The sequence below is a fragment of the Aquila chrysaetos genome, chromosome 6 (assembly GCF_900496995.4).
Source record: "Aquila chrysaetos chrysaetos chromosome 6, bAquChr1.4, whole genome shotgun sequence".
Taxonomy (NCBI): Eukaryota; Metazoa; Chordata; class Aves; order Accipitriformes; family Accipitridae; genus Aquila; species Aquila chrysaetos.
The window spans coordinates 27,085,750-27,357,300 of record NC_044009.1 but is presented as its reverse complement, the minus strand read 5'-3'; the positions used below and the strand labels follow the sequence as shown (position 1 = coordinate 27,357,300).

General features: G+C 38.5%; 2 protein-coding genes across 12 annotated transcripts; both read right to left on the bottom strand.

Moving 5' to 3' along the window:
* Nucleotides 1-38,115: 38,115 nt before the first annotated feature.
* Nucleotides 38,116-214,093, bottom strand: ZNF385B (zinc finger protein 385B). Of its 8 annotated transcripts, XM_030017510.1 has the most exons (10): nt 213,945-214,093; nt 190,202-190,282; nt 181,564-181,866; nt 98,020-98,150; nt 77,801-77,911; nt 63,945-64,107; nt 43,659-43,904; nt 42,430-42,608; nt 41,220-41,321; nt 38,116-39,593 (listed from the first exon to the last, which is right to left on the bottom strand). In XM_030017510.1, exons 3-10 carry the CDS (start codon nt 181,862-181,864, stop codon nt 39,375-39,377), a joined length of 1,452 nt encoding a protein of 483 aa, XP_029873370.1. In that variant the 5' UTR covers nt 181,865-181,866; nt 190,202-190,282; nt 213,945-214,093; the 3' UTR covers nt 38,116-39,374. The 8 variants fall into 8 exon arrangements, with proteins under 8 accessions (XP_029873370.1, XP_029873369.1, XP_029873372.1 ...); XM_030017509.1 differs by lacking the exon at nt 190,202-190,282; XM_030017512.1 differs by lacking the exons at nt 190,202-190,282; nt 213,945-214,093 and adding an exon at nt 213,207-213,316.
* Nucleotides 214,094-236,455: 22,362 nt separating this feature from the next.
* On the bottom strand, nt 236,456-268,897 carry CWC22 (CWC22 spliceosome associated protein homolog). 4 transcript variants are annotated; one of them, XM_030018120.2, is made up of 20 exons: nt 268,771-268,897; nt 268,050-268,161; nt 265,010-265,077; nt 264,023-264,139; nt 263,658-263,912; nt 263,054-263,182; nt 260,573-260,741; nt 260,171-260,224; nt 259,102-259,237; nt 258,808-259,014; nt 258,625-258,687; nt 258,172-258,267; nt 256,846-256,927; nt 255,529-255,589; nt 244,411-244,488; nt 243,132-243,284; nt 242,077-242,204; nt 241,010-241,111; nt 240,708-240,904; nt 236,456-237,293 (listed from the first exon to the last, which is right to left on the bottom strand). In XM_030018120.2, exons 2-20 carry the CDS (start codon nt 268,074-268,076, stop codon nt 236,707-236,709), a joined length of 2,709 nt encoding a protein of 902 aa, XP_029873980.1. In that variant the 5' UTR covers nt 268,077-268,161; nt 268,771-268,897; the 3' UTR covers nt 236,456-236,706. The 4 variants fall into 4 exon arrangements, with proteins under 4 accessions (XP_029873980.1, XP_029873977.1, XP_029873978.1 ...); XM_030018117.2 differs by having other exon boundaries at nt 263,658-263,915; nt 268,771-268,896; XM_030018118.2 differs by having other exon boundaries at nt 263,658-263,915; nt 268,767-268,868.
* Between the last annotated feature and the right edge of the window lie 2,654 nt (nt 268,898-271,551).

The following is a 271,551-nucleotide window of genomic DNA, read 5'->3' as shown; positions in this document are numbered from 1 at the left end:
AACCCGATGTAAGAAATTAAACAATTTTTGATAGAATGGGAAGAAAAGCCTTTCCAGGTGACTGCTCAGGTATATGAAGTTGCTTGTTTCCGTAAATTATCTGCAGAATTAGATATATTTTTTGCACTGGAGTGCAAATCTGTTTGGATCTGTATAGGTAGCCACTACCGACAAGAAGCCCTGTTCATGTCAAACATTCCTGTAGCTCCACTGGCAGGCCTGTGGTCTGGACTTTAGATCACCTATAAACCATATAAGCACATGAGCAATACAAAAGATTTAAAACCAGATTTCTAATTACCAGACGTCTTTTGGAACAGCACAATGAGCTTTCAGCTGCATGAAAGATGGGTCAAACTGACAAACCTGTCTTTGGCTATCTGCGCTCTGTAAAGCAGACGTTAGAGGCAAGACCCAAGTTGCTCTTAACAAAGGCAGTTTATGTCCCAGACCCAGAGTGTACGAGATACATCCCAGATCATAACTGAAAATGCACAGCATTTCTTCTCTTCTCACAGGGAGCGGGACACAGATATGCAGTTTTAAACGTTTGCAGCAGCTAATCAGCAGCAAAGCAAAACAGAAAGCAAACAAAACCCTAAAGTCTTTCTGTTATTGTAGTTAGTAAACAAAACATTGTATTTGGGTTTAACCTAGATTATACCTCAAAATTTTCACCCTTGAATAGATTTCAAGTTTTCTATTCTGCATATTCATTAATATCCTTATTTTTATCAGTGGCCGCCATGCATTTTGTTCAATTACATTTTTAGGCTTCCCTGGCAGAGCATGCCTTCAAAAGTCATTAATAAACTACAGTATCCTGAGTGCTGAGCCACTATACAATCTTTTAAAAATATAATCTGCGTTTCTAATTTCAGGTTTAAATGCAAAAGGAAAGATTTTTGTCTTTGTTCAGCAAAAAACTCTTTAAGACTCTCTCTCAAAAAGAATAAAAAATAAATTTTCTAAAAATGTGCAAAATGTTTACTGTTTGTTGCAGTAAAAGGATATTAGCAATAAACACCAGCAATAATAAATTTTACATATATAGTAGTTAGGTGTAACAAGGTTACATCCAATCATAAGGAAACTAAATAACCTAATAAAAGCATGATTATTTTTACATTGTTAAATCAATAAATAAGCTCTGCTTATTGGTAATGGAAACAGGTTGCATGCAATTATTTTCCAAACAATTATAATATAGGAATCATACTTCCTTTTTTTATTCTATTTATGCATAACAAAACAGAACATGCACTTGCTTGCCAACAAATTTCACATCTATTTTACTAGGGAGGGAAATTATTTTACAGTGGTTTTGAAAGCTTAGATGTCTGTAAGCCATTCCAGTGAAAATTTACTTTTGCTTTATTGATCTAGAGGTTTTCAGTTGTTCAGAAAAAGCAGGAGGCTGCAAAAATGTTAGCACAAGAGGAAAGGGAAATAGCAGTTATGGTCACATTATTTGTGAACTGCATAATAAATTAAGCCTGATGTTGGCTCAACTTTCATTTTGGCACTTCTTAAAAGTAGCTATAAATGACAGTACTGCAGAAGCATCATGTAGGGTTTGGTTGGTTGGTTTGGGGTTTTTTTTTAAGAAGAATAAAAAATAAGTAGCATTACAGTAGGAGAGCTGCAGTGGTGGAGGAGAGAGGAAGACGTGCTAATCAGCTTCATGTTGTATGCTCGGATCCCTGATAGAGCAGCAAAGTGATAATCCTTTCCTGTGCAGCACAGGAAGATATCACTTTCAATCTGGACCTCAATATGAGAAGTATAATGACAATCCAGAGCCTGGCGCTGATAATTAGGAAGCTAGAGGGACTGATTTATGAGGAAATGGCATTGATTAAAATTTGCATTTAGAGCACTTTCTCACAGAGGATCATGACTGCTGTATTAGTGTTAGACCAGCATTTTCAAAAGCAAGCATTAATGGGCTGCTGTACTCCCATGGCCTCCAGTAGTCAGCAGATTTTCTGAGCAGGTGTTTAACAAAGCCAAAGCCTGCTGAACACCCTTGTGCTAAATACTCCACGAGGAAGTGGTGGGGATATAGCTGAAGCAATAGACACATTACATTTATTTGTGAAAACACTCAGACAGCCACTTCCCTTTGTTTCCAGCCAGGTGCCCCTGATTTAAACAGCTCAAAGGCATAAATAAAGTGACAGGAGTGAAGGGTCATTAGGATTGTATAGACACTACTGGTAATTCAGCACATTACGTACCTTGGAACCTCTAACAGAAAACCAGAACAAAACAAGCTCTCTACCACTACTTTCCCCAAAACCTCAGCCAAAAAAAAATGAAATAAACTTTGACTGAATATGAATGGCACAGCAATAGATAAAAGCATGCAGAAAGAAAGAGGTGGCTATTGAGAGGCTTGAGTGCAACGGAAGGGAATTGCAATTCAAAGGGTAGTTGCATCAGCCACTGGCTGCAGATTCACATCCACCACTAAAGGTACATGATGCAACGGAACAGAAGAATATTGTGGAAAGGGGAGATGTAGGTATGTGATTAGATATATCGACACCCTCAAAATGGGGAGTGAAAGCCACAGGGAACTTTCCATGATTTTACCAAAAACTATTGGGAAGACAAATTTATCTACAAAAAGAATGAACTTGAGAAGGACCTGAAGAGAGACCTGATTTGGGAGTCCTAACAGTGTCACCATTAACACTGTGTACACTAATTAACCACCAGAACTTAATTAAAAAAAAAAAAAAAAAAGAAAAAGGGAAGAATAATTCATTTAGGGAGCAGCCAGGCTTCTGACAGATTTATGCTGTACATTTCATGCTCCCATGGTTTCTCCTACCCTTGCTCTCCTTCCCTCACCAATAAATACCTCCAGTTCCTCCCGGTGTTCCTACCCTTGTTATGCAGAGTTGTAGTAGAAATGTTAAGATTGGGGTGAGTGGAGAATGACTGGGAGTGCCTGGAACAAAGGGCAGGAGAGGACAGAAGGGCCCACGTGTTGATGGCACCTAGATTAGCGGGTCGTCAGGATCCCAGCGGATCTGTGTGCAGCTTCTAAGCATACCCAAGTTAGGAGACAGAGGAGAGTGAGTAAATCCCCATGACTCATAGAGATGGGACTGGATGGAGACGCTGAGGACTGTCAGCTCCTAAAGGGTATGGGACTCATTGAGAAGAGTGGAGAAACTGCAGAAAAATGCAGCATGCTGATCTGCTCAGCTAACAGAAGCAAGGAAATACTCACTATCTGCTACAAAAATAGAAAGGGATTATAGAACCTTTACATTGTTTTCCATGGCTTATTCTGTAGAATAAGTAATTTGTATTAGTGGAACTGAAGATATTGCAAAGCATTATGAAGTAACCTTGGAGAAGTAGAGCTCAGCCGCAGCACACAAGTAGTTCCTTGCAGTGAGGTGGGTCTTTATGCCTTGAGGTAGGACCAGGGGCAGCTGTAAGTGACTAAGGCATAAGCACATATATCAGATCTAGCACATATAAAGAATTTGTGCTGCTACTCCTGGTGAATATACCTTGCTTTTATTTTGAAACAGATTCATATAGGCCATTGCTCTGGTGAAATACATACTTCAGTAATAATTTTCAAATCTCTCAGGTTCTCATCATTTAACTATTGTTAATTATTTAGCAATTATGCTGATGAAAGGTTAAAAATGATCACAGAGGCATTTCTTCAGTCAGGGGAAGGAGAATTGATTTAAAATTAAATCCTTGCAGTTGATGCTTAATGGTAATGACATGCTATTTTTATATTATTTGAAGTAACAGATGATTACTTAGAAACTTCAACACTGGAAAATGGGCTAGAAAAGTATGGTGATCTAAATAACAGACATGCATTCTCTTCTGTGAGATTAGTACATGGTAGAGGTCTTCACAGAAATACAGGTTTAAAAATTAGTATCTTGATGACCACTGAAAACCATGTGAGGTTTATATGTCAGGGTCCAAAAGTAAAGTAAGCAGAGATTACAGATAGGAGTGTTAAGAGAAACGTTGCCTTTCTAAGAAAGAACAAGGTATATTTTCACATATTACTAATACAGTAAGTCATGCATATTTAAATGAAAAATAAAAGTAAGTTAAGCCAATAGTGGGTGCAGTATCTTTTTAAAATCATACCTGAACTACCAGTAACTTCTGTTAAGTTGCAAATTTTTTTCTCCTATTTTTTGAAATTTAGCATAGTTTAAAGAACTTAACTACCACATCTGAATGTCCCATCAGCCATTTCAGACTGTAAAAATGAAAATACAATCTATTTAATTTCTCCCACAAGCAATAGCTGGTATCCAGGGTAGACACAGGAGCCTATATTTCATGCTTTCTTCCCCTCTTTAAAGGAAAGTTGGAACAAATGAGCCAAGTCTTATGCCTCAAAATGAGTAACTCCAGAACATTTCAGAGCAAGAGCAAGAAAGCATCTCAAAGCCATCAGAGGTCCCTGTGAAGAATATCCTGCCAAGCACCCACACTTAGATTGAGGAAGGCATATTATAAACACCTTTACCAATTGCATCCCTGACCCCACAGGGAGGGAGGGAGGGAGGGAGGAGGAATGCAGCTTGCTCACACAAATTGATCTCAGGTTGCCAATCACTTGGTGTCTTTCTTGTGCCTCATTCTAGATGGTGTAAAGTCTTCACTGAAAGACAAGCCACTCTTTTGAGTATGGCAGAAGCATTTAACATAACGCTGGGTGCTGTAAAAAACTGCAAGGCAGTTGATGACCTTATATTTGTTAGAAATAGCTAGAGCATACATTCAAGCTGTAATAAGAAGAGAGGTATTGGCACATATAACTTAAATAAGAACAAATTTGAAGATTCAACGATGCCGTGCAGTATATGGAAGTACATGGCAGCATATGGAACTTCTCACACTTTTCTGAATATTTTTTTAGGGCTAAATGTTCAAATGTTAAATGCAAAATATTTTAGGAAATACCGTATTTATGAAGATGGGGGAATACAACTCTTTTGTCAGGCTTTTACTGACAGCAAAAAGGGCTGGGTTCAAACTTCAGGAGTTTCTAATAAACACCAGCTTAAATATATACCCTGAAACTTGGAAATATAAAACTGAGCTAATTATTCCCACTTGTAAATGACAGATGAACTCAAATATTAGAACAGTATTGCACTGAAGGGGAGAGGAGGAGGAAGAGCTAACAGGGAGATAGTGTAGTATTTAATACATAACCACTCCTTTCCAGAAGTGCAAGTATATAACATATAGTCCTTCTCTTTCATCTCTTGTGCTGGGTCCTGTGGCTGTTTTTCTCATCCTATAGTACCACCTCAGTCTTGCAGGTTATGGCTGTCAGCCTGGGGGGATGAGTTGCCTATGCTGCTGAGGAGCAAGGCCTCCCACTCCTGAAGCTCCACGGTTCCAAAGCTGATCATTTGCTGTCTCTGCTGGTGCCTCCAGCCATTTGCCTCAGCTGCCCTGTTGCTCCAAAGGGCCTTTGCAACTCCAAGCTCATTTGAGCAATCACTGCAGCTCTGCTAACGGTGCCTGCTCCTCAGATCCCTCTGCTCTCCAGCAAGAGTGCCTGTAACACACATGATTGCACAGGGGTCTTTGCTATTCAAAGGAGACTTATTAAATAGTCTTCCTACCCTACCTTTTCAGTCTACAACTTTTGCATCCCAAATCACATTTATGTGAGCCCATTTGGCCAGACGTATGCTCAGTATTGCAACTACACAATTTAAGTCACATTACGATATGTCTGCTTATTACAAAAAGAAATATCTCACCTATGACACTGGCAGGAAACTGTGTCTCAGAGCCGACCCTTTGTTCCTCTCCTGCCACCAGATGTCAACAGATCCTCCTCCTCTTCTGGTGGGAGGGCAGCTCTTTCCTTCAGGCCACAACCATCAAGACTGCATTTGTCTAAAATGAGAGAAAATTGTAGCCTATCTTCCTGGTTCTTTCTTGAAACAGCAACAGAGGAGATAAAATAAATGGCTTGACTGAAATCTTATGTGAACATAAATTGTGGTGTAGATTAAGAAGTCAGTTTGGTCTTAACAGTAGGCAGAGCTTATCATTACATTTCATTTCTTTTAATGGACACTTTCTGCTGCATTTATATGAACAAGGCCATTCCTTTTAAGCTGAATTGTGTGTGTGTATTCCTCTGTCATTTAGAACATCCAGGGCTTCGGGGCATATATATCTGAACTGCACCATACCCTTCCTTTTCTGTTTTGTTTTTTGTTACTGCTACACTGACCAAACTGTGCTTTGTCACTGGTTCCAAGGCGATTATACCATGTCTTCTCATTTCAAGAGGACAAGTATTTTAGACACCCCAAAGTTCCTCAAAGCTCTGATAGATATTTTTTAAGTTCTTCTCTGCTTCTTCTCACAGTGTTCATCAACTGTGAACACATCCCTCATTCTTACTGACACTCAGAAAACTGCTGTCCATTTTCACTTTAGAAACCATTCCCACTTGTGGGTTTTTTTTACTTTTTGTGGCATGGTTTGTTTGGGTTTACTGAGATATGACATCTCGAGAATGGGAGCAATTACCCATTATCTGGGAGATGTTATACATTCATAATAGCACTCTTCTGGGATCATCTAAAGCACATACATGTGCATGCAGCAGTTTCTAGTGAGGTTTTTACATTATTGAATTTATCTGTGTAAACCTGTGGTAGAAGTCATCTTCCAAACAACAAACCAGCAGTACCTGCTGAGAGGCTTCAAGGGTGAGATAACATACCTAAAATGAACCCCATTTATAAGAGCATAGAAATGAATGAGCCTATAATTCAGGGAAAATTAACCCTGTTGAGTCAAGTCACCCCCTTTTTGGAGCTCTGTTATCTTAAACTTGGTATCTATGTGTCTCCAAAGGTCCCCAAGCCTCCCAGATTAGCACTGCTGGAAAGCAGGAGAGCCATCAAGGCAGTCAATATCAAAGTCCTCTTCCCCACACCCTCACACTCCTCACAGCTAGGTCGGAGCAGATCTGAAAATGTCCTTTCAGCCCCAAATTACTGTCTAAATACAAACTGCTAGTCAGCACTTTGCAAAAGGTGCTATGTGCTGAGAGCGGCTTTTAATCTGTTTCTCTCTCCCTGCACACTATATTCAAACATTTTCTACTTGTCTCATAACACATAAAGCTTGGCAGTCTTCACGGTATAGAGTGGGGCTGAACTATTTCAAATGCCCACAGGACTTCAATTATTCTCCTTGTGCTTCTGCAATGATTAATGCTTTTGAAAACAGAGTCGCACTGGTACGGCTGGAGCAGGCATGCACATACCTGTATATCTGTAGACAGGTATAACTGAAGGCAGGAGCAGAATCACCAAAGTTCTGCTGACCACAGTGCCCAATGAATAATCCATGGTGAAAGCATCACAAGCTTCCATGGCAAAAGCATCACAAGCTATACAATATATCATGGGGTTTGACAGCTGGCAAGTGGTATTGCTAGCAGTGGGATGCCTCAACACAAATCCAATTTTGCAGAATTTGGAATATTTGGAGTTTTGTTATTCGAAGCACCTATTCGGTATCCACACAATAGAAATTTGAAAGAGAATTTGTTGGATGCAGTCATTTGTATTGCTTCATCTCCATAAAACTGTGTTTTTCCCAAAAGGAGAAACTGTGGAAATTAAATGATCTCTAGTTGAAAATAAACATTGACATATCTTTCAACGTCATTAAAAGGATTAAAAATATATGTAAGATTTTCCTACAACCTACAAGGAGTAAAATCATACATGCCAGAAGACTTGTTAAACTGTACCTGCTAAATAAAAGCATGAATTAACAGAGATATAGTAATTCTGTAAGGGTCCTTCAGACTCATACATTTGTCACAAATCTGCCAAAGACAGATGGAAGAGAGAAAGAAATGCTTTTGGGGGCATCTAAAAAGTAGCTTTGCACCCTCAAGCTGCATTTGGGGATCACAACATGGCAACACACCTGCTTGTAGGCAAAGCACCTGCTTGTAGGCAAAGCGTTTTGCAGTTTGGTTGCATGCAGCCTCATCTTACAAAGATCCACATCCCTCTGCATCAATGGCCCATCAAGGCTTCATGGCTTCTGATAACATAGTTTCATCAGAAAGCCTAAGACAAATAGTATGAAACATTCACTGAACACAGTGTTAGGTATGGCTTTTATTCATTCCACAATTCTAGTTGTTAATTTGTTCTTACTTTCTCATTTTCAAATTTTTCTTTTATTTTAGTCTCTTTCCTCATACCATACTCTATTTGTCCTCTGCGTAACTATTTCTGTCCCTCTATGAACCAAACTTTTCCTATGTTCCACAATCCTTCTTTCCTTCTCTCCTATTCCTCTTTATTTCTACATCTTTTCTCAAATTTCTTCCTTTATTGTTTCCACATCTCTTCTTCCCTCACCCTATGTTTTTTATCCTTTGTTTGGTTTTTTTCCTGCTTACTAAGTCTCATAGAGTTGTACACCTACTTCTTGAGTCCCTTTAAAAATAATTCCTTCTTTGCCAGCTACCTTTCTGCATTGGCCTCACCTACATCTCATTGCTTAGATGGTAATTCATTCTTAGGTTGTAGAGAGGCCAAGCACACTGGTAAGTTGAGCTCACATAAACAAAGAAAACTCCAATTAGATTCTTTAGCTGTAACCGATAAATTAACATCACACTGATTAGGTTTTAAGGACAGACTCTTGATAAGCACAAGGAGTCCACCTGGACATCTCTTCTATCAGTTACCATTTGCTTGTAGTCTCCCTATAGTGCTCACGATTTTTTCTGGTAAGTGCATCATCTCTCTGAAACTACTGGCATTTCTACAAATACATTTGCTTACGGAATGACAGCCGCAAGCAATTCAGATAACACTCAATTAGCAGGAGACTGCAAATAATGTGCTTGTCAGATACCTCCCAGTCCCACTCCCTTTCTCTGTATGTTCAGGCCAGGGAATATATTTTTTCCTCCTCTACTTTTCTGTGATTTGCATTTTCATTTGCTAAGTGTATTACAATGTCCTATTTATCTTGGACTGCAGCATCAAGATCTTTGTGCATCTTATTCCCTCCAGGGATTTCCCAGGCAAGTATTTCCCTGCTACACCTATTTGTTAAACAAAGACAAAAGATTTGTCTAATGCAAAAAAGTAGAGACTGTCCTTAGAGAAAGCCAAAATCCTTCCGAAGAATAATTAATTTTCTGGATACAATTCAACAGAATGCCGTTGTGTGTGTGAACATGTGTTAGCAAGAAATAAAAGCTTCAAATTGTATAAGCTTTCTCCTAGCTGATTGGAATAATCAGAAAACAAACAGTTCAATGTATTTTGGGGTTCTCATATACCTTTAGTTCAAGCCCTCACCCAGAATTTCTGGAACCACTAAATATATTCCCTGAGAGCCCTTAAAAATTGTTTTGCACTTCCAAGCACTGGATTCTTGGGGGTGGGAAGAGAGACATTACCATTATTAGAGAAACACAGCTTCTATGCGAACACTGCCCCCAGCAATGTGTTTATGATGATACATAACATATTCCCTTAAGCTAGCGTTAGAAATAGTTCATTATTTTGATTCCTCACTCACTGGAAAGAACATGCAGCAGCATATATGCTTTTAGCCACCACTTCTCTGGCTGGTGTGTGGTCTTCATTATGTAGTACCATCCAAGAGGGCTTTCAGAGAGGCTTCAGCCCCTTGGGAACACTGCCTGACCCTGTCCTTCCATTCAGCCAATGGTGGCTGTTTCAGCTCTGTTTAGCTCTGTGAAAAAGGAGGCCATCATGGAGCTAATCCAAAATTGCTAACACTCTCTTCAGCTTCTGGAAGAAGCTTCATTTTGTTTTGAGAGTCCTTCTGGAGAAGGACTCCAAACTGAACTCTACCTTAAGTTCAGCTTTGCTATCCAAACCAGTTTTTAATTTGCTTCCTGTTTTGATGGCTCAAAAGCATCAGTCGGGAAGTGCCGAGTTGAAAGTTGATGCAAATGAAGCTTTCTGAGGGCTGACTTTTCCCTGTGTGCCAATAACTAAGAGCAGAGAGCACTTTATTCTCTGTGGTTTTACCCCATCAGGAGTTCTGGGTAAATAGTTTATGCAGATGGGTTAGCTCTCTGCCCATTATTCTCCCTTTCACCAAGAGATGAGAGTCCTGAAGATTTGGGGCATAGGGCTTAAATGAGGTTTTATGAAATAATATTTTTCTATTTTAGAATACTACCCGTCAGAAGGAAAAACAAACAAAAAATATTACAGGAGTTAAGATTCCCACAGCTGCATCCAAGCATTTTCTAAAATCTCATTTTCTCTCCAGACTTACCACAATGTTGACGATACTGTGCAGAGGTGCAAAGTTCTTCAGCTGAATCACTCTGTTATCAGATGCTATGTGCTCTTTGAAAACAAAGAAGTTTCTGTTGATTCAAGGTCAGGCAAGTCCCATCAATACTTATCTCTTACTGACTAGTCCAGAAAGTGCCTCCAAGATTTAAGCTGGTCTACTACAGTTAAAATTGAGTGCATTCTCTCCAATTTCCTCAAACATATGTATGTTCTTACTTTCCTTCCTTCACTTCAGCGTCCCCATGAGACACGAACCTGCATCCTCGGCATCCTCCCTACCTTGGTCTGTATCACCACCTACAATGTCAAGAAGCAGGATCAGCTGGGGCGTCGTGGGCTGACAAAACATACTCTCATTCCCACATTGCTTTGCACCTTTTAGTGGCATGCCTGTGAATAGTAGTCTCCACATTTCTTTGGGGAAAAAAATATGGTGATTCTGATTATTATCCTTCTGCGCCATATGATTCTTTTTAGGTCCTTTCCACCCGTATTTTTTTTCAATCCAGTTTTGACTCTGTGGCTTCTTCCTTCAACGTAAGGCATGAATGAGCATTTAGTTGCATGTGTTTCTTAAGCCCACTCATTCTAGGAATTTTCTACCAGGGCACCAAGTCTTTTTTTCAGCTGTTACACTGCATACATTCTCTTTCCCACTTTACAAAAATACTGAGATTACTACCTGCTTTGTCTAATCTTATCTTTTCCAATGCACTAACTCTGTAATCAAATGTATTTGAGAAACAACTGAATGGAGTCCAGAAGCAGGGTGTATTTGATTAGGGCCGGCACTATGCAAATATAGCTGTACTCATTCTGGACCAGATTCAGACTGAGTCTTGTGGATTTACAGGCTCAGTTCAGCCTGGTGATGTTTGTACAATATTGTCATGCACAATATATGGACATATCCTCCTTCAACTAGACAGTACTGCAGCTATAGCTGTGCATAGGAGCCCTTTACTTGGACAATACCTGCTTCTCCCTGCTCCACTTTCAGAGTTGCTTTTCTATTGTTGTCTCAATACGGTAGCCATCTTCATTTTTCTGTACTTTTAAAATTTGGACTGACTGCTAGCTGTATATCTGGGAGCACTTCCTTCAGGCAACTCCTAGCCCAGGTTTCTGGTCTTTGCTCCCTTCCTGCACAGGACAAGTGTTGCACAGCGTGGGACAGTTCGTGCCTTTTCCAAATGCAGCTGCGTAGCTCCTGCTGGGCTCCCTGACTGCTGCCTGGTTCTTACTCTACTGTCAGTAATAGGGGATGATTTTTCTTAGAAATATTCTTTGCTGAATTTATTAAAAATGTCGACTACCACTAGCTATTAGTCATGGCAGAAAGATGTACCTACACAGTAATCTGAGCCATAGGAATTAATGGGAATATGAGTCCCCTGCTTAGCAGATTTATCATAATGGGAGCACTTTTAATCCCTCTTGAGCAAAACTGGATTTAAGCCAGTTTAACCAATACACAAAAGACTCTGTAGCTAATTAGCAGGTCTTTGTAGTATCCAGACCCCAATAAATATTAATGTGATGTCCTAAAGAATGAGCTTTATGTTCCTGAATCATACATTTATTAAGTCAAGATTTGACCTTTTTGGAGATTACACGGGCAAACTCCTTCACTCTCTGCAAATACAGGCAAAAATCAATCTCCTGGAAGCATACCCTAAAAGAATTCAAATGCCACATCCTACACTTAATGGACACACTTGATTAAACTGAATACAAAACCCCAAAATAAATGGAACCCTCCTAACATAGCTACAACAAATTAAATATTAACACAATATCCACATCTTTAAAATGCCATGTATTAGTTTTGAATAATGTCAACAATTACAACTCTTCTGTTCTTCCCACACTAAGAGGAGAGTCTATCTATACTTAGTTACTGCTAAAAATACGCATTCAAATCCTGCTGCGGGTACAAAGTCAAACACACCCAAATTAGTAAATGCTAAAATGAAATCTATCAGTAGAGCAATCATTCACTGTCACATATGCATTCTGCTATTTTCCTCCCAAATTAATGATCGATAGGATTTTAACTGTTATACTTCATGCCCAACAGCACAGTTCTCTTACACAGAGGAATGACTGATAACAGAGATAACTGTTAGCCCTCACATGGACGAGTCAGTAAACAACTGCATGCCACCCTGTCTGCCAAGGGGTGGTACGAAACGGGTGAGATCTTGCTTGGTGTGGGGATTCCTGACTTCCAAGAGACCAAGGGGGTCTGCAGTGCTCAGGGAAATGGATTCAGAAAGGACAACGGCAACACTTGAATAACATACACACTACCTGCAAGGAGCCGTGCAAATGAGTCAAGAGATTTCATTTTGCCATGATAGCCACCCACATTACGTTCCCATAAAACTTTGGCTAAAGCTCTGAAGTAGTGTACTGACAAAAGCAAAGGGGGACTTGCCAGCCTCCACAGGCAGAAATATTAGCTCTTGGCCACTGATAAGACTCATGACCTACTTAGAAATGTCTACAGAAACTGATAAAAATCAGAGTCCATGATCTTGCAACTTCTGGCCTACCCTGTTTTGGCATGAGTATGCTGTGAAGAAAGTCTCTCCCTCCTCAGCTGCAGCCAGGTGTGACAAAACTGCCTGTATATCTGATGTGTGTATAAATCTGTGTGGAGAGGTGGTCCTATGGTGGTTGGTGCTACTAAAATAACCCATTCAAGGATAATCCACTACTCCCAAAAACTTTCTACTATCAGCTGATGTAATGTATACATGGCTGCAAACACTTGGGATAATAAAAAGCACCTTTTATCAGGCCATCATTACTTTCAATATCATGTTTATTTTACTTAAAGACACTTTTTTATTTAAAAAATAAAGACCACCATAGTAATCAGATATGCCTATTGCACATCTGCAGCAATACTTCTACAGTTACTTAGCAACCAGTAAGATTTTCCTTTCCTGACAATTAAAAAAAAAAAAAATCATGTAAAGGAATAGAAAAATTGGAAGCAATTGAGTTGAATAAAAAAAAGCAAATACCATATTAATATTCAACATGCATAATAACATGGGGATGTCTTTGCTGTATGCACCAGCAACCATTGCACAACATTAAGTCAGCTTCTGCTATTAAAATCAAAGGTCAATCTAACTTAAATTTTCCTACCATTAAGATGTGTTACATACCATCTTATGACTATATCCTCTTCTCTATTTCATATTACAGGCAGAAAGAGGCAACAAAAGGAAAAAATGTTATGTTGACTTAAAGTTTCTATAGGTGAGTACCATCCCTTGCACTGAGAAGGGAAAGCAACCTCAGCTGGAAGGATTTACAGGGAGCAAAATTCTGCTTCTTGTATTCAGTAAGAATAACCACAAATGTTCATGGGCCTTCTGCAGAACCAGAAACTTGGCTGCTGCAGGAGAAAGCAGGGAGACACATACATCTGTGCTCCCTGCCTTAGCTGGCCAGTGGGTTTCATGCACACTGCTAAAATCTGCTCAGACGGATGGATGGACGCATCCCCCTCTTCTCCCTTGACTGGATCACTCTCCTTCCTCACTGCTGCCTACCAGGTCAGGCAGGATATAGAAGTTTCTTTTATTCACTTTGAAAGGTGAAGATTTAATGTACATGCTGGCATGGAGCAAACATAATGAAATTTCTATATGTTGACCAATCAAATATAACTTTTTGGCCTGACTTTTATGATTTAGGAAGGAATGAATCATATTCTGAAGGAAATTACAGACTTAATTACTAAAAGTAATGATGCTATGAATAAGCACTTAGATTCTCAGCGGGAGGTAATTACGTTTATGGTAGTTTGGAAAATTTAGCACTGTGGTTTTCTGTATAAAACAGCAGTGTTTCACCAGGATGTCATAATATATATTATCTTCCAAGGCAGTAAGAAACGTAAGTATAAAATACCAGAGACCAACATTCACTTCTGTACTTAATTATTACATTATTTTTTATGTTACATTTCAGCAAAGGTACTGGCAGTTACAATTTATTGAGCATTTTCTGTGGAATCAAGTGAATCAAAATGAAAAAAAGTAGTATTTTATTTCATGTTTTCCACTGAAATACTCTTTTGCCAATGAAACCTGCAAATTTAGTGGGCTTTGTTTTCATATTTGTTTGCAGGTAAAAACATTTCAGGACAAAACATCCCTCAAAAACTTTCTATTAATATAAAATTTTTTTCAAAACCTTGCAACAAAAATCCAAAGGGCTCTCCCACAGTGTTTGATGTGATGCAGGTCTGCCACCATCGTATTCTGCATTTCTATAAACCAAGTTCTTCTCATCAAATGCAAGAGAGAAATAAAAGGGTCTTTCTCATGTATCAAAGAGATAGAAAGGTAAAGTAAAAAAGTGGTTGTGAGCTGGAGTTCTGTTGATCTGAAACTTCAGTTAAGCATCAGCCATTTTAAAGGGAAGCATGTCCCCACAGAAAAGCCACAGTGGCTGGTGGCATCAGGAACATGATTGCTCTGCCTTGTTACTGAAGCCTGTTTTCCCCTAATTTCTTGTATGTGATATCCCGTTGCTTGTACAGCAAATGTTTCATCGTACATTTTTTTTGTGTGTGTGCGTGTGTGTGGTGTTTGAAGTTTCTCAAGGGGACGAATTCCCTTTAAAACAGTTAGACGCAGTTATTGTTAGTGTGAGTAATGCTGGTTTTAGGAGACCCATAAACACTGTAGGCTTTGTGAAGGCCATGGGGGCATCATTAGGAGAGGATGAAGTACTGGGACCGTGTCTTTGCCCCAACTGCTAAATGAGGCAACTGATCTGAAGGGCACTTATTCTACAGGGTATGATTTCTCTTTCTCTTGTTTCCAAGTGTTCCAAAGTAAGGAAATATTTTATTTTGGCTGATGCTGAATGGTGTAAGAGCTGGCTTCATCTCAGCTCTGTGTGACCAGTCTGATCTGCATGTTCGTTTGCACTTGGCAGAAGGAACTCTCTCCACTAAGCGTACCCAGCATCAATGTCTGCTTGCTGCTCTTATTCCAGTGTGTCACTGCCAAAAGAGGCGCTCATTGCCTTTGGACTTTAAAAATGACAGATTCCTCCACAGTTTGCTCTGGAGAGCAGGGAATGCCATACAAAGTTTCAGTGAGGTGGAAAGTTCTGATTTACAGTAAGCAGAGGAGTGGAACAGGACTGCAAAAGCTTAGATGAAGATATGAGCATTTTCAGAGGCTCAAATGAGGAGTATCAATGCATAACCATCTCTTTATTCAGTCTTTTGAACACTGCAAGAATTGTCACTGTGGCAGCGTAGGTCTGAAAGGCTGCCTGCATGTTCTCTATAGCAATGGCAAACATGAAAGTATTACCGTCAGACTGAACAGGGCAGGTCAAGTCCTTCACAATAGGCACAGCAGCTGACAGATTGACTTTCAGCGATGATCTTAGTCCCATAAACCTCTAGCCACTTGAGAGACAGATATTGCTTAGTACTGCATCTTTATTCATATCACACATTTGCTATCCTTCCTACATAATCATATGAAAATTTTTTACAGAATTTCTATTTTCCCTTTTTTTCTTGCAGGTGGATTAATGTTTTATATGAATCCTGGAAGGCCTGAAATTCAATTGTATGTAATTCCAAGAAAATAGAAATAGGGCTCCATATAAACAGGTGAATAAAGTACCAGCATCCTAGTGGGAACCAGGTGCTCTCCCTGGACTATTGAAGCACAGAGGATGGTTTGAGTTCCAGGCTGGTACCCTGCCAGTCACGTTTAAAGCCAAGACTACCCACAGCTGGTTTTCCTCCATGCCTTTAAAGAGAGAAGTTCATTACCTCTTGTTCGCATCTACACACCTCACTGCAAACCTTTAATTAAGGGAAGGATACAATAGATTGTTAAACTTCCCTGCTTTAGACTTGCATCTTCCCCTTCAGTGATTCACCACGGTAGTGAGACTTGCTTATAGAGCACATAACTCAGTGAGCAGCTTTTCTGTGCAATTAGCTAAGGAGACTGCCCTCTTTCATCAGGAAGGGATGAAAAAGACCTTTAAAATAGCAGGCCAGATTCATAGTTTACTTATGGCTGTGCTGAGGTGGCTACGCCACACAGCAGGGAATATGGGACAAAGTGTGGGTCCTCCTTTGCTGAACAGGGCAGGTGGAGGGACCATCTGTACTAACTCCTGCTTGGTAGGAAACTTGTTGCCTGTGAACCTGGCAACCTCTGATGGTGCTCAGAATTGCAGGATGGCAAGAAAGCAGACTGAACAGTGAAACCTCTACTGACTTATTTGGGGCCCTCTGCAAAAAAGTCCCTATGGTGCCCTCAGGAGGAAGACAACCCTTCAAGCCTATTATCTAGACAAACATCTGTAGGCAAGTAGCAGCCAAAGCTAATTTCCAGACTGGCACCAAAACAGTCTCCCTCAGTCAAGCCAATCTATTTTTGTGCTATTTGCTTCTGAAGCCAAAAAAGGCAAGATAAGCAAATATTACAGCCTGGTAAGTAAGTGTTAGTTACCAACTAAACATATAAAAATTCAGTAGAGCTTTGCTACCCAGGAAGCATATACATTCAACAACAATTATGTGATTTCAGCTTCATTAAATCAAGAAGAGAGAAATTGCATGTGAATTATCACAGTGAGAGATGTGTCCAAACAGCTTGACTTGCACCAAAATCTGGACAATAACTGAAGTGAGACTACTTCCCAAAGAACCAGTGTAAGGACACGTAAGCAGTATTATCAGATGGCTTGTTTTATTTCTAACCAGCCCTGACTACACTTCAAGCCAGAAGAGTCTACAGGAATGGACTTTTCCTATGGCATAGAGGCTCAGGCAGGGGTCCATCCACAGAAATGCCCATTTTAAGTTTTAGTTAGCAAAAATTCTTTAGGACAAGAATCACTTCTTCCACTTTATATTGAGCTGACACCAAACCAGACAAGGCAATACTGATAAAGAAATAACAAGTCAATAAAGTCCTGCTTTTTAACCCTCTGTTCAAATGATTGTAGTAAATATTGTTGCTACTTCTGTGCATTTTCAGTCTGATCATGGTCAGAGTGAATAATACTCTCAAAGATGAAATGAAAGCACCAGGGTTATTTTCTTCTCCTCAGGCCTGAGTGATTACTGCTTTCCTACAGCAATGCCACAAGATAAAAAACACAAAAAGCAAACTGACAACATACCACTACTGTCTATGAAAGACACTACACTGATCAAACCATTATTCTGCCAGAGGCAATGTGCCTGGGTGAAATGTTAAGAGTTCTCATGTCGGTTTAATGCAAAGAAGCACAACTCATTCAACTACTCATTAAATATGCATTACACAAATGGGGATGCTCTACCTTACTTAGTAAAGATCCAACTTTAGAGGTAATAATGTTCTTGACGGAAAACTATTCCACTCTGGTACCTGTAAATGAAGTCTCCTACCTGTAAGTGAAGGGTCATTTGAAGAGGTGGCAAGGGAACAGCAGAGGATCTGGTCTTCATAAAATCAATTATTGAGATCAATCTGATTTTGAAGCCTACTTCTAGTCTTGAAAGGTGAAAGAGCCCCTTCAGAACTGAAAAATAAAGAAAATGGTAAATGCTAAAAATGGTTCACAGGTTCACAGCGAGGAAAGCGCATCTTGGCACAAGTGAGTGAGGATTCAGAAGAGGGTCATGACGTTGGAGGTATAATTCTTTATTATTTTGTATCTTACAAAGCACAATGCTAGAAAGCCTGATGATCAGGTTTTGTAAGCAAGTGAGTGTAAGGTGCTAGGTCAGACAAAAAATCTACCCAGGCTGAGGACCAGCAGGAGTGGTGTGTGTTAAAGTAACCTGAACAATTATGAAAAAAGACCAAGAATGAATGACAACTAAGAGCAAGAGGCACCAATTTCAACTAAGGGAAAACGGTGATAAGATTTGATTACTTCAGAAGCCATGGGAAGGACACTTATCCCCAAAAGCTGGATGGGCAAAAGCAGGCAGGTCTTTCTGTGGAAGAAAGATACAGTCATGGTACAGTAATTACATGGAGTGCCATTTCTATTATTATTTATTATCCTCTATTCTTTTGTCCAATTTCTTTCCCTCCAGAGGCCCAAAAGTAGTTTCTTACATCAGTTTATTTGTCATATGCCTAAGCTGTAGACTTTCTGAGGCAAGATCATCTTTTTTGCATGCAAGCAGTAACGAGCACAGTGGAAGCCTGATTGCGGACTAAGACCACTTGAACTACAAAGACTAGTAAGAAATACTGGAGGGGGAGATTGAGGAGTGATATAGCCTAGCGTATAAAAGCTGATAATGGATGCTTGAGCCTCACACAGAAGTTTTGCTTTCTCAACACTGTACATTAAAAGCAAGAAAGCTTGCTAGGTTGGCATCTAAACTATTTTCAACCATTTTCTTATGTTGTTTGTGTTTAACTTAAGACACTACATTTCTTGTCTGCTTAAGACTGGTTCATGTCAGTAGATCCAAAGTAGCAGTCTTTTGACCTTGCAGGAGAGGCTGAAATGCCTCTACATTACATTACAGGCAGAGAGAGCCATCTTCTTACCTGAAGGTATTTTACCTGCAATCATTGCTCATGAAGAGGAGAGCTGCAGAGCTGGAGACTCATAAGGTTAGGTTCTGATGACCAGATAGGAATATTTCTCTTCAAAGTTAAATTGCATGAAAAATACACACCTGGGGTTTGAAAAAAGTGGTCAGGCAGACGATGTTTTTCATTGACTGTCAACTCCTCTTGCCTAGTGCAACAACTTTAACTGTATCTGTGACAGACACCGCGTTTTGCAGAGTGCTAGTGACTTTTGGAAACCCTTTGGTATACAGCTAGGCGGGGATTGCTGCTGAACCCCATAGTCTTCTTAGAAATATGTCAACTCCAGTAGCTACTCTTCTAGTGTCAGTCATTCTAAGCTTTGCTGTTGGTGTTCAAGGGATGGTTTGTAAGTCCCCTGTGTTCAAGATAGCCCTTTTTGGTCAATGCAAAAACTGTAACATAAATTTCTTTTCTTTGCAAGACTGACACTTATAAGAACTTCACGATTTAGTTCAGAACCATTCTATTTAGTGGACTGGTGATTTAAGCCTTCCATAGCAGATGAATCATAAATGCTGAAACCTAGCTCAGTTTTAGTTTTACTGTTGTGATAGACACCTGCACTGAACAATCTACAAATAAAAGAATCAGAGTGACTATACATCATAAATATTTATTTCCCAATTTATGTTTCCCTATCCATCAGACAGACCTGGGACTGAGGCTGAAAAATGTATTTGTGACAAACCCTTCTAGCAGCTGCAAAATGAGCAATGGGGACATCTTGGGGTCTTTATTAATTTAGAGGTAGTGGGAAAGTGGGACTGAATTTCTTAAAACTGTGCCCCAGTGGCTTTCCTGACACATTTCACAACATGAGCTAGACAGCTGTTCTCATCTTTTCTGGAGACAAAATAAAGATGACTTTTGATATTACTGTAACTTCTTTTTCAGTTAACAAGCTGTCCGTCTAAGTCAAGAGCTGCCCTCAGTGGTCACTGTAACCCCACATCAATTCTGCGCTACCAGGTATGCAGCAGGAAAAGGAACAGAAAGGCTGCAAGGGTTTGGTGGCCCTGCCAGACTGCTAGTCTGGGGAAAGCACTTCACAGCTTTTAGTATTGACTCTGGTACTCTGAAGTCTTAAATTACTAGGATTTTCCAGGAAAAAGTGAATCCTTGATGGAAATGCCTCGATCTAACAGGAAGGCCACAAGCCCCTGTTGTTATGTGAGCAGTTGATACAGTATAATCTTTCAGCTGGAGCATTCTGGGGAAAAAGCAGCAAATATTTCACTCATCGCTCTCACTTTCTACTTTTTGCTGCAGTGTACTTTTAACAGCATTAATTACTGTTTGGCACTTGTACTTGAAGTGTTCTCTATGAGTCAGGCTAAAAGTTAGCGCACACTAAATAATAATACAGAAGCCGTCAATTAGTAAAAATGCATCAAAGCACTGTGTAATGCAACCATACTAGCAGCTGATATAGGACTTTTGATGTAATTACTGGGGCTAAGATGTCAAATGATTGAACAAACCAGCAAATCAATGAACTGTGCATACACAGACTATTAAAATCTACAGTGGCAAGGGATCTTAAGGCATCAGTCAACACATTACTCTGCAGTGAGTCATTTTTGGCAAAAGTTTGCTGAGAGGTTGTGAAATCTCCTCTGTTGTAGGTTTTAAGAACAAAGCCTAGGCAAACTATGCCAATGCTTACTCACCCAAACCATGAGAATTTTTTCCTAACATCTAATTTAAATCTTCCTTCCTCAAATTTAAGCTCATTGCCTCTTCTGCTAGCCTCAGTCAACATGAAGAACAGGTTGTTTCATTCTTTTCTGCAGCAGCCTTTCACAGGCTTGACATACAAGCAGATGTTGCATAGGGTTTGGTGAGGGCTGCACCCTTCCCTTATGCCATACTGTGCAAACCACCGGTCTTACAGCTACTCTAGTGAGGGGCAGCAGGTCTGAATGGGGGAGGCTGCACCACTTCCAGGGGTGTCAATAGCTAGTTCAACCCTGAGGGCCAACGTATTTTTGCATATCCTACCTCTGCTATTTAAGCAAAGACAGGGGCTCTCATTTTTCTCACAGAAGAGGACACTAAAGTCCAGGATTGCTGTCACTGAGTCTTGATAAGGTATTGGCCTTATATATAACTTCTTTAAGTTGGAAATACATACTTAATTCTCTCCTTAGTTGTAAGCGCAAATAACTAACCCTTGCTTTAGCTAGAGCTTGGACACAGACTTCACTTGCATATTGTGAGAATATTGATATTTTATTTCTTCTTCTCCATTTTTTTTTTGTTTGACCTATTTAAATCATATAATTAGAAAAAAAACACATAAGCAAGACCAATATGTTATTCAACCTTGGGAAAAAATTTAAATGAGGCAAAAAAGCCCATAACTGGGCTTTTAAAGTTTGGGGTATAGTCTCAACAGTAGAAAAATCACTGAGAGGTTGTTGGAGGAGGGAAGTTTTTGGCAGTTTCCTGCCTGCTTTCTTTTCTAGCTTGGAGTCCTGAAACTGAAGTACTTGCTGACCTCTAACTGTGATATTACAAAGTGAAAATGAGGACATTCCGATAGGAAAATGGAGCTGTGTGTGTCATTGTGTGCAAATCATTAATACTGATGCCCTCAGATAATTGGCTAGTCATGAAATTTTCAGAGATTTAAAACAAAGAGAAAACCAACTATTTAATTTCTCTGCTTCTCTGCGAAGTATAAGTTATTACATTTTTAAAATGAATGTTCAATTGACTGAGGAATCTCAAACTGGTAATTCAGTTGTGCCCTCGGCAATAACTGTAGCAGGCTGAATGCAGCCCCAGAGCGTCCATTACATGGCACACAGCAGGAGACGAGGAGGATAATATGAACGGCAGGATTACAACAGCCTCCTTTTCTGTGTACACATCTCCCTATCTATACCATCTATTAGCAGACATCACATGGGAACTAGAAGCTAAACTGAAGCTCCTTAGGTGATTTCAGGGCTGTTTCCATAAAGCAAACAGAAGATATCACACAAACGTGCGACACAGAACAGCTAAAAAGCAAGGTGCCGAAAACCTCCAGAGTGAAAGAAATTGTTGTGTCAGGGAGGGTAGAGACCTGGAGTACTTTGCAGATCTGTAACAGTGGTGGCAGAGTACTCTCAGGAACTCATCTCCAAGGTACAGGAGGAGTATGTCTGAAGAATGAAACCAAATAAAAAGCATTAAACCCTTTCTTCAGTGAAAGGGCTTTCCCAGGGCTCATAACTGAGAACAGAGATGCTGGCATTTCACTTTAATAGCCTCACAGATCCAGCTTGGCAATAAAATAAATAAATGGGTAACAGCCTCAAACAGCCTACCCGCAGCTGACCGAAGCTACCTGCAGAGGCTTGTGGCTTCTTCCCCTGCTGCTGTGGCAGGTCCCAGACACTGCTGGGCTGGAGAGTGCTGCCCTGGGCAGGCTCCCTCCTTTACCCCCTTCCCCTCGCCCAGTGCAAGGTGTTTAAAGGCAAACCTCAAAGCTTCTGCTCTGAAAAGAGGTTTTTCCACGTCAAATTCACTTGACGAATGTTCGTCTGGAACATTACGTTTATTATGCCAAAGCTCATATTCCCAGTTATTTCACATGAACAATGGTGGAAGTCACTTGAATGGTATCCAAGGAGACAACTTTACTGAACTAAACTAATTAATCTTATCTTATTGCTGTTTACAGTTGTTTTTAAATAGACAGTAACTGATCCCGTAGAGCCCATTATAGCTCCTCTGTATGGAACACTTTATAAAGATATGCAATACATTTATCAGAGCTGGTTTTGCTTCTTAAAATAATGCTGTTAAGCTTCTTCATTTCATTCATAACATATTATTTTCCACTTCTTGCTCTCAGCCTCTAGTTCACATCATGCTCCCCTTGGATCTTTTTTTCCTTTAGTTTCAGTAACTGATTTCACCCATATGTGCCTTCTATTTGTGGCGCATTATTCCAAATTTGCCACTAGGTGTCATCAGAAGGCACCCCAGCACCCCCGCTCTCCCTGAAAGATTTGGGAATTTCGTGGGGGAGAAGATAAATTCTCATTAGCTGCCAATAAATCCACATAGTAGTAGGAGGCCACACTTCTGACTTCCCTGTGCCTTTCTGTGTTTAGCTAGACTTTTGCATTACAGCAACAAGATGCAAAGGGCACGCTCCAAACCTTTGCACTGTGCGTGGTTGACATCAGCTTACCTTTGGTTTTGTTACGAGTTATTCTAAAGTCTGCCCGGATTTACAGTGCTCATCAGCACGCCTGGAAAAAGTATTTCTCCTTGAGACAGGCCTTCCTGGCTTTTCATCCATCGGAGCTCCCAATTACACAACATCTAGAAGATGAAAAAAAAGCATGAATTGATGCGGCATCAGAGAGGACATACATACACATTTATTCCCAGGTTTCATTTAAAAAGCATGTAATGTTCCCCCCCACCCCGTTCTGGTAGATTGTGAAGCAGTTTCTTTTTCAAAGCAAATGTAACTCTTTGTCTTTGCCCTCCATCTCTCCCTCCCCCAATTTTTACTTTTTAAACAAAAACATTAAATGCTGTTTCTACCTATCACAGTCTAACCGCTCATTTCTGTATGCTGTCACTTGTCCAGCTCTCCATTTCTACATTCATTTACTGCATAGGGGATTTATTTTTTTTTAAATCATCTGGGTCAGAAGCTTGAATAAATTACAGGCATTCACCAGGGCTGTTAATCAGATCCCTGATACAAAAACCATTATCTGTCAAGTGCAGAAATAAACCTGCCCTGAAATCGCACAGAGGGCCAGGCACTGTAGGATTTGCAGCGTGCATGGGGGCAAAGTCAACCCAGCCAAAGGTGTGCCAAGGCGGTACAACGAGCGGCCGCCGGACACGGCCGGGCAGAGCCTGCGGGTCGGCCGCCGTGGCAGCCCCATGGTGGCAGAGCCCTGCAGCTGATCGCTGCCGGCTCTGCCCAGCTGGTTTCAGTTTGTCTGGCACCAGCCAGGTGACTCACAAGAGCCAAACACAGGGAGAGCTTCACCCCTTCATTTTCTTAAATATCATCTATTAGCAAACTACAGAGAGCACGTTGCAGTGAAAAAGACCAGTGTCACCAGAGCTTCCAGTATCTTTCAGAAAAGCAAATCAGCTCCAATACACAAATAAATTACATATTTTCAAGTTTGTTATTTTGTTTCAGCTCACACAAGCCAAAACATTTGCACTGATCTATCATTCCTGCAAGGCCTAGTTTTTGGATTTTTACCTTTTGAGGTGGTTTACCTGGACTGGATGCTACCCAACGGCCTTTTAGCTCAGCCAGCTTCTGACTGGGCCAGCGCAGGATCCTGCTTCCTTCTGGGATCTGAGGGAAACAACCCTATGTCTTCACTTCAGTTATTCTTATGTGAGGCAGAGACCAAAGCCGCCTCCACTCCATTTCTTTGGGGGTAGAAAGAAAACTGATTAAACAATGATAAGGAGAATCTCAGTCTAGAAACCCTCTACTGCTTTCTGCCCCCGTGATGCCCAGAATTGGTACGGATGAGGGAAGCATGCCAGGGAGGAAGAGTCCTGGGTCAGTTTCGAGTATGTATAGAAGTCTGGGAAACTCTGGCCTATGCCTTTGTCTTGTGTGAGACGGCTACTTAAATGAAACTCAGGCTTCACAGAATTCCACAAAATGAATTTACTGTTAAATATAACCCCACACAGGATGGGTTATTATTAATATCCCATCTATTTGACCTAGATTCGGTAGACTGCAAAGTGCCACGTTTAAATTTAACTTCTAAAGAAAAAATAATTAAATTGAAAAATCAATCACTGGGCAATTTCACATTCAGTTCATTTAAGGTCAGATTGTTGCTGACTCAGAGAACACAAGTTATACTAGTTTAAGTTTTCTTAATGGACCAAGTTCAGAAGTGATGCAAAATTAGGTGTAATTACATGCTGGCTAATGAGTCTAAATTGGCATATAGCATATGTACTGAGAGGTATGTACCCATTTACATCCTCTTTGACTCACTTATTAGTTGGGCCCAAGAAGACAAGGGGCAGGAATTGCCCAGGGGTAACCCCAGGGGTTCTGGATCGTTCAAAAGGTTGTAGCTGAAATGGACAAGTACCTGCTTCCTTCCTGCACAGGCAGGCACTCAAGGCCAGGACTTGACAGAGGGATCATAGGTTGCTTCCCAAGGGTACTTCTGCTGCCACACAGCAGTTGCTGTGTTAGATGTGATCTGCTGTGGGTGACTGACCTTTGCAATCCATGTGGTACCATTTCAACCGGTCTGCACCTTTCTAGTACGCTGGCTCTAGGGAAAACTCCAATCCAGGGTGAAACCCAAAATGTTCAACTTGCTTCAAATTTTAGTCCTCTTCAATCATCAACTCTGAGTTATGTTTTGAATTTCTGTAGAAAATCTATAATAATCCAGTTAGAGAGGTTCTTCGGTCTTACATCTAATTGGTTCTCCAGCTGGAGGTGCTTTGGGCTTCCATCTATTTTTTCAAACTGCAATAATTTCATTCAGCAGAACATTTTCAACAGAATTTCGTAGTACTATGAAGTATAAAGATTTTCTAACTGCATCATGGTATATGCATCTCTGTTGTTCAGGGATCTTAGCCCAGTGTAGTTTGGTTCTAGATTAAGAACTATAATTCCAGATTTAAGGATTTGCATCTTTGGCTTTGGGCTTTTTTTTTTCTTTTTAGTTTATGGGTTCTGACTAATTAAGTATAAAAGTATTTGCCTGTAAAAAAGGATCACTAGTATTTTTATTATAGCATGATAAATGTCAGCTAATATTAAGTTTTTAATGTTGCTCTACAAGACGTAAAATTTTATTGTATACTGTATTTTTAAAATGTCTTGTTAGGTTCTGTGGTGAACAATTTTATTGACTTGTAACAGTAAACTCTGAAGTAATCTAATTACTTTAGGAAAGTAATTTGGAAAGTACTTTAGAAAAGTATCTTTTTTCTTTTAATGGTATATTTCTGATTAATCTGTGGTTTTAGGGAAGCAATGTTGGTACAGCTGGTTCTCCTAAGAAAACCATTCTTTGAGGGTGAAGCATATGTGACATACTTTAAACAGGGCCTGGGTAGACTCAGTTTTACAGACATGCAGAACTTCTGCAACTTAAAGCTGTAGTTCTTAAAAGAAAAAAGAAAGCTATTTGCAAGTTCAACTGCACTCATCTTAGAATAACAGCAGCTGGCCATAAGAAAATCCATCTATCTGCATTACTTCCTTTACTCTGAGATGCAGCATAAATCAAATATCCCTAGTGCCAACTCAACTGATAGCCAAGAGAGTTACACTTTTCTTCCTAAAGTTTTGCATTTCAAGGTAGCATGAAGCATCAGAAAGAATCACAGACTGTTAGTCTTCATCTGCATATCAAGTCAGAATTTCTAATGTAAAGATCCTTGTTTTTCTTTCCAACAGGCATGCCTATGGGAGGAGCACAGCTGGTGAGACAGCTGCAGTGGGGTTGACTTCATGGAAGTTCCTGCAAGGATTCTGCTCAACAGAGACTTACAGATTTTAGGGGTGCAGTTCTTTCCTGTTTCCTTTGTTCCTGGGTTAGTGAAGGAAAGAAAGGAAATTCCTTAGATGAAACTCCTTTATGCAGAAATTCTGTGACACTTTTGTCCACTCTATTTTTCCTTGAACAGGAGACCAAGCAAAGGAGGACAGAGGCCACGTCAGAGCATGGAACTGAGCTGTGTACCTCAGTCACTAGGCTTCTTGTCGCAGCCAAGGCTGTGTCTCCAAGAGCAGGCATTGTGCAGATCAACAAACATATGGGAGGAATCTTTGAAAATACAATTAATTACAAATTCAAGTTCTAGCTAATTAAAAATCTTGAAGAGTTCTTCTAATTTAGCTGCATCTTGAGAATATTAAAGATTATTTTCAGTACATTAAAATACATCTAAAAAAAAAGGAAAACCAACAAGCGTATGATCAATGTGAAGTTCTCAGGCAACAGTAAATCATCTCTTTTTTTCCTTTTCTTTCTTCTTTTTTAAAAAATCAGCCTGAAAGCTTCTTAGCAGACTGAACTATTCCTATTATAAACCTATATTCAGCTGTTCCAGGTGTGACAAGCTCTACTGAGCTTTTCTTGGGGTCTGTTGTTGTCCTCCTGCCATGAAGACTCTGTGGGAACTTCAGATATGCTTGGCATCAGCTCTCAATTCCTTTACAATGCCTACAAAGAGATTTCATTGGAGGTATATATTTAACCTCTCTACTTTTGGTCGGTGCCAAGAAGAAATGCATTTCTGCTAGGGAGTGGTGGTGGTAATTTTTTGGCTTCTTTATCCTCTAAAGACACTCTGGTCAGAGTCTGCTTATTCCAAGATTTAACTCTGAAAATACAGAGTTCTGATACAGTAGAAGCATTTTGTTTGTTTATTTGTTTTAATGCTGCTAGAAATAAGAAGATCCTTCCCAGCAAATAGGGGGAAAAAAAAAATCCCTCCACCAGTAGTATATGCAGACCAAATATCATGCCTTCTTAACTGTACACATGAATAAGAAAATGAGTCAGACTGGTCTACTGTTACGAGATATGTCTACAAATAACTTTGAAAACTTGAGTTTTCTCTTTACAATACCTGTACATACTTCCTAGAGATCAGCTTATACATGGCTCCAGGTCCCCTACAATGACAAGGCAGCCCTATCCATGGGCTGGCTGCAGAGTCACAAGCTGCAGGAGAAGTGCCAGAGATCAGAGAAGCCAAGCATTCAAGATTTTCAAAAATTATGGCCAGGGCACTCGGCTGGTTGAAATGGTGTCACCCCTTCCTCCTTGCCGTTATAAGGCAAAGAAAAGAACTGCAGTGTGATCTCCACTTTTCTTTCTTAGTTCTTCCTTTTAATAATAGATAATGGGCGAGAGGCTAATTTCCCATCAACACAGGGGCCTGGCAGCCTGTTTCACAGGCTGCTTTGATTCAGTCCTGGTAGAACTGCCCGTGTTTTCCCCTTTTCAAAGAATCACTAGCTGTTTTAAAGGTCCTGGTGTTTCTTTTCATCAGCAGGCAATATAAAAAACTTTCTTTGTCTCAACTGTGTGTGAAAGAGACACTCACAGAACTGAAAATTTTCTTATTTTAAATGAAACTAGAAAGCAAGTGGGTGATCTGTTGAAATGCATCGTTGTGTGAACTGCTTGTTGAAAGCATGCAGCCAAGCTTTGAGAAAAGGTGGGAACAGTCACTGCTATCAGTCTTCCAAATACCAAGCAAAAAAAATTTGATGATTTTCATCTTCTCTATCTGTCATGATGAGAAAAGACAATTCTTTTGACAATGTAGTAAAATATATTTCTAAAATGAAAGAGGATGATTGTAAATTTCTGATTCATATCTTCTTAAAAGAAACCCTATTTGCTATGGGGAGTCCATTTCTATTGACCTTATTCTCTGAAAACCTCTACATGTATTTTGGAAGAATCAGATACTTCAAGACGTGATCAAGGCAGGAATAAATTTTCCACATGGGATGTTTTAAAGGATGTCTGGTCATGCCGATACAGTCTTGGGAGCATTACTGTTTGTAAAGCAGATATACTGTATTTAAATTCTGTATTGTAACCACTTAAATGTTATTCCTATTTGATATGTTGAAGAATATGACCAGTCACCCCATTCAAACATTGTAATCAGTGCTCTTGGTATTTGCATTAGCAGTGGAAGACAGCATCCAAACAACATCATGTAATTTAAGCTGCATGAACAGGTTTCAAATCAGACTAAGAATGTGAGGCAAAAAAGCAAAGGTATTTCTTCTTTATACCCATACTAATATGTTGAGAAGGCAACATTTTGCCAGTGATCTCAAGTTCTCTATCACTGCCTCCTGAGGAACAGCATGCAATAGCATTTTGTGTTTCTTCCTTATGCCAAGGCCAAACAATGCCAATGAATCAGGATGAGAGACTTCCTTTCTCTCTCATGCCAAGAAAATTTCTTTTGGTGTTCAACAGCATTTTTACTGAAATATTGGAAATATCTGAGAAGTTCTACTAAAGTTCTACCTTAATTATCAATGTTCTACATCATTACAGGAGTATGGAGTTGAATGTCTACTTTAGTGTAAACACATGCAATGAGCATATGAGTAGAAAGAAATAACCATCACCATCCAAGTTTCTTCATTGTTTTCTGGTAACTCCTTGACTTGGAACATTTGCCAACACTGGAGACATTGACAGTAAATGTAAATGTACCTTGTGGAAAATGAATAGAACTTCTGAACTTATTGCACAACGGAGCTTTTTCAAATCACAGAATAAAATTTGGCAGTTAAAATTGTAGCCCTAGGAAAAAAAAACAAAAAAAGTTTTAAGGCTTTTACTGTGCAAATATATTTTGTAGGTGGTCAAGCCATGGTGCACAGAAAGAGAGATACCAGTAGAACGGGTTAGAGTGGCCAGGTGAAGTTCCTGGCACTGAGTAGAATCCTCTCCTTAATGGCCCACTTAATAAGATCTATCAAGCATCTATCAAACAGCTTTTTAGTTTAAGTCTTTAGTTATATATTCTTTAAGTGACAACACAGAAGTGCACTTCAAACCACAACTGAATTCTTGCTCACTCACAATGTAAAATGAAAACTGATAGTCTGAAAACATGACCTCCATAAACATGTTTTCCTCCTTAAATGCCTCTGAGTGCATTGTACCTCTTAGTAGCTCACACACCATCCTGGTGCAGTGAGAGCTCCCTTTCCTCTTGCAGCCCATCTTGCCCACTCTCATCTTGCTGCCTCCTCTCTGTATCAGTGGCGCATCATCCTGGCACACAGCAAGCAGTCACTACAGGATGCAAATTTAAATATAAAATTTCTCATGTTTCCATTAATTCCCTTTAAAAATAGATGTAAATAATGGCAGGCAACATATGTAAGGAGTTAAGTATTTTCAGGAAGAGGCTAAAACTGTTTAATGCTTTTTTTCCCATGGCAGGGGACTGCAGAGCAGGCCAGCTCTGATGATTTAGAAGGCACCAGCGCATTCCCAGCATTCAGTCCCAGAGAGGGAAAAGCAAGTCATAACTTTTAAAATTAACCTTTGCATTTGAAAATGTGGATGTAATTCATATCACCCTCCACATTTGAACAGTTCTGGTGCCTTTGCCACCACTAATCAGTATCTCCTGCACTAAATCATTTACAGAGAGAAACCACTGAAGCTGATTTACGAGCCTGGTGCCAGGTCTGGCACCACAAAGGGCTCAGGTGGTAGAAAGTATCTGTGCTTGCATGGTCCCCCCACTCCTTATGTATTCCAAAGATGGGTAGAAGAGATGGGGGAGACTGTAACTGGAGTCTGTTTAGCATCAGCAATGGCACTGGCACCTGGGATTTATGGTTTGGTAGCTGTCACAGGTGAAAAGCATTCACTAATGAAGTCCAAACTGGTGTCAGATAGACATTCTGTTCCTGTTCCCGTCTCCCTTTTCTTGGGGGCTGAATAATTCACCAGCAAACACCTGTGGAAGTCACAGGTAAATCTCATACTGGAGGGTTTTTCTCCATGAAGTCTGATTGCCTCTCCAGTGGGGGAGGGAGACAGGAAGCTGAGATGCAGGAAACGCATCTCTGTCCCAGGGAAGGAGCGAGCCACTTCAGAGGATTCATGTTTCAAGATATGGAAGGGTATTACTGTAGCCCTGGACTCAGGGGCAGATAGACAACAGGAGACAGATCTCTTGTCCCTCTGATGCATGTCAGATATTCAGCAGGAAAGGAAATTAAAATCCAGCACGCATTATAAGCATACTGAGGCTATGCTGCAAACAGCGCTGTTTTGTGGGGTGAGTGGACTGTGTTCAGAACAGGAGCACACCTCTATCTGGTCCCATCAGGAGTTACACAGACAAGAAAAAGCAAGGATGGAGCCAGTGTATTTGCTCTTATACAAACCAAACCCCCACTATGTCCTTTGCCCTGTTTGGCGATGGGTAGACTCAAGCTATTCAACCATGAGAGCCTCAGAGCACCTCTGGTGAAGTCAGGCAGTGAAGATCCATTTTTCATTGCAGAAAATGTTAGAGAACATTTTAAAATTCAAATTGCATGTGAAAACCTGATTTGGCACAGTTGAACATGAAAATTAGTTTTGAATGAAGCTACCACCTGCCTTCCTGAGGAGATAATATATCCCGAGAAGGAAGGGTTTGCAGGCATCACTGACCCTCTAAGGCAAGCATCAGATCTGCCAGAAAATGTGCTTAGCACAGTCAAGGCTGACAGAGCTTAGACAGATAAAATGAGCAGGGTCATGGTTACGTTGTCCCCTATTCTTAGGTTTTCTTATGCGCTAAAATCTGACATCACAAAATCTCCTGCCAGTTTTACTCTCCCTGCAGGTGTTGTGGTGGTGGTTCTTTTTTGGGGGAGAGTTGGGAGGTGGGTTTTTGTTGCTGTAAGTGAGCTTTAGGGAAGATATTGAAGGTGGACTGTTAGGTGACTTTATAATTTAGGGAGCTGCTTTCAAGTTCAAGGGCAGAATAGATAAATCTCACTGGCACTTGCTGGAAAATGAAGACAGACCACTCAGGAGATGGAGGAGGGAGGTGACATCTTGACAGGCTATGAGAACTGATACTTAAGAGGCTGATAGAGGGCTGGAGAAACAAGTGGCATGGCCTGATGTGACCAAGAAAGGAGCTAGAGAGAGGATCAAACAGTCAGCTGATATAACCAGAGGGCAAGGCAGGATGATGCTGCAATAGGTTCAGACATGGGATGGCAAGAGCTCGGCTGGCAGAAATCGATCCTTGAGCAGTGGGAAAAACCTCCCTCTTACAGCTGGAGGAGAGGAAGTGTCTAAATGGAAAAGTAACTTGGGTGGATGGCTCTGGGGAGAAGGCTTAACCAAAAATGACATCTTTTTATGACCGAGAGGCCTCCTGAAGGAAACACAAAATCCTGGGGAAACAAAATGGAAATTTCCCTTGCTGGGCAAGAGCCGTGTTTGGGTCTGGAGCACCAGAGAGGATGCTCATTGCCTGAAGTATCTTGAAAGCTGTGGCTGAGATTTAGTACTCTGGCAGTACCAACTGGCTGCTGCGCATGTTGGGCATTTAAATCTGCTGAAATTACATCATATATCTAAAGTGTAAACTGCAGTCTTTGAAAAAGATGCCTGTGTGCTGTGGCTGCTCCTAGCCTTGGAAAATAGCTCACAGTTGCTAACACCTCCCATGTTTTTCAGCATGACTACAATCAAATGCTTTCATGTAAGACTGACCTAAACATGTCAGTCCCTTTCCTGATGCAACCTGCTTCACGGGGCTAGACATGGCCATCCTGGCACTTGTGCTGCCTGCATTTCGTGGTTGCGAGTCTGGCTATGTCTGTTCCTCTCCGCAGTCCATCTGATGGGGAAGGCACCCCTTTCCTCCAAGGCGCCTTAGGTCTTCCATGCAAGAGAAAGCCGCCTCCTCTTTCTAAGTGGTTCCTGAACTAACAAAACCACTGCAGACACCTACACCTACACCTACCCAGTCTCCTGGAAAGGGACTGACCTGATTCTGTCCCTTCACACAACACATTCAAATGATGCTGATGGAACATGTTTTACTACTGTTTTCTTCAGTTCCACCTAAGTCCTCAACATCCCTTTCTCTTTATGTCTCATGGAATTGAGAAAAATAGTAGAGGCACTCAAATACTTTTTAACAGTCAGTGAAAAATTGTTGCCATGGTGCGAACGCCACCTTTCAGTTTTGTTCCATTTTCATTTGGCTTGTACAATAAAATCACAATACTTTGCCTACCTTTATTTTGGGGGGGAGGAAGGAGTAATTATTGTTTCTACGGTTGTATAGATCTGAATTTGTTTTCAGAGTGAAAAATTTTGTGTAGTGGATTTATGTCTGATAGCACATCTATGTTCTGTGGATTTTACTGGCCAGTTCTCTAGACACAGAAATCTGTCTCCACCTTACCTAATCCTGCTTCTGAGATAGCAGGTGCCCTTTTTTCAGTCAGCATCTTACCTGCATAAACCAGTGGATGTTCATCAGAATCAGGTAGCAGTAGCCTTACTGTCTGTTGCACAGAATATTTTTTTCCTGTTACAATCCACCCTCTTGCTGCTGCTTTACTATATCGCCAACATTTCCCTTAAACAGTCCATGCTACTTGTCTAAAAAATATCACCAATTGTTGTATTGATTTTTCCTTTTTAAGTCTGATAGGGTGCAGAAAAAATATGCAATTCAAACCCCAAACAGTCCATTGCTCCAAAACACATGTACCCAGAGACCAATGCAGAACAGGTATCAGCTGTGGTCCTTGATGCACTAATAGAAGTTGCTTGGCTGTGAACACAGGATGTGAGCAAGATTGGCAAGAAGTTTTTCAGCCATTGAACTGGTCAAAAGGTTTCAGATAATCTAAACAAATAAATTTGTGAGAACTTGCTTGTTTTCGCAAAACTCACCAAGGCCTGAAACACATCACATTCCAATTACTGCAAAGTCCTTTTTTTGGCCTGAAAAATACAACCTCAGCCCCTCCAAAATCCAGTCCCAATACTGCAGTACAAATAATTTCTCCTTCCCGTCACTTTGACTCTCTCACCTTTCCAGGTACATCCTCCTTTTGGTTCCCCTTCTTCAGCCTATTACAGGTAAGATGCTTGTCTTCATTTTTTCAGGCTTTCATAGCAGGTGCCCACCATGTTGTGAATGATCAGTCAGTATTTAGTGCTGCAAAGTTTCCTTCAGCTTCTAACTGCCCTGTAACACAATGGTTACTTTTGATTTTTCAGCAGAAAACCTTTTTATCTTTTAGAATTATTGACTCATTTAAGATGGCAGGTCTTCTGGAGGTCACCTAGTCCAGCCTCCTGCCCACAGCATTCGGAGTTGGATCAGGTTGCTCATCTGGTGGCATACAAGAGTTTTTCCCAAGGGTGCATATTGCAATAACAGCTCTGGGGCTCACCCACTTTTACTGTGAAACCTTTCTTACGTGTAGTCAGAATGTTCTTTCCTGCAGCTTCCTGCTGTCTCCTCTCATCCTCTCCTGGGGCTTCTCTGAGGAACGTCCACCGCTGTTGCCTGTGACCACACGTCAGACACTTGAAGTCAGTGGCCAGAACTGCCACAGCCTTCTCCAGGGTCAACAAACCCATCGCGTTTTCCTGAACACAATGTGCTCGTTTCCCAACCACCTTTGGGGCCTTCTCCCCGGCTAGCTCCAATTTGTCAAAATCTCCCCCTGGTACCGGAGGCCCCAGGCTGGACACTTTTACTCCAGGTGCAGCTTCAAAAGCGCCGAAGAGAGGGCTTTCACCCCGTCCCTTAACCTGCCGGCCATGGTTCGGCTCTCAGCACAGTATTCAGTTAGGTCCAGCTGCCACAAGGGCGCACTGCAGACTTGTGTTCAACTTGTCCTCCGCAAACTGTGGGTGTCCCCCGGCCCCCCGGGCCCCTTCCTGCAAAGCTGCTTTCTGGTGAGCGGGCCCGGGCCGCAGCTGCTTTCTGGTGAGGGGGCCCGGGCCGCAGTACCTCAGGGGGCGGCTCCTTCCCCCACGCAGGGCCTGGCCTTCGGCTGAACCCCGCGAGGTTCCTGTCGAGCCACGTCTCAGCCTTCCCCCCGGCATACCGCCTGGAAAAGCAGGCCCCCCTACTCGGTGTTAAAACCCGCACGCTTGCCAAGTGCTCCCCATCCCACGGCACGGGCCACCGGCAAGTACGTGACCCGTCCCCGACCCGAGGAACAGCCCGCAACCGACTGCCGCAGGCTGCGAACGGCCGCCCGAGGCTTGGAGCTTGGTGGCCCAGCCACTCCCACAGCCACCCACCCTGTCCACGCCACCCCCCGTTTGCCTGCCGGGGCCCTACGAGAGAGACGGCGTCGAAAGCCCTCCTGAAGCCAACGTAAGGGCACCCACTGCTCCCCCTTGTCTGCACCGGCAGGCATCTCATCACAGGCACCACTCGGGCTGCTTGGGCACGATTTCGCCATTTGTAAACCCGTCCTGGCCAATCCCAATCTCCTACTCGTTTTCATGTGCCTGGACCCTCTTTCTTGCCATTTTTGAAGACAGGCATAAAATCGTCCTTTTTCCAGTCGCTGGAGACCTCCCTCAACTGCAGCCTTTCAAAGGCAACAGGCTTGATTTGGCCTCCTCCACTTCTGGTGCTTGGCAGGAGTTGGCTCTTGGCATTCAGCATCTAGCACAGTACTCTATCAATACAAATAAATACGAATAGGAAGCTAAACCAAATAGAAACATTTCTAAATCATTGTTACTTTAATCCAAAACCGTCATCATATCTAAGAATTCTAGATACTCAAATATATATATATATATATGGTTTTACCTGAAATGCTGGTCATTCCAATAAATACTTGAGGATGCTTAGGTTGTCGCTTGAAACAAGAATGTTAAGAAGAAAATGGTTAAAAAAATATACTAGCCATAGTAAGAAAATCATCATGACCACTGTGATCAGAAGGTGACAGCTGTGGAGACTTACTGTCCAACCAAGCATGAATAAATGGTACAGTACCTCACTTATTCAAGGTGACATGTTCAAAAGATATACAGTGAGGCTCACTGGATTATTGCCAGATGCATGAAGGTAGTGAAATACTTCCTGCAGAGCTTAAGACAACCATGTTCTCTTTTTTTCAGACAAATGTGACAAATTCTTTCACAAAACTTTTCTGAGCATAAAATTCATAGTCCAAGATCACAGAGTAAGGGAGTAAAATAAGGTAACTTATTCTTTAATGAAATCATCTTTCTTACAGGAAACATTTATTAGTTTATAGTAGATGGACTCTAATTCCCAGTGTAACATTATTGTAAGAGTTCAAGTGGTGATATGGACAGGGCAATGCGTGTGCCAGCTTGTCTTCTTCCTTCTCCTATCTTACCAAAATCAGAGGGAAAGCTTTTATCATTTTGACCTGCAGAAATTCCAAGAGGCACACATACTCGTATCCTGCAGCGGTCATAGAAGATCCTATTTCTATCATTTTTCTTAAAAGTATGTATCTGTATAGACTACTGGACCATGTCCTCTGTTTGATACCCTTTGTGGAAATCTTTTGCAGTACAGGGACCATGATCCAGGCACACGTGCCAGCAGAAAGTTCCTGCTGATGTGTCTGTGTCCAGTCTCTGGATCCTTTTTCTTCTGCTACAGAAAGATGGCAGTCCACGTGACAATCCCTGACCCATGCAGTGCCCCTTATGACTTCTGACTTCTTGTACAGGAACAACTTGCAGCTCAGTGCAGTGAACAGACCTAGAATAATAGATATTTGAGAGGATGTGATCCTATTACTTTAACCTTGTTACCTTAATGGCTTGCACATTCAATATATTCAAAATGGTAACTGCATTGCAAATATTATATTTCGGTAGTAGTTCTTTGTTATAAAAAATCCATTAATTTCATAGCCAGCTGTCTGTAATGCTATTACACCTCAGGAGAAAACATCCTAATATATCAAAAAAGCAGCTGATAGCCTTTGTGCAAGTATGATACAAATTTTCCTTCTCATGTAGATCTTGTTTCTAAAATGCGAGATCCCAGCAGGCATAATGAGGTTTACCATTTATCAAGTAATTATCATCTCAAATGCTCAGTCCTGCATGTCATGGACAAAACTTTGGTGGCAAGCTGAGTTACAGTACATAAAATATAAGTCAAGACAGCAAAGAGTACAAAGGGTGTTGAATATGAATCTGAACATGAGTGTTCCTTGGTTTACAATCATAGTGTTTTAGCTCCTTGTGTTTCACAGCTTAAGTAATTCTTCTCATTGCTGAAGAATTGTGAATGACATGATACATTCTTTCACTCTTAGAGACCTAAATATTTCTCCAGTGTAAGATGCTCTTTGAAATAATCAGCTGTCCAATAAATCTACACACCCCTGGCTAGTCCTCTCCTTAGTACAGGTTTTCTGTATTTTATATGGGAACATTTTCAATTGCAGAAACTTGCAATTGCTTTAAATTTCTCATCACCAACAGTAGGTTACGAGAACAGGTAAACCAGTGTTTTAATACATAGACAACTCCTGTTTCCTGAAGAACCAATTAAAATACACAGTTCTGTAAACCTATCTCATGTTGGACAGAAACAGGCTCCTCACGCAAGTAACTCCTCTGAAAGTATCTGAGCAGTTAAACCTGACTCCCTACAAGCATGAATTACAAAATCAGACATGAACAGATGCACATGGAAGAGTGCCTACCCGTACTACCTTGTAATTCTTACAGCCCATAGGATTAATACAACTGTACCTGCTTCCCCAGAGGATGCTAAAAGCCTGGACTCCCTTACCCACCCCTTTACAGGTGATTCTCCAGCGAATTATCCTCTCACAACAGAGTTGACTGCTCCACTGAATAATGGAAATTGGGCACAATTACACTTGCAGAAAATGGTCTCTCATATGTTGCAATTATGAGGTATATGTTGGTCTGCAAATTCTCTATTATAAAGTTCCTGAAATTTTTTTCCTCGGCCTTTGTGGATTTGTAATGGCCCTGATGGCTTTGTATTAACCTTAACAGCCTTACAGTTCAGAGTGTTTTTACTGTTGTACTCTTTACTTTTCACTTTGTATTAACAAAGAAAAGATTTTTACAGAACAGATCAAGCTTTGCAGCAGGGAAAAAGATCATTTCAAAGCTTCCCCAAACACCTGCCTCCAAAAGCCTGCTGTGTCAAGCAGCTGCCTACTTTGCCCATGCTTCAGAGCAAGTCCTGGCTCCAAAGTGACCTGCTTCCAGTCTCTGGTATGGCTGGTTTTAAAGTTAATCCTTAATCTCCACCAGAGATGGCATAACCATGCTGCAGCATTTTGGTGGTGCAATAATAAAACCATAATCACCCACCTGGCTCTACTGCTTCTTCCTCTGAATCTCCAATGTAGTGACTGTTTACAGTCTTACTGCAAAAAAAGCCCTAGTAAAGGCTGTAACAGGATGTAGTGAGGAAAAGACGTTAAAACACAAGGGAAGTAAACACAGGTTCTGTAATTATACTTTATTGCACCTCTAATGCTTTGTCTGTTCCTAAAGACTCCTCTAGCTAAATTTGTTTGTTCCACGCTTTTTTTTTCTGTACCAATTAATGAACAGAAGAAGCATGTATATTTTTCTTATTATTTTATTGAAAAGGTACATTTAAAAAAATACACAGACATTTTACTATTATGGATTGCAGATAAAGATGCTCTAAAAGTTAATTCCATTTTTTTTTCCTTTCTTCCACCTGTTGTCCCCATTATCACATAATGACTTCAGTCTGAGTACTGCATATTGATATCACCTTTATAAAAGGGTTGGGGAGGTAATAAGATAGGTGGGGCATTACTGCAATATATTCAGTAAACAGAGAATACGGTCAATTATAAATATTTTATGTTCTGTACATTATTGCATTAGGGAGCCACAATGTTATGCAGCATCGTTACAAACAAAACTAGTTAGAAATGAAGAAAAAAGGATATTTATGTACAATACATGGATCCATTGTCTTCTTGAACAATGCATGTGAGCTGTGGTAATGTGCAATTGAAAAGCTTTTTTTTCTCTTTAAACATTGCTTAGCAACACCAGTGAGGAAACAACAAAAATAAGTTAAATGAAAGTAGCAAACAAGTAGTAATCTTAACTATATGTTATATGGCTTTCTATTTTTAATTTCTCTAAATAAAGTGTGACACAAAATAAGTAATTAAAAGCTTCAGCGCTGCATTGTTTTCAAACATTTGCACAGAAAATAAAAATATTAAAATCAGACATGTGATACATCTTTAGTACTACACAAGATACACCAGTACTGGGGCCTAGGACAGTACACAATCCCTGTCAACAAGAGCACACTGAAAAAAAAAAAAAAGGACGCAATTGATTTTGGAGATGTTATCCACAATCAAGCATTTGGTTCATCTACCTTTTTTTCCACATTAGATTATACCCCATTGGTTTTCAGCAAAGTATTTACAGAAATGTGAGCGAGGAAGACCCTAGTTTTCAAGTCTGTCAGGAAAATATTTTATGTTCCTTGATTCCAAGGTGCATCATACACATTGAAAAAAAACCAAAACCCCAAAAAAACCCTAACAGATGCATGACTCTTTAATGGTATAAATTTTATGAGGAATTAAGTTTTTAGTAAATCACTCTATTTGGATTAAAAAAAGAAAGACAGAGAGAGACTGAGAAAGAGAGTTGTCTAGACTCCAAAATGCAGTACTGTCAACGACGAATTTTATGGTGTGGTTGGTTGAGGTGTCACGCTGGATGGCATTTCAGAAGAGAAAGACATTTTAAAATGTTGACCCCTTTCCTGCTTTTCTTTTACCCTTTCTACTGGCCATAGTTATATCTTTTTTTACATCAATAAATTAGTATGGTGCAAAAAGTATGGAGGCAGGTGTTGCCCGGATGGGACCATGGCCTGGCCTGAGGAGAGCGGGTGGTATTGCAGGCGCCTGGAACAAGGAGGCAGAGGGACGGGGAGGAAGGGACAGAGCTGACGATACAGCCGCAGCCGCAGCAAGAGGAGATGAAAGGAAAGCAGGTGCCAGCGGCTTAATCATGTCCTTCTGGAATGCGAGTTTTGCCTGGAATAAAACACACAAAAAAGCAATGTAGATACAGTTCTCCCCACGCCCACTTTTACATGAGGGAAAAAATAAACCCTGACCAAGGGCACACCATGGTTTCTCACAGAAGCTTCATGTCAGCTGCTGAGAAATTTTACCCACACTGTCTTCTTACTCCCAGGGCAATTAAAGCAACCAAATTTTATATGTAAAGATACATAAATGTCTTGAGTGTAGGGGCAGTCACAGTGACGTTTAGGAGGAGGCGTAATTGCAAGTGAACAACATTAAATCATGTAAATCATAACTGCAAGAAATATTAAAAAAACATGATTAAGACTTCACTGTCAAAAATCAAATTTTCCACTTGCAAAAATGAATTGTAGAAAAGTAGAGTGGTCAAGATGGGAAACTAGTATTAGTCTAGTCAGCTTTTCACCTGCCAATGCAGAGTTGCTCTTTTCAAAATATAAATATTTTTTTAAGATCAATACCATAAAGAATTCTTTCTGAAAGAATTATTACTCAGTTTACGATCTAAAATTGTTGCTGGTGCTTGTGGTGAAAAAGCTAACCAGAAATACGTACACTACAGTCTCACTGAAAATGGTTTGCACCATAATCACAGATTTGTGGGGGCAAAGATACTCGCATCCTTCCTTTATTAGTGGAGGTCACTCCTTATGCAATAGATTATAAAATGATGTATTACACAAGTGAAGATTAGTGTGTGCAGAACCTATCGAATGGGGAGACTCAGAGAAAGCCTGCAGCATTTTGATTTGCCTCTATACAATTACAAAGACATATTAATATTTCAGCTTTTAAAGGCTTTTCACACGCTTACTCTTGCACACAGACATTTGCATCTCTCTCTTTCCAACCTATAAATTGGTTTTGTGCCATAGGTGGCATGCACTTTTCCCTAATGAATAAAATACAGGCTGAGTCATGAGCAAATAAACATACAATCTGTGCTGTGCTAGAGCCAGCCTGAACTCCAGCTGCAGCTGACTGGAAGAACCAGCTTGGGGAATTCCTGGAAGTGCAGGTGGGTGTGAAAGGGGAACCCTGGGGGCACAAAGGCAGAAGAGGTGTTATGATAGCCAGTGACAAGCAGAGCCCAAGCATGCAGATAGGCAATCAATTCTCCTAAACCCCTGATAACTCTTTTGCACCAACATAACACATCCACACAGCACTCTGTTTTGCTGTATGCAGAGAATGAGCATTAGTATTTTTATATCTTAACATCTTGTGTCCTTTTCCCTGACTGCATCCGTCATAACTGAAAGTTATCTCAGGTGCCCAGACAGACAGAGTATATACATTGCAGCCTTCAAGGAGAAGTGCACTAGCCCAGCAGAGCCAATACCTTTCCACAGGGCACATGGTTCATTTCCCATTCCGTGGATTATTCCCTTCTTCCTAGCAGTAAATAACACTCACAGCGCTGTCTGCGTGCCTTTGACTGGGCAGATGGAATACATAACTATCTTCAAATCTGATCCCCGTGCAGACTCAGCCTTCAGGGAGGAGAAACGCTGTGGAAGCGTCAGGTCTGTCATGTTCCTGTCTCTGTGCGGTGGGAGTCCCCAAGGCCACAAATTCACATAGACAGTGATAAGAAATAAAAATACTTACTGCTAAAATACTTGGGCTGCGCTGCAGTTTGTTGTAAGGACTATATTTAGGTTTCATAGGCTTTCCTGCAACTCTGTCCTTATGCCTTCGGCTGGAAATGTGCTGAAATAAATATACTCACATTTAATTAGCTGTTTAAACATTTCTCAGTTTTGAGTTTGAAATTGATTTATCAGCAGGATATGCCTAAGCCCCTGTTTGTAAGATAAAGTAGGTTCTTTAGAGAGAGCAAAGATGAGTTTTGCTAAATTAAACATAACAATTTGGAGCACATCAAATAGAGAATCAGAAACTAATCAAATACAGCAAATTCTGTGATCCGAGACAGGCTCCTCAAATTATGGATATTTTGGTTAGTATTTCCTTTTTCCACCTGAGGAGCTTTGAACCAGGCAGAGCTGTAATCACTAGGTCATAGGGATATTCAGAAGTAGGAGGTAAATTTCAGTCTTGCTGATGCTGTTCAGTTGTATAAATAATTCAATATTAGCTGAAGGAAGAACCAGTACCCAGGGATATGTCAACACCATGCAATTTAATACTATCTTACAGATAACTGAAATAACAGGGAATAAGAGGACACATCCACACAGCACAGCACCATCCAGTTAGAGATGCCCGTTTGGGTATCAGAAACAACGTGTTTGTATTGGCACAGCTCTGAACCCAGGGCTAATTGGCTCGGACAGAGCAGAGCTGCAAGTTCATACAGCTACGCTGTTAATGGTAACGTTGCTCTACACAATTAAGACATATCTACAGTATTACCCTCCTGCTGATTGTCCTAAACCAATAGATTCAAGTCAAATTCTCCTTCTCACATAGTATTAAAAAGCATCCCAGCAGATTAAAACAGCACCAAAAGAGGAATACAGGGAACCTCAACCCAGAATTTCTTCCATTTGGGAGACCAAAGTTCAAATCCCTTTCTTGAGCCACAGCAAACTTTTAAACTAGATCTGCTATGTTATTCATTGATACTGACAGCTTGTCCACCTCTGCTTTACAACTCTCAAGCCCATTTTTTCCCAGCTGAAACAATTAGGTGAACTTGACCTATGGTGAACTATTTAGAAATAGTTGTGGGATGACAGAAGAGAAATACTAAGTTTGCTTTTTGCTAAAACATATTCACACAGACCTATATCCCACCTACAATACTGCAAAGCAACTAAAACCAACAAAGGACCCCCAGATATATGCAAGCTACCTGTTTAAGTTGAATTTCTGAATTAACATGGACATCACAGATTTCACAATGAAACGTCTTGTTCTGCAGTCCTGAGCCTTTACTGCCGTTCTGCACCTTCAGCCGGGATCCAGGTCTAGGATAAGACTTGATGGGACCAGCACCGTTCCGAGCTTCGACCATGGTCTTGTGCTTGGAGCCTGATGGGCAAGGAGGCAGAGGTGAGTTAATGATCAGCAACATACAATCACGTCCATTAGCCTTGGGACTTTTTGTAACAAATTTATCTTCAAGACACAATGGTTGAAGTTGCCACAGACCGGGATTTCATTAATCTGTTTTTGGTCAGTGTAGTTCCCACTTCCTCGGTCTAAAGGGAAGCCAGACAATGGAAGAAGGGTTTGGACAAAAAGGGAACAGGCATGCTGAACCTCTGCCTCTCTGTTTGGGGGCAGCATGTGGCTGTATGGGCAAGGTGTTTGTTGCTTATTCTTCTGCCAAAACCCATATAGCTGGTGAATGATGAAAAAGGGCATTAGCCAGGAGTGGGAGAGGAACCACAGCAATCACTCAAAATCTGCCTAGGAACAGTAATACTTTAGTAAGTATCCTCTGATTTGGAAGAAATGCCTGCTGTGGCTGTTTCAAGAATGGATTACAGCTGTAAAACCAGCTTCAGTGGTTTGTTAACAACCTTTACCTCACCAGCGCATCACAGAGCAGCCAGAGCACATTAGGGATTGCTGCTTGTGGCCTTTTATAGAGAGCATATCTAATCTGCAAAAATCAAAAGATTCTAGGACATCTAGGAATTCTACTGAGCCCACCCTAAAATTATCAAAAACATAAAATAACAAAAATTACTGTAAGTTGTACCAGCAAAAAAACAGACACCAGAGATAGCAAGATGAAATATGAAAGAGAGAGAGAACTGACATTTTAGAAACCTTAAGTGTTACAGAAACCACTATGATCATACCATGATCCTCACTATGGAGGTATGTGGAGGAATCTGATTAGGTAACATGAACTGTAGGGATTTTATCAACTAAAAGCTTATACAGCACATGAAGGACAGTTCCAAAAAATTTAGAGAGCGCTTTAATAAAATATCAAACACCACGCATGAAATTGTCATTAACAGAAATGTTTTTGTAATTTGCCATTGTAAGTTTTAACTAAAAGACTCTTGTTACACTGAATTTTAAAAATAATAACACACAACTGACTTGCACTGTATGCATACTCACCTGTATTGTGGGCTTCTAGTTGTGACAGGGAATTCACAGCCACTTTGCATAATGAACAATAAAGTAGTTTTTTGGCTTTTTCCTCTTCTGACTCAGAAACTGTGTTAGGAGCTCCATTTGTGCTCTTGGAGGACGAGGCAGGTGTTACAGGTGCCACTGGTGCCACTTCAGGTTTGGGAAGAAAAGGACCCACTTCTGTACTGGACTGCTGACTTGCACTATTGGTCTTTGCTTTCCCTTTATCTTCTAAAAGAAGCAAAATACATATGTTGTCATTTGCTGCACACACACAAAAAAACATACAGTAATAGTCCTGTGGTTTTAGTGAACCTAACACAACAGGGGCCTAATTCATCTCATTTTATACAGGACAGCAGCATCCTTGAAATCTTGTTAAAATCCTACCATGAAATGTGTGTAATTTGACAAAAGGCGTGATTTTCCTGGTTTTTAGGTTACCAGTGAATACCAATGACTTCAACAAATTCATGCCAGCTGTTGTTGCTGTATGCTGCAGGTTTGGCCAGTTGAAAGGAGCCCAAGAAAGCCCAAAGGCACCCAGGGTAAAGGACTGGAGAGCACTCAGAAACATGCAAGCCTTTGCACTGGGGATTACAAAAATATTTCTGAAAAGCAGTATGTTTGCCTTTGGAAGTGCTCAAGTTTCTCAAAGTCACTGGGAGGACACTGAAAGGCCCCAGCACCATCTTGACATACGATATCCCTCATCTCAGTTACAGGAGTTGATTATGGTACTACACTACACACATGAACACAGCTGGTAATATTTTTAGTTTTTTCCAAGAATAATTCCCCCTGTATCTGGAGATCAGATGGCTCCGAAGTGCATTCAGTGCATTCCCATATCACTTCACAAGCACGACTCAATCATCTGTGCTCCTAGGAGACAGGTAGGCAGGTATTACTTCATTTTACAGATGGCGATCGCAAGGCGAGAGATTAAATGTCCCAACTGCGCCTAAAGAGGAATTTTGTGCCAGAGCCAGTATTCAAATGTTCCTTGCCTGCATGTTGTCTACAAGAGCTCATTGCATTTTAAGCTATTCAACTGCAGTCCTTGTGACCACAAGCCATACTGGTTGCCAGCAGTAAAACAAGCTCACCTATAAAGAACATGGGATGGGAGGGGGACAGTACAGTGGTGCTGGTATGAGAAACCCTGACAAAATGGATGTAAGAAATGATTGTGTAAGTGACCTGTTGTCACTCTGAACAACAGGAATCAAATTTTATCATCTAAGCAAGTACATCATCTACATAACAGCAACCTCTCAGAAACTACTTATAACCCACTTGAAACCTATGGCACAGTTTTAAATAGTGTTGAACCGATTTGAAAAACTAGGTTCTGTTTTGAGCACGTGGTTATTTTTAAATATGGGCCCTTGCACTTTATGTTTACAGCTACCAGACTCTGTCTTAACATCACTCTGTGTATCAGGCCAATGCTGTGCTACCAAGAATTCTGAAAACGGAATCGTACCCCCTACAACAATCACTTCAGAGTGCGTATGAACTATGAACAGGCATCCTGAAAGTAAAACCCACAGCTCCTTGGCATATTTCCCAGAAGTGCATTGCAGTACATCAGTTTTAGATTGTTAAAAACCAGGAGAAGGAAAATTCTAATAAAAGAATTATTGTTTTTTAAAATAGCAATAAAAATACTTTGAAATTACGCTATATGAACTGTATTAAACATTGAAAATCATCAAGTACAATGACTACTATTCGGACCAAATGAATGATAAAACCAGATTCTGAAGGTATTTTGATTGATGAAGTATGACAAAAGAAAGTGATGTTAAATCATAGACTATTCAATTTTAATGTCTCTATAGTAGTAAGTCACATCTGCAAAAATCTAGAACACATTATATTACTTGTAAGTCTTCATAAAATACACGGTTTTAATAAATAGCATTTGCTAACATTCTAAATTAAAGAGTTTTCAATATGGAAAGTACTCAGAGGTGCCAATATCTACAAAGGAAACACGCTGAACCGCTGCCATTTGTGAAGTCAAACTACAGGAAAATAGACTTGTTGTTGCTGTTGTTGTTCTAGGCAATATTTTGCCAGACTGCAACAGGCATAACACCAGGATACATGGGAACCTGAGCGCAATAAGGGAAGGTTCCTCAATATTTTGCATTTCAGGCCTTAGAAGAATAATACACCTGCAGAACTGCAAGCTCTATGTTAATACATAGAGAGTACACTTGTGGCTTGGCTTTTTTTATGTTGTTTCCCAGGTATTTTTGTAATGTAAGCATGAAGATTTGGTGCTTTTGAAACACTCTGTGGAGACAGGAACCACCTCCTCCTGTGCGTGGAGTGAGGGGGGGGGGGGCAGCAGGAAGGCCGGCTGATGGGCGCTGGGGTGGACCCCTGGCCCCAGCGGCTGCCTCGGGCGGCACCTGCACCGCTCGCACTCCAGCCCGCAGCCCCTGACCTCCCTCATCAAACCACCTGCGACAAGAGGGAGCAGATTTTTACGTCTTCGCTTTGCCATCAAGCGTCTGTGGAGTGAGATCCTGAGCAACGGAGTAAGATCCATTTTACACAGGCCACCAATTACCATCACAGAGTCATGGCTTTGCATCGTCGAATTTAACAGCTGATTGAAAAATGACAGATTTCATTTCCCACTTCTCCTCACTCAGCCGGGCACCAGCTGATGTAGTACGTCAATTTTTAAAATATTCCCTAGATTTACGGTGTTTTCACTATTCATAATACAAAGCAATTCTAGAGTATATAATGCGCAACAAGCTAACAAGAAAACTTCTAGAAAACTAGAGAGAAGTTACCAGCATCCAGCTGGGCTCAATTCTGCCAGTATCGCAGCTTTTGGGAAGAACTGCAGTTCACATAATAATTCCATCATTTGGAAAGCTTCCTGACACAAATAAGCTCTTCATCCATGGGGATGTATAAGGAGAGACATACGCCCCTCTATGAATTAATGTTTCCTTCCACCATTCTAAATGCTTAATGCAGAACATCTTCAAAGATCATAATTGTAAGGCTATTATGCAGTTTAACTCCCACAGAAAGTACACGGAGCTAAGTGCATATTTGTCACTGCAGAGGGGCCAGAATTGGGTTTTCCTGGCTTCTAAAATCAGAAAATTGCACTTCTCCAAATGGGCTTTTGATAACAGCTTATTGTTTTCAATCCACAGAATTCAAAACACCGTTACTTACAGTTTTATGTTTCAGACAGTAATGCCAAGTACTCAACTGTGCAAAGCACAGGAAATGCAAATCGCATGTATATACAAAGCACAAAGAAGACAACTCTTTTATTTGTACTTATAGCACGGAGCTAACAAATAATATCTCCATGCAGAAATCAGAAATATAACTGTTAATGCCTGCATGCATATACTTACTTCCAAACTGTAATCACTGTATAAAATACATGTGGACCGTTAGATGCAGCTGTAGGATTATAGTCCTCTCGCTACTTCTGAAGGAAGTATTATTGAGAATTGGCTCAAATTTGCTCTGATTTCCACCTGGGCCAAGCCCACGGAGCCTAACAGAGCCAGCCAGAGGCCGAACAAGTGCATGAGTGAGTCCATCCTGCCCAGGACCAGGGACGCGACGGCTTCTGCTGCACAGCTCAGCAGAGCGCGGCTGGAAGCAGGAGACCATGGCGGTACCAACCTCCTCCCAGAAAACTGTAGCTGTGGTTCAAGCTAAGTCAGGGTGTATTGGCTTTGTGTGGCAAGGTTTTGGTAGGGGGGGTTACAGGGGTGGCTTCTGTAAGAAGGCTGAAATGCTCAAATCGTAACTCACATGCAAGAGGTTCATTTAAAATCTAACCTGTACCATTGCACTGTATCTATGTTCTTTTTCTACATAGAAAGGCCATATTTCATCTGTGTTAAATTCCTGTCTTTAAATTAAGTCTCCCTTTTCCTCAAGACTCCAGAGAAGTAAATCAATGGTTGATTTCATGTTCTTACTGAAGCCTGAATTTATTTTGAAATAGAGCCCAAGGAAAAAATAAAGCAAGCTAATTAAGTATTGCTTTGGGCTCAGTAATATCAATGCTCTTGTTGCCTACTTACATTGTTTCAATTCTGCTTTGAAGTTGTTTTCACATATTTCTGGTTGTTTGCCTTATGTTTGTGTCAGCACCATGTTAAAATTCAAGACTTATTTGTCTAATTAGCACTGCCTCATTTCAGCTGTATGTACCAAAGTCAGGACACAATGCAGGATAACATCTGACAGGTTCAAATCTAACAGGTTCTAGCTTCCAGTGCAAGACCAGCTGAAGTGATTTACCGACCTTTGCAGGTCAGCTGCAACGGCATAATCTATAGGACCTACCCATTAATGCTGAAATCCTAGTCCAGCTAAGCGAATGGGTTTTGCCGTAGCTCAAAAAGGGGAAAAAATGTTACCATAAAACTTCTTCCCTCTGACTCTCAACCTGCGTCTCTTCAGTCGTTTTCTTTCCCGGTAAACAACTGAATGTGAACACTCTGTCCCAGCTCATAGTTCAGTGATAATACAGTCCATGCAGAAAGCAAAAAGAATATTTTTTTTTTTATCCCCCTAACCATGCCATTACACAGTTTGGTTTATAAGGCACCTTTAGGAGACTTCACTTGGCTTACTTTGTGATTTGTGTGAGGTGTTTACAATTTTATAACATACATATATTTGCACATTATAAATTTGTATTTTAAAATGATCTCTTACCACACTAAAATGTGCCTATAGGTATTGCTTTCTACAGCTAAGAAATAACTTTTTACTTTCTCAGAGAGAGTGATGATTTTGGTGCATGTTAGGCAAAGTTCTAATTTGGACTTCGTGATGAAAATATACATGCTATTTTCAATAGAAAAGTAAATTAAAATTCAGATCCTTAATTCAGAATTGAGATTCTTAATAAAAATAAAACCAAGGAGAATTCTAAAACTCATTGTCGTGGTTCAACCCCAGCCGGCAACTAAGCACCACAGGGCTGCTCGCTCACTCCCCCCAGCCAGTGGGATGGGGGAGAGAATAAAAAAAAAAAAGTAAAACTTGTGGGTTGAGATAAAGACAGCTTAATAGGATGGAAAATGAAGAAGAAAATAATAACGATGACAATAATAATAATTTTTAAATGACAATAATAATAATAATAATAAAAGAATTAGAATATACAAAAGAAGCAAGGCACAATGCAATTGCTCACCACGTGCCAAACAATGCCCAGTCAGTCCCCGAGCAGCGATCCACCCTCCCCCAGCCAACTCCACCCAGTTTATATACTGGACATGACATCACATGGTATGGAATACCCCTTTGGCCAATTTGGCTCAGCTGTCCTGGCTGTGTCCCCTCCCAACTTCTTGTGCCCCTCCAGCCTTCTCGCTGGCTGGGCATGAGAAGCTGAAAAATCCTTGACTTTAGTCTAAACACTACTTAGCAACAACTGAAAACATCAGTGTGTTATCAACATTCTTCTCATACTGAATCCAAGACATAACACTATACCAGCTACTAGGAAGAAAATTAACTCTATCCCAGCCAAAATCAGGACACTCATGTATAAATCTAGAAATTCAAATAATAAAGGTTTTCTGTATTGATAATACTCATTGCTACTTGCATCCCACAACATGCCTATCCGCCCAGTTTTTATCACTGAAGACACACGAAACATAACCTTGCAATAAAATTCTGTTTCGCAACAGCTTGTTCAAATAGCAAATAAAATTGAAAGATTATCCAAGGTAAAGATGATACATGTGATACACTTGCAGGAGCGCTTTCCAACACGTATGCTAAAAGCTTTTAGATACGGAGTTCTGCTACGATCCTAATGACCCTTGCAAAACTGTCACATTCTTTTTCTGCCTGTTTGTAATAAATAAATAAACCTGCTCTTACTGAGACAGTAACAGAAGAAATAATATTTCGATTACTGCAAATATGTATTTTCTCTCTGTGTGCGTGTGATAAAAAGTATAGCTTTACACCTGCCTGCCTCTCCGCCAGAAGCTGGGACCGTTACCCACGACTTGTGCCGAAGGCTGAGCACACGGACAGACAAGGCCCCCGGGACAGAGGACAGCCTCCCAGGGCGGCGCTGGCTGCCATGGAGGCAGCTCCCCCCTGGGAAGAGACCACACCATGTTTATAACCACGCACTGCCAGGCTTCAGCTTCGCACCTTTCCTTGTGCCAGGTCCTTCACTGCATCCCCCAGCTGCAGGCAGCTATACACAAAGTACTTACAACAGAAGGGCAGCACAGACATTGCAAAGTGGCCACCGCTGCTCTACACAACCCTACACCGAAGCTCTTTTGAGAGATTTGCTCATTTCCTGTCCTAGAAATAGAGATTAGTTTTTATAATTCTTCCACCTGCCTGCACAACCGAACTTATTGCCAGCTTAGAAAAGAGCATAATGGAAAAACTATTTTCAGCAGTCTAGGTATGTATTATTCTCCTTCGTAAAGGTAAGAAAATTGTAAATACTTGTGCTCCTTTTCCTCTTGAAAAACCTGAAGGAAAGAGCCATGCCATTTCCAATGCCATTTCCAGCCTAAAGCAGCTACGTTAGGAGAAACACAGCAACAAAATAATTTACTGTATAACTCGATTACTGCATGGTTATCAAGGCTATGCAGCTGGCGAGCAGAATTGATGCATGGTTAGGTGCAAATCCTTTGTGGTGGTATGTTACAATACCACATCACTACTGAAAGAACGACTTTTTAAAACATGGACAGCTTGATGACCCTGAACACCTTCAATTAATTTCTGACTATGCCACTTCCTATGGTAACTAAAACCAAAAGTGATTTCTGAAAGGAAGGGTTTATGGGTTTTTTATGGGTTACTAGAAATGTGCTGGATTGTCTTATGATAGCCTTGAATTCACATAAGTTGTGTTACAGGGAACTGGTATTAAAGTGTTGATTTTGGAGAGTAATTGAGACTTTGAGGTAAAGTGAGCATATCTCCCAAACCAGCAGAGCTCTACTGAGGGAAACAGATTTTCCGGTTCTCCCTATAATTTCAACAGCTCCAAATACGCCTATGAATATTGGGCTGCATTAACCAATCTTTGAAGCATACAGTGATTACAGAATGAGAAGAGGAAATCAATCAGATTGTCAGACTATTGTATAAATGCTCTTTCCCTCATCAAAGGTAAAATCAGTTGCATTAATTACAGCTGTATATAATCCAAGAAGTTTCGCTGAAAAGCTTATCACTGTAACTAAATTGGCATCAATAAACACAAAGTAAAAATGTGTTTATTGAAAAATAAAATTCTCAGTTAAAATCTGACATGTTAGATGCTTGGCACATCTGACATAAAACTAAAAAGTGAGACTTATTTCCCACTACATTTTTTCTTCCGACACTTCTTTATAAAATATGCCCATTGACAATGCTGAAGAGAGGCAGGTTACTTGATATTACTAAAATCTATAATTTGACCTTGCTGTTCTAAGCTTTCTTGCACACAGAACAATAAGGTGGTCCCCAGATGAAGCGATTTTCAGTGTAAGAGCAGAGATCACAGCTGCAGACAGACAGGTATGAAGTCACAAAAGAGACAGAACAACCGGTCACCAGCACAGGCACCAGTGTGGCAGCCAAACTTCTCACAAGCTTTTTTCTGTTTTTCAATCCATCACAGAGAAAGAGAAATTTTCTGAGGTGAGAGCAACAGAAGTTAAGTTTGGCAGCTGTTTGCAGGGAGCATTTTACAAATCGGACCAGGAAAAGCGGCAAGCTGGTTTCAACAGCTGATAGGTGGTAGGTGCAGGTCAGCATCTTGAAAGTACATTACAAAAGACATACAAAGGTATGGAGAGCTTTGAAAGTGAAGGACATGAAGAATCTGGAGAGAGAAAAATCAGTAGCTTTAGCTGTACCACAGAAATATTGTAACAAAATTTGCAGCATTTAAAACAAAAATGTGAAAGTAGAGAGATCACAGTCGAAGAGGTTACAAGCCTGGCTGTAAGTAATTAATAGAGATGTTAAGAAACCATGACGAAATAAAATCAAGGTGAGGAAAACTTATTTAGCCACACTGTACTTGAAGGACTGCCTAAACAAACCTTAGGATCTACCCTGGGACACATGTCTGGGGCAGAGAGAGAGGACCCACAAGTCATCATATTGGAAAAAATAGTTGCTGTACATCTCTTTGCCCTGATATAAGATATGGAGGGAGAAGATGATCAGTGACTGAGTTAATAGAAGGACAAGAAGGGCCTCCTTCAATATATTAGCAGAAAAGCTACTAAATAAAAGGCAGACAGCTCCAGCAAGAAAAGCAGGTTTCAAAACATTGTTCTTCACAGAAAGTCTTATCTTCTGCTGGCTCACACTGCTATAAAGGAATAAAGCATGCACTTACACAATTAATTATCTTTTTTTATGAAGAAAAAGATGAACACTATGAGTAATATATGCCATAAAGGCAATAGCAGGAAAGCAATTAAGTCACTAGTGGTCACAACCTTTACAGCATTTGTAAGCACTCTGTTCTGCATCTCAGCATCATTCAAAAAAACCAATAAAGAGCCTTAGATTATTTTTTGACACTCATTAAGACAGAGTTAGCTAACTTTGATAAGGGATTTCAAAATCTTTTTTGTTTTATCTCCACATTTGCTGAATAATGAGACTCTAATGGCTGTCAGACAAAATACCTACTTTCTCACCAGTTGTGCAGTCTACTGAGAAATGAGGCTGAAAAACCCGTAGGGCTCTGTTCTAGAAAAATTCCACTGCAAACCTACATGCAAATCAGACAGCACAGTGTATCTATTAACCCTTTGATTACCTTTAGTTTTTGTAAAATGCTTTTTTCTTGTACTTCATGCCTGTCTGAAAAACGGCTATGTTTATTACAATGAAAGGTTGTTACATGAAATAAATCTGTTTGACACATTCTAAAGAAAACCAATTTTGCTTCCATACAAAGATGAGAAACAAATGGAAGCTATAAATATAAAGCTTTTCATCTCAAACACAAATGTGTGCTGAAATAAGCTACAGCATATTTTCTCAAGATACTGAAGCTACATTAGGAAACGTCTGCATGGCTCTGCAATATTGAGTGAACTCTGTAGCTAGAATGATTATTTGATTAACTGCATCACTACTCTCCAATGGGCTGAGCCGAAGTATCTTTTTCATTTCAGAAATATTGCTTGTTTGGCTATGGTACAACAGTGTTGTTGATACTTAATTTCTTAGATATTTTATTTCTGATTTGGCATACCAAAGACTCCAGGGAATTTTCTTACAAAGGAACCTGTCGTTTTTTCAGAGTACAAAACTATTTGCAACTGATCAGATTAAAGATGTAATGTTACAAAGGTTTGGTTTTGAAATTTTGGATGGGTTTAATTTTTATGAAAGCAGACTGATGAGAATTAGAAAATATTCAGAAGTACACACAGCTCTGCAATGGTAAATTCTTGCCCTGCAAAATCTATTTCTGTACCTATTTGTACACCTTCGTGACCAGAGAGCGCCTGCTGCTCTGACTACTGGGGTGTCTGAGATGATCCCACTGTATCACCAACAATTTTTAGTCAATCCCTTGCATAGTTGGGGATTCTTGAGGAATTGTTTTTGGTTGGTTGGCTGGTGTTTTAGATCTGTTTTACTGACCAAGATCAAGAAAAATCTGGGTGGACTCACCAAGCGGAAAAGATAAAAGAAAAAAGGCACTCACATTTCAAAAGTCTCTTACTTAATGTTTCAACACAATGCAATTTCTCTGTGCAAAAGCAAGAGGAACAAGAAGAAGGGTTGATTCTGCCCTGTTAACCAAAATGCAGAAGTGTACGTACTAGGTCTGGAGCAAACAAACTAACTTCTAACGCTTACTTGAAGCACCTTGCGCTGTGTAACCATTTCACCTGCTCATCTTCAATTCTGCTTTTTTACAGAATGCAGGTTATCTCAGACTTTTCTTTTCCTCATTTGGAAAGAGACTAATACAATTCCCCCCCTTTTACAATATTTAGACTGAATAGGGTGAACAGCTAACTATGGTAAATGCAGTGTGTTAGTTCTGGAGAAACCAGCTTGTCTACAAACAAACACAGAGCAATTTCCTAGTGTACACTGCCAATATCTAATTTCTCAGTGACACATCACACCCCTGGTATAGTAGGTTGGTAAAACTGTCTCTGGAAGTTTGTTCATAAAACTCAGCAAGATCAGTAGCACTATGCTGCCAGAAGTTGAAAACAAGGTGGTTCTAAGCAAGGGACACATAACAACACACAGCTAGCAAGGGTGAATGTTAATTTAACACGTATTCATAAAGTGAGACTATCCAACAGCTTAGTCTTCCTGGGTCCTGTTGCTGTATGTCTACGCAAATTTACTTTAAACCTACCTTAACCTTTCATCTTTTCTAAGCTATGCCAGTCTGTATTGGCTGGAGTGGAAAAATGCAAGAGTTGGAAAATTATCATACAGTTTGGGCGAAGTTTGAAATACAGTATAAATTCTATTATTACAAAATGTGACTCATCTGGGTGAAAGTAAATGTTTTTGCTCATTAAATTTATTTTTTCCTGACACCAGAGATCTATTATTTTGTAAAAATCTTATACTCCCATTACAGACTCTGCCACATTTATTTTAGAGGTCCTGGAATGCAAACTTTCTATAGTACTGCATTGCCTTTTTAACATTTAATAATGTAGGAATGCTTAGAAAAATAACATTCAAAGATTACAATAAACATACTGTATTCTGCCCAGACATCCTTCACTTCTGCTTAAAAATTACTTGGTTCATCTTCTCAACTATAAAAATAACATTGCCTCCTCCATCTATGAATCTGAAATGTATTACTAGAAACACATTTCACTTGTCATTTGTGAAAAAAAATCTTAAAATTCTACCCACAGCTGCTAAAATGCTTTGGAACTCAATACAAAATTTATGGGTGTCTAAATAAATGAATCAAGAAGAACTGACAATCTGCAGGCAAGTACACTCTCGCGAGCCTGTGTCTGAACTACTTACTCGGTACTTGCCCAGGCAGAACTGCCATTGAAGTCAACTATGAAACACTCATCTTCATTTCAATTAAATTACATCTGTAATTGTGCTTTCTCCCTGACTTCTGTGGCAGGTTTTCCTGAGGACTGTGAGTATTTAGTCATGCCCTCAAGATTTGACAAATAAATTGAATTTCAAATATAACTTGTCTAACAGACACCAAAATGTTTTCACTCTCCTTGAAAACAAGTAATAAGGAAATAATATGGAACCTATTGTTTGTACATATATATTTTATGTTATAGGAAATGTAGCATATTTCTCATACCAAGTCAATAACACAGCAGCTGTAGAATTAAGGTGGGAAGGATGATAAAGAAAGATTTTTCAAAAGACCTATTTAAATGCCTGATGTGCCAGCCATGGATATTTTTGCTTTTGTTTTTGATTCAGGATCTCTGAACAATTCTGTATCAAAACCAACTCATCAACTTCTTGGTCTCAGAATTGCCTGCCATCCCCTAGCAACATGCATTTCTTCTTGTTTTCTAAATGCTGCTTGGATTTATGTTACAAAAGCAAAGATAAGTACGAGTAAAAATAACATTTACCAAAAAATCCCAAATCAAGCCACACTACTGATTGTGCGGAAGTTGCCGATAGACCAGCTTGTACTCACAGAGGTCTTTTCCTTTACTTAAATAGTTGCTGAGAAATACAGAAAAAAGCCACCAGCAAGACTGTTTTTCCCAACCATAAGTACATGTTTTCCAGAAAAAAGGTTAAAAAATAGAACATTTATCTCATTTAGGGGCAAAACCAAAGCATCCTGGAGCAACAGCATTGGGCCTGACCCATTCTTTTACATTTGGAGACTAAATTCACTCACCGGCTGAGAGAAAAGGAGGAAATTTAACTGAAATTTTACAGATTTGACACAGCCTTTAACTTTGGCACAACTGGAGAGACAGAACTCCATTCAACTACCAATTGTATGAGTAACTGCCAGCATTCTGTTGTTTATTCTCTGATTATGTGATAAAACTAGATGTCTTGACATCAAAAGAATGCCCTTAATTCTTTAGCAATATATTTCTTTAATATGCTTCGTGAAAGTATTAGGTGCAGACAAACCTATTCCTCCTAGGCTTGTTTAAAAAACTACAAAACCAGCAGCTGTCTTTTTTGGGAGTTTTCCATTCTTATGGATTTAAAGGGCTAATTTCAGTCCTATGTAAATAAAGAACTTCCACTGATTTGAATTTCTTAGTCATCTAAAAACAAACCTAGGGCTTGGTTCACAAATTAATTTTTTCTTAGGCAAGTAATACTGTCATCCATCATCAAAATAATAACCGTCTTAAGGTGATAGAGGGGGATAGTTTATTTCTCTCATTTGCAATTTTTATAAAATCTCATTACATAACCCTCACTTTTTAGGGTACTTCTGGATCACCTTTCTTCCTAATAGAAAACTGCAAAGCAGATGAGTGACATTGGTATCTCAGTCTCAACTCTCTTTTTGCCAGCTGCTTCTTTTTTGTCCCACTTTCTCCTCTTCTCCATTTCCTTACCTGAAGACTCAAGAACTATTGTAATAGTGTGTTGTAAAGACAATGATGAGTAAAGAATGATGTGATACGTAATAGTTCTGGTAGTGCCACCTCTCTGGTATTATGTCCTCTATGGAAATACACATACATACATTTGCTAGTAATTTTTGCTATTTCATATTCATCTTATTATCATTCCATTATCTTATCATCCTATCAAAAAAATAAATCTTTGGATATTCAATAGGCACATCATTAGCAGAACAAACAAGAAAAATAGATGCCTGATTTCATAATATAAAAGGTGCTGAAAGATTCAATGTATATAAATGGATTCGTTAAATGACCTCATACACCTAGCTAAAAAAAACATTAGCTGAGAGCATCCCTGGCTCTGCTCCCACTGTCCAGCAACATTAGTAGAGTCAATCTTGCTTGGTCCAATGCCTAGCTCTACCTCTCCCCAAAGTAAGAAAAACTTTGCATAATTTTAAGGATGCTAATGAAAAAATATGCAATGAAATTCCAGTTTTTAGAACTGGAATAAGTAAAAGTAATAGTGGTATACGGTTTTAATGACACAGGACACAAGAATGCTTAGGCACAGAGCACAGCACCCAAAAAGAGTTATTTCGTCTCACAATAAACTTTTGATGCAGAGCTTTTGCTTAAAATTACTGCAGGAGAAAAAGCTTACCATCTCTTCAAAACAAAATCCTGCTTGCATGTATTTCTGATTGATATAATAACTGGAGAAAGAAAAGACTGCCCTTTTTCAATTTGAAGAGGAATTGCAACAGCTCATCAATGTAATTGTGTCAGCCGCAGGGCTTATTTTTCAGTTAATGGCACCTATGATCAGTTTTCAGTAGAGGTGCAGAATTTGATATGTGCTAGTTAGCATTATTATAGACAGACTGAAGAAACACCTGGAGCTCCCAGGAGTTTATCAACACCAAAATGTGCAGAACGACTGCTCTTCCATTCAGGTTGTAAGACACACATGGAAAGCTGAGGCTTGAATGCCCACTTTTGAAAAGTATGAACAGTAAGAGTGACAGGGAAGAAGGTGTTTAAAGATCCAACCTATTATAACGATTTCCTGTTAATAGACTTTGATCTGCTAATCATCCTTTTAGCTAACCTTTCATCCTGAGAGCATAAACCAAACAGCAACTTCCTGAAACAGCTACTGAAATAACCCACCAGAAAATGCCCAGAAGCTATTTACTACTAAATCCAGTACAGGCATTATGTGTGCCGCTGACAGTATATTTTACATATCAATACTGATAATATAATGTTCATGTAAATACACACATGCTAATTGCAATAGTGTATCTGTGATGAATTTATGAGCATTTATTAATTCTATTTTATATTATCAACTATAAGTGCACTGCGGTCAAGCAGCAAATTCTATACTGTGCCTTTACCTCTGTTTTGGGGACAGTTTTAATGGGCGGCAATATAGGCTGATCTTCAGATGGCTGTGAAACACTGAATAAAAAGAGAACAAAACTTACCATCTTCAGAGGGTTTAATGAAAAAAAGCCCTTGAAATGACTCTCATTGGTGGCTGAATTTGATTGAATTTACTACTTAGTTGACCATAAACTAATGCCTTTATGTAACAGAAATATGCCAGTGCTTAGCAGGCACTATCTGAATACACATAGACACAGATGCATTATTATTTTACAGAGTATAACTTCAGCATAATTCTTTATGTAGGCATAAATGTGAAGAACTGATGAGGCTCAACAGTAGCTTTTGATGGAGGCTAGACATAACAACAAGCATCTTTGAGGGGCACAAGACAGAACCTCTAAATATGGCTCATTGACACCGGGGGACAGCAAGCCAAACACATCGTTGTCGTGTTCCTCTCTTAGAGCCTCTCTCTTTCCCTGCCCCACCCTCAAAATTCAACTTTGTCACAACACATTTTGAGGTCTAGAGGACTTGGGTACATTACAAAGAATCACAAGATTGAAGAATAAATGCCCTAGAAACACCCTAAACTTTGAGGTTCTTATAACGATATCTGTATGACAAATAACCTAGAATTCCCCAGAACAGATATACCACAGCTCAGCTGTGGAGGCTCCGTGACTCTACCTCCTAGCTATTTCTGAAGGATTATCTAAAAAAAAAAGTTCATTGGAGCTACGTAAACAAGTCATTCCTTTAAAATGAGTGGAAAACAAGGTGATAAATGGAAATAAATGCTAAGGCGAAAAGGGATTTTGTTAAGAGAACTGGTATCATTTTTAGGATTACTCAAAGTACGGAGATGCATATGGAAAAGTTTAGAATTTAAGCATCGGCAGAAAGATTTTTAAAATAAGCAATCAAAGCAACATGACTAAGGGAGCATTCTGATGGTGGACTTGCAAAATACGAACAGAGCCCTCCCTTGGGACATTACACCTCATTGGTAGTTGATGAATAAACAGCATTCATAATTGGGACACTGGAGGAATCCAACCCATTGTAATCTTCCTGAGTAAATGTGATTCAACATGTTGCACTCTACGAATAAAAAGAAAAAACACTCAGTTTTGTTGTCAAAGCACCTACAGAAAGCCCTTAAAGAACTAAAACCCACAGATGAGACCTCAAGGTCAACTTTTCTAAGTCTGATAAAGCTTGGAGTTGCCAGTGCTGTCTAATTGGCCAACTAATTGCCATATGTCTACACGACATCAAGTGGCATTTATTAGGTCCATCAACATGTCTAGGCTGTTTTCAAAATGTGAGCTAGCCCATTTGGTGTCAGACACTGTACCACACTCTAGTATGACAATGTTCCCAGAACAGCCTCCAGCTGGTTTTAGTTATACAGCTGTAACGGCTGGAATAACTCTTACAGGGCCCACTTAGGATTGAGAAGCTGGCAAATAACTTTCCAGTTGCATTCCTTTCCTGCCGTCCTTGCCATACATAGCTGATCAGCATAAGACTACTCATATGCTGGAATATCATCACCACGACCCTTTGAACTGCTTGTTGAGCTGCCCTGAGACGTGGCTACAGAACAAAGCAGTAGTAAGCACGGTCAGGATTTGAAACAGGGTCTACTATTTGGCCTAGTTAGGTGTGTAATGTTGCCTATTCCTGTACCAGCTTAACAAAAAGGAGTTTTCACAGAGAATCCAAAGGGTTTATCTGTCCCTACTAAGTCCCAAGTAGCAGAGCCTTTTGCTCTTATTTGAACGAGGACTGAACTTGAAATGCCCATACCTATCATTTCACAAACAGCTCTCACTGGCACAAAGGAAATAGAGCATATACTGAATGGATCAAAGACAGCAAAAAAATGACCTTACTTTTATAATCTGAAACCTGGTTTTGACTCTTTTGCGTAGTTTAATAAAACAGTTGCATTTACTTCCTGATTTTTATATCAAAGCAAAATGCAAAGAAGGTGATACCACATAATCTGTCTGCTTCATTCTGAACTATTTATTTTGATTTGGAAGTATGATCAAAGAATCCCTCTTTGCTTGATAAGTAAACAGTGACATTTGAATCCAGTTATTATCATATGTATTCCTAAAAGACTCATCACTGTAAGCATCTAGACTATGCTAACCTGGGATCACAGACACCGTCTTCTATTGCATTCTCAGAGCTATATTTAAAACACACTCTAAATATTGTAAGCTGTGTTATGTACTGGTTGCTACCTCTGCCCTTTTCTAAAGCAATGCCATACATATATGCCATACATACACGTATACTTCTGTGTGAAGCCATCCTGAAAATATTGGGCTTCCACAGGGACGGAAGGGAATCTTTTCCCCACACAAAAGAGCAGCTCTCAGTGCTGTTAACGCTCCTGTTCTGTGACCACATCTCAAAGTAGCTACAAAAAAGCTTGCAGTGTCACAGTAGAGATTTTCTAGCATATGAAACTATTCTATAGCCATTACTAGACTTTTCCTGAGTGGTTAGAGAAACCGTGTGGGAGACAGGTTATGAAAGGGTTCCCTGTGAACGCCTCCAGTCTGCAAATACCCACTGGGACAAGCAGACATGACCCAACAAGAGGTAAGGGAACAACAACCTTGTCACATATCATCTGTGGCATTTTCTTTCCTGTCTGCAGAAACAGGGAACAGGATAGGATGGTGGTACTTACAAGTACCAATAAACAAGTATTTTCAAAATGGTGAAGAGTTGTCCACTTAGAAAATAAGATCGCATAGTAGTCTAATCATGTTAGGATGTAAAACTTGTGCAATCCAACCCATCAATATCCACTTACCCGAGGTTGCAGCCAACTCAGCATTACGGTACTGTGGCTTTATCGTTACATGTTTGCTGATGATCAATTTACAAAAATAATTTCTGAGTCGTGATGTATTATTAACATCGGCGGGGAAGACCACTTTCTCACAACTTGGGCATCATCATGCTCAGACCGAGTTCCAGTCACCCCTTTCCATTCTGCTGAGACCACTCTTGTTGTCTGCAGGAGACCACATTATTCTGGAAACTTCCCCAAAGACCTTAAAGATTAATTTAGCTTTTGTAGCTCTACCAGCAGCCACACTTGTCAAGTTGAAAGGAACAGCTGTAGAGAGACCACTGCATCATAAGTTTTGAAAAATAAGGACTGGATGAATTTGGGTTTTGCCTTTGATCGAGTCATCACACAAGCTAAGCTAACAGTGAAATTATTTTTCCTGTTACTAATACAATAGTGACTTGTGACAAATAAGGGTTTTTGATCTCATGCTTTGTCTGACCCACAGAAGACACGGCTCTGTAGCAAACTTGACATTTTAGTTCAATATTTAGCAACTGTTCAGTCTGGAGAGCTCCAGATCATTCATCATTATGTCACTCAAAATGACAGCACATCAAAAAGGCTGCTAGTTGTGCCGATTGTGTCCTTTTATTAGCAGACCTATATAAGAGCACAGTAAATTCAGTTTATCAGTTTACTATAATACTCCCTACCCATTCTGCACTAATACCAGTGGAAGTACAGCAGATAACAAAGGAACACAAGAACTTAAAACTGCCTTCTCTGTTCAGCTGCTCACTCTCCTCTTCCATACTCAAGAAAAGGACACCAGGAATGACTTAATTCTTGATGAACATTTCTCAGGAACTTAGCAATTCTCCAAAGTACAATGGTTAAACAACAGCTCCACAGGTGGTGGAATTTAATTCCCTTCCTTGATTCCATTTAGCCCCTACCTTATGTCCTTCTAATGCAAGTTTTTCAGGCCTACACCACACGTACACACTCTGAAATCCCCGGTCCTGAAGACAAACATAGTGCCTGGCCAGTCAGGAGGACAAGGAAAAGAGAGCTCACACAGCAGCATCTCTCAGCATGAACCATGGCTTCTCTTCCACCTAGGTGCAAATTCTCATCAAAAGATTTGATTTGGTTTCATTAAAACCTCTTCATCTCATGAATTTTTTTGACACTAGGCAATATAGTCAAAGTTTTGAAGGGGTCAGAGAATAACAGGGATAAGGATAGGTGATGTGACTGTAAGTCTCATTTCCCCTGGAAATCAGGATAAAAAAAACAAGACCACAAATACACACACGAACTGAAACTCTTAGTATCAGAAATCTTTTAAGGAAAACTAAAATATACCTGTAGATTTAATATATAGTAATAAACCATTTCTCAGAGAACAAAACCTGTGTTAAAATACTCAGAAAAAATGGTATCAGTTCATTTGCTCCAAGGCAAAAAAGCCCCTGCCACTGATTCCCAGAAGCAACATAGTGATTGCTGTAGCCGCAATAAGCATTATGTTAAAGAGCTAAACATATGTTAAAGAACAGATGAACAATAGCCTCTGTAAGGGAAAGTGTAGCTGAACAAAATTATGGTTTGGTTTCAAGCCCATAGCCTGGTAAAAAACCCAATCTCCAAGCCGTTCCCCACATCTGCGACCAGCATTCCCTGTGTGTATGGAGAATTTGCCACTCCAGGTTCAGGTTTTTGTCCTCCCAAACATCCCATCCGCAATCTCCTGTAAAGCAGCAACAGGCTCTGAGGAGCCTCCCCTCCACAGAGAATCCCACTGTTCTCCTAACGGGAAGAAAGCGTTTAACTAAATCGCCACTGTGATTTATTTTTAATGTAGAAACGCTTGCAGTGGTATAATCCAACAGACATAGATGGTAACCTGTCTAATTTGTGCAGAGTAATTAATAGCATAAACAACACACTTCAAAACAGGGCAATATAAAAATATCAAGAGCAGGTTTCCCTTGTCATTGATTAGATTATTTTATCAAAAACTGAACGTAGACGTGTGAATTATTTTAGGTATATTGCACAGAGAAGAAGAAAACTGAGTCACAGACAGATCTCATGGTCTGGCAAAGGAAACACGAGACAGATCCAGACTTATGGAAGAGATGATAGACTTTGTACTAGATGCTGAAACTTTTGTTATCCAAATAACAAAAAGCCTTTGGCACAGGCAGGGGAGTGCATGATACAAATACATTATCACAGAATGCATTCTTAACATGTTAAATCCTCTAAAGTTTGAACTGATATCTTACTTAAGCATTTGTCTGAGTTCTTACAGTGTATACCTGGAGCAGCAAGCTATTTTAACCAAAGCTTTTTCATATTTCAGAGAGTAAAATATTTATCAAGTATTTTAAATCTCTTTCCATTCAATAGTCCACATTTTATTTAGATAAATGGTAGTTTGCTACTGTTTTATAGTAACATGGCTTGTTTACCTGAAGATGCTACTTGGATTCATGTTATCTCTCTCAAACCTAAAATGTGATTTGCTAGGTGAATCAACACAAAATTTGGGGCCCATTGTCATTGCTAAGGACCCAGACAAAGACAGTTTTGGAACTGCTGTGAAGAGAGCAGAATGACAAGTAGCCAGTGATATGGAATTTTTTTTTTCTTTTTGTCCGTGTGTCAGAAAACTGTGTTGTTCACCTTATGGCATCTGAGTCAAGCTCAGCTCCAGTGAAGAGGATAATAAATGGCTACCAAGGCAGAAGCAAATTTATCAGAAGCAGTCTGTTAGACCAACAGTTGGGTAACCCACAGTAGTGCTTTCTCCTGGATAACAAGTACAGTATTTCAGACTGTCATTTCAGGAAATTCTCCTGTTTCATTCAGTAACACAACACTGACAGAGCAGAAAGAGACTCAAGCAACTCCACTGCAATTAGTGTTACTGATCTTCCTCAGATTACTAATGGGGCAGGGTGGGGGAAGAAGTGATGTTGAAGCACTAATGAGCTGTGGAAGTCAAGAAATATCCATGACATGAGGCTTCACTACATTTCTGTAGGTGTGTTTTCCTGTTTGAGTAATATCACCCTGTTCAGAAAGGAAAAATTTCTTACAAAGGTTTCCTGGGCTTCAGCTAAATACATACATGTCAGACTTGCCCCTCCACCCACATCCATCCATTATTATTGTTGTAGGAACAACATCCACACTTTATAAGAGCAAATTTCACAAGTTTAAAAAAAAAAAAAAGGCTTTAGCATTCAGGGACACCAGGTGTTTCACAGATGTGAAAAAGCACTTTGATAATATCAAACCAATCAATTCTGTACAAGAAAGTATAGTAAATAGTTTAGAAAACATCACTGTCATGCAATCAGATTCTTTCGTACAAACACCAAAAAAGGAGAAAATAAAGAATGTATAGAACAAAAAGTTTTCATTGACCTGATTTGTCAGAGATGTTGGCTGTGACTGGCGTGGTGGAGCAGCTTGTGTTAGCCTTTGCGCTGTCCTTGGAAGAACCAACTTTGGGTTTATTTTTCGTTGCCTCTAGTGCTTTGACCTTCTTGGCATGTTTACTTCCTTTGTAGTGGGCCTCGGCCTGGCTCTACAAAGGAGAACAAATCAGGCTCACTTTTTTCTGTATTTCTATATAACACAATGGATGACAAGGCAGAAAAGTGACACTTTCAATAGTAGGCACCATATTATTCCACCTAGAAAATTTTAGTAGCTTTACGCTAAGAGTTTTCCTAGATGTAAGTTCTTCTATATTCAAACGACAGGATTTTAATGAATGGCACATGTTTTCAGTAACTTGGAAAAAGAGGCTTTGAGATTACATAAAGCTCTTTCACTCCTAATGTAATTCTTTGCTTCTATGGTGTTTAAAGATTTAAAGCACTATACAAATGTAAACACATCCAACTGAGAAAGATGCTACTCAATTTTCATGTACTGTTCCCTAGTCTTTATTGCTTGTAGTTAGAAAGATGTACCATGCTGTAACATGATTAAATAATCCATTTTTCCTTCTGTTTGATCCAGTACAGAAGTCATAAAGTATTTTCATCATTACACTAACAGCAATTGAAACAGGCATTAGTGACATTATGACTTCACTATCAGATCAAGCAGGAAGGGTTAAAATGAAGAAACACCATACCTATAAACTTCAATAGACCAAAGTAAAACACAGAAAACTAAATGCTTATCAGTCTTGACTGTTTTATAAATTGCCTTGAATAATTTTTTCCAAAGACTAAGAAAATTGGAACCTGAACAACAGGAAGGAGAGGGACTTATATTTATTACCTTTTCTTTTCCTTTTTTTTTTTTTTTTTTTTTTTTTGGCTAAAGTGCTTTATATATAATGTACTCTTCTTGGTCTGCCCAAACAGAACAGTAGAAATGTACTGAGAGGTAACGTTTAGTTCACCTTTGTCTTAAAACTATCTTCAGAAACTAGGTCAATGTTTCTGATGTTGCACAGCTAAAGCTAGACACATAAATAAATGCCTGTTTTTTCACTGATTTTGAGTCCCCATTATTGTTCCTGACTCTACATAACCAGCTGCCTTGACAAATCAGGCCACTTTGTTAGGTGCAAAACTAAGGAACTACATGCTTAATACAAACTCCAAAGCTTGGAAATTTCAGCTAATGAATTTAAATGTTTTTCTTGACTTCTTAAGAAATTAACTTACCAAAAATGGGTAAGAAACGTAATTTTATACAAAACAGTCTATTTTCATAACATTATACTATTCAGCAATAGCTTTGCATTATTAGGATTTCCAAACATCATTCTTAAAAATTATTTCAGACATACTATTAGGCACCTCTATTGAAGGTTACATATTAACTGAAAAAGTTAATATTGTAGTTTATATCAAAGTAAAACACTCAGAGAAAGCATGCTTCATGACCACACCTTGGCACCTGGCATATAAAAACATTAGTGCAAGTAAACTTTTACTATGTTCATGCAAAAACACATTCTCTCTCTTTAGTTGATCAGGACTATTTTATTTAGTTCACTGTGTTAAATGAAGCGAGCCATGAAACAAGACACATGCTTTTTATAAAAAGCAACTATAACATCTAAGATGTTTGAATTCCATAAAGAATACTGCCATAATGAGGAAAATAGTTTTAAGATCAGCAGAAATAGGCACTACAATAGAGTCACCTTGGGACAGCATGTAATAACAGTTTTATCATATGGTAGAGTGTAAAAAAAAAAATTATGTGCACTGTTAAAACTGATGGGAGAACTGCCTTTAAAATAGAGGAGTGAAGTTCGTATACACTGAAGCTTCTTAAGTGATTATACACCCTGTGAAACACAGTGCTTTCCACCTTGAAAGGGTAGTGCATGTGATGTGTTGTGGCTGAATCTTTTCTTTTATGGATTTCAGTAAGCAAGCATTCAGTAAGAAAGGCTGCTAGATAAGTTTTACTTTGAATACCTTTGAAATTGAGATTTTTTTAAAAAAACTTTATTATAAAACCAGTAAAGAGTCTCCTCATCAATTGCTATTAGACTATTTCCTGATTTTAAAACATCTGAAATAGTAACACGTCTACAAACACAATTTAAGGATTATAAAGAAACAACTAAACAGCTATACCACTACTACTATGTGCACTACTTAAAGGGACACTTGTCAACTTCTGGGTTGGACTTCTTCAGTTCCGAATGTGGGTCTCTACCCACAGAGCACAGATCTGTTTGCACCCTGTTATGTCGATGGGCCTTACACAGGCACAGGAGTCTCACCCTGTCTCTCTCCGCCTTTGCTGGATTTTGTCCATTTCTCTTAAGCTTTGCTGTTGCTGCCTGATGCACTAGAAGGAGTGTTTGCCATCAACAAAATTAAATGAACTGTTCACATGTCACAGTGTACAAAAAGTGTAGCTAAAAATTGAGGTGTATATATATACCCTTTCCATTCCAATAGTTCTAACTTTAAATAATAGCAAGTGCAGGATTTTCCACTCAAGCATTCTCAAGTTGATGATGTCCCTTTAAATATTTGAACTCTATGCTCTGCGCATATGTGTGCTGTTGATAGGATCATATGCTGCCTGAGGCCAAAGCTATAACATAAGAGACATAAGTGCACTCAAGAGAAAGACTTAGTAAGTCAATTCCTTGATAATAAGCCTTTCTGCTGATATTTGCAATAAAAATGCCTGCAATATCAGTAATAACCTACTACAGTCTTTGATTCCCTTCATTCAATCCTCATATAGAGTACATGAGACCTGTTGAGAACAAACAAGCCCAGGCAGAATTAAAATTAAGATTTTCATAAACACAAGCAAAGCCTCATGGAAATGTGGTCAAGGGACTCACTTTTGATTTAAGTTTTGTAATTATTATAATCTTTTTATTATCAAATTCATAGTTGTACACTGTAAGACCAAAAGGCATTGTTATGACCATCTAAGTAGGGCTTCTGAAAACACCACCCTTTTCCAAAACTGTTTGAACTAGTCCATATTCCTTTGGGGAAAAAAATTGTCTAGCTTTAGCTTTAAAGTAGCTAGGGATGGAAAATCTACCTTTGGTAAATTGTTTCAGTGCTTCACTTTGTCAGTTAAGTACATACCATTTATTTCTACACCAAATGTGTCTAGTTTCAACTTCCAGTGGCTGGATTTTGTTAAACCTTTATTTTTTAGGCTCTTTCAACTCATCTCTGTTCTGTGAGTAGAAACACAGATAGTTCTTTTCAAATATGAAGTTAAAGGAGCATTCCTTGAGATACTGAAGCACTGTTTCCTAGCCACATAAGCACTATTTTCTAACCCTTTCAAGATACACCTGAAGTTCAGAGTTTGCTTATTATCCACTGTAGGATAAATCATTTGATTCAGTTGCCTTTTGGTAACTGAAATGCAATATCAACATGGAACTGTGTTCTCTGTAACTCTGTTAGAAAAACCATTGGAGTTTTCTGGAGTTCTAGTAAGCAAAAGAAAAAAGGATGCTGTGGGAATCTCAAATTAGAATGCAAGTTCTGATTATTACTGGTACCAGTTATTCTGATTATTAATGTCCTGATCATTACTAACCCCAGTTTTATAAAATATTTGCACAAGTACCACATTAAAGGCAAACGTATTTGCTCCAAGTCCCATTTAAAACATTTCTGACACAAATACAGCAATACAGTATAGGTTACGAGCTTTGTAACACACATCATTGAAATACTAAACATATCTTTGAAATAAACCATGACATAAAAAAATTTAATTTTTGGTTAAGACAAGAAGCTGAACATTTATTTTCATTTGCTCTGATAATCCAAAGAAAGTTCTGTACACACAAGGTTTAAAAGTCACATGTATAAAAGAAACATAATTTACTAGTTTTAATACAAAACCCCAATAAAATACAAAATGAAATTAACAGTAATTATTTTAGGGATGCAATATTTTAAATGGATACTGAATGTACTTTTTGATCATCATTAACATTAACTAAACTAAGTACAACTAATTCATGCAAATTCCATATCATCAAAACAATATTTGAGAAAACACAAAAGTTAGGAAAAGCCAAAATAAAAATATGTAACCTTAATGAAACTCTCTGTACTCATGTACTGTGATGGTTTTTAATTGCATAATACTTTATTCCAGTGTATAGGGCTGCATTTACTGTAGGGCTGAATCAATTCTACAGTAAAATAATTTATCTGTGCCACAATTCAATATTATTGGAATATTTAATTTTTTTAAATAAACAGATTAAGTTAAATTTATTGCTTACATAATAAAAATTAAATGTCACCATTGAACTTCTATTATTATTATAGTTTTTAAATTAAATGTTTACTAGGTTAAGGAGAACACTTTTTGAAAAAGTGGAGTAAGAAAATATTTCATATGAAAGAACTCCCTACCTAAAAGGAAAATCTAATTCCCACTTGGTTCTAAAACAGACCATGGCCTACTAGCTTGATATATACGCATTGCGACATTTTAAAATGGAATCCCCCTACTTACTAGAAAGTAAAGAAAGTTGTCAAGTACTGCTTAGTAAGATTTAATGAAGAGGAAATGCTTTAAGCTGCAATAAATGTGACATTACATACCAGCATGCAAAAAATACCTTTGTACTGACCTGCCAAATTCTACAAAAGTGTTTATGCATTTGCCTGGCTTTTTTTTTTGATCAACAGGATGCATATTTTAAGAACTAAACATATGTGTACATCTTTAGAAGATCATGGCTTGGTGAGAAGCTGTATTTTCAATTCAGTTGCAAATAATTAAGAGTATCATTGACAGACAAATAAATACGCACTTTTCTCCCATTGCTTTTCAAATTTCTACACCTTAAAATGGTGGGATGATGCCCATCCTCCCTTTAAGCAATCTAGATTTTTAGTTCCATTCACAGTCTTTTTAAGTAGTAATTAAAAAACCCCAACCAATTAAACCTTATAACTTTTTTTTTTTTTAAGAAAGCCTTCTATGCTATAAGGATTAATGACTTGGTTGTAAGAAAAGACAAGTTTTTCCTCCCTTAAAAATATATTTCATTGAGACACACAAATGATCCAAATGTTACATTTTATTTAAAATCTAAAGGTAATTGTTACTTTCAACTTCAAATCATTAAGTTTGAAATCTAAGCATCAGGACGTTACACTGTGAGACTACATACAGTACATTAGCCTTATATACCAGATTGCATCTAATAAAACATCAACAATGCAAATCTTTATCTTCTACATGTAAGCATCCTTTCTAAAATAAATGTGAATATCATTAGCATATTATAGTGCTTAAAATAACCTCAGTAGCTTTACTTTGCATAAACTTAAATATGTGTATACGTATAGATACGTGTATATAGAAAGATACAGATAACCAGGAAACATACAGATCATACAGATTCATTGATAGTGGTATTACCTTTAAGAAAACTTTGAAATTCAGGTAAGACTGCAGTACAAAAGATTACAGAAAATTATCCCTGTCAGGAGCAATGACTGACAGTATATTTGAAATCAGCACTATTCATTTTGACAGTTCACAAATGACTGAGTTTTAGAATCTATTTGGTGTGTGAATGACTAATTAACTGAATTTATTACTACATAAAGAGACAAAATATTAACCTACTAGATCCCTTCAATGACAACCTGATGCAAGGTTTGACTAAGTCTAATGGTTCAGTGTGTATGTGTGTGAGATCAAGATTTTTTCAGGTTTCTTCAGGAACTGCCGAAGCAGCCCTTCAACAGGTCTTGATGGAAATAAGACCATTGGACCACCAACGCTTGAGCTGAATGCTTGAATCTGCTACCACATTATCCAGTCTGACAATTAACATATAAAATTAAAAATATGTAGAGCAGCATGACATTAGGAAGGAGAAATACAGAAATAAAATGAGGCTCTGACATATCCACGTGGGAAGTCTGGGTTCATGCCTTAAGCTCTGCAATACCAGGTGAGTGCCATAACTAAATGGAACTGAACACTGGGCCTCGTGTCTCCTATTTCTTCTCCCTTGCTACTGCATCTTTTTAAAGCAGGTATTCCATCCTGGATGGGAAGTCTTCTCAACAGCACTTTCATCTCAAATGCTGTATTCATTTGGTGTCAATACAATGGTAATCTCCAATGAAAAGTATTTTGTTGAAAATGCCACAAAAGCTTCTGCCGATACCACTTCAAGCACATAGACAATTTACAACTGGAAGACTTAACAGATATGTAGCAATCCCAAAAACTTCTATTCTGCTCTGGAGTATCTACAAAGATAAATTCTTCCTGCATACCATAAAAAGTTTTACATAATTCTAAGCTAAATTAAAAAAATCTAACATGTCCTAAATATAAAGTACACTGTAGAAAGACCACCTCTCAACACCTGTGTACCTGCCCACTTTTATATATCAAGCTGATTCCAAGTCCAGGGAGCATATCATTAATAAAGAATTTCCTTATTTTATAATTATTCCAGAATATTTACAACATCCTCATAATATTCAGGTCTTCATCCTAAATTATCAACAGCTTGAATTACCCAAGCTTATTTTGAAATCAATAGAATTTGCATCTGAAAGATACAAATAAGGCCTAAGTAGTGTTGGAAGAGAAGTAATAGTATTCTTATAAAAGCATGGATCTAAGCAAGGCCGTGACTTCCAGAATTCCTGATAACTACAGAATTCCACCATAACTACATAGTCTCAAGTACAAAAAAATTCATTGTTTTTGCAGGTAAAGTTCTTAGTGTGGAAGTAGCTAGGTTACCCATAATTGCGTTACGTTAGGGAATAAGGAGAAGTGGTTTAATGAAATGTGTGCAGCATCCCTATGAGAGCTCTCCTGACATGGCTGCAATGGCAGTGGTCCTAGAGAAGGCATCTAACTGTGCAAGACTGGAGAAGCACAGAGGTATTTATATCCTTAACATATTGTCATTTTAATTCACAGCAGGTCCTAAACTATAAAGCTCCCTTTCTTAAAATAGTAAGAGGTCTACCAAATGTTTTGTCACATAGTTTACCTGTTAGAAGCACATTGCAACAGTATGCATATTTATGTGAGGAATATATAAATTAAGAAGAATTTAGACTAATAAAAATTACATGAAGTGATAAATTAGGAAGTGGTGTTGAAAAATTTAGTTTTAACTCATTTGATATTAATAATAGATGTAATTGAAGAAATCTGCAAAACAGAAGTGTTCACACATTTGTTATACCAAAGCTATACATTATTTTTTCAATTCTGTTCTCAGTGGATTTCTAAAACCTAATTGCTCCAAATAGTAAGAGAGATTACTATTGAAAAGGACATAGAAAAATCAAAAAGCTGTGAAGATCAGCCATGTCATAAGAAGTCAACTCATATTTTAAATATCTAACCAAACTTAGTTAAAAGCTCTGTTAAATAGTTCTGTTAAATAGTTCTGTTCTGTTATTTGAACAGAACTTTCAGCACGTTATAACCCTGTACCCTATAATCGTGCAATATTTCTGTCATGTTGGAGCTAACAACTTTCATCATTTTGTCAGTTCTGTCTGCAAAACAGAAAATTACCTTCACAAGTTCCTGAGATTTATGCTTTTAATTACCTCCTATCCGCTTCACTACCCTCCATACCCAAAGAATCAATATAAATAGTCTTATTTATAGGGAAAATGTAAAACATTTGACAAAAGACAATGACAGTTCTGGAGATTTTTATTTGATGCTATTGATTATTTTGCGTGTTATCGTTTTGACAGCATGAGTGATTCACTCAAATTTGCAAAGTTAACATTTGGTAATACTTGCCTAAACTTCAAAAATTTGCCTTCTGGCTTTTGAAAGAGATGATCACTATCATCACATCATTTTTATTAGCTATAAATGCATTCAACAATAAGATGACCTTCAGCATCTCTTAATGCCCAACTGTTACATCTGCTTTTTCTGATCTGTCTACAAGGTGTTTTTTCTTCATTTCTGAGTCTTCGCAGGTGACATCAAAAAGCAGTACCAACTCACAGTCATTACTCACAGAGCAACACACTGTGCAAACACAAGTTTATTTCAATCAAATGATACCCTATCAACAAGATGGTACCTACCAGGATGTATCACAGTCAAAGACCTTTCTACCTGAAACAGAAAGTGCACAGAGGGAAGCAGATACTTCTTCTAGACGTGATCAACAGATGATAAACTCTGCTTTCAAAAAAACCACCACCAAACAAAAAAACAAGCAAAAAACCATGAGGACTGCTGCCTGGACTGCTGGCATAATATATTTGTGAGTTTGGAGTACAGGGAGGTCTGGCTGCTGAGGAAAGGGGCTGGATTAGCACTGACATCATTGTATAATGCCCAAGCTCCAAAAGCTCTGTGGACTATCAATACAAATAAGGAGGGAGAAAAGCAGAGAGAAGTTACTTGAACATAAGGTGATGATTCATAGATACGGAGAAACAAGCAGTTCTGCAGAAGCCAAACAAGCATCCTTGCAACTGCAACTCACTTTTCTCCTATGGCTGCAAGCTACAGTGTCAGACGCCATAACAGAATGTATAATACACATCTTGGGGACGGTCTGGCCAAAGCTCCACAGCTGCTGGAGAGACTTGCCGCCACACAGCAGCTGCAGGAGATGCTGCAGATTCATCTGGTGGCCAGGAGGAATGAGACAGAACGAGCCAAGAGTAGGCAGAGAAGGAATCTATGTGGGATAGCAAACAGCCATTTTTCCCCTTGCCCTGTTGCTACTGCACCCTCTTACAGGTATCATAAGGATTCAGCAAACTCACTCAAGCTGCTTTTTGTTTCTGCTACAATGTCTGTAATATAAACAATTAATATCAGCAAGCCAGACCTATGTAATGAATATGAAAACTTATTTAGCAAAGCTTATCTATAGTCCACATAGATATACCATGGGTTTGGAAGGAATCCCAGAATTCTTAAAAGGAAAAAAAAAAATTTTTTAAAAGGCTAAGCTAGATCTTTCTCAGCATGTCTTGCTTCCTCTTGGTGGAATACAGTTACATCCCTTGCTCTGATGGCCTTTAAGCAAGTGTAAAATCTGACTCGCTATCACAATCTGTTCCATGAAGAGGATTCTTCTTCTTCTGCTGCATGGTCTCTGGTGGTAGTAAACATAACCGAGATATTTCTTATTTTTTCTGAGCTGGATTATAACAGAAGATCGTAGCTTGAGCTTTACTGACACACTAGTCATTGCTGCATTGGAACACATCCTGTTTCATCATCATGTAGAAATTAAAGGATAAAATGGTGTTAACAGATATTTTGACACCAAGATGGAAACACCTGTGTTTATTCTAATATACTGGAGCAAATCCAACTGCAACTATTAATGGACGGCATTGCTTTATTTTTTTTTTAAACAGTTTTCAAAAAGAAAGTATGTTCCTCTGCATAACAGAATAAAGTTTAAGCAGGCTGGAATAAGTATCTCACTGACTATTCTGACTAATCAATCTCATCAACTACAAATCCTCATAACATTATCCTTCCTAAACTGAGATTTCCAACTTAATTCAACAGCAGTTGATTCCTGGTATCTACCATCGTTAAAAATCGGTTTAGGAGAAAGCCTTTTCTCTGCTCCTTCCTCACTTTTTTGCCATTTCACTTCCTTTGAATTTATGAGAGCTCTACTAACTTCCCAGTTTTCTGGCATCATAATCTTGCGATCAATTAACTTTCTCCTATTTCTTTTCATGCTTTTTCTCTTGACTAAATCCTGCTTCCCCCCGCTTCAAAAAAAAGAAAAATATAGAAGAAAAGAAAAAGAAAATAGAAGGCAAACCTAATGATTGGGGATTAAGTTCTAGAAGCAGGCATCCAGTATAATTTGGTATGTCCTCAGGTGTCCTGCCTGACCTCCAACTGCAGGTCAGGTCTACCAGGCTGGTGTGGATGTTCCAGATACCTCAGATACTCAAACAACAAGACACTTAGATTTAGGCACCCAATCCCACTCTAAGTACCAGCTAGAGCATCTTAACTAGATCACACCAAAAATATTGTTGAAGCAACCTCAGTTATCACTGTTGTCAGGTCAATACTACTATTACAGATAAAATTCCCATTCAAGGACCTCAAAGTTCAGGCTGTTAAAACAACTTTAGTTTGGTGTTACTTCACAGAGATGGCATTTTATTTTTCTGTTTCTTAAGATGTTGGATCATCTCTTCTGTACTACAGTTTCTCCTGGAGTTGACAGAGCTTGGAAGGGGTGCTCAAACTGTTCGTGCCAGAATTTATTAGCAGAAAAACACAACTTCCAAATTGACCAAACTGCAGCTAATGAATTCTAGAAAAGGACAAATAGAGTATGATGGTAAATGTCTATGAAAATGTCTATGAGTCAAAACCCATCATTTCTTTTTTGGAAGAAGATAAACAGATCAGGCTAAAACTAGACTGAATTTAGAGTTTGTATGCAGGTGTTTTCATGTTGTACTTTTAAAAATTGACTGGGAGATCCTGAAGAATTCAGCTAGGAAACACTGTTCAAATTATAATATTGTAGAATTAAAAATAGCATCATCCTAGCAATTTTTATTTTTTAAAATACAGGAGGCATCACTTCAACATTAGATGTTTACTCCCACATTAGAAACAACCTATTTTAAAATTTCCTTCCATCCCTGATAACAGACCTTCTCTTCCTGCAGATAGCTGCAGATCCCTGCCTCTGAATCTTATGCCAGAACACTCTCACCAAAGCTAAACCTTCAGACACACTAGCAGAAGAAAACTGAAACCTTTGCAATTTACTGTATTAATTTAGTGGAAGGTTTGACAACTATAAATTGAGTAGACTGACTCTTTTGGTCTATTGATCCAGACCAGTGGGTGTCCACAGTGTGAAGAAAAGATTGCAGGCAAGGAAACCAATTTTCTTCTTCTTACAGATGAATATCCACTGGTCCATATGTTACTCATGCAACAGATAAAGCACTACTAGAATCAGGTCAGAATCTTCAAACACCATGCAACTGAAATTCATTTAGGAAAACAAAAGTAAGAAAACTACTTAATAGCTTACTTCTGTCATTTTTATTTCATTTGCCTGCATAATTTAGGTCAAAGGAAGTTCAAAGGAAGAAAATGCCCATTGACAACAAGGACCATATCAGCCTTGTAGAGCTAGAAGAAACTGCAAGTGTGAAGTGGATGTACTACAAATCTCATTCTGCAATGTGCTATGTTCAAGGTTTTAATGCAGGTTATCGCAGTTTGGTGCCAACCAAAAGGCTCTCAATACCTTCTTAGGATGTTACATGGTAGAACTGATTCACTGAGATTCAAGAGTTACAAGGTTCACAAATATCCGACTCCCTTTTCCCCAACCCATAAACACAGGATGGATTATAAAGACTATTCCACCCCCTAAGCATAATTTCACATTATAAAGGGACAAAAAAGAAAAATGCAAGCAAAGACTCCAGATTTTTATTTCTGTGAAGGAGCTTTTAACAAGCTAAGAAAGAACTATAAGAGTCTGCAGAACTTAGCCGAAAGGCCATTAGCATTACCTCAGTGAAATTATAACAACACAGATTATGGGCGGGGAGGGAGTGGTGAGAATAATATCCAGATAAAATAAGATCTCCCTCTCTTGGGGAAAAAAAAAAAAAAAAAAAAAAGGCAACACACACTCAGATAAATAACTCTTAAGGTCAAAAGACTGAATGTGGAGGAAAGATTTAAAAGCCTCCCAGGAGAAGCTGAATAATCCAATGAAAGGCTAGAAAGCTTTTAAAATAGAAGTGCTACACTATGAAAACTCATTCTCCAAATATTCCTGTATGTTGTGGTTATGAAATATTTGTGAAACTTAAATTTATATTTAAGTGTTTTCTGGTATTAGTAACACTACTAGAACCTCAGCACATTCTAAAATCAGATTTCCAGGTTGTTTGTGAATGTCCTGGTAAAACAAACTGCTGTAGAAAGTAAGGAACTGCATTTTATCACTAACAGCAGCACAGTCATGATGCTTCATCTTTTCTTACAACCATTCATTACAAAAGGATGATGCTATTTTCTAGTAACTAGAACTGAGCATATTGATCACATTTAGAAAGAAAGGAGCATGACACCGCATGAATATACCTGCCCCAGAAGAAGAAACAAGGGTATACGCTGCCATGCTTTTGTGATGCCACTATTGAAAGCAGAATACAATATGCACTTTTTGTTCTACTTTGTTTGTAAGTCTAGATAGGAAGAATTGCTTGGTTGGCCGATGTACAAAATGATATAATATTTCAGCTCTTTTTTTTGTTTTGAGCCACTAAGTTGTGATTCAATCCGTCTCTGCCTGAAGTGCTGTTTGTCCACCTGAATGTTGGTGCAGACAAAGTGAGCAACTCCTCGAGGGACAGGACCATCATCATCAGTGGGACCCTGACCTCACCTCAGGAGGAGAGGGAAGAGCAGAAACAGGCTGAGCTGCCTCCCTCGTGACACAGTAAGGGCCAGCTCAGAAGCAAGATTCAGATCCATGGAACCCATGGAAATTTTTTAAAGCTTTATTGGTTCTTTGCTTAATCAGTAGAAGTAGGTATCTGGACCAAGTATCAGAGCAGAAAGATTTTTTTTCCCTTAAATCTTAACCTTAAAGAGGAAAGACAAGTGAACTAAATTTTAAATAATGAGTTTTGAAATCAGTTAACTAAGTAGATATTGCCACTTCAAAGAAAGTTTAATAAGCTTGTCAGAAGATGACAGATTTAGAAATTAATTTGAAGGTAAAATAGCACTGCTTCAAAATCCCTACCAGCCTAGACAAGAAAGTGAAACTGGGGAAACCACTTTACAAAACGCTTTTCAAAGTGGAATGATAGAGGCAAAGAAAATCAGAATAGGTATGGGTGCTTTACTGTGAATCTCTAGGAGCACCAAGTACTCAAAGGCTTTGAGGAGGTGTCTGCAAACTATTTCTTAGACTGAAATTCTAACAGCAAAATATATAATATTAACACATCACTTAAGGATTTGTTCTTACACTTGAGATCAACAAAAAACGTGACAATTTGGTGGGGGGTTTTATTAGCTTAATGACATTAGTAAGTAGTCTCCAAGAATAAATACATATTTTTAAAGTGTCAAAGGTCATAATTTTCTTAGACATAGTTTTCTTGAATTTCTTTAATTTTCAAGCTACTCAGGAAAAACATATGTATTTTAAACATATCAGTCAATGTACTCTTTTGTAATGCATTTTTTTTTAATTATACCTCAGAAAACACTTTCCTTGAACTTTATCATACTCAGAAAGACAGCTAGATGTAAAAGTTCATATTTATTACAAATTAAAGCTACTGGAAGAGTGACTTTATTAAGAAATCTGAAGACATATTATCAGCAAGGATGTAGGAACAACAGGAAAAAGATATTTCTTCTGGAAGAACAGCGGTTATGACATGGAGAACTCACAGGGAAGCTTTTCTGTCTGCTCCCCCTTCTTTTTTTAAAAAAAACCCAAAACATTTCTTTTTGCAGTACGTCTTGAAGGTTACTGGACTGTGAACTGTGATATCGTCAATGGATGCGGCATTGGATATTGTGCCAGATCCATTCAAGAAAATCAAAGAGCAATGTACCTTTATGGACTTCCACCTCTGAGTGGACAAAATACCAGCCCAGCAGGCTGAACGGAATGTAGGCAGAACTGGAATGATTTGTTTGTTAAAAAGAGGTTTACATTAATTACACCTAATGTACGAAAAAAAAAAAAAAAAAAAGGAATTACAATAGCCGATACTCACATCAGAGTTAAAGCGAAGCTGGCAGACATTACAGGAAATGACTTGTTTCTTCTTTGGGGGAATGGACACTCCAAATGTATGGTTTATTACTGCTTTTTGCACAGGATCCATCTGGAGAACAAACAATAATCAATTTACAACTTTTCAGGACAATATACAGTACAGAAGAAAAATAAAAAATAACACTTTCTGCTGGAAGCTTTTTCTTTTCTTTACTTTTTTGAGATAAACGGGAGGAAACAAAATTTCAGCCCTCATCATAATTAGATTTAACACAGGTTAGGGAATTGGTAGCATGCCAGAACTTATGAATAAAAGGCAGCTCCATTGTTGCTGCCATCCCCAGGCTACTGAACAGTTCCCCCCTCAACCCTGCATACCCTCTGTGCTGCAGGGCCCCGCTATCGCAGCTGAATTGCTAAGAGCCCCCTGAAAACCTTCCCCTATCACCTGCTGATCCAACAGACACATTATAAGAAACCATTCAAAAATTCTGCCCCCTAAAAAATCACTGTCATTTATCTCTACTTGGTTTTTTTGTTCCATGATAGATACTAGCACTTATTTGGAAAATATTCTCTCCTGGAGACCTCTTTGTGAGACGAGGTCCTTTGCAGGCTCCATTAGAAACTCCACTTGCTGGGAAAAAAAAGGTCTCAATCCCCAAACATTTCCATGCAGAACTGATGAGTGACAGAGCCCATGTGAAGGCTGAAGTTCAGAGGAGCACGCAGGGAATGTTTGCACTGGGAAAGGGTACTGAAGCTACCATGCTTCAGAAAACATTTTAACACTGTGAAAAATGTGAGATAGGTGATACACTGAATATATTAATTTTAAATTTGAGTGAATATTTTTGGGAACTTACTACATCTTTGCTAAATACCAGGACTCCTGTTGGTCACCAGTTTAGAATATCCTCAAGATCGCAGAGAGCTCTGTTGTTATCACTGCAGGAGCTGGGGAATAGCACTGGATGTTAAGGAAACAGAGTTTATAACTGCTACTGTGTCGAGGCCTCAGTTAAGCATAATATATCATTTTTTCTGATGTGGCATGGATACAGCTTAAAATTAATTTCCTGACTCAAAAAGATTCAAACTTATTTTTCTAATTCATATAAAACAGAATTTCTGGTCTGATCTCACAGCTAATCCTGCTATGAGCATGAGGTTGGACCAGATGACCTCTGAGGTCCCTTTCAACCAAAATTATCCTATGAGCATCTGTGCCCATGTGGTCCTCCATCCTTGTTTAAGATGAGAAATGGATCCTGAAGAGGAGAGGACAAAAAATGGCAGTCTACAAGAAAATATAAGTGCTCATTTCCCAACTTTGTTTTTGAAATAGCTCAGGAGAAAGTAGTTCAATTTTTTATAAAGTTATATTTTTCTGAAGCTTGCTTTGCAGTCACAGTGATGGTTTTTTCCCTTTACAGTACTATTTGAAGGAACTAAACCTGGCTGTTAAATCTTGGGTGGTATACATCACATATTTGATACTAAACCGACTTAAGAAAGGAAGAGAGAAAAGTTAAAGTTACTGATTCATTAGTTAAAGGATTGTAACAGTAAATTAGCTGCTTCCAGACTTTCTAAATCTGAAGATAAAAGACTGTAATTTTCCCTTAGTACGCATTTAAGCTTCCAGAGGAGCCTGCACTAATGAGGATTTTCTTCACATATATGCACATGCACAAATACACAAATGCAAGGAAAACATATTGCATTGTATCTGCCTAAGAAGACATTCTCCAGTAACGTATTAGCTAACATTAAACACTTAACAATTTCTTTGGACTACAGCTACATAGGTTTCTTGTTACATTCCTTTTAAACCAAATGCATGGTTTTGTAAATGTCATTGCTAACAGATTTTCTGGAGTGATAATAGAATTTTTATCAGCTTTTGCCATTAAATACTATTTTCATTGCCAAAGAGGTACCATATTAAGACAATTACAAAAGTAAAAATACTTCATCGAGAATGAATTACTGAATTATTAAATGACACAGTGTTGTTACAATGAATGTGATAAAGTCTAAAAAAACCCTAAGATAAATATCCTTATTTCCTGTTTCCTCTGTTTCTAGAATATAGTGACAGTCCAAAGTTTAAAAGCTTAAAATATAACAAAAAAATTCTGTTTCTGACTTGTACCATTTATTGCATCACCCTGCATAATCTATGACAATTATACACCCATATTAAAAGTTTTTTGAGCATCCATTTTATAATAATATGCCAGTCAGTATATATTATTACATTTATAATATATATTAAAACATTGCTGCGTCATTAAGGGAATAGTTTTGGGTTTGGTTTTAAATGGAAGATATGTTTTGCTTTTCAACTTAACTATTAATTGTTAGATCAGGTAATCTAGAACAAAAGAGTAATGCTGAAAAGTACCTCAACCATATGAAGTGTCTGAGATCGGTGAAAAGAAATAGCAAAAATACCCACTAGCGTCTGCAGTCCCGTTTAAAAAAAAATAAAAAGGGAAAAAGAAGCAGTGATCAATGATTCCTCTGTGCATTCCAGGTAACAATCCACAGCACTAGTGTTAGGCAATGCCGTTCAAAACCATACAATGCAGACTATGCACAAAGTCCCAGTTTCAAACAGATGTAGCAGCACAAGGACAAAAACCTACACAAATAATACAGCTCACGCTGCTTCCAGAAAGTACCACTCGGGATCCCCAGGGGATTGGTTAATGATCCTTCCCAAACCAGAGCCCTGCATGCAGTTTGGTCATGATTAGAATTCAAGAAGTGCAACATTAACAATTAATAGGTTTTAAATATATCAGAAACTGGGGTGGATTACAGCATGCTGGAAAAATAAAATAGTATCTCTCTGTTAGAAGATTAATGCTGCAGGGTAAACTGATCTCAGATCACTACACAAAATCATCCTTTTCATTGCATGGAAGGAGGGAAGGAGTAGGAAAGAGGGAGAGAGTAATTTGTTGAGGTATATATTAGGAAATGATGCAGCATACTTTGCCCAGCGGGAAGCACCAGTATTTAAAAACCAGTTCTATAAAACAAAATAATAACAGAAGCTAACAGCTACCACAAATGCAAATAAAAATCTGCACTACGTTGTTTATGTTACAGGAGGAATTAATAAAGCAATTCACAGTGCCCTGTTTCCCGGTTTTGGCTGGGACAGAGTGAATTTTCTTCCTAGTAGCTGGTACAGTGCTGTGTTTTGGATTTAGTATGAGAATAATGTTGATAACACACTGACGTTTTAGTTGTTGCTAAGTAGTCCTTATCCTAAGTCAAGGGTTTTTTCACTTCCCCACGCTCTGCCAGCGAGGAGGTGTGCAAGAAGTTGGGAGGGAGCGCGGCCAGGACAGCTGACCTGAACTAGCCAAAGAGATATTCCATACCATAGAACGTCATACTCAATATATTAACTGGGGGAGTTGGCCAGGAGGCCGGGATCACTGCTCGGGGACTGGCTGGGCATCGGTCAGCAGGTGGTGAGCAACTGCATTGTGCATCACTTGTTTTTCTTGGGTTTTATTTCTCTCTCTCTTCATTATCTTATTTTGCTTTACAATTATTATTATTATATTTTATTTTATCTCAGTTATTAAACTGTTCTTATCTCAACCCATGAGGTTTACTTTTTTTCAATTCTCCTCCCCATCCCACAGGGGGTAGGAGAGTGAGCAAGCAGCTGCGTGGTGCTTAGTTGCCGGCTGGGGTTAAACCACAACTCTCTGGTAGCCATAACTAAGTTTAAAAACCTTTCAGTCTTGTTCTCCTATTTCAATTGGTTTAATAAAAAATTAAATTTAAAAATGTCTTTCCAACAAAGTTGAAGGTACTATCTTTTTGCAACAAATCTCCTTAAAACCACCCAAACTATCAAAGTGAGCGAGACTGACAACAATGATTTTCAAAGCACTTAAAAAATGCAAATGCAGCAACAGACAACCCAAAAGCATAGAAGAACCATTAAACTCTACTGAAGCTCCATCTAGCCTATCATTTTACCCCCCCAAACAATCATATGTAGTTACCAAGAGAAGAAACAGGAGGAGCACAAACATACGTCATATTTCCCCTAACTATTTTCAACAGGTTGACATATTTTTCCACCAAAAATTTTCCAGAGACAGGTATTTTCTGTGTATTTGGTAAATCCCAGTGACCTTTTCTTGCATAGTCACTCCTTGAACTGATGTAAAACAGTTTGCACTCTGCATTGAGTTCCAATGCCTACAATCTGCTGTGTCAAGAAACAATTCTTTTTGGTTAAACGTAGCTCCATGCAACTCAATTTTATAAGACCTGTACCACATCCCAAGTTATCTCTGTGTTGCTCAGTCATTCTGTGCATGGAAACCGTTCCATTCCTTTGAGCACCCTTTTTGCCTTTCTCAATTCTACTACAATTTAACAAATACAATCAAATATTTTGAAGACATGGACAGGAGCCATATACAATACTCAGGGTGGGTCAGTACTGAACCCTGAGCTGATGTTTTCATGGAAACACTATTATAAACCTGTGATCTCACTCCCAAGTGCTATTGGCCAATTCATGGCACATTACTTTCTACATGAAGTTTTGTGAAGTTTTCCTTGCACGTGCATCACTTTACATTTATCTAGATGGAATTTCACCAACCATTTATTGTCTGGCTTCTCAGTCTCATTAAGGTCTTTCACAATGATTTGGTCTTTCTTTGTCCTCACTACCTTGAAGAACTTCACCATTAGCAAACTTCCTCAGCTCGCTCAACTCACAAGCATCTTTTTGGCATATCAGGATCCTCTTATGCCAATTTAGTTTTCCTAAAAACCTTTGCCAACTGGTTTTGTGAAAACCCTTTTGGTAATTCAAAATATGTCACATAAAACATCCTTATTCACATGTTTGTTGACACCTACAAACAGGTTTGTAAAGAAGGATTTATCTTTAAAAAGGAATTATGTTGATGCTTTACAGACAGTCTACAGTATGAGGTGTCCTCTTATACTATTCTTATTAAGGTTTCTATTAATTTGCCTGGCAAAAATATGCCACCCAATAGCTTACATTCTCCATGGAATGGGTTTTAAAAACTTGCATCACATTTGCCACCCTTCAGTCCTCAGGTACAAAAGCAGTTTTATATGAGCTGTTATATATTATCATCAGTAATTCAACAATTTCATCCTTGAATTGCCTTATAATGCTTGCTACCAGAAACTCTCCCTGCCCTGCTGTATGTCATGGTACCACAGATTCTTCTGGTGCCTTCTGGGAACTGAACAAGACTACTAAGAAACATCAAAGTAGGCATAGGAAGGAGAAAAAAAATTGAGCAAGTGCATCAGGAGAATTCCTTCAGTAAAACTGAAATTCTTGTTATATTAAAAGATCTCTTTACACATAGCAGACAGTACAAACACCAATTTGTGAGTCTCAGAAATAAATTGCACTAGTCCTGTCAAGAGCCAAGTTGCTACAAACCAAAAGGTTAGGTGTAATTTGTAAGCCTTTTCTTTAAATGAGGTAACACTACATTGCAAGAAAAGCTGCTTTTTATGATGTTGGAAATCCAGAATGTTTGTATTAGTTTTTGCTCAGGTGCAATCTCCAGTTTAAAAGTTTGGATAAACCCAGATGCTTATCTGTGTTGAAGCTTTTGGTGCTTGCCTAGTATCCAGGTGTAAATTGCTGGTTACACATCTGAGCTAGTGATAGTGTGCTGATTTACATTTGCCATTTCTATCTAATAACCTAATTTCTAAGCTTTCCTTCTCTTCCTGATCTGCTTAGCTACTGAAGCATGCTAAGCGTCATAACATGCTATTTCTACCACTCCAACAAAAATCTACACCCAAAACCTCTGTCTTCTCATAACAGCAGCATAGCCTTAAATATGAGTAAGGATTAAAATTGTGACTGGGAATTTATGCCCTCAATTCAGTTACCTCTCATCATGATATAACTCTTGGGTCAAATCTAGAGTTGTCTGTTAGACAAGCATTTGTAAACAGAATATTGGTAAGTGGGTATAAGAGATTTAACTGAGTATCACTTAACCACTGGGCATTAAGAACCTTCTGAAAAAACACTGAGAGTGGCCCTACGGCATACTGCGTTGTTCTACTCTGATAAAGCAAAATTTTAAACTGTATGTGGAACAAACTGATAATATAATCCAATGTCTCCCCCAGCAAAGGGAGAAAACAGTGGCATATATAAATTAAAAATGCAGGAGCAGCATCTAAATTAAATTCTGGGATTTTTTTTAAACTGTTGGACAACACTTCTTATTTGTGTGCCATTATTATTATTAATTATAAGTAGGCAAACAGCAACAGATATCCTGTAGATCAGATCTTTTCAACATCCTTCCAGATCACAAGGCCTATCTGAACTACTCCTGTGTTTGAGCTCCAGTTGTCAGGACAGCTGAGCACACTGCCACTATGGACAGTGACCATACGCTGAATCTTATTGTGAACTCTGCCATCTATACACAGCCTCCTACCATAACTGTACATATTAGGATGACTGAAAGAGTGACACAAGTGAATACACATACTCAACAGAGCACGTACTTAAAATGCCCAGCGTAAAATCAGAACATTAACATTGTGATGCAATACTTGGCAGACTCGGCCAACACAAACTAGCAAGAATCTGTTCTCTCCATGTTCGTGCTGCTTTTGTCCCAACGGGGAACATATTTCTGATTTGGCTAATGCTAATTGTAATTTACCGTTCAAATCAGTGCTATACTGTTATACATTTCCTTGCTTATTTTGCATCACCAGGAACACTTGAGTCAGCTCCATCTGAAAGGAGGTTGTAGAAAGGTGGGTGTCAGTCTCTTTTCCCAAGTAACAAGTGATAGGACAAGAGGACACGGCCTCAAGTTGTGCCAGGGGAGGTTTAGATCGGATATTAGGAAAAATTTCTTCACCGAAAGGGTTGTCAAGTACTGGAACAGGCTGCGGAGGGAAGTGGTGGAGTCACCATCTCTGGAGGTATTTAGAAGACATGTCGATGTGGCACTTAGGGACATGGTTTAGTGGTAGACTTGGCAGTGTTAGGTTAACAGTTGGATTTGATGATCTTAGGGGTCTTTTCCAACCTAAATGATTCTATGATGTGCACAACTTCCTTTTCTTGTGGGAATGCCGCCAATGCTCCCCGCGTATTGGCCCTCCTTAACTAGCACAGAGTGTGTTGCCACTGAGATGTATTTCTGTACAGTAAGCCTGCAGTTCCCAACACCACCTCCCCACACCTCTATCTCTATGCTCTTCACAATACTTTGGGGTTTGAAAAAAACCAGGCAGATGTAAAAGCCCAATAACCAAGCCAGGGGAGGGCTTCTGCCAGATTCCCAGCAGCTGATCCAGAGGCTTGTGCAACTGTTTAATTAGAACAGAAAGAATAATTAATTTATAACATTATAGGGGTTTTTACCATAATCCTGTGGTCTAACTAAGGGTTGCTTTAATCACATTTTGCTGTTTAACAGACTCTCTTAATGTACTTACATATTGCACATTTGCATAGACCATGAAATCTGGCTCTCACTGAAATCAAATCCAACCACACTCAGGTTACAACATTTTACTTTTTTTTTTTCTTTTTTAAATTCTGAGTAGATGTCTTTCTCCAAGTGCAGAAAGACATAAGCATCCACTAAGAAAGAATTCAGATTACAGGGACTAATACCTCCCTTCCCTTCCACGTGGTTCCTAAAATACAACAACAACATTGTACTCTGAAGGCAAGTCTCTCTGAATGCAACTTCTCACTGTGTTTGTCCCTGCCCCTCTTGATCAATTTGGCAGCAAGCTCCAGCTTCCCCAAGGAAAACAGTGGCTGTGATAGCTGTGACCTCCACACACTACTACTAGTCAGAGAAATCAGCCTGGAGGCATTTTAAAACAAAACAAAAATCTTGCTGTAATTCACTTGCTAACAGGTCAGATACTACAGCTATCCATGAAGAGTTGTTGAAATAACAGTGAGTACTTGAAAAATAAAAAAGGAAAAGACACACCTTTGGAGTTTACACTCCTACTTCATTTTAAGTACAAGACAACTAAAGGGGCACCCAGAGCTGGGAACAGCCTTTTATGTCTTAAAAGAGGTGAAATATTAATAAGTTCAGCTACCCCATTTTTCTTTTAGAGAACAAGAATCAGTTAATTTTATTTTTGTAAATTCCACATTATTTCTGTTAACAGAGTTGCAGGGCTGGAGTCCTGGACTTGGGAGACCAATTTTTTGTCTCTGGCCACTAGCAGTTAGGCCTCCCTCCCTACTTTTTTATCTCCAGTACTATGGCATAATGCAGAGCCACTTGGTGTGCTACCCTCTTGCATGTTCCCCTTTTAAAGTACAGCTTGCATGGAAAAATGTAAAAGGGGATGATTCTCTCTGCATGTCTGCATTCACAATCACACAGAAGAATGAAAGTGATGTCTGCAGCAATTTACAGATTTGTTTTAGGCCAGAAGGAACCATTACATCTGATTTCCTGAAAAATTCATGACACGATTTCATTCACTGGAGTGTTTCGGCCCTTCCTATTATGAAAGTCCAATAATTTCTGGTCAACTGGAGCCTAAATTTCAGGAAGAAACCTCAACAGCTTGATTTAAAAGTTTCCAACTAAGTTAATTTACATCACTGGGGAACCAATGCTTACCATGTCTGTTATAAACCACTCAATCTAGTTGTGTTTCTCTATTAAAGGTCACCCTAATCTCAGATACCTTCTGAATGTGTAGGCACTGCAATCAGATCAGCTCTTAACCTTCTCTTTGATAAAATATGTTCCTTAAGCCTCTCACTATAAAAGCCTTGATTCATTTGGTAGGTTTTCTCTGACTCCTTTTCAGATTTTCAGTATCCCATTGAAACATAGGTACGAAAAGTTAGAACAATACGCTCAAATATACTTTCTCTTTACCTACTTAATTAGATCTTTTTTGTTTTAACAAGAAATGCATTAATCTTCTTGCCTCAGCATTGACATGGGAAACGCAGCCCTAAATCTTTACTGACATGCCCATTTATCCAACTCGTGTGCTAGCACAAATAATTTCACTATCACTTGTCTCTCCAACAGGCTGTGTCCTGACCCAGCCTGGGAGAGGGAGCTGGCTGAAGTAGCACCAACCTGGGAATCTTATGTTAGAAGCAGAGACAGCTTTCAGTAGGGTTTTCACTTAGAAAGTCTAATTTGCAAGACTTTATTGGACCAAGCTCACGAGGCCAATGATGAATCCCAGCCTTATCAGCAGAATTAACATATTGGGTTTGCATGGCAAGGTTTTGGTAGCGGGGGGGCTACAGGGGTGGCTTCTGTGAGAAGCTGCTAGAAGCTTCCCCTATGTCCAACAGAGCCAATGCCAGCTGGCTCCAAGATGGACCCGCTGCTGGCCAAGGCCGAGCCCATCAGCGATGGTGGTAGTGCCTCTGGGAGAACGTATTTAAGAAGGGTGGAAAAAACCCTGCACAAAAGAAACTGCAGCCAGAGAGAGAGTGAGAATATGTGAGAGAAACAACCCTGCAGACTCCAAGGTAAGCAAAGAAGGAGGGGGAGGAGGTGCTCCAGGTGCCAGAGCAGAGATTCTCCTGCAGCCCGTGGTGAAGACCATGGTGAGGCAGGTTGTCCCCCTGCAGCCCATGGAGGTCCACGGTGGAGCAGATATCCACCTGCAGCCCGGGGAGGATCCCATGCCGGAGCAGGTGGATGCCCAAAGGAGGCTGTGACCCCATGGGCAGCCCACACTGGAGCAGGCTCCTGGCAGGACCTGTGGCCCCGTGGAGAGAGGAGCCCACGCTGGAGCAGGTTTTCTGGCAGGACTTGTGACCCCGTGGGGGACCCACACTGGAGCAGTCTGTGCCTGAAGGACTGCACCCCATGGAAGGGACCCACGCTGGAGCAGTTTGTGAAGAACTGCAGCCTGTGAGAAGGACTCACATTGGAGAATTCTGTGGAGAACTGTCTCCTGTGGGAGGGACCCCACACTGGAGCAGGGGAAGAGTGAGGAGTCCTGCCCCTGAGGAGGAAGGAGCAGCAGAGACAGCGTGTGATGAACTGACCCCAACCCCCATTCCCCGTCCCCCTGCGCCGCTTGGAGGGGGAGGAGGTAGAGAAAATCGGGAGTGGAGTTAAGCCCAGGAAGAAGGGAGGGGCAGGGGGAAGGTGTTTTTAAGATTTAGGTTTTATTTCTCATTCCCCTACTCTGATTTGATTGGTAATAAATTAAGCTAATTTCCCCAAGTTGAGTCTCTTTTGCCCATGACAGTAATTGGTGAGTGATTTCTCCCTGTCCTTATCTCGACCAATGAGCCTTTCATTATACTTTCTCTCCCCTGCCCAGCTGAGGCAGGGGGAGTGATAGAGCGGCTTTGGTGGGCACCTGGCATCCAAAATCATGGTTACGACCAATATAAGCAAAACGAAAAACATTCTACGCTGTCCAACTGAAATAAAATCAGGGATTTTCTAATCTTTTGCTCTTCTGTCCTCCTCGGTCTTTGCATTTCTCTGGCTTAAATCAAGAAACTCTGATATTTAAAAAACCAATAATAATCAGGTAAATAACTCTACTCTCTCCTATCCCTCTCTTCTCCTCATATAACATGATATGATTAAGCACAGAGATCAAAAGATAATTGAGAAAACACCTTTTTATTCTTTTTACTATTATTTTTCCGTGCTGGGAGTATTTCCTCTGCCTTTCCTTCCCTTCATCCACGGATATATTTATTGCATGTTAAAAATAATTTCTGGTTTAGAAAATCGTAATTAGGTGAGCCTTAGAAAGAGTGTTCTGAAAATTAAATACCACTGCTACTTTAGAAATTATCATGTAAAAGATTATTAAAATTTAATATTTGATTGCTGTAAAAAGACCTAACCCAAAGAAAGAAAGAATTGGTGAGGCACCACAGCAAAAAAAAATTCTGAATCTGGTCTCAGTTTCTCACAAGACTTATTCTGAAGTGAGGATAGAAATACATAAAAGGATTGTGTTTGTAATGTGAACATCAACAATAGATTTAACCCTTATGGTAGAAAAATGTCAAATTTTCTGCTCCAGACAAGATTGGAGATTTTCATAGGCAAAATAAAGAAACAGAAAGCTGCTGAAAATGTTTTGGGATAAAAGAGAATACCCCCCCCCTCCAAGCAAATGGAGAATGAGGAAAAAAGGAAGTATCTGACGTTTAATGCTTTTTTTTTTTTTTAATACTAAACTGAACCAGCTTTAAGTGATCAGCAGCTTTTTTTTTTATCCATCCAGATTACTCCCCTACCATAGTACAAGACTTTGCATCTGTAAGATGAACTTTTACAGACCAAACTTTAGAAAAAGAACAAAGTACAAACTCAGTGATTAAACTAAGACTCAAGAAATATGACAATTTCCCTTCCCTTTGTGGCTTTGCTGGCTCGCACGTTTAACTGTTCTTGAGTCTCTTCACCTGAGCCTTATATTAGTCATTTGTAAAATGGGGATAAAAATATATGCAACCTTACAAAAAGGCTGAAAGGTCTAAATAACACATTTATAACCATTCAGAATCATCTGATGGAAGATGCTATATACCTGCTATTCATTATTCAGGCTGCTGCTATTCAGAACACTCAGCTGTGTTCAGCTCAACAAAAAAACACTACCAAAACCATCTTGCCTCCAGATCCAGCAAAAAATAAAAACAGACTACAGTATGAGACTTGCTGAAAATCAAACCAACAACATACTTTGAGAGCAAAGCTATTCTTGTTACACTACCTATTACCACCTGACAGTAAAATAATATGACTAGGTAAAATAATATGAAAAATTACCTTTCAGTGGAATCCTGCGAAAAGACTCAAGCCTAGGAGTTTGTAGTCAGAAAAGCACCTTAGATAACATGTGGGGTAAACAAGATTCCTGATTTTTGCGTTCATCTTTGAGATGGTCCTTATATATGACCCTTTTCTTTTTAAGGGTCTGCTCTAAGTTTTGCTGACAGTCTTCTTGCTCCCAGCCTGCTCCAGAACACCAACACCACAAAGACAAATGGTATGCCATTATGTAGATTTGAATTTCCTCTACAGTTCTGAACCATGCAAAGAGAGGTTAGGGACAAATTCATGGCCTTGATTAATTATGTGAGCAGGAGAGAAGACAGACATAAGCAGCCTAGTCTTCTGAAATTAATTAATATCATTACCTTTCACATGCTGAAAAAAAAAATCTAAAAAGAGGATAAATTAGATGTGTATATATACATTTGAATATAAAGGAGAAGCAAATCAGAACCAAGAGTTGCATAAGTATGCTAGCTGACAGCTGTCATCTACTCTTCACAGGAAGTAAGGAATAATAGGCTTTTCATTTAAAAACCAATAATTATGTTTCTGGTTTGGGTTTGGGTTTTTTTTTTTTTTGATCAGTACCACACAATACACAAACAGCCTTTAAAATGCTTTTGATTAAAAAGCGCTGTATTTAGATACAAATCTTTAAAGGAATGTTCCATTTCTAATTAAACCAGTCCTGAAACAATGTAGCATCAAAGTCTGTTGTGGGTTTTTTTTGTTGGTGGTTTGTTGTTTTTTTTAAATCTAAGTAAATGAGACACAAAGCCAGGTAGAAACCTGCCTCTTCTAACAAATACATGAGCAAGAAATATGATGCTCTTTCCCTAGTGTTAACTTGGGGAAGGAGCTGCAGTTCGTGGTGTCGCTACTGTGAGACCAGACAGATTGAATACAGAGAAGACTGGTTTGAAAGGCACAGATCTTCAAATCAACCTTGCTCTGGCAGTTGAAATGAGCTGGTCAGTGCTTCAAACCTGTGTAACATTGGTTTTCAGGTATGCTAAAGAAAGGCAGGTTTCACACTATGACTTTAAATTGCCATACAGAACTTTTAAGTTGTCATAAAATTGACTGTATCTAGATTAAAGGACCACTAGCTATATCCACATTCATAAAGAAAGAGAACAACAAGAATTAATTCTTAGCTGCATTCTTATAATTTATTAATTAATAATTTTTGCAGTAATTCTTAGTTTCTTGTGTAATAATGTGATGAAGGTCTAAGGGAGGGCAGGAAAGCCAGCCACATACAGCCAGGATGCTGCAAAAGCAGCCACTTCTGTATTCATCAGATACATGGAGAATTAGATTTCTCTAAAGGCGCTCTAGAATTTTGCTTAGGACAAGACATCATTAGAAAGTAGCAAATCCTTTATAAGCACAGTGGTGCAACACATGTACCTAATTTGTCTTAAACTACACTTTTGCAACTGCTTGCTTTGAGGGAAGACGTTTTCCTTACAGTCTATTTGCAAAATATCCTTCAGTGGTCTAATGCCTAAAGTATTTATGGCTAACAACCCCCTCCCTTTAACCAGCTTCCTTGTGTCATGAACGTACTACTAAATCGAGAAGAAAGCAATTCAATGAAGATAAAGGCTTCTTAGCTTCTCCTTATGCTAACCAGTAAAAGAAATAAATACCGCTGAAGTGTTGGAGAGACTAACTCCAAGCTTTCGGTAAAGACAGAGATGAAACACATAGCCAAGGAATAAATTTTCTGGAGGACTCAGCAAACAGTAGGATTTGTATGCAGAAACTATTTCTTTAAAGAATTAGGCTGATGACCTAATTACTTGTATGCACAGTAATGGATGTATTGCAGCAATTTAGGAATCATTTTTCAAAAACCATACTGTGGATGCTGAGCTCCTGTAAAGTGGTAGGGACAGGCTACTGCACCTGGTGACTTCTGTTTCTCACCAGTGCACTTCCTCCTATCTGGCTGCTGATCTGGAAACTGAGAGGAGGAAGCTCATCCATCCAATTCTTGTTAGAGAAAATACAAAGCAACAGGAAACTTTAAACAATATTTCAAGAGATTCCCCCTTAAAGCCAGTCTGTATTATTCTAATTGAGATTTTTTTTTTCCCTCAGAATAATATCTATTAAAGGCTAGAAACAAGGCAGAAAAGTACTTATTTAGGCTCATCAATTTAACAGAGTTGCTCTTTCAAGAGATTCCTGACAGGAATTAGGGAACCTGCATCTTTATGTTAAAATACCACAAACTGTAAAAGCTCTCAGAAATTGATTGAAAACTCCCTGCTTTTGGCAGCATTTTTTTTTTCCCCATATCTAACACTGTGTATCTTACCAGGTGTTTGCTTCAAGCTCAATCTTTTTTGAAAGCTTAAGCTGAAATGGATCAAGTATTTTGTGGGAAAAATATACTACCTTAAACAAGCATTTTTCAGGGCCTCCAAAGGCTGAGAAGAATTCTTCCAAAACCTGCTACTGCAGCTGAAAGAGGTCTCTGTTGGTTTGCATCAAAGCCATAGAAAGACAAGGAGGAATTCCTGGCTTGGTACAAAAAGCCTAAGGACACAAAGAAAAGGGACTACAGAAAACTGAAAAGAGGAAGACATGGAGGGTAAAGGGGCTCTTCAGCCAGGTACTGCAAGAGGAGAGAGTCAGAGGAGAAAGCCACAGAGCAGAGGTCTGTGCTGCCAGAATTTGGGCTTTATTATGTGGAAACCTCTGCTTTCCTCACCTGTAAGTATCTGGGAAACCACCTATTATTCTCTTTTATTCCCTTTATAAAAGGTAACAGGCTGATGCCTCATGTTGTAGTTTGGATGATTCCGGCTATGACTTAGAAAACACGAACTATTATATCCATAATAACTAAAAGTGAAATAGGAATGTTTTTACGTGCTTGACAGAGGAATAGAAGGCAAACCTGAAGTGCTTTTTGTGCCTGCACAACTATAAAAAAAGGGTATAAAATGTCTGTAAGAAAAAAATCTTGCCGTTTCTTGATTTAAAAAACAACGAACCAAAAACCCCAAACAAAATACCCAGCTATCCCACAAAACACCTCTCCTTCTAAGTTAATTGCTTAAATTTCCTTTCTGTGCCGTTAATGAGTGTGAAGTATAGCTCTTACAAAACCACCTGCTGTCTGGAGCAGAGTGTTTCAGAGGGAGAGGAGCAGAGCAGGTCACTTCCCTCCAGCACTTCACGAAAGGGAAAAGGGGAAATCAGAGCACACGGACAGGCTGCTTAGATTAAAGAGGACCATAGATAATGGGTTGGCAACATCCACTTGGCTGCATCTATAATTTGCTCCTCCTGTATACAATCCTGAGCTCCAGAGCGTACTCTGGCACTAGAGCAGGGCGGTAAGTGGCTGAATTCAGACGCCGCTAAGGAAGGAGAAAGCTCCCGAGCCGCAGTGCCGTGCCAAATGCAGAAGAGGCACTTGGCGCAGAGCGGCGAGTGAAGGCGGCGATGCGAGCGCCCTGCGCTCTTATCCTCCACTGCACTCCAGGAGTGCAGACCTCCACTCCTGCCTTGGCTGATTACCGGGCCCTTCAAATGAGAGCTAGATAGGTAGCAGATAAAAATGAGGGACATAACTGAAAATGCAGAAGAGGAAAGAGCAAATTAGTCCCTCCCAGTAGTTGTCTTGGGGGTAGGCCAGGGATACTTAGTCCAGGCAGGGCTAATGCTGGAGAAGAGACAGAGATTTCTGACTAAGTTACTAGTCAGCTCCTCTTTCCCTTCCTGTAGCCCATTCCAGCTGGCTCACCTTCCCTGGCAGATGTAAAATACTTCTGATCCACTTCACGAGGGGACTGAGAGAACTCTAATATAAAGAATCAGCATAAACCTACTTGCAGAGAAATAGACACTGAAGCAGTAACTAGGCCACATTAACCCATGTGTCCTCTAAAATATGAAGGTATGAACCAGCATTTAGAAACCAATCATGGGCTAGTTAGATGGAAAATATTTCACTAATGTGAAAGCTACAAGAGATTCTATAATCTTTGATTACCCCTGAGGCCATAACAAACTCAGAAGGAAGCATATGAATTGCTGATTATTTTCTATGATGATAGAATCTGCGAAGTTGCTGATACTGCTTTTGTGCAGACTGACGGGTCCCTGGCTGTACCACTTTGACTAAATTTGAATCATGTAGTGCTGCTCTCACTTCAGGATGAGGTAGAACGTGTTGGAGCGTTGAGATTTTTTTTTTTCCTGGGGAGTATAAATCCTTTACAGGGAGATGCAGACAGTGATCATTAAGTTTGCCTTGCAAGATAAATCCTGGCTTTCAGCCACTCTAGCGCACGCATCGCTATAACCTACCACGATGTGATCACAAAGCATCCTTTCCTTATTCAGTACAAAAGACGGATGACATGAGACAAAGAATCAGGGGGTTGTAGAGAAAGAAAAGTACAGAAGGTGAAGCTGTATGGTGGAAACTAGCAAGTGTAAAATTCAAGATTACATTATAATAAACCTACAATGGGGACCACAGTAATCTTAACTTTGATTTCCACTGACTTTATGCACTTGACTTTGAAGTCTTACAGATCTTTAAACGTAATCGATATGCAAGTTGTTACATGTTAAGGAATCATTAGAGTCATTTTAGTGTGCTAAAAAAGAGCTCTGCTTAAACAATACCTTTTTGTACAGCATCCGTTCCAAATTGGAGGTACCAGTTTGGGAAGTCCCTATAATGCTGTCTCCCATTCTGCTATAAACAAGAACATTCTAAGTAATACCAGCCAAGAATTTGATTCAAGCTATGCGTTTCAGACAGAGGGGTATGAGTAACTGAGCAAGAGCTTTTAGAACTTGATGCCAGGACAAACATGATGTCACCTTTGGATCTGCTGCTGCAGCACTTCTGAGGGAAGGTTTGTCCTTCTGTGCAGCAACTCAGGTTCAGGCTGGGACAGTCTAATCATGCCTGTCCTGTTCTGACAAAACTATTTGCTGGTGCTGTGAAAAGACCAGGAAAGAAGAGAGCACCTATTCTGCAATACCTCTCTGCTTGGAATCCTTCATTCTGCCCTTAGAAGATCCCTTTCTGGCTGATGTGTTGAAACAAAAACTGAATAAAGGCATAATGGCATGCATCCAAGGCGGTAGTGCAATCATTCCCCAGTTAATTTTTCCTATATAATAAGCAAGTCCTAAGGAACAAAGACAAATGTAATTGGGGCATGAATTGGTAAGTACTATACATACATCCACAGCATCTTTAGAACTATTAATGTTTTTAGGAGAAACAGAAGGGAGGCATTTTAAACTAAATCACACAATTCCATCAAGAAAATAAGATATACTTGGGGTAGGCATTTCTTTTAAAAAAATCAAGGTCTGCTCAGTGCTTCATTTGAAAGTACCCCATGTGGAGAGAAGGAAGTGATCAGAACACTTTCACAAACGAAATGGGAACGCTGTTTCATCTGGAGCATCACAGACGTTTTCAGAACTGAAAACTGTCAAAGTTAACTATGTAAGAAAGGGTTTACCCCAGATTCTAAACATATTTCCATAAATAACAGACGTTCTTTTGGAAACACTGTAGGGGGTGTTCCTTTAAACATGTTTGTAGTTAATACATTTTACCTTGTTTTTCCTGCCCTGGTAGCTACTGTATCAAGCTCCCAAGCAGAAACTTTTCTTTTTTCAGGCCACTGAAATTAAGTTAGAAACCACCACCTCCTGGCAAGGTTTAGAAAAATGTTGCTATATCTGACTACCATTGAAAATGAACAGGTGGATCCAAAGAAGTTTTCTCTTGAGACCACATTTCTTTTTGCCACCTTCAGTGAACACATGCAAGCGTGAGCAGCAGCCCTGGCACCTGCTGCAGGGTCCCCTCAGTCCTACTGAAGGCAAAGAGATCGAGTGCTGCACACTAGAGGTTTCAACTGTCTACAGTCCTTGACAAGTCCTCCTGTGAGTGAAGTGCATAGACTTCCTGACTGATCCATAAGGCAAATGATGGCTTTTTGGGGGGAAGGGACCAAAAGCTCTTCTAATATACTGTTCCTGCACAAGATGAAAAATTATGGCACTTTGAATGACGCATACGTTGTGGGTCAACTGGATTTAACTTCTACTCACTCAAAATTATCTTCTGGAAAAAGGCTTTTTACAAACTTTTACATACTCCCCCCCCCACTTTACAGTGAAAAAGAAAAAAGATTATATATACACAAACATAGAAATCTACATTTGCAAAGGTGGTGCTAAGTTAGAAAGAAAGTGCCTGACAGCTGGCGTTCACTGTGCCTGTCAGTAGGTAACCATGAGTGATTTAGTTTTCCAATGAGCTTTAAAGTCCATTGTAAAAGACTGTTAGGGAAAATCAATACCTGCAAGATAAATGGCAAAGTCTGTGAATTAGAAATAGAGTAGTACTAAACCAATGTTCCCCAAAGAAAAGAGTTTAAACATGCGGTGTGTGTGGTGCATAGCAGCATGATTGTATATAATTATTAAGAATTCCAAGGGAGGAAGTAGACACTGAGTCAACAATATGTCCTGATTACTCCAGGCCTCTTTTTTTTAATAAAACCCATGGAAGTTTGGAGAGGAATGACAGGTGTGAAGGATAAACACTCCGGGAATTAGGCAAACTGAATGTAACCCAGATAAACGAAAGCTAGTGTACATAGGCAAAACCAGTCTAAATGCCCAAATTAATCTGTCTCTAGAGGCTACTGCAACTCAGACATTCAATAATACCACCAGTAAGCAAATAATGTTGGTTGACTCCACAACTACAGCATCCGTAAAGAAAAGGTTCTCCAAGTCTTTATGCACAGTTCTGTGAAAAAGCTCACCTATAAAAACAGTGCAACTGGAAAGCAGACAAATCAATAACATAAAATTCTTGAATGTATTGGAAAGAGGATGGAAAATTAATATGAACTGCATAATGCCTAGAAGATGAGAATGACACACTGCTTTCTTAAAATTGTATCGAGTTTTGGTCCTGCACTTTAAACATGCCTGGATTTTTTTTAAGCTTTAACTCTTCGTACATATGCACATGCACGTACCCCCCAATCTATACACTTGCACATCCCCACATCTCCCTCATAAATGCACAATTTTCACATATACGTTTTGCATTGAATTAGTAATATTTGCTACTGTTTATAATATGCATTGGGCTGCTGACATTTGAAAGAAGCTGGCCGATACGTTACCTCATAACCATCCCACAGCACCGCGTGCTGTAGCACAAGGCTTGTCAGCAAGATATATTTGCAAGTCATGAAGAAAAAAAATCCTCTTGATGTTTTAACTTCAGACAGAAGGTGAGTTTGTGAAAGGAGACACTTGGCAGTGGTTCAGCCGATCACTGTCTGGCGGTGGTGACACTGCTTCCCTTTCCACCCCCCCTCAATTACAGCGACAAGTGCGATGCTGTACAGGTCAGGCAACGGTCACGTACGAACAGATCATACTCGCTGACTTGGCAGAAATGACCTAGAGCAGTTTCCTTCCTGATGCTATTAGCTTACTATTTGCCGACTCGTTCCATGCTGAATTACCTCCACGCATGGAAACCTGACAGGCAACATGCAAAACATTGGCTTTGGTGTACTAATGCATTTAAGATAATAATTAATTAAACAAATGATAAAGCGTGATAGCAAAAAAAGCATTTTGATAACATTCAGAACCATTTCATGAGCTGTTAAAGAAATGAGAACTACAGAAGAGAGTATTTTTGTTATTGCTGCTCTGATAAACATGGAGAACTACAGAAGCATTGAGCATCATTTTGGCAATTTTTTTTTTTTTTTTTTTTTTTTTTTTTTCAAAAAACCAAGATGCTTTACCATAAACTAAAAGTAGCAGGTTCACATTTTTCACATTGGCTAGCTAAGCTATTTTAGACTTTATTGTTATTATACAGAATTAACAAGATCCTCCAGTTGCTTCACTGGCTGTAATAGACTTGATTCACATCTCTGGAGGATCTAGGCCTTACCTGTCATACCTGTTTTTCCATTAGCTTTTGCTTTTTCCTTTTTTACAGCACATGGAAATGCACATGCCCAGGCAAATGCTCAAAATGATTCTATCACTTATCAAATCTCTATCGTGGGGGGGTTTTTTTTGGTGTGCAAACACCACCCCAACAGAGCAAGTTAAAAAAGGATCAGCCCGTTCACAGTGAGAAGGCTGGGTACCACTCCAAGCCTTTCACACAGGGAACAGCAACCATCACAGCACAGACAAAAAGGGTTCTCTAGAACTGCGTAAGCGATGCACTGTTTTAAGGCAGCTTCAATACTGGATATTACAACCAGCTTGGAAAGCATACACTGAAACTAGATGTGGAAACACCTTTACTTACTGTGTTAAAATTTGGGAAGAATCCAACAGCTGAGCTGCTGTCCACAGGGAAGGACATAAAGGGTTTGATATCCAGGGAAGGCTGCATCATCAAGGTAGGTGCGCGCACAAGGGTGGGAAGTGTAGTAGTGCCTGCCAAGAGCAAACAAAACCAGGAATTCATAGTATTCTCCTTTCTACATCACACACAGCATAGCTGACACAACCGCCAAGAAAAAATAATACAGGGGGGTAATAAAGTGGCTCCGTAGGAGTTAATATCATTAAAAGAAACCTATTTCCGCACACTACAGATGGGGCAGAGCACTTCCCTATGGCCATGGATACTCAGACACTGAAGAGGAGACATATGGTATATAAATCACACTGGCAGGTCAAATAAATCCTTTCTAAAGCTGAAAAATTCTTCTGTGCCAAAAAGGCCAGGATGGGTGCCCATGAAAAGTCAGATGCTTTTGCAGTTCATGGTTGCCTGTTAGATCCGCTAGCACAGACAACACATGCAAGCTGAAATCCAGAGGTTTGTTTCTAAATGGTGACCTGTGTGTTTATTTTTTTCCTCTTCTGACAGTAGCTGCCAGGCACTGCACAAACACCATTTCACCTAAGATTTAAAAAAACACCTTTTTTTTTACAGTGCAAGGCAGATACTAGAAAACAGCCAACAATTAAATAATCAGCAGCACATAAATGAACACAACTGTTTACATGCAATGCAAACTAGCATTTTCTTAATTGGAGCCCAAATCTTTCTCTCCAAACAAGAGCGTCCCAGTAATCTACATGCTGAAATTCTTTCTGTATACACTTGAGAATCGTTCCTCAGCAAGACCCCGAAGGAATGGGAAGGCACAGATGTCCAAATGTTCATTTTTAACTAGCTATCTGCCCTATTCACACAATAGTGTGCCTAGTACACTGCTTCCAGCTATGCCTGCGGGAGTATTTTTATTTTCCTGAAATCATACAAAATAGATTTCAAATAAAATTTCCCTCACTGAAATAAAAAATGCAAAAAAAAAAAAAAAAATCTCAGTTTCTCCTTCCTGGGTTGAATAAATAATTCAACACCAACTGGAGCAGGCACTGGAACACAGGTGTCCCACGCCTCTGAAGGAAGGTGAGTCACTGTCTGCCTCTCCTACCTCTGCCAGAATTTCTTCATAATTGCCTCCTTCTCCCACCCACCAGTGGCCAGCACATCAGCCAGGAGCATAACAGTCCTCTTAGGAGTTTCTCTGGTCTCAGGCAGAGCTGACACAATATCTAGGCTTTTTCTCATAGAAGTCATCTGAGCTTTTTAAACCCAGTCGGGGAAGGTGGGGGGAAGGTGAAAAGTAAACAAGCAATTTTCCCTCTCTTCTCCCATAAAATCAAATCATTTACATCTACTTGCAAGATGCCAGGCAATCCATACGGGCTGCCTGAGTACCAGTCTTCCATTAAGGAATCTCCCTTTCTCCCTGTTAAGGACACGCAAAATTGAAGGCAGAGCAGAAATTTCCCTTCTTTTCATCTCATCATTCTGCCTCCACAGACACAATTTCAAATCCATCTTACGGTATCCAAGAGGAAAGCTGAGTTCAGAAGCCAGATGGGGCTGCATGGATTTTTTTGAACGACCAAACACTTATAACTAGCCCTGAGCTCAAATTTTGTAGATGATGGAGAGACAGTCATTTTGATCACAGCTGCAGCACAGTAAACATTATATTATGGTCGAGTAGATGAATAGCAGGCTGTAATCTATTCTCTGTTTCTTCTATAGGAAAAGTGTGATGATTGCACAAAGATGGGTCATTGACAGAGAAAGAACTGGAGAGAGAACTGTCGAACACCACCCCAACTGAGCTGCACAACTTGAAAGGAAAAATATGCTTGAGACACTTTCCCAGAATATTCTCTCCTTTCTCCTACCGCAATACTTTCATAAATGTAAGGTTTGTTTCTGCATAAGCCCATAAAACTCTTTGACAGTTGTGCTTAATTAACTGTAAGTCAAAGCTTATTCAAGTGGAGTCAAAAACGTCAAAAAGCTAAAGGCTAACATGCCTACAGTTTCTTCTTCATATCCATAATGAAAAAAATGCATCAAGAGGAAAGCAGCGTGTCAGAAGATTTATCCAAAGAAAATATCTTCAACTGCAAAAACGATGATTATTTCTACTAGCTGGTTCTGAAACAGTAGATTTCCATAATTTGGATTTCAGAGTTGTATTCAAACAGCAGCTATGTTGTATTCAATTATCTAAAGTCCATAAAGTGCCATCATCAATCTAACTGCTACAAGTTTCTCTTTGAAGTTCATAAGCAATTAAAGATCCATGAAGTTAAAAAAGACCTATCCTCTCTTTACATACACATACTTCAATGAAGCCATGGTTACATATTTTAACTAAATTTTACAGAAAAAAAATATAACAGAATAGAGTTAAATTGTGACTGACAGTTAAAATCAGAGTTAAGCTAGGTTTCTGATGCTGTCTTTAATCAAGGTATAGAAAGCATTTGGCATAAAAGTTTTAAAAATTAAAAAACAATTAGCGTCCTACTGCAAACAATGCAATCTTCTTTATACTCCTTGGCTGAGTACAGATCATTTCACACGACAAAGACATTTGAAATCTGCCTGCAGTTTTGCAGTCCATGGTATTTCTGCCACCAGAATAATATATAACCAGTAGACTAGGATACATTTGGAGTCCGTACAGAATAGAAAACATACACACCTACCAGACTGATTAGTGGAGGCATTAATAATAAGAAATTTGTTCACTTCTGTTTGGCAGTTTACTACTTCAACTATTGCCGATCAAATACCAGTGACGCTGTTTGACTGAAGTTTGATTTTCAGACCCACCTGTGAAAGCCTCTGGAAGAATGATCAGATAAAGATGACCTAAACTACAGGTAGAAGCACTTCAGGACAAAATCATCAAATCAAATAGAACAGGGCACAGTTTTACACTGGCATTGCTCCCAAAGGTCAAACAGATTCTCACCGCCACTCCACCAAATCTGTATGCAAACCTGAGCTAAGCAGGAACACTGGTACAAGAAAGATGTAGCTGACAAGCTTCATTATCTTCATAAATTTAACAGATGTTTACCATTTCATTAGCATTTTAATGATAAAGACAACTTACCATGTCAAACACGGATTGTTTTAAACTACTTGTAAATCTTTGGCATAAAGATAACTGATCTTTCTTGTAAATTCATTTGCTCATTCCAGCTTCATAATTTTTAAACAGTATTTTACCTTTGTAACTTCAATTTTGGCTCCCCCAGCAGGAGTTACCTATGTACTGGAGGTGCAAGCAGCAGACAGACTTTGCCAAAAGGCACTGATCCTCACTGGCCCCTTTTACCCTTGTCTAAGAGGAGGAAAACAGGTTTTCATCTGAGCAGATGATCCAAAATGTCTCATTTTACTAAAAGTTTTTCTTTCTCCTACACTTACTTATCTAAAAACCAAGGCCCTATGTAACAGACACTGTTCGTCTTCAGCTGCATACATGTAGCTTCATGCCCACTGCAATGCACTGGGACGCTGATGTTTTTGCAAAAGTTATGAAAGGTTGTCATCTTTACCCAACTCTGATCTGTCTCTAACAAAAAAGGCACGTAATTAATAGATTAAGCAGTGAAAGTGATATTTTGGGGAAGTAATTAGAAAGTCTCTTATGGTCGCTCCCAGGGGCCAGTGAGACATGCTTCACCCGGGAGCCAGAATGGGGGCAGATGACACGGGGACTCGAGGAGCCTCTACCAACAACTCCCCCTGAACCCCACCGCCAAGCTCTTCTGCAGCTTCGCAGAAAAACTGCAGAAACCAAGACTGGGAGGATCGCAGTTTTGGCAATCACAGTTAACTTTGGCCATGGTTAACAGTCACTGCTCATCTTTTCCAAGTAAGAGCGCTTTCAAATTCAGTCAAATCTAAGCACACAATTTCTCCCTTTGTGCCTCCTGAAAACTATCTGTGGAAGTCTTACTTCTATGATTTTCTCCCTAAGTGCTTATCTTTATCACTGACAAACACAAAAAAAGGTGTAACGTCTGCACATTAATTCCTCTGATTTGGGTCAATACACGAACCGTTACATGAAAAACCCAATTCTGTCACAAAACTTACTCACCTAAAACATGTTTTGTGAACAAATTGAGCATACTTAAAGAAATTAATTACTTTCCAGACTTGAAAGCATGCTCTTCCAAAATCTTCATTAAAGGCAAATATAGAGAATCTAAAGCCATATTCAAGTCTCTCCCCTTTTTTCTATTATCTAAAGATGTTACTACAATGTTTTAATCCTCCAATCCAAGGAAGCAGTCCACAGTCAGAACAGGAGCAGTGGAAGAGTAACCGAAGGGCTATCAGAACTGAATAAAAGTATCCGACTGACAAATTACTGTGAACCGGACAACCCACATCCACCTCAGATTGCACATGGTTGCTTTTGTTTTAACTTGTGCCGTGGACAGTCTTTGGGAGAACTTCAAAGGGACATTGTTTGAGTTATTCACACCCACCACTACTTACACCCATTACACTGAGAGTTTTCAGTTTATGGACAGGCTGTGCTGGCTTTTTCATCCCTGAACTGTCTGACCATTTTCAGCTATGAGGAACCTTTACTTTCTACACCAATGTTGAGTAGTCTCATCTGGCCAGGGAACAGTAACAATATAACTGATGGGATGGGTCAGTTCTGGGCTTCCTCCTCCCTTGATCTTTTTAGCGCGGCTTTTTTCAGACACTGCTTGAGCCAACAGTATCCCTTCAAGGATGGATGACATCCTTTCATTTTGTCCCTTTCATTTTGCCCACGTTGGCTGAATTCATTACGGACTGCAACCACACTATGCACAGCCGCCCTGCCTTTAGACCTCACACTGTCATCTCCATTTACAGCATTTTCCTTCAGAGCTCTAGAAGATGGAAGCCCAGGCAGGACACATTTGAAATGGCTCTCTGGAAGGATTCTGAGATAATTCTGCATGAGTTCATCTATGAGCTTTTTCTGGGACGCTACTGTTTCAGTACATTTTATTAATTTGTCAGTGGAAGTTTTGAACATTGTCAGAAATATTTACTTCAGCATGTGGCTCAAAAAACAGTTTTATGAACAGGTTAGAGCCAGAGGTAGTACCTAGGCTTTCATATTGAATAAAAAAATCTCTTCAGCTCTATTGCCTATGCCTTGCAAAAAACTAAAAAACCCCCAAAACCCACCACTACCAAAAAAACCCCAACTTGCACAAGACTTTCCTACACTTGCTTATATGCATCTTTATGGGAAGATCGGCACAATGAAATTAAGTTTATAAAAAAAAAAAAAACCACCTAACTACAGAAATGCACACCATAAAAAAATTAATAGCTTTCTTCCCTTATATCTGATGCCGCCATTGCATCATGCCCCAGATCTGCTTTCACTACAACTTTTTTTCCCCATAAATGACACGTAAAAATCAATCACTTGCAAGTCACTACATTTTGTAGTTTCGGTATTTATATGACATTAGCCCCTGAGATCTTTTTGAATACTTAATATAAATATTAGTCTTTTTTCCTTCTTAGTATGATCAGTTTACAGGAATCAGATTTTTTCTCATTTTGTTTGTTTAGTTACAGCTATAAAAGGGTATTAGAGAATGTCATGTGTTTCTGTTTATGCCTAAGATAAACTGCTAAAAACAAGTGCAAGTACAATAATTCTGAGTTTCTGAACAGCAGGTGTTGATATCAAAATGCTTAAGGAAAAAGCTATTCTAGAAGCATTCCACTAATAATACTCATGGAGGTGAACCTTAAAACATTCTCCCCTCTTAAATAAAAAGCAATGTGAATAAATACAGCATTTTAGTAGTTGTTTGTTTTTTTTTTTTTTTCCCCAGGATTCACTCAGCAGAACAAACATTGCTTCTTTATAGTATGGTATTACGATAAATGAGACTTATGATACCCATCGGGATTCCAGTCTGTCAAAAGTATAGTCAAGGAGAGATAAGATCATTACTTCAACAAATTTTCCCAAACGGAAAATTAACACGATCCTAAGAGATAACTTACTATCCAGGCAACTTATTTTTAAAAATAACTTGAAGCAGAAGCCCAGCATATATGACATGGCACAGCCTCCAGTTGCTGACAACAGGAAAAACACTAATGACTTCTGTGCCCCCAGGGCACCATACAAACTAACTCTAATGAATGAGGACACAGCTCCTTTGGGAGCTGATAGGATCACAACCAGAGCTACTGATACACACACATCTTTTAAAACTTGGAGAGTGCACTGAATTCATACCTCTTAAACATTACTAAGATACCAGTGGAGCAGTCAGACCTTCCATTGACTTATTAATGATTTTAAAAGCACAAACCATACACGCCCATGAATGTTTGGCAAATAAAAATGGGTAAATCCTCAAAAGATGTGGGTTTTTTCAGAAGCCACAAGGAAAGGTAGCAAGAACTGGTGTAGAGCTTATGGCTACTCAACAGCACTAAGCAAGAAGTACTCTGTGTAACAGTTGTAAAACAAGTGCTAAGAAAGCATTGGTCCAGGTCTAGCCTTCCATAGCAACATATGTATAGAAAATGACATACCAAATATTTTGCACTCCATTCTGATTTTATTTTTTCAGTAGATGTTTCAGCAAACCCAGAGGCATTTAATGCAACTTCACTGCAACATACAAATTATCTATATATTGTACAGTTTAAGCTCTCCGTGCTCAAGAATGACATCTAAAAAACATGTCATAAATTCTCTCCCTACAAATTAAACCATGATTTCCAGTATGCTTGATCATGAAGTTAGTATTTCCATTATTATCCATCTAGAAATAAATGTTCTATGAAGGCGTGCTAACAGAATTCCATATTCTCATTTTGTATAAAATCAGATACCGTGAAATGAGGTATTTCTACATTTCAAATATATGTAGGATTCCACCAACTAGGTCAATACCAAAAATAAATTGAAATCTGGTGCTGCTGAAATGAATGGAAGCTCTGGCATTTAATCAATCCAAAAAGTCAACCATCATTTACTTACCTAATATTGATAATTATATATACCTCATTTACAATCAGAAGTATAGCTATATATTGCATGTATTTCACATAAGAATACTAAAAATAAAAACATAAACCTACCTGTACTTACAGGTAAGCAAATCTTCATTAGATCAGACCCTTCCTCATTGAAATATTAGGGGCTGAGTTGGAATTACTTTATCTTCCATGAATTATTAATATTCTTCTGCCTATCTAACTTTTCCATCTCCAATGTCTTGTGATTGAAGGATGTTAATTTCAAAACATAAAAATGTAGACTACAGATCATAAATACCATGCATATACTTGATATGAATACAAACATGGAAAAGCTGATATTGAAATCCTCTACTATAATAATATGAATATTCAAAAGAACTGTGTCAATATTTATTTACTTAATCTCCACATTTAGTACATCAAAATCATGGAGAACAAATAATGACATTTACCGGGGGGGCAGGGGCGGGTAGAGGCATAACAATAGGAAACTGTAATTTCAGTATTTTAGAGACAAATACATCAAAACATTAATCAAGAAAAATCTCATTCTCCTTGCAGTTGGACTGCATTTCTAGTAGTTTGCAATAACAACAGGAATCCCCGTAGGTTTTGTATAGAAGATACCAGAACAGATGGAGTGGGAAGAGAAGTCCAATAATTAGATGTGGAACAGATTATCTTGCATTTTCCTTAAATAACTGTGTTACAATTGCCTGATCATAACATTTAGAAGAGCCCTGTTCCTCCCTGGATTTGCAGAATGTGTGACTCACACTCCTGTCCTCTTTTTCCTTTAGCCGCCACTCTTGTGTTCTTGCGACTGAGAAAAGACTTGCACACCTGCACAACCTACAGCCTAAATTTTAGAGCAATTGTGCTACACTGTTCCACACATTTTTTTACAGCATTTATATTCCCAAGTCGAGAGAACTCCAGAAGTACTATACTAGTATTAAAGCATGTTTGTTAGCACTGGCTCCTTGTCAAGTCTAAGCAGTTACATAAATTACAGAAGATCCTTCACTATATTTAGAAGAAACATGCTGGCTGCAGTACAAATGCAATTTGCTATTATCTATAGGTAGTATGGAAATATTTGTCATTCGTTTCTTGAAAGAGCTAATTCTCTAGATTTCTAAAGCAACCAAGACAATTTGTATGACTGGAAAGCAGAGTGGCACGTTTCAGCTTAATACCATCAAGCTCAGTAAGTTGGATTTTATTCTAATCAGTGACAACTGTTAATAAATGCAATGCTCCTGCCTGCATTAAAGTCAGCTGGAGCTTTGCAGTCTATCCCAGTTTCTTTTTCTCAGAATCTCCTGGCTTGCTCAAGCCTCTCCCTCTGGTATCCACAGCCTGAGCGAGCAGCTCTGCTCCCTCCTCTGTTCTTATCTGCTTCTAGGAAACACTGCTTTGGAGTTGTTTTCACTTTGAAGTTTTCCAAGTATGACAGAAAAACCAGCTGCGTCTTTTTCAGCTCTCTATTCTCTTGCCATCTGCTCTAATGGAGATCTTTCTGAAATTCTTAGGATCCTTTTCTTTATTTATTTAAACCAGGCCCCCTCTTGCCTTTTCCACTCTCCCAACATAAAGGCACAGTGAGAGAGGGTATTTGCTTTTCTGCTGCCACCCTTAATTAAAAACACGACATCACCACATGCCTACTGAAGTCACAATCTTGTCCAGAGCATGGTGCAACTTCCATGTCAGTCCCCGTTTTTTTCCTCAGTGCACATTCTTAGGTTTTGGGCATCAAGCCTGAGAGTGTTCCAGGATGAAGTACCACACTCCCTTCCCTGTCAATTCAGGATTCTGATTTAACACGATGCTTCATTACAAACTGGTAAGGAACCAGAGAAAAAAAGCCCAATTTACATTACCTTAGAAGTTTCATAATTTGGGGGATGGGACTTGGTTGCAGTTAGCTTTTTAGAGAGTCTGTTATCACTTCACCTCCCATATAACCTGACGTTTCTCAAAATCCAACTCTTATCCTGAATTTTGTCACTACTGAGCTCATCATCTAACCCTCAGGGAGCCTCAACACAGACTTTCTTTCAGAAGGTACTGGGTTGCTATCCACTAAAACTAAACATGTCTATCACCAGGAATGCTGCCGGGTGACAGTTTTGTTATTAGTCGGTCAAAACCATTATGCCTTAGCTTTTACATTTGGGGGATTTATGTCTGAGGTTGGCTTCTTGCTCCTTATCCCACTTCAGTACTCCAACACACCAGCTCAGCAATGCTGTGCACAAAGATAATAGGGGTCTAGACCCATATGAATCCTCACAGATGTGTCTAATCACTTAACCACATCAGACAATTTCCAACTCTCTTAAAAGTCCTCATAGCTCAGGGAATTTCATGCCTCATTTGCTTTTCTCACATATTACACAATCACCTCTAGAAAATACAGTTACCTAAGTTGCTTCTTGGTTTCTTTTCGTAAGTTCTTCTATGGGTATTGCTCCCTAAATATCCTTCAGATAAAACACTGCAACAGCAGGTAATTTAGGTTGTTGAAAAGTGATCCATCCAAACTATCTGCAATGGAAACCAAGATCTCTACTGAATGAAATCTAGTTTTCCTTCCAATTAGAATTTTCAATTTTTCAGAAATTTCAAAAGAAGTTTGAATATCCAGTCTACCCCATTCCATCCCTAAAGTCACAATTTCAGTCACAATCTTCCCCTTAGTTGCTATCATTTCCATAGCTCGGAACATGCTTTTAGAAGTACCACTATCCTTCTGTTTAGAAATAATAAACAATTAGACAGGGAATAAAGGCAGATTTAAAAACCTTCATAATACTGTCCATGTAGCCTACATTCCACACTGAATTAACTGCTCTGCCACAGCATAGGGCACACAGCGTACAAGCACTCGTCCAAAACAGGTCAAACATGTAAAGGTAGTGGGCAGATTTACCACACATGCAGTTTAAGTTAAGTCCAAGTGATATAATCCTTTTTCTAAGACTGGTTTACTGAAGAAATTCCTAGATGGCTTCAAGTAGTTTAAAGAAAAAAAGAACTGTTTCATAATTTCCTAGTTAATACTACAGAAGGAAAAAGCTTCTCCTTCCCAAACTTCTCTGATTCTTCCTGGTGCTCTATCTGCTGCCCCTAACTAAAGAAACAAGAATGTCTTCATAGGATTTCCTGAAGGATTTCAACTTTCTTCTAATCAGATGCCATACTACATCTCCTTCTTTTCAGAGCTCACACTCATAAAAGTCACAGCAAGGGACAAGTCAGAGCTCCGTTTCTTGAGCTTTACAAGTTACCAGTGCACCCTGCTGTGCTGTAACTGGGAAACACAAAAAGCATAGAGATCTCACCCCACTCAAGAAAGCAGGAGCCAGACTCAGCACTTCTCTCACCTAAAAATACAAATAAACGTACTTTAACCTGGCTGTGAAAAGAGCACACAAACTGCATTTCTGACCAAAGTTCTTTAGGCCATTTACAAATGGAAGACAAATACTACAAGTTCAGCAGTGCCTTACAATATTCGGAAGTTGCAGAGGTTTTTGCTATGACCACACAACCATGAATCATTTTAGCAAAGCAGAAGCATAAAAACCCACAGACCATGTAGTTCCATAAAGGCTTCCCACTGTTAATCAGTGCCATGATGCTTACCTTAGTCCCTAAGGTTACAATCCACATCCTCTGCAGCATTTAAACATGCACACAGCATAAAACTCAGAGATAAATAATCCTTTCATTACAACATGGTGCTTTTGTGATGTTGGGTGCTATGAGACAGTGGGCAACCAGCAAGCCTGAACAAATCCGGGCTGTTGCAATTGTGTGCTTAGCTTTAATTACCCTTGAGAAGAGTGTTTGCAACTTGACTCCAGAGGGGAGGCAGCCTGCTATTGACATCACCAGATCATATATAACCTAAAAGACTGATAAAGTGTATTTCAGTGGCATTTTACCAGCTATTATTCTTAGAATTAAACTTAGAGGGGTTACTACCTAGCTGGCTGTTATAGAGCTGCATTTTAAATAACTTCGGGGGAAAAAAAAAAAAAAAAGAAATTATGTCTGCTTGAATTTTTTAAAAACTTCATACAAGGGGACCACAGAGCACAGGGTTACAGACAGTGTGCGCTCATGACATTCAGAAGATCAAAGTCCACAAATCCTGGCTCTCCTGAATTAAGGTGCACTGCTTTACTTATTCTCAAAGTCAGGATTGATGAACGAGTAAGAACTTGAAAATTCATAAAACTGTAATACATGCTATCTACCCTCTATTACACAGGGAGGAATGAAGGCAATAGATTTCAAATTAACAGATCTGTTAGCACAGATCACCACACTCGTGATCTTATTGAACATTAATTAAACACTGGTATCTGACTAGAAACCTTATTCTGCTGGTGCAGCAGTGCACCAGCCCTGCCAGGGGTGGACGATAAAGACTTTTGATGCTGTTACATTTTCAAAGACTGCAAGATATAAACTTGGGCAACCCTACCCTCAGCTACATTCAGAAAGAGAGACCAAAAAAAAAAAAGCAGTTTATAGCAGAATATTTCTGTTAAATTAAATTGAGAACAGACCAAAGAAGAAATTTTAACAAAACATTCAAACTGACTTTTAACAGGACTTCAGCTAGTACAAGCCTTTCAAAAAAAAGTCACCTCTAATTTCCCAGAGACTAATTAATATCACTTTAATATGATTTACTTCATAAATTAAATGTAATTAATCAAACACTATACTGAAAATAAAGAGGAATAAACAGAAGATGAGAGGCAATGTAAAAAAAGCATGAAAGCATTTTTATGAAACATGCCATGCAGCCTGTATCTACTGTCGATGACCACACTGGGAGCAGGCTGGGCAGCCCCATCGCCCCTCCGCTCCCGACATTCCCCTTGAGCCCACATAGGGAGTCAGACCAGTTGGAAACAAACAGGCAACAAATGAACAAAAGAGACATTCGCTTTCAACCAGACCAGTGAGCTGGTCGAGCTGAACTCACAATCGCGAAATGGAGAGTACTGAGATGGGGGCGGCTGAAAGAAAAAATTTTGTGAGTGCTGATGCTTCTTATTCTCATCCAGACTCACCTAAACTAGCCCTCACCTTTTCTTGCAGTGTAGCAGACAAATTTCATGCCTGCCACACTACGTTATATCTCTCAGGATGGTATCTGTCTTAGCTGATAACATGGCGGTGTTCAGCTTGTGATACACAGCAATCCTTTCCTGCATTCACAGAGTAGTGATTCCTCCTTATGTACTGCATTGGTTATTACTCAGCTCCTCTTGTCCTTGGTATATTTTGGCCTAATTCATTTGTCCGTTTCTTCAAAAGGAAGATAATCTATTAGTTCTTAAACTCAGTTTGTTCTTTCTTCTCTCTTAAAGATACTGGCTCTCGTAGTGCCCTGGGACTTCGTCTTCTCTTCACAAGTTATAACAGCTCTGGTATTTCCATCCGTGCAAGTATCCTTGCATCGCGTTTGTCAGAACCAGTGTTTTGAAGATTCTGGTTCATCGAGACACTCTGACCTGTTCTTACAGGTTTTTGTTATTTATATTGATGACTGTCACATTAATACAATTGATCTTTCTATCGAACAATAATGCAAAAACAGCACCATGCAACCCAAAATTTTTGGCTTCCTCTGACATTCACAGAATAACAATCCACCTTTTTCTTTGGTATTCTGTAAGTATTGTAAGTGCACTTACAGAAAGATTTCTTAAAGTTTGATGCTTATTTCAGTCTTATGTTATTTTCTAATTTTGTCCTACACATTCATGTTACTCTTTCTTCATCATCCTTAGTAATTTAAATTACTTTCCATTTCCTACCTATACATACAGTCCTTGTGCTCGAGTCCATAAAGAGTTCATAGTTTAGCCAAATTATCCTTGCCACACTTCCTATCTTTCCTCTGCCATGGGATAATTTGCAGTTGTGTTCTTATTGGCGTCTCTTCAAATTAACTTCCAAACCCTTACAGTACACTTGATGAAAGAAATATCCTGATAAGGGTATCTTAAAGAAAAAATCCACTCAATCGTCTTTTCAAAATTACTGTCACTACTGGTTGCTTGGGGTACTACAATGCAGTAGCATTTTGCTGCATAAATTAAAAATCAGGCAAGATGGCTATTCTGTTATTATTTCTATTAAGAAGCAACTCCCTCTCACTTCCAATAAATATCCTTTGCACTATCTTAAAAATAAGTGCAATTATTTTACCCTCATTTTAAAAGCAACAATCAGTAACTTAATATTTAGTATCCTAAATGCTAGTTTAAAGATGGATCCAAGTAGCATACAGTCTTCAGCTTGCCTGCTGGAACAGGCAGATGTATTTCCTTCACCCTTTACACTTTCTAAATCCCTGGGTTTATACTACGGTAAATAATTGAGCCTATCAATCTGAGAAGTAAGAACAAAGCAATGAACACTTCACATTTTTTTTCCTCTGTCCTGATTCCCATTTTAAGAATGAGCTTAAATTCCCAATCACTGGGCTTTAAATTCATGTTTAAACATTCTTCTTAATTCTCTCAAGAGTACCATGCACATTTTACCTCACTCCATACTTAGCGACTGGTAAGACTGACGAAAGGCAGGCTTTCCTGACTGAAAGGCTGCACATATTTTACAGAAAGCATATGGTTTGAAATGTTGCTTTATATCTCTAAACTTTTCAAAACTTAACGAGAGCTGAAACTACATAATTCAAAGAAAGAGTGTTTTGGTTTTGTGAGGTGAGAAGAACTGGCAAAAGACACCAAGGAGGGCAAACACTGCTATTACAAAGCCATGGCTTCCTCCTCCTCATGATATTTCTAGTAGTTATAATGCCACTCACTGGTAAACACCAAGTAAAAACCCTGAAATGCAACCCAGATTACTGGAGAGAGAATTATTCGTGTAAGATTTTGAAGTCACAGTTGAAGGCATTTTATAAGAGTATACTTTTAGACACAAAGAAATCTTACTCTATCTGTAATATACCTCTGCTCTTCCCTTTGAATTGCATGTATTTGCAAAACCGAGGGAAGCAAGGCTGCTTTTATAAACTTAAGATGTGGAGGTACAACGTGTGATGTACAAAACTCCAGCAAATGGTCCAAACTTGGATCTGTCACCCTGGTGCAAATCTGTCATCATTCCTTTTAAGTCTGCAGACTCACTAGGATTAGCAGCAGTACAAGTGTGAAATTTGGCTGATTAACTTTAGCAGGAGGAGCTCTGTGTAGAAACAACAGCTGCCAGGTCAGACAGTATAGCAAGCATTTCTCAATGCAAAGCAATAGGAAGAGGAGGTACCATGGTATTCGTTAACATGGTTTCGTGTCTTCACTTTGATACTACATGAACAGAAACTGCTACATGCTCTTTGTTGACTAGTAGTTCTTAAATTGCTGCACAGAGAAACTCAATGAAGACAGGAAGTATCTGAACACTGAATGGAAAGAGGCAAGCAATTATGACATTACACATCTAGGAGCATTTGTAGAGGGAGGACCACAGCAAGCAAGTCATGCAGAACGACTTGGAAGGACAGTCCAGGGAGAGGATCACAGCTTACTTGCTCCTCTACCTATTACCACATATTCTGGACTACACATTGCAGGTCTCCCTCCATTTCTGTGCAAATGTCCTGAATCATAACATCTCCTTGTATATATAGTTGCTACAGTAGCATGCTAAATTTGGCAAGAGATTTTTGCAAAGATAGGGATGAAAGACTGGCTCCTTAGTTAAGGTCAAGGCTTATACATTCCTGTGGATACACCAGTCGTGGTTTCACAGTTAAGCATGCATTCCAGAATGGGTTTAAAATATGCCATATATTTCTGCAATAGATACAACCTTTCAGAGTGAAACCATACTCCAGAATATACTCACTGCTGTATAACCTAAGGACTTTCGTCAAAGTCCCTAATTCAGGAGCCAAAGTTCCTCAAGCAGGTGATTAAGTAGGCAGCTCTGAACTTGCATTTTGCAGTTGCAGTTCAATCACCTACAGAAAGAGTCCACATTTTTAACATGGTCACCTGCAACAGACAGCATAAGCCATCTCCCTCCACCTCTGCTGGCGGTACCTACACCCTTGGAATTTCTGTATCATTTTTCCAGAATTTTCAAACCTGTTCTCTGGAAGTATTTGATAGCAGAGTCTGGGTGAAACTTGTCCATAATTATAGTATATGACTGCCAGCACAGGAGAAGATCAGGCAACTGAACTTACCATTAACTTGCTTTTATGTGCTTTGATCAGGAAGATGCATGATGAGCTTAGCTACTTACAAAGGAAAATATTCCTTAGGTATTTAAAAAAAGTTAGTCAGAGTGGAGAATAGAACAGGAAAGAGAAGAGTAAGTCCATCTGCCAGTAGCAGAATGTTTACATTAAAGAGAAAAATATATATAAAGTATTCTAAGTGCACCTCTTGAAGATGTGACATGTATTAAGTTTGGGGTTTTTTAATTTAAGGTCCATTTCGCCACAAGTTTTGCAAAGACAGTTTTTATCTTACAACTTTCTGCCAACACAGAAATCCAGCCTTCTACAACAACTTTGTCGCAGGACATGAACTGCAAACATCCTCTATTAAACACTTTGAAAGTTACACAAAAAAAATGAGTCATGCAAACTGTAATTCAATTCTCAGATGTCTTTTCTATTATAGAAGAACAGAAACGTATGTCATATATTTTAAATGCTTTATGGAATGCACATTTGAATAGAGTACCATGACTGATACCTCAATTTAAAAAAAAAAAAAAAAAAAAAAAAAAGATAGGTATGTCTTTAGACAACACTGGAGCTAGAATAGAAAATAGCCATAAACACTTTATTTTTCCCAGTTTTAACAGCACTGTTTGCAACAATGAACTCCAGAAGAGTCATCATTCTACATGAAAAAAATAGAGGAAATATGTCTCCAACACAAACTGAGAAGTAGTCATCCTATGGCATGAGCTCTCACCTGCAGCACAGTATTTAATTATTGGTATCCATGATGAAGGATAGGAAAAATGAATTTAAGATGGGAATAAGAAGAAATCATAACAACAGCTGGATTCCAGTGTGGTAAGAATTAGAAAACTTCACCTAGTTTTGAGATTGTAAACCTCTGTGCCTACAAGAACAGAGGTTTGGACAAGATGAGCCTTGCCCAGTATTTCTATTTCCATATGTGCATATTCAAACAAAACAGTGGAGAAAATCTGTAAATCAAAGACCACCTGGTCTTCATATGTTTTGCTAGGTATAGAATATAGATTGATAAATCAATCCATCAGGCAGTGGTGCAGAGTTAAAATCAGACTTGGACAAAAACTACAGAAAATAAAAATATCTGGACATTCTGTCTGAAAAGTTTTTTAAAGATGACCTTGGTCATACAGTGAGTAATATGAAAAAAGGTATAAATAGTAAAAACTTTTGATGTGTTTCCAGACAATATTTGAGCTGCTAGAGCAAGGGATTGACCTGCCAGAGTAGCAATTAAGGTGAAGGAGGAAAAAGCCCAGTTTTCTCTTCTGCATAAAACCATCATGCATGAAGCCTAATAACCTGGCCACAGCATGAGGGACAAAGCTCTAAGTATCAATGTATCTCTTACATGAAGCAAGGACTTGTCAGTCCCTGACTGATAAAGCTTATTGTGTTGAGCAGCAGGTACCTCTTAACTTGAAAAGGATTTACAAATTGAAAAGAGACTGAGGCAAAGCAATATAAAAAGCAAGCTCTGGGAATTCTAGAAAATACAAAAAAAGTTAAATATGGACACCCTAGGAACAATGCATGACAGACACAGAGGCAAGAGGGAGGACAGTATATTTGAAAGACTTCTGAAGTAAAGAACTCTGAAAGGTTTGGAAAATAGAGAGAACTGAAATAAAAAGATATAACTGAGAAAAACAGGTCTATCAGGGAAAGCTTCTTGACACCAAAATTATTCTGAGTGATATTTAATGTTCATGGTGGCAGCCTTTTTGAGCTGAACCAGACTGTGGAAATAATCTCCCAAGAGAATTTGGCAATCTTAACCGCACATGCATGTGTATCGAAACTGAATGAAATGGTGTTACATGTGCAAGAGAAGCAATTCCACATTGACAAGGAGCAGATTAGATGACAAGCAATAGGTACTATGATTGCAGTCATTAAAGACAAATTGCAATAAGGTATTTATAGTCAGTGTCAAACTTTTCTTTTATGAAGTACAAACGTGGCCTTGCTTGATTTCAAGGACGCTATGTCTTTCAGAAATAGTTTTATCACAAGTTTTGGTCAAGAGAGCCATAAAACAGAATTTAACAGAAGCAAACAAAAGCACAAGCATATGCTATAAACTAACATCAATGATGTCCCCAGTGCAGTGTATTTTATTGTGTCCATTCTACAGCACAAAAGTGGGTCCTTCCTCCACAAACAGGGTTGTCAAAAGCTATATCTCTATATTTCTTTGTATAGAGAAATAAAAAGCCTTAGCTTAATAGGAAACAAGAGCACTTATTTCTGTTTGAAATTTGCATTTTTATTTTCCTTTGGTACTTGCATTTTTCTGCATTTGAAATGCAGAGAACAATATAAACAATAGCAGAATCACTCTGAGAGGAATTATGTACCTATTCCTGAAGACAAGTAAAGCAGAAAAACTTTCCACATTTATGCTTCTGTCAAATCTGGTTGTTGACAATTGAACATTTTAGTAGTTCTCAATACAGTGGCAGTTGCAAATTCTGGGAAAAGGAAGGTTGCTAAGATTCCCTCTCACTCTGCAAGTGGAATTTTCCACTTTTATATAAATACTATTTTTGTCAAAGCAACTTGTACAGAGTCATGCTACCACCGCACATGAAATGGAAAGTTCCACAGCTGTAATGAAACTGGGAACTTTTGTTCATGGAACACTTTTATTTTCATATTAAGGACAAACATGCGTCATAGTCAAAAGCAGTGTTGCTTATCTTTGCAGTAAATACAAAATTTACAGCTTTATTCCTAAATATAAGTTGTACCTGATTTTACATGTTAATTTTACATAATGTATTTGTAGCAAAGTTCATGATATAACACCCCAAGCACAGCTGCTAGTTGCTATGTCCCTTACACCTACCATAACAATTTGCTCACATGCAAAGCACCATGAGCTGAATCAGCAAAAAGCAGAAACAGCTTTCATTTAGGGACATTAGGATTTGTGCACGTTGCAACAAAGGTATCTATCAAATAATTTATACTTACTTTTTCTAGAGTGACAGCAGATTTCAGCCATTATTACTAGATACATCAAAGCACTTTGATTAAAAGCTGATCACCGACTCATAGAAAGTAGGGCTAGATAATCTCAAGTCATCCAATCCATCTACATGAAATAAAACAAGAATTCTACCTTAAATCTACAGTGCCAGTCAAACTCCACATTATTTGAAAATCACTTTACTATAAATAGCACTCAGAACAGAGAGAAAAGAAGGAAAGGTAAGTGAAAGGCTGGCAGGAGAAGGAAAAAAATTACTGCTACTGGCTCCATGGAATTTGGTGCATTTTCTGTGCACATGTGTAGCTCAAGAACTCACATCTTTGAAACAGATCTTAGTGAACTGTAAAGAGGTATTCACTAGGAACTACAAAAATCCCTAATATGTCTCACATTTAAAAGAAGGGTCAGCAAGATTATGTGATATTTGCAGAGTAAATAGCAAATACTGACAAGCATCAAGATCTTGCTTGTAGTCTGGAACTTTAATTACTTGAGAGAAAATATAGAGGAAAATAATTAGACAGATTATAGTTGTTAATTATGCAGACTAATTGATGGAGTTACAGCAACTACTTAGGCATTTCAAAGTTCATCCTTCAAGAGCAACTAGATGTTGAGAAATCTGTTCTGTCTAATACCAGTGAGAACAACATAGACATACAGTCCATCTTTCCCTGAAAGTCTGGAATCCCCCTGCTCAAAGTTTTGCTTGCACTGGAAAAGTTACAAAGTATAAATACATATCTGGCTTGCAAAAAAATTGTCATTGGTAATAAAGCAAAAAAGAATCATAGGCAACTTTCAATTTTCAGAAGAGCTTATAGGGGCTGGACTTAGGGGCGATGATGGCTTTGCTTGTAGGTTGAGCAACTTAGAGAATCAGTGAGATTTAACACTCACAACACGTCAGAAGGGAAATGCTCCCCGAAAGATTCAAGCAAAGGCAAGAGGACTGAAATGGGATATAAAATTTCACTATAAGACAAGGTAGAGAATTGAGCCTGAAGGGATACTGACTTAAGCGGGCACTGCTTGGCTTGAGGCCAGCCTGGAGTGACCTGGTGGTCTTCAGTTCCTCATATGACAGACGTACAGTCACATTTGGCACTATTATATACGTAACTGTCCTCAGGAGAGCAAACAGGTACAGAGAAGCCTCCACTACTTATATTATAACCACTCTGCAAAAGGACCCTGTCGGTCTCAAGTGCTGCTGTTATCCTGTTCCTCATGAGAATGAAATTCATTTTATTAAGTGACCTGGCAACTACTGTCCCACACTTCCATCGACCCATACCAATTAATCTCATCAAGCATATTTACCCAAGTTTATTTCACTCTCATTTAGATTCCCACCATTCTGTCTCTTCTCTCTTACTGCTTTATGGGTAGTTGAATATATCTGACAAATGAATGACTAGGTGGCAGCTCTTACCCTGATGTCCACCCTCCATAGGTTAAAAGTAAAAATGACAGAAATCTTGACATTTGTGAATTTCCTTGCAATGCCTTTCAGCTGACAGTCAAACATGTCCAAACAGTTTTCTTAGTTGCTTGCTGTGACATCACACCGATGAGCTGACAGCAGAATTGGTAAGAACATGCAAGATGACTTATTTTTCCCCATCTGACTGGTATCTCTCCTCAGCACCATGTGCCTGCTGTTGTTCATAGCTCTCACAGCAAAGCAGAAGCCCCTGCCTCAAGCTCCCATCCCCACCCCACGCAGGGTGGCTTGCTGCCCCAAGAGCCTGCTCCTGTAGACCATTCCACTTTTCATCATTGCAGCTTAACACAAAATAAGTTTGAACTCTGATCTGGAAGAGATCCCTTGTAGAGAGCCTGCGTCAGTGCCTATACAAAGATAACTTCCTGACATGATACATATTTGGAAGGGTACCTGTTTGTTTAAGTTTTAAAAATATATAGGAGAAAATATCCAAGACAAAAATGTCATTAGTTCATTCAAACTAATCCTGAACTTTTCACAAGAACGTTACTGAGCTGTTAACACCAAGTAATAAATAGCTTGTAACAGTGCTCTCCTTTGAAACCTGCAGTTCCTATGTTAACCACAGCAGTGGCTGTATCAGTCGCTCCCTTAAGCAGATCTGGTCTCAAACTGTACAGCAGAAGAAGCTTTAAGCAAACAAACAAATAACTGCTATGAGATCTCAGTTTAAATTTTAAGTTGTCACACAACAAGTCAGCATACGAACAGTCAAAGACTATGTAGGTTAGAGTTTCAGTTTAATTAAGAGTTTTAAGAAAGTCTAATATAACTGGGAGCTTCAAAAAATGTGTTCTTTTGTTTGAATTACATGTATGGTTTGGGTTTACCTATGGACTTTCGAAACCAAAAGACTGCTCAGAAAGCTTTTGTATCTGAGACAAATGAAAACAAATATGGAAATCAAGCCTGCAGCGAGAGTTGGATGTGTTTCATGGTGCAAACAGGCTAAATTATTTGAATAAAACAAATTAAAGAAAATACAGTAATGTTGTCTTCATTTAGGAGGGACACAAACAGGTGTAACTGGAGTCATGAGTAACTAAGGACCACATGAGTATCTGTCCAGTTCTCTGAAGTCTAAAACAGACATCAGATAGTATCTCATGCTGTTGTCAGTGAATGAAGCTGTTCTGTTTGCCTGCATCAAAAGAGGGTTTGTGTGATGCTGTCAAGTCAGACTCTGAAGAACAACTCGTTGCAATCTCCATCCTCCATCTTTCTCATGGAGGAAAAAAACCTTCTTTGAAAACAGTTCAAACAATCAGGAACCCTGGATTCAAGAAATGAGGTGACATCTTTACAAGATACGGAGCCCTAATGTGGTACATTAACTGGAGAAAGTAGCACTCAAATTCAGCTAATTTACAATTCCAAAAGGTGTCTTGGTAAATGCTGCATTGACAGCATGCATACATACATATTAACAGGAAGAATTCCCAGAGTACATATAGCGCCAACAGTTCAAAGAAGTTTGTCAAATATCAGACACAAATTACTTACCGAATCACAGAATGGTTTGGGTTGGAAGGGACCTTAAAGACCATCTAGTTACATCCCCCCTGCCATGGGCACGGACGCCTTCCACTAGACCAGGTTGCCCAAAGCCCCATCCAACCTGGCCTTAAATACTTCCAATAAATTAATATAGTTATTGTAATAAATACAGTTTTATAATAGTTTTATTTTCATTAACTCATCTGTCACTACTTTTCTTTAAGAATGGATTTCCTCATTTAGTATGTCTCAACTACATAAAAACTACTTTAATTCCTATTCTCCCCACTTTAACATCAAGCGTCCTTTTTTGACATTGTTCTCCTCTCATAGCTGGTCTCCAGCATTATTCTCAGCAGTGTTCAGTCTCATTTTCTCAAGGCTTTTTCCCCATGAACGATTTTCAGTTTTATATGTCAGTAAAACATCCAAGCCCCTGGCACCGTGGGGTTAAGATCAAAAACTGATGATAATTCCTCCCAACCCCCTTTTATTATTTGTAAGAAAAGCACTGTCTTTTCTTTTTTAAGATGCTTCCTTTTTCAGATCAACACTGAAGCTAGATGAGAACTTTAACCTTTAACTTTTATCCCCTTTAGGAACTGACCCCACTTTTCTAAAGTGGTGTTTGTTCTCTGTTCCATCAACAAACTGAGAAGAAAGGTTGAGCTCTTCTCCAGGTGGCACATATCATATATATAAGGACCTCTTCACTTTTCATGCAACTCATTCCATTAGAGAAGGTAGACCACAGTTTCCCGTTGAATTTTAAAACAGTACCTCATGATAATTTATAAAAACTGCCAATTGCATCAACCTTACTTTTTCTGTTATGTCATCTGCTTTAAAATGTCACATGCAATACTTCAGCCATAGGTGCAGTATCTATTACTGGCTGTAAGTGACCCTGCACTGGCATCCATTTTGTTGCTATCAACAATCACTTCAGCATTACAGATTCTTTGGCTGACAACATCACCTACTGCTTTGTTGTTATGCTTAAAGTTGCCATGGAGACAAAAGAACAGCTGAATAGCAATCTTAATGCTTTAGAAATGCTTATTCTTTAGTAATAGGATGCTACTTGCCAGTATGGAGTCTCAGGGTTTAATGGAAGTTATTATAAATAGTAACTTTGGAATCAAAGTCTCACTCAAAAAAAGGGCAAAAGACAAAAAAAGATATTTGTGCTTCCTCCTGCCCACCCTAGCTCTACTGGTAACGAACAGATGTGGAGGAGACTGTCTCCCTGCTGTGGCACAAGGCATCAGCACAGCATAAGTTGCCTCCAGCCCCATATTCTGAAGGATACAACAGTTGCTGCACCAAGATGCTTACCTTATTTTCTCTCCATGCGCCTCTAGGTTGCAAATAACCTCAAAATGAGAAGGAATAAGGAAGTTCCATACTTCATCTTCCTCACCAACTCAGGTAAAGTGCTGCTCCATCCACAGAAACACAACACAAACTAGAAAACAAAATCAAGGATCCTCTCCTTGCATTTTTTCCTCTAGCCATACAGATCTGCTTTTTCTGTAGCACAACCCTTCCTACACAGAGTACGTGTAGAAGCTCAGACTAACAGCTGAATCCCACTGCTCTCTGCTCATAATGCATTAACTCACATTACAGTATAACTTGCAACTGATGGGAATAGAGGGTGCTCAGCCCTGGGATACTTGGCACCTTTCAGATTCCAGAGCTAGATGTTTAATCCCTTCCATCACACTGCAGCTCTTGCTCCTGAGTGGACAGAACGCATGGGATCAAAATGAGTATCACCTAAACACTTGTCTGTCTTAAATCCTGTTGTTGGCGAGTCAGAGAATTTCTAAAGATCATTATAAACAGCAATTATCCCTGGATTGGTACAGTGGATGAGAGACAAAATGAAATAAAGCAGAATCTTGTCCTGCAAAGCCAACCAAAGCAAGCAGCTGTGAGGGACAGCTGAAGGAATATTTTCCCATACAAGAGCCTTCCCCTCACCCTCCACTTGACACTGCTGTCCTTCTCCCAACACCTCAATGGCAGCAAGAACACAAAAGCTATTCCCAGGGGTTGCTGCCTGATCCTTCCCCCAGCAGTAGGAGCAGCTTTAGCCCCTCCATTTCCTGCTCCATGAGCAGAACCTGACTTGCCTGTTCCCATGAAGTGCAGGATAACACAGTCAGGACAAAATATTCTAGCAAGACAGCAAGTGGTAGGGGGTAATGCACAAGAGGAGGAGGAAGACTGAGATAGATGATTCTCCCTCCTCCTCATCAGCCCTCCCTGCTGAAAGACTCTTGCACACCCTCTCCAAGTCACTGAATTGTCTCTGCCCTCCCTGCCTTTGCTCCCCAGAGCCCTGACATCCCACTTGCGGCTCCTTTTACCTCTACAGAAGTCTCTTGCAAACCCACAGCTTTGAATGACCCGGCTTCTGTGCCAAAATACATTTTGTTGACACTTCAGGAAGAACACTTCACACTGAGGATTATGATCTTTTACTCGCATTGGGCAAAATCTGCTTTTGCTAAGAAGCCTTGAATTGACTTTGGAGCTCACAGAGGCAAAAATATTAAATGTTAATATATGAAAGAACAGGCAGACTGTGACAGCAGAGGTGTGAGAACATTCTATTGATAAGCTGAAATTAAACACACAGATTGATCCTAGTTTTACAAATTCTCTGATCTATAGCAAAGGTGCTTAAAGTGGAAATAAAATTCTAAAAGAACACTACTTCTTTGTTCTCTTGAGCAAATACTTTTCTATTACCTGAGGGAGAAGAGGAGACACAATGATGAAAGAAGTTTTTATTACAGTGATTTAATTCAGCATCTCAGCACTCATCTGCAATCCTAAGGTCTAAGGGACATGATGCAAACAATCACAACAACAAAGAGAAGAAGTGAAAACATAAAAGCAACTTCATCAAAAAGAGAGCAAGACCATATTTTAAATAACCTCCTTGTCCACTCTCAGGCGTTTCATTATTCCGTCGTCAGTTTTGCCTCAGCAGGTCCCCTCCTTCCAATCACAGAGAGATTGCACAGCTTAAGCAAGTCACCTGGGCAGATACCCAGCAAGACAGGAACTCGTTCCAAAAGGAGAGAGTGCTCTCCTCTTATGGCATCTTACTCAGAGGCATCAACAGCCTGTGACAGGGATGCCTGACAACAGTGCGTAACCCCCACTTTGGAAGAGCATCCATCAGGGGCAGCGGAGAACTAGGACTTGGGCATCACCCCACCAACACTGCAGCGGCTGCCCGTTTCTGACAAGTCTGAGCCAACACGCTGGTCTCCAGCTACAGACAGAAAACGCAGTCAGGCACATCACTTCTGACAGGTTGCCAAGCCTAATTCCACATCTCTCTAAAAGTGAGGGATGAAGGGAGAAGATAAATCTGCTAACAAAATGATGAAGTTTCTGATCCTTGTGCCCCCACAGTCAAGCCTGAATGGAAGGGAAAGAAGTCCACACACCACGAAACCAGATAAAACTCAAAGGGAAAAGGAAAACAGCTGAGTGGCAGCCTCAGCTCAGTCCCACTGCATTTTTATCAAATATGTTTGGAATTGCTCTCACCCTGGGAGAGAAAAATCTTCTCTGAAACACAATTTAAAGAAATGTGTGACAAGGCAGGAAATAAAAGGCTTCCATTTACAAGGTTATATGGAAAGACCATTTTATAGGGGGAAGACTTCCGGAAAAGATTGTTCAATGAAAAAAATCCACATGGAATTCAAAAAGAAATAAAGCAAGAAGCTGGTAACTTCAAGGTCAAGTTGTATTTGAAGATTAACATATATTCACAAATTATGAGGAGTATGAAAGGGTGTGCATTTCAAGCTTAGTACCTATTCACACAAATTCCTTGAGAGAGACACTGTACTAGCATCTATGAGTCTAGGCTAATTCATTTAAGGACACTGAAAAACCTATTCGATAAATTCATTTAAGGACACCTGAGAAAAACCCGGACATATAACTTCCTCAAAGTGTAAGTCTTTCTTTCACATTACAACTAGATTTAAAAAACCCCCAAATTAATGCCCTGACATAATTATAGAGAGTTGATTTGCAGTGATAGACGTTTGCCTAGGATTTCAGCTCCTATATTTCCATTTTAAGTATCTTGAAGAAGGACAACACCTGGATAAACTGGGGGGTGAAGGAGCAGGGCACTCAGACTACTCAAGTACAAAGGAAGAAATGTATTTAAGATGAAGGGTAAATAGAGGTCAAACATATAAAGTTGTAGAAGGGATCCAATCAAATTATGAAAATGAAGAATGATGCAGAAACTGGCAAACACACCCATAAATCATCTAGCAACTTCTAGCAATAAACAAAAAGCACAAACTTAACTGTTATCCTGCTATATTAGTTTAGTACTTCCTTGCTGCATCTTAGTCAGTGAGAGGAGGGATTCCTTGGTGTGAAGGCACTGATGCAGGAAGCCTTTCCCTTGAGAAGTTTGGCAGAGAGAAGCTGCATTCCTGCTCAGAGCAAGGGGCTCTGGGTGGAGCACGGCAATGCTGTTACAGCCACCATGCAATGTCCTTGCAACAGCTCAAATTAAGAAACCTTGCTGCCCTTTCAGTAAGTCAATCTTTCATCTTTTTGTTTCTTGTGGTGTGAACAATCATTCCAGATGCAATTTAATAGGAGTTTGTGTATTTTCTCAGAGGTCAGTATCAGGTACTGCATTATTTATGTTCATGTTTCCTTAGGGAATTAATCCTTAGGGTATCAGGGTTTTAAGATTCTGATGAAAGGTCTTAAAATTCCCGCTGGATTTGTATTTGTAGTTGACAGTATTATATAATTTTTAAGTACTGAATGACTCACAATTGCATATAAAATACTGACTTCGTAGAAACTTTGTTATGCTTCTTAATATTTCTTACACTGTCCTTGCTCTAAGGGTCTAGGATTTCAGTCCCTGGTGTTTGGATTTACAAGAAGCAATTCCTCTCTCCCAAGTAGAAGTCTTTCCTTTGTTTAATTTTAAAAAGCAAATACGGTGCCGAGATCCTCATTTTTGTTAGACTTGCATAACTACATCTCAAAGTATTTCTCAAACAGCTGTAACAGAAGGATTTCCCAAATCTTACAACTAGCCCTCCAACTATGAGCAAAATAAATCCCTAGGTTTATGGACTCAGCATGTTAAATGTATCTGGATGAACCTTTCCTATTTAGACCAAGTATTAGAAAGTTTTATCGTTTGTTCTGTGGTTAGTTTTTCTGCAATCAGCTCACCCTCCCAGTCCACAAAGGCTGCTCATTTCTTTTAACTCAAAGAGCTACTCAGATCCCAGTAATGTATCTTTGAAACATTAAGACTATTACTAGCTTCTTAAGTATCACTACAGTTTAGTAAGTCTGTACTTTTATTTTAATTGGATTCCTGAAGGGGAAGAAAAAGGGTTATTTAGCTGTTTTTGTTTGCTTGTTTGTTTTACTATTATTAAGCTGTAATAGGATCCCATGCCTTTCATTACCTGATACTATTTCTCAATGGCCAAACTTGAACAGGGAATCAAAAAGTAAAATGATACTGTTCTTAATGTCCCAAGAGCAGACAGCTAAAACAGTAAACTGATACCATTTACAGCTGCTAGAAGTAAGCATTTGGCTTAAAGACCTTTCATGTAATCTAACAAATGTTTCAAGTCACCACATACGCACAGAGTATGCCACTAAAACTAACTCCAAGGCTACTGCACACAAAGGAACAGCAATAACCAAATGGCGGAACACCAAATGTCACCTTTATGAACCCAGTGACCAGGACGGGAACCACAGACTAACTCCACTGCAGGGAAAGCACTGTTCAAAAGGTAGCTATGAGTTGACTAGATACAGACATTTTTGAAATAAATATTTTAATGAGGTTATTAAGACCCTTAAATGCAGCCATAGAACACCACTCCTACCACTATTACTAGGACTAATTTAAAAGGAAATTAGTATCTGTACCCCTCACTGCACCACGAATGTTTGAGGCATAAATACTGTAAGCAAAGAATGTCCCTTAATTTGATACACTGGAGCATAATTAGGAATGATGGGATGGAAGAAATGAATCGTATTCCTAAAGCTTAATATTGGGAAAACCATTATCCAAAACAACGTATCCAATAAAGCAGAAGGAGAGTGTCCCATGGGAAAGGCAGGAAAGGCAAATAGCTTAGGACTTCTAAAGAAAGATCAGAAAATAATGGCATTAGTGAGTACAGCCTATTTTCACGTGTTTCAATATCAATTTCACTTGTGTTTCCATTGTATTTTTAATAATAAAACTTATTAAAATGTATTTTAAATGTGATAATTACCGTAATTTTAAAATTTAAAGAGCACAGAGCCACAGAGTAATCATGTAGTCTCTAACATTGCTGATCTTAAAGTATATCCTTTACTATTGAGTATGCTCAGTGAAAAGCTGATTGATTTTGTTCTATAGCTGGAGTCCTACTCAATCAGAAACTCCCCATGGACTCCTTTGCACTCAAGATGCAGAATCAAAATGAAAACGCCCTCCTTTCTAAGATTTTACTTCTCTTTCATTTAAATTGCACAAAGATCAGATTTTGTAGTTTGCTGAGCTTATTTCTATTCTCACATATGCCCTTGTCCATTAGATTAATTCCACTAGCCTCAGAGGATTCACACAGGTAAAAAATAAAGACTGAGCAAGCCAGCCACAAGACACTTTGAGCTGAAGCTTACACCCCACGACAGACTGACCTGCAGTACTTTAGGCAACTGACAGGCAGTGGAGATGCTGATCAGCCTTTTGTTTTAAAGCATGTCAGAAATATAACATACCACTTCAGAGGCCAACTCCTCATTCCACTGCAGTGAGCTGCAAAACTTCCAACAAAACCAAAATTACAAGCTAACAATTTAAGGGTAAAGAACAACATTCACGGGGAATCTTGTAAAACCTGGTCACTCGGCTTTATAGCTCGGCACATACCGTAAGCTGTAAGAACACTGGGAAAGAGAGACGGACACCCTACTCCTTTACGTCCAGGTATGCCCTGTATCTTTTACTGGCTGAACAGCTACCCTTTAGTGCCATCGAACTCACATAAGCATAGAAATTACTTTTTTAGTTGAACTGTAGGATTGAATCTATCTTTATTCCTCAATCTTTTCAAAAGCTTTAAACACTTTGAATTACTCTCTTTTCATGTCTATAGTGCCCTTAGTGTCCTATAGTTTTAAGCACGCATGGAGTAAATCTCTCTTCTCACTATTAGGGATATCCCTACTCTGATCTTGACTGTATCCTCTGTGGGTTTTTTTCTTCCAGAAACCCCAGTGCTTCTGTAATTCTCTACCACAATGCTCTCCCTACCTGTTCTGACGTCTCTTCCTCCCTTCAGTTTCAGACAGCACATTAAAAATAAAAAAGTTGCAAATACTTCACTCATACAATTCTCCTTCTCAGCCTCAGCCACGGACTCACACTTACCCAGAACTTGAAGTTTTAAAATGCACATCTCCAAAATGGCCTCTCTTCCCAGGCACCCTAACTAAAAAATCTTCTATTTACAGAGAAGCACTTTACCAAGTTATCTGTAGTTCTGGAGATGTGGGACTACCTGAGAGAAAATATGACTACCCGAGAGAAATCCAAGCTTTTGGATTAAACTAAATGAAGCTTCTTGGTTTTGTAAGAACATGGGAAGGGGAGAGAGCAGGGATTTAGGAAGAGCTTTCACCATGGACATTACCTTTCAGGACAAAATTCATGAATTCCTGTGAGGTTTTTTGTGCTTACCAAAAATCTGAATAGCTATGCAATACATATAGGGATGTTCAAATTAAGGTCTTTGAACTATTGCTATTTCTTTAGGACTTGCAGCCTTCTTTTTCTAAGTGAGTAAGTTTAAAAAGTTCGTAAGTGAGTGTCCTATAGTTAGATTAATATTCAGCGCTTGAAAGGGACAAAACATGCTTTCTAGTCAGCCATGATTTTTCTATGATTTTCTCATACATGCACTACTTTGGTTCTCTGTCAGAGATAACCTCACCCACCCACAAGGCAGGGTTGCCTTCTTTTTCTGCTGTGCTACTACCTGTCATTTCAGGAAGTTGGCAGCAGCTTTTCAAAGAACTTCTCAGAACTATTTTTAGACCTATTATTGACATTTCTACCTAAGTTCCAGCTGTGCCACCATGACACAGTGACAGACATTAATATATGGTATCTCAAGTCACTAAAGAGCAGTTGTTAATATCTAGAAACTGATTAATTTTTACCCAGGAGACAAAGCACATGTATCAACCTAAGAATAGCCCTGGAAGCTACTGCCAAACACAATCTCTAATCTACATAATCCTCTTAAATTCAATCTTAAAAAAAGAGAGAATAGAATTTGTTTATAGTAGCATGGAACTTCCAAAATATTTTCAAACTCTTTAAAGGTGGAATTCTGGGAAAAACAATGCTTTAGCTGCTTTAGCTACTTTTCTGGGAGTAAGAATTAGCTGCTTTTTCAGAATTCTTCTAATTTGGTATCTACCCTTAAGACATGGGCTACCTTCCAAAAAAAGAAAAAAGCAATGTAGAACACTGTATCTTTTCACATCTTTATTTTGAAGTAATCATTGGATGTTGCTTTTTAAATATATCGCACTTTCTAAAGGAAAAACTGGCCTATGGCTAACTCATTAGCCTCTTGCCATAACTATTTCCTTCTGTCCTCTAAGTCTAATTTCATGAAGGCCTCCTGATATATGTCAGCAAGAACCTCTTTCATAAGAACACTGTAGGACTGTATCCCTAAGTAATGTTAAGTAACATAAAAGTAATTTAAGTCTCCAGAGTCTGCAATAGTTATAATTCTATTTTAACAATTATATACAAGGATGTATTATATTTCTGTTTATTTACAACAATGAACAAAACAAAGTACACTAATTGAACACAACTATAGAAGTATATGACAAGTTTAGGGGTCTTGGGGGTTGGTGTTTTGTTTTGGGGTTTTACTTTTATTCTTAGCCTTTTCTCAATCAAAACAGGCTATTCTATAGGCTTAGGACAGACACCATCCAAGCTGTTAAGCAATACGGTGTTTTTGTGTAATATGGTAAAAGGTATGACTGCATGCTTTCCTGAGCACGAACAAGAAATACAGGTAACAAGAAGCAAGATACGGTGAGATGAACTTGAGCATTCTTTTGCATCAAGCAAATGTCTTGACATTTAACAATCCATGTATTGTTGTAGAATGACAAAGAGGAAGAGTTCAAAAAGAAATTTTCTTTCCTCCATTCTGAAAGCTCTCTCTTTCTTCAGATTACCCATAAAATCTAGAAAGAACAATCTGATTCTTTAGTCATCAACTTCAGTTTAGTACAAAGCACAGCATCACCAAGGACACACATTTTAGTTACTGTCTAAATATCTCCTAAAAATGGAGGAAAAATTACTTCAAAATATAATTTCCCTACATATGAAAGTCTCTTTTTTTATTCTAGTTCCACACAAGCACACCCATACAAGCAGGATGCTAAATGAGAAAGCAATACCAAGTGGCGCTCTGCATAGACATGAAGATCCAAGTCTGCTAACAGGTAGGTTTTGAAAATAACATACCAGAAGTACCATGTAAATGCTGGTGAGATGCCTCGTCACTTGTGGATAGCTGCACTTATTGCTGTTATATCAATCTCTTCAAATAAACGAATCTGCTTTATCAAGGAACGCTGGACATTGGTTTGGATCTATGCCTAAAGGGTATATACAAAAAGTTCTTTGGGAAGCACTGCCCTTTGAAACGTGCAAGTCTCAGATACATTTCTCTTTGGTAATAACTGTTAATGAACTTACCTACTAAAACAGATTTCAATCACAAAGACTACAAAATTTGGTTTCATAACATAAGCTGAACTTCACTGTCTGGCTTGTATTACTACAATAGGCAACACATTCAGAGTAAGTAGGAGGTTTGCACGCTACTTTTTATTGTAAGATCACGTTTTTCAGTAGCTTATAATTTGTCAGTCTGTTAGTTGAAGTTTTCCTTGCCTACTTTAAATTTTTATTATTGTTTTAAATTTCAAGTCACTTCTGAGAACAGCTCTTATAAATAACTGGAGGACATATACGCTTGAACAAAGAAAAAGTGGTAGACATCAATCAGTTAGGATTACCTGATGCTGTCCATTGCAAAGTGTTCTTAAAATTTTGGGGGAACTTCTCAGGTTTCTGTTGACCATTGATATTTGGAAGAATCTCCTAAACCTAATCTTTGGTTTACTGATGTACCTTCAGAAGTGTTAAAAATGATCAGTTCCTACCCTAACCTTTGCCCTAGAGAGATTTCAACAACCTACCAAAAACACTGACCAATCTCAGAAAGGACTGTGCTACTTATAAAGCTTATGCCATACCCGCGACCTTCACACACTTGGTCCCCTATAACCACTGGAACAGTGAAAAAGACCACCAGGGTAAGAGAGCAAAATGTCCACTCTCAAAACTGAAATTTAGCACAGTGTCTCAATACCCCAGCTACCTTCTTCTCCTTCCAATGGACAGGTCTCCTCCAGGGGTATGAGGACAGGCAGGCCTTTCTCTCGACCATTCTCTGCAGGTAGCATGTGTCATTAGCCATTGTTCCTACTCACAGAACTTGGAGAACAACATCATTTTTCAGAATCCTCGCAAGAATGATGTTGGAAACAAGAGGAACCAAGACAGGTTTAGCTTCCTCTTACAAGTTCTTGGATTCAGCAACTTTTTGCTTGAATTGAAAATTGCCAACTTTTATTGTCAGATAATATTATAAGCCCTGTAGATCAGAAAATAAGAAATAATAAGTATACTGTCTCCTGTCCCTTTCTGGTTGCACCAAGGTCAGTTGTGTTCTTGCTTCCCTTTGCCCATCTGCCTGCAGTAAGGCAGAACTTCTCCCTCAAGGCACACAGGACAAACAGAAACAGACATCACAGCAAAGAATTACAGGAAGATATAAGTAAATCATACATAAAGAAACTCCTTATCTATGCCAAAGCAAGCTGTATCAGGATCAGATTTTTCCTTGACTAATCTTGTTTAGAGTCTCACGAAAACACTAATGAAAGACCTGATCAAAATCCCAGAAACTAAAGCAGGAGAAAACTGTTCCAAATATAACATACTCCTAAACAATCCCTTGTTTTAATTGCACAACTCCGAATCTTGGCCAACAAGGTTCCGCAGAATTCAAGCCAAACCCATCCCCAACAGTACACGTCTAACTAAAAAGAAAGTTGTTGTTCAGATAGATCCTACCTTCTTTTACCAGTTAAACCAAGTTTTGTAGGAGAGAGTACTGCTTGTCTCTGTGTCCATTACCCTATTGATTGTTGTGTAAATATTAGGCTTCCTGCTTGTGGAGAAACTACTGCAAAGTTTCTTTCAGTTCTGTTTGCACATTTCAAACTTGTGCGTGGTTTAGAACAAGGAAGTTTATGTAATGTTCCCAAGAAAGTGCAGTACATCATGGCTCATTTTAATTCAGGTATGAATACATGACACAGATGAATTCACAAAACGCTCCTTTCATCTGAAATTTAAGTAGTAACCCTTTTTCACCCGAAGGTTTAAGCAGCTTTAAGTGATGACATGATTATATTTTCCTGTTTCTTTAAAGCAGTACTGGATAGGAACAGCTTAGGACGAATCTTTGCTGAATTTATTCAAATACGAATACACCATCAACTATAAGGATATATGAATAAGTCATTCCAAAAGATCTCAATGTTCTCTACAGCTATAGAATATAATGATTTTAAACTTTGCTCAAAGCATTTTAGTATCGCAGCGCATAAAAGCAGCTTTTCCCCAAAGACCAAATTTTCAAGTACTGAACAAATCCAAATATCTGTTTGCAAAACCAAGAAATCTGTACATGCATCTGGGATATTCACCTATCTAAACACAAACCTATGACGCAAATTTTATTTGCGCACTGCCCTTTACCAGTGCCCATCACTGAAATTCTTGCTTACCTGTAAAGCCGGTTTTATCTTTCCTACAGGGAAAGCTTTTTTAAATTACTATTACTAGGAAGTATCATTAGAAAAGTGATGGCGGAGTACTTCTGTGCTTCTGGATTATCCCTCTTTACCCAGACACCTCCCACAAGTTGAGAGTCCTGTTCAAACACCCCCTTTCCAGGACCCATTCTGACCCCCATTGCTGCCTCTTGCCCTTACAACTCAGAGCCCTGTGCCTGCTTCCCCGAAAGCATAGTCAGGCGTAGTCACTGCCACCAGCAAGGGTTAGACATTTTTCCTCACCTGGCAGCATTTGTGTTGCTCAGCTCTTGCCAAAATTCGTTATCACCTTTGGTGCACAAGCTTCTGAATTTTATTGGGTTTCCCCTCTCAACAGAGTATCTCTTTCAGCTTAACAGAGCTGCATGTTCTGCATAAAACAGTTTTGATGAGTTAAAACTGGGTTTTTTTGGTTGGTTGGTTGGGTTGGTTTTTTTGGTGGGAGTGAGGGGTGTTGCTTTTGGGGGTTTCTTTGTGGTTTTTTGTTTGGGGGGGGGGGGTCCCCCGCTTTCTGGATAGACAGAATTTTCTCTACTGTTTTCATCACATTGCAACTGTCCCCAAAGGCTTGACTCTCACTTATTTCCCTCAGCTTGCAAGTCATTTTGCCAGGACAGTGTCAGCTTGGGCTTGCCATCAGCTGGCCAAAAGCAGCAGACAGACGATGCCTGGCCAGCACAGACTGCTTATTGCCTCTGCCTTGTCTCCCAGGAGTCAGGAAGAGCCTGAGATTTTGGGGCTGTCTGCATTGCCCAGTAGCCGTTTGCTGTGGACAATGCACGGCAGCCTGGCCCATTCTGTGGGCTGTCCGATGAGCCATACTGGAAAACCAAAGATAAATGTGAATCTAGACATTACCATGATAATGGTAGCCCAGGGGAATTATGACTGGTGATGTTTAACTATGCATCCTGAAGGTGGCATGGAAGGTGTGGACTGTTCCAAGTTCAGAGAGAATGAATACATTTCTAAATACAGAATGCTGAAATCACGAGTGAGCAACAGGAACAACCAAATCGCCAGATTTCTCTCAGACTTCTCTGTTAAAATCTTCTACAACATTTATTTCTTTGCAACACAGCAAATTATTATCATGACTATGTCTGAATACACAAAATGACACAGAGAAGCAAAGGTCTAGAAAAATCAGAGAGCATTTTCCTACCACAAAGAGTTCAGCACCCAAGATGTAAAACTATGATCATCAAAACATAAGCACAATGTCACAGACACATATATGGAGAGAAAGAGAACAAGAGATAAATGCTTATGAAATAGCTGTATTTGCAGTCCTGAAGCACCTACAAACATGCAGCCTAATTTGCTGAAATCTGAGCAATTTAACTAGACTAAGATAAACACTGCACTAATCCTAAATTCTGCCTAACAAAAACATCTCCCCAGGCCATTTTCATGCCTTTAGAAAGTTAAAACAAGGTGAAAGTAACCAAAAATTATGGTCAATGGATACATATCATTTTTAGTAAAAAAAGAGAGAGAAAAGAATTAGTTTTAAAAGCAATGGAATCCTATGAAACAGAATTTGCCACAGCCTAAGGATGATCAAACTTACACAGAGCAGAGGGTATTTTGTAACATTCAATTCACAGCAAATGAGCATTCTTTTAGTATTTATTTCAACATCTGAAAAAACTACCAATGACATTCCTCCAGACAAGGTTGCCTTGTACAAAAAAAAAAAAAATTAAAAATGTTTTCTACAAGCTAATCGTCTAACTATAAACAAGACTTTGAGGATAGGAGAGCATTTATGTTTTTGACCTAACAAGGCATCCTAAGAGAAACTTTCTGAATGCATCCTGCATATTTTTAACATTGCAGCTAAGCAGTACAGTGTAATCCGCAACATATTAACATTTCATAAGCTCAATAATTTGAAGTTGTTCTTTAAAATACACATGAAAGCATTCCCTATTTCAAATGCTATTACTATTTATGGTTATTGAAACTATTATATAACATAATATCAGTCAACACAATTTAGTGGCATAATGCTAAAAGGAAATTAAAGACATACAATAATCAAGCATTAAATTTTTACAGCGAACCATCAATATGCTCACAAATAAGAAATAAATTTATTTTAATATTTAAGAAACATATCCTTCCAATGGGCTTACTAACAAGATTTTTCTTTTATAGCCTTCCTTCAGAAAATGTCACGATTACCATCTGAACAGGGAAAAAAAAAGATAAAGTTCAAATGCTGATTTTGGCATTTGTGTTTCTCTGACGTAGTTTACCTAAAGATAAAAAGTATCTGAAAAAATAGATCACAGGCACCCACAGTGCTAATATTTCCTAATGCAACTACTCAGTTCCTAAACTGCAGCAAATGAGTACAGCTTTCACTAATGGATTGCTATTAAAAATAAATCAGCAAAACAGTGCATGTATTTCTCCTTCCATTCAGCTGGAACAAGCATGCAGCGTTCTATTATGCAGCTAGTTGAAAGACAGATTTCAACCTCCACATGGAATTACTTACCCAGAAGCATGTTTCTCATCTACAGTTAGTTCAGCAGAATAGAAAGTTCTGCACAATAGATCTAGCAAAGGGAACGTTCTCACAAGCTCCTTTTTGACTTCGTGCAAGTCTTGAGTCAAGTTTGAACTCGAGCTGCTGAGAAATATGCCTTGCCCCATAAAGCTGCTGGGACACTTTACTTCACTCTCATTGGTGAATGATACCTCTTCAGATTATGTAGAAGTGATGCAGAAACAAGCAGTAGCTGGTGCCACCTTAATCTGAGGTAACAAAACCATAAAAAAACCAGAAAGTCAACACTTCACTAAAGTTTTAAAGTTATGTATTTTAATATGTCTGTTCTGCAGTTGGTTTTAAACTAGTTGCCTATCTTTGACCAAGGGAAAAACTCCCCACAGAACTACTGTATTAGAGTAATACAGTAATACAGTGTATCAAGGAAAACATAAATGGTTGGCTAAATTCAAGTTTTGCAAAAGCCAATGCCCCATCTTTCCATAGCGATTGATTACATCACAGCTGAATTTGTCATCTCAGATACAAAAGACTTCCTTTAAAGAAATACCAGCAGGGAGCTGGTTTGGGATTTTTTGTTTAGCTCAAAAGTCACCTACAAGACTAACTTGGACACGGAATAAAAACATTTAAAATACCACTGCTACCATGGCAAGTACCTACTATCCACCACAGACTCTTTTTGCACGATTAAAATTAACCTCTGTTACAAAGAGAAAAAAAACCCTCTTCCTATTATGAAAGCAAACATCTGAAAGCTGGGACTCAAATAATAAATTTCTAACTGAAAGAGGTGCCCTTGCCCTGCATCCCCTCACTTTGGGATGTGCTGTGTCAGTATACTACAACTGGGGTCTGCGCAGAACTTCTGACTCTTCAAAAGAATTTTTCCAAGACCATCCCAGTAAGGATAGAAAGAGTTTTATTAAAAAAAAAAAAAAAAAAAGAAAAAAACAAATCCAAGACCATTAGGGACAGATTTTTATCTGATGCAATTTGCAGTTGCAGTAATGTCAGATTAATTCCTCATGGAGAAACTGAAGATTATGGAAGAAACCTTGTATATAACCGTTCCACTTCACTGCTTTGCCTTAAATGTATAGAGTTAAGATTTACTTGATTTCCTCGTTTGTTTTTTACAAAAATGAAGGGATGGGAGGAGCGGTAGAAGAGGACTTTGAAAAGCAAACTACTTGGAACAAAATTCCACATACCTAGATATACTAGACAAAATTTTTGTGAACAGATTAATTTTGTACCTGGTCCTTGATAAAACATATTGTTCCAGTGACGACACTCTTCTCTAGGGTGTGACTGCTGGTTACTCAAAACAGCACATATGAAACTTTAGCTTAATCTTATTTTATTCTACAACCTCCTACTTCTCATTCTTTCTAATAAAAGGGGGATTACTTTGATAATTACCTGCCAGCATGACTTGGCAGCAATTACATGATTTTGTTACATGTCCTGAAATATTTGGTATTCTTGTTAAAAGTCCCTTCCTTTTTTTTTTTTTTTTTGTTAGGAAAAAAAAAGAGGGGGGTGGGCATTGCTAGCAGTTACGATCACAGAAAAACAGTGGAAAAAGTGAATCAGCTTTGACATAAAAAGGCAAATAAAAATGAAACCCAATTAAAAATAAACCTCTCTGATTTTTAAGCAAATCTTGTGATCTTGGAAGATGTGACTCATTCTCGTTGCACACTTGGGATTGGCAACACCAAACCTCTATGAAACTTTCTGTGGGTTTTATATAGACTCAGATGACTTAGCAAGATGACCAGTATTCCCAAGTAAATACTACGTTCTCTCATGCTGACAATAATACTAATACTTGTATTTTCTGTGATGTCTGAAGGATTTATTTAATTTTTTTTAATTTCACTGTTAACTGCAGAAGTGTATCACATGTTCCTTAAGCACATAGTATGTTCATGCATTACAGCAAGACAAAATGGGAAGGACTACGTCCCCCCCTGAACTGGCAAGGCATGCTTCCCCCACTCCCTCCACTTGTTCAATGACTGTAATGTCTCTTTTTTGGCAATGTTTTATAGTTCCTTGCTAAAGCCATTACAACGCACTAGCATGCTCAGGTTTAACCATGTAGCTAGTTCAACGGACTGTAGCTCCCTTCTATTTCCCTCTCCCCCTCAACAGCACATAACAGCCCATCTCACAGAAGACCAGTCTTTGGTTGCAGAGCAAGGTCTTAGGACTCACTGATCACAGTTTTAATGTTTTAGCCTGCCCTCTAGCTCATATCTAAAATGTGACCTCCAGGACACAAACAGCCAGTTTTAACTATATATCTCTCTTTCCCTCCCTTTAAAAAAAACTATTAACTCTCATCTACTCTACTAATGCCCACTGTCCCAAGATTCTGGAGATCCTTTTATTTTTCTTTTGTCCAGGAAGGCCTCTTCAGTGAACCATAATCAGTGCTGATACAGCATGGATGGCCCCTCCACACTGTCAGCACAATGGCCTCTTTGGCTATGAGGGTATGCAAGACACTTGTGCGAGCACAACAGGTACAAGCACAACAGATATGATGTGGGTGAGGAAGAAAGCAGGAGGACAGCAGTTTCTTTCGGAGCACCAGACTGAGGTGATCATGCAGCTATTGCATTACAGATGGTGCTAGGTGCTAAGGAGCTAAAGAAGCAACAAGGGTAAGGATGGGTGCTGGAAGAGAAAGAGGAGAAACAGTGGAATACAGTGGAGAAAGATGAAAAAAAAGGGCTTAAATGCAGTATAATATGTGAGAGAAGAATGGAATGAAAGGGCAAAATGTTTTTGTAAGATAGCAGAAGGCAGAGGAGAGATGAAAAGAAAGCAATAACATTAAGGGGAAATGAAAGTAAAACAGGCAAAGAACAATGGTAAATTAAATATGACAAAAGCAAATGCATTTTTTTCCAGCTAGCTATCAGGTGCTGACCTTCCAGAAGACAAGCTGGTACAACATTCACTGTAAGTGTGGTACCTACTACCACAAATCTAAAGGGGAAGAGAGAGAGCATGAGAGCATGCACACTAGGACCTTTGAGCAACAAGAAAGGAAAGGCCTCTTGAGGAGGTGATCTGAGGACAAATGCACTCAGGTCTCATTCACGAGCAGCTCCTGTAGTCAAAGAATGAAAAGCTGACATACAGCTCAACCGGCAAGATGCTCAGGTGGTGTCTTTTTTTTTAAACTGAAGTTCATGCTTTAAAATTTTTTCCCCTGTATTTTCCTAGCATCTCTCTCTCATATGTGGAGGCTGGAGAAGTGGCATTTTGAGCATTTCTAATAGGTTACTTACTATCTCTGGCTAACAAGTTTTAATAACAAAGAAAAGTCACCTAGAATCCATCAATGTCTACACAAAACATGGTGTTTAGACTTCGAGTCTTTCTATGTCCATTTTCGGTCCCCAGATTGCTTTGATACAGATAAGTCTCCCTAGCAGACTGCAATATAACATGCTTGTATTTTGGCTCATGTTTAGAAACTTGGAGAATTGTACTGTCAGGATGTGACTGAAGAAAAATGGACAGTGTATGTAGGTAGATGTGCCATATTTTCAGCTTGAGCACCAATCAAATCATCCTTCCAGAAGTCCAAAATTTAGCACTTTGGACTTCTGTAGAGATTAGTGTCAAACAGCAATAACAGCATCCTGCTGTCAAACTCATAAAAGGCTTCTCTGCACAGCCATGCTTGGATCCTTTAGGTTTGGTCCTTTGCTTTTCATGCACAAACAATGATTTAGGCTTGCTGTACCTGTTGTCAAGGTTATATCTTCCGTGCACCATACACAAGTCACGTACAGAAGTGTTGTAGAAGTTTTTCACAAAAGGGTAGTCTAGGAAAAATGGGCTATAGCTACTACATCTGGTAAAAACAGAAAAGTTAAGAAAAAGACAAATCTTAGTAGTTAAGGTTTGATCTTCTTGTTACTGTACTACCCATCATGATTCTTAATCCTCAACTTTGTTCACCAAATATTTTCACACACATATTTTGAGCAGAAGAATGCTACTGTTAAGATCTCATCTAAAATGAGTATCATGAATATCTCAATGAAATTATAATGATACATGGACTATCACACTAATGAACTGCAAGCGTTCTTCAGAGACATTGACTCAAAACAATGACTAGTATGTGAAAGAAAGGACCTTTGTTCAATAAAAAACATATAATAAAGGATTCACACCAGTAGTCCAAATTTTGCTAAGCATAGGGAGTGTCAAATCACCCATACTTTGCTTCTAAAATTCAAGGCAGGAATCAAAGCAAAGGCAAGGTAACTTTGTCAGGAGAATACTGAAGCTCTGTCAAATATCCTGGGGAATCTGCTGGCTACACTTGAATTGTATTTTAATCCAACGCATTTAATACAATCCCTAAGAATCATCTCAGTTTAAAGGAGGAAAACAGAAGTCAGAAGCAAGGTAGACTAACCTGACCCTACTGTACACACAGAGGAACAGGCAGAAGACGTCATCAAGCACGTGTCCAGGGAGTAACAGTTAAATCCCTTTTTCACTAGACAAATTTCACAGGACATGGAAAACTCCCAGGGCCTCTCTAAAATTTCTCAGAAGAGAAGAGTATCAAATCAAAGGAGTTCAATTATTCTCCTCTGAGTCTCTCTCCCACATCAGGTTAATTACAATGAGTTGTGGTACATGCAGACACAGATTCAAAGCAGAAGCAAGCAACTGTATTCTCCCAAACTCACAAATCATAACCCTACCCAAGACATACGCACATCCAGTCATATATGAATTACAGCTCTTCCTCTTCCTGTCATACAGAGCACTGGATCCAGCCCTCACTAGAAGTTTTGCTCTAGGAGGATTTAGAAAAGCAACGTATCTCTCACAGTAAACACATACTTGAAACACATATGAAAGAACTATTAAAAACTACCAGCTCATGCTGTGTATCGTTACTTGTGCTTCCATGAAGTAAGTTTTGCTTATTGCTACTTGTCTGTATCTTTACTTCACAGAGATGCATCAAACTTACACACATATATTCACATGTGTCTATCTCATTAAACTTAGCACTCTGTAGTTTGTTGCATGCTAAATAAAATAATAAAACAGTATTCCTGTTCCAGTTTATGGTATTCAGAAAAAGAAAATATATCATTACTTTGCAGCTCATTAGATCTTAATTTTGCCCTTTGGACACTCCATCATGAGAGGTGACCTTCAGTGCACCCTCAAAAATGACATTTTACCTTCAACAACTCCTCCTAGGACACAGGTGAGATGACAAATATATTCCCCTATATGTTACCCTTTCATGGCACACAGAAGTCTTTCCATACTTAACAACCAAGTGTCATGCTGTTTAAGATATGCACCTTTGTCACGGCAAGGGATAAGGCAGCCAAAAGAACTTAGTGTCAATTTAATTCTCACTCCTGAACAGGGATCTTCAGAGACAAATTCTTAAATCTTTCTCCAGCCTCAAGGACTGCAACGGGTCCAACAGGTATGCAGCCCTCAAGGCCCTAAAAAATACTGATGAGAATATCACAGGCATGCCACTCCAGGTATAAACGCACAGTAAAACCTATTTTTGTTCAAGTCATTAATCACCATTGTCCCAACTTACTTGCTACTTTGACCCGAGAATTTGTCATTATAAGGTCTAGATGACAGCAAATGTTTTAGGAGCCATCCCAGTAAGTAATTACTTCACCTCAGTTGGAAAAGAGAACAACAGACTTATTTTCTGCTTTGGATCTTGTGCTCCCAAGCACTGGAGAAGAGGGAGTTTCCTATGCAGTGTATCAGATCCCCTTAACCCTTCTTCTTTATCATAACCTTTCATCATGGCTCATCACCTTTCAGTTCTCAAACTCTGTTTGCATTGCATTTCTGTATAACCTTCAGAAAAATTTAGAATTGAAAAAATGGTATATTTAGAAATAGCAAAACTTTAACAGTCTGTATACCTCTTCCCCAGCTTTTGCTTCCAAAATTCAAATACATATAAATTCATCATAATATTAATAATAAAGAGTTCCTAAATAATGTGAACAACAGGGAATCACAGAGTTTAAGCAGCTGCAAGTTAGTCTAAAAAATTCTATTAAAAATCATCAAGGGATGTTTTATTATATGCATTACAGTTAATGCTGAGAGATGTCAAACAACATCAAGCTCCACAGTACTAAGAGCTCTACATACACAAGTTAAGAAAGAATTCCTGACCTAAGAGGTTACAGTTCAAGTAAGCAATACAAAAAAAAGATACATGTGACAAGTACATCAAGTTTTATGTATAATGAATTAAAGCATCTATGACTTTCCCAAAGTCAAAAAGAAAGTATGTGATATGCCCTGCTTTATAATAACAAATCTTCTCTACCAAGCATGTTCTATTCTGATCATTTTCTTTAATTCAGACTACTAGAGCTGGAAAACAGTTATCCCATCACAACAGATAAATCCCAGTGACATTACTCCTGAAATATAACACATTTTTTTAGAAAGTGATGATACACCATTAAAAAAACCAACCAAACAAACAACCAACCATAAAGGCTTAACAGTCCAATGCCATTAGCAAACCAGTTTGTCACTGAGGAAGAAGCAACACTCATGCTCCAGAGATTCCCAAATTATGGTGCAAAGAATTGCACAGTCAGGCTAGAGAAGCCTTTGTGCTTGAACAAAAGCATAAGCACTTTCAGGGAGAAGGGGAAGAGGAAAAGGGAGCAGGGGACAGGGATTCAGGTTGCTGAAAGAACTTCCTACAGCCTGGGTAGGGGGAGCATATCGTGGCATATATTGATACCGGTAATTCTAAGGAAAGTATTTGCCTTCACTATCATGAATACCTTGAAAGAAACTCTCTAACTATCTTGAAAGTCACCCCTTTGACACCAGAAATATGAAAATACAGTAAAGGCTGTGGGAGAGGAACAATAAAAAGTTCCATGCAGATAATTTTTTTTTTTTTTTAAATCAGCATGCTTCTCTCTGTTGTTAAGGCATAATAGACGTTAGCAAACCAATCATCAATTCATATGATATAAATGGAAGCAGAGTAGGTCACAGTCACAGAAATGTTAGATTCATGATAAAAAATGAGAAAGACATTTGCACTGACATGAAAAAGTAAGTTTAAGACAGCCTTCTGAGCCATTATTTAGTTTGAAAATACATTCAAATCCTTCCAATGACTCTAAGAGCCTTAGGAACTATAAAAAAAAAAAAAAAAAGAAAACAAAAAAGAAGAACATGCATACAAGGACTAATACGCCAAAAAATCTGAACATAGGCAGGAAGTATCAAGACAGTTTTACTGAGACAATGAAGCCATAAGAAACAAACGATACATCCAGGTATATTATAGTACAGCCTGACAACTCAAACTGCATTAATCCCCTGTTTTAAGCACCATCTCATAAAAATTATTCACTTGTCCTTTTCCCTCTCCCTAGAGTGTTTAAAAACAAAATTTTAAATTAGAAGCAGCAGCATAGCAAAAACAAAAAAACATCTGATGAACTAATTTGTTTAGTTTACATTAATAAGGGGATAATGACACATTGATCAATTTGAAGTTCGTATTTTTGGCAGGACAGGCCTTTTTGTAAATAATACTCAGAGTTGATGACAGCATTGAGCCACTGACTTGTTCAAATTTGTGCTAGTAATGGCCCCAAATTACCTTCTGATATTTGAGTGCTGGGTTATGAAAAGAATAACATCCTCATGCAAGAAGAAAGAGAAAAAGAAATGAAACCATGTCAAGAAACACCATCCCTGACTCGCAGGCTCACTCATTAAGGGATCTTATTGGCAGACTTATCTGAGATATTAGTATCTCTTTCTGTTCAGATTTCGCCCCCCCCCCCCGCCCCGAATAGACATTCTCATGGCAGGGCACAACAGGAAGTTTCTACATATGAAAATACTTCTGATAAAATGTAGGGCTGGAAGGCTGTACAGTCTAGTCCTAGCCCAGGTGTTCCAACAGGACTCAAGTACGACACAGTCCAACTCTCTTAGCATTTGTGTCAACCCAGAGTTGTAAAACAGATGCCGAGTAAAGCCTCCTGCCTTCAGGGGCTGAGTTGCTTAACTAGCACAACCTGAGAAACACAATCTCTACCCATACTCTGTAAATGTGAAGTGAGATGTCTGTTCTTCTGTGGACTGTGTATTGGCTTCAGTCTTCTCCCACACAGCCTCTTCGAGTTGGGGAGGAATTGCACATTCCCCAGACTCCCTTCCCTCCAATCCTTCCTCTGCTGTTTGCCACTTTCTCTCAGTCTTCCTTTTCTTGGTCTTTCCATCTATCCCTTCTCTACTTAATTCACACTCCACTGTGCATAAATATGATACTGGCCTCTCCTCTGTTTTTTCTTCTTGCACACCGAACCTTTTTCCTCTTTGGTGCTGCTTTAGTTAGCAGCTAGTTTTTTTTCCTGGGTTTGCCCTATACCTTGTTCTGGAGCCTCTGTTCCAGTATTTCTGTATTTCTGCAATGCATCAGATCAATGGCACCCACTTCAGAGCCAGCTGGAAAGCAAGCACACTCTTGCATCAGCATAGCTATGTTGCAGATCATGGGAAGGGAGAAAGCAGTAAGGAAGGGAGCCACCCAGCACACACAAATCCATGTCAGGCTTATTTTGGACATGGAAGATGTGTGTGAGAAGACAACCGAGGGCTCTGCACTGCATGGGGAGATAATTTCTGGGGTCAGGCAGCTGAATTCCAGTGTAGCAGGACACAGACTGTTGTAAAAAATTCGCTCTGAAGCAGATGGATGTGTGTTACTCTACAAAGAGACCAGTCTCTCAGAGCATGGTGACAAGTAGTAGCTCATTTTTATTTCAGCCTTAAGGTGTGAAAGCCTTAACTGCTTTAACTGACTTAAACTGCTTAACTGACACAGGACATGGAGTTAATTTTTCTTGGCAGCCAGCCTTCTCTTTCTACAAAGTCATCGAATTGTGTGTATGGGCTTTGCAGAGATGGATCCGTACAGGCACATCAGAACTAGAGCTAGATTTATACCCATTAAAATATAACCCAAAAGGTTTGCAGGTTCACAGATGCACACAGTTGTTTGAATGTTTCTGAGACTCCAGAAGTATTTATATCTACTATGAATACAAGCATATGCTCCCAAAGCTGTGTATGAACAAGTGCAAGATATACAGAAGGTTGGCTGAAAATTTCCAGGCTTTGGATGGAAGAAGAAAAACAATCCTCCCCCCACCCTGATTCCAGGAACAGTGCTGCAGCAGTGGCTTCACTGTCAGACCTCCACCTATACCATTTTGATGGAAAATTCCATCAGTTTGCTCTGCAGCTTCCAAAGCTAACACTTCTAAAAGCATCACATGAATTGTGTAGGGTATGTTGCTACAGCTCAAAAATCACAGCGACATCTCAGACCGATTACTTCAGCTTGAAATATTATCTCTGAATCACGTTATATTCGATAAGCTTTCCTCATAGAAGGTTACTTGCTGTGCACACATGACATCCTCTCTTCCCAATCTGGCTAAAATATTCATCTTGCCATTTTAACCTCTAAGCTTCTTATTTGATACCTTAGCTGCCTTTTATCACATGCATTTAGGTATATATTTCCTCCAGGGCATCTGAGACATACCAGTTTCATCCCTTTGGGACAACTTGCTCACATAGGACATCCTTTCCTTAACAGGGTACACAGTCAGCTAATCCAAGTTCTCCAGAGACATTTAAAGCACTGATAGCATTAAGTAAGGTCATTCCAGACACCTGTTACGAATTTTGAAGCAACCTAATATAATTAATCATAGATTGAAGTCAGAATGGCATGTATTTTCACTGATTTTCTTGAAACAAATTTGTATGTTCTTCAACAGATTCATAGTACTGCAGTCTGCCACCTTTTTGGCAAAGTACCAACACATTGCAATGCATGACAAGATGCAGATTTATGCCCATAAAAACATAATCGAGTTTTTAATTGTCATACGGAAAACAGATAAGTATCACAACATTTTTTTTAATACAACAGACATGCATATGCATTTTTTCCAATAAAAATCTCATTCAAATTAGGTTATTTCAATAGCTTTATTATCTAAATAAAAATACCAGAAGCATAAAGCCATTTGACTAATCTTTTCCTAATCTGGTCATCATTCCTGAGGGCTATTTCACTATTATCTGCCACTCAACCCAGTTTCCAAAAGCACTGCGTCTCTGAAACTACAAAGAAGCCAAAAGAAACTGCAGATACTGTGTCCTTGGAAAACTGGGCCAGCTGTCTTTCTGGGACTTGCAATCCTTCAGCTTCACCTTGGTTTAAGTCTGAGGTACCCTTAAAAGAAATCACAACTCAAGCTCTCTTTAAATGAGTGGTACTGAACCACAATTGCAGTTACACCTGCTTATACAGTACTAATTTAAGCTGCCATGATAGGTGGGTTTCCTAATAAAAATATGGGCCAGACCTGCTAACATGGATGAGGCTTACATCTGTCCTACTTGTAAATGATAGTACAAGACAGATTTTGTTGAGCAAGCCAGTTCACTAGGGAAGCTTTATGTCTTACCACACAATGAAACACAAATAATAAACATTCAAGAACAGAGGAACTAAAAAAAGAGCTGAATGAGATGGACTCAAGTATAGCCAGTATCTCCTTTAGCCACAGAGCATTTAGGCACCTAACAGCACTTAAATACAGTTTAATGGAAATTAGAGACAATTTACATTGCCTTTCAAACATAAAAAGGTTTTTTGAACTCTTTATTTGAAAAACTACTCTGGATAAATCAAAACTTCAGATGAAAGTCTTGTCATCAGCACTCTCTCTTTTCCGATGTACGAAGTTATTCCTAATTTCCTCGCTTTTCCCAGTTACGTCTGGCCTCTTGGGTTCAGGAAACAAGTGATGGAGATCACTCAATATTTTCCAGTTTAATAAAATCATAATAATTGTGTTCCTAAATAGAAAGCTTAAAGTTCAGAGAGGCAAGTTTTAATTAACCTGAGCACAGGACCACTTTCTGTGAATGAGTCAGTTTTTGAAGTCTGCTCATTTTGACAGCTATAGAACTGTACCAAGCACCGGGAAAAGATAAGTTACATCATAATATTTATCAATATATTTAAAATAACAATAAGCTAACTTCTATGTCTCCTTTAGCAACAAATTATATAAATTGATTCTATAAATATAATTGATTACATTATATAAATGATAGAATTCCCTTCCCTCCTTCTTTTTTTTTTTTTTTTTTTTTAAATATGGACAAGTTCCCATATTATTCTTATGAACCACTCCAAAAAATCCTCGGGCAGCATCAAGCATTTGATAGGATCACAGTGGAGAAAAATGCTTTTACGCCCACCCCCAGTCCTTCAAATGCAAATCAATTACTGCATCAAGATGCTAGCAAAAATGAGATGACAGGACCTGTTAAAAGCCCTACCGGGCAGCAGATGGAGCCAACGCCTACCTACAAACCTAACAGAGTGACAATAAAGCCCTTTGTTCGTTTGTCTTTACATTTGTCTCCCAAGTCAGGCTAGTGAAGAAATTAAGCATGCTTTAGTGTATGAATTTGGGATAGAAAAGTCACCTGCTTCTTGTTTCCCCAAACCTTCTGACTGGTGTAGCGACTACCTGTATCTCAGCCCTGCTGTTCTGTGATGTGCACTACTTTATGACAACTCCAGGTCACTACTTTAGTGGGTTTCTACTTACGTGGGATGTTCCCCTCAGGTGCTAGGCAGACATGAGCATCTAGAAATACGGCTGCACAGAGCAGCCTGCAAGGCTAGGTCACACTATCTCATTTTAAAGGCAGATGAATAATCGTGGACTGTATTTTTAGTCTCATTTTCACTTCCTCCTGCAATATACAGAAATATCTGTATTGTCTGGGAATGGATTAACTGAGTAGTTTGGGCTTGCTGTCTGCATTATATTATTGTCAGTTAAAAAAAAATACCTTAACAAGTGCCTTCACTTAGTGAAGGTGTAGTGTGAGAAAGAAGCCTGCCCGCTCCCAACCTATCTGCAATTATTTAAGAGGCAGGGTATTATTTTACTATTTCTGTATTTTGCACATATTTCTACATCTCCATGCCCATTGCCCTACTGAGCATGTCAGGTATCTTCTTTCATTTCACTGATTTCAAAGGAAAATTTAATGGGTACACAGTAGTTAAGCAGACTTAGTAGAAGATGAGCAGAAACGGTTGATCTTAGGATAACTTAGCCTTAGATTTCCTCTTCTCAATTTCACATTCTTTAGATAAAAATAACCTCTTTCTTAAGAATTTTCTTTAAAAAATTCACTCCTTCAAGAGAAACTTGAAAAAGTAAAACTGGCTTTAGTTTCTTATTTTAAAAACTGGACTTCTACAGAAAAGAAAGAACACCACACATTTAATTTGGCATCTCAAATCATTAAAAATATTTTGTATATGAGAAAATAACTGCTTTAGAAAGAAGTGTAGGTTTCCAGATGTTTATATACAAAGCAAAAAGAAACATATAAACAGAAAGGAAAAGCCTGTGTAATTAACTCAATGTCCTCAAATCCTACAAGCCAAGAACTTTACGTCCTTCGAAACCAGTGGGAAGAACACAGACCAGCATCAGTCTTTTCCCAGAGCATATTGTCTCTTCAGTGGGTTAACCTGCACAGGGCAGCCATTCTCAAATACATCACGAGAAAGAGGTGGGTACCTCCTGAACCTAGAAAAGGACCCTTACAGAAAATTTTACCCTCTTCAGAAATAAATTGGACCTGCAACCAAGCAATTGTCTCCCTTCAGTATAAATAAACATGAAAGAATAGCAGCAACAGAACTGTGAAATATGAATATTTCCACATTAAGAAATCAGCAAATCAATAATTCAGTAGTTTATTCTTGGACATCTCTGAACAGAGTCACACAAGTGGTCTTCTGTCTACTCCTCCCAAACAGTTCATTTGTATCAGTCAGCATTGCTGGCCCCTGACAAGAGAAAAACTAACTAATGAGGCAAGTGTTCCTCCTGTACCAGAGCCAGATTCAGATCTACACTGAAACTTGAGATGCAAATAAGAGCCAGAGCAGCTTTGTCTCAACCCTTCATATAACCTTTTATTTTCATATGGGAAGGCTGACCAGGAACACAGTTATATAAAGACTAGCACCAAAATACATCTTCTTGCAACCTCACATCTACTTTTTGAGGAAGACCAATATCCTAGTTTTTCCTTACAGAGAACTGGACATCTTCTATCAATAAGAACTCACATATAATGAACAGAATAAAATAGAAACCATATCTGACATTACTGGCTGTGAATCCAAACACAGAGAGATTACAGAACAGCATAACAACTGCTGCTCATCTCAACCACTTTTGAAATCTCAGTATGAAACAAAAATATGTTTAATCTTAATTAAGATTAATCTTTAATCCTGGACCCACAGGGGCTTTATAAACAGAGACAGAGATGTGATCATCCCACTCTACTCAGTGCTTGTCAGGCTGCACCTGGAGTACTGTGTACAGTTCTGGTCCCCACAAATCAAGAAAGACATGGACAGACTGGAGAGGTCCAAAGAAGGGCCTTGAAGATGATCAAAGGGCTGGAGAACCTGCCCTATGAGGAACGGCTGAAGGATTTAGGTCTTTTCTCCCTGGAAAAGAGAAGGCTTAGGGGGGACCTCATCACAGTATTTCAGTACTTAAAGGGCAGCTACAAAGACGATGGAGGCTCTCTCTCCACAAGGAACCACATGGAGAAGAGAAGGGGCAGTGAGTACAAGTTACACTGGGAGAGGTTTCATCTTGATATGAGAAAAAAAAATTGTTTACAGTGAGATCAATCATTCACTGGAACAACCTTCCCAGGGACATGGTGGAGTCCATATCGCTGGAGGTTTTCAAGAGGTGATTGGATAGAGTCCTACATAAACTCATCTAGGCTCCCCTTGCCAGAGAAGGTTAGACCAGATGGTCTTCTGAGGTCCCTTCTAATCTGGGCTGTTCTCTGATACTATGATTAACCAGTTTTGCAAGAACATGATGTGATAAAGGTTATAAGTATACATATATATGCTGATGATGCCAAAAGACTTACAAAAAAAAAAATCAACGTAGAGAAAAAATGTCACAAGAATGTTAAATTAACATAACAATATGATCAAAGAGCTTATCTCTTGTTCACCCTTTTTCAAAACAGCCATTGAAACTGTGATTTCCATGATTCTGCTTATACAGTGTTTCTTGCTTAAGCAAGTTCCAAGTCACAGCTACTATATATAGCACAGTCCATCAAAGATGAACAGTTTTATCTAGTAATAGATAGGAGATCTAAACATATAATTCTAGAGCATAAAAATAACATCAAGAAATCTCATTAAATCTATAGTCATGAAATCAACCTACAAGGGAAAGTGGCCATCTATATTGCTGACAGCCACCTGCCAAAATCCCTACAGACTATGTGAAATGATTAAGAGTCCATTCTTTGTACAGAACCCGGAGAGATGGAAAAACTATTGCTCTTATGACTAAATGATCACAACTCGTAATTTTCAAGATAGAAAAATTCCAAGAATGATCCAGTTAAGAGGCTTTATAAAGAACTCTATTGCTCCATGTATTCTCTGAAGATCCAGGGTGAAAGTGACATAGGAAATCCACTTTTACATTCAAATAAAAAAAATATTACACATACTATCAGGGTTTGGAAAGGTGAATATGAAATGGTAATTTCATGTCTTTGGCTTCAGTTGCTGAAACATGAGGGGAAACACAAAAAAAACCCACACTACAGTTTGTCAGGTTTTATTTTCTCTCTTATTATTTTAATATTGACAAGAAAGTGCTTCTGGATTACAACTAGCTGCAATAGCACTTAACATTGCATGCTCTGTGCTGCTCTTCCTCAGAGAAGACATTTTTTGTAGCAGATAAGAATAGCCAGTCAATACTGACCTGGAAATGGACTCATTACCATTTCACGTAAGACTAGTGTCTTATTATAAAAGATATTCATTAGTTTTACAAACAGAAAGGTCAAATCCCAAATCCTTTACTCATTTTGTATCTCCCATTTTTGTGTTGTCTATCCATAAAAAATTTAATTCACCAGAATAAAGCCATTTTCAGTTTTCAGTATAATGCATTACTCCAACACAAGTTCTTTCCTCCTCCCTACCTTACTCATGTGAACTTTATTATTGCAATATTAGTTACTGTTTACATGTTAAGATAAAGCAACATCATAACGAGACAGACCCTAATGAAATGGCAGCTGATTCTCCAAGAGCTCTACAACTGGTTTTAACTCTTTTCTATGCAGATGAGAGCTAGCACTAACACTTAAATGCAAAAAAAGCATAAAAATAAGTTGTGCTAAATGATACTAGTTCAGGAAATGAGAGACTAACCCATTAATACAAGAATCTACCTTAAAATCTAGACATAACCTGCTGCTCAGACATCTTCAAGAAGTGAACCAAGCGGAGCTTGATAAGACTGTCTTTCAAACATCTCTACTACAATAAAGTGTTTATTTGTCAATATTGTTAAAATTGAGCTTTAATACTGCTCATAATAGATGGAATTTTTATGTAGAAGCTTCTCCATATTGTTGTTAAGCTCACTTGAATTAAAACAAAAATAACTTTAAAAATACAAGCTTTTTTTCCCCTTTATACCTTCTATAAGTTTGTTGTTAGTTTTTTTAAATTTTGTTCCTTGCCCATACAACACAGATGACATGCTTAAGCATGCTTAACCACCTTGCTAAAGAGGATACTAATGTGTAAGTTCCCAAGAGCAGACATATTTACATAATTTAAATCCATAAGAAAAAAAGCACAATGCTCAAAACAAACTTAATTTTATATTTTATATAATCATATATTATTATGTAGTTTCTGTTTTTTTCTCAACTTTCTAGTCAGAACAAAACACTTTGTGCTCTAATATAACTTCCCCTCACCTCAACTAACTTGAGAAGCTTTCCATCAGGAAAGCCAAAAAAAAAAAAAAAAGGGTAATTAAATATGGTAATTACAGCTCTGGTCCTTTTTGTCAGCTACAAGTTGGGAATCAGAGCTGCTTTTGCTTAACAAAGTAGCTGCTGAATTAAAATCCTGCTCATCTGACATGAAATCTTCAAAGGAGCAAGGGTAAAATACTTAAGAAAGTTTTCCCATGATAGCCACTAGCAAAAATCGTAATTATCATAGAAGCATAGAATGGTTTGGGTTGGAAGGGACCTTAAAGATCATCTAGTCCCAATGCCCCTGCCATGGGCAGGGACACCTTCCACTAGACCAGGTTGCCCAAAGCCCCATCCAACCTGGCCTTGAACACTTCCAGGCATGGGGCATCCACAACCTCTCTGGGCAACCTGTTCCAGTGCCTCACCACCCTCACAGTAAAGAACTGCTCCCTTACATCTGATCTAAATCTACCCCCTTTCAGTTTAAAGCCATTACCCCTTGTCCTATCACTACAAGCCCTTGGAAAAAGTCCCTCCCCAGCTTTCCTGTAGGCCCCCTTTAGGTACTGGAAGGCTGCTGTAAGGTCTCCCCAGAGCCTTCTCTTCTCCAGGGTGAACAACCCCAACTCTCTCAGCCTGTCTTCATCGGAGAGGTGCTCCAGACCCCTGACTATCTTCGCGGCTCTCCTCTGGACTCACTCCAGCCGGTCCCTGCCCTCCTTGAGTTGGGGGCCCCAGAGGTGAACACAGTACTGCAGGTGGGGTCTCACAAGAGCAGAGTAGAGGGGGAGAATCACCTCCCTCGACCTGCTGGTCGCTCTTCTTTTGATGCGGCCCAGGATATAGTTGGCTTTCTGGGCTCTGAGTGCACATGGCTGGGTCATGTTGAATTATGCTGAAACATCTATTTTGTCTTATTTTTTCTTATTGTGAATCTTCATTCTGAAACAGATACAGTTGCTTGGAAAACTGCAATTACATTATCCCTTGGTGCCTCTTGGATCTTATGCTGACTGCTCTTACAGTTAACATTTACAAGAGCATAACAACCTCTACATCTATAAAACGCCCAGCAACCAAGTTTTAACAACAACATTATGTATGAAGGTGAAATTCACTATGCTATGTGGGAACCAAAAAATGGGATGTATCTTAACATTAGCTACACAAAATGCTGCATACTTGCTTTTATGACTGGATTTACAGAAGCTGTGACAATTTTAAAATCAATTAATAATCTGTCACATAAGATCATTCCCTCAGATGATTCTGCAACCCTACTTTCCCAAAAGTTGCTAGATAAATGTATCCACAGATACACATAAACATATTCTGCCTTAGAAGCCACATCATGAATGCCACAGTGAGAAAAAGCCTGGCTTTTAGATCAGTAAGACCCCACTCCTTTTTTCCCCCCTCCTCTTCAAAATGCAGCTTCATAAAAAATTTCTATTAGCTAAGAGTAAGTATGCCTATCATAGCTCCAGATGACTTCCAGATCATTAAGACAAATATATCATTTAACACAAACTACATTTCAGTCTTGTCTAGATTATATGAATACAACTTTTTCATTGATTATACACCCATGTAAATTAAAATACATATTAAAGATTTAGAGAATGAACAAAATCTTCGGAGTCTGTTTTTCAGCTTTACATTACTTTCCTTACTCCTTGACTGGAGACGAACAGGACTGTCCTGCAAACTCTTCAGCCGAGTTTAGAAACCATTAACTCAAACTAGAAGGTCATCAAGATAAGAATAAAATCAATAGGATTGTCCTTCTGGGCTCTTTTCAGGTATGGTTAATAAGTCTCTACAGCACATTCTTCTCCACACTGGTTCATTTTTATTCAAATATTTACTCTGGTTGCAATTTAACTTATGGTTTGCTTTGTAAGCTGTCAGTGTTCTGGTTTGGTCTATAGCCCCGTTTCTTGCATCTGATGTGACTGCACTGCTGTTAAGGCCTTACTCAGTATTGTCCTGGTTTCAGCTGGGATAGAGTTAACTGTCTTCCTAGTAGCTGGTACAGTGCTATGTTTTGAGTTCAGTATGAGAAGAATGTTGATAACACTGATGTTTTCAGTTGTTGCTAAGTAGTGTTTAGACTAAAGTCAAGGATTTTTCAGCTTCTCATGCCCAGCCAGCGAGAAAGCTGGAGGGACACAAGAAGTTGGCACAGGACACAGCCAGGGCAGCTGACCCAAACTGGCCAGCAGGGTATTCCATACCATGGGACGTCACATCTAGTATAGGAACTGGGGGGAGTGGGGGTGGGGAATCACCGCTGGGGGACTAGCTGGGTGCCGGTCGGTGGGTGGTGAGCAATTGCACTGCACATCATTTGTACATTCCAATCCTTTCATTATTACTGTTGTCATTTTATTAGTGTTATCATTATCATTAGTAGTTTCTTCTTTTCTGTTCTATGAAACCGTTCTTATCTCAACCCACGAGTTTTGCTTCTTTTCCCGATTTTCTCCCCCATCCCACTGGGGGGGGGGGGGGGGGGGGGAGTGAGTGAGCAGCTGCATGGTGCTTAGTTGCTGGCTGGGGTTAAACCATGACAAGTATACACATCCCCCCAGTCAAGCCTGGGTATTGCACGGCTCACTGAAGTGAATGGGAAAATAATGCTCAAATAATGGAAGACATCATCTAGATATTATAGTTATGACCACCATTATAAGCCAGAAAGAAAGTCTACATTAGGCTTGAGGTTACTTCATTAAACACAAGTGCAGAAATTGGACTCTCAAAATGCAGCTGACAATGACCTCTCCTGAACAATGACCTCTCCTGCATGGCCTGAAGGAGGGGCTGGACTCCAGATGCCACCAAAAATTGCGTGCATGAGCTAGCAGTGGGACAGCTCTCATCAGATGATGACGAGCACTAGCATAGCTTGTGTTTAGATGTTGAACAGTAAATTTTAAGGCCCTTTGCAAAGCGGTTTCTCTACCTCCCTCACCAATCCTTCCATCGATAATATGACCATCAACTAATTTGTTTCTCACAAGCAGATCACTCCTTGTGCCACCCCTGACACTGAAATTTCTGTCTAATGGTCACCCTGTTTGCCATCATAAACCTTTTAATGGATTATTTTAAAGAAATTGTCACCTCCTAGTAGCTAGGTAGATGGTTTGTGAGGGGATTAATATTTAACCTATTTATACTGTATAGTTTGTGAAAAAGCAGTAGTGCTACATATCTGGACTATATAAACATCAGGTATTTTCTACATAATCTTCTTTATTTTCGCCTAACCATGTTCCTTCCCTCTAATTTGTGCTCCCGCACTTCCTGATCCTGATTTTAAAGCACCCTGTAAATCAGGAAATCAGTACTGTCTTGTGCCCTTTACCACAGGGGAGCCTACCACAACACAACCCTGACTGCCCAAATGGAAAAAGGACACACAACATTTTTACCAGGATACTGAAGTTACTGCCATGAACATAAGATACCAAAAGTAAGAATCTGGGGGAAAAATGAGGAAAATTTAACAGATATAGTCAGATGTACAAACTTTGCATTATTTAACTCAAAGTTGTTTTCTTTGCTTTGAGGATTCCTCATACCCTTTCAATAGCACATAACTTGTAATAATGCAGTGCCTGCTTAATTTAATCTCATTTACTTAAGTGCTTGTAAAAGAATTCAGAAAATGCGCTACACAAAGTATACTAATAATCTTTGGAAATTCAAATGAAAACATGGCATAATGCATATAAATAAATTCACATTTTATAGGAATGCATATAATGTGATAAAAGCAACACTCGTGTTTTATCCAGGAAGAAACTGATTTTCAACAGCAATGACTGCAAGGGGAACAATTCCCTAAAACCATTTTGGGCACCACTGAAATAGTACAAAAAGATTATGTTTTCAAAATTTATTTCTTAAATAAATATGGAATTAATTCAGCTATTTGCTCTGATTCAGAGAGATGGGCATGTATTACACATGCTGGCTGGGAAAAATGACAAACCTATGATTTCTGAAACTCTCAGAGTCTTAAGAGTTATAAATGTGGTAAAGGAATGGAAATATCCTATTAATATTTGTACCTCAAACACAGATGATAATTAGTGTAAATTAGTACTATACAGAACCTTTTAGCTGCCCTTTGGTTAATCTGGATTAATATGTTGTACATTTTTTTAGGAGTAAGAGCAAAGAAAGTTTCTAAATGCTATATAATTCTAATCAGCCACATATTAACTGACTACATAAATCTTATGGAAGAGCTAAATTTCAGTACCATAATCATAAAGCCTGCAAATGTTCATCAACTAAATGAAATTCCCCCAAAAGAATGTGCACCTAGTATTGTAAGGATTCAAAGCCTTATGAACACTCTGGGTTCAAAAAAGGAAGGGGAAAAAAAGCTGTTACTCTAAGCAGTATACTTTTAATAAATGTAAATGCTATTTATCAAGAAAACAGGATGATTAGGAGATATTCTAGAAAGTGTGCAAATAAAATATCTCACACGGTATGTAGATTTTGGTGTACGTTTGCATAGATGTAATGAGAAAAGAAGTGTGCAGCAATGCTACATACTTCATTCACATCAATTCAGAGGACATAACACTTGTTATTTCAACGTATAATGCAAACTTCAGCACTGAAGTTCCATTCTTTCTGTTGCAATTATTCAATGCAATAAGATTGGATACAGCTAGGATAAATAAACCTTTAGGTTTATAAACCAATTAAGTACTACTTTAGCATTTATTTATTTAAGCAACTTTGGTAAATGAAAATAGACAGAATCTAGAAACACGTTAAAAGTAAGTCATTCTCAATCAACTGTGTATAGCTTAATCATATAGTTCTTCATATCACATCAATCATGTAACCTCTTCATATAGTTATTGATGGCAGAACATTTCAATAAAATTGCATGTCAGAACCTTACTTAAAAACATATAAGTAGTCTATCAAATCAACAAACACAAAGACACTCACAAATCAAGAGAATTAGCTGACTGATGTGGGTGCTACAATCTGAACAAAGTTACACCAACTCCAAGCAGTCTCCAAGCATAACACATGGAACACAGCAAGTTTTCCACATCTTACTGAGGATTTGCCAATAAAAGCTGGACTACCGCACTTTGCTCACAGAACTTGCTTCAGTGTTTGACCTTGCTCTGACGTACAACCCCAGTGGTACTCAGTACCAATGGTGAAGCTCCAGAGTACAAGACATTGCACTGGTTTTTACTGCCTTCAAGTCACTGAAAAGAAACCCATGTTTAATCACAACTCTTCAAGATGTTACTTAAAAACTTAAAATTAAGCTCTCAAGTACTCTGTTGGATTGCAAACTCAACACCTTACCAGATTAAGTCCTTGCTGAAACCTAAATGTATGCTGCTTTGTTTAACCATTAAGCTGTTATGTGTAGGATGAACTATCACACAAGTTTACCTTGAGTTTTCCTGGCCTTGCTAATTGTAGTATCTGTATTGCCGATATGAATCTTCAAAAGGTTTTCAGGGAATACTTTTTTTACCCCAACAGTAACTTGGAGTACAGTTTTTAGAAAAAAAACCAAATAAATGCATTGCACATTAACAGACGAATAGAGGCTTGTATTATTACACAAGAAACATGGGTCTTTTAAACCCAGATTGTAAGCCAACATGCCCTGTGGCATCATGTTTATTTGATAAGATGATCATATTAGTAGTTACTGTAGTCTATCACGAATGAATACAGCTATTGACTCAAAAATCAGGACCTAATTCAACCATAATGTATAATTTTGCATTATACAGGTTTCTGCCAATTTAATATTCATATACTAAGATAGCTTAATGTTTTCCACATGTGTTTGAAGACACTCCAATCTGGCTAAAAGCAGAAGTTTCAAGCTCTTCAACTCAATTCTTTGTACGCTACCATCTTGAACGAGGAAATCAGGAACACATTTCTGGAGTGGAAATTGTTTCAAGACTCCTACTGGATAAAACAAGTTAGCCACAGAAACCTTCCCAGAGGTGTGCTTAGTAGAAAGCAGCTTGGCAACAGACGATTTTACAAACCTCTCAGAAATCTCAGAGGCTGAAATGCAGAATTCTAGATGTGGGACATGTGGATTTGCAACTCCACCTCTGAGAGACAGAATTTAGAAACTAATTAATGATGGCAGTCAGCATAATCTAATGTTCGTCCTTGTGTAAAAGCTTAGCCATGCACAGTACTTTTGTGTGATAAGCATAGAGTGACTCAGCTTGAGTTTCATGAAGTGGCAACTTGACTGCAGCTACATTGGAACATTTTATCACAGATCTAATTTTGCAAGTGGTAATTCTCCTTTGATCAGTTGCTAAGTTGAGAAGATAATTGAGGGACAGGGAATATCTGGAGGCAACTATACAGGACACGTTCAAAATACAAACAAGCTATGTTAACAAGAGAAGCTCATCTTTAATAAACTCAGAATGGTGGTACTCCCTATAAACAGTAAGTACCAGCAATGCCACAGCGTACTAATCATGTGCACACCCTTAAACAGCATTGGTGCCAAAACTTAATGACATGCCAGAAAAAGCATTTGTGGAATAGGCAGCAACACCTGCCATGGATACCAATCAGCATACCTAGCTTCTATTTTCAGCAATATGGTGCTTAACTGCTACATTTGGAAAAGACAAAAGAAAAAATTGGGGGGTTTTGTGAACTATGCAGAATGTTAAAATACCTATTCGAAACAAATAATCTATACAGAAAGTTTGACTCACAGCAGTGGACAGAGATATAGGTTTTATGTGGCAGCACAGAAAAAACAGAGTTATCATCTAGACACAGGTCATTTCACATAAGGAGAGAAGCTCTGTAATCTCTTGCACTTGAAGAGATGCAGAAAAGCCTTTATCTCACATACTAAACAAGGAAGGGAGTCACTGCCATTGCAAATGCAGCTAAGGACCCTCTTAGTCCTTCAGAGTATAACGGCACCACGGAAATGCTCAGCGTTATCCACTCCCTCAGCTGAAGCCATCTTTGTTCACAAGGAATACTATCTGGAAGGAGTTTTCCTTATGGCATTTCCTTATGAGTCTGAACCTCCTCCAAGATGCTGACAACCATAGCCAAGTCATCATTCTCAACTGACAAAAGTGGAAGTAACTTCAATGGCTGATGAGGCCATAAAGGTTACTAGGCTGGAAAAAAAAAAACAAACACCCAACTCAACCACAATGCCACAAGTGCAAGACAGAGACACACTCAAATTTGTTACACCTAAAGCCCCCCTGCCCCCAAACACTAAAATATATCATACACCTTCACACACGTACTTCACAAAACCTTCCTTGCAGCTTCCTCCTGTACACAGGAAGACCTACATACAAAACAATGCTCAAAACATCTTAAAATAATTCTAAGGGCATTCGGTATGACAGCGGTAAGGAGTGTATAATATCATGAATAGAACATATTATAATTTTGTGCATACTTGTTTAGCTTACATAACAACTGAAAAGTAACTAGCAAACAATTCTTCTTGGTTGGCAGACACATAAAATTGTAGTTTTATTTATGGTTACAACATACAATTGGGAAAAAAACTGCTTATTTTGAGGTTACCCTAGAAAAACATCATTATTTGAGGTAGTCAAAAACTCAAAATTCTGACTTTCAAAACACTTCCAGATGTTGCTCCGGAAAGATTTATATTTTACTAGTTTATGTTAATGTTACAAAAAGCTTTCCATATTTTTAAACAGCTGTAATTAAGATGCCTCAATATTTTATGAAAGACATCCAGGTATTGCATATCTCTCAGTGACTCCAACTAGCATGTCTTTTCCACTCTTGCTAGATTCTGTAGTCCTGAATTCCGCATATTCCCAAGCATACTTCCTCTGCTTAGGCATAACAGGAAATAAACTGAAATGAGAACCAAATAACTTATGCTCTCATTATGAATACATACAACTCTAACTGCAATTCACTGAAGTCATCTATCACTGCTTAGACGACTAGTATAGCACTTCTCCATCCACCTCAGTTTTATACTTTAGAATTATCTTTAGTTATTTTTTAATGCTACATGTGAGTATACTACATACCAGCATACATATCCCTATAAAAGATTATAAATTGAAACACTGCTGATTCAACCCATTAGACAAAAGACTAATAACCAAATCATTCTGAAAAAAAATCAAATCATGTTTTGAACAATGGTTTTAATAATAGATTAGGTCATTTCTTTATCCTTGAAAGCCCAGTTATGAAGAAATAGGCCTTGAATCAGTTCCACGTGCCCATAAAACTGCATGCAGAACTTGATTTTTTTCATTTTTCAGCTCTGTAATAGTGTACTCTGCCTATTTCAAATATCTCCTTGGGATATGTTCTTGCACTCAGGTATTTCCTTGAGTTACATTCACGTACTTTAACTGTTTTCACTTTCAGATGTTGCTTAGGACTTACTTCCCTTTTCTGTTTTTTTCATCATTGAAATGTTTAAAAGCATTTCAGAAGTTTCCTGTTATACAATCTTTACCACCTCCTATAAAAATAGAAAAGTTTCTCTTTATCCTTGCCCTTCCTATACGACCTCCATCTCCTAACATTTGAAAGAACCATGTTCTTCTTAGAGCTGCTTAGATCTTATTTTCTTTTGGTGTATGAGATTTATTACCCGTGAAATATTTATTGCCTTATTTACTGGCTTCAGTGTCCCATTCTGGGAAAGTAGGCAAATCAGCTACAGGCACCCCTAAAGACAATGATGTTAATGACTCCAGCTGATGTTCCTACTTTTCCAGCCAATGGAAATGTGAGCCCTGTTCCTGCAAGCAGCATGTTTCCTGAAGCACTGCCCCAGCTCACTCCAAGTGCTCACTACCTGGAGCGAAGCCAGACATATACCCTGGCCTGTTTCACAAAACTGTAGAAGACTACACTCAGTCGCCTACCAAAGACAATGAAGTTGTTTACATTTTCCATAAGCAGGACTATTCAACATAAAACCAGGTGAGTCATGAGAAGACGAAAACCCCTAAAGCTTATTCTCTCCAAGGAAGTGGCTTAAGACAACAGAATCTGTATATTTCTGTAAAACATTTGATTTAAGGTTCTCCAAGTCATTTAAAGCCATTAATTCACTGAGCCTTTCAAAACGTCTTGTCTTTGTTCACGTAGCACTGAAAAAATGAATGTGCAAGCTTTTGCTCACAAATTTGACAAGCATCAAGCCAAGAAAATATATTTTTAAAAACAAATGTTTTGGAAATGGTTAAGTTGCACACATCAGAAAACACCTTAACAAAGCAAAATTTCCTTCACCCAGCAATATGAAATTGGCCATTCAATTATCAAATAAACAACTGAAAAGAGAATTCATGCAACAAATACCTATGACTAAGAAGTTCAATTTCCCCCCTAAGCCCAGAGAAATAGGTGCCAAACTTGGAAGGAAAACATCCTGCTACTAGTTCCTTCCAATTACTGTGCTATCCCAGACGTACTGTGTAGCCCTATCAGCGGTCATTCCAACTTCCTTGACAGTCTCTCATAGATACTTACATTCTATTTATCTATGATGAATGGACCAAATGTTTAACAGCATCCCAACATCTCCAGATGAAAAAATAACTTAACAGCATTTGACAGATGAAAAGAATGAACAGGCAGTATACAAGGACACTGATTACAGTGAACAGCTTACAAATCCATGTTAAAAACCTCAAAGTTTATGCAATTGCATATTTATATTACTATTGAAACGTAACAGAAGTTTAACATTCAGCAAGCATAAAATTTGGACACACTGCATTTAACAATTGAGGTTGGAACTGGGTTGCTGAAAACCTGGGCATGCGCAACACCCATCACAACCTGAGACAGGGAGTTAGGAGGTCTCTGACATCTTCCTCTCTCATTCTTCATAGCCTGTTCGACTGCATACTCGTTTTCTGAGAGTAGTTCATTGATTGCTTCCTTTTCAAAAGCAGATGCCCTTATGGCTGAGTTTTACTTGCAAGGCATGGAAAGAAACTAGCAACTTGTATAAGGAAAAATACCAACTTTTTTTTTTTTTTTAAAAAAAAAGCAACCCTGCCCAAGCCAAAGACTGTCCTACAGGAACACACAAATTTAATATGCAGCAAAACAGATGAATCTGCAGGAAGCTGTTCTGCTTGTTCTTGTTCATACATTAGCCATTTTTCTACTATGATATAATGACGTGTTGCCAAAACAAACATTCACTTTCATGAGAAACATCAAGAAAATCATTTTACTTTAGTGGGGTGATCATTTCTAGATTATTCTCTTCTTCCAATTTGCTCTACTTTCTTCATGCATTATGTTTCAAAGCAGATTTTAAAATTTTGGAGATAAGTCTTTCCCATAATTCTGTACAAGTCTAGCATAATAAAACTGTGGATCTTAAGACATGCCTGCAATACAAATAATCATTCAGCTAATTACTATAACATAAAAGACAACAAGCTCTGAGCAAAACACCTCTCATTTGTAAAGATTATCATGACTAGTCCTATGCCAAGACAAGGCTGAAGATTTGTTTTAAAAACAACAACAAAAAACCCACAGTGTAATCTAAAATCTTGTTTAAAGTTTCTCTTTGCTACAAGGCTATATTGAACAATTACATGATCTTGTTTCATCTTGAAATCAAGACATACAGTACCTACGTATGTAAGATTCCCTTATTGGACATTCGTTGGCAGGCAGGTATTTTTCATTATAATTCATTATATCAATTTTTTTTTTAAAAGGCATTTTATTAAGCCTCTATGCTCTACATCCTCTCCAATTCTTATTTCCATTTTCATACCCTATGGTGTGGCTGACAAGAAGCAGTGTAGATTTGACAACCAGAAGCACAGGAATCTAGCAAGAAATTACTATGCAAATGTGTCTGGGAGAAGATAACATTAATAAATATTTGCTGATGGGCCTTTTGCTCCAGTAGGTGGCACATTTATAATGAAAACTTAACAGTAGTTTAAGCCAAAGATCAGAAGCCTCAGATGTACATGTGGCTGATGGATGACAAAAGAGGAAAAATAATTTTGTGCTGTCATTTGAGAGGAACCAAGCCAAGCTCACTACCTTAGATGAAAATATTTTCCAACTTCTCACATTCTATAAATTTTTTATTTACCAAAAAAGAAGCCTTTTTGTTCAGCAGTTACTAGCAACTTCCAAAACTGTTTCAAAATACTCAGTTACTCTCAGAGCTGAAACATGAAGCAGAATAGGCAAAATTAGGTTTAGTCATTTAAAAAAAAAAAAAAAAAAAAAAAAAAAAAAAAAGAAAAGCCTGAACAGTTATTTAAGTTATTTATAAAAAAACCCCCACAACTTTATACATGTTAAACTTAAGTTAATTCTGCAGCTAAAGGAATGTAAAGTCACAGGAAAGCACACCACATTTTTACTTCACTGTAGCGAAAAATCAGCTATAAACTCTGACACTAAAAGAAAAATGTAAGAAAAGGAGAGAAAATACTACCATTAGATAAAATTTCAATTTAGTCTACAAGAGTGTAAGATGATGTTTCGGAAGACAAAATAGCCAACCCAGGGTAACTACTTAACTTGAGTAGGGGGAAGTAAAGGGAGGACTTACACAGCAGGAAAAAAAGCAGGCAATTCAACATTGACCAACCTTCCCAGTCAGTCAATGACGTGTAGTAGAGCAGAATTCCACCTCTGTTTTAGTTTAGCACTTCAGATACTGTCACAAAATATCTTCATTTTTTAATTCAAACCATGCTGTGATTTTCAGTTCTTAAAATACAAAATTGCAACATTTTTTTATTTATTCATGGACAGCACTCTCAAAATCCTGAATACAGGTACACATACAGATCAGGGGTCATCCTGATGCAGACGTAAGAAGAGCTTAGATAAAGGTTAAGTTCACAAGTGATACAGAAACTGCAGAAATAAATTCCAAGCAATACTTAAATTCATAGAGCTTTTTCACTCCCACTTCTGTGGGAGAAAGTTTGGTATCAGGAAAAAAAAGCCATATTCTGGCAGTACATTCTTTGGAGTCAGAAATCCTGAACACCAGCTTGCAAGGTATTAGAAAGATTAGTATTATGTATTACCGTCACAGGCTTAAGAGCAAGCCTGTTAACAGTGACATCTTGTCAAGACAATTTAGTGCAACTAAACTGTAAGCATTTTACCATAAGTAAACCAGGAAGGAATTAGTCATCCAAATAAATTAGTATGCTTACGCTGTGCTTCCACTCTTACCACAAACTACAGAAAGAAGTCTTTATGGATAAATGGATGTGGGTGCTGGGGACATGCTCCAGAGGAGTTAAAGACATCCCAAGGATAATGGTCTGAATATAACACTGTATGATATTGTTTCTAAACAATCCCAATGAAGTGGAAAAAAGACAATGGCTAACGGGCAATGCCTGTCAGGTGCTAGTACTAGTATACCAAAAAAGATAAAGACTCAACAAAATTATTTACATGGTTAGATTACAGATATTCTTAGTTCCAAAACTTCAGGTAAAACTGTAAGAAAACATCTGTCAGGTAAATCATATATGCAATGTCTTTACAAGCTGGTTAGGAAATAGGCAGAAGATTCTGTATTCCCTGTTTTCTGTGTCTTCACTGAAGATATGCTTTAGATAAATAAAAGTCTTTGAAATTAATACCAAGAAAATTAGATGAAATGATAAGCACACATCATGTAAAGGAAATCAGACTAAGACTCCACCACCCAAATCCCCACATTGATATTAAGCTTCATGTATTTGCAAAAAGAATTAAACAATTGGTAAAATAACTTTGGGTGACAAAGGTCACTGCACATGCTGGATGGTATCAAGAAGTGGACACAGAGCTGCTGCATAGCTGCCTTTCAGTATTTAACATAGTTTTAGAAACAGGCCAACCTCTGCAGAGGAGCAAAACAAGCGGTGTATACTATAAGCAAGGGATTTGACGACGAAAACAACTGTCCTTTCACAAGTGCTCACTGAGAAAAGCTTGATCCTGCCAGATGAAAATTAACTAGAGGAAAGGAAAAGACAGCAAAAGTCCAGAAAAATCTTGAGAAGTATTGGCATCATGCTCCTAACTTAATGCTAAGAGAGCTTTATTAACTCAGTTGTGGCTGAAAAGAGTATTTGTTAGAGTATGTTGTGCAGACTTTAAAAACCAGGACCCAACAGTCCACTATTGTGGAGGCAAAGTTGTTGTTCCAATTCATTGGAGAGTCACTGAGGCCACTGATGTGAACCATGTTATTAGAAGAAAAAAGTAATACATACTCTTTTCAGATGTTACACAATCTGCATTTGTAATTGCACACTTAATACAAACAGTGCTGGACTTTAAATCAAGCTTCCTTGCCATTTTAAAAAGAGAATGTATCTAATAATAGGGGTTCTTTAATAGTAGGGAAGAAAAGGCACCCCCTGGCTCATAATTAGGAAATTCAAATTGTAAGTGAGTAAGCAGTAAGAAGCAGTTCTTAACTGCAAAGGTAAAGGGTTACTTGAACAATTCAACAGTGTAACAAGTAAATTCATCACATCCTGAAGTCCTTAAATTGAACTTGGATGTGTCTCTAAATGTGTTCTAGTTCAATTGCAGATTTATTGGACTTACCAGCAAGCACTGGCATGTTAGGGAAAGCAATTTCTTCTACTGAAGGACTTAATGCTTGAGATTATTTTGTCTGGCATTGTACAGGAGATAAGGCTCGGTGATTCCTTTGGTCCTCAGAGTCTATGAGTCCCAGTGGATGCACTGATTCTGATTCTGTTTATATCAGAAGAGTCAGGCTAGACATACATGGCTTACAAATTTGTTGACTTCCAAATTTCTTGGTAACAAGTTTGCTTTGATTAGTGTAACAAGAAGATTTTTCTCATTATTTTCAGTTAATTGGTAGATGTCCCTTCAGACTTGACTTCACTCTGGCAGCTGATTGCTCCACACCACAACAGTACAGTCATGTTCCATTAACATTCAGCAATATGATGAAATTAAAAGAGAAGGAAAAAGAGGAAAAAAAAAAAAGAGAAAAAAAAAAAGAGAAAAAAAGAGGAAAAAAGAGGGGGGGGGGGGGGGGAAGAGAGAGACCAGAGGCCATTTCTACAAGATTTTGGTTCCTCAAACAATCTTCTACTGCGTGTCTGCACTGCTACTGGTTGTTGCTCTAACAACTACGTAACACCTGAAACTTGATTTTGCAATACTATTTCTACCGACCCTAGAACTCTATTAAGGTAAGCAATAAACAACATGTTTATGCAATAGATGGCCTAGAAAATAATATAGTGAGTAAAGGGATTTCAATTTCAGGATAGGAGGGTATTTACAGTAGCACATCAGTTTCTTGCAGATCACCATTCAACTACTTACTAAAAGCTGCTATTTTCCCATATTTCAGGATATATCATTTCTAGCTACATGGTTTTGACCACTCAAGACAGAATAAAAATTGCAATTTTTTCCACTCAGATTCCATGCATGCTCCCTATCATGTACATGAGCACCTCACCCAGTCTTTCTAAACTCCTGATGTTTTTCCAGCAGTACGCTTTTGCCACAGAGGGACTGCTGTTGAACAAATGAGGCACGTCCTCTTTCAGAGGGGTTGGACCAGCTCCCTTCTGCATAGTGCGCAGCTGTCGGTTCTGAGAATGATAACCTCTCATCCAGAATGGATGAGATTCCAAGCAGTCGAACTGCTAATCGGCAGCCAGCAGAAAGAACACATTCCTGCTCTCCACTCCATAGGTATTCAATTAATGCATGACAACTTCTGTGATTAGGATTCTTATCCTAGTTATTTAAAGGAGTTAAAAGTAACTTTGATGCATTGCATCAACCTTGCAAAGGGAAGACTTGAAGCAGCTGGCGTAGGGTGCTCGCCGTCTATCAAAGCAACCCCAGGTCTCCAAATGTGGAAAGCAGTACAAAGTAGAAATACTTTAAAAGTATAGCTAGCTTTATTTGCCCAATTGATCCACTGACTTCAAGTCTGGATAATCGTTAACAAGTATTTCTGAAGCAAAACTGTAAAAAGATGGAAAAATAACTGCATTTAGTCTAAGACAGAAAGTATGTGTCTGTCATTCCACCACCTCCCAATAACTTAAGCAAAAAATAAGCACATTATATTTATAAACATGGCTTGGTTTTGCCAGGGTAGATGTCCAGTGCAATAACATGCAACAGACAGGACCACTATCCACTAAAAAATGCTCTTTCCTTCTGCCATTGGAGTCTTGACATAAAATGCGATTGAAATCTATAACTTCCATTTCAAATAGGTCTTTAAATTTCAGTGATGCTTGCTATTCAGTAAGTTAACAGCCCTTCAAATATATTTTTTGCATATAAAAGACCGCCACCCAAAGACATCTACATCAACAATTAAAGAACTCAACACAACTTCTCTTCAAAAGAGGCTTCAGTAAATGCAGCTGGAAATTTTACTTGAAACAGTGATAATAAAATTAAATCATCTGACAAAAATATTATTTATAAAGCTATTTTTAACCTTTTGAATTTTATTTAATAACATGCCTATTATGCATAAAATGGACTTCTGATGATAAAAAACAGTTTGGTATATTAAATTGTGTTTCTGAACACAGACAAAAAGGTGAAGTACACCATACTTATTCAAATACTAGTCTCTTGCTATAATAATATAAAGCAACACAAAATACTTCAAAAATTAAAGCGTGCATTTCTTCAGACTTATTCTTCTGATGAATTGTGCACTTGCTCAAAACAGATTTTCTCCACAAGAAGGTTTCCTAGATTGAAAAAAAAATTTTAAATTAAAAAAACCCACAAAACTCTCAAAGTACACTACAAAATTCACAGTCTAGGCATGTGACTTCAGCTGTGATCAGCTTCACTTCCAGGTTACAAGCACAGCTGATGGGGGCAAAACCCTGGGGTGCTTCAGCATCCCCCACCTTCTGGGGCAGAGTACCGCACTGCTGCACGCCTCGCATTAGCTTCACTTTCTGCAGGCATAAAAATAAGGGAACTGATCAAACGAGCAGCCAGAAAGTGAAAAACAGAACAAAACAAAACAAAAAAAAAAAATCAAAATCCAGTGTGCATCTCCTCAAGCAGTATTTCTTTAGGCATATACCCAAAACCATCATGTGTTATTTTTCATCTTGACTTAATGCAACCTTAAGACATAATTTTCAATGGCCGGAAGTTGTATTTTCTTCTGCTCCAGTTCAAACTCCTATTCATGAACCATACCCAACAACCTGTTAACACTTACACAAATGTTTAACCTTAGGCGCATGATTAATGATCACTGAAGTCTCAGATAAACTGCACGTGTGAGGGTAGCTGGCCCTTGAAAAGTCTGGAACACCCTGACTCCAGCCATGTCACTGTTTCATTTCATGCATCAGGATGCAGCAATGCCTTCTGCTCTCACAAATTCCTTCCTCTAATTTTAATTTACTTCTTGAGTTAATTGGTACATTGTACTTAAGCTCTAACCCAAATCTCTCCCTCTTCACCACCAAGCCCATTAACATCTTTCCGACAAGTGAGCATGTGCATGAAAGAGCGAGAGGAGAAGCCACATGTTTAGGTTGCAAAGCACCTTCAGAGCAAGGAAATCCCCAGCAGCTTTTATCCGTTCTTGCAATGGCTCATTCTGTTTTGTCGCATTTCTCAGAAGACTCCAGTTAACTTGGGCTTGATCAATGAATAAACATCATGTTGTGAACAACATGACAGTTTTGGGTAAAAGCTGGTGAAACTATTTGACAAGCGTTTACAAATCCAGTATCTGTTTATAAATTAAAAGTTACCATTATATAGCTGTACTTAGCAAATCACATATGAAGTTATGTCAATTCAAAGATTTGTTTTTCATAATTACTTAATAGTTTGGATACATATTTCAAACTAATCGTACCACAAGTTATACTTTTCTCATTTTTACCACTTCTTTTCTAGTGGGTATCCTGATATGCTTATCGAGCAACAGGCTGTTTCTGCCTCTTAACTCAATAATTGTTAGTGAACTATAGAAAACACTAAGTACCATACCCTGACCATTTGCAACAAAAATCTTTTAAAATTTGGGAATTTATAAAATATTTAAGTAAATAGCTTTGTCACCTAGATAATTCATGGGTGAGTATTTCCTTACAAAGCAGAACTAGATTACAGACTTAATTCATTAGCTGCTGGTAAATTATTACTTTATTGATTTGGATTTTAAGCTTCATTGATTGTCCAGTTAAGAAACATTACCTACAGAAGGATACCAACAGCATAGATACCATGCAGTAACAATAACTTCCAGAGTAGAAGTCTAGTATACAATTAAGAGAACAATATCAACTCGAATATTATTTTTCCAGAAAAGGTAATCTGAAGTAATCTGTAAAACAAAGTCATTTGATTTGTTTGTTTTGAGGAAGGAGGAAAGAAGAAAGAAAGAAAAAAATTCCCTCAAAGGAGAAATACTTGTTAGAGAGGATAAATTATTAAAATGAGCAAGTGTTTGCAAATGACAAACAAAATTAAGGGACAACAATTTTTTTACTTGTTTCTGCCAGATTTTTTCCTTGTTTCTGTCAACAGTTATTAACAAAAAATCTGGTACTACACCACTTTCATAGAAGCATTCTTTATAATCATGTTTACAAAAAAAAATGAGGATGTTTTCATGATGACTTAATTCTCAGCAAATAAACCTCTGGTGTTCCAGCTTTGGCTTTTCTGAAAGTCTGCGCCCTGCTCACCAGCCAAAGTGACTGAAAAGCTTAAATCTACTTTTCAGAAGTAACTGGGGTACACAGGTGCCAAGTGCTATTTACGTTTCCTTAAAAAGAGGTTGCTACAATGATTACTTAATAGAAGATGGATTTTTACTATTCAGAACCTTACTGGAGACATATCAGGCTTCAATGGTACCACTAACAAAGCTGGCCACAATACACTAATTGCAATTCCTAACAATAACCTTCAGTTCTTTCCAACTAGTCTGCTTTTTCTTGATGAAGTGATTTCTGTGACTCTTTATCCAGATGTGCCACTGTAAAGCCTAGAAATCTTCCTCACCTCTTTATTTTCTCCATGTTCAATTTAAATGTGTTCTTCTGATATAAAAAAAAAACAACCTCCTTTTCTGATCACGTTTAAATGCTCAGTCCCAGAACTGCGGTTTTATTCTACCTATTATGAAACAAAACATTTCAGGATGTCATCATTGCAAACACCCTAGGCTGAGTGAGAGGATATTGCACATGTGAAAATTTTGAATCCGGTTTGAGCAGAAAGGCGGACAATTTTAAGAACTTCCTTCATGGATTTCTTCCCTCCCCTTCTTCTCTCTGCTCCCCCTACAATGAAGTACCCTAAAGAAAGAAAATGGAGGCCCCTGGGTGGAAGTCACAAACTTCCAGGTGATATGTTCTGACTTCTAATTGGGTCATTACAGAACACTTGAAGAGAGCAAAAGGGAAACCAGCACACTAGAGACCTGCTCTCTCCATCTCTTCTTTTAGCTCAGTAAAAGTATAAACATTACCCAAATGAACAGCTAACAAAACCAACCAACAAACAAATCCAAAAAAGAACACACCACAATAAGCTCAGAAGTCCCTAGACCTGGAAACATCCCTTAATCCCCTGAACACAGGTGACCTGAACACAGACCTCAGACACTATCCAGAGCAACCACATACACTAACAAATGGTATCACAAAACACATCATACCACAGCTTCTTGTCCAGTCAAATGTCTGACAATTTCACAAGTTGCCTACCAGGAAAAGTTTTGCCCACTGAGCTTTCACATTCATATCCTTTCCCTCAGGTAGCTCCTATAACACACTATATGAATTTGAAAATCTCAGTCCTTAAAGCAGCTGTATTTCTCTATTCACAGAGTATTAAAAAGTAAAGGAAGTATTAAAAACTTCCTCGTCTCCTCCTGAGATCTGCACTGCTCAATCACAGACAAAAAAATTTTTCAGAGTAGGTCTTAGACCTACCCAAGGCTAAGGAATTTAGCCTTTCATCTGCCCTCACTGCTGGTGTCAATACAAAAGCACTCTCCTTACACCCATACAGATCAAAAAGTACCCTGCTTTCCTCATTTCCTGCCTCCCACCCCCAAAAAAATCCTTGCAGGAACAAAAAGAGCATACATGAAAGAGGGAAGTTAGTTCATTTTCCCTTCAAAGACATGTTATGAGAACCGCTCAGAATTCAACAGAACAGAAAGCATATGAAAACACACACAATTTCTTGGCTAAACATTCTGGGTGAGACCTCCAGAACATCTCTGGCTCTTTAGCCTATAGACAGGGAAAAACATATAAACTCAAGCTTCAGCAGGAACTGCCACAGTGAACTACAGTTCTCGGTTTACTTGGCTCCTCTGACAGGAATCATTGGTGACCTTCACTAAAAAAGGCAAATTCAAGATTTCCACAAAGAACTTGGCTAGACTTAGGTCCCAAAGTCAAGTGATCAACATGGAATTGCTCACAACCCCATACCACTTCCCCAATCATTTTTTCCTTTCAGCTTACAGTATCCTCTTCTTCACAATCTCCTTGTACGTAACCTTGCAGTAGTGAAGCTGCTATCCTCCGAATGCTCTCAAACTGCAAAAGATCACCATACATTAACACTGATATCTTCTAAAGGAGGAGAAATTAAAATTACGGTGCCATGTGGTAATTGGCAATCTGATATAGAAATGGCTCTTGAAACAGTAGAGCTCCTACCAGGAAGCAAAGTAGTTTTGCCCAGTGTAATGAGCACACCAGATCTTGCTTCTCACTTTACCTACCAATGTGAAACAGCAGGAGGGGAAATATGCAGCAATAAAGACACTTGGAAGAGGATGCAAGAACTTTGAAGCTGAAAGCACCTTACAAACAACAACGTCTTGGAACAAAGAACTAGCCAGCTTGAAATGTGACAAGCTTGTATTCATAGCAATAAAAAGCACAGATAAAAAGAATCCCAAAAAGAATAAAAGGACAAGGAAAGGCATTATAGCTCAAGCACTTAAAGAAATAAAACAAGTTTTATATGTCACGGTAGTGACATGTCACACATTCTTTTCCAAATGTTCATAACAATATTTTCTGCCTGGTAGCCTTTAAACACACACTGAAGAATAGCAAGCAAATGTATTCAAAGGTCCTAAAATGACAACAATTTTTTTTTTTTTTTTAAGCTGTATAAAACCCAAGCTGTCAGTCTGCATCTATTTCGTGACTACAGGATGATCCAAACAACATGGCTTTGAGAAAGCAGCTGTGTTGAAGTGATACTTCGCTGCGCATTCCAAGTGTCTTTGACAAAGAGCAGTAGTCTCCATAGCTTCTACTTCTCTTCCTCCTCCATGATGATGGAATAATAAAAAATTGGTACACCATCTTAAGTTTACTTCTTAAATAAGCTTCTGGAAACTATGGCTTCCAGCTTCTTCTTTCCCAGGAAGGCATATCAGTAGCTGATCAGGATCTCTCCTCAGCACTTAAGAGAAGAAACATTACCAGTTCTAGAACCTACCACATCTTCCACACAAAATGCAATGTCAAATTTTGCCCCTTGCAGACAGAACTGAGCAAATCAGCAAATATTGTATCATAAAAAAATGCCTGGTGCAAGATCAGGTCAGAATTATGGAGACCTATATTAAAAGCAACGCAATTTAAAATTACCTAATATACAAGAGAGATTAATGCAAGCTGGACAAAGTAACCCAAGTGAAGCCTAACAGTGCACAGTGTTAATGACCTTAATCTTTCACTAAGAATAGCTGCTAGTGAGGGAACAGTTAGCAATCTGGCACAGTTAGAATGCCCTCTTCCAAGAACAAAACATGGGTAAAAAAGTTGGCTCATCAATTTATGAATTATATGTATTAAAGGAAGTTTTACAAAGGTATTTACTAACAACTTATGTTGACTCCTACAGATTTCCAAAGAAAGAGTAACGTTTGTAAGGTGTTCTAAAGTTGCTTTCTAAAAAGCATCTCTCCTGAATGTTTAGGGTGCTTCATACACATTTTTCATGTATATTTTGTCCTTGATCATTAAATAAGCACACAGAGCAAATTAGCATTGAGGGACAGTAATTCTCCATGTCATGAAAAAAACCTTATTGCAAAGTGATTATAAAACTCAGTATGAAGTAAAAGAAGATGACAATGAATTTAATAATTTCATCTCATGAATGACAAACGTATGCTTATAAACGTTATCTAAAGACTACTACAAAACAACTCCAAAATGCTATCAGAAATGTGAGTGGTTTAGGTCATTGGGGAGAATTTTCCTCTAGTAGGGTCTCCCTAGGATCCCCACCACAAACTGCATTTTTGTCGGGTTTGGGTTTTTTGGGGGGAGGATGTTGGTTTGGCGTTTGTATGTTTGTTTTTATCTCCAAAGAACACCTTAGCAGAAGCTATCAGCTTTGACAGAACACCAAAATTCTGGCACTGAACCATAAATTGACCATTACCATAAAAAGAACTGCTAAATGAGAAACCATGTGCTCAGTATAAAACTAATTTCATGCTTTCAAAAGCACACAGTGGCTTCTAGCAAGATAGTGGCCCTGGGACTTGCAAAGACAGATTGGCTAATACAAATGGTGTGTGCTCCTGATGCAGTCTGCTTAGCCAAGCTTTACATGTACTGGCAGTAAATGGAAATTCTCGAATCTTCTGTCAAACAAATACACACTTATCTATAACTTTAGAGCTGAAAGCTATAAAACAGCTGCCTCATAAATATATTTAGCAGGAAAATGCATGAGCTGTCCTAGTTCCTCATAAAAAAAAACCAAACCACAGCAGTCTTTACTAGTAAGCATAGATATTTCTATAGCAAGCAAGAAAAACATTTTAATAAATATTTTTCAGCATCTTTCCTTATTTTATTAAAAAAATTACTATCAGCAAACACAAATATAATCAGAGCAGGTCTGACCACAAACTAAACATATTAGCAGAACAGCAATGCTTAATAAGTAACTCAGTTGAACTAATTTTTTGTGTTTTGCTCTAGGTGAAATTCTCAGTAAAAAACTTTTTTTGGGGTTGTGGTTTTTTTTTGTTTTTTTTTTTTTTTTTACCACATAGGTACAAAGTCTATTCAGTTTACAATAATGCTTCTTTTGAGCTTAAAGATTTACTACTAGAACTTCACGGGCTACCTTTAGCACACTATCTGTTCCCTTAAGTAAAACTTACAGCACTAAATCTCAAATTTAACTCATTAGGGAGAAGCGACAGTAATTTTATACCCTTCTCAAAGCAAGTTGTCAGTGCAAATGAATTACTGGAAGCTACCCTGGGCATGACAGGTCATAACTTTTAATATTAACAATGACAGACATATGCAAGATGTCAAACCCAGTATACAATTTATTTCATTCTTTACTTTCTTAGTTTATCTGGAGAATCCAACAGCTCTTGTGTTTTACGTATCGTTATAACCATAATTTGAGATTTAACAAGCCAGAAAGCAAGCTCTGGTAAGAGGTATTTACTCACACTGCTAATTAGCTTCTTTTTACAACAATAATACAGCATCACTGACATGTTCCAAAAACATTTAAAATGCATAGGAAATCACCTACTGAAAAGATGCCCTCTGCAAACAGCAAGCAAGGAAAAGGAGCTTGCCACATATTTAGAGTTACTTTTAATAACGAAATAAGAAGAGAAGAAAAATATGCATTATATACCTTGCCATCTTTCTTATCCTTTCCACTGGAATAACTAAAATACAAATGACATGCACACAGAAATAATGCCAAACATGTAAGCATCCACTCTTCACAACATATCAGAAAACAATCCAGTGAAGTTTAATAATAAAAATCATGCTCACCTCTACTGGGAAGTCCACTCCACATTATGGCAATACTATTTAAGCAGCTTAAACACCAACCAAGTTACATAAACAAAACTTCCAGTATGTGACCAATATGATCTACGGTGCTACAGAGACTTGCCTCCAGCCCTGATCATCTGTGTGACAGTACACCGTTATACCAGTGCAGCCTCAAACCTTCCCAGATGCCGGCTTATTACATTGCTCATTGAAAATCCTTCACACGCTGGCAACATTTTAGGGAAGGACAAGCACACTCTGAGTCATTTGTAAAGAAAGCAAAGCAATTTCAGTTCTGTATCTTCATGCGTACCGAAACACAGAGCACTGTCAAAGTAGAAGTCTGAGGTGAATTTATGCCGAGAAACAGGCAACCCAAGCCTTCATTATCAATGCATGGAATCAGCTACAGTGATCAAATTCAAACAAACCATTAAAAAAAAAAAGGATATGATTACAAGAGGCTCTACAGATTCAGCTCCAAACCCCACAGAACGAAGAATCATCTATCTGACTGTGTAAATGTTAAAAATAGCTCTGCCTTTTCTACAATGAACACGAGACAGAGGAGAATCAGTAGCCTGTATTGTGATGAGGTTTGTTATTGGAAAAAAATCCAGCAATAAAAATTAATGATTCCTTACAGCTTTTCTAAATAAGATTAATTTACAATTATGCAAATGAACAAATAAGTACTTTTTAACAACATAACAAAGTCTATTATACATAAACAAATAGGATATCTATCAAAGAGAAGCATAAATATTTGGATGAAAAATTTTATACTACTGACCCAGCAAATATCTGTACAGTCCAGCAGATTACGCATTTGTACAAAAAAAACCCCCGAATCAACAACTAAAAGCATGACATTACATGACCAATGCCTTCGCCTTTCAAAAACAACAATAATTTTTAATTACCTACTATGAAAAATCTCCATGGCTTATTAAATTCATGCTCTTCCTACTCCCACACAGACTTCCCACTATGTAAATCTTTCTGTCTTTTCAGGTACTTCGTACATTTTCTTTCCCAAAAAAGGTAAGAGGGCATGTGTTGCTGTGCATACTCACACCCACAGAGATACACAGTATAATAAGAATCAGATGTAATCATGACTAGGTTAAGTTTGCAAAGAAATAGAAAGACACAGGATTTTTTATTATAATACCTGTACAGTTATCCAAATACACTACTGTGTCATGAGACAACTATGAGAGAAATTTTGGCAGGATCTGATCCTAGATGAGGATACTTACCGTACAGAGAGAGTATCTGATTTACTTTTGCAAGATAAAAATAATAAACAAATCTGACTTTATTTTATTTTTTCAGTCATTTTAATACAGAAATCACTGTTGGAAATGCACACTGAATAAAAATTATGACTCTTCATTTATAGATCCCTTTTCATCTCAGCTGTCTACACCTGTAAACTGTGGATCACATCCTTCAAAGAGACAGTGAAGAAATCCTTGCAGCAACATGAACTCAACTGATTTCAGTAGCTTTCCAGGCCATTGCCCAAGCTGTTTAAATGACAAGGGAGACCCCCCCCCAACCAGAGCAGAAGCTGTGTCATCACCACTCCTGCAGCCATTCTCAGCTTGAAATCATGGCTGCTGAGCAGCTGTGGTTTTGGTCCTCAACTCTAGAACATCTGATTATATGAGGTCTTAAATGCTGGTTCTTTACCACAGCATAACTGCCCCTGAAGAGAGGTTAAACTCTCCAAGAAGGAATCTTGCAGAGAATTTTGATACAAGAATATATTTATGCAAACTAGTGGCAAAGAGTGCCAACTGTGGTAGCCAATTTTATTTTGAAACCTTCCCCCACTCCACCCAAAGCACCACCACCCCCACCCCACCCCAAACTGATTTTTCCCATACTCGTAACACACTCCGTTTGTTTGCTTACAAATGTCATTCATGTGCTCCCCACCTCCAAGAGAATGAAATGGAGGCTACAGATGAATAATTGGTCTGATAACCTTTACCAACTTCAAAAAAGGTTGGGTTTTCTTTTTGCTATTAGGGAATTTTTGAATGTTTTGCTCTAATACAACTTACCAATGGCTTAAAAACATCCAACCTCAATGAAACAATAATTTTCCTTTTTTTTGTTGTTTTCTTCAAGACTACCAGTGACTGCACATATCTACTTATTATTTTTTATGAATTTTACCAGTACTTTCACAGTGCAGCTACTCAAATGCAGAACAAAGTATTACGGATGCAGTTTGTCATTATTAGCAAACAAGGAACCATCTTTAATGTCAGCTCTGTCCCTTGATAGTGACTCTCATCATCAACATTTTGTAAGGATTATCAAGTGCACCAAAACAATATAATAAATCCCCTTTATTTCAGAGCAGATAATCATGACTGCTGTGAAAGAAAAATAGCAATCGCTTATCATAAATACGTTTCACATTTTAAGAAAAATGTTAATAAATATGTAATGTTACATAAGTTAAGTAAGTTGTGGAAAATACTCAAGTGATGGAAACAATGTGGAATCATCTACCAAATGCAATTTTGTTCAAAAGACAACTGAATGAGAAAAGAAGTCAATACCCTGTAGCGAGAAGTGAAATACTAGCCGTTTCTCACTCACTAAACTGCATTACAGGAACGTTAACTTTTTTTTATTATTATATTGGAGAAAGGTAACAGTTTTGCTTTTTAGCAAAAGACTCTAATCTTTTCCAAACAGAAAAACAGATTTTACCCAGAGTAGGATAGCAAAGTGAAGAACAACTTCCCTTTCACACAGGGGGCAGAAGGAGGAAGCCCCGTGGCGTTGCTCCACTTTGTGCCCCCACAGCAGCAGCCTCCTTCAAACTGCTTTCCAAAAGGTTGGGCTATAGGCAGCAGACGTGGAAGGCAGAACAAGCACTGACCTCCTACAAGTCTGAAAGAGGTTTTGGCATAACACAAGAAAGAGTAAGCTCACAGTGCTTTCTACTATCCTCCTCCTCCTCTTCCCTATAGACTTACACACCAATTCTATGGCTATGCATGCACACATTTAGTAGGACTCAGCTCACAAACTTTTTTCAAGATACTTTTCGTTGCTGCTTAGCATTCCTCTGAGTACTTGGTAGAATAATTCATAAAGATCTTCTGTAATAAAAATCAGATTATCCTTGTTCCTTTTTTAGAAAAATGAAAGACAAACTTTGATAAAGAATTTGAGGACCTAAATCAAGAGACTTAAAGTAAGCAAAAATTCTGTTCTCCATTAAGTTGGCACAAAGCAGTCTTAGATGCCAACTAAGCTACCTGTCAGAAAGCTAGTCCTGGCCCAGCTAAGGATTCAAACCTACATAAAAAGACCTCCATTTAGGATCAGATTCTTCTGACAATTAAAAACCAAAGAAAAACTCCACTGAAATCAAAGTAATGCACTGCAGTTTCATTCTGTTGTAACCGACCACCATTTAATCCTGCACTGACCTAGTCACCTGGCAAAGTAATTTCTTTACAGTTTCATTAAAAAAAAAAAACCAAAACCAAACAAACAAACAAAAAAAACCAAAAAACAAAAAAAGCCTTGTGGATTTAATGCTATCTGGAATATTTTCAGAATAATTTCTCAATGTCCACCAATAGTCAGTTTTACTTTTTGAGAAAAAGAAGTCAAATGCTTAGAAAAGTAATTACTAATCTAAAATAGTTGTTTAAGAAGGTCCTTTTCATTTGACATGGCTGAAGACACTGTTCACACTTCCTAACTCTAGACATTGAGTTGGGAAAACCAATATGCAAGTTAGCTATATAGTCCATGGATCCTTTGAAGGATAATTCTGAGCACTTTAATTGTAAGCCTCCCTGCCTCCATTAACTTGAAATGATGCCTAGGGCAACTTAATAGGGCATTGCACAAGGAGGCAAAGCAGTTCTAATCTCTGTTGCCACAAGTGAAAAAAAACCCCTGCCTTTTCCATACTCCCTTGTTCTCCTCCCATATCCAAGATTGCTGTTTTACCTTCTCCCTTGCATTAGCATTACCAGGCCCTTTTTGTGACCTGATTTAAGTCACAAACACAACAGAAGTCTAGTCATTTATGTATTTATTTTGCTAGCTTAACAAATCCCTGGCTGTCATTGCTGTGAGCCAGATCACCCAACTGCGTTTTGACAGTATCTCAGGAAATCATCCTGTGATTATTTCCTCAGTATTGCAGAGTAACACGTTAACTTGTAGGACTGTTCTCTACAAAGAGTCACAGCATAGGGTCCCACAGCATTTCCAAAACTGTCCTGCAAGGTCGAGATTCCAAGAACAAAGAGGCAGAGCTGCTGCCAGAATACACTGCCAGAGGACGAAGATCCCAATCTCACTTCCAGCCAAACCTACAGAAAAATCTTCAAACATGCCATGAATGAGTACCATCCGGACCCTAAAGCACATCTGCTCTTTAAAACAGCCTAGAACCCAGGAAAAAAGTGCTTATGCTTTGCCTCCTTCTAGAATTTGGGTACCTTCTGTAACAAAAATGAAACCACCCTACCCATTTCCAGGGACCCGTACAATTTGGACTTCGATAGGTACTTCTAGTACACTCACTCTTAAAACTACACCAACCGTTCCCATGTTAGCATGGGGGTAAAGGAGAGAGAATGAGAAGACTCACCACGAGATACCCCCCCCCCCCCCCCGGGAACAAGTAATGAGAATCCGTGGAGCAAAATCGGCATCCTCTCCAAAGGAGAACTGGGAGGAACATAACGAAGCCATCCACAGTGCTGGCCACAGCGGATACTAACAAGCAACTCGCTGTTACCCCTGCAGATAGCTTGCTTAGCGACAACGGCTTCAGAGCAGAGCGGCGGCAGAACCGGCCAGGCCGAGGCAGCGCCGCGGCCCCTCCGCCCCAGGGCCCCGCTCGCCCAACGGCGCGGGCTGCGCCGCCATCTCGCGGCGGCCTCCGGCGCCATCTCGCGGCGGCCTCGCCACCCCGCAGCCGCGCCGCCCTCCCCGCCCGCCAAACGCTGCCCCCCGCCCGCCTTCATCTCCTCAACGATTAACTCATTGGCTATCTGTTAGCAGGTAAGGAGGCAAGCAACCTCTAACTAGCCAAGTCCGCACCATACTCTAAGGACTGGTTCCTCCCCCTTCGAAGAGCAGGTACTGCAGGTACCCTCGTTTTCGGGGTGCCAGGTGGGGCGCGGGGCACCCCGAGCGGCTGTGACCTGACCCACCGCTCCCACCGCTGCAGGCTCCAGCAAGACGTGCTGCTGAAAAGCTTGCGACAGGCCCGCTCCAAATCACGTTTCCCCAAGGCTGCAAGAAACTAGCCTTTCCTTTCCTGCTTGCAGGAAAGAACTGAAATCATTTCCAATTCAAGCTGCAGAAGCAAATACACACTTTCTTGTCTTCCGAGACTTCATGTATTTCCTTCTGGCAGAAGCCTGGCCGTACATCAGATATGCCTGGCACAAGGGTAGGGATGGCCCCTGGGAACAGTATCACTGACAAGCTTCAGCCTGAGCTGCAGTAAGACAGGATGGGTTCCACTGGTAATGAGCAATCACTAACAAAAGCAACAGCGAAGGCTCTAACATTGTGTGCAATATACTTTTCCAGTGGAATACTGTTTCATTCACACGCGTAATTTTTAACACCGATCTAAAGAAAACGAGGAGTTCAATGAGTGGATCAAATCACCAAGGCCTTCTAATTTAGTCAATTAATTTCTTGAGTTGGTCAATATAAAGAAAAGCAGCTGTGAAACTTTTAATTTACATGCAATTTTACTTGCTGTGAAGTAACTGAAATTGCAGGCACAGGTACAATAGAAAATAGCTTCTAGATTTCAGTAATGGGGTGGGGGAGGCAAAATAACCAAAAGTCTATAGAAACAGAGTAGGCTTTTTAGAAAAATATGTTGCTAAATACCTTTCAAAATTCTATGACAATCATACACTTAAGTATAAAGAAGTAACTTAAAGTTATCTCTAAAAAGAGATTCAGACTTTAAATATACAAACCCCCCTCATCTACACATTGTGGAGTATTATTGCCATGGCCTGGAATTCCACAGTTACCAAATCTTAGTAAACTCTTCAATAGCAGTACAACAAGGACCATTATATATTACTGAAAGTTACGAGCAACAAATTGAGATTATAGTTGTAAAACACAGTGGAAGTCAACAATTAAAAAGACACTTTATAACAACCTGAGGCTACCTGTCACAGAGAGGACCTCAGAAGAGGATGAATATCAAAATATGTCTCATGACTCCTTTGTGTTCATCCCCATTTGGAAGAAAGTCCACCAAGAGCCAAGGAGGCTGGAGGCAGTGATGGTGTACATATCAGTTCTGTCACACAGGATCAAGAGAGTTCTGGCAGGTCTGTAATCCTGTCTGTACTGTCAACGAATATTTACAGTCATGTATATTTCACAATCACCTTACTTTCCAACAGGAATATTATTAATTTCACATTCATCTTATGAAGACAGAGGAAAACTCCAACCAGAGATTAGCAGGAACCTTTGCAGAAAGCTTCCTGAGGTGTGCTGAACTGTTCACTACCTGGTTCGTTAGAAGGATATGTAGTTACAACAATGAAGTATGAGGGGCTATTTGCCTCCTTCGCACGTAGAATAAAGTATGTTCACTGGTGAGGTGAGATGAATATAATTGTTCTCTTACCATCTGCACAATAAATTCTGTTTACAATGTTAGCCAAAGAAATGGGAAAGGCAAACTCCCATTACAAGGGGTAGTAACACTCCAGAGGACATGGATTAAAACAGCCTGGATTATGTCAATTTATAAGAAAATGAATTTCTACTTATTTCTGGAAAGTGGTCTTTGAGAACTACATTTCAGTACATCTTGTTCTCATACTAGCTCTTAAGCAGTATATTAAATTGTCTATACAATAATAATAATAATAAACCAACATCCTTCAGCTACGAAAACGGAAAGCCTATTTCAACATGCACTGGATAGACCAGTATAACTAGTAAATAACTAGGATATAGTCTAATATAGAGATCAGTGAACAACGCACAAAGAAACATGAATTTTAACTCCTAAGCTATACAGTAACCCCAAAGCATGTATTCCAGCAAACATAAAATATTCCCAGCATCAGAGCATTCTTTGAGCAATGGTGCCTTTGAGCATCTGCTGCAATCCCCAGGAACAACAGCAAAGACATCAGGTGCAGGGGTCCAGCTAACAAAAAGCCACGGAAAATATAAAGTGCAAACATTTAAAGTGTTTTCTATCAGCACACAGAGGAATTTAAATTAAATTAGAATGTCTCATAGATATTAAGCTATTTAAAGAATGCACATAATTATGTAATTTAGGTGTTATTCAAAAGGAATTTAATCTTTTGGACCACAGACCTTACCCAAATGATACCCTTATGCTACTTGGTTCTAAACCAAACAAAACAATACCAAAGAATTCAAAAAAAGTCAAATTCAGTTAACAAGAATCAAAATAAGGGAAAAAAAAAGAAAAAGCTAAACCCTTTAAAGCAGTTTGTTTTGATGCAGAACAAAAAATCCCCAAAGCAAATCCCCTCACGTGGCTAATGAAAAAAAAAAAAATCTCTAATAAAATTATTAAAACTTTTTTCATGAAGATTTGAGATCTGTTACTTAATCAATACCAAGTGTTAATAAGCAGCAAATTTTGCTTCTTCTAGACAATAATTCCTTAATACCCGCAGCATTTTATTTCTCAGAACTAGAAAGGATGACCTGCTATACTTGCTTGAGATGTAAAGAATACTTTCCAAGATCAACTTTGGCCCTTTTGGATTCTACAAAATGTCAAAAGCCCCTGAATTTTCTTTAACAAAATAAATGGAAGGGAAGAAAGAAAGTATCTATTTCAACAATCAGTAAGAAAAGCATCCTTAAATTTTTCTAACAAATTTTCTTTAATGCTGTTAGAACATCACAGAAAAACGATAATCCTGCAGCAAAATCCTAAAACTATGAACTTCAAAGCAAGAGACCATATGGCACACCAGGACCCCTTAAAAAAAGGGAAGGAGAGTCACAACATCCTTACCCTTACAACCATACAAGAGCGAATCATTTGTTCCATGTGTTCACTTTCTAATATGCGTAGAGAATTGCACATTATGTGCCTTGCATTTAACATGCATAATGTAAAGGTGCATTTTGCCAAAGCATTTGGGACCTTTGCTTTGCCCAGTAAGTAAAAAGTATTATTTCAAATTACTTGTCACTTGAGAGTAATTAAAACCCAGACCACTGAAAGCAGAAACAACAAAAGGGCCAGCCCTGTAAATTCCAGCTCTCCTCCTCCTCTTCCAACCACTACATTTCTTTTAAAAGTTTCTCCTGTACACATAGCATCCTTCCAGAACTTTGTTTGGGGAGCAAAAGCAGATGACAAAATGCATTACTATTTGAAGCCACAACAGCTAATTTTAAATAGACCATATCTCAACTACACAAGGCCCAACACAGCCATTAATCACGCATTAATGCAATATTGCCTCAATGCAAGTTGGCTTCACAGGAAAAGAAATAACACCAGTAATTCTCTACATGGCAAAATATTATTAACTACTAGTATTAATCTATATTAAGTTTAATGGTTATGTTGGGTGGGTAGGGTAGAGCTTAAAAGCTTCCTGAGATTTCTTGACCAAAATCCAACATCTCATACTAATCATGTACCTGTGCTTGTACTTGCAAACAAAGTGCCAGGAGCTGCACTTGTAGGGAGTTTTCCATTATTTAGCTGCTTCACTCTTTTCAGGTGTGACTTCCCATTGTAATGAACTTGAGCTTGTGCTGCAGAGTTCAGCTGTATATTGCACACTTCGCAGAAGGAAAACAGTATCTTCTTTTTTTCTTTGCTTAATTGATAGTCCTGTCTGTCATTCCTCAGTCCTTTTTCTTCAAAGCCCCGTAGAAGAGCTGGTTGATTCATAATCCCATCTTCAAAGACGTGGTCAGGACTTAATGGACGCTTCATACCTACAAAGCAAACAGACAAAATTGGTACCAGAAGCCGACTAATACCGCTTACTACTAAATCAGCATTTTCTTTTTTAAAATGCTATACAACGTGAAACAAAGACCAGTTCCAACAAATAAGTTTCCAAATTGCAGAGGCGTCACTTAGAGAAATATATGCATTTGTGACACACCGCAGCGCTCAGAAATAGTAAGTTGGCAATGTATCATAGTCTGTGCACAACAACTACTCAAAACAACTCATTATTTTGTTCTGCAAGCTCTCTATTTTAAAGCAGGTTTATTATTGCATCTCTAGCAGAGGTTAAGATTATTTTCAAATACATTTCCTTGGCCTCACTAAACACTGGTTCCAGAGCTTTTCACTTTCCAATGCCCATAGCAGTACCCACTGCCTCAAGTACAATTATTCAACAAAAAGGATGCAGACAAGAGATGTTACTGAAACACTGGAAGACAGCAGACTGTTCAAGTGAGACTAATGAATACTTTCCACTTTTATATACCCCCAAATTTTCAGCCTTCATACAACCATTAAGATGTTGTCTATAGTAGTCCGTCTAGACCTTTACAATTAAAATTATTATACAGAGAAATGCCAGCTATAAGTTAGTCTTGTGGGATCTACACACATACACAGTAAATGACAGTCCCTGAACAACAATCCAAGAGCCTGAAATATGCACTTGTCCCTAGAGAATAAAAACCTCATCATGATAAATGAACCAAGCTGCACAAAGAACAGTTTTATATGTATGGGGGGGGAGGTGTGTAGGTGTGTATTTTATTTAATGCATGCTGCTAAACCAGTAGAGAAGGGGGGGGGGGGGGGGGGGCTCTTTATAAGGGGAAGAAGGGTCCAGGGTAACTCAAATAGAAAATATTTCTGTTTTATTGGCTAAACAACTTGCTGTTTACACTTCATTCTTTCCCCCAACCACCCAAATACTCTGGATCAGCTGACGGCTGATCAGGGAGCTGTGCAGAAGAGCATCTCTTTCCAGGCAAGACTGCACCTATGTTCAGCTTTCAGAAGCAGAGGTATCTTTGTGCGCACATACCACCCTGTTAGGCAGGAGGAATTAGAGAGACCACAACTCCACACACACAAAACAAAACACAAAAGCAGTCATAGCAAACCTCCCCAAAACATTGTAGTATTCACAAGCAATACTAGAATACTCCTCTCGTTACCCAGACAAGTACATTACCAGGAGAAAGTCTGTTTGGTTCTTTGGCACAGGTACGTAAATGGAAAAAACTTCAGACATAGGTTAAAGAGTCATTTATATGGTGGGATGGAGTATTTCATCACATTCCTAACTCTAGCCCATGCTTAAAATCTTAGCATTTGTACAGATTCCTCCTCAAGCATGATTCACCGATCAAGTATACTGAATAAACAGAGTTCATAGTCATGTATTTGTTTCATATAACTGACAGTCCTGTCTTCAAATAAACAAAAAATATAAACAATATATTCATTAAGATATACATCACATCAAACATTAAACCAAAAAATAATTATTAAAAATACTTCTAGGGTACAGGTACATTATTGCTTTTAAAAACAAAATAGTAGTGATCCTGCAAACCTAGGCTAGACACTGTCACACTAAATCATTTAAGCATAAGTATCATATTTCAAGGCAAGCAACCAAGATCCTCAACTCAGCTGAGCTTAGATGACATTTTCATCTGAAAATTTAATCTGCTTATAGCTTTAGTATTTGTTACTTTTCAATGTATTTTTTAAACCATAAATAACTTCCCTTACTCCCTTTGTTTTCTGTATATTTTTCTTTCAACAATGCTGTTGTCGGTTTTGTTCCCTGAAGTAAAAGGTTTGAAACACAAGTATTTTTATATTACATTGTTTTAGATGCTATAAACATACAAACATAATTATTTAATAATAAAATAGGTAACAGTTTAAAAATCCTGGCTTGTCAGAAATCTCATAAGTCTGCAGAAAGCAATAATTCAAAATATAATTCAGTAATTATTTCAATAATCTATAAGATCTTAATGAAACTCGGGTAGTTTGGATACATTTAAAAGTGACAGAGGCAAACATCTGCATTAGGAAGCTGCATGGACCAGAAGGCAGACTGATAGAGCAGACAGCTCTGCTGAGTACCTGTAACAGCACGAGAACCTTACAAAGGAGGTTTATTTTGGAAAGCACCAGCCTGGTACTGCATTAGCCCATTATCACAGCAGCACAAGATACACATTTGGACTGGACCCTTTGGTTTACTTTCATCCAAAGGAACAAAACCTCTCAACTGGTAAAGTCTGAAGCTGCTGAAATATGAACCAAAGCGGGGTTAAGTGGGGAAAATAAGAGCACTTGCCTCAAAAGTGCACTCCTGATGTGACCAAAAATGTTTTTAATATGGACACACCCAGAAAGAACAACTAAGCGCAGGAAGGACTCAAACACTGCACCTACACCCTAAGGCATCCCAGCTGCCAGTCTAGAAAGAAAATTAATGTTCAAAGAAAAAGAAACCACTGTCCAAGGTTCACTTTTGTTTTTACAAACAAAATAGTTTTAAACTCACTTTTACTACAAAGTACCATCTTAGTTGCATTAACACAGGACAAATGAGTCCTTAAAGCGATCTCTTGCTACTAATTTAAGAATTAAAAACCACAAGCTGAAATTTTAAAATAACCCTGATTGCCTAAAGCTCTGCATCTAAATTAAAAGGTGACCTGATTATAAGCAGCACTGACCTCACAACAACTGATGGGAGCAGCAGATGCAAAGCAGTTCTGAAAAAATACCTGGACGAGGCATCTTAAACCTTTGCTTTAGCAGGGCTTGCAGCAGCATACTCTGACCGGTCCGACGCTGGAGAGGGCCTGTACATGCAGCCAAAGACCAAACCATGCTAACCCTCAGAAGTCTGCCTGCTCCTACACAGAAATCCCAGCCCTCGTCTTCCTGGGATTTGAGATACCTGAACATTTGGTACAGCAAATCATCTGTGTTTGAAAACCCTTGTCCAGTCCCTTCTAAAGTGTTTAAGAAGAAAATGTTGGTGGCAAACATCCACCGAGATTTTACAGTATGCAAATCTTTCACACAGTAATACAGCTTTTACCATAACTGATCACTTCTTGTGGTGTATATATTTGTTCAAAAAATAAAAAGGTTATTACAAGAAAGGTCCCATTTGTCTTTAAAATTCTGTCTCCTTCCTTTCTTCTTTAAAGTTAGGGTTGGAAAAACACACCTTTAAACATCTCTGCTGAAATATCCCAGCTCTAGAATATACAGAACAAGTACAATTCTGCATTGAGTCAGTGTTAAGAATCTCACCATGAATGCAATTTTTTTTGTAAGAGGTAACCTTTCTTCAGAAGACTGAATGCTTTACACTTTTATGAAAGAAACTTGTACATACATATTAAATTGTAATTTAAAAAAAAAAAAAACCACACAAACCAAAAAACTTGTGCATTCTTCCTATTCTCTACATTTCCTAGTCCCTCAAATTTATGCAAGCAAGCATCTGGCAAGTGTCTTTTTCCTTCAAAAAGAGCTTTTCACTGCAGACAGATTTTGAAGAATTCTGGATGGTATTTATTCTTACCCACCAGGAGTCAGATATGAAATGGGGCCATTTTGTTCCTCAGGCTTACACACAGCTGAATAACATTATCATGTAACAGAAGCAGCTACTTGAGACTACAGTCAGTGAACTGAGAATAAAGAGAAGTTACATGATCATTACATTCTGCAAAATCAAAAAAAAAAATCATTTAGAGTAATATAGATGGGATTGTGAAGTATTTAGAAGTAGGTTTAAGACTAAAAAAAAAAAAAAAGAATGACTTAGTTAAAAGGGAGAAAGGATGGAAGTTATCATACAGGGAAAATACAATAGATCAATCCTGCAAGCTCCCACTTTTGTGTAACCTGGATACAGCACAGTAGAAGCCAAATCTCAGCAGCAGCTGATACATAACAATATCCACAAATTAAAATGTCCCATACAAAAAGGACATGATTTTGTCAATCATACTGGAGTTACACACACATTACAAAGGTAATGCTATATCACTGTAGTTGTATTTACTCAACAACTTAGAGGACCAGATCCAATTAAAAATGGAAAGGTGAGAACATGAAACCAAGAAAAAAAGCAGGAAATGAAGAGCATCCAAGTATGTTAGAAAACATCCAGCTGAAATGATCTAGAAAAATCTAAGTCCATAAAGGGATTGTATGTCATATTCATCTTTCACAGGTATTTGAAAGTCTGCTTCTTTCTCTTGCAACAGTAAGTTCTGATTCAAACCAGATATACTCATTTTTACTCTGATCAAAATCACAAGAGGAAGCAAGGCGAGTGTAAGAGCTTTTCAGGTACTTGACATAAGCTGTCACCAGACTAAAAAAATTGTCCCCACCCCATCACATTTCCTCCCCAGTACACAGAACTGATCTATCCGAATAGATTCTGCAAGCAATACTGGAGCAAGAATAAATTAGTGATTTATGACACCACATTAAAATTCTTCTGTGTCATGAGATACCCTGTTAGGATTTCTGAAACCACATCTTCTCAGCCTCTTGCAGCTGGCAAAGAAATCTAAGCACGGACATCCTTTGTACTTGAAGCTCAAGGCAATTAGCCTTTCAATTTAGCTAATTTACTTTTAAACAGAGTTGTGCTTTCAGAGGAGCTACAAAGAAGTATTATATATAGTACACTACTGTAGGTGAGAATGTGCAAATCTTTACTCAAAGGAAATAAGCTTTGGTTATCCTAATGAATTAGTGATGGTTACATGAAGCATTCTTTTCCTGAGTGCTGGTCTAAACTTTCGCAATGACCATTCCTAATTAGTTGATACTTCAAAGACCCTCTGTGCTCGAAATGTAATTAGACTGCCATCCCTCTGTGGATCTGTGCCAGGTAAGCAAAATAGAAAATGTATTTTAACAACTTACATATGGGCAAAGAGAATTTTCTCCTTTAGCCTTTGGAAATAGTTAAATGAGTTATGGAAGACACAGGAACCAATATAAAAATTAACTGGCTTTCTATATTGTTACATTTCCAAAAAGGTTCATTCAGACAACCAGCTTGAATAACTCCAGAGCATTATTTAAAAGAAACTCCCTAGAGCTGCTTTTGAGGAGTCTTATGACCTTTCTTATATTTTTAGATAGTATTTCCCAAACACAGATAAACTATCAAGAGGCATATGGTTTGCACCATCTGGGCAACAAGTTCTATTGGGATACTGTGGTGAACAGCATATGCATAGAGCCTTGTGCGCAGTATCCTACAGTGTTAAAAAAGCACTAGAGACTATTTTGAAGCCAACCTTGAAAAATCCCCCATATGTTTAAGGGACCAGCTTTCTTTCAGAAGATGTGTTCCTCTTTCTTTCAGTACAAATCAAAACAGAGAACTGCCATGTTTGATCTTCATCTTGTTCTGAAATTCCTCAAGGAGACATCATATTCTGCAATGTTTCCACCTGTCAAACTATTTATTACCCATCCATACACATCTGATCACTCTTCCTTATTTCTTTCATCTCTGCTCACAATGCACGTAGAATGTTTTAATTTAAAGTTACAGTAAAAACTGGATGGTTCAGAAAAGTAAATACATTTTTATTCCTGTGACAGGTAAAGAATAATGAGTTAATCATGGCACACTGACCAAACTAGGTTAAGTAATTTTTTAGCCTGTATTTTGATGCTGGTTTATCAATGTGAAGAGGAATAGGAAGTCAGCATGCTATTCTTGTGCATGAAAAGTTTTGAATGGTGTAGTATGACAAATGGCTGACAGCCTCTTCACTAACACATTTTAGAGTATTTAACATTTGAACAAGATTCTCTTTAAGCTACAAAAACAGATGGTTGTTTCACAACACAAACACTAGCTGTTCAGTACAAGGTAATTCAGAAAAACGAAAACATTCAGGTAGTATTTTGCTTTGTTCTACCAGCCTTGAAATTGTCCATGTTAAGGAAACCTGAAGTTAGACCTACTGTACTATACTGTGAGCTCAGCTAAACTGGAATAAAAAAAAAAAAATCACTCTTGACTTACATTACCACAGACTGCAGTTGCATGTGCCCATGTTTGTAGTTAGCTCTAATTATAAAGTTGATCCTTTCCTCTTTAACCCCCATACTCACAGATTTCTGGCATTCTTAACAAGAATAGATTTACATATCGACTTATTTGCCAAAGAGATATATCCTCACCTGACATAACATATCTGACTGCTGCCAAGAAGGTTAATCAAGTCTGGAGTCCAGACAGATATATTGGATTATGCTTCAAGAAGAACAGATAGTTTTCCAGCATTATTTTGCTTGATGAACCATTTGACAAGTTGGTGCCTTCTGCTCCGGAATCTGTCATTAAGTCATTACTTACCTTCAGTTAACTTGCACTCTCCTTTAAGTACTCTTATCTAATTGTAGAAGAACATCTAGATGCCCAAAGTGTCCAACACATGGTTGTATATGTCATCTCAGACTTTCGTCCTCCCCTACCACATGTGTAAATCTATCAATCAGAGAGAATAGACCTGCCAGGAAAATGGCTACTCAGCTCCCTTAGCTTTCTCCATCAACAAGTCTGTTGAATAAATCCATACAACATGCCCGATAACCACACTGCCACCCCAGTGTGTTCTCTGCAACACATTCAGTCAAGTACCGCATAGTCCAGTCTTTGTGTTTTAGTGTCCTCATAAACAGAGTCCACAACATACCAAACATCACTGATTGTCATTATTGGGTCATATTTACACCTTATTTCATCCAGGAACTCTAGTTTTCTATCAAAGATCTAAACCCCAAATATTCTGTATTTCTAAAGCAACACCCATGAAGGAAGAAAAAAACCCACAAAAAATGTAGAAAGACTTAAATGAGTTCTTCGTTGGACAAAGGCCAGGATTAAAACATCTCAACGTGCCAAAATGCCAAGCAGCCAGCAAAAAAATAATAATAATTAAAAAAAAATAGGTGGGATGCTTTTAAAAGGTTAAACATGTGAGAAGTACAAGTAATTTTAATAGCAACTCCTCAAAAAGTAGATGAAAAATTTAAAAAAGGCTTAATTTTTCCAAGTAGAAATTAACAAAGTGAGTTTTCTTAAGTGTATTCCCAATGTTGCTCATTTTCACAATCTGCTTCCTAGAGACTAGGGAACTGTCTTATCAATTACTAATTTGATAAAATAAATTGAATTATATTGTCTCTAAGATAATTTTCTAAGACTATGTCCTAAATCTCTAGACTTCTACAAAGTTGCTAGATTGTTTTTTTTAATTTTATCTTTCAAAGTATTGTATCCAAGTATTCTTTTAAATCAAAGGACTCCTCTTGTATTCCTCCATTGAAAAAACATCTACATTGAATAACATAAAACAATTAGATGCATCTCCACCAGATTTTAGAACTCAGAAGAGCTGAAAACAAACATATAAAAGAAAAATGATGTAGAGATCATCTCAAGATGATCAAAGAGAATCATCTCTTAAAACATAAGATAACTTAATACCCACTGTAAAGCAAATGGCTTTTAACTAATTGGAGAACTGGTACAAGATGTAAGGTACGTCTAGTGAAGCATCTATTTTAATTATAAAAAAAAAAGTTTTAGGCATGAACTTGCACGAGTAAAGATCAAAACCCACTGACATAATGGGAGATTCCCACAGGGTATTTATACCTGGCTGTTGCTTTATCCTGCTGAGCATAATCACATTTGAGGAGCAAATAAAGCTCTGGTCTCAGGAAGCAAAAATCATTTCCCACCTTTCTTAAAAATATCAAGAATTCACCTGAGCATAAAAGGAAGCCATAACGGAAAGCCAGGCATAGTAGACAGCCATCTTGTTCATATAGCCTAAGTCTGACTATACTAGGGGCTGAATATAAGCTGTACTGGAAAACATTATTTCAGGATAAAGCCTGGTAATGGACATGAGCAGGAACTTTGAAGACTGTGAGAAAATAATAGCTGGGCATGAACAAAGAACAAACTACATTCAGAAATAGCATGAGATCAAAATACATCAGCTTGCTTGACAGCACTAAGAATACAAAGAGAAAACCCTGCTCAAAACTGCAAGCACGATCAGTGGCAGTGAATGTCAACCCTAAAAGTGCTCCTAAAAAGATGGTCCCAGAATATTCATCCATGAGAGACAGTCATGTCCACGTAAACTATTGATTCTCTTTCAGAAATGAAAAAAATATTGAAAGCAATGTTCCCTTACAGTACAAATGTAAAGGGACATAACATATATTTTGTCTTATTAGCTACTTAAGACTTACGATCAAGTTGTAAGTATCCAACTGGATAGTTCTCTTACAGACCATAAGAACAGGCAAGTGGATCACCTAGTTTGAAGTCACCTGCAGGAACAGACCAGGTAGAAGTTAGCAGTGCCTTGAATGTAACCTTCACTTCCCCTTTTCCTTGTTTAAAGGAACCAGAGCTAAGCATATTTTGTGCTGATACACACTTGGAGAGGCCTCTGGCAGTCGAAGATATGGCCACCCCCTAATTCCTCCTGCTCACACACAGACTTGCACAGACTTCTCCTAAACTCAAGCTGCCAGTCACCTCAGGCTTTAAGCGGCTGCTGCCTGCAAAACCCATTTTGAATACCTATCTTATTCCACATTACAATACACACTTCCATTCATAAAAAATGTTGCAGCCTTTTGCTGTTTTTGCTGACATTTCACACCCTGGTCCAGAAATAGCACATGTGCTTCCATGCTGCAAATAATCCACCTTGCTCTCCCCTCAATTAAAAGCCTGTTAGAGTGAGTGCATTTGCTCATACAAATTTGACAACAAACACTCCTCATTTCTTTGCATTCCACCCAGTGCAACCGTACTACTGCATTAATCTAATTTGGGTTTGATAAACTTTTGGACACACCTCTAACCTTTACATTTTAATTTTAAGCTGAAAGGTAGTATGTGAATTAAGAATTCATGTGGGGTTTTGTTTCGTTTTCTTCCCTTTTATTATTGATTTGTATAAAATCAGTATACTATTTCCATATCATATTTAAGAAGCAAAAACACTTGAAAAGACTCGGATACTATATCCCCTCCACCCCAAAACCTTCATACCAAAGAACCATTGGCAATTCCAACAGCACTAAACTGAATAAGAATTTTAAGCCTCACAGTCTTGTAGATGTTCTGCACCAAGTATCCTGAAGGTACAGAGAAAAAGAATAGTCAAGTCAGCTATTTGAATCACTAAAGTAGATGCCATTTCATTACACTGTTGCTTCATACCTATTTCAGCAAATACAGAGACTAGCTAAGTGCAAATAAAAAATGCTTTAACACAAAACAAAACTGATGTCTTAACTGCAGCATAAAGCAAATTGCGCAACAGATGCACAGATTTCTTCTTTTCAAAGATGTTTGTACTTGATACAACCCAGAGCTTCCTACAGGACCAACTTTACTATCTAAAATACTCTACTTAAAGAGCCTGTCACATGAATGACAAGCAACCCTTCCAAGCAAAACTGGTCTAAATAGTATTTCTCAAAGTACTCATGTCTGGAAGAGAGGCTTAAGTGCACAGAGCCAGGGACAGAGAGGATGAGGGAAGTGGCCTGTGGGTATCCTCATGGTTCACACTTCTGTCTGTGCATCCCCCACCTAGGAGAAAGGAAAATGGGAGGAGGGCCAGAAGATGTGCATTTCCACTCCTGCATCTGGAACAAAACTATGGGATGTTCTTTCACAAGTTATTTTACACCTTTGTGTCCAAATCGCCTCCTCCCTTTACCCATCAACTCAGACTATACTGTCAAAGCAAGGGCACTTTTTATAGCATGCATTTGTGCTGCTCATTATCAGCATCGGGTATGATCTAATAAGAGACCTCTAACACAGTACCTAAGAAACAGAAGAAATTTTTTTAGCACAAAAGCACCAACAGAGATTAAAGATCTGTCAAAATAAAGGCCATTCAAGTTCACCATCAAAATGAACAACTATGGAAGAATCAGCTTACACCCTCCCATATTACAGAGATGGACCCACGGCACACAATTCAGCTTTTGCTGATTACTGCATAAAGTGAGCTTCTTGCAGTGTTGACTGCATACCAACTGCTGCACTAACAAGCAGTGTCTTCCTTCGGACATTTACAAACATCAGAATGCTTATTCATGACAGTCCCACATATCATCTGCCATCCCAGATGGTGACTGGTGGGATGCTGATTTTGTCCTAAGGCAGTTACCACCCACGAAGATAGTATATGCCGGGCTAAACAAAAAGCATGTGCCATCTGCTGTCAAGTTTATAAGACTTCTTGAGACCTACGAGGTTAGTTTAAGTTTATTTTAGATCAGACAGGTCAGGAGGCTATAGCTCTCTAAATGCCCAATAAAATAAGGGTAAGTTGCACTGTAACAGACATGCAGTAAATCAAGAACAAATTACAATGTGCTGCTGGGGCCACCTCTAATGCCCTGAGAGCAGCAAAGGATTCTCACTGTGATCAGTGGCAAAAGGCACATACAGCCCACAAGCTCAGAGGGAACCTGAGACCAAGAAGCATGATGAAATTCTGCAGAACTTAGACTTCTTTGGCCTGAAGAAATTTTAGAAGTTTTCTTTCTTGCTGGCAGGATGGTTTTTCTGCCTCCTTTCCTTGCATCTCTCTACTGCTATCATTTTGACAGCTGTTCTCCATCTTATGATTTCTTGCCCAGCCCCAGCTCTCTTCCTATCCTCATATCTCCATAGATTCTTCTTATCCCACTGCTCATGTGCTGTCATACTATATACATATAGAGGAAAGAAAAGTCAATTAAAAAGCAGAACTAGTGTGACATCTTCTGCCTGCCTTACAAACAGCGTAAACTTCCTCTTACTCACTTCATCTGTCATATCCATTTATAGATGGTTAACAGAATACAGCAGTTTCCCCAATCTGGGGCCATTAAGCACTCAAACTACATAAAATAATTCTACAAATTCTTTTTAAATCATCTAATTAAATCTCTTTTTGTACATTGATAAAGATCCAAAGCAAGCAGAGAAAATAGAAAAACACATCCACTAGTGCATTTTTCTGAACATTTCTAAATTACTAGGTACACGAAAACCTTTCACTGAAGCACGGAATTAACCCTTGCACAAGCGTAAAGGTTACATCACTGTCTGCACAGATGAAAAAAAAAAGTATTGCTTAAGTAGAATTTCAAACCACAGCCAAATTGCCTGTAAATCATTAACATCAGAAAAACAGGACACAAAGGAGAGAGATCATGAAGGTCAGTACTGCACAGTAATGAGATAGGGATTGCAAAGGTCTCTGGGGAGGCCCAACACTGTTAGAGCCCTTGGTGCTACAGCCCATGCCAACACAGCTGCATCAGCAGAGATCGTCCTGGAAGCCCAGCAGCAGATGCTGAAGGAAGATGCCTCCAGCCAGCACAAATGCATCACCTCCTCCAGCATTCATACCATGTGGGGCAGAAGAACAGGATGCACCAGTCACCTCCAAATGAGAGCTTAGCTCTTAAGAAAAAGCAGGGGCCATCTAAAGAAAGTCTGGAAAAGTATATGCAAAGAGAAGGATTTGTCATTCCTCTCCCCCCACACAAGGAACGAGAGGCAATGAGGGGTACAAGGTAGTTTCTCCATGCGCCTTAACAAAAAGTTTCCTTACTCTTCTTTAAATGACTTAGTACAACTGTCAGTTGCTTTAAACCATCCTAGGCTGCTTCCTCTGCTGCAGAGACCACAGATACCAATCTATGCATCCTACTGCTGCTACCTGAAGAACACATGGCTTTATTACATGTCCATGTAATCCTAAATGTAATTAAAACTCAATACCATAATAAAGTTATTTAACATAAAAAGATCTGACAAATAAAATTATACAATTCACAGCTAGTCTTATACTGTCACCCTGCACAGAATAGAATTCTGGCATCTCCTTAGGGATATAAACATTTTTCCACCTTTCATTTTACAACTATGAATCTGAAAGTCTTCACAGAAATTCATGCATACTGCTCCCATAAAAAGTAAAAACGTCATTTTGCGAAGGGATAAACTTCCGATTAAGGCAGTCACACTGAAAATTGGCCATTAATCTCCTCTGAATAAATATAACCCCCAGAAAGATGGAAGTGTGAACAGAATATATATTTTTTGCGCTTGAAAATGCTGAGGCACACAACAAGCAGCTTTTACTTTAGCATTCACAGCTGAAGTTGTCCTTCAGAAGCCCATTTTACTCTCAAGATATTTCTCTCCAGTCATTCACTTTTCAAAGCCCTTTGCAACTTTAAGATTGCAGTAAAGCAGACTTCTATACCTTATTTCAGTAGATCTTGCTCCCTTGTCTGAGCTGTCACATTCCTTGGGAGACATTTGGTGGTTTTTCAACTTCCTAAACGTTTTATTAATTAAGAAATTAAAAAAAATACTCTTTTTGCAATGTATAGACAGTTGACTTCATAATACAAAACATCCTTGTGATAAACAATTCCTCTAACAGATCCCCCGATTAACGAAGGCCTTGCTCTCTCACACTAGCTTACCTAGTTGACCTAGTTATATTTTGCTGAATAGCTGATAAGTGAAAACAATTTCTGCTAAAAGACAGTTTAAAATACACTTATTGCCTTAAAAGATCCAGTGGATTGAATATGCCTCCTGCACTGACATCACAAACATGACATTTTGAAACATCAAACATTTGGAAAGGTTCACTTAAGAAAAACTAATTTGTCAATCTGATGTCTCTTTTGCTTACGACACTCCACTCATCAGTTCAGGGCTGCCAGCTCTCAGAATTATATCTTGCAGTATTAGGCATTTTTCTTAAGCCTGGCTCATGCAGTCATAAAAATCCCTAGGAACTCTAGCTTTTTAAATATCCCTCTAATCCTTGCAGAGATGACTGAAAATATGAACCCTAGAGGCTCAAAAACTAGAAGGGAATTAAAGAGAAACCAATTTCAATTTTTTTCTAGGAGCTGACAAGATTTTTGAATGTTCAGAGCTGACAGTATTTCTGGCAGCTAGGCAGGAGCGTTGATGTTCTCTCAGCCATGCACTTGATCAAGTCCTGTACTGCTGCTATCCTTTATCACTGTAAGAAACACAGGACTCAACCCCTGCCCCCACCCTCCCCCCCCCCCCCCCCCCCCAAAAAAAAAACCACGTCAATTTCAGTCCTCAGCCAGGACAAAGCTCTGACAACGAGACCTGTATTTGGCCATATGAGGTTTTCCAGGGTGATCTCCAGCCACTTTTGTTCCAGGCCAACGCTAGGTGTTGGTTTCAAGTTTCTCTTTCCCTGGCCTGTTCAGTCCATAAATGCATCAGAAGGCAGGTGTCTCCACTTCCCCCATGTTCCCACAACCTCCCCCTTCCCTTAGCCTTTATTTTCCAAGACTAATGAAGTCTCCCCATAAAAAAAACAGGATTTCCTTTTCCCTGACCAGAACATTTCTCTGCACCCGTCTCAGTCTGAACTTATCACTAGCAGTAATCAAATCGGTTCCCTGAACTCCAGATGGGGCCTCATCAGTTTTGCAATTGCAACGTTAATACTTCCTTATCCCTAAAAAGCAGGAAGGTTAGGCATCACTAGTTCATTTAACAAAATACTTATAAACAATATACAAATCTTTTTTTTATTTGTTTAATTATGTTTCATTAGGTATAGCAATTAACTGGCAAGTATCAGTGAGAGTTCTCAGATATTGTAATTCATTCAGCTTATGCTAAATGGCCAATTCAATCAGTAACCCAAATGGTCAATTAAATGCCACTTTATTGTTTTTAAGTATTTATCAGTCCTTAGCTAAGATATGAACAAAGAAAGCCCAGTTCAACTGTCAGCAGAAACACCATCATCTGCCACTGGAAACCACATGTGAAAACAGCTAGAGCTCAGAGACCCCACGAGACATCCTCGTAAAGGAATGAATATTAAGGACTTAGTTTTCAGAAAAAAATCTCCAAATACATATGGCTGCAAATTTTCCAATTACATTTTCTACTTCCCCTTGGAAAATCCTGTTTTGCAGCCAAAGTCTTCTCTAGAAAATAATCAATGTAGTCAAAACGTTATTTTCAGAAATTGCATAGTCATTAAATAGCATCATGAGCACCTGTTTTAGCACTGTCAAACAAGCATCACAAACTGAAAAATTGGAAACTTAAGAACTCTAAATTTTACAGAAACAACATTCAAAGGGTTTTTTGTTTAACATTTAAAGACTTTTCCCCAAATTTGGAGCAGGAATCAAAACTGACATTGAGAAGTTAAGTGAGGTAACAGCTTTGGTTTCCAAATGCTTTTAAACAACAAGGTCTTTAATTCAGAGACCGTTCATGAACTAGGCTGAACTGCAAAAGTGTCCTCAATCCTGCTCACATTTTGAACTGGGGCATGGCTCAGGTGGCAGTTGTAGCTGTGCTAGACATGATCAACAAATATTTGTCAGGAAGTGGGGCTGTATCCTAATCCTCACGCTCCTCCTTTAATATATGAAAAATCTCTTCTAAAAATTAAACAAAAAACCCAAAAGAAAGCAAAAAATAGGCAATAGGGAGAAAGAAGCATCTTAACGGCTAACTCTGTAACTGAGTGCAACTACAGATGCTATAGAAGAACCTTCAGCCACAGTACAACAGTATCCTGGTATTGATCAACCTGGAGCTTTTGACCTCTAAAGATATTCAAAGTTCACATTGGAACATGACAAGTTCTCAAGAGAAAGTCATGGGACAGTCACCATTTTCATTTCATTGAGTTTCTCATTGCATACTTGTGGCCCAGCCTTACATTTCTCACACTGCAAAAATTCCCAGAGGTAACTGGAGCATACAAAAAAGCGGAGCAATCTCATGTCCACCTTTGGGTTTGCCCAGCTTCATAAAACTCCAATGACCAAAAATTAACACAGCTAATCCCCTATGGATTAACCACATTCAAAATGTCAAAAGCTGTAAGACATGTTTAGTCTGTCAACACAAGAAACAAAATTTAACAGGTTACTCTATCCTATCTCCTATCCTTGCCTAACTTTGGGCAGACCAAAGTTCTTGCACAACACCTTGAGCAAGCATGACACGCGTCACCATTATATTCCATTGCTACTGCTGGGCCAAGCATATACACACACATATATAAACCATATATGGGCACCTAGTCAGATTCTCTTGCTTTACCCTTGCCATGAAGTGGCAGTAAAACAGATATCCTGTTACCCAAATGCACAAGCCAATACTCAAATAGCTTTAACTCTCAAGATAGGACCTGCAGTATAGTTACCATTTATTGGAAGTCTGTTTTATCCAGCTTCTCGGTGAGAAAATTCTTCCATTTCAATAACTAAGCAGTATCTATTACATTTATTAAAAAAAAAAAAATTAAAATAAGAGAATTCACAGGCTCCAAAACCAAGTAGAGGTAGGTCACAAGTTTTTTGTCATGATTTCCTGAAGGCATTTCAGACTGCTCTAACATAGCTGCATTCAAGGTCTCCTTTCAATATGCACTGAACAATGTCCTCCCAGTTCTGCAAAGGTATTCACCAATAACTTCTGTCCCACGTAAAGTTTTCCTAACTTCATTTTGAATTATACTGTAAATCCAAAGGACAAGATCCATACCTACTTACACTTGGTATAGCATTAGGTGCAGCTACATCAAAAGGACAAAACATGACTAAGGTACTAATGACTCCATTTTTGCTCTCAAAACAATCTACAGGTACAGTACACAGGCTGATCTAATGCCTGCTCCTGCCCTGAGGGCATATCTTATCTAGATTATCTGAATAAATCCTGAATAACAATAGAGGAATGGTTTAATCATGCATGTTTTCTAGATATGAAGATAGATAAAACAGTATCATTTTAAAGGACCTTAACTCTTTTTCCTGTGTCTGACTGCTTGGACTGTAAACAATAATTTAGGACTACTTCATCTGTTCTCTTGTTGATCTTCCCAAACCAAACAGATGGACCAGGGAACCACAAAGTTAAATTACTTTCTTTTTGCAGTCAATTCATCTGATTCCTTTAATGACCATGCATATTTCAGGGTAAGCACAAATTTTAGGGAGGAAATTTAAGAGAGAACCTGGAACTTTGCAAAGTTCTTATTGCAACAACCACAAAAAAAAAAATAGTAGTATAGCCCCAACACTGAGGTCATTAATAAATACAGCCTGCCTAAATTTTTCATTTCACATCCTAAACATTGTTACATTGTACTGCTAAACAGCTGCCACTTCTCACTCTCAGGATATCATAAATTCATTGTTATGTGAGGCAATTCCCATTTTTAAAATACATACAGACCCTCTGAAATAAAGCACACTACACAAATTAATGTAATTTATTATCAGTGATAAGCATTTACTTGCTATTCTTAGGGATTAACATCAGTAAGCATTCTGGAAACAAGTTCATATGGAATACCAATTATTCAGTTTGCCTGCCCCCCCCCCCCCCCTTTTTTTTTAAATACTTAACTAGACTTCATACTCTGTGGATAAAAGACATGAACAAGGAAGAACATCAGCTGATTTTCCTAAACCAAATCACACTAACAATTTACCCTACCATATTGCAGAACACTGAAAGAAAAACACTGCAGTTTTTCCAATGTGTGTAAAAATCATAGTGAACTCATTTACTGAAAGTAGAATAGAAATCTAATCAAAGAAAGCTGCATGGAATAGCTATATTCTATATAGGAATAATGAATTATATTTCAAATTAATTCTTGCGCAAGAGAAATAGTTGGGAACAAATAAATTGGTGTCCTAAAACTCTGTCGGAGAATGAAGTCATTTGGGAACTACAGCTGTTGCCCTTTAGAGATTTGGATTAAAATCCATCATTATCTTTCAGTTAATACTCTTTCATCGACCAATCAGCAGTCATATGGTGTTTACCAACCCTGGTCACTTAACCCACTTGAATGGCCTTTGTGCTATAATTTGTACTTCAATACAATCAGATTACTTCTAATCTAAATGATTTGTGTCCTTTATGGGACAGATAAACACTAATCCCAAGGTTTCTAAAACATAGCAAGCCTAAACAGTGGCAGTACGGCATCCACAGTTTGCCGTTTTAATAGAATATTTCATTCAAGTTCAGAAATATTTGATTTGATCATAATGACCCCGCCTTTCAGATACTCATTTCAAATTTCTTATATGGACAAAGAGGAAAGATTTATCAGCAAATGCCACCACTCAGATATACAAAATTAGCAGCAAATAATCAATATACTAATACTTAGATACTACTTTTTGATCAAATTATTTCACAGGAAAAAATATTCTTTAAAAGTACACTAAGCCAGGAGGAACATTTTAAAACTCCTTGTTCAGCAAGGAGTTACACATGGTAATGGCCCACAGTCCCCAGTTCTCGATTTAAAAAGTCCGCCTGTTCAGAACAGTTTTCCTAGGATTCAGCAGTTAAAGTGTCCTCAATCATTCCTGTTCTTCAGTTAATCTTGGGTGACACTTGGAAGAAACGGCACTGCAGTGCAAATCTAACATCTAATTACATTTAACAGTAATACGCTTAGGTTCTGATCTCACAAACGCTTCTGCACAGGTGGATCAGTGAGCATGCAACAATCTCCCTAGAAAAGGAGGGACCCACAAATGCAAATATATTTGCATGATTGGAGCCAGGTCCATCAATGTATCCATACCTCAAAAAATGCTGGAGTTGGAAACAAGAACATATTAATAGTTCAGTAGTAACCTCATGGTGACAGCAAGTATGCAAACACCTTCATACATAAAGATATTATCAGTTTTACCCTACTATATTCACATATTCACCAACATATCTATTTCTTACCTAGAAAAATGTGTAATTAAAATTCCAACTCCCTACAAAACATATCACCTTGTCAAATATAACTGATCATATCCCAGGTTAACCCAGGATGAACCTACTCATAATTGGATAAAACATTCCCAAAGAAAAATTAAGATGCTGGATGATTTTAATAGCATCTGTAACTATTAATTTACACAAATCTAAACATCTTTACTTACAGTACCTCAGCACAGGTGCTTATATTTCATATTAGCTAAACTCTTTCCTAATTGATGACCTAAACTAGAAAGAGAAAGTCCATTTTCTCATGGTATCCTCATTCACATGCAGAGCCGCTCTCAGTAGGTGACCTCAGCCTACCTCGTAGCGATGAGCAAGCTAGCACACGCGTAGAGAATCAGGAACCACCACCATTGCCAAAATTCTGTTCTACAACTGAGACACAAGCCTGACACATAAACCTTTAAACAGCCTCCATCCAGATTTGAGAGGAGTGAGGCAGATCATGTTATATGGCAGCACACAGGGCATGAGGGGGATTGCACTATGAAATTTGCCATTCTGGTAGTAAGTACTTCCAGGATTATTCAGTGAATGGCACGTATACTCCTTACTCTAATCTGGAAACGGCTCTTTTGATGTTCCTTGTACTTTGAGCAAGATCCCTATTACATATTGCAAAAGAGCCTCCTTGAAAGGTCTAGCAGAAATTACAGCTTGTTTAAGATTTCCCAGAAGTTGCAACAATCTCAGAAGTGCTGAGAAACCTTCTATAATTCAATTCTGGAATTACAAGCTAACACATCACCAAATACAGAGTTTAAGAGGACAGATCTACCTTCCAAAAAGCAGTAACCTTTGCTTTTCACTAATTTCTCAAGCTCTGCCACAACCTCAGAAGGTTGCATAGCTCCTTGAATACTGTATTTCTGTTAACTGCAATCATGGAGTAAGCACAAACTGCAGTTGTAAAATGGCAAGTCACAGTTTCTCTTCTACTGACATTTAAAAAAATGACGAGAGTCCAATGCCCAGAAGTTGAAGATACAAATACGACAATGACCCACATAGCCCACTTGCACAATTAGACCCACTACCAGTGCTTGGAGGACACTTGGAAGAGGGGGAGTGTTGTTATTTTTTTCCCCAGATACCTAAAAATTCCTGCACCAGCTGTCCCAAAGAGTGCTGGTTCCAGAACAGATTGTAAAGTCCACAAACACTGAACAAATATTTATGAATATGAGAAAGTGACAGAAATCTGAAGGAAGAACTTGTAAATTCTACAAATTCTTGAATACTTAATGAATCAACACCTGGCAATAGCAAAACATTACCCTCTGTGAACCCCAAAATATAAGTCAGAAACATATCTCCCATCATGGGAGTAGGTAACAGTCTTCACTTACAAACACAGTAGTTCATGTATACGGTGGTATCATACAAACTGCAAAGGTACCACACAGTTCTTCGAAGATTAATAGCATCAAGTCCAAATGTCACAAGAGGGGAAAAAAAGGGGGCGGGGGGTCGGGAGAAAAAGGATGGACCTACAGATCTCTCAGGACAGACCACAACTCTCAGATGTGAGCCAGCAAAGACTCTAGCCTTTGTGGCTCTGCAGAGATAGGACTACAGACTAAATAAGGAATGGCCACTTCCTGGAATATGTAGGAAATGCCTATAGATCACAACAGATTCAGAATTAAATATGTGTGTGTTTGTGTCCCACACAGATGCTAGAAACAGGTATACCTGTAATGTTACTGCACTCTTGGCAGAAGGTGATAATTCTTGAACTTAAACTATGCAGCTGCAAAGCAAAATAAAAAGGACCTCTCATTCCACTCCTGTATTTCAGATGGCTCCCCCCAGCGATTACTGCAGCTGCATAAATAGAAAGCAGCTGCCCCAAATAGAAACCAAATGATTTCTGGAGACCTAAACAAGGCTGAAGTCAGTTCATTTCTGTGATATCCCTGAATTTTTTCCCCTACCCACTCCAGAAGACACACTTAGACCACTTAAACTATTAAGAATGTAGAATTAACTAATTTGAGTTTACAGTATTGTAGTTAAGAATATCAGAACAACCATATCAAAGATGTTGTAAAGACAAGTACTCTGAAACTAACAGAAACATAACTAGAGAAACTTCAGCTGTAAGTAATACAGCAATTACCTCTTTCTTCAAAAGGTACTTAAGTAGTCAAAGTAGCCATTTGAAAAAACCCACCCCAAAACTCCTTAGCTAACAAAAACAGTTGGCCTGCTAAGGGTTTTCCACCCTGTTACTGGAATGAAATCACACTGGAATACTATTTCTCTACTATCAAGAAAAAGTTAGAGCTAGATTCTGAACACATGAAACAGCTGCATTAAACTAAGTTTGAGCAAGAAAGATTACATCTGCATTTCTATTCTTACCTGCTATTTTTATGCTTTACAGAAGAGACACATTCTCTCCTCACTCCAATGAATTGTATATGTGACAAGGAAGAAAACAACCATAAGTCACAGGAACACAGACTCTTACACCCTTGCCATAATAAATGAGAAGATGCTTACGGCTGCTCTCTTCTCCTTCAGCACACCAGTCACCTAGCTGGGGAAAACCATTAAACAACTAGAGGTGTGAACCCATTCTAGCTTTCCGCTTCATTAAATCATGTATCATTTTTACATAGGAGTCATGGAGCTATAAATCATGAGAGACAGAATGAGAGCTAATTAAAGGGTCAGCTAAGCATATAATTTTGCATTGTTGCATATCAGAAAGCTCTAAAATTGGCCATATTTTATATAAAATATTTCCAAATATTAAAAGACATTTCAAGCAGATAGGTATTTTCCTTGAAGAGGTGGGCATTACTATCTGAAAGACATCAATATTTAATTTCCTAGCATGGAAGCCCCATGAAACCCTGAGTTAGCCTTTCTTCTTTTTTTAATAACAGACTTAACTCTGCGTTGCACACGTGTTGCAATGCAGCCTTGTATACAGTCTTTGAATTTGGTAAATTTTTTTCCAATTAGAGCAAACTCTTATGCTTCTGAAGACAGAAATTCACAACCCAAGAAATCTCTACATGCACTAAGGCAAAGCATTAATCAAATGCATCTGAATCTAGCAGTTAAACTTAAGTGTGAGCACTTCAGGCTATTTACAGGATTCCTTTGCCAATAAGGTATGGCTCACTTGAGAAAAAACAATCTATTTCCTGATACCTGATTTCTCAGTCGATGCTATTATGTGGTAAAAGATCTTCTTTGAAGGGTTAGAGGTAAATCTGATGCAGATGTGTTAACTGAAAAATACATGTAAATCTCACAACCCAAGAGGGCTTTCAAGTATGCATAATATTACTGTGACCTAGAGCATCCATTAGGAGGTGAGAAACCTGTTAATCCAAGGCCATATAAAAATACAGCATAAGGATGATCCTCTAACTCCAAGAGCTCTTTCTCTAAAGGACTTTTATAGAGGTATGGATATTTGTTTTATTTTTATTCCTTCTTCACCTTCTTTTTAGTGACCTAATAATTGTAGCTACTAAAGCAATTCATCAAATGCAAGAGAATTAATCTCAGAGTAATTATTAACTATATACATTTTAAAGTATACTTATTCAGTCTCAATGACGTGTAACTGCAAGGAATAGTCAAGTGCTTATATGGCAGTCTTATACCCCATTTTGTTCACTTCAGTTTCCAAATACCACCAAATACCTTAAAACAAGGAAGAACAAATGTTTTTCCACTCTGAGTGTATTTTTAAGGCTTAGTTGTCAAACCTGTGTATAAAGAGCATTCTTCTTTTATTCTACTCAGGGAAAAAAAAGTATGTGAAATTTTTAAAAAATATTTATATTTCAGGCTTGACTGATAGGAAAAGGGGCTCAAAAACATTTTTATTAAAAATGGGCAGCATCCATCTGAAGATTCTCATTTTATTTGGGTATCCCAAGTATCCCAGCAAGTCGCTGGCCACTCTTGCAATTTGTAGAGCTAGGCTACAATCAGGAAGGGGTACGTGGATCAGATGCACAACTAGGTCAAATACTAAGCTCACCAAGCCAGTGCAGGGGTCAAGAAATTAGAAAAGCCAAGAAATACAACTACTGAAGGAAAGGCCAAAGACCAAGGCATTAAGCTGCCTGAGGGGACAACAAAGAGGCAGGTGTGGAGGATGATCAGGAGCGGCAGGGAGGAGGAGGAGGAGCAGCAGCCAGGCAGGGCTGCCTGCAGTCAGCCCACAAAGCCACAGCTCACTCTCCTGCGACCTTCAAACCTGAAGGATCCCAAGCAAACTTGAGGAAGTTTTCCATCTTCATGCTATCCTACTAACTCTAAGAAGCATTTGGCAGTGCTCTGATCAGTGCATTAAGTTCTGCCTGTGGCTTTTTGGAAAAACATAAAATACAAATCCTAGTAACATGCATTCTAGAGAGATTCTGACAATGCTTAAAAAACCACTAATGCCTGTTTTTGAAAACTAGCCCATTCAGAAATGCAAGCTGAAATGATCCTTTTAAACAACATAAAATACTTCTGTGGCCCAAAGCCAGCTACTTCAACCTTATAAGTAATTTTAAAATATATCTGGTTTTTGCAACAAGTCATTAATGTGGAAGGGATTTGAGGGTTCTCATAGGATGGAAGAAGGAGCATGACAGTAGCAACATAACAATAAATGACAGGAACAGATTCAAAAAAATATATATAGTCAAAAATACATAATCAGGAACATTCAAAATTTTGATGCAGTGTCACACAAAACGCGATCTCCAGCTCTGTAAAAACAAAAGCCACTCCACACAAAACTTCATGTTAATATTACAAACACATTTATACGGTAGTAGTGTACAAAAGCAAATCTGCCAAGACCCCCACGCTCAGCATGAAACATGCTGTTGACTCCTAACTCCCCATGACAGTTCCCATAGTTATCACAACCACATGTTAAAATAACCCTCTGAGCAACTGCGTACAGCACATCACGCAGGAAGTGGCCGTGGTGCTGCATGTGGAGATTACAAACCCCACACACTCCTGTTGGCCACACTCTTTGCAGCCCTTCTGTGTCATGTCATCTGGGGTTTAACGCCAGCATGTGCTTTTTTTTTTTTTTTTTTTTTTTTTTAAAACATTCACCAAATCAGATTATTATAAATCTGTTCCTCTGAACAAGAAGGAAGTTTTCCTATCCTTGCTCAAGATTTAGATGTCCAATTTACAGATGGAGAAGAAAATTCAAATCCTTTCTTATAAAACTATGATACAGATACTTAATCAATATTCTAATTTATAATTAAGAAAGCAAGGTGAAAAGCTTCTGAGAGCAACAAATAACACATAATAGAGGTCCACGGGGTTCCTTCAAGGGCAGAGTTTTTTCCAGCTCTTTTAAACTCCAACAACAAACCACCACCAAGTTACATGCAGAAATATTGGCTAATGCAAATTCACTGAAAGAGTTAAAAACAAGCATTACAGCATTCCTATTTTGTCCACCTCTCACTTTCTCCTCCCCATCCTGTTTGAGTTACATGATAAATTGTAATTATGAAGGGGACAACTGAGACTCATCAAAGTTACAGAGTTAACATACGGCATTGCAACATAGTTGACAATATAACCAAATTACGAAGTTGACAATATCATCAAATTTTTACATTAGTTCTGTCAACATTTGTTCTTACTGATCATCAGTGCAACTTTCTTTGATACTTGCTGAAGTTTGTAAAGCTCCATTGTGTGGTTTCTTAAGCTATTTTTGTAGCATTCTTGAGTTGGTGAGACTAACCTACATGCTGAGGAAAGCAGAATTTGACTTGAAATGTTTTCTCAAACCTGTTTGAAAGAGAAAGAATATGCCTGTGTAGGCAGCTCTTGTCTAGCCTTTCAGGAACACCACTTGCTCCAGAGCATCTGTCACCTGCCTGCAGTAGACAAGGGGTCCCAAGTACAGTGGATTTAGTCTTATTCAAACCTAGATCAGTGAAGCTACAGCAGTCTCAGACACTTCTAACACAAGAGTGATTTCCATCTTCAAAATTTATTTTATACATTTGCAGACAACATATATGAATTTTGAGCAGTTTAATACTATACAGAATAAGGCAATAGCACCAAACGTCCCTACCTATATGTTAGAGTACTTCATATTTTTCATACTACCTATGGGTCATAACTCTATTTTGGCTGCCCCAAACTGTCTATAATAAGGTTCTGCTGCTTCTGACATCACCTGTCTAGAAGAATGTGCTGAAGTACTCTAGACAGGGATCTGATGATATCTGAGCAAATACCACTGAAACTCAGACAAAGCACGTCAAGCCTGTAATGCTGATCCACATAGCAGTACTAAGTTCATTTCTTCAATCATTCCATAAGCTCCAGAAGCCGGGCTCTGGATCTAAACATCTGAAAAGCACTGATGAAAAATTCAAGATTTACCATGATTTCTTAGGACAGAATTTATGGATTGTACAGTTAGCTTTTTTTTTTTTAAAAAAAAAAAAAAAAAAGCTAGGCTCTTTAAATTACAAGATCATGTATTCCCTCTCTTCACAGGCTGGAGATGAATCAAGACAATTAACCTAAGTCGTAAGAACAGCTACCTCCTGAAAAAAAACTACCTCATTTGCTGGAGAAGTTGGAAAAAAAGCAGGAGACTGCAAGAGAAAAAGATTCTCTCAAGGTTAAGGCACTTGAGTGCTGCAGTGCAGAATCTATCTGTAGCCTGGGCTCTACCACAAAGCTGCTAGTAATGCTAGGCAAGTTGCTTAAATCAGTCCTTCCACAATCACTAATTGCACACGCCTTTTCTGGGAGCCCAACTTGATAACTGCAAGCTCTAGTTTATAGAAGTGCTGAATGCTTATGCTGCCATTCAAGGCAACAGAAGCTCTGCTGTGAACACGCGCTACATCATTCCAAGTGTTGACGTACCAGTCCCCACGACTCAAACTGAGCATCTAACATTGCTGAAGACCTCTCTCTGTGCTGAAGCTCCCCCCCCCATGCCAGAAGGCGGCCATTCATTTATGTCATAGAAGTGTTGCAAAGATTTTTTTTTTTTTTTTTTTTTACTGTTTGTGAAGCACACAGCTACTATAGGCTGAGCACCAGTGAAAAGCCCACATTCTCAGAATAATGTTCAAGTGACAAGCCACGCACCAAGAGATCCAGGAAGAGTCATTTGTCAGTAAGCAAGCATTACCTATCCTGTGCACAAGGCCTGGTGAGAGTCTGTATTGGGTCTGGCTGAGATGGAGTTAATAGTCCCCATAGCAGCCCTCATAGAACTGTGCTCTGCATTAGTAGCTAGAGAGGTGTTGATAACACACCAGTGTTTTGGCTACTGCTGAGCAGCACTGGCACAGCATCAAGGCTGTCTCCCCAACATTTTTGCCCCCTCCCTCAATGGCAGGCTGGGGCAGGGCAAGATCTTGGGAGGGGACATAACCAGGACAGCTGACCTAAACTAACCAAACAGATATTCCATACCATATGACGTCAGCCCAGATATAAAAGCTAAGTAAAGGGAGGCGGAAGGGAAGGCATTTTTTGTCTTCCCGAGCAACCACCACGCGTACCGAAGCCCTGCTTCCCAGGAAGTGGCCAGACATCGCCTGCTGATGGGAAGTAGAGAATAATATCATTTGTTTTTTCTTTGCTTTCGCGCGCGACCTTTGCTTTCATTTTATTAAACTGTCCTTATCTTGACCCACGAGCCTTTTGTTATATTTTCTCCCCCCTGTCCAGCTAAGAAGGGGGAGTGATAGAGCGGCTTTGGTGGGCACCTGGCACCCAGCCAGGGTCAACCCACCACAGAGTCCCACAGAAAAAAAACCAAAAATGACTTGTGATTATACATACCCACAGGCTCAGTTAAGGTTTTATAGACAACACTTTCTGGCATTTCTTAATTTTCAGATAGTTAACTTTGCAACTTTTAAGTTGTCTTAATGCTGTTTGATAGCTATAATATGGCTATTCTTTTTTCTCTGATTAACAAGGGACCAAGTTAAGCATCAGACATGGTACTGACTATGCACAGGCCCCACAATCTACCAAATACGCAGCTGTTTGGCATAGACTGCACCTGCATTGCAGATAACAGACTGCAAAAACGGACAAAGGCAGAATCTTTTTCCACAAAGCTTTTATGCTAATTTATAAGGGGTTTTCTTAATCAGTAACATGTATTAAATAATATCATTTTAAAAGAAAGATGAAGTGCATCTAGGCATTTATATGCATTTGCAATTCCAAGTCAAAGATTCACCATCCAATTATTAGCAGGTGGCTAACAGAAGAAAAATTATGCAATTTTATTGGTTTTTTTCATATGCAGTCATGAAAAGATAAAGACTAGGTACTCCTCTGCTAGCTTGTATTAGCATTTCCATTATAAAATCCCATTAGGAGGTTCCTATACCTTCTTTGAAAGTCTTGCTGCACAGGGCAGAGTAAGAACTTTGAGAGTGTTTACTTAATATCTTACCCAAACTCATCTTCTCTGGGATACATCCTGATAATGAGTCTCTATGCTCAATTTTTTTTTTCCTGGCATAGGAAAACAAGTGCGTTTTTAAAGCTCAAAATTATGATAGATACAAATAAACACTGTAAAGTGTAAACCAGGTTACATAAAAATCACATTATACTTTTTTTTTTCCCCCCCTCTTCCCATTTTGTACTAACATTGCCTGTCACATCACTGATCCTTAAACTAATTAATCTTTGAAATTCTATCAAATTCTAATAGGACTAAGGAGACCTGATAGTCTACTCTATTTAAATGGGATGTACTGAGAAGTGTCAAATTAAAACTCAACAGCATGAACGGTTAAACAAAATCTCCTACCACATATTTAACTTTCTGGTACCTACACAGCTATATACAGAGAGAACAATATATAAACATGAGTTTTATGCTATAAACTAGTTAGATCTTACCAGTTTAGTAATGCTGTGTAGTGTTGAAGATTCAGTAGGTGGCATCCTCTGCTGGGAATCACTACACTGGCCACCATTAAGCAAATCGATTATGAACCACTCAGCATGAGAAGACACTGGTGGTAGAATGGCAGTATTTTGGCTGCCATGATGCACCAGAAGCCTCACAAACCATAAAAATACCATGGCACATAAAAAAAAAAAAAAAAAAAAAAAGAGGTAGTATGTTTTAACATCACAATATAATTCAAGCTTCACCTCAGTTAATTTTACTTTGCTCTCCTGACCTTAACCCTATCATTTCAGTCAGGTACAGAATTGTTCTTCAGTGCCTGTAGTAAGCAGTTACATAGTCTTTCTTTACACACAAGACTTACCTTAGTCTTATAAGGATTGCCTTCCCTGCCGCACAGATGCAAGTAATGGGGTGAATGTCATCATATTATCACAGGGTGGACTGGCTTTGAGCTTTGTTTGCAAGAGGAGATTTTGTGAGACATCTCTCAGTATGATTCAGTGGGCTGTAGGAGACAAGATTACCCTACTTCACATGCAGAATGACTTAGTTGCAGGTGTGCCCCAAGTCCTCCATACTTTCAGCACTAGCACGTCTGGACCAAACAGTTTGCCGACAGAAAGCCAAGAGTAATGAAACGCTGTCCAGCCTATTCCAGAATCACAGCATTTTACCAATACCACAACCTATCATTCTGTCACACAGCAAAATCACCAGGAAGAGGTCTAGAAAATTGTGAACCAAGATGCATAGTTATGCAGATCCTGCATTCTGCCACAGAAGAAAGTGCATTTCACCTATTTGTAAACTGAAACCTATTTATGCAGTGTCTGCATTCAAGGCAGACTCAAAACATTTTAAAACCTATGAAACACTTAAACAGAGAAGGCTATGTAATTGAAAAGCATTTAGGTATATAAAGTGAGGTGAAAAGGACTTTAGGTGTCTAAAGCTTCTACTTGTACTTATGTGTAGCTAAACCCACCCTTAAATTCCTTATTATAAATGTTTAACACCAAAAAATTTACTGTCAATAAACAAAGTGTTACTGGATAATTTCACTGAGGAATGAAGCATTAGCAGTGTTTTCATAACAGCCTAACTTGCTCATATCCAAATAATCATCAATAATGTAAACAGCACAGTTCTAACGTGCCTAGACGTGTATTAGCACCACCTGTCATTACAAGATTCCTCTGGCAGTTCAATAGCAGCAAATTGGTAAGGTACCAATATTGATAAGCAAAGGACTGGGTCTGCACTGATACAGTTAGATTGGTTTACAAGGCTTCTATTTTTACAAGCCTTAGGCAGCTCAGGTTCGCTAATGAATTTTTAACATGTCAATTAATATGTTTATAGAAACCAATGTCAGCTTTAGCGAATGCATAAGAAAAATCACAGTTGCATGCAAAATGTACAACGTACACGTTAAGATTCTAAGCTTTACATTTGAGAAATTCAAAAGAATTATTGCAGACGATCTCATGAGAACACTCATCTAGAAAGGAAACACAGTAAAATTGCAAAAGTTAATGGGCATGATTCATCACTCTTGGAAATATTAGCTCAACTTCATGAAGTGTGATGTATTGCAGGGCATAAGAAAAAAAGGCTTTCTTTTTGGCAGAGCAAGACCCTGACCTCCTGTCACTAAAAGCCACATTATACCAAAACAAATTACCAAGTACTTTGTTATTTTTACCAACATACTATTGATGCCATAAATTAAGCAATGCTTACTTAATAATATATGCTTCCACTGAATGTAACTGTATTAGAATACTAGCTACTGTTTTGCAGCACTTTCTCCAACAACATAGAATGATGTCAAATGACTGCACTGTGCAGATATGATTTTTGTTGTAAGTCCCCAGTTTTCTCTGTACATTATGTAAAATCACAAAACAGATTAGTTTTATGAAAAACATTTTGTTAAATCCTTAGGACACAAGTTTTCAAAATATTTTAGATGTTTTGTTTTAAAAACATTGTCATTCGTTAAATAATGAAAATCATAAACTTCCTGTAGTAAGATTATGCATGCTCTGTGAAGGTGCAGTAAAAAGAGAAATTTTACCTTTGAAAAGAACCTGTACATTTTGCACTTGTGGGCAAAATAACAATAGAAAATAGTCCTTCGACCAAGATTTGAACTGTATCTGTAAAGTTAGGCAAGCAGAGCATCTGGTGAAAATATATCAACCTATGCAGCTAGAGGGATACTACGGTCACCCAGGAGAGCGAAGTTCCTGTAATTTCTTCAACTCTCTGTGCATTCATCAGCTTGAGGATAAAAGATGCAAGTGCAGTCTATGGATTTGGGTAAATTTTCCCTTTGTTAACTGGGATGTTATGGCATTTAACATCTGCCTCTACCTTCGCCACATCAGAGGCAATACAGGTTCACATCGGAGAAGATGTTCACGCTTGTATCTTGATGGGTGACATACATTAAGTACTACAATTTTCTGAATAAAATACAAAAGTTACAGGACTAAAATATGTATCTGCTACAAGTTGACATTCAAGGAATTTCAATGGTTTTAAAGCATTTAACGAAGTGATAGCAGAATTTCAGAAAGCAAGCTTTTGAGACTGCAAAGTCATCTTTTCTTCCCGTTAACTACAGATGACTTAAGCTTTGCAGCATATTTCAGTATACTAGAGAGAACCTTGCACTCCAGTTCCATACTCTGTTATATCCCAGGACAGCCTGACGAATGTTTCAGGATCTGAGACTACCACAGCTGTACCATATGTCCATTTTTAAAATAACACTAATGCCTCATTTCAAAAATTCTCAAACTCTTAGAGCAAATATTCTCAAACCACAGTCCCTTGTGATAACCTGAAGAGCAAAGACTGCAATGACGGTTAAGCATCTGTTATGTTTTATGCAGCAATCGTCATTGCTGTTTGAAATCCTAGGACTTGCAGAGCTAATTAACTAACAAGCCTACACTCCCTCAAAAGATTATCTTCCACAAGGCTTTTTTCCTGCTTTTATACCACCTTAACCCTAAGCAACTGTACTCAAGTAGGAAGATATCCTCTCAATTAAAACTTAGCTGAAGAAATCCAAAAGGGGGGGGGAGAGGAAAAAAAAAAAAAAAAAGATGCAGACAGTTGAGAACAGGTGGTTAAGAGAGATTGATGCTGGTTTGAGTACATTCAGCCGTGGTGAGAGAGCACACAGTGCAGACAGAGCATGGGGGCGATGGACAGCTCTGGCTAGTGCAGAAAGAGGCAAGATAGCACAATCTCTTGATACCAGCTAGTTTTTGTTAATACTTCTAAGTTTAACCAAGCATCCATTATATTATTCATCGGGGGGGGGGGGGGGGGGGGGGGGAACAGGAACTCGGTAACTTAGTGAAGATACCATGTAAAAGAATTGTTTCCTTCCTAATTTCTCACTACCTTATGGATTATTTAACCAAACAACAGAAAAAAGTTAGTAATGTAACCAATTTCAGAACTCCCAATTTCTCTTCTGCCTTCAGGTTTCACACAGTCACATCAATTCCCACTCCCTGGAAGACGTGTGAGGTACAGAAAACCCATCTGGTGAGACCAAACACCAGAAAAAGTTTGCAGCCGTGGAGGAACACCTTAGCAACCAAAAAGAAGCAAGAAGAAAAACATCGTCCCTCCCTCTAAGCAGTCTACTGACCTGGTGAGTTAGAAGGAGTAGCAAGATTACTTATTTGGAAAAGGGGAAGCAGCATAACCCATTCAAACCCATCTAGCATCAGCTCTGGACTGTGCAAAGAGACACCCTTTTTCCCCTTTTCAGAACTGAAGTAACAGAGCAGTGGGCGGCTGCATCCACTGGTGAGCACAATGCTGCTGTGAGAGGCAGAAGCTTCAAAAAGCACGTCCTCCCTGCACTCACCAGCCTGGGCGGCTCATCAGTGTCCTACCACTACCTCTCATTCTGGACCTGCAGTCGCAGTGCTTCACCTACATCTATTGCAATCACACAGACACATCCCCATCAACTTAAGGTTTTTACACTACCGTTTCATATTACATTTCATCCGTACAAGAAAGCTTGTAGGTTCTTGACAGTAATAGAGGATTTGTTTTGCACCTCATTTTTATTCTTTGCGAAAGACATCACTGAAGTAGCAGCAAAGAGAATGGGAAATAAAACTATCATCTCCCTCCTCCTGTAAGTAGTAGTTAGCTGCAGTTAAATGTTCCCTTTGAAGATTTATTTAAACTTTTGAGCACTCACAGTGCCACGCTTGTCTAACTTTTCCATTCAAGCTTAAAAAATGAAGACCTAGTGCCCAGAAGATTTAAAACCCATGAAGAGAGTTCCCTAGTTTGTTCAGGAGTCAAAAATCAATAGAAAACAAACATGAGCATTCACGTATGCGTGAATATTCTGACAGTTCCTCTGAAACAAGGAAACTTCCTGTCTGTACCCACAGAAAACGCAACCTTGCACCTACCTCTCTTTCACATGCTTTGAAACATAGCGTCACCGGGACTTCAACATTTTAAGCATGCCACCACCGTCCACAGGCTTGTGATGAAGAAGCTTGTGAAGCCAAGCACTCACACTTATCATGGGTAATTAGCTCATCAAGGATGACTCCTTCATGTAGGTTAATTCCTCCTTTGCTGAAGAAATTTACCTTTCCCAAAGTCATCGTGATTTATAAAACAAGACAGCCGAGCTATGCTCATGCAACAATTTTTTTTTTTTTTAAAGTCATTCAGTATGCAAGGAAACCAGAGCTCCGTCTAGCCTTGAAGCCCAGGAAAAGAAGCCTCGTACCTCTCCGAGGTAAGAAAAACTGTTACGCAAATCTCGAGCACTGCTGAAGACCCTGACCTATTTAGAGGCGCGCCTTCTTTTCTGGCAACAAACGTAGCTGCGAGAGATGCCGATAAACCCCCTCCGCCCGGGCAGGCGGAGACCCCAGGGAAACCCGCGCCGCCGCCCGCTATACCTGCGGCTCCGCCCGCCACCTGCGGCTCACGCTCCCCGCCGCTCACCCCGGCAAAGTTTGCCCGGCGGCGCGGAGCGAGCGAGCTTCACCGGGGGCTGCGGCTCTGGCCGCGCCCCGTGGCCGGGTTGGGCATCCCCGGCGCCCCGACTCCCCCTCGCCCTCCGCCGCGCCGTGACATTGAGCAAGGTCCCCCGCCGGCACCTGCCGAGCCCCGGGGCACCGCCCGCCCCTTACCTCAGCTGCCGGCGAGAGGCAAAGGAGGGGCGGCGGGCGCGGCGGCCCCGCTCCGGCCGGACCGAGGCGAGCGCGTCCCAACTCCGCCGGACCCCGGCGGCTCGCCCGCTGCCGCCGGACCGGCGCATGCGTCCGCCCGGCCCCGGCGGCCCTCCTCTCCTCTCCTCTCCTCTCCTTTCCTCTCCTCTCCTCCCCGCCGCCGCCGCCGCCGCCGCCCCGCCTCAGCGGGCTCAGGTGGGGCCCGCGCGGGCCGGGGGGTCGCCCGCGGGGGCGGAGCCCGCGCGCTCGCGCCGGGGGCGGGCAGGCCGTTGGCACCTGCGGCCGCGTCTCTTCCCCGGCTGCGGCGAGCGGGCTGAGGGCCGGGCTCCCCGCGGGCGGCCCCGGCTCGCTCCCCGCCGCCGCCCGGGAGTTCGGGCGCAGCGCTCGGGTGGCCGCGCTGAGGGCTCGAACCGCCCGGAGTTGCGAGCGCTGCCCCCGGGGGGGTCGCCCGCTCCGTCGCCGGGGTGCTGCCGCCACCCCGGCCCCGCCGCTGAGGGGCCGGCCCGGGGCGAGGGGGAGGCACGGCCGCCACCCCGGCCCCGCCGCGCAGGGAGGGGGGCCGCGAGCCTCCCGGCGAGGGGGAAAGGAGCCTTCCCCGACACAGCCTGTTTATTTTCGCTGGGCAAAGCCAGAGGCGGCCGATCGCGGTTACCTCAGGATTTTCCGATTCCTCTGGGACTTCTCGTGCCAGAAGCGGCACAGCCATGTCCCAGAAGCAACAGCTTTCCGAAAAAAAGAACCAAAAAACAACCAAAACCCAGCTGAAGCGCCGCGCCTTCTGCTTTTCTTGCTCCCCTTCAGTTTCTGGTCGTCAGGGGTTTACTCTTCGTTTCCCAAATTTAAACAAACTGCTAGTAGGACTCCCACACCTTTGGCTTTGCCAGCCCACCTGTGAGTGGCGCAAAACAATAAGCACTACTAGTGAGTTCTCTTCTGTAAACTGTACAAACCCGTATCTTAAATACAATCATTACACTAGAAAACATCAGGTTTTGTAAGTGTACTTACTTACTTAATAGAAAAATAATACTACAAATGACAGAAACATTAAAATCAAGGCACACTTACGTATAAACATTTTTATAGCATCAGCTCTTATCATTCGAATATCCCCCTCCTGTAGAACATGATGCAAAAGGGGGAAATCCTACGGTACTTAATTTGCTGTTCCTGTGCAGAAAGGAAAACAAGAACATTTAACATCATTGAAGAAAACCTTCTTGCTGTATTTTAATTTCAGCTTTTGGAGAAGAGCAGTACTACTTAATACCATTAAGAATTGCATCATACCTTGTTTACAGTTTTATGTTCAATAAGTTCTTTTATAATTCAGGATGGGAAAATTTCAGAGTTTGAATTAATCATCCCATGAAAACATGAATATAGCCCTTCTCTGGTGCTTCACCTACCACAGACTTCTTGCTCGGAAGAAACCTGAACTCTAAAGCATGACTAAGTGTTTTTGAAAGTTTTGATGATGTCTCCTACAGAGAGAAAGAGAAGCTGAAAACAGGACACACTTCTTTTTTCCCAGAAATTCTGAGTTTGTCTGAATCTGTAGTGGCAGAACAGATGACACAGTAGGAAGAATCCACTACTGAAACTGGGAACACTGGACCAACGGTAGAGGAATTGTGAGTATACACAACCCCTTCAGTAATTCCGCTCACAAAAAGAGACCCAGGCTGGCAGGATTTGGGGTCAATCAGACACCATATTGATTATCTTGAAAAAGAACATCCATGTATGATCACACATTAGCAATATCCAACATGTTCGTATTTCATTACCTTTTGTCTATCTTTTAGCCCTTTTCAAGACAAACTCACTGTAATCTAGAACAAGAGTCTCCAAAATACATTCAGAAATCTCAAAATACCTATCAGGACTGGAAAAAAAAATCAGTGATTTTCTCTTCATATCTAACCGTTAAGTCCTATTGTAAAGAACTAAGAATATTATGTTCACACAATATTATTTTTCTATTTAAGCAGCTGTTGTAGTTGCCATAGAGATGTTATTCAATCTCAAATTGAAAGGTGGTCTACAATGACCATGTACTCTATTAGCTGTTAAGATGAAAATGTTTAAGAACCCCTGTGAATACTATAATATTCTTCAGAACAAATACATTTATGTTCAGTAGGCTCATGAATTACTTTTTACAAAAAAAAAAGAAGATATTTCAGTGAATGCTAACCATCAACCTCCTACAGAGAGATGTAATGGCGGAGAGATAATTGTATATGGTTTTGAACACTTTATGTGAAAGTATACCTTGGATCTGTCTTTGAAAGAACTGTTCTCATCAGAAACAGCAACATTTAACCCATAATTGTAAACATCTTAATAAAACATTTCAGTTAAGTCTTCCACTGTGCAACCCACCATTCTTGACTCCAGCTCCCTATCAAATGCTGTGCTCTAGAAGATGGTATAGGTGGGAGAGATGGAAAATTTTAAATGCCCTGTGATCTGTACTATCAAAGTGTCACACTTCATCTCTGTCAAACCCTGAAAGCACACTAGGAGTTATGAAATTACAGAATTGTTGTACAATTAGTATTTCTTAGGAGTTGAAGAATATCAAAACAACTGTAAAAGTGGTGTGAGCAACAGGAATACCATTTAACCTAGAAGAGCTTACAAGGAGATAACTGGTCTGTAAACCCAGAGAAACCTCACGGAAAGGAGAGGCTGCTGCTTGCTCCATTTCCATTGAAAAGCTGCATAAACAACTTATAAAAACAGGTAGAGGTGGGATCCTATCCTAAGTAAAGTAAGAATATGTAGAGTAGGAAGAAGACATACTGAGTGTGAATCAGAATTTCATTTTATCATTTCAATTTATTCAGAACATTAATTTGGCTCTACCAAAATAAATTTAGATGGGTTTGTTTTTTTAAAACATCTGTCTTTGGGAATAGATTTAGTGTGATATGAGCTTGTCACTGAAAGGAATAGATCCATGCACAATGTTGCATGCAAGCAAATCTCTTAGGAGTGCCTGCAACCCAAAATCAGTTAGGGAAATCCCAAGAACTGGGAACTATTTCCTGCCAAAGGGAACAATAATATTAAAGCTGGATGACACTTTGTAACAGATTATGAGGAGAGGTCACCACTGGGAGGCTTCAAACAACCCTTACAGAAGTGATTCACCCTGTAACAGACACAGTGCAAGAAATCTAAGTAACTTTTTCCTCCAGAAAACACAGCAACTGCTGAGTTCTCCACACTGCTCCATTTTATATATATGAAAGGCCTACTACTTGTTTCAAGGAAATCTTCCTTTACTTGACTGTTGTGCTTTTTATTACAGTTAAGACTCAAGACTTTTTTATTATAGTCCATTTCAAAAATAATCTGCCACAGGGCATTTGATATATGAATATAGGCTTTTTTTTCTTTCTTTTTTTTGTGGTCTACGCAAAATATGAAATTAGTGTCCTAATGCTCCAAATGTTGATTTGCCTTTTTGGTGATCCCATAAGGCCAATAATGCAAGGAACAACAACAAGAAGAATAAATACTTCCAAGGCATGTTACATAAGTCTCCATCTTTGGAAGTAAACCCAGCTGTTTCCAATACTCCTCTTTAACTGGCTTTTACAGGTAGAGTTAGTTCAATATTTCCCTCCCATTAAGTACCATTTCTTCTTATAATGGGAGATGTTTCTAAGTGATTACCTCAACATGTCTTCTTTCCCAGGGTAATTGACCCAGACTCTCTAAACTCATAGTCTCTTGATTTTAACTGAATTTGGGCAGCCTTTTGCGGTTGCTTTGCACTCTACCCATTGCAAGACAGTAATAGCCTTGTCACCATGTAGATGTGAAGACAAAACTTGAGAGGTTTTTGCTTTTTTTTTTCCTGAAGATTTTGACTCACTTCTATGGTCTTCAAAATAAAAACTGATAACAGAGTTTTAATAAAAAACACAGCTAAAAATATAACCACTTACTTTCATGCATGGAAAAAATACGGTGAAGAAAGTCCCTCTGATGACTGAAGTATGATCTTCCATGCCTGAATCCATGTCCCTGTCCCTAATCAAACTGAGATTATCCTGGTATTTTCTCACAACATTGCTTCAAAAGACCTTGTAAGAGTTTTGCCCACTAGCATGCAGTTCCTTGTTTGTTGCCTGTTTGGGTTTTGGGGTTTTTTTCCTCCACTAAAGAAGTTCTTTAGAGTTGTTTCTGGATCAATTATTTGTTTTAAGACTTTTGAAACTTCATCAATTTAAAATTCACAGCTGTATGCATATCTTGAGTTTCAGTTCCTCTAAGGGAATCTGACATTTTATAACCAGATATCTTATATGCCTGTACATATTCTAGCTTCCCTGTTACTGCCTCTGGGGAAACAATCCCAGATGTAGTAGATCTCCATCTGCCTCCCCTGTAAAAACAGACAAAGCAACTACTTAGCCACCCTGCTACTTGCTAACCAATCTATTTTTGAAGTAGGGCAACGATTTATTTTGTTGTTCTTTTTTACCTTGCACCTATATTTGATTGAGTCCTTGTTACTTGAGATGCTTTTTGCAATTTGCTATTAACTCTTCACTGCTCTTTTTTATTTTTCTCCACAGATTTCCAATTTTCTGGTGTTTTAAAAATGTGTTTAAGTGTCCCACTTGTCGTCTTAACTGCTCAAAGGTACCCCTTTTTTAAATTTGTGTCTGCCAGCTATAGCTAGAATGCTCAGTATCTGATGAATTTAGCTTAGGGAGGGTGCCTGCAAATTATCTATCTGCCTTATTCAAAATTATTTGAAAAGTTATTTATATGAATATACAACTCTATGCACTATCTGCCAACCATTCAATCTTTCATAACTATGCTATTTGTATTGTGTGACAGGTCAGTTAATTCCCATGATAGCGTTTCTATTTCCTGATTGCATGTTGAGTAAAATCTTGTCAATTTAGATTGTAAGCTGTTTGGCACAAGGAATTCTCTTTATTATCTGCCTACATCATGCTCAGAAAACCACATCTGTGAGCTATGATTAGGGTTGTATATGCACATTCAATATAAATAATAAATAACAAACAGAATAACTGGGTAGTCATATGAATGCTTCTTCACAAATCCGTGGTGATCTATATATTCACAATTCTTTTCAAAATTACTTGTGAACAAATGTTTCTGTTTTATACTAAGTAAAAACAATATTAGAAAGTTGCAAATCAGCAATAAATATTTTGTTTAAATGAAATATTTGCATCTGTACTTCATTATCTTCCCAGCTATGTTAAGTGTTTTTATCTTTTTGCAGGATGTTCTTCCTTTGAGAAACTGAAGCAGAAAAAAAGTATACAAAGAAAAACATATGACATATTTCCAAGCACTTGAAAAGCAGCTAAACCCTTCCTTTCAGTCACAATCTGTTCTAAGAATGAGAGCTCACTGGTACATATTAAGACTATTCAATGTTATCCTGTCCCTTGAGAATATCAGCTTCACAGATAACATGGAGGCCTATTCCTCTGCATAACTGATTTATTGTGAATGCTAGAAACACTAGAGATTTTGTAATTTAGAGGATAAATAATTCCAACAGCAGACAGTGAAAATCTTTGCAAAAAAGTGTCAGATTTTTTAAATTCTAATTCAGTTCAAGGAATAAGATAATTCCTACACAGGGAAGAACAATTGGGTAAAGAAAGTACATTAGTAATATAAGACTTAAGAGGTTGAAAACTGGCAGAGGGAACATCTGAAAACCTCCTGGTAAAATACCCAGGTAAGCTAGCCAGATGGCATTCTATTTGTTTTGACTACTTCATTTAACACAGAAACAAACTGTTCTTCAGCTGAAAAACAAAACCAATTAGAGTATTTCTTTCCCTCAATGTTCCTAATCCAGCATCCATTAAAAATCACCAGGGATTTCCAGATAAGAACTATGCAGTTTCTCTTCTAAAGTACAGGTGAAAGATCAGAGTCACCTCCTGAGTTCCCATCTGTTTTTAAAAATACTACTACCTGCACAGCATAGAAGATGAGGAACTGTGAGAAGGGTAGTATAAGGAATTTGAGCTAAAGCATTTGTTCTTTGGTGTCACTGAGTCAAAAACAAGGATGATGTATCATGTATGCTTATATATTGGAAATTTTTCTATTAATATAAAAATAGTGCAACAAAATATGATTCCAAGAAAATCTGAGTTTAAAAGATCATTCTCTGAGGAAGGGACGGTCTCTTTTGTAAGAGCTCTGCCACTTCAAGGACAGACAACAAACCGAGCATATGCAGTATAACTTTGCCACTTCTCCCCAGTGGAAAACTATGAAATACAAAATCCAATGTACATGCTAGTGGTTTAGATCACATGAGAAACTAGTCATTTTCTATCTTGGGCTGTGAATTGAAAAAGGTACAAGAATAAGAGTAATCTTTTATTATTTACATAGCCAAAGCTTACCTTGGAAAAAGTTAGTGTGGGGTAAAAAAGAAGAGTGGTGGTGAAAGACAGACTCTTTACAACTGCCTCAGGACCTTCTCTGAACAATGAGAATAAAAGAAAGCATTATGAAAATGCATTGTGATCCTTGATTGCAAGTACTTGATTTAACATTATTCAGTATGAAACCTCAATGCATCATCCAGAATTATAAATAATAGTCCTTCTAATTAATCCCCAGGGAGAATTACTCCAGTGACAACAAGGATAGGATTTGGCTCTAACTGCAGCTCTGTCTGGATCTTAAACAAGACCACCAGTGCAAATTTGGCAACACAGGTGATACTACTTAGCTACTTGACTGAACTAGTATAGCATGCCATAAAATTCTATGTATGGGTATAGACACATCTATTAGGTGCTTTATGCTGGTATTGCAGCATATTTCAGTATAGGAAGGCTATGCAAGTATATTACTCTACCAGGATATAGATATACACATCAGCTCTGCTGATACAAAAATCCACACTAAAAGTTTGTACTAGCATTAATCTGTGTTAGTTGACATTGTGTGCCATACTATTATTTCTGAAAATCTATAAGTATTTGACTACTGGTTTGTTGGTTTGGTTTTTTGCCCACCAGCAAACAGACTGCATAGCAAGACTTCTCTCTCATATGGAAACTTTTCCTTTTCCATACTAAAACTTTTTTTTTTTTTCCTGTCAAAAGAACTGTTTCAGAAAAATACAGGACAAAACCCAGACCTAGCTTAAATAGTTACATTCACACAAAATCTGAACAGAGACCAGGTCAAAGAATATTTAAAGGACAAGCTGCAGCTGTGCTTGTTTAATTTCAGCAGAAATGTGAGAAATTGCATCAATAGGGTGGATGTCTCTTAGACACACAGGATGAGTCATACGAATCAGTCTACAGGGACAGTAATTGGACACCTGCAAGAACATGCTTGTGCCATAACAGCATAGAAAGAGAAACAAAAAGTGACAAAGAACAAGATTTAGATTATTCTGATTTCCTACTTTCATAGGTTTTTTATGCCTGCATACATATATTCATTTGAGTTTCAGAAAGTTAATTCTGCTTAACCAGTAGGAGGGATGGATATATTATGTGGACATACCATTTTTAAAATACACAGGGATTTCATGCACAGTGTTAAGACTGGATTATACTATTGATTAAAGAGTAATATTGCAATTACTGAATTTTAGTTGGCAGATAATGCAGTAAAATAACTTCGGGAAACTTAAGATGGGTTCCTCATTTTAAAGATTAATTTTAATACTTGTATTTTAATTAATTTTAATACCTTGTAATTACATTGTATATTTTAAAAAAACTTGACACAACATATAATTAAATAGCTGCTTATTAAACATATAACCCCACAGCCTTACAAAATTATACCCCTACAATTACTGTATTTGCCACTAAGTCCAACAACAATTTTTCAGTAATTAATCTTTCCTTAGATTTTTTGTGTGGATCCTGTACATTAAGATTTTAGGAGGAGATTAGTTCTGATAGAATAGAAATTGTATCAAAACTTCAGTTCTACATCTGATTTTCTCAGGGTTTATAACTCAGCTGAAAAAATAGTTGGTTTTCTCCCAGCACAGTTTCATTCGTTTACTCGCTCATTCTGTAGAAAAAAGACAGCAATAGATACAGCTTAATTATATACTAAACAGATGAAAAGCTGCCTCCTTATGGTTACACAGTTCCAAAAAAGAACAGTCACCAAAATAGTATCACCAAACCAAATTAAATCTGATGTAACTACAGAGGAGCAAATCAAACCTCATGTGCAAGGTAAAATCTGCACTACTGTGAGATCTGCCTTCTCTCTAAGTGGAGGCGTAGCATGTACAAAAAAAGGGTAGCTTCAGTACTGTCAAAAGAAAAAACAGAATGGGAAGCTCTCAGATCTCAGAAGGGAATTGCTTAGGCTACAGTTGAAAAAAAAAAAAGCCATACCTAGTCTTGTACTGGTGGATTTCTTACCACATCATGCTCCTCAGATAGCAACATTATTACTGGACCAGAGGCAAGGTGATCCCTGTGAAACCCTTCCCACCACTATGCCAGATAGAGGGCTGAGCGACCCTTGTAGTCAAGGTTCTCTGCAGGGCACGCAGGCTTGAGGCACTGGTTTATAACATGCGCCAGGTACTGTGCTTCCCAGAACTAGTAGAAAAAATATCATGATGTTTCTATTTCACAAAGCCTCTGTTGGCTATAGAACAAGTCTCCCTCCTGGGTGTTGTGAGTGCCAGCAACAGGCTGTAAGGAAATACAGCAGCAGTCCCAGGGATAATGATAAGGCACGGGAATCTCTGGGGGCTTTTCAAGGTCTGTTATAGGTTTTGGAGAATGTGAAGATTTTGGTACCAGATCTACTGCCTGCACCAGAAAGGGGAAATAAATTCCCCCTGAGCTCCTACCATGTCCATTTGATAGAAGCTCCAGGTGGAACACTAATGAATATTCTGCTTTCCACATGGATAAGAGAATGCTTCAGTGTGCAGATACACTTTTATCTACAAAACAACAAATGCAGTTTATATATGAGGGAGGTTTTATCAAAGTTGGTCCACCCTGTAATTATGCTGAGAAATGAATTGAACGGAATTTGAATGACTTAAGGTAAATGAGCTATTAACCTACAGGATATTTTACCAAATGATTCATGTGCACTCCCTCTTTCCCCCTTCCCTCTTACTTCACTGTAAAGGTGAAATGAATGACTAAGTTGGTCAAGACATCAGCAATCGTGGCTGCAGCAGTGTTCAACAGAAATGAAAAACAACCTTCCTTACACTAAACAATCCAGATATATTAAAACCGTAGGATTTTTTTTTTTTTTTTTTACATTTGCACAACATGAGCAAATAAGAAAGAATCAAGCAAGATACTGGGTAGTTTCATTTTCATATAACAAGAAATTCCTATTGGAAACAACCATAGCAATGAATGAATGAATTCTGGGATCAAACTGAGAGGAAGACAAAGTGATGCTCTGCTCAGATCTACACCTACACAAAGTCCCTCTCTCTCACAATTTTTAGCTCATTAGGGACAACTTTTCATATTTCTTTTCCCAGTAGGCATATGAAATCAGCTGTTTTGAAAATATGTGACAGTCTGGCAACTGCATGCCACAGACGGGCTGTTGTGTCTCAGCAAAGGAAACGATATATGACATGACTGTCTCTACTGCCAGCCATCGTCCCACAAAACTGTACACCCTCCACCGATTCCCTTTGGAGCTTAAAATCTTCACAACAGCAAATGCAGCGGGGACACAGGCTCCCCCTGAGAGCCTACATTCCTTCTTTCTTTGCAGTAGAATGAGGACTACTAAATGGGCAAGAAAAAAATTATTTTCCTAAAGCTTGGTTGCTGCCCCTCGGCAGCCCTTGTTGCGCAGGCCAGCATCGGCCCTTCTGGCCAAAGGTGAGAGTCGTACCTTGCTCTCAGCTGATTAAAGCAAGCAGAGTTTCTGTGTGAACCTTGCACTAGGTGGTCCCTTCTGACTGAATAATACAGGTCTTTAAGAAAAAATCCCCACCCCCACCTACAGAATTTTGCTATGACAAAAAACATTTCAATAATTTTTTTTCTGCCCTATGTACTTCTACAAGTAGAACTGGTATCAACTGGGGGATGTTCTCCACCCGCCTCTTGAAATCAGGCTGGTTTTTGGGGGGGTGGGTTCATAATCCCACTCTCTTGGGATTATGAACATGTGTTTCCTGGTTTCTACCCCAAATACACCAATCACATCTCAAAGTTAACTATGCACTATTTTGCTGTTTCGTGTTGTAAACTACAGCCCTGTTTAAGACCAGTCATTAAGATTAGCACCTAGAAATAACATAAAGCATGATGAGAGAACTTGCTTACGACTCTGTACGGAGAAGAGAGCAAGGAATCTGCAGAACAGACTGGAAAGATGCAGCCAGCCCTGGCTGTCCAGCTCTGAGCTTCTCCGGCACGGGCTGGGTGCATGAAGCGTGTGTGCAACCTAAATCGAGCACGTTGTATGCAATTTTGTCTACAATAAGGGAGTTTATAGGACAGGAGATTGTTTCCTGTTCCTGTATGGGCTTGTGTCAGTCACCCTGGGGGTTCCCGCATGCTCTTCTCGGGGCTGCATCAGGTAGGATCCGAGGAGGACCCGGTGCCACGGCCCAGCGCCGGGCGCCAGCACCAGGCTGTTACTGGGACATCGCCCTCCCTCCCAGCACTCTGCTTCCCTCAGCTGCCAGCCAGTCCCCTCCTCCTGCCATCAGTTCAGCTGGCTGGAGGGCACAGGGAAGGGCCCGGTCAAGCACTAAACTGCAAAGGAAGGCAGAGAGCAAGCAGAGGAGATGCGGCAGTGCCGTCCTCAGCCTTGCACTCAAGCCTTTTTGCATGCAGTGTTCTTCCTGTGCTGCGTGCCAGGCTGCTGCATCTCTGCATCTGGGATAACACATGGCCTGACAGCGGATTAATAAATCCAGAGGGACTGATGCTGTGTTCACACTTCCTCCTGCTTTTGTCACCTGCTGTAGCAGGTCAGGGACACAGCAGCACTGTAATGTCTACTTGTGATTGAACTAAGCAGTTCAAGGGACTAAGATGGTTTTTAATAAGTAAAATATTTTATTTCACTGCTTTATTTTGGTCCTTGGCATGAAACAAATTAAACTCTAGCTGTTCCTGAAGTAGTTTCAAACGAAGCTGCTCAACCACCTGGAGCCACAAGGGAAAGAATTTTTCACACCCAGTCTCTTCATCTTATTCATTTAAGTACCTTTCCCTTTAAATACCTTTTTAAAAGTATTTGAACTTAAAGTCCTTGAATTATCCCCTTGCGAAGATTTTAATCTTTTCTTCAACCATTTAATCCTTTAATTCAAGTTGTCAGTTGTATAAATTGTATCAAAGATCTTTAGGGGAATTATTGACCTCATTTTTAGTTACATGATAAATATTCAGTAAAAATTAAAAGTATTAACTTAAATGTAATTAAAATTATAGGAACCACCAAAAGATAGAGGAGGGAACCTACCTGGAATAATCTCATTCATCTGGACTTTCAAAAAACCTTTAACAGTGTCCTGCACAAGAGGCTATTAAAGAAACCAACCAGTTGTGAGGTAGGGGAGATCAGGGATTTGAAGCATGGTGCTAGAATATAAAGCATACCAAGACATGGTCAATATTCTGTACGGCAACAGGTTAACAGTGAAGCAGTCCAAAACCCATATTCTAACGTTGTGTAGTACTGCTGGCTATCATTCAGCTTACTTGGAACAAAAGTGATAGGAAACTAAAGAACTTGAATTAGTTAAAAGGACAACACAATGACAGCTGAAAGTCATTGCTGACAAGAATATGGTAATGGACATGTTGTGAATCTTGTGGATTATTCACACAATTTTGGTGTACCAATTGTGGAAGAAAGACTAGAGCATCACTGTGGGCAGCTCAATCTCCCTGATCACCATTCAGTGGCTGTCAAGAAGCAAACATACAGTCTGTTCCAAAGCACAAGGAAAAGCAAAAAAAAAAAAAAAATGGAAAATACATTGTCATTTTGAAAATTAGTGGTATGGTCCCATCAACTGGGACACTGTGCTTGATGGCCCCAGAGTACAGCGTAGAATCACAGAGGACAGGCAAGAGAGAAAGGAAAGGGAATAAAAATGATTATAGGCTGTGAAGGCTTTCCTTCTGAAGTGAAACCCTGAAGAAGTGTTTACAGAAAAGATGAATAGAAAAGCACTTAGCCCTGGACATTGGCAATAACGAATATTATATGGAAGAGAAAATGAGCACTTCTTACCCTATCTCGTAACAGGAGAGACATTCAATGAAAATGAAAACAACTCATTTAAAACAGATTACAGCTTTTTGCTTTTAATGTTGTAGACAATTCCATAATAATAGTCTGCAAGATTTGTGGCATCTTCTTCTGAAACACTGACTCATAAGGAGCTAAATATTTCACTTGTAATGCAGAACAATCAGGTGGAGTAGAAAGCTTATTAAGAAAACAAGAGAGGCCTTCCGGATATATGAGGTGTCCCCCCCCATCCCCCCCCCCCCCCTTTAATTTCTTTTTATAAAAAGAGCTTATAGTGGTCTTCACAGAAAAAGGAGAGACTGGAGTTATTAGGAACAAGGAAGAAGATGAAGTTAAAGCCAACACTAGGGTTAAAGTGCAAATTAAACCTGTCATTCAAAATGAGGATTTCACAGACTGATGACAGCTGCCATGCAACTAACCTTGAAACTCACTCTCCCTCCACTGGAGTATGATACACAGATCATTAAAACAATTGGTCTTCAGGCTATATTTTCTTTGTAAACTACAGTGAAACTGCAATTACGGAAATAAAGCCTTCCTATAAATACTGTGAAACAAAGAAAGTTTTTGATTATATATGCACCCAAAATGAGGCAGACCTCAAGTCTTGGGTAGAAGCCCTGTGCACTAAATCCAGTCATTGCTCCTTACCCACAGTGGTAATCACAGTCACACAGACCACAGGATGTGCCACCCGTCTTCTGTGGTATGCTGAGGCAGAGCCTCATGCATACTGTTCTAGTTAAGCTTCAACTTCAGTTACTCCTGGAAAGGAAAGTATAATTGCATGTATATAAAACATCAGAATGTGACACCAAAATATACACTAACAATGCTGGTATCTGTAGTCCCACCTTTTGAAGTGCCTGTCATTAGGTACTATAAAAAAAAAAAAAACCACATTTTTCCACTTTGGTGGCATTATGTTACACCATATATCTCCACAGAACCTCAGTTAATGTACCATGTACCACTTTTTTTCCAGCCAGATTTCATAACATCAAGACTATGAATATTTTGTACTGTTAACAGGGTGTAGATGAAAAATAACATTTGGAGCTATTCAGGTAGTACATTGATGAAGCTCATTACACAGAGTATAAATAGCTGAAATTTATTCCAATGAACTATATTAATTCACACATACAACTAATCTTAAGCTCTCTTGTAAAAAGAGAATGAAAATAGATAACTGTACGAAAGTGGAACTGTGTGTTTACACATGTGGAAAACTGAAATACAGTTCTCCAATACGTCTGTGCCTCTGTAGAGAGCTAAAAATGAAATGGGAGGAAAGAATTACTTTGCAAAATGAAACAAACAAACCGACTCCACATGCATAGGGATGAATTTAGCCTGAGGTTCCACCAGGAGCATGGAGGCTGCGTCCTTCCCTGCCATGGGCGTAGCAGCAAACCCATCCTCAGATTTTCTCCTCACAGCCATAATCCCATAGCGCGAGTGGAGGAAATGCTGGGCTGTGAAGCAGTTGTGGATGACATCTCAAAGAATTCCCATTTCAAACAGGTACAGTGATCAAAACAGGCTGATGCACCATCTCTCTTCTACAAAGAGGTATAACAAGGGTTTTTCTTCTGTGCAGAAAAGAGAGGACAGGAAGGAACGGAGCTGCAAAGGGACTTTTTTTTCCCCCCAAATGCGTATTTTCAGTTTCTCATTTCAATCACTGATCAAGTCAGTCACTCGGCTTCAATTTTTTCTTAAGCGCTTTTGTATTCCACCTCTGGTGACTGATAACAAAGTGTACAGCACAAGAAGAAGGGGGCCCTCCGAATCTAATCAAAGAACAAGAGCCTACAGACCAGACATCCAACCTCAAGGCCTGAACAAAAGCAGCATATTCATTAAACGTGTGCGTCCCATTCCAGGTAGTCATCACTTAAGTATTCCTTCCTTATGGGAAGCCACAAAGGCTGCACCCCTAGCATAATATGATCTAATATATCAACTTTTCAATTGGCTATTTCAACCCCCAAATTAAACAACTTTCTGTCCACCGTAAACATCCCCTGACACTGAAGACTGCTAACACAGGTTAACAGAGGAGACCCAGAGAAGGCCACATGAAACCTGTCAATTACTTAAGCCCGCTTCTCAAGGTGTATATATCCACACCAGATGTGGGGCATGAGATGCCATTTTTAAAAGGGAACAGAAAGAGGTGACCATCTCTTCCTTTTTGAGGGACACATGGGAGATGGGAAGGGGAGGACAGTTTGAGAGAGATCTGTTGTCATGCATTCTCTTGAAAAACTGTGTCTAACACTCCCAGCAGTAAGGGGTGGTGTCACGACCCAGACTGGACAGACCAGGTAGTCATGTTTAATTCGAAATTCCCTCGGGCTAAATTAAGGTGAAACAACACCAAACGATCAGTTAAAGATTTTATTCATGACAGAAGCAAACTGAACTGGGGAGGCGTGGTAGTCGGTGGCAGGGTTTCTCACAACAGGAATTGGCATAAGACTACTTCATAAACCATGTAACCATACACATCAATTCAGGGAATAAGGAGATCCCTCCCGTTGAGTCATGAGGTTCAGAGCAGACCCCCTTGCTTTCCAGACTCCTCCTCAGAGAAGGGTCTAGGGGCGGCTGGATCCACTCTTAGTCTCAGACTTGGTCAACGGTTTATATCTTGAAACGGATGAGGTGTAGGGATTGTGGAAAAGGAAAAGGAAAGAGAGAAGACAGAGAGAGAAAAAGGAAGAGAGAAAGATTTCACTGGTCCTGGGTCCAGCATTGGCTGTCAGCCGAGGGGTCCAGTCAGCCGAGGTGTCCAGTCCCGGTGGGCTTGCACACCTGGGGCTTCAGTTTGTGTCCTTTTATCATCCTTGCCCCTCCTTCAGGCGGGCACCCGAACTCATCAGGTTAATGAGCAGTTTGTGAGCCTTTGGGCTTGGGGGTCATTTGTGGAGTAACTTCTCCTTCCCTGCAGACACGGCCATTGTTTGATCTTTGTATCAGAACAGAGAGCTGCGCGCCCTCCAGCAGCCCTCCCCCTCCTGTTGCTGATGTCTGAGCTGATGGGCTTTTCACCTTGGTTCCTTGCTGGGCAGGGTTTGTCTTTAAGCAGAACTTGCCGCACCACAATGTTTGAGACATTAACTCTTTCAGTCTCTCACAGGTGGGGGACAAGAGAGGGAGGACAGCATTCTCACTAAGACTGAAACAGCAAAATAAAGGGCTGCTGTCAGCCACCTAACTGGGACCACTCATGAATTCCTGGAATCTTTCTCCCTCCAGCACCACTGACCTCCATTATTTTTCCAGGGGAATTTTCAAGTTGACTGTTTGGGCACTTCTCATTGTGTCTCTAGCTTAGCAAATGAAAAATTGGGACATTTCACAGTTTCACGAAGACATTCACCTATGTTTGAGGATGAGGAAGAAGACAAAGGAGGAAAGGAAGAAAGTACTTGCAAAAGCTAACCTTGGTGTAAGGAAGCTATTTCCTCTGGGCTCTCTTTATGCCCAGGAGTGGCTCTTCCAGTTCATTGTATGCTGCAGAGGTTTTCTTTGCTTATGACCCGTAAAGCAGCCACGGTAGGTTAGATTCACAGGGTTCATACCAGCCATTGTGAAAAGCCTCGGTGCGCATGAACAGCTGACCAGAGCTACCATTTACCTTGGGTGAAAAATTACTAGAGTGATGATCACCAAAATGGACATCAACATAACACGCCCAGCTCTGAACTTGTGTGATGAGGGTGACAGGCAGGGGACAGTAAGATGCCTCTCTCTCCTAATAGCCTTGCCCAGGTGTAGGTGATGGATAAACTGACTGAGCAGTGCACAGCTCTCTCCATGAGCCTCTGCATGAGCCTTTACAGCCAAAAGACTCTGGTTGATTATGTAGTCTGCCAGTAAGAAGATACCAACTCTTAATATTCCCTGTAGGCATACAGAGGCCTATGGGATCCAACTCTGTGCTACTTGTTGACCCCTCTTTACTTTTTCTGCTGTTACTAGTACCACTGTGCCTCCTCTGAGGGCACATTGCCATACATGAGACCCTTCAACCACCTCTTTATCCAAATTCAGAAACCTGTAAAACTCCACCAATGTCTCTTCCTAGCAAAGGTGGCGCAAAATAAAGGCAATCAGAAAGAACTGTTTACAAACGTAAGACTCATCAACCTCATCAAACTTGCAATTGTTCTGTAACTCGCTATTCTGAGGTAAGGAGGAGAAGGCAAGAAGCATGCTGCATGCTTTTTCTTTATTGTAGGTGTGCGCACACACTGTTCCTTCAGCCAAATTATCCTTTAAAGATCATTTTTTGGATGCATTATGCAAGTGATATATAGTACATTTTTGATTTGTATTTTTGGCATTATACTTTTCTAAATGGCTAACATTGCATGTGATAAAGAACAAAGTTCTGAAGTGCTAGGAGAAAAAAAAGGAAAAACTGTAACTAGAGGAGGAAAAAATGAGGAAAAGCCAAATGAGAGTAAGACTACTGAGCAACACAAATACGGGCAATACAGGAACAGTATCTGTAACTGACCAGATGAAAGATCTTACTCTCTCTCCCCTTTAAATCAATGGACATCTCTCCAACTAGCTTAAATATTATTCCAGGGCATAAAAGGATGCTGAAAATTTCCAGTCTTTATGGGATGGAGTGGGACTATCTATGGGGACTTGAAAATACAAGGAATCTTCTTCAAGTTAAACCAAATTTTAGGTAAGACAGTAACAACAGAATTTTTACACAGCTTTTTATTATACAAAAAGCCCAGAAACTGAAATTTCTCATGAGATTTCACAGCTGTGACTGAGGCATAGAGTAGCTCCAAAAGCAATAGGTAAGCAACTGAAAAAAAGCCAAGGGCCCAGCAATTTTAAAGGGAGAACACACATTGCATTTAAGTAATTAAGGAGCAATACCAGTCAACAAGCTAAAACCAATTAGCATTGCACCTACACACCAGTGTCAGTGGCTCCTCGCCATGAGAACAGCTTTGACCTCACCTCCTTACCTGCCATCAGCACCCTGACACTGAAGATAAATTCTCTTGTTTCTCAGAGCTTTGCATCCTCTTCCATGCCATTGCTTCCCGCCCCCCCCCCCCCCCCCCCCCCCCTTCTTTTAAGAAACATTGCAGCTTATTTTCTCCTTCATGAAAAATTTTGGTCCCCACCTTATTTTACAACATAATGGAAAAAGATAACTCTAAATGGACATAGCTTAAACAGTCAAAATGTGAGTTAATTTTCTTAGTGGACTTGTCTGTTTTATGGGTTAACAAACCATTTTCTCAACAACACTAAGGTTTTAAGTTGCACACACCCCCCCCCCCTTTTTTTTGAAGTTAGAAGAAAGTGCTTTATGATATTCATGAGTAGACAAGAAAAGAAAATCCCTGACTAGTCTCAGCCAAATTATAGACTTGCTTGAGGAAAACATATAAAAAGCAGAACATCTCTGAAGTGACCTCAAGTTTTTCTAGCATATAAAGCAGTATTTTGTTCATGCCATTTTTAACCTACTAATACATGTTTTATGTAGAGTTTTAATTGAAATGCCCCTTTATTCTGCATTTTGACTTCACCATTTCTTAAAAAAATATTTTGACAAATAAAAAAGCTTTTAAAAAAAAAGTTTCTAAATGAAAATAAATTGAAAGACAAGTTTCCCTGCTCTCTGAATGTTATTAGAGTAACTGGAGTAAATTCTCTCTGCTAACATAATAGACTCTTGCTTTTTTAGCTTCTGCAAGAAAATTAGCCTTATACTTTCCGCAACAGTGAAAGACTATTCAAAGTAGTTTAAGAATGGTGAATGAAGATGAGCTAGTAGTGTCTTCTTTTCTATTTTATATTCATAAACCTGTACAAATTTAATGACAGGGAAGCACTTCAATTGCTACTGGAGCTTGAAGTGTCCACCCTAGCTCATGTATTTTTCTGGTGGCTGACATGCTATTTTAGAGCTTACCCTGCATTCAAAAGTTAAGAAGAGTTATGTTACTGGAGCCGTAAGTAAATTAGAGAACACCATGCTCCTAGGTTAAAATAATATACCATCTAAATCTGACTAGTACTACTAGTAATTTTCAGAATAGAATTTGGTTTTCCATATATACATGATCTGTTTATAAAAGTCATTTAACATGAACAACGCAAACAGAAAAACATTTTTGTAGTCAGGTTCCCATTTCCATGCAGAATTGTGGAGGTAAACTATCTACAATGTGAAGACTGCAATATTGCTTAAATAGCAACTAAAACTGCTTTAGAAAGCATGATCTGTTAATGACAATTTTAAGGTGTTTTTAACAGAGAGGACAGTTTTGTCCCAAAATTTATCTAACTGCTTTCATACTATGAGGTCATATTTTGATGATTTATATAACAAGATGGCCTAAACAGTGGCAAGTCATCTTCTTCCCCCAAAATACATTCTTCAGACTTGAGTGTATGAATAATCAACCTTCACAGACCTTGCTCCAAATAAAATTATAGTTACAGAATAGAATTACAGTTCTTGCAAATACCACAAACCCTTCAGTCAAGATTGATTCCTACATGGATGGTGAATTCACTGGGTGAGCAGGCAGCTCATCTCTGTAACACCCAATGCCATCACTGTGAGGAAATTCAGAAACTCAGCCAGGGAGTCCTAGCAAAAGGGATGCAGTCTCTCTTACTGTATCTATGGACTTGGATGTTAGAACCACTTTTGAAAGGTAAATTTTAAGCATACAAGATCAGAACAGGTCCACCAGAAGTTCCTTCCCAAACATCTTTTTAGTTCATAGCAACTCAGATCTAGCCAAGTCTGGAAGTTTCTTCTAACAGCTGTCGCCCTTGACAGGCGAACCCAGTTACGTACAGCCCCACGAAAGAGGAACTTGTACCTGAACGCTGACCAGCACAAGGGACTGTGGGAGCCAACCCAAGAAGCTGACGACAGTTCTATGTTCAAACACACTGCGAAGACCAAGGCCCCGATGCCCAACACTGCATCGCTATGAACACCCCCACTCGTAACACGCTTTGAAGTCCAATGGCATAGGTTGCTAGCTATAGGGCCAATAAACCGCACATTTCTCTGACATCACGTTTTCATTCTTCAGCGTCAAGAGCACTTGTGATTGAAACCTGCAGTTCAGTAAGACCAAAGCAGCTTAGGATTTGTTTTACATTAGAGGCAGCCAAGCCGCTACCTGAACACGGCTTAGAGGTACCTACATTAGGTGACTTCTGAGAGCAGAGGTCTCTATTAAACCAAGTCATAACCAGACCCAATTGCAGAAAGCTAAGGCTAGGGTGTTCCAATCACGCTTTTAAGTAACGAGGATTAACAACTGAGCAAAAATAGCGAAGAATGTCGTAGAACCTCCACTTCTTGAAGCCTTTCAGTCAAAACTGGTATTCAAAACACAACCTAGAGCTCCAATACTAATTATAGACTAGATGTACGAGTCACTTCATTACTGTGCACGGTCTACAATTAGCTGTTACTGCTGCAGAAAGCAAGCCCAGGATCAGTGTGGATCAGTCAGCTCTACAGCAATTTAGAGGATGGACTGAAAACAAACCAACCCCCAAAACTCTTCTGTCACTGTACAACTCCTGGAATACTATGTAGTATTCAAAATGAGGGTATTTTCATAGTATTTTGACTTCTTTTCCCTTATAAAGAATATAGTTAAATAAATAAATAAAGGGCAGGAGGACTGATAGGTCTATACAGCAGTCCCACACAAGGGGAGATTACAGGTGAATTTTAACTTCTGGAAAAGAAATACCAAAGAATATACAGGTTTAGGTCTATAAAATCACACACAAGATGGCAAACAGGAAAAAAATACATACCATTACTCAGAAAACACATCAGAAAGTAGCAAATGAAAGTGATCAGGCAGAAGCTATGAAAGAAACATACTTTTACACATACTGTACAGTAAAATAGTGGAACTCCTGGCACAGGATGCTGCAGAATCCTCCCAAAATGCGTTAAAAGAATTAGGCCATTTAATGGGTGAGACCTTATTCAGAGATGCACACAGTGCCGCTGGCTCAGGAAGTCCTTAAACAACCGTCTGCTAAAAACTGGGAATGCGATCGGTATTACTGACCACTGTGTCTCTGGGCTGGAAACACTTTTGGTTTGCCATAGCACAGCCTATTCTTCTGAGCACGCGTCTGTTAACACGCACACATCGGAACTACTGCTCATTGTCTTACTGCTTCTAGCTAACATTAACCTGCTCATAGTAGTAATGGTAAAAATAAGAGCCATTTTTAATAGGTCATTCTATTAAATATCTATTATTATTTCTGGAAATGAAAAAACCCAACCCAAAACATCAAGAAATTGTAACTGCAGCTAAGACCCCAGCTCAAGTCCTAATCTCACCCTGTCCCTTTTTACACCAAAGAGCACAATATTTTTATCAGCTAGTATGAAATAACACAAAGAATTGGAGATGTTTAAGCTGGCATTTCCTGATCTGCATGTCCAAGATCAAACGCTTTATTTTTTTAATAAATATTTTGGTTTCAGATTTATTGTTTTAATGTATTTCCATTTATTAAAGATGTAAACAACAAGCTTTTAAACTTGAACAGAGTATCTCAAAAGTTATGGGTTAATAAAATTTATGCTATTAAACCCATAACATAGTAAGGGAAGTATTACTCTAGCTAAGCAAAGTGAGTTTGTACAATTAAATCATTATGAAGTACAGATCATTTTCAATAATGTTTGTAAAGAGCTATCAAAAAAGCATAACAATTATCAGCAGAATTCTTTTTAGAAAGCATTCTTTCAAATTAAGTTTTTCTTGAATTAATACACACTGCCCAAATCCTTTTGAAAATGATATGTGCATTGGACAGAAAACCACCACAGCTTAAACAACATACACCTCATGATGCCACTAAAGCATTTTTAGCTGTGTGGTATAATAAGATAGAAACCTTATTTTTTTCTCTGCAATATGAATTTCGTTTCCATGCAAATGTTTTTGAATGAAAGTGTTTTATTACATGAAAGCTTGCAGAAATAAATTCTGTTAAATACAGAAAAAAATTTAAAAGTGTGACATTTTTCTTAGAAAAACGTTGTGACAAGGTTTAGGCAAAACTGACCTATTTCCTTAGGAATTGTTCTATATTCTGTTATAAAACAGCTCAAATATATTTTCTATGCTTTATACAAGATGAAATAGGATTTACACAAGAAACGTGTAAGTTCTCATATGTCCAGCAATTGTGTTCATTTCACAAAAAAAAAAAAGTAGTCTTACAGCATCAACAACTGCATAACATAAAACTATCACCTGTCTTTCCTACTGACCATGTCCACACTACTTCCTATTTCATGCCAAAAAGACTTTCAAAGTTTTCCTTAGTTACTAATGAGACTTAAGAGTCTTAACCAGATGATTTTGGTTCATTACTCATACAATAAATGTTGAGCTATTTGTTTCAAATGACTCCACGGAGAACAATTTATAATATAAACTGCTGCAGCAACTGAATTTTTTTTTTTTAAACTTTGCTTCTAATAAACTTGAGCATTTCAAGCCATGTAGTTCAAAGCATCTAAAAAGATTTGAAACACCTCTTACTTCAATTTCTTATTTTTTTAATATATACTGGGAAAGATGTTCCTTAAAACACTTCCTTTGTAGGGCTAGAGTTGAAGTCTATGACTTTAAAATCAAATTCATAGTTGGAAAAAAAAAAAAAAACAACTAACTTTTTTTTCCTCCTATCTCTAAGATCACAAGTGTAACTAGCTCAGGATGTTACAATATTAAAAAACATTGTGAAAAGTAACAGAACAAGTTGACACACTTTCAGATGTGACATTTAAAACAGCAATATTGCTTTTCCAATTTTTAACTCTTGAAGAAAAACATCAACTGAAATATTTCCTGAAAATTTTGGTCAAACTTGCTTTCATGTTTGCAAAGTTGAAAGAATATACAGCTATAGAATGCCTGAAGCACTCATGCCGATGTTTGAAAATTTTATAAAGCCTTCTCACATAACATTCACATTGAAATCTTACATTTATCACCCCAGCCTCAGTATCTGACTTTCAATTAACAAGCAAGGTTAAAAACCAATGTTTTTAGACTATAAAGTTACAATAACAAATACTTGAAAGTAAGTGAAAAAAACACCCATTTCACTGATATCTTAACGGTTTTATTCACAAAATAAACAGCTTCATCTTTCCAAAGGAAGAATTTAACAGAAAGGCTCAATGCAATAGTTATAAAAAAGTGGTACTGAAAATTTGAAAAAGTCTCATAAAATTTACAAATGCAAACTATCACTTTGTACAAAATATTTTTTTAAAGAAAGTTCAGTAATAGTTTTTAAAATACAGTTTTAATAGCTCAAATGCACGTTTCTTTCAAACTCTGGTTAGGTATTATTTTCGTCTGTGTGGGGAATTCTCCCTTCGTCTGTCCTCGTTCTTTCTGGATTCTCTGTACTGGTCAGAATAACGGTTGTACTTCTCTCGGTGTTTCTCTGAACCATTTCTGTATCGGTCTTCTTGTTCCTCCTCTCTTGGACTTGAATTATTATGGGCTCTCTCTCTGGATTTTGATCTTTCTCTTTTTCTACTGCGATGTCCATTATCTTTGCTCCAGTGTCTGTAGTTTTCATCATCAGACAAAGAAGCTCTTCTCTCTGCTTTTTTTGGTTTTGAATTACTGTGCTTATTTTCCAAATCCTTACTTCTTTCATGGTTCCTATCCTTTCCACTATGGTAACCATCTCTGCCATTGGACTCATCTCTGTGATGATACTTTGATACGTCATCTCTCCTGTGTGATTCTCTCAAATTTTGGTGATTTCTTTCTGATTTGCTCTCAGTATCACTTCTTTCCTCTTGCTGCCTCCTTCCCATTTTCTTTTCAAGTGATTTCCTTTTCCTTTCCTGTTTTTTCCTGGAAACTTTATCAGATTCTCTATTTTTCTTTTGCATTCTCTTTCTTTTCACTTTAGGAACATCTGAAATTATAACAAATCAGGGGAATAAGGTTGCATTTTAATTTATTAAGCTTAACTTGTTAAACTACATAGAAAGTTCTAGAGAGTTATTTTTTGTCAGAAAACTTTTGTGGGTATGTATCTGGACAAAGGTTTCAAAATAATGAGCTTTGACTTTATTGCTCCCCCCTACCCCCAACTGAGTATCTCATGCAATGGGGGAAAAATCACCCATTCTTTAATTAGAGCAGGTACTGATTATTTTTAAATGTCTGTCTGCATTACAGGCTTTTTATTTTACATAAAGAGAAATTCTCCATAAAAGTGTGAATGACTACCAAGCCCAAGACTATTCTCCATTCTTCCTCTAAGCTTCAATATTTCTCAGTAACTCCGCTGTTACTAACACAAGACCCTCATGTTAACAAAAAGCAAGGTCATAATGCATCACCCCAAAACCTTAAGAGCATACAAATAAGAAATTACGGAATAGCCTTCTGCATTTCATTCCATTTACAATGCCTATACAGGTGTTGAGAACATGATGCAGCTCAAACGACAAAGAAACTTCTTCCTCAACTTACAAACAACCCAACAAACCCACGCTTGAATGCAAAACATTACTAAGCCATAGTAATGACTTACAATACCAAGTCACATTAGTGTAAAAAGAGTAACTCACTCAATGGGAGTCTGACATAAGATCTGCAAACCTGTTGATCCAAGAATTTTTTGGTTACACAAGATATGCTTTCATTTAAAAAATGAAAATGAATTCTATGTACTGACAGAACTCCAACCTTGCTTCTCTGCTCCCCCCCGCCCCCAACTAAATTGCTTAAGAGGCAACAACTCAAATTTGTACAGATGGGCCTGCCACTCACGAGTATCCATCAGCAGGGCTTTTGTCCCTTAGCTATCTGCAAGTGATGCCTGACTTTTGAGATCCTCTACCCATCATCATCCTCTTGCTGACTTGATACAAAAGGACCAGGCATAGGCTGTAAAGTCATACATCAAAGCACTCTCACAAATAATTTTTTTAGAAAGATCACCTTTCCCAGACCATCCAGTCTCTAAAAATAGTTTACTTTTCCAATTACTTCCTGGAAAAGCTTATCAGTCAATAGAGATTAAAAACAGCAGATGGGGAAAAAATCTCCAACACTACCCTGTGAGGAGACAGAGGCATGCTGAAACGGCTTGAGATAGTGGTACCAAGCAACATAACAATGGCCCTCTGGCTCATTTTCAGGAGAAATAGTGACAGCTTTGTCAACAATTTAAGATTAAAACTAGCTTCTGTATTTCCAAATACACAGTAGGGCTCATCTCAGTGGAAGAGGCCTTACTCTTCCTGTTTGCTCTTTATAAGGAACCTCTAGATTTCACTTGACAGTATTTATCAATAACAGCCATTTAGAATAATTGTTAATTCACCTTATTGTATGAACTATAGTATCATATCAGCTAACTGTTTCTAAACACCTTTTGAAAATACCACAGCCATAAACTGATTTAATAGTACATCAAATATCTGAATTCTACAGCAGCTGGCTAGTCTCATGTCTGAACTAAGGCTTCCTCGCACTCTGATAAAACATGATAATGGATCAATTCAAATAGATTTTAATAAAGTTTTTTAAACAGTTTCCCCTACTATTTTACATCCACCAGAATGCAAAAAAAATACCTGAGAAAGGAAATAAAAAGGAACAAGCTGCTTTAATAACCAAGAAATTTTGTCCTCTGCTGGACTGCTTTTGGTTGGAAGGACCTCTCCAGAGCAGTGCTGAGCTGAGCTAGCTGGTGAAGTTCCACACATTAACTGCCAGTAAGAAAGTAATCTCTCATTTAGCTGTATGCTCAACTTCTCCATTTCTAATCAGCAGTTCTTCTATTTTCTCTTATGCACTGCACTGTTAAAACACTGAAATACTGTAGCACATTCCTCTGAAAAATGCCTTTCAACTCTACCACGTTATTTTAAAGATTTAAAAAGCTGCAAACACAAGAAGACTTGGAGTTATAACCAGTAATGGGCCTCAACCAAGTTTACCATTAAAGAATATAGTTATCTCCAATTACTGTTCTGACCACTGTATTTAAGTCCACAAGAACTAGGAAAAAAAAAAAAAAGTAAGTGAAACCAGGCTGCAAAGATATCAAAATGCAAGTTTTAATCAATGTGTTCCTGAATGGAGAAAGGACAAGTAGTAAAAGGGAAGGTCCTAAACTTACAAAAATAAAGTGTTCATACTAGCAGACTGCAGACTCAGTTGGTTTGTCACTAAGGACTTACCTCTCTGGTTCCTATCAAAGAGCTCAGCAGAGCTGCAGCTGCCTATATGCAGGAGCCATCTGGCTCTTTGCTGAACCAACGCCTTCTCTGACCCTGTTTAACTGTGCCCTCCTCTAGTGCTTTGTCGTCATTAATGCGATTAATGTGATGACACACAAATCAGACTTTATACGGTAAGATAGCAATGGAGAACAAAAGTGCATTTCCAAAGCATGAGCAGTTCACACTGCTTTTATTTTATTAATCAACGTTTTCATTTCAAAGGCACGTAATAAATCAAATCAACTTTGAATCAGCAAGCTTCTGTACTATAGAAATGCATGCTGTGTGATCATCTGCTCATGTTATATACAAGTGGGAGACTGCACACACTAACACATACTAGTGTGTACTTTATAGATTAAGCCATGTTTATGACACCTCATGTCAAATAGAAGGTTCTACATCAGCAGGATGGTATAAATGCTAAACCCTAATTAATGCATAAAACTACAAAATACTAAGTTGTCAGCAAAAGCTAATTCTTCCTTGGAGATTTCTCTGCAGACAAGAACCTTCACTGTATCACCACACAAACTCTTCCTTAGGAAGAGGAATTAGAAATGGAGACTCTGAAGGAGAATAAAGTTTAAACACATTGCTAGAACTGAACAATGTCATTTCTGACCCATGAAGAAGCACATATTTACAGGGAAGGACACAAGTAGTATCAAGCTTAATCAATCAAGCCAAGCAAAAAAGAGTTGTAGACATTAGTCTCCACAGTTCACCAGTAAGCATCCCACAGAAATATTAATAGGGAATGACTCTAATCCCTCCATCCTCCACTAAACTGAAGTGATAGCACTGTGCAACAGGTATCAACTGTGCAGAAAAAAACTCATCTACAAAACAATGTTCCTCAGAAATTTAAGTTTTTAAAAATGGAATTAAGTTTTTCTAAATTCTAAAATAAATTTCCATGAGCAGTATTTTAAAAACTTGTAAGTTTTAAAAAATTGATTAGTTTTTAAAGCAGAGAAAGTAACACTGTCTTTAGCTAGTTTTTTCTCAAAACAAGTATATATAAAAATAAATAGGTGTATAGAAGTAAATAGAAGAGAAGTAAATAGTTATAGCTAGTATTTAAGTACCGGAGTCACTGCTGTTGTCACTGCTAGATGAGGAGTCACTGCTGCTGGATGACTCTGAGCTGCTACTGCTGCTGTCAGAATCAGAATCTGAGGAAGAGTCTGTCTCTGAAGATGAAGAGGAATCTGATGACTCAACGTCTTGTTTCTGTGTCATTATCATCTTTGGTGCATTTTTAAGATGCTCTCGTAATTCATCCCTAATCAACAAAAAAAGTTTTTTTTTTTTTCCTCAACTTTTTTTTTTTGGCAGGGGGGAGGGGAGAGAAGAAAAGTAAATATCAAATCAGAATAGTGTTCCTCACGTTAGTCCTCCAAGGCCAATAGAAGTGAAGAAATTGATGGCAAAGCGAGTGTTTCTTGGGTTATCCCGAGGCAATAATCCCTCAAAGAAAGGCTGCAATGTTCTGATGGAAACAAACATCTAAATTAAACACCATGCCAGCTTCGCACAAATTCTCACTGACATTAGTAAACTGAAAAACAAACTGTATGGATCTCCATAGGACAGCAAAAGTTTTCTCTTCATGCATTTTTCTATACTTTCATTGTTTATATCTGTGATGTATCTGATCCATATGCTATCTAAAAACTTGTTCTTTTATGAAAACAAACTTCTTCACACACAAGAATTACATACATACTGTCAGTTTATGACAAAAGAAAGCCTAACTTTGTGAAGCCCTGAAGAGACTTGTGAAATTGCAGTAGCCTGTGATAGAAAAGGATAATACTTGTTGACCAAGAAGTTCGAAGATCTAGGTATCTATGCTGAAATCCCATCAAATGGGGCCCTAAGTATAGTTTCAAGTTTAAGTTTACATGAGCTAAAGCATCTAATAAATTCTTCATCATAGAGGAAATTCCAATTTACAGGAAATAGCTCAAGCAACTGAAAGGAACATTGCCAGAATACAATGCATTAAATCACATACAGGCTTAAAACAATGTGTTATTTACACTACACTTAAGGATAAGCAACTAATCATAGAAAAACTGTTACTAGTAGTTATTGTGCTTTCTTCTAAGTTTTGTCAACAAAAAGCCATAGTAACATTTATTACACAGCTATATAGCTGACAATAAAAATAGACTTGCACTTGGAAAATTCTTATACAAGCTGAATATCATTGGGAAAAAAAAAGATACATCTTGCAAATAGTCATGCATATATTTGAACTCAAATTGGTAGTAACACACTCAGCTTAATGGGACTCTTTGCAATGACTAAATTTATACATGAACTGATTCTTGAAGTACTGCAGCTACAGAACTGCAGTCTTAGTTGAACTTGAAAACAGTTCTTATCTGTACTTTTTCAGATAAAGAAACTAATTAAATTTACAGTTTTGAAAATAAAATTTCAACTTACTCATCTTTTAATCTTGCATTTAGATTAGGAAGTCCCATATATTCACTGAGTTCCTGAAAGAATATTTTGACAAAAATTCTACTGGAGGATGTGGTAGTTTCTTCACTCAGTATTATACATTCAAGGACCTGAAAATATTTAGAAAAACCTTTAGAAAAAAACCTTAAGTTTAAACATACATTCTTTTTATTTATCTTAAAAACTTTTTTCTCATGAAATAACTAATAAAGATTGATTTCTCCCTGCAAGAACATAAACGCTGTAATTCCTAGTCAAGACTTGCTTCCTCAAAAATTCTTTTCTACCACCTGGGAGCAGTTTCTGATCATATTTATGCTAGTAATTCTTCAAGGATTTATTTTATCCAGGAAAGCTCCTAAAGAGAAAAATAAGGTGTGTGAACTTCTGGGAATTTAAAGATTCGGGACTTAAGTTCTAAAGAGGGGATATATTTGGACTGACTTGTGTGTGCCTGAAGAATGACAATTAGGCTAGGCTGTGAAACGAGAATAGAACAGTATGAAAAGAGAAGTTACCTTGATATATATTTCTTCATTTTTAATGTTATATTATTATATCTCAGAATGCAAGACTGCTTTTATTTATTTGGCACTTAAATCACAAAATAGCAGTATTTTTTAATTTCTTATAATTCTTTAGAACTTTTAATTTTATACATTAAGATAATTTTTAAAGGTTTCTTGTTTTTCAGAGACAGTTCTGCTATTTATGTTGCTGATTAAAAGTTCAAAATTGTAAAAAAGTACATTTTAATCATCCAATTCCAGCTGAGGTCCATAAAATAACAGCTTAAATCAACTGCTTCAGAATGGGGAAGGGAGGAGGATGATGCACAGGGGCAGAAAGAGGAGATGGAGCAACACAGAATTGTTCAACAGTGTCTGAGAAGATACTTAAAATAATCCAGTTTGCTACAAATACAAGTAGTTCCAAACTGTAGAATAAATACAAAACTAAAGTATTATATATTATTTCTGAATACTGCAGATTAATTATTGAAGAAGATATCTAGGACAATAGCCTTTTTTACTTACACTCCAGGGAATTGAATCGGTGTACAGTAGATGAGCAAACATCTTGGCAACATTCCTCAGTTTGTTCGTTTCCAAACGATGAATAGTATCGTATTGTTCTTTGAAAATAGCTTCAAAGGATTCCATATATTCTTTTTTCAACATGCAGAAACGCTGAGAAAACATTGTACAAATTAAACAACCAGATTAAACAAAATATTAAACACGCAAATAACCTACATGTAAGTGACATAATGGTGCAAATATTTACTGCAAGATTTTCCTTTTAAATAACCCTTGGAGAAGAAAAATACCTTCAAATGGATACATTTTGTTGCTTTCAGCAGTTTGTCAGAACAAGAAACTCATCTGCATTGCAAAGTAGTAATTATCAATTTTGAACTACAACAAATTATCAGGCAATTTTTTACTTCTGTACATCCATTATTTTCACCTGATGTAACCCCATCAAATGTAACTTTTTTTCATCACATCACTGAATGACTATTTAAAATTAAAGAGGCAGTAGGGAACACAGAGGTAAGACATTTTGGATATAAACATTCCAGAGAACATGGAAATTAACATTTATATTCTAGTGAACATGTAGATTCACATGGTTAGTGCTTTGTTACTGACTGTCAGCAGAAGTATTTACTCAAATACTAGACAAAAAATACAAATGGAAAAAGCATTCCCTTTCAGCATAACTTGCTCCCTTGAGAAGACAAGTATTTTATCATAACTAGTCAGACCTGTCAATGTCATAGATAGGGAAAACTTAACTAAGAAATAACTGCAACTAAATTAGCAATTAGTTACATAAAAACAAAGAGCTAGCTCTTTACTGAAAAACAAACAAAAAACCCCACCCACAAGCTCAGGACAGTAAGTATTCAGTCTTGTGCTCTAAATAAAACCTACTAAGCAGCTTTGAATGAAGTGGTAAAAGACAGGCATCTCCAAAATTAATCTTCAGCACTGTAAAAAGGATATTTTCTGGTAACTCATAATACTTTTACCTCCTTTTAATACCATTCCTTTGCCACTGATTTATTGTTCTACCACAACAATATAAAGAGAAAATGAGTTCTCTCATTCTGCATTTACTATGCTTATTACAATCAAAATGTTAATTCAATCCACTAATACAACCAAGCAACTAATATAACCATTTTCAAAATGATAAAAAGGCTATTAGTTTTATTTATCCATTAAAACTTAAGTTTAACACACCAAAAAATTGAGTAAACCAAATAATTATCTACCATAAAGTGTAAAATCTGAAAACAGAACTCACCCCTGCCAGTAACCCAAAGAATTTCTCATATGTTCTTTGCTGAGCACAGCAATCGAGTATCATATTGCAGAGTTCTTTCTGGTTTAAGAAAAAAAAAAAAATTCTCTAGGTAAATTCACTGTAGCAGCAAAACCCCATCACTACTAAGTACCAAAATATTGAAAAAAGCCTTACGTGGATGCGAGCTTTGAAACAAGAACCTTTACATAAAACTTCATTGGCAACATCAGTAGTTTTCTGAATTTCTCGTGTTTTAGAAGTTATCTGGGACATGAATATGAACTTTTGCCATTCAAACTTCCTCTTCTGCTTAAGCTAAAATTTATGAGTTAACACACTCAAAAAAGGTCAGTTTGTAAATTAGTTTTGACTTTACCACAGTGCAAAAAGGAGGTTTAAGATAAAGAAGGAAGGTTTTGAGGACCTTCTTCGTGGTTTTGGTTTTGTTTGTTTGTTGTTTGGTTTGTTGGGGGTTTTTGGGTTTTTTTTTTTTTTATTATTATTTTTTTTTTTTTTTTTTTTTTTAAATAGCACCAATCCCTGCATTTATAGAAAATGAAGATTCTTTGCAACTTCCAAATGTCAAAATGGCTTACAGACAAGCCATTTGGAAACTCAAATACAATGTGCATGCTTAGCAGTGTATTTCCAAAATCAGAAATATCTGCAGATTTTGGTATGTATTAATATATCTTTAATTATTCAGCTGTAATTTTCACAACAACCTCTGCCTACCATAAGCAAGCAGAAGGCAGTGTTTCACTGTAATTGCTTCACCAGAGAGGCCTGAGGGTGACGTTCAGAAAGACTAAACTTGACCTTGGGAGGCTGATATGCCTAGACTTCCTCTATAACCAAGACAGTGAGGAAGTTATCTAAAGGAGCTGGTTTAGGCTTATGTTCTGAATCACCCTCTAGAACACCATCTCTCATTGGCTAGGAAGGAGCAGAGGAAGCCTAGCTAGAGTAGCCTCCCAAAACTTTTGTGCATTCCCCATCACTGACAGCCTGCCTTCCATTTTTCCCCCATCTCCATGGTGGTCACAGATGTAAGCACCAGCTAAGACAGTCCCGCAGAAGATGCTCTCCTACCATTGATACCAACTATCTAGAACAGCTAGTCCCAGTCTTTCTGGAATACAGGTTGTCTGGCTCCCTCTCTCCTTGTTCCCCAATACCATCACCCCAAGATCATTATTGAATCACCCTCTTGCAGCCACCTCCTCCTATTCCTTCACACATGCCAAACCAAGAACCAGAGGGAAACACACAAGGGGGGATTCTGCTTTTACCTCGCCTCTAGGACCAGAGCCCTTCACCAGCTGAGAGCAGTGATCTAGGCAAGTAAGCATACATGAGTTTAAAACCAAACTTACTCCACTAACCTACTATGTAAGCTGTAATACAGCTATGAACTGGTTTAGGGCACATTTTGAAACATTAATTAAGAAGAATGAAGCAAACATTTTTATATAAATTAAGAGCCATGAAAGACACTGTGCTTAAACAGGACTGCAGTTTTCCCCCCGTTACGTTTTTTGTTATTTTCTTGCAAGACCAACTCCATAGCATAAACCAATTTATGACATTCCCAAATAGGTTTTCAGCTGTCAGTCACGTATCTTTCACAATTAGTTTAATTTCTCTTTAAACTAACAGTAACACTCCCATAAAAAATACTGGATAATTTCAAGCATTTTGTCCTCTTTATATCTTATACCAGTTTACTGTAACACATAGCAGATTTCATATTCTCCCACTTGTGCCATTCTTCCAAGCATGTGTTCCAAAAAGAAACATTTTTCCCATGATAAAAACTCAAACCAAATAAAAAGCCAACCATGCTGAACAAGAAAAAAATACCTCCTCCAAACAAGGCAGTAATGTATCAAACTTACAGATGTGTTTAAAGGCATTCCTTTCAACACTGTCACATTGTGTTAGTGTGATGTATTAAAATGCATATTAACTTTTTATATTATCCTGTTTTACAGTAATGCTGCAGTTAATCAGTTTTTAAACAATAAAAAGGGTAAAGTGCTGATGCCACTGTTAATAACATCAGCAAGACTTGAAAAACAAATTACTTTTCTGCCTCATCTTAAATGCAATTACAACATTGGTATCCCCTGTGGTTTACAGTAATTAATTATTTTAACATTTTAATTAAATAATACAATGATTTCTAGGAGGGTATCTTGAATAACCACATGCATGAAAATAGATTTGCCCACAAAGACATTCTTGCTAGTGCTACCTAAACAACTTGAGGTTAGGTCTAGAGTAACTGTCTTCCAGATTAAAAATTAACAAACTTTAGAAAAAATAATTAAATCATTTTAGAGATGCAACATGTTCATATGGCAATTCTAGCTTCATTTATAGCTTTAAAGGTTAACTCATTTCTGTACTCCCAATGATAACACTTCTGGTGATGTTTATGGCAGGAAGGGCCTGTGTTTTTTAGTCCATCGCTTGCTTTAAGGAATGCGATGAATTTGTTTCCCAGTTTTACAGGCAATTTATACACTGTGGTGTTCAACAGTTTTCATACAATGCTCAGCAAGTGACTATTCAGCTTAGCTAAGTATGTATAGCTTTCCAATCATGAAGTAAAATGCTTTGAAAATATCTGACATCACATACAGATGGTGAATGATCTTTCGTAAAGATCTTTAATTCATTATTGTATCATGGAAAAAAAAAATGGCACTTCCCAAAACTGCTAAGACAGAAGATAAGGAGAAAGCTCCCTTTAAATATACTGCATTTCTTACAGTCCTCCCTAAACATTTCCTACTAGCTCTTACCCAAATAGGACAATGGTTTAGACGGACCATGGCTCAACCTAACATGGCAAGTATTATCAAACATTTAAAGATGCTAAAGGGTAAACTAGGAGAAGACAGAAAAACCAGACTTGCTTTTTTCCCCAGCTTTACCATTTTAAAAAGTAAGCACACCCTGCCCACTCTATATGCTCTCAGCTTCACACAAAGGCTATGTTCACTGCAAATAGAAAAGCTAAAGCAACTCAGCTTTCTCACTCCCTTCTGATCATGGCTTCCTTTTTAGTTAGTGCATTTTTTTTTTCTCCATTTCTTCCCTTATTTCTTGCTATTTCTTTTCTTGAAGATTTGCATTCAGCTAAGACTGCAATTTCAGAGCTGCCCCCCAGGCTACCTCCAAGAGGAGGTCTCCCTCTTCCCTCCCTAGCTGGAAGCAATGTAATTTCCACCTCCCTTTTTGGCCACACACCTCTGTCCCATCCATTGCCTACACAAGCTGAAGCAATCATGAGACATCCCCACCCTGCAAACTAATGTAGCTTCTTAAAATACAAAACTATCAATACCAGCACTTCGTTTCTACAATCATACAAGGAACTAGAGGAATTGATTTGTTGGAAGCAAACCTAGTAAAGGACATAGGTTGGTTTAAATCAATGTGAAATTGGATTTATGTGAAATTAGTGCCTTGCATTTTATACATTTGCACTGCTTTTACAGATGCTACATTTTTCCTTTTTCCTCTTTTATTTCAGCTGAAGTGTATTTTACTTCCACTTACTACCTTAAAGCTTTCCCTACTGCTGCATATTTTAATGTGTGTAACCATCACATGTGCCTATTTTTTTCAGCATCTCTCCTTTCTCTGTATTTATTGAATTACCACTTAGAGCCAAGGCTGGCAAAGCCATGGAAGGCGCTTCAGTAGCAGGTGGCCATTTGGCAAACTACATGCAGTGCTTTCAGCAGCTACTGTACCGTCTCCAGGTCTGTCCTGGGTTTGGTCAGCTAACAATCCTTCTCAACTTTCACTGTCCCTTTATTTACCGGTTTTTATCTCAGCTTGTTTTATATTTAAAGCAATGTATGCTTAAAGCTGAATACATTTTTCAAAAATCTTGCACAAATCAAACCTGTAACATTTTACACAGGAATCGTTAACTGGATATAAGAACAGATACATTTTTAATCATGTTGCTACAAGCCTACAACACACACACAAAAGTGTGTGGTGAAATAATACATTAAAGCCCCACAGTATCTGCTTCCCTTCCACCTGAAGGCTACACATGCCAAACGTACAATTAAGTAATGTCACTGAGGTAATCTGAGCAATTCCATCCCCTTAGGTTAAATGCATACATACATGTTTGGAAGATCAAAGTCTAGTCAGAATTCTAGCTAATGCCTGTTATCAGTAACACACAAATAAAGGATAATTCTGTATCCTTCTATACCTTCATTTTGTAGACATCAACATACACCACAACATACACAGAAAAGGCAATGAGCTTCCCAATTATATAACGAAACTGGCTATTTTTACCTCATTACTATCTTTAATGTCATAAAGGTATGCAATTTTAGAAAACTTTATTTTACGCTTATTGGAAATACTTCAACGCAAATATCACCTGCCACATTTATAAAGCACATAGAGCATATTTTCCAAAAATTACAATTAAGCTTTAAGCACCTAAGATAACTGAAAATTAGTCTTAAGATTTTTTTTTTTTAAATTTATTTTCTGGTAGAAAAGATCAGCAAGAACTGAAAAATTGAAACTTATTAAAAGTTATGAGCATATGCTTAAAATAATCTTATCCAATAGATATCATGTATTTAAAGAAGTACTTTTTAAAACTTAAGTTGTGTTTCTGGGCCTTCATCCCATATAGCTATGGCTTAAGAGACCTCTTTTAATCCATTACTAATTATTTCAATTAATATTTTGAATACTCCATCTATATGTTTAGATGATTTTTCCTGTGAAAGCTTAGACCCTTTGTGGGATAACCCCTCTTCCATCCTTCAGGTCGTTAAAGGAATCTCAGGTCAGCCAAAGCAACTAGTTCATTCATACCTACTGAGCTATTTAGAAACTGTTTTCAATTTTAAATATGTAGTCTACATTATTAACTGGAGAGAATGAAAGAGGGTAAACCAGTTCCACTAATGGGTCTTTCCAAATTTTAATTCAATATCCAGATTCTGCACCTATATGTGCATTTCCTGATGTTCTGTATCTTCAGGGATTACACTGATGTCAATGGCACTGTAAGTTACACAAATTAAAACCACTGAAGAAGCAAGACCTTGTTGTCTACCAAAATTTTATATCTTAACTGTAGTTTGTTCAGAAGCAGGGTTGGGGTTTTGGGTTTTTTTTTTTTTTGTTTTTTTTTTTTTTTTTAATGTTGTAGTCTTCTGAGGTTCCTGCATGTGTGAAAACCAGGTCAAAAACACTATGTAATTTGTAAAAACTTTGATCAGTGTAAAATGGTCAGACAGTAACATAATATAAACAAGCATACAAATTAACACATTGACCTGAAAAATGTTAAATTTCTAGTGGGAGTGTGGACCCACCTCAAACTCAAGGCTACTGATAACACTAATAATTCCTTCCTTTCTTCAATACCTTCTGAAGACTCCTGAGGAACAGACCTCAGATTGCTTTTCAACTTATGATCTACATTGTATTTTATATAATATGCAATAAATTCTTATTTTATTGTTATTTATCATACTAAACCACCCGGAAACAGAGATAACTAATGTCTTGAGCCACACTGATGTTCAGATGAGCAGTTTGAGAATAAGATCATTCTGATTTTGATGGAACTTGCAGATTTAAGGCAATGTATTTGAAAAGAAGTAGTTAAATTTAATGAAAAATCTAACTAAATGCTGTCATAGTCCAGGCTAAAATAGTACATGGTTCAGAAAATTAGGTGTATCCATGTCATTAGACTTACACTTCCAGACATTAACAACAAGAGAAGCAGGGAAATAAAGGAAGTTTATGCATTAACAGAACTCCAATTAAACATACCTTTAACCTCAATGTCAGAGTTACTGCTATATACTTGGGATTTTTAATTGATAAATTATGAAAATTCAGATTGATTCAGCATCTCAGGCCCACAAAAAGTCCTGCTTCAAAAGACAGGAAATCTACTTGAGTATGATCACCTTTTACAGGCAGTAGCAAGTCTGTGAACTAATCATGGTACAGTTGCCAAAACTACCAGTTGCAATGCCCTACAATAACAAAGGTAAGTGATGAATCTAAGAAATCCTCAACTTGATCAGAACATAATTATCAGCTTTAGACCATCCTACTCTATACCAGTTTCCTGGACTACATTCTCACTGAATGTCAAATCAAAATAAGTACTTGTGTTATCTTCAAGACTCAATGCATAAATAGCACAAGAGAGACACTGACACCCCCACCTCTCCAACTAGGACTGTTTTGAGCAAGTGTGACACCATCCTGTAAAAATGAAAATGTGTCAAATGCATGCATAATTCTTTCAAGAAGGTTGTGCCTACAATAACTTTTCTCTTTTCAAGCAAAAAAAAAAACCATCCTGGACCCATTACTTTTGTCTGGGATAACTGCATTGAGGGGCAGATTCTTGTAGAAGAGGCTCTAATTTAATTTAGCAAAATTCCAAGCATCGCTGTTTACAAGTTTAGTTCTCATCACAACCAAAAAAAGGAACAAAAGCCTAAAAGCCAATCTCTTTTTGGTTTTCAAAGACCAAGAACAATGTATGGCTGGTTGTTTTTTTGGTTGGCTGTCCATCCCCTCCTCCGCTCCTTGAGGGAGACTGGGCAACAAGGTAAGACATTTCCGTTTCTGCTCTCAGCTTGAATGATGCTAAGAACCTTTTAAAATTCAGTACTCTATAGGCAGTAGCATCTTTCAAAAAAAAAAAAAAAAAAAAAAAAAAATCTATATTCCTCACATACGTTTTCCTAAAGAAGGATCAATTTTCTAGGTAAGTAGTTGTCACTCCTGTCTAGATTTGTATTATTGTAAGAATCCTCAACTCCTTTTCTTTCAACTAAAAACATCAGAAACTGAATGTACTCCTCCAAGAACATAGGCAACAAAAATCTGTTAAGGGTAAGCATAAAGTAAGAAACAAGAAAGCACATTGCTTACATCTATCAAAGATTAATAAAATACAGAAGAAAATGATACATTTTAGAAGATTGAATTTTTAATGACTGAAGAAGGGCCCTTTGATGCAGAAGGCAACACTGAACATGCTGGAGTCATTTAAAAAAGGATTTAAAAGGGTAAGAAACAGATCAAGTGTAATTGGGACAATTTAAAGACAAGGTCCAGGTATGAGAAACAGGTATTATATATCCAGAATCCTGGAGCAAAAATAAATGAATGAGAAAAAGTGTCAAAGAAAAACTGAAAAGCTGGAAATGAAAACTGAGCTTGTGAATCTGGAAAAGAAAACTGTGGAAAGAAAAGGTGTTTTCTAGGGAAAGAAAACTAGGACACTGTAGTAGGCAAACTTTTCACCCCAAAAAAGGGGTGTGGGAAAAAATAAAGGACAAGGAGATGGAAATTAGCGAGTATTTTGAAGAAGGAGAATATACAGCTGGAGACTAAAAATTAACTGCACGCAAATCAGATGGGAAATGGAAGATGGATGCTTCTGTTTAACAGCATCATTTCCTTCTGAAAAAGCAGCATTTCAGTTCATGGCAAAATGAAAAAATGTGTTCATCTCAAGTCAGAACACAATTTTAGGCTAGTATATAAAAAAAAAAAAAAAAAAAAAAATGACTGCCAACATTCCCCTCAGCACCCAGTACTAAACTGCAATGCCAAAAAGCAGTATTATGTTGTTCTATTCTGTAGATTATCCATTTGAACCTCAATCCTCTTTCTGCAAGTCAGAGCTGTGCAACAGATCCATTACTGGTATTAAGCATACTAACACTTGTGTTGCACAGCAGTTAACATGACACAATAATCTGATAATTCAACCACTGAAAAACTGCTAAATATATTCCTGAACTCGGCCCTAAATCATGCCGAAAATCTCTGTACATAAAGATTTCTGGAACAATTAACCTGCAAGAAAGTTGTTAAGACTATATTAGTCTCAAAACTGTTGTTCATATCTGTCTTTAGGTTTTGAATATTCTTATCAATTTTTGGATTGTATTTAATTGACAATTCACTACTCAAAACACGTGGAAAACAGTTGTAATGACAGAATTAAAGAAAGACGGTTTTATTAAGTAAAGCCATCCAGAAGGAAAACACAAAGCTACTGTAAAATTAGACTTAATTTGAACAGAAATTTTGCAACAAGAATTTTAAGTTTCACCTGATTTTTAAGGAATAGAAACCGCATTAAACAATACTCCAGTCAAACACTCTAGTACCTGCTTCTCATGATAACCGCCATTCATAGCACAAGTTGGCATGGAGAATGAGCTCTTACCTACAGGGTCTTCGCTGTAAGAAACAACCAGCCATGACTTTATCACCTCTCCCACACTTGATCTAAATTGCAATTTTCTTACAAGCATAAACAAACTTTGAAGATTCACCCAAGAGTTCAGCACACATTTCAGGAATTTCTCAAGATTGGTTAAAGCTTTGGATCATAAGGTACACAAAAATTATAAAGACACAACATCCTGCAACACAGGTTGCTGAAGCTTTCAGTAAAACTGACCAAGAAAAGTGCTTTATGGCTAAAAAAACCAATCCTGTGGTTTGTTTTGAAAATGAAGGCAGTAGGAATCAATTGAATAAAGGCTTCAATCAGAAGATAGTAACTTGAAAGAACAAAAAATAATTTCCCTTGTTTAGAAACTGGCAGTTAATTCAATCAGAAATTTCCTGCTGAATGCATGCAGTATTTTATCCACGGACAGACTCAAGCCCCATAAATCCTTGAACAATTTTATTGTCTGCATCTCGTTCTTTCTGCTCTCACACTCATCAGGAAACCTTTTCTTTTTTTTCTTTTTGCCCCCATAAACACTCCTTAGGGGCTGTAAGTCTATACAATGAGCAAGTCAAAGCTCTCACATCTTTGATTAAGGTGAGGTGAAAAGTAATGATGATTATTAGGGAAAAAAAAGAAATCAGCACAAAGACGCTGCCTCATGTGACAAGAAGATGCAGTTTTACAGCAGTTTTGAACCTTGAATTGTAGTAATTCCTACAACTAGTACCGAATCATACATTGATACTAATTTATTTTTATCTCTCCAGATAGATACATACTTCCCCCCCCAAATGCTAAAAATAACACTTCTGTATTTATTTTAAAAGCATTTCATTCATAGCAATTACAGCTGAATCATAACTACATCACCTCAGATTCCTCTTTTTTTAATTAATAGGGTAGTGTGCTAACCAAAATAAATTATCTAAGCACCACAAACTAATATTCAAATACATAAATTATTCATATAAATGTAGAAGTTTTCAAAGAATGATATAAATTTTGATATTAAAACCTGTGATATTTTCCAAAGCACAAAGTGATAGGCAAGAATCTGTTGGAATGAGATGTTAAGGGAACAAAGTAATATTGTCTAGAGACTTGACTACACAGCTAGTGGGATATTCTATTTTGTCTCCTCCAATCATTTGCTCTCGAAAGAGACATGAAAGTCAGTGGAAACATTTCAGAGATGATAGTGCTGCTGGTCACAAAGCTACTGTACTCTAGTTAGCATTGTATTTAATTGATTCCCAACAGTTCCATATATATTCAATTTACCCATACTTTAAGTCTCAAAACAAGACCTGGGAGTTGCTCTGAAAGGTTTCCTACAAAATTAGGAGTAACAACTTTTGTGTTTACAGTGCAGCAGGGAAAAACAAGCATGTTTGCACATTTGTTTTTGCATACAGTAACATTCATGTATTTTTAATTTGTGATTGATAGGGGAAACATAAAGTTTCTCAAATCTGAGACACAAATAAAGCCCTTCACAGGATTATGTAATATAAAAAGCTTAATATTCAGTAAATTAGCACCCCATAAAGTATATGAAAAGTAACACCTTAAATTCATCTGTGTACATCTGGTTATTTTTGTTTGCAGCAAGCAAAGGATTCACAGAAAAGCAAATGTTAAGTCAAATCTCAAGAACACCAAATAAAGTGTTAAAGGAAAATCTACTTTTTTTTATGCACCTAAGATTCTGACATTAGTCAGAATTAGGTTGTTTTCTGGGATTTTTTTTCCTTCCCCCATTAAATTTATTTTTTCTGAGTAGATCTTGCACACAGAACTGTTAGTAGTTGATAGACTGCAATGGTATTAAATGCCAACAGTTAAGGAGTTCTCTGAGCAGTTACCTAACAAGCAGTGTTAGACAAGTTACATCTCTGTTGATATGATCCCGCATGTATGTTCTAGATTGTTCTCTCTATTCTTTATAACTAAATTGATTTTCTGGAAAACAGGATTTTTTTCTCTTTAGAATTCTTCAAGTTATGCTTCACTGAGAATTACAATTCTATGCATGCTTAGTATTACATTTCATGCACAGAATTAAAGAATCTGGGAAAAAAATACACAATCATCGGAATTCTTAGTTTACTTCCATGTAAATTGCTTAGTAACAAAACAGTATAAGAACTGAAAAAATAATAGGCAAACCAATTTCTGATTACTAGATTAAACCAAGTTTTCAAAGAACACCTAACTGTAGCCCAGAACTCCACTTACTAGTTACTATTATACTAATAAGGTTACTTTTACACACATTGTTTCAAATAAAACAGAATAGTGGTATTTAAAGCCACAAGAAAATCAACAGCACTCTCAAGAAAACTTGAAAACATACCAATTGTATTGACCTTACACAGTGTCTGAAGACAAAACAGATTTTGTCTGATGATCGCCAAGACTACAACAAAGCATACTTACAACTGCTTTCATTCAATATGCTATTATTCAAAGAGGACTGTGAAAGCAACAAAACACATTCTTTTAGCACTATGCTAAATTTCAAGCCCCACTGATAAAGTCTACAGCTGCCTGCAAATATGACCTTCAACTCAGAGCTCTTTCAAAGACAGACAGAGCTCTGAGAATGACTGCCTTGCTACAGTACTTTTGTCATAGGATAAATGTTTCAACAGTCCAACCAACAAACCTTTTCAAACAGGCTATGAGCAAACATTTGAACTGCCTGACAGAAAGAAGCAATTGCGCAAGACAAATGTCCTATGAAGTATGTGTCACCCTATTTGCTCTGAAATAGTACTGTTTCTTAACCATGTTAATAACGAAAAAGAGTAAGAAATTAGGCTTACAGTCTGACTTTCAGGAAAGTCCATCTTCAGCAATTTGTGAGCACATTCTTCAAAGTCTAAGCTGCAATAATAGAAAAAATACTTCTCATTATCTCTGCAATATACACTACACAAAAAACATTTCAGAATTATATTAAGATTTATTATTAGTGCTGAAACTTCAACTGTTTTGAAATAAAGTATCTCATTAACTCTCAGAAAGCTGTTTTATTGGGTTTTTTGTTGTGGGTTTTTTTTAATAAACATTTTATATTTCATGAGTTTGTATCTGAAAATTAATCCAAAGTCATTACATTTGCAGACAATCTGAAAACAAGATGACTTGGGTCATTATCACTATTACATCATCTTACAAAACTCAGCAAAACACAAACATGTGAGCTCATTTTGCACAGCCTGAAAAAACACTGGAATGCAAGCACTGTACATAAGCTCCAAAAGCAGCATGTACCACACTCTTTGCACTCCCGTTCTTGCATATTGAAAGCCTTTAGCTACCAGAAAGTACCTCCTCCCACCCCAGTATAAGAAGATGAACAAACTTAAGTATAGCAAGAAAGTATTGAACAGTAACTTTGAGAAATGTAAGAGCCTTTCATACATCTCAGTAGGGTATTAATTCATATGTCTAATGATCAATACCACAACTACATTATCTCACTCCTCATGCAGGTTCAGACCTGCAGAATATTGTGGGCCATGCTTACTTTTAACAATGGAATTGAGTGGCATGCAACAGATTAATCTCTTCTTTCACCCAGGTGACACAGGGGTTATACCACCATGTTTTGATTGTCCATGCCATGTAATGCAAGGGGATTTCATTCTCAAGATGAATACAAACACAGTACACTTCAGGGTTGGTATCTGTATACTTATTTTCCAAACAATGCAGATGGCAACAGGCCTGAAGAGTACCACACTGCAGAACTCCTTACTCTCAGAAGAGGAGAAACTCTACAGCATCTCTACTTTAAGCATGTCACACTTTTTTTCAGAAATTAAGATGCTGTATAAACTGCAGATCACCGACTTTTGTTCACTCAGAAAATTTTAATTACAGCAATCCTCACAGAAAAGTCCCAGTGCACTACTCAAACATTTTGAAACAAACAGGATTCATCTTAGAATGAGAATTTGGGTACCCATTTGTCAAAACAGTCTGCATTATACAGTCAGGTCAGGCTCCATAAAGAACACTTCCCTGCCTTTTTTTTTTTTTTAAATTGCACATTAAAAAAGAATTTTAAAAGTAGGAGAATTCCAGTTCACGCATTTCAAAAGAACTACACTCATAGGTATACAAATTTTATTTACCTTGACTGAATAGCAAGATAAATTGTACGACGGAAGGAGACCAGGTTAATTTCTGTTTTGTCATGGACAGTAACTTTCTGACCTGGGAAAGACAAACATGGTTTTGTAAAGAGCAAAACATGAAGGCAGATATATGTAAACTCTTAGAACAGCTCCTCTATTTACTAAGTCTGTAGCACACTACGTACTACTTTTTCTAGAAGTATTTAGGACTGTTTAGCACTTTTATGTATTATTTTTTATTTTTACAGAGAACGAAAAAAAAAATCAGTATTTGCCTCATCTGTAACAGGTAAATATTTAGAGATACAGTTTTAAGAGGATAACTCTCCTTTTGAAGGCTTTTCACATGACTTAGCCACTGCAACCTCTGGGTTTAACATTCCTTGTCTACATTATTAGCAAGGTATTTTCTGCGTAATTTAACTATATAATGCTTTATGTAGCCTCCCTGATTTTAACAAGAAATTCTTTGTTTCTGTTATGTGTAGGATCTACATTCCAGCATTCTGCAGAAGTTCTGCTTTGCCCTGGAGCAAGTGTAGAAAAATCTGTTCCGAACTAAAACCGTTCTGGGAACACCTTCATAAGGTATTCACTATTCCTTCATTCTTTTAAAGTTTGGTAATAGCATAAGTGATGAAAAGTTATGTGAATTCTCATACTTTTCATCAGCCTGGTAGCTCTGCTCTTCTGTGAAATAGTCCAGCAAACTGGTGAGGAAATCCATTCCTGGTATTCTACAAGAACAGGACTTGGCTGGCTTTGTCTGCACAAACACTTCAGTTATGCTTATCCATCAATTTTTTTTCCTGGGAATCAAATACATTCTTTGAAAATGTGTCAACACTGACTGCTTCCGCTAAAGATCAAGAAAGGGGGCTGAACAGAAGTAAGAAATGAGATATAGAGGATGTAAATACAATTTTAAGAAAACTTATTCTGATTTTGAAAGTGACTTAAAATATGATAGAGCACTAGAAAGTGTCCAGAAAGGTTGTATTTGCTAGTTTTTCAGGAAGTGTTTTCATGGTTTTTTTTTAATATCTTATGTTTGAAAGGCTTTTCTTGCATGAAACCAATATGGTCAAGAACAGTCAGGCAAACTTGCTTTTCATTTTCTGCCTGTGCTGAATGCTTCCTTTTAGACAATTACTTTTATACTAATTGCTAGTAAACACTTAGATCTGAGAATAATTTAAGATTAAAACATCCCTTAACACTTGAACAGTCTTAGTTTTGCAACATGTGTAACAAGTTAAGCTTTTCCTTCTTGTTTCTTCTATAACCAGTCAATCACTAGAAAGGTGCCAGTCATACGCTTACCATCTTCATCCTCCTCTTCATCATCATCTTCATCTTCCTCACTACTTCCAGCCTCCTGATCTGCTTCAGATTCACTGTCACCTTCATCAAGAATTTCTGAAAGAGCAGTATCCCAGATTAAAGGAATATAGACCACAGTAGTTTCATCACCAAAACCACTTGATCCAACACCTAAGAGTGAAAGGGTGTCTCAGGTGGAGGCTGTGGCAGAGCCAAAAAGATAGGTATCTTGTAACCAAATGAAAACATAGCTGGAGAAACAATACTGAAGAAAATAGCAGAAATACATTGGAAAGGTCTACGATCAACTGACAGTTATCTGGGACACAAATATCACCCACTCTTAAATAATAAAGGTTGGTAACAATAGTTGGTTAAGTAAACGCCGTATAAATAAGTGTGTAAATATATAAATATTATATATAAAACGTGCGTACACACACACCCCCCTACCTTTCTTCAGCATTTTGTATTTCTCTTCATTTTCCATAAAGTTCGGATCCATCTTGAAAACATCTTTAGAATAAAAGAGAATCTTTATTTAAAATACAAAATGAAGAAAACAATGAATATTTAATCTTAAATTTGTTTTCAAGGGGAATGCAGTCATAGAATTATCTGCCATTTCTAACTTACTAAGAACATCCTCTGGGTTGTAGTCATCTTCTAATGGCAACATATGAGTAAACTGATCCTCCTCTTCCACTAGATCTAATCCTTCTGGAATGATTGGATGATCCTTGAAGCCATCCTTCCGTACAGCAAACATGACTTCTATCATATACTGAACACGCATATCAATTTTAGATTCATGTAGAATGTGTCGAAGACGGTCAAAGATTGCTTGGGAAAAAGACAGAAATGTAAATATGAAAAGGATTTACTAATACAAACATCAAAAAGACAAATGTTCTGGCTAATTACACTTACCATTAATACCTCTAGGAGAAACTTCCGTTAATTTGAGCCCACTCTCTTTAATAAATCCAATCGCTACTTCAATACTGTCATCAGTAGGCCTTTCAAGAAGCAAAGTGAGCATTTCCAAACATAAAACCTCATGAGCCTATGGAAAGAATATCAGTAAAGAATTAGAATGTACAATGTTACACTATTATTACAGTCATTTACTTGACGGAGCAGTCCAGCCTTTGAGGATGTCACAACACACTTGTTTAATCACACACACAAGGCAACAGAAGTGGGACAAAGCTAACTAAGAGAAAGTGAAAAATTTCAAATACAATTTTACCACCTGTGTTTACACCAACTTCATAGTGAATGTGACTATGCTATTGAAATGAACAAGCAAGCAATGAAAAACATTTTGCCATTAAGAAAAAACAGAATGCATTTCCAAGAAGCAAATAAAACAGAACTTACTTTACAGAAACTAGTTGTAAATGCATTGTGTCTATAACTAAATCAGGTCTTCCAGGATCAGGCACATAAGCAAATGGCACACTTGGATTAGTATCCTTTTTACCAAAACGCTGTACATTCCCAATACATTCCTGAAACACTGCTTCTTGCCATTATTTGAATTGGAGTATCCTCATTTCTAACACATAAATAAGTAGCATAGAGCTGGATACAAATTTGATTTAGATGCAACTGACTCTAGTTCTGCCTACACAGATATTTAAGTCAGATGACAGTGTTGCAAGAAAATCTGTTTAAGATCTGTGGGACAGAGCCTCAAATGGTGCTTCCTTTGCATCAAGGTTTGTCTGTATACTAGCCCAAACATATTTACAAAGTCTGGGGAAGCTCTGGAGCATAAATGCAATGGTAAGTGATGAAAACTGCGTAGGCAGTTACCAATGTCTTTTCTAAAATGGTCCTAACAACTTAAACCAGGCATTAAAAGGAAACCTGAACTCAGATTTTCAGTAACCTTTAGAACAGGGAGAGCATCTTCACTTAGGCTACTGCTATCTTGAGACTAAAGAAATAGCCATATAGGGTTTGGATTGAGAAGAAACATGAAGTAACATACCACATTCTGATTCATCAAATGTGCAACAAATTTTGAAGAGGTTAGACAGAGTTGCTGCAAAAGAAATAAAACAAAATTTTAACACATCGTATACAGAAGAAAAAAATTTGTAACTCAGACATACTATAGATTTGTTCATCTCAATCAGATTAAGTAATGAAACTATTTTTGGATATTGATTTAAAACAAACAAACAAAACTACTATCACAGTACCAACCCAGAACAGGTTGTCAAGCTTTCATGATACTCTAATACTACTATAGTTACTGTACTAATGATAGGTCCCAACCCACAGCTCTTGGATGTGTTCCTTTGAAGTATGTAATTTAAATACACTTGATACAAGGTTAACGTAGCAGAATTACAAGTTTCAGCATGTTGCTTCTTCACATTTTACGTACCTTATCGTTTCTGCGATATCCTTTGCGAAAATTTAGTATCAACCTCTTGAGAATCAATTCACCAATATTTGGAAACTTTGAATTGATAATTGCCACAAGAGCTGCATAAACATGGGTAAAAATTGGAGAGGCACTCTGAGCTTGCAAAATGGATCTAGATAACAATCCCCTGTAAAAATACATAAGTTTAAGATTTTTCTGGTAATAAAACATTTAATGTTTTTATTCAGTACATATCACATAAAATAGTATTGTACAGTTGGAATAGTTAGAAGGTACCAGATGGTCAATTTCAAACCATTGTTTATCAGGCCAGAAATGGAGTTTAGCAAAATGTTGCCCAAATGTGTGTGAGCTCAGAAATTCTTAAACTGATACCTTATCTTTCATTAAATATTCCTATTAGAACTACATTTGAAGATAAGCACGTAAAAAGTCTTCATCTTGTATCCTGCAATTATCCCTTTTTTAACCCCAAAGCAGGCTGTTCTTAGCTTTGAAGTTCGTATGATTGTTCTGTTTCTTTTCCTCAATTGAAAACACAAAATCCTGTTTGTGACAGAAAAAACATCTGCTCCGCAACTATTTATGAAAAACACGTAATTGTGTTTCAGTATAACGATAACTTCAACAAGCAAAACAAATTTCTAAGAAATAAAAATTGTATTTCCATAAAAGGTCCCTAACAATAAATATATACCTAGGAGTAATAATACTGAATGCTCAGTAAAACCATAATCGGCAAAGTAATACTTTTCAATGCTTTTCTCAAATGAAACTGCATATTTTCAACATAATACTTATGTTTTGGAACTGAGAACTGATTATAAAAAAACTACTACTTAGAGCCTAAATGAATGTAAACACCATGAGATAACAGTTCTTTTATTATACTAACGTTCTTACTTAATACATGTCAAGCCTAAAGTCTGAAAAGAATGAGACTTCCCCCTGCCTCAGTTTTGCTTTTTCTAACGCTTTAGCACACAAAATTTTTTTTTTGCTGTATTACTCCATTACGAATGGGTGAGAGAAAAAATAAAAAGCCCTCCAAATATGAATCTTCAAAGTGCACACTGGTGTCTGACTGTCTTCTCTTTGGTCTACTGAAATCTTCCAAAAAAACCTCCTACAGGGTACTATATACAAACTACATAAGGACCTTATTCTTACTTAGTTTAGAGTTGACAAATGAAATAGAACTCATTTCATACTAGTGCGCAGAAACAGAATATTTCACTTTGAAACTATTAGTTACTTCTTGCTTACAAACTGAAATGGGTCTGGTTCAGATCTTATTTACCCTCTAGCTAGAAAACTCAGAAAAGGACTTTACGGCCACATAAACCTTCATGTCATTACTTTTATATGCACCTTTGTGCAAATTTGGAAGTAAAAATTAACTATAAAAAGGAAAATTGTGTGATTTTACATCTACATTATTTTGAAATTTATAAGCTTATAAACCACACACAAACACTTCCACAGACAAGTTCATTCTAAAAATTTTCAATAAGCTAATTTTTAAACTAAAATATTACTGGTTGTATGAAAATTAAGTTTCAGGGACATGAAACACAGAACTGCTTTTTACTTGCCTGCAACAGACTGTTTGAGACTTCATTATGACTTTTAACAGAAATCATATTCAGGAACTACTTGCTCAATCCCCAGATTTTACTTAATTCTCTTCTGTTATTTTTACGCTATTTGCAGGATTCTGATCTTCCCATCAGGTATGACATACATGTAACATGCATTCCTTAGCTATAACCTCCTCAAATAACAGTGATTACGTTGTGACTGAAAAAGTGTTGCCATCTGTTTGAAATGCAACAGAATTATTTCTGGATATTTTGTTCAGACGGTTTTTTTGTTGTTGGTGGTTTAGTTTTGTTTGTTTAAATGGTAGCCAATCTAAGAAACCCATACTCCTTTAGACTAGCATATTTAACCTCTATTGACATCAAAATTGAAGCAAGGGAAGTCATCACACAGTACTTGCACAGTCACCATGACGTAGTACTGAGCTCAAATACCATACTAATCCTTTCTCTAAATTACAACAATAAACAATCCAGCCAGATAACTGCAGTAAAATTTGTTTTTCTAGATACTGGCTACAAATATTATTTGTCCCACAGAAAAAAATCCAGGAATACAAAAGTAAATAGACAGACTGTAAATTGCAAGTCATTCAAATAAAATGCTTAGGAAAAACCTTTAAGAAAAGGAAACATGTGTCATCTGTTGCACTCTTATTCCTCCAAACATACAATCCCTTTCCCCCCCGGCCCCTTCCCCAAGTAGGGGACTACTCTGCATAGGATAATGTAGGCTGAGGTTAATTTCAAAACCTGACTAGCATCCATACACTACACACAGCACAGATAGTGATATACACATGAACAGTATACATATTAGCAGAAACGCTAATATTTGTTTTAACACTAAGAATTGTTCTAAAATACTAAGACTTACCTTCCCCGAACAATATTTTCTTGAAGGAGCTCATGAATGATATTTTCTATATTAGAAACGTTCACTTTATTGACAAGACCATTGATCGACTTCTTCAAGGCTTCCCAACTCATCCTCTGATATGCCAAGCTATTACAAAGGTATCACAAATTACTAATGCATAAATTTGAGGTAGCACTGAGTGAATTTTTATTTGTGTATGAAAACGTGAATGTAAGTTGTAATCAGTAAAATAGGTAAGAAAATAGTCACTGCATAAGTGTGAAAACTAGTTCAGAATTATACATTTAACTACTAGGAAATCACTGAATCAACATTATATACCAAAATGTAATTCTCCACAGATACATTATAACACAGTACGTTCGGTTTTCTAAGATATTCCAAAAAATCCCTGGTTGTGCTCTGTATCCCACTTTTCCATTTACACTTTGCAGCAGAAGCAGGTACAGTCATAATCTGATTCTCTTACCTTTCTTCCGATAAAAATATACCTTCAAAAGAATGATCACAGCCCTCAAAAGATATCCTATTTTCACCAACATTCACTAAAACCCTTTACTGTTTTGCTTTTCAAAATTCTAATATGTTACTTTCTACTCACCTGTTTTTATCAGTAATTTGCTCCTGCATCATCCTGAGCTTGGCAGGTGGAATATATGCACCACCTGTACGGGTAAGGATTGGATCCACTTCTTCTTTCTTCTTCTTTGAAGTGGTCTCATCATGAGCAAGTGAGCTCTGGACTGTTGACCCCTCTGGACTCCTACGATCAGGTGATGAGTATCTTCTCTGCTTCCTTCGATCAGATTCTCTCTCCTCCCATTTCTCATGGTGTCTCTCTCTCCCCCTTTCAATCCTTCTAAAGAAAGAAAAAAAACCACCACACATCCAAGGGTTCATGAAAAGTTTACATGTTTTATTCTTTAAAATGCATATTTTATTACTGATTAAGAAAGGTCTTGATACCTTCCTTCTGAAGTTCTGTCATCATAGTATTCCCTTCTTGAATATTCCTGATCATATCTGCTGTCATCAGAGTATCTTCTCTTTCTGGGAGATGGAGACTTGTCACGATCTACATCCCTACTCACAACCCAAGACACAAAATTCTTAGCAATAGGCTTAGAAGAGCAATGCTATTAGTATCTACTTGCAATGCAATGTTACAATACAGAACCGCTCCACTTCTGCAACGTGAGTTTCAATACACACATCATTCAAACAGAAGATGCTCCTTCTATCATAATTTGTTGTCAGCAAAAAATAATCAAAAATCACAGCAGCACTGTAAAAGGAAGCTCCTCCTAAAACTTAAAATTAAATACTAAATGGTAATAACATCAAATCCTAAAGGTAAATTCAGCACCGTGCATTCCTTGGAACATATGCATTCATTTGTTTCACCTACTTCTGCCTGTGTAGCATGAAACAGAACAGACACTATTAGAAAAAAACGATACTGTGTTTAGTACAAGAAGTTTCATTCCAATTAAGATGTGAAATTAAAAGTAAACTGGTAACAGTTCATCTCATGCCTTCGTAGACTGCACTTCAAATTATATTTCTCCACCTCCTGCTGGCATCAATAATCTTACTCTAAGGTTACAATGGTGGTATCAGCAACATGCGAGTCCAAGCAAAAAGCTGGCATCTAATTTCCATTTTCAAGTCCCATGACAATTTAACTGAATGCTAAGGATTTTTTAAAGATTTAGTTTTAATAAGAAATCTATTTAATTACAGCTATATTGCCATGCAAGTATTTTACTAAGTGTACACTTATTTTTCACTGCTCAGTTATGGTGCTATATAAAAAGAAACAGAACCTGGGTTTTGTGTGTTGTGTGGTTTTTTTGGTTTTTTTTTTTTTTTTTTTTTTTTTTTTTTTAACTTATCTAACTCGCTATCTGACAGATGTACAGAATTGTAGGGTATAAAACTTAATCATTCTACCTGTCCTCTGGAGATAAACTTCTTTGGCGTGAACCATAGTTTTCCTTCCTCTCGTAGCTGGAACCATGCTTTAAGAAAACAGAAAGAAAAAAATCAAGCCCCAACATTATATATTAATTACTGTGAGCATGTATATCTTGAGATCAAAGCATATCATGTCTTCAGTTCCCTACTCCTTTACAAGAAGTAAGGGCCATCAAATAAAGCTAGTGGCAGTCTGTTATGACAAAGAGAGCTGGTTCTAAATAACAAGTAATGAGGCAGCTGGACTCCCTGCTACAGGATGCTGCAGATGCCAAATGCTTACATGGGTTCAAGAGACTGGACAAACACTGAAGAGAAATTCACACGGGTTACCACAAAAATTTATCTGGCTCAGCAAGCTGGAAATAAGCAGAGACTGGGACAGTATGTGGGTGAGTACTTTTGTGGTTGCCCTGTTCCTAAACTTTTCAAGGCATCTGCTGTCAATTACTGCTGGAGACTAGAGTAGATGGACCTTCAGTCTGCCTTTCCTGCTTCCTTCTTCCATACACCATTTTACACTTTGTTGCATCACATGCAATACCATTAACAGAATTCTACCACTTCTTGTTTGAAGCGTGTCTTTCCTCTCTCCTAAAAATCCCTTTTATTGCACAATTTCTCCTCACCTTCCTCCTTTTTACTAACCATGATTTATTTTCTCATGAGTCATTCCTAGCTTCATACATTATAAACATCTAAGTCACACTGTTCCACTTAACAGATCCTAGAAGTAAATTTAAATCTAGATTTTTTTGAAATGTAAGTTTGCACAGTTAAGTGATACACACTTAAATAGTTCACAGCAAATTCTGTGGGCTGAACCATGACATACAGAAGTATGGAGTCATACACAAAAATCGGAGCATAACAGCATCTACAACGCACATAGACATTCACCTCATCAAGATGTTTCAAAACTACTTTGGTACAGCTAAGAAGCAGCTTTTATAACCCCTACACTTTTCTGTAGGACTGTAAAGGTCCTCTCTTCCCTTAAAATATTATTTATGATTTTTCAGAACCACAATCTTATGTTATCAGCCAGTGATCAGCTGTGAAATAGGTAACACTTCACCTTGATGCAGAAGCTCAATGCAAGGACTTGCTTATGCACCTTGACTGAACTTTTTTCAGAAATACTAATCTCATTTGAAGTGGCATTCTATGCATTAACATGCTAGCATGCCAGTTTTTGCCCCCCCAAAGAACCAGTGAAAACTGTTGGTTAGTAGAATACAATGACACCTCCTTTATAAGCAGACCCTGATGGACAGTTATACCCAACGATCTCCAAAAACTTAATTAAAAAGAAAAGTATCTTCACTAAATGCAAGTGCGGTGTTTATAATGAGCTGTGCAAGTAAAACCAATATTAACTGAGGCTTCCTAAAGAAATAATAGCAACACAAAGATTATGAGCACCATTGTATCAACAGACTGATGAGGCTGACTTGCTATCACTCAAATTGGGGTGTGTGTATATGTATGTAAATTATATTTGTATTTTTGAGGCCACTATAACATATCCTAGAATATCACCTTCCCTAGGGTACGTTTCTAACACTGTGTTAAAATTATTCCCACTATTATCTTGCCTGAATCAAGACAATGGTACAATACAAATGCATTGCATCATTTACTGGGAGTATGCAGCTGTACAAAAGTACTTTCCATCTGACAATTTAATTCCAGAGTAACATTATCTTTGATGGCAAAGCTAGTACAAGAAATTCACATTTTTCACCAAGGTTTTCTTGCCCTTTCAACACTCATTTGTGGGACTATACCATGCAGCAGATCACTGAAATCATTCAAGGTTAAAATAAGGCCTTAAGTTGTTGGTTTTTTTCTCCAAATAATACGATGCAAAAATGTATCCTAAGCTTCCAAGAAAGTGGTAATAAAAATCTTTGAAAAACACAGAACAGTTACTGTATTTAAATGGTATTTAGCAGACAGGATGAAGTGGGTCTTTTTAGGATGATCCATTCTCATGAGTTCTACATCATCTGCCTTTGCCCAAGCAGACACAAAAAGACAAGTGTTCACAGAAATAAAACGTTATGGATGTCTCCGTATTTGGCAGTTATCATGTCTCCTTGCAAAAGCAGCTATGTTTGCTGAAGAACTTGTCACCCTCAGCTCTTCACGACCAGGCTTTCTGCCACAAGTTACAGTCTTCTTCCTCATCCATTTTGATCAAACGGATTAACTGAAAGCATCCAAAACAGTGCTAACTGGCTTACTTTGACACATGAGCGAACACTACCATAACCATCAGATTAGGAAGACATAAGAAAGTATCAACTATCCCTCAAGCATCCCTATTAAAAATCACTTCAGTCAGAAAAGATGGAACCAAAAGAGTGAAGAAGCCTATGCAGGGTCAAACTCTAGAATTCTAGGCAAAGAAATACCATAGATTTGAGACAGTGTATCAGTAGATGATTGCTCCGCTAACCAGTCCCAAATTTAGTGTACTTGACAAATATTGCATTTCTAAACCACCATTTTCGGAGAGTAATTTTAAAGCAATTTTTTTTTCTTGCATTCCTAAAACTCACTCCCATCCATTCAGAAATGTACCACACAACTTTTAAAAGGGAAAGCTTTAACTTTCACAGTAAGAAATAGAGTTGCCACATTAACTGCTACTTCATGTCTGTACCTTTCCATTTTAACGTCACTGTTAATTTTTCAACACCTCTTTTCTCCATTTCTCCACATACTTATGTTCTCTGTTAAGCCATCAATCAGTCACTTTCCACCCATTACTTTATCATTATATCCTAATAACGTTCAGAACTTCCGATGTTAGGACAACAAGTGCTAGAAACAGCTACAATTCACTGACTTCACAGTAATATTTCTCTTGTAAAACAGCTGCTGTCCATTATGGATATTGTTTGCTTTACATTCAGGGAGTTTTATTTAACATAACATCAACTACAGGCCTAATCACCAGTAAGAAGGGAATAATCAAACCCTACGATTTAGGTTTAAGAACACTTACAGTCACTTGTGTCACCCTGCTCTTCATCTTGACTTCCTACTTTTTATGAAGTTCTGAATGCGCAGCAATGAGACAATCCAAGGTGGAGTTCAGCATATGAAAAACATTTCATCTGTAACACACAGAAAACAATCATAAACTTTCTACTGCATGCGGTGCAGGAACCCGCGCTTTTAATTTGTTCTCTAAAGCTATGCTCGCATAACTCCTTAAACCAAAACAAAGAGCCCCCGCCCCCCCGAAACCTAGTCAGCTCTCTTAAGGTTACACAGCCCCCGTCGGAGGAGACAAAGGCTGTCAAACGGCAGCCGGGAGTTCACCAGCACCACCGCCGCGGCCACCCGGCACAGCCGGCGCCGACAGCGAGACGCGGCGGCCAGGCCGCGGCAGGCGATGCCGAGGCCCTGCCCACGGGCCCAGCCTCACGGCGCCCAGCCCCGGCCCGGCGGACCACCGAGCTCTCCAGGGGGGCTGCGCTACCGCCCGGTCCGCGGCCCCCCGCCCGCGGCTGAGCTGCCACCGGGGAGGGGAGGTCGCGACCACCCAACCCGTGGGAGGACCCGGCCGGCGGGCGGGCGGGCGGGCGGGATGCGCTCGGGGGCTCCCCCCACTCCCGGGGGGAAGGCGGGAAGGGTGACCCGCCGCCCTGCCCTGCCCTGCCCTGCCCGCGGGAGCGCCGTCACCCACCAACAGCCCGCGGCCCACCCAGCTCCGCACCTACCGCCCGCCACCGCGCTGGGCCACAAACAGCGTCGCTTCCGGCGGAACGCGGCGCACTGAGCGCGCCGTGCTCAGGCCCCGCCCAGCGGCGGCGTTCGGCGCGCGCACGCTGATGGCTACAGCCCTGAGAGCAGCGCAGGGGAAGGGCGAACTTCCGGCCGCCCCGGCACCGCTGCACGACGGGAAACGTAGTTCTGCGGCGGCGGCGGTGCGCCCGGCGGCCATCTTGCGGGGGGCCGCGCTCACCGGCCTCGTCCGTACTACACCCTTTCAGTCTGTTATTTAGAATGAAAATGTTTGTACCGGCTGTTGCAGGGAACAAAAACCCCAACAACCCAGCGGGAAATAAGCCGATAGGGTGACTCCTGGGTGAGTGCCTCTATAGCAGCCGTATTGCTCCTTTCAGTTCAGTCTGCGCTGCTCTGGTGCTGAGTTCGCAGGCCAAGGCATCTCGGAAAAAACAGCCCCGCTGCTACCAAATGTACAACGTTCCTGTCAGAAATATAGGTAATAGCAAACAAGCAGTCGACTCACTTCCCTTAAGGATGAGAAGCTGTCCAAAGTCTTCCAGCATCTCTAAAATTTAGTGAATTTTCTGAATGAATTTAGTACACCTGCCCCTTGAATAACACCTGTAGCACTCACTTCTGTCACTTATGCGTAAGCTGCTGGTTAAACGTTACTTGAAATATGTCCAGGACAGACATCATACCATGTTGAGTGTTACAATGCTGTTAGGACACCTGTTTATTAGAGGGGGTTTTTTGGCCTCTGAAAGTTTGAAGTAATTGAGCACCACTGATTGACGCTAACAAAGGGCCTGTGGCTTATTGTAGGCACAAATCTGTTTGGATTGAGGAAAGCAATTAAATGCATAGGGAGGGGAAAAAAAAGGGAAATGCTATGTAAGGTCTTAAAATGCTTACGGTACATTTTCTGCTCTTGTGAGATAATGAAAATAAACTCTTAGAGGACAGAGCAGATCAGGGTCAGAAAGGCATTAATTCAGCCAAGAGCCAGATGGTTCCTGCAGGGACATCTGTAACCGAGCCATGTGGCAGTACTGCTACGCTGCGCCCGCCAGCATCTGTGTGCAAGTCCCTGTGCGTACACATGTAGTGGGACACAGTATTTGTTGAGGGGAAGAAGGTGGCAACAAGGTGGGAGCAATGCTGGAAAAACGCTACCCACAATTCCCCCTTTCAAACAGAAGGGAGAAACGCATCAACAGCAGAGTAATTTTGATGAGCCATAGTTTAAGTTGGCCTTATGCTGACTCACAGACAAAAATCCGGTGTTATCTGCTGATGCATTCCCTGTGTTCCTCCCACAGCTGGAATTTGCTCAGCTATGATATTCATAGACCAATCCACAAGATTGTTTCCTGGGAGCGGCAGCTATTTGCCTGCAGCATCCATGCAAAGATCAGCAGATGAAAGTGTGTCATTTTATGTGTTTTATTCCTGTTCTGCCTTCCCCTCTTGTGAGAATTGCACCCTCAATCATGTGCTCCAGTCCTGGCAGTGGGGAAATGTCTCCTTTACTTTCTCACAACTAGGTAGCTGTCAAGAGGGAGGTGTCTCTTGCAGTTACTGTAGAGTCCTTGCCCTGTCTCAAGCCCCCGGGGCAGCCCAGGTGGCCAGGTCTGGGACCCAGAAGCTGGGTGACTCCTGATTGTGCCTAGGGTCATCTAGCCTTCCTCTGCCACATGTTCTGCAGCCCTGACTCACTGCCTTGGTCCTCCAGGTTGGTGAGCCATTCTGAATAAGTTTTTAGTGACTGTGGTCCTAAAACCTGCAACTCAAGTCCTCCCTAGCATTTTGTAAAGCAAAAAGGGACTGGATAGCTGAACTTCAGGTGCAGAGTGACCAATTGGGGCATAAGGGCTTAATCTCATCTTTGTGTTGTGATGCTGGCCAGTCTCACACCAGACAACAACAGTGTGGGGAAACAGTATGCATGGGGAAAAAAGTAGAGCTGCATTATTTCCTGAAACAATAGGAAAATGTTATTGAAACAGTGCAGAAAACCAGCTAATTCAATATAGCACAAAGTAAGGAATAAACAGTGAAATCAAAATGGTGAACTAAAGAAAGCAAAATGAAGATGCTTCATTTTAAAAAAAACCCTAAATTCTGAAATTTGTGACACAAAGTTCTCTAAGAAAACTCATGTAAAATAGAAGTCCTATTCAGTGCTTATTTTTGAGGAAAATCCCTTCAATACGGAGTAATTGGAAATCTTCTATTGAGTTACTCTGTAATATTTATTGCTTAGGGCACAAATTTTAAGCTCCACACTTTTTTTGGAAAGCATAGTTCTCAGTATCTTCTTGCTACTTTCTAAAAATTATTTACTGTCAGGAATCCCAGAATTTTTTTCTTGTTCACAACATCTCAGACTTACATGCAATTGCTGGAATAGCTACCATTTTTAAAATGACCTTTCAGGATGCTGATTTGCTTCCTTTATTATTCAGCAGTGTCATTCTTCTGTTAGCACTTGATGTATACCCATGTGAGTCAGTTCTCATTGTGGGAATGATACAAGGCTTCTGCTTTTGGAGGATTAAGATGTTGATTGAAAAAAGGTAGTTACTGAAAGGATGGGGATACTCTTAATAACAAGGAAACTTTAATTTGTACATGCTCTGAAAGATTTGTCATTACATTAGATACATGTGTATAGAGCACTAGATGAGCATATTAAAAATTAGTTGTACTTACATGCTTAACACTTCATGTTTTATTCGTTCTCATCAATATGGAAATACAGTATTTAT

Coding starts and splice junctions, on each gene's coding strand:
- CWC22 (XM_030018117.2), bottom strand. CDS start 268,076: ATGAAGAGCAGGGTGACACAAGTGACT. Junction 259,015..259,101: donor TTCTCCTAGAGGTATTAATG/GTAAGTGTAATT, acceptor CTTTTTCCCAAG/CAATCTTTGACCGTCTTCGA. Junction 237,294..240,707: donor TGACAACAGCAGTGACTCCG/GTACTTAAATAC, acceptor TTATAATTTCAG/ATGTTCCTAAAGTGAAAAGA.
- ZNF385B (XM_030017510.1), bottom strand. CDS start 181,864: ATGAAGCGTCCATTAAGTCCTGACCACGTCTTTGAAGATGGGATTATG. Junction 98,151..181,563: donor GTTTGCAAGTACAAGCACAG/GTACATGATTAG, acceptor TGCTCTTGGCAG/GCACTACTACACTTCCCACC. Junction 43,905..63,944: donor CAACATCTCTGACAAATCAG/GTCAATGAAAAC, acceptor TGCTTCTTTTAG/AAGATAAAGGGAAAGCAAAG.